Raw genomic sequence first — 272,680 nt, 5'->3', positions numbered from 1 at the left:
CACTGTCTCATTATATATGTGGTGACATCTGAACAGCACCTCATCGTGGATAGAGATTTCAGAAGAAAACCTCAAATACTCCAGGAGCCGTTTAATGAGTAAAACGTACGCCATTAATTGTTGCCGATTTTAAGTCGGTTAATCTGATTGGCTCAACAGCTCAACACTAATAACATTGATCTACCAATACCATTACTTAATGCCTTTTACGTACAATTAGGTTGTCGATTAGTTGCACAAATACAGAGCCCTGATCTGTATCACAAACGATCACTTCTAGTAGGCCCACACACCATTTTTGTCTCATCTGCTATATATGTTAATATAGTTACGTCAGTGTTAAAACATGTCTAAATATATAAGCAAGACATTGCGTATGCTGACAGCATCTGTAATTGTACACCATTTTCTGTGGCTAGGAGCTAAGTAGTTTAAGATAAATAAAATTCATGTGTAATTGTACACTTTTTTTTCCTGTGGCTATGGAATTTCTGCCCTTTTCTTCACGACCTATGCAGATGTTTAGGGAACTGTTTTAATACAATGACATTGCATCATGATTGATTAAGCAAAGAGCAGGTACCTGCATTTTAGCTGTCCATTTAAAATTTAGTTTAGGCTGTAACTGCTCCCGAAGTACACAAGATCTCGATTAAGAAAGCAGCATTTTCCTCTGCATTTGGTCGCATCAAATGAAGATATTCCTGCGGATATCCATAGTTCTCTTCCTTTTATATTTTAGCTCGAATGAGCAGAGTCAGTAATTTATATCCGAGTTGAATGATTGAACTGCATCTTGCACATGTTTGTTGATTGTGAAAGTGCAAAAATTAATATAGCTAGCTTGTTATTCTGCCGTATAAGTATGCTCTGGTCTGTAGTTTAATTCATAGCCATGAATGAAAAATAACTAGTTTTATAAACCATACGATATTTACTTGCATTGCTTAATTATTAATTAATCATGGCTATCGTATCACATTAGGTTAGTAAGGTGTACACATGTGTTTGAATTACATTTGATGTCTGGGTTTGTTACGTAAGTTCAGAGAAACTTAATTCATTTCTTAATTAATCAATGTCTCTTCTGCACTACATTTGTCTCGGTACTTTTCTTAAGATTACTCTAAAAACTAGTACTACCATCGAATTTACGTCATGTTGTAGCGTGTTATAATTAAGATTAGATAGGGTTTGTTCTTAGTTCACATCTATCACAATACGAAGGTAATGGCACAATTTAAATTAGTTGGCATATAACCGTGATATATACGTGTGAGGGTTTGAGATAAAGAGAAAAGGGAAGATTAAGAAGATACGTAAAATGAGGTGAGTCATTAGCATATGATTAATTAAAAATAGATTCATATGATTTTCTAAAAATAACTTTTGTATATATTTTTTTTCAAAAAAAACACCCTACAGTTCGGGAAGCTTACGCGTGAGAATGAGATAAATATTATCTTTTTGTCCATTGATCAAACGTAGAGTCACTAATGGCTCCATCGTCTCGCTTATGTTTATGCCTTCAAGCGAAAATTAATTTAAATTTTGAAACCTAGTTTCGAAACCTAGCGAAAATGTTTTATGAATAAATTATTTTTGCATGGTTGTTGATAAGTCGTACAGATAAATATATAGCATAAGCGAAACGATGGGACTATAATTAAACTTGTGATAAATACAGCATAACACCAGTTGAAACTCTTTGGTGATCAGCTTTTGCTCAAACCAGCAACCTAAAGAAAGTATTGCACAAACAACGGAAAACATCGTTACACATGGAATCACCTCATATAGCGGTAGAGTGGGGTGCGTGATTTTAATTTGTTGGACAATTTTTTAAGCTAAAACAACGGTCTTTTATGAACGGAAGGAGTACATAATTGTTATGTTTTTTTCTAACAGAATATCCGGTTTGCGCAATAACAACGTGCCTTGTGCCTTAATTACGCATGCACACCGTAACACTGACTACCGATTAGCTAGTTAGACAAGCTTTCACACATCATTTTCACAAGGCAGCGAATTTCTGGTTCTGATTAGCTAGCTTAGGCAGATACATATTATTATCAAGTCAAAATAGTTGTCACCTGCTAGCAAGGGTCACATCTAGGATGTGAATCGGCGAAATGGAATGGGAATCAAGCCAATGAACACTTTACCTACCCAATCCTTGCACAGAGATTATGGAAAACGACTTGAGAGAGATGACATGTCAACTTGATTAATTGATCTATTAGTTACCAAAATTAATATTGGGCGACATTTGCACACATGTAGTACTATATGATTAGATCTTAGTCTTATGTAGACGACCAATTAATCAATCATATCTAATAAACTAATGTAATAGCTTTGACCTCATCTTTGAATATAAACTGACACTTCAGCATCTGGTCAAAAATAAGAAAATTAACCATCTTGAGTAAACACAACGAATTTGTTCTTAAGAATATCCGTTTTGAACCTTAACTACTCCAGGACTGGGCCAACAAAATATTAATATGCATGAAATGAACTACAATTACTCTACTATTTATAGTTGAACGTGCGTATCAGCCGGAACTAGATACAAGTGTTCCTAGATATGATTATTACAAGTGGCTAGTGATTAGTTAAATTGTTGAACCTTTGGCCATACATTATTTTTTTTAGAGGACCATACATTAACTAGTATAATCATCTATAAGCCAGGGAGAATATGGTTTCACTGTATTCCCTTACCAATGGAACTTAGACTAAAAAACGTCCGAAAACATTTCTTAATTAACCTCAATTTCCAAATACCCTAACTTACTCCCTCATGGTAACGTAGCTCAATGTTGATTTTTTTTTTAATTCAAGGATCCGTTTAATGGTTTCTCTTTAAAAATCAGTACATTACGAACGCAGACGCTCACAACTCACGCATATTCGTCCATATGAACACACACGACTAGACTAGAATATCCTAATTAAGATTGATGAAGTCATTACGAACGCCTCATTATCGACGGACACGTATACATCAACTACCACCGAAAAATAATTAGCCATAAATACAACAATCTATATTACGTACATGAGATCAACAAATGGCACTACAGTATTAATTAAGACTGTCTTGTTCAATAAAATCTAAAAAGAAAAGGAAATGATTATAGTACCTTCTTAATGGGAGGAGATGGATTCACAACAGTAATGGTAAGCTGAACGGTTGGGACATGCGGTTCATTGAATGTGGACATTTAGTTCCATGATCCCGGCCAGGTTCGTTTGACTTATTGGAGAATACTGTATATTCTTTTGGTGGTAGTTTGATAGTGTATAATAGGGGATTACCTAATCCTAACGCATGTCCACGGTATGGATGTATGCAACTGTGTAGCCTGCTTAATTTCTTTTCAGAACATACAGTATTTGCATGGTTTCATTTAAGACCTCGTTCCGCTAATCCTCATGAGAAATTGATTGTAGAGGATTTATTCTACATCTATTATAATGTGGAATTATTTCCCCTCAATCTCCTCCAATTATCTTCAATCCTCTTCAAAGCGAACAATGGCTTAGGACTTTACAACACACTTGCGCACAGTGTAAAGTTACGTGGAAACATTTTGTTAGGGCATTGAGATCGATGAGGTGATTAGCAGTTGTATGGAAGGATTGTAAGGGCTTGTTCACTTTGGTGCCAAAAAAAACCTTACCAAATTTTGGCATTGCCAAAATTTTGGCATAGTTACCTGCGCACGGTGTAAAGTTATGTGGAAACATTTTGTTAGGGCATTGAGATCGATGAGGTGATTAGCAATTGTATGGAAGGATTGTAAGGGCCTGTTCATTTTGATGCCAAAAAAAACCTTACCAAATTTTGGTAACTTGCCAAAATTTTGTCAGGATTTCTTATATAGTTATCAAAATTTAGCAGCAAACTAAATGTAGCTACTTTTTTGGTAACTTTACCAAAATTTGGTAAGGTTGAAAATGGCATCAAAGTGAACAGGCCCTAAATTTCAAATGTGGATTTGTGTGGAAGATAACCTTTGGGCTTTGGCCCTAACAGTCAGTATTACATCCATGGGCTTAGAAAGGCCTACACGTGCACTACCTGTCCAAAACGGAGGCCCAGCGAGATTAGTTTTCTTTTTTCGTTTTCATACTAACTTCAGTTTATCTGTTCTTTGGAAAATTAAAGTGCCAATTTGACATGAACTCCTGTTAATTAATAACAGCAGACACATGAATTAGTGAGACTGCACGTCGTGAAAAGCTCCATTCGATCGACCGCAGTACTCGATCGAGTATATATGATTAATATCTGACCAAACACAGCTGACTAATGCAAAAACAAGAAGTCAGTCAGTTAATTGATTACCCGAGAAGAAACTGCAGTTTGCACTAATTAATTTGGTCTTATCTCACACACAAGACAGTTTCTTCGTACGCGTAGACCGAGCAATCACAGGTTGCACTACTGGGAAAACGATTTTCCTAAGATGAGGTGCTTATATTTTTTTTAGACGGACAAAAAATTTTCCACCATCGATCTGCCTGCAAAATGGGGGAGAGGGTTGAGATGACCGTCCACCTGCAAATATCAATCTTTCCGGACGAATGATATAAAGCGCCCTCTGGAAAGATACATCTTCCCAGCTGGACGCCTTAAGCCAGGGATAATATAGTTGCACTGTATTCCCTTACCAATGGAACTTAAACTAAAAACTGTTCGAATGCATTTCCTAATTAACCTATATAACTTACTCCCTTCTGGCAGCTTCAATGTTGAATTTTTTTTAATTCAAGGAGCCGAGCAATTTTAATGTTTTTTTTTTAAAAAAAAAAGCATTACAAACGTAGTTGTTCACAATGCGTGCACGTTCATTACTATGAACACACACAACTAGGTCGGAATATTTTAAGATTGACGAAGTTATCACGCGAGTCTCGTTGTCGACGGATACGTCAACTACCACGAAAAACATAATTAGCCGTAAATGATACAATTCATGTTAAGTCTATGAGTTGAACCCATATGGGTTGGTTCTACCACAAAGAACTTAACCAGTTTAGTTACGCTCACTTCATAATTTTAATGTTTTTCAAAACTCGAGGGAAGCAATTAATTTTCAAGCTATCTTTTTTTCCCAAGAATTCGTAGAGTGTACGGTTTGATTAATTGAGCGTGCGCATGCAATTTCTGTCCCATTGAACACACAAGATGCTTGCTTAATTCTTCCAACACAAATAGACAAATAATTTTGAAAGTTTGATCACTTACCCAAAGAATAATAAAGTTTGATTGACTTGCTCGTGATCGATCAACAGGCAGACAAATTGCTTTAATTTGTTGTATGCACACCTGGCATTTTAGTTGGTTGGATGGATCATATCGATGTTCATCTAACGCAGTGTTCAGCCAGGTACAGCAGGATAATCAAGGAAAATCAAAGGATCGCGTGAGAATCTTGGGTTTGAATCTGTGCTGCAAGAAAACTAAGTGAAAACGCAGGAACATCTGAAGAATCAAACTTTAATTTACTTGGCATTGGAATATATATAGTCCTGGCCGTAATGAACATCAAACTTTATTAATTGGTAGGTAGTAATAGTAGGTAAGTAGGGACGAAAAGCAAAGGAAGGATCTGATGGAAAATAAGTTTCTTCCGTGAGACTGGCGACCGGCCAAGTAGAAGAAGAAGAAGGTGTCAATTCATCGGCTAATTAAGCTGGTTTCAATTTTCATTTTCCCTACCTGCCGACAGATCAGTTGATCCAGGCCCGTGATTAACAAGGCCCGGTGAGCATCTGACCGCGCGACGAGAGTTGGGCCTCTTCCGGCTGCCTGGTGTTTTCAATGGCTGATGGGCCTAGCCCATATGATGAGTAGACTTCTACAAGACTAATAATTTATCCGTGCTAATGCATAGTATTTCCTACGTTTCATATTGTAAGTCATTTAACTTTTTTTTTAATCGGCCGGATGGTAACATGGTGTATCAGACTATCAGCACATAAAATGCTCGTTTCTAAAAGGATATATTGAAATTGAAGGCTCTGAGCATTTTTCACTTGCACAAACTTATGTTTACTTTACATGATTGTACAAGTTTTTCATAATGCACTGTCATTATGCGCCGGACCTCGCAACCTTTTTAACTTGGAAGTACAGTATTGAGATAATGCAAAATGGTAAATTAAGCGTATGGGTACGTATTGTGTACAGTACAGTTTGTGAGCTTGACGAGGAGCACACGCATGGCGCTACGTGACGTGGCGCTGCTTGAGCGTGGACACGTCCGAGCCCAAGGGGCTATGGGATTGGGAGCTAATGACTTGACCATGTACAACAGCACAAGCTCTGTTGCGAAATGAAGATTTGAGTTTTTTTCTCCTTACGGAGCGGAGTACGAATTTAGATTTCAAATTGCTTTTCATCATCATAGATTTTGGTGTGTCAATGCGTACTACTCCCTCCGTTTCTAAATATTTGATGCCGTTGACTTTTTTAAATATATTTGACCGTTCGTCTTATTCAAAAATATTTTAAGTAATTATTAATTTTTTTCCTATCATTTGATTCATCGTTAAATATATTTTTATGTATACATATAGTTTTACATATTTCATAAAAAATTTTAAATAATACGAACGGTTAAATATGTATTTAAAAAGTCAACGGTATCAAAAATATATATATATATATATATATTTAGAAACGGAGGGAGTAATAGTTTATTTGAGGAAACGAGTTTAATTGGGCAGGTGCCTCTCCGTCAGGGATCGTGTTCTGCTTGCTGGGCCGGTCGTGCAGTGGAGGCAAGGGTGGTCGGCCCATCTAGTGAGGAAGGTGGTGTCACTAGCATGGAATAAGTTCACTTGTCTTCCCTCAACTTTATATCGAGTTTGTTTCACACCCCTTAACTCTAATACCAGAAATCTTCACTCCTAAACTATATAAAATCGCGCAATTTAGGTCCATAGCAACATGGATACCTGGTTTTGCTGAAATGATGTCCTATTAATAAGAAAAATAAAAATAAAAAGGGGCAATTGCGCATTTGACCCTCTTTTGAAAGTTAATTACCAATTTGACCCTATTTTATCAACTTTGTTTATTTGACCCTTCTTTTTAAAATTAAAGATATGGTATAACCCTATTCTGTTAACGTCTTCTAACGTTGTTAACTGAAGCACAAACTATTTCTTTTGTCCTTACTAATTTGACCCTATTATATATGGGTCCCTATAATATGTGGGTCCGACATGCAAGTGAAGTGAAAAAAAAAATATGTTGCCCATGTGTCAGCTCCATCATCTTAGAGAGAGGGAGCCGGTGAGAGGGGGGAGAGGAGGTCGGCGAGCCTGGGAGGCACGGGCTTTGCTTATTTGGGCTGTCGCCACTTCTAGGTAGGCCTGGGCGTTCGCTCAGGTGGGCCGGCATAACAGGCTAGGCAAGCTCCGCCACGGCTTGCCGGGGGCCATTTTTTTCATTTTTATTTTTTTAATATTTACATAAATATTATACCGTTGAAAATATTTAAAAAATAGAAGTAGAGAGTGGCAAGGCGACGTGGCACACGGGCCATATGTGTATTTTGCGCTGAGGTGTGAAATGTAATTTTCGCCGCATGCAAAATTCACATGCCCGCTCAGCGGCCTCCCGCGCGTACTCACACACTAACCTTGTTGTCCTTGGAGAGGGTTGCAGGGTCTATATCTGTAAATATTTTCACCGGTATAATATTTCTGTAAATATTAAAACAAAAAATTTAAAAATGAAAAAAATTCTTGCCTGGGGCACCACCCCTCGAAGAGGGCGTGGAGAGATGGCGGTCGTCACGGTCGCCGGCTCGACCTGCTCCGCCTCATCCTCCGCCGCCTCGACACCCGCTACGCGCTCGCCACCGCCGCGCTCTCCAAGCGCTGGCCGCATCTCTCCCGCCACCTCCCCGCGCTCGACTTCCGGGTCACCGACGTCATCCCGGAGCCGGACCGCTACCACTGGTACCTCCGCCGCCGCCGTACCGCGGGAGATCGCCGCCGGCCGGTCAGGGTCTCCACGCTGAACAAGCTCGACGTCATCATCGGCAGGTACGAGCGCCATGCCATGCGCTCCTTGGCTAACTCTGTGAACAACTTCTTGGACGCGGACGACGACGACGGCGGCAATGGCGAGGCTCACCGGAGGTACCAGCGGGTGAGCCTGGAGGTGTTCCCCACCCACAACTCCGGCCACATGAACCGCCTCATCGCCACGGCCATCGCCGACTGGAGCGTGCAAGACCTCGAGGTCACCGTTCTCGACACGACTAGCAACCATGGCAGCATGGGCTACAGCTTCCCCCACCATTGCTTCGACGACGACGCCATGTTCCCGGCGGTGACGGGCTGCAGCCTCAAGACTCTCAAGCTAACCAACTGTGCGCCGCTCGCCGTCGCCGGCGGCGGCGGCGACTTGCAGCACCCGCCGCGCGTGTTCGGCTCGCTGACCGTGCTCGTGCTGCAAGGCATGCCCATGTCGACGCGCTACGAGGGCGTCGTCCGCGCGTGCCCGCGGCTGGAGGTGCTGCACCTCCGGTCATGCAGCTTCCGCGAGAGGAGCCTGTCCATAGACGCGCCCGGCTCTCCGGTGACGGAGCTGCTCATCGACGGCTGCGACGTCGGGGTGGTCTACCTCCGCTCGCTCCCGAGGCTGGAGAGGCTGGCCTGCGTCGGCGGCGAGCCCGTCGAGTTCAGCTTCGGCGCCGTGCCGCGCCTCGCCCGCCTCAGCCTGAGCTTCCACGCCGACGTCAACGCCACGACATGGCTGCTGCACACCTTCGCCGGAATGACGCGAAACGAGTACCCTCTCTTCAACTTCCTCAACCGCCTGCCGGACCTGGACACCCTCGTGCTCCGGTTCACCGGCCCGGAGAGGTGGGTGGCGCCGGCGATGCTCCACGACGACGCGCCGCTGCGCAGGCTGAGGCGGCTGCTCGTCGCCGACATGCCGCCGTCGTGGGACCTCACGTGGACGCGCTACCTGCTGGAGGCGGCGGCCGCCCTCGAGACGCTGCACATCCACGTCGATGTTGCCGCCGGGACGGCGGCGTCGCCGGGTCGGCGCGTCGCCTGGCCGACGGCGGCGGAGTTCAAGCACCGCGCGCTGAGAGAGCTGGTGATCGTCGGCTACAGGCCAAGCGAGTGGCAGCACGAGGAGTTTGTGAGCTTGATGATGAGCACGTGCGGGGCGCTGCGTGACGTGGCGCTGCTCGAGCATGGACACGTCCGAGCCAAGGGACACTGGGATTGGGAGCTGATGACTTGAGCACTCCCACAAATGTGCTGATCTGTTGGATGAAACATCTTTCATCTTTTGGTGTTGTGCTCTTTCCAGTGGAATGGAAGGAATAATTAAAAAGTACACTGCCCGCCTTTAAAATTGGAGCGATGTATCATTTAGATCCATAATTTTAAAAAAAGATATTAGAATCCGTGATCTTATTTAAATAACTCATTGAGGTCCAGAAGACCTCTGACCGGATTGACTGGCTTACGTCGCCATCTAGGGTGGCAACATATTTGCATTTTAGCAACGGTGGAGGGCGGAGGGCGTCGAGCTATGGCGGCTGAGCTCTATACCTGAGGCCATGGTGGCGGAGGTTGGACTGGCGACGACTCGGGGTGTAGTGGCGGGCAGCCCGGTACAGCAGCAGCTAAGCTTGGGGATGACACGAGCGAGCTCGCCGGAGGTCACTCTCATGTTGCTACTTCGCGTCGTCCACGCGCATATAGTCGGGAGATGACGAGGGGATGACAAGCGATGGCAAACGACACGGAGCAGGAAGCAGCAGCACATCGAGAGCCAGGAAACGACGAGCGGCGGCAGCTTGCAGCTGTAGGGATCTGGCCGCAACTAGGATGGGATACACCGGTGTGTGCGCTAGGATGGGATACACCGGTGTGTGCGCCGCCGCTTGACGCGGTGACATAGACATATAAGGGCTCACATGCCATAGACAGCGAGTGACAAATAATTAATTGTTACATATTAGAAGTGGCAAAAAGTTAAATGTCCCGGAATGGAAGGAAAGATACATCGTTTTTCACACGCACACTTCCCCAACTACTATATACTGTGTATTTTCTTCAAAAAGATTACACATAAAAGTAGCTTTAAAAATCATATATTAATTTAAAATTTAAAATAATTAATAATCAAGCTCATCTCATCTCATTTTATGTATCTCTCTTTTCCTTCTCTCAAACACACCACTGAATGTATGACTGTAACAGCAGCTAATCATGAATTAAAACAGTTGTGCGTGTATGATTGCAATGGAAATGAGACAACACTGTAGTCTATCGTACTGTCGTGTGTTTCATTTACAACGGCTGAAAAATTTCTCACATAGCCACAAACTTTACAAACACCATTAGCAGCTTGAGCTCTCCCTATACCCCCTCTCTGGATGATTATACAGACATGATACAAATTCCTCTCCGATACCATCTTCAAGCAATCACAAAGTTTAAAATATGAACAAAAAAGGGCTTCAATTCTGGAAAACATGTCAATATTTTGCTTGAACCGTGTTACATTGTTAGTGTATCAGGGAGTGAAGTTGGAGCTCCAAGAATCTTGCCACCAACGTCAGGAAAGCATTCGTGTTCTGGCAATGGACCAACCTTACCGTCAGCCTCTACCTTGACTGGGTATTTGAGGAGGTGCCCTTGTAACGTTATAAGTTGTTCTGCGGTGAACCTTCTCCAGTTCTCTTCTGCTATTTCATTGACATAATTTACACACTCCAAACTTGATGGATCCTTGAAGAGGTCATCAACCATCCCAAGATGCTCTGCCCAGAGGGAAGTTCTATACCCGTATACCTGCAAACGATTTGTATGCAGTTCTTTAGGAGGCAGATCTACGACAATAGCTTTGAGTGAGCCTTTGCTGTTGATATAGCTTAAATAAGTTACAGAGAGGCTCAGCAATATTAACAGAAGTTGGAGAAAGTTAGGATACACAGAATTTATCGATGAGTTCTATAGCATGGTATTAAGTGCAAAGAGGCGGCCATCTTGAGAAGTAAGCCACATATACCTGACCGCGAGGATGACCCCCCTTTGTAGACCATGCATGGTGAGGCTGGTATGCGCCCATGGCAATTTCAGTATCTCTGGAACCAGCCAAAGATCTTTGGTTGATGTTTGCTGACCCCAGAATAACATATTCATCATCTACAATCATCCCCTTTGCATGAACATAGATCATAAAACGCCGGTATTTTCTAGCCAAGGCCTGTGAATGTAAAGAACAGGGAAATGGAAAATAAGTATGTGTATACATAGTGACTTCTCAAAAGGAAAAAAAATGGATCTATCCTCGTGACAAGTAGATTATGAGAGAGCAAAAGTAGAGTGAAGTGACAAAAACTCAGTATCATATTGTCAACTAACGGAAAGAAATATCTTGGAATGTGTAAATATATATGACTGGGACATAAAAAAAATTACAGCACAAGTTCAGATCATCAAAAGAGCCAGCCAATATGACAGTATAAAAGCAACCTTCCTAACCAATGGATGAGCATTTTTCAAGCAAGTTAAACGAAACCAAGGTTCTTTTTACATGTAAAGAGTAAGAATAAATCTTACTACCCACGCTATGAGTTCGGACGATGAAAAGATACCAACCAGCGAGAAGGTACTGATATTAGCAATGTAATTGAGATAATGTTATCTTAAAAAAGATGATGAAGATTGAAAAAATTACCGCTGCACTTTTATCGTTAGATTCAGGGCTGCCATTTGATGATGATGATTCTTCTCGATTGCCCAGACAATAGAAGTTCAAGTAATCTTGAGGGTGTTTATTCTCAATATTCATGGCCTTGAGCTCTTGTGCAATTATACGATACATCATCTCCATTGTCTGTGCCTGGGAGAGAGCAAAAAAATCATGGGTATGAATGCTCTGCTGCAAAAATCCAATTTCGACCCCCACCAGAATTTTGTTTCCAAAAAAGGCAAAAGGACTTCTCTATAACACCTTGGCGGAATTAACTATTTGGATTTTTATATATGAGAAAAGAATAACTGAACTCAAATTTGAACCAAGGACTCAAAACTGAGTTGTGAAGGCACAGCTCCTCAAAAGGTGGAAGGGCTTGCCTCAAAAGAAGTGAATAAGTATATAGCCGTATAAAAAGGCTAGAAAACAATAACATTAGAAAATATGCCAAGGGGAGTGCAGATAGCAAGAATATTCCTAGTGTTTGGAAACCTGAGACTGAAGTTGCAAGGCAGAAATCATAAAAAGAGAACAGAATTAACGGTTTTCATTAGCTGCTGGATTATGGGCTTCTTGACAGCTATTGGATTGGGCCATCGTGACTCAATTCCACACAGCCAAATTGCAAGCCCTTGACAAGTGGTCCTTATTCCTCAACATGAATGCACAAGTGTGTCCCCTACCCTAGGATTAGCGACTTAGCACACGTGAGGAGTATCCAACCGTAGCCATGTTGGTGCAAAGTGAAATAGCCAGTGAAAGTAGCTATGGCTTATCTGAAAGTAGTTCTGTGAAATTACATACTGTTAAAAATAATAAATGAACTTACCTGAAAGAAAAGAATTTCTTGTACAGAAGCTGCTGTAGGGACTCCTTCAGGCCACATCGGTATGACTACATAAACTGCAAACCGTTCACCAGCCCTAATCTTGCTTGCAATTTTGAGGGCCAATTCAATAGGTACCAGATTGTCAGCACCTGCAAAACACTAAGAGGTCAGTTCCATTTTTATGTAAATCATTAAACACTAATGCTGTAGATCACACAGCAGCACCATCAACAACAACAGGATGGGAAAATAAAAACTCGGCCAACCTAAAAGTGTAACATAAAAAAATGTTTTCCATTCATCTGTTTTTAGAAGGATATGGAGGAATAGTTGGCCTTATTTATCAGCGGAAGATCGTGTGGGCAACTTGGAGTGTTAAATTACAACTAGCAAGGATTACAGGCAGGATCTAAAAGGCGAAAGCAGCACACCTGAATTAACATAGGACGGCCAAGCATATGATGACCCAAGGAAATATTGATTTTCAATATAAATGAAATGCTGGGCGGATCTGATTGCCCGGACATAAGCAGTGTGGATGCTCTTATCAATTATCAGGTCCTTCCGGCAAATAAGATTCTGCAGAAGTACATGAAACAGTTAAAACATTTACCAGATCACATTTTGGAATGGTGTAAGATGAGAAAGTAAGAATAAAAAAATATAGCACCACTAACGTCATCAAAACTGTAGATTTGTTTAACATTTCAGACTAGGAGATGTATCGGACTAACCTTCTTTGAAGCTTCTTTGCAATCACTAGGAAACCCTTTAAGCGAACCAGAGTCTATTGACCGGAATACCTGAGAAAAATAACATATTTGTATCGCTGCCAAAATTTTCAGAAGTATTTTAGCACAAGCAGAAATTAAAAGAGGAGTGGTAATACCTGAACATGCCAATTTTCAGGATCTTCTTCTTTTGAAACCCGCAAACTAATATCATCATTTGGAATAGTAGGCGAAGGGCTAAGTATCCATGAGATACGTTCCAACTTTATCAGGGCATCATCTTTCCAATGAGACACTTTTCTAAATCGTTCACGCCATTTCGTTGCCTTTCTCCAGCGTTGCTCAAAATTTTTCAAGACATCATACGCAGCTGGACCATCAATCCTACAGTGAAGGTCATGCCATGGTTGTCTAGGCCCCCCCTTTGCACCTGACTGCATCAAGAGAGTATAAAGTATTGAAATGATGACAGTCAGGAAATATTGCACCACGAACCCAGGAGCCTATGTCCTGACTCCATGTTGGTATGGCATGGAGAAGTTATGTAGAACTTATTACTAGCAAAACATAAGTACTCACCGGAAATGTAGGGTTATGATAATCATTATCGAATACTGTGTCAAGATCCTTAAAAAGCCTATGTTCGGGTGTATCATAACGCCCATCACAAAGATCCAGGCCACCGATAAAAGCAGTAATCTTCCGCTTGTTTCCCCAAGCTTGTGTATCAACCAGCACGCATTTTTGATGATGGGTAAACAAAGTCCCAACAACCTGCAAGCTACAAAATTCAAGATCATCAAAATGAGGGAATAAAATTCAATAAATTAAGTTACAGAAGTCCCAACAACCTGCAAACTTTTCTACAAACTTAGGATAATAAAAAATAGAGAATAAAATACATACTAAATTTCAGTGTAAACGTTCACAATATAATAAATAGTGGGCTTATTCAAAACAATAGATGATAGACATATCCTGATTTTGTTTAAACAAGGCTGTCCATCAACTTGGTTGCATCATGTTATATCCAAATGACACCAACCCATAATGAGTTTCTATAGAACATGGAGCTCTTCAAGAAGGGGCAGCACACATAAGCTCGAGAAGGGGCAGCACACATGAGCAAACAATAAACTTCCTTAAGGTTTATGGTGATAACCATTATCTGGAACGTATAAAAGTGCTAACAGTTATCAGCTATATACTATCCAGCCTGGCACTTGCCTGTTGTTTGAAAATGCTCAGCTTACTGCTGGCATACCGAGGTGAAAGAACACAAATGACTGAGGAATGCTTGAAGAATTTTCTAGTTTCTTCATCATGTGTCGCCATCACTCCACCCTGCAAAAGAACAAAAAGGAGGAACTTTTCTCTTAACCAAAAGTAACAGTACGCATGAATTATGATGGGGATGATAAACTGTGCAGCCTGTTCAGTACCTCAGAAAGGAAAACGACAAAGATATGAATTTGCATAAAAATGCATGGTCCCAGTTTATATCCAATCAAAACAGAGGAAAGTCATGCAGACCAAATATTCGGTTACCAGAAAAACCTTTCAAGTCTAGAACATTCAGAATGACACCCTTACTATTTTGTTACTAGGAACACTGAAATTATTAATGACTGAAACCCAACGACCACTGAATAACTAAATTCGTACTATTTATGGAGCGATACCGATGAATTACACGCAATTACATCAACATTAAATGCCTATGAAGCATCCCGAAGTCCCCCCCGCCACCCCCCCCCCCCCCCAAAAAAAAAAAAAAAAAACTAAGCATGAGTAGTTAAATTAAGCACAAAAACAAAACTAGATTGTGTGCAATTCCTCACCGTTTTGATGAACAACTTGTCGTGCGACGTCTTGTCGTCCCACACGAGCAGGCACACCCTCACGCCCTCCTGCGACTTGAACTTGAGCAGCTCCCCGAGATTGAGGTCGCCGCCTTCCGGCAGCGGCCTCGACGGCGACGGCTCCCGGACGAGGCGCACCTTGTCGTACACCGACCAGCCGACGATGTATATCATGTGGTGCGCCTCGAGGATGGCGTGGCAGATGTCCTCCCAGCACGCGTTGTGGTCGAACACCTTGCCCCCCTCGTCGAGCTCGATCTCCGGCAGGTCCCCTTCCCTGTAGTGGGCGTCCTGGTACAGCGTGACGCGGCCGCCGTGGCGGAGCGGGAAGTAGGAGTCCTTGATCCCCTGGTGGTCGGGGTCGCCGGGGATGCCGCGGCGGTAGAGCGGGTTGTCGGCCGCGGGGTTGAAGCGGAGGCGGAGGCGGAGCGCCGTGTCGGGCTTGTACGGCCTGCCGTTGTTGCCGATGATGGGGAACCAGTCCTCCACCTCCTGGCACGAGGCGACCCTGTCGGCGGGGATGGTGACGGTGCCGATGAGCTGCGCGCCGAACGTGTCGTTGTCCTTGACGTGGAACTCGAGCGCGGCGGCGTAGTGGGCGAGGGGCACGGCGAAGCGCTCGTCCCAGACGGGGTCCTGGTCGTTGGGGATGACGCGGGTGCGCGCCACCACGGCGCCGGCGACGGAGAGCGTGACGTAGGGGTCGCTGGTGATGATCTTCCGGCGGTGGTGGCCGCGGGCGTGGCGCGGCTGCCTGGCGGTGGCGCAGGAGGTGGGCGGCTTGCAGGCGGCGAAGCACCGCCGTACGTGCTCGGAGAACATGTCCATGTTTGGGAGCAGGCGCGCCTCGACCACCCACAGGTCGAGGTCCCCGTGGAGCAGCACGGGCTTCGCCGGAGGCGGAGACTCGCCGCCGCCGCCGCCGGCCGACGACTCCATCGGCGGCGACGAGGCCTCCCTCCCTCCCTCGGCACGCACACGCACACAGCAGCGGGACCCACCACCCACCGAATCCGGGAGACCACCGTCTCACCTCTTTATACCCCCCGCTCTCTGCGGCGCGGATTCCGGCGGCGAAACGCGCGGTGGGAGAGGGAGATCTCGGGCGGACGGCCGCGCTGGATTACGCCCAAAAATAGTCTCTCTCTCTCGCCGCGCCGCTATATCTAATTCTGCGAGGGGTTAATCGTAAAAGAGATCGCGAAGCGGTGAGCGTGATGGTGGTGGGACGTAACGGTCGCCTGTATGGCTCCCGGCCACTCGGTCGCTGGCACGTGGGGCCCAGCACGACCACGCGGCTGAGCTGGGGGCGCGACGCGATCCGATCGGAAAACGCATGAACAGATCGGTCGTCGTGGTGGCCGGTGGCGTGGCGTGGCGCGCGGCGGGGGTCAAACGAGGCGGGAGGCGGCTTGCGGCGAGGTGAGGGTGAGGTGGCTTGCGACGGGAGAGGTGTCCGTTTCCGCACACCAAAGCCAACTTCTCTCCTGCGATTCTGCGTGCGTGCGGGAGCGCAGTTGGCGCCGTGTTTAGTTTCAAATTTATTTTTTAAAGTTCTAATTTTTTTCATCCCATAAAAACTTTTATACACATAAACTTTTAACTTTTCCATCACATCGTTCCAATATCAATCAAACTTTTAATTGTGGTGTGAACTAAAGACAGCCTGAGACGGAAAAAAAGGGGAAAAGGTGGGTGACGTCGTCTTCCTCCAACCGCCAACGGCGAGCTGCAACTGGAGAGGAGAGGAGAGGTGGGTAGGTTTAACGTGCGGCGCCAGATTTGTCCGGGCGGTTTCGACGGTTTCATTGCCCCCGGCTCGGCCGGCCGGAGAAATTACTTCTACTTCTACATGAAACTGCTGCTATAGGTAACACATATTGGATTCTTGATCTGGAATTAGCAAGTGGGCTTCCTTTTTGTGCAAGCGGACCAAAGTGATGCTCAGTCACGAGCTGATGGTGGTGGTACTTCTCTCTCTCTCTCTGGTTGGGGTCACCTGAAAGCGATGCTGAACCTAACCATCATAAAATGTCTCGCCTTGGGACGAATGCTGCTAATGGTGTGTTTAGTTCTCTGGACGTAAGGTTTTTAAAATATATGGATACACATTTAAAATATTAAATATAGACTAATAATAAAATATATTACATATCCCACTTGTAAACTGCGAGACGAATTTATTAAGCCTAATTAATCTATCATTAGTAAATGTTTACTGTAGCATCACATTGTCAAATCATGACGAAATTAGGCTCAAAAGATTCGTCTCACAATTTACATGCAAACTGTGAAATTGGTTTTTTTTTTATATTTAATGTCCCATACATATATGTATCCAAATATTTAATACGACGTTTTTGACCAAAATTTTTTAATCTAAACAAGGCCTAACACAGTACTCGCAGCAAATGAAGCATGTCCTGTCCTACACGCTAGTACAAGCCCGGACACCCTGTCAGGATCGAAGCTGAACCGAACCGCCCCAGAGATCACATGAGCACGTACTCCACTACTTGAAGCAGCCGTACTATACCTCCAGCTAATGCGATTCCGTCAACATGTAGGAACGTACTAATCATCGCCAAAATTACTAAACGCTTGGACGGCAGCGAGACACGATCCGCTCTCGCGGCCACCAATTCAGCGAGGACGACGATCTCTCGCACACAGCTTTGCATTGCATTGCTGTAATGCTGTGCCATCGTGCGATTACCAGCATCGTTAGGCTCACGACTTCATTCCATTAATTGATTACATATTCTGATGTGGCCCGTCACTAAGCATATAATTATTGGGTTCTTTGTTCTCCCTTTCGCTTCACGCCGCTGCTTCCTGCTCAAGTGCTCATGTCGATCTCCCCTTACACATTAGACAGATTAATCAAGAATTTAAGATGCAACTTTCATTGCTACTCGATCGGTTTCCTGCCCACAAAAACTTTAGCTTAGCTGTGTCATATCATATGTGTGTGAATCAAGAATGGATAATAGATTGCTCACGCACGTCAGAGTTTCGGTTTCCTTTGACTGACAATATCAGCTTAGTACCTGTGTTGATTAACAGCTTGAGCAGGAGAATTTCGCTACTACTCCTCCTATAAAGTCCTATCTCGATCTCTTGCCCCTCTGTACAACAGGACAAACCATGTGGAGGCCGTGAAGAACGGGGAGGTTCCATGTGTCACACCATCATGCATCAGAGGAGGTTCCGGATTCAGCTTTACTTTAATTAGTTGTAGCATCTATCCCGATTTCTTTAATGATCTGATTCAATGTTGGTAGGTTAAGATCTGATTCCAGAGATATACCACTTCAGCTTTATTCAGTCACAGGCCTGCTAGTACTCCCTATCTTTCAAAATAAGTGCAGCCATAATTTTCCGCGCCCAACTTTAACTATTCGTCTTATTTAATTTTTTTTAAAAAAATTAAAAACATAAGTCACGAGTAAAGCACTATTCATGTTTTATCATCTCATAACAACAAAAATACTAATTATAAAAAAATTTTAAATAAGATGGACGATTAAAATTGAACGCAAAAATTTATGGCTGCACTTATTTTAGGATGGGATGGAGGTAGTATTTTACAGAGCGAGAGCTCGCTGCAGACGCCGGCGTCTGGTGATTATTTTACAGAATCAAGATAGCAGCTGAACATTTTCGTTTCATCAACTTGGGTAGCATGCACTAGTGGCAACAGAATGGATTTACATCGAGACAGCACGAATGTGCAGATAGATCCAGATTAGCACGACAGACACGAGCTGAATCAGCTGAACGATACACTGGGTGTGGGTTTCGGTGACTGAAGAATTTGTCATTAGTGGTCTTCCAGAAAGTGCAGAGGAAGAGCCGTGAGCACCGTGTCTTTCTGAAAAAATAGTGTCGTTCAAGGAGTGGTACGTATGGACGTACTCCCTCGTTACAATAAATTAAAAAACTAGTGTATTATGTTTTCTAGTCTAATAAATCTAGATATACTCTCACAAAAACACCAATCTAATATTAGACAGGATGTTTCATAGTCTATATCGGAAAAAAAAAAAGGAAAACAAAGTTGATTCACTACTAAGTTGGACTAGGAAACATCTCATCCAATACTAAATTGGTTATTTTTGGGACTGAGCGAGTACCTACACCTCCGTAAACATGTTGAATTGTTGAACACCGAATTACTACCATCAATTGGTCCTATTCGATTAATATCAATACATGCATATTTGTGTCTGAAAAAGCTCAAACTCTGTACCGCAACGTTTATTTAATGTTCATGTCAGATAAAAAGAGGTCAACTGTCCACAGTTGGAAGCCCTAAATTTCGCATTGACAGAGGTCAATTTTTTAAGATAATCGAAAGAATTTAATTAATAAGTAAATCAAATTACACCTGCTCTATGCTTTCATCAGGATGCAAACAACAAAAAAGAGGGGAACTTTTCTAAAAAAAAAAACAAAAAAGAAGGGAAAAACCCTCAAGACAGATAAGAACAAATCACATTGTCTTGCTTGCAACATCTCAGTCACCGAACAGACTCTATATGAACATAATATGAAGCCAGAACTAAAATTAGAAGTGTTTGAGTTTCAAAAAATGGAAAAAAAAAACTCATTATCGATGTCGCCGTCACAGTCGCTTTTCGGGCCCACCACCAGTCCAAAAGTTGCACCCCTATCCGCAACATAGGCCTTCGCTTTCCGCTCGCTAGTTCCGATGTTCTAGATGGGCTTCGGCCCGCGGTTTCCCCGCTTTCTTTTCCGAACATCACTGGCCCACGTTTGTATCTTTCCCCATTTCCGCGTGATATTTGATTCGATTTTTTTATTGTTCATTTTTTTTCTTGTGTGTGTGACACGCAAGCAACGGGTTAAATGTGCTGACAAATTAAGACAAGGACAATTCAACCCTTCCCTTTTTGTCTTCATGTCTTGGCACGAGACATCGATCTGCATGCCTCCAAAAGTCATACTCCCTCCGTTTAAATTATTTGTTGTTTTTAAGTCCAACATATCTATTTTATATCATAATTTTTGTAAAAAAAAGTTGTTTAGATTAGCAATATGTGAATTATAAATTATGAAAGTATTTTCCATAGTGAATCAACAAATATAAATCTTATGATATTAAGTTATGATCTTATAGAAATTGATAGTCAGATATTAAAAATGTTTTAATTTAAGATAACCTAGGATGACAGTTAATTTGAAATGGAGAGGGTACGCAATGACCTAGGACAACAACAGGTAATTTGAAATGGAGACGGTACGCAAAATGACATCAGCAATTTAATTACAGACATGGAGATGAATTGTATGAAACGAACAAGTGCTAGCTGATGATGCTGTCGCGCATAAAAAGATGACGAAAAACTTGGTGTAATCATGCATATTAGTACTAGCTTGCTTCTTTGGAACGCTAAAAAGATATATAGCCGCATATTCAGGTCCATGAATCACGTACCGCATTCGCGAAGCTCGGAGAAATTCGGCGTCTACTCCGATAATTCGATCCGAATTTTTTTCAGACCACTTGATGAGCAATTCACTCTTGTACGGAGCTTTTTAAAATTAAGTCCTGCACCACTTAATTAACCATTGAAAAATCATCATTCGGACATTTATTAATGGTTGGCTTGGCTCTTGTCAGCACTGGCTGGCTTGTGCCGACCGAACTTATTTTTCACAAGTCGTAACTGCACGCTCGATGGAGGCCGGATTTTCAGAGAAAATGTGCGGAGAAATTAAGCAGAACATTAATTAGAAAAGTTGAACGCGTGACAATTCCAGGCACTAATAAGTCAAAATCCTGTAGCTTCCGTTTTCGGACTCAATCCAACAATTATGAATTCTGAGTTGTCAAGCATATTCCAAGACTCATCTTACACGAAATCCATTCATATACTTATCAAAACAACAACTTGTTTTCATCTAACAACCTTTTTTTAATTATTTTGTTCTCTTTCGTTGTATCTTCTTTTCTAAACAAAAGCATCACATCTAAAATTTAAGGAGAAGAAAAAACAACTATCGATGTACTTTTGATCAGTTTCGTGTGAAGTATATGACTGTACAAATTACTCCAAGAACAAAAAAAAAATCAAAAAATTACATTGGAATGGGAATACGCTCGCATTTGGGCCTAGAAATGGACGAACAGATCGATGAACACGCATGCAAAAGCTCATGCACGCTGACGTCATCTATGGAAGTCGAAGCGGAGTGGGAGGAGCCATGGGTCGCCGGCTCCAGAGGTTCACCTCCTTCCTCGGCTCCGACGCCACCAGGCCGCCGCCGAGCACGAGCGGCGCCGAGTGCGCGACGAGCACGTCGTCGTCGTCGTCACTCGCCATCCTCTCCGCCTCCCTCCAGTCGAAGTCCTCGAACGCCGCGCGGCCGCTGGTGAACCGCTTCATCTGCCCGAGCCCCGCCGGCGCCGGCGCCGCAGCCACGGCGGCGCCGGCGCGCCCGGCCGTCCTCCCCTTGAAGAAGCCGCCGTCCCTCGACGACGACGATGACGCCTTCCGCGACCTGCTGCGGCGGAAGAGCATCCTCCTGACGAGCGAGCTCTTCTGCCTACGCGCGGCGGCGGCGTCGGCCGGCGGCCGGGGCGGGAGCGGGCACGCGCCGTTCTTGCAGCTCGCCTTGACCTTCTTGGCGTTGGCCTTCTTGATCTGGCCGATGCAGGAGACCTTGGGCGACGACGGCTCGGGCGTCCGGTACCCGGAGCGGTGCTCCCGGCGGCTGCCGCCGCCGCCGCCGCGCGCCTCCGGCGGGACGATGGAGACGATGGGCCCCGAGAAGGCGTTGCGGTGGTTGAACGACGACCTGCCGTGCGGCGGCGGCGGCGCGGAGGCCGTGGTGGTGGTCGCCGTGAAGGATGCCGCCGTGCTCTTGAGGAAGGAGACGATGGCGCCGCCGCTGAAGCTCCTGGACCTCGCGTGCCTGTGCTTCTTCTCCATTGGCATGATGTGTGCGTGCGTACGGATTGTGTCTTTGGTTCTCTTGTCGTGTGCAGATCGATGTAGCTTTAGGCGGCTTTAGTTTGGGTTATATACCACAGGCAGAGGGGCATGAGATGATTATGTTTAGGGTTGGTGAATGAATGCGATTATACGAGTAGATTGTGATGGGATGGCTAGCTGCCGCGACTAATAATAACAACTCGCGTGCGTTGTCGTGTGTTCGCGTGTGCGTGCGTGGTCAAAGCGAGGAGCGGGTATTGAATTCACGGCGAAACACAGCTATCAATCAACCAACCAGCGCGCGCGCGGGCGCGAGGCAGGCGGTGACAGCGAGCAGTGGTGTGGTGGGGGGTTGGGCGTCCTGGGCGGGACGCGGTCTCTGCACCGGTCGATCCGACGCGGCGTACGCTCGGTTGAACGGGCCGTTTGCTTGCGTTTGGAAATGAAACGCGAGACCTGGTTGCTGCATGCGCGACGAGACTTTGGACTGGTTAGCCGCAGCGGCCGCGCACCGCGGCTGTGGATTGGATGCGACCTGCGGCCACGGTTGGTGCGCGCGCAAGAGAGTTTCCTCGTCGCGTCAAACGTACGCGCGGGCGCAGGTGCAGGTTCAGGGCCGCGGAGTTTCCGGCGGTGGCCGTGACCACGGCCGATCGACGACTTGGTTGGCGTACGTGCTGCAATGCAAGTGATCCGTATGCAACGGCCTGACGGACGGTGTCGGTGGCGTCGTCGACGCGTGGGGATCGATTGTGTTCTCTCGTTTGCGGAGGGCAATACGATTTTTTAATTAACCGGGAAAACGATGAAAACGTTTTTCATTTTTCTTGGGTTTGACTGACTGAGACACAGTCACACGTATTAAAATACCCCGCGGGCCCCATTGTGCTGGATTAGTCCAGCGAACATATATATGTTTCGTATAAAAAGAACCAGTGGTCGTTCTATGTAAATCCTATAGTACACCCGTCCAGTTTGAATACTACTCGCTAGCGTACGTCCACCCACAAGTATATGTATGGAACTCTGAATTTTCTGTATGGCATACGTAATAAAAATTGACTCTACCTGTTGAAAAAATGCAATGTGTGATTTGACTTCATGATTCATCAATCCTAGAATTAGTAAACTTTACCAGTTCCTTCTTTTTAAAAGAAAAAAAATCAATATGATTAGTAGTAACTGAGAGAATCAGCTTGAAAGTAATGCTGCGTACGAATGTTCTCTGGGTTGTTTTCTCCTGCAGAACTTAGTTACTATGTACTCCCTCTATCTTAAAAAAAGACAACATACGTACTCGGTTGTCTTTTTTTTTTTTGGAACGAATAGAGTATTTCAATAGACAATAAAGCAAGTATTTTTTTAAAAAAAAAAACTTTACCGATGAGAGCATGCATGCCTCTGAAAAAGATCTACAGATTAATCAAGGATGTGATGCTCACTGTGAAGCAAATCAGGGAAGAATGCGTCCATTCCCATGGTGAGAAAAGGCTAGCGGCTGTGCTATGGATAACGTGAAAATATGAATAAAACAACTGGCAAGAATTTTAAATAAACTTTCATATACAGAGATGTTCTGCAGTGCTACTTGGCAACCAACAGCTACAATAGAAAAAAAGAGAATGTATGGTGGCAACTGTGGCTGCCAAAGCCGCGGTGTAGCACCTCCTATGCTTGCATAGTGTATCATTCATTTATGGTTTAAAGGTCAACTACGAAAAATAGACAACGTTGAAAAGTACGTACTAGTAATAAAATCAATTCTATATCTCAAATTGAAGTTTTGAAATTTAAATTTTGACCGAGATGAGATTGATAAACTACCCAAGTTAGCAAAGTATGAAAGTCTAAAAGAAATTGCACGCGATATGCTATTGTTATTCAAGATTGGATGAAGGATGACACCTCGACGTAGATATGATGGTGCATAGATGCGTCATTTTGTCGTCATAAATTGTGTGTGCGCGACACCATTGTTCTCCGAGATTCTCAAGGTCCCTTGTAAATTGATTCGTATATGGCCATTTCCAACCCAAAACACTAGACATAGTTTTCATAAACTTTATATCATCAAGAAATTAATACTATACACTACTCTTTCAATGCAAACACTATTTTTTCATACTTAAATTTAATGCTACTTATCACATGATGTCTTGGATGTTGTGTAGAAATCATGTCTCACGCAAGATTCGGTGTCCTTCTCTTTTCTCATTTATTCACTTGTCACATCACATCATTTTTCATTCATGTAACAACTTATTTAATATTATGGACACTATCCTAATCATTGGGTTAGGAATGGCCTACTACACCTCACATAGGTTCCAAAAAGCTTGGATGAACGAATTGACCGTCGTCCTGCAGCGGTTAATGACTCACGTAATCTCGTTCATTAGCTCTTGACAACAACAGATATGGTGCAGTGGGCGCCCATGCCGTCACGATAAGGTCGTCCACGTCAGCTCTCACGCCACGTGGCCACCAATCCAGCCATGAATTGGATCCACGCCACGTGCATTCGTGCAGCCAAGCCCATTTTCCGATCGAATCCAACGTGAAAGCCCAAACTAGTGATTATGTGGGCCTAAGAAAGAAAAGCCCATTACATTTACAAGATAAATAGGCCGAAAATATACTGGGCCGCGTATTCCCACAAAAGCCTGGGCCCAAGCGAACTTCTCAACCAAAACCCTACTACTATACTCCACTCCGGCGGCGGCAAACCGAGCACCCCCACCCACCTCCGCGTCGCGCGCCATGGCTCTCCTCCTCAAGCCCAAGCGCCACCTCTTCCCCTCCTCCGCTCGCCACCTCCGACGTCTATGCGACGCCGCGCCAACCCTGGCGCCGCCGCCGGAGCCGGAGCCAGAGCCGGAGCTGGAGCCGGAGCCCGCGTTGGCTCCGTCGCTGACCACCGCGGAAACCAAGCTCTTGGACGCGCTCCACGCGGCCCTCGTCGACCACCGCCGCGCCCACCCGGCCGCGCCGGTGCCCGCCACCGCGCCCTCCGAGCCGCCGCTGCCGGAGCTCTCCTCCGCGCTCTCCGGCCTGCTCGCTTCCCCGCCTTCCCCGCAGCTCCCGCTCGGCCTCCTCCGCCGCCTCCTCGCGCTCCGCCGCGGCGTCCCACTCCCCGAGGCGGTGGCGTTCTTCCACCACGTCCTCCCGTCGCTTCCGCCCGACTCGCTCCCCGCCTTGTACGCCGCCATGATAGACCTGCTCGCCAAGCACCACCACTTTCCCCTCGCCCGCCACCTGCTCGACGAAATGCGCGAGCGCTCCGTCCCCATCTCGGCGCAGCTCATCCTCGCCCTGATCCGGAGGTACGTCCGCGCGGAGATGCCGTCGGAGGCTTCCGACCTCTTCCGCCGCATGGAGGAGTATGGCGCCGGGGCTCCCGACCCGGCCACGCTTGCTTCTCTTCTTGGGGCGCTCTCCAAGAAGCGCCTTGCCAGTGAGGCCCAGGCTATGTTTGACAGTTACAAGTCCGTCTTTACGCCGGATGTTGTGCTTTACACAACGCTGGTGCACGCGTGGTGCCGTTCTGGGCGGCTCGATGAGGCCGAGCGGGTGTTTGCTGAAATGCAGCAAGCTGGGGTCACACCAAATGTGTATACATACACAGCGGTGATTGATGCAATGTACCGTGCAGGGCAGGTGCCCCGTGCTCAGGAGCTCCTGTGCCAGATGATCGACTCTGGGTGCCCGCCGAACACAGCGACGTTCAATGCCATCATGAGGGCGCATGTCAAGGCTGGGCGATCCGAGCACGTTCTGCAGGTGCACAACCAGATGCGGCAGCTCGGCTGTGAGCCCGACATTATCACATACAATTTCTTGATGGAGACACATTGTGGGAAGGGGCAGAGTAACCTTGATGCTGCGATGAAAATGCTCACAAGGATGATTGCCAAGGGTTGCATTCCTGATTGCCACACATTTAACCCCATGCTGAAACTGGTCCTTGTGCTTGGCAATGTAAATGCTGCCCGGAAATTGTATGAGCGGATGCAGGAGCTGCAGTGCAAGCCAAATGTCGTCACATATAATTTGCTTATGAGATTGTTCAATTTGGAGAAGTCAATGGACATGGTGCTGAGGATAAAGAAGGACATGGATGCACAGGGAGTGGAGCCAAATGTGAATACTTACGCTGCTCTAATAGAGGCCTTCTGTGGAAGGGGAAACTGGAAACGTGCACACATGACGCTGAGGGAAATGGTTGAGGAGAAAGCCCTTAAACCCACAAAGCCAGTCTATGATATGGTATTGGCCCTGTTGAGGAAGGCTGGTCAGCTCAGGAGGCATGAAGAGCTTGTGGAGATGATGGTGGACCGGGGTTTCATCAGCCGCCCAGCTAATGATGCATTGTGGAGGGCAATATCTGCTTGATGATCTTTATGTTTATTATGTTATTGGTGTGCAATCTCATAAAAAAGGTATTACATTGTGATCTGTACCCTACCTCATTGAGGAATAATGATGCTTCCTGGGTAAAATGATGAGGTTGCCGAACTGAAATTTTTCAGAATGCCTGTTCTTTGGCTAGTGTGGTTATAGTCCTTATGGAGTGGGTTGCATGTGGATGTTGGGGGTAGAGACTATACATAGTTGTGAAAGGAAGAAACATTTTGGTTTTTTGTTCAGAACTTGTGACAAAAGTTGATCTGGTAATCTGTGGCTTGCATTTCTGATCGTGCAGATTCTGATAATCAACTATTTCAATCACTCAACAATATATGTTGACTGTGATCTGGAAAGTAGTACGTACGACACTTATTTGGTGAAGGAAGCGTACCTTGTACTATGCAAATTATTTGAACTTTACAGGAAGAATTAATGTTAGGATGGTTCGATCTTTAGCAGTTGGTATTATGTGGCTTCATGGTTTGCATTAATTAACAAACGTGCTGACTTAATATCCAGATAACAGCAGTCCTTGCAATTTGAACTGCTGTAGAATGTAGGCAAATCCTATGTCGTACGACTACAACTTAACCGTGTGTACTATCTTCGATCTTATGGAAATTATATTCCTTCTAGAAATATTAGTCTTGCTCTAGCTTGAGAAGTTTGTGTTTTCTCTGAATTCTATCTTTATGAGCTTACCAAATTCACCGTGCAGAACCAGTTGTCTTTATAGTATAGTGGATTCTGTTTGAGCTATGCTCTCACTTGCATGATTAACTAGGTGCAACATGTCTCTCAGTTTTTCTTGCAGGGAGTTTGCATCTGGAATATCTGCAAAATGTCGGCTGATAGAATCAAACAGCAGGGGTCAGCCTTGTCTCATGGGTGATCACAGGATGGCCTCCCTGTTTCTGCTGTTGTTTCCATGGACTGTTGAGATATGATTGAGATAATCTACGCGGCTCCAAATCTCATTTCCAATGCTTATCTGGCACATCAAATGATCTCCTCTATTGTATTTGTGTAAGTACCCAGGTACAAAAGGCAAGCAAATATAAAACAAACTATTATGATCTGTACATGGGCCATGAGCCCATGAGTAATCTATAGGACAAAATCAAAGGTCAGTAAGCACCGCACAAGTACTTTTTGCAGCTTAATATATGTTAATCATGCTTCAACAACATCACCTTTTTCTGAAACTGCATGCTTGGCACTATCTTACACTTTCCTTTAATCAGGTTCTTTATTTCTTTTCAGGTAATGCAAGATTCACTTTTGTGGTGTTGGCATGCATGCATGGCTCACCGAATGGCCGGTGCGTCTTGTTAGGCCGGTTCATGCAACTGCATTTTTTGCACTGGTACACCGCTCTGACTCGATTCGCCTATCAATTCCAAGCCTAAGCTTCCTAGCTTGCAAGCAATCACATGGCAGTAGGGCATCTTTTCTCGCTTGGAATCATCTACCGGGGAACTGTCAGGCATGAGGCACAACCGGACACAGGGATATGCCTCTCCAAGAAATGAAATAGGAGCAAATTGGTCAGAATCTTGTTTGAGCCTGTGGGCTAAGGTCTACATGTGAACCTTTTTCCTTCGCCGTGTGAGGGACTCCAGCTTCTTCCCAGATCCCACTGCCTGGTTGGTTTGTGTTAGTAGTATGTTACTCTCTGCAATTAGATTAATTAACCTGTGACTGAGCCTGTTGGAGCAAGCGATCATCTTTTATGTTTGCCACCACCTCATCTCCTCTTTTTCTTTTGTTTATTTAATTTAATCTGATGCATGGATGTAGCATTGTACTATTGTACCTGCCTACCTGGTTTGTCCCAATGATGGCATTTGCGCTTGCCAATCTACTGTTTGCTTCTGCTAATTAACCCATGTTCATATGACCGCAGCCTGTAGGCTTAAGCTGTCAGTCAACTTGCTCAACACTGGAAATGCATGCAAAAATTTGCTCTCCAGCTTACCATTTACCAACGAGACGTAGCTAAAATTTAAATTAAAATTTTATAGTTGATTTTAATGTTTTTCCTTCATACTTTATTTTTTAGCTTGGGCTTTTAGGTCATCAAGATAATGTGTATAAAAAAGTTTTATCTACAAATTATCTTTTTTATGACGGTTTATAATCAGCTGTAGGGCATCGATTGCTTGGTTGTTTTAGCTTCTTCTCAGCATTCACCTGTGAACCAACGAAGCAATCAAAGGGACCACATCACCACATGCGCACAGCGCACAGTAACCAAGAGCAGCATGTATCGATCCGGCTAAATCCAAGTGGATTTTTCACTCTGAATTTCCTGACCACCTGCTTCCTCATAAAAATATACCAACAAATATATAAGGCATTCTAATATTACAAATCTAAATATTTTTTTTTGTTTGGATACATTATATCTTGTATTCCATCCGTTCTATTTTAGACGCAGCTATAAATTTTCGTATTCAAATTTAATCGTTTGTCTTATTTAATTTTTTTTATGATTAATATTTTTATTGCTGTTAGATGATAAAATATGAATAATACTTTATTTGTGACTTATGTTTTTTAATGTTTTTTTAAAAAAATTAAATAAAACAGACGATTAAAATTGGACATGAAGGGCTTGTTCACTTTGATACTATTTTCAACCATACCTTTTTTTTTAAGTTGCCAAAATAATGTCTACGTTTAGTTTGTTGCTAAATTTGGTCAATACACAATAAATTCTACCAAAATTTTGGTAATATTGCCATCTTGCCAAAATTTTGGCATTGCCAAAACTTGGTAAGGTTTATTTTGGCTACAATCTAAATGTTGTTTTTTTATGGGACCAGGGAGTACGAGTTTACCCCGGCCTGAATCCTGATGACCTGACCTGACGCTGAGCATGAGCAGTAGTGAGTGAGGCAGTGAGCCTCACCACCAAGACGAAGAAGATCTCCTCCGTTGCTTTCGAGGATGAACGGGTCCCATGCGCTACCCTCCAAACCCCCCTCCCTCCACTCCACATTGTTTCTCTCTCCCGCCCTATATCAACCCACGCTGCTTCCAAAACTAGGGCGATGCGCCTCAGCTCGGCGTTCGTCTCCAAGCTCTCGCAACCAAACCGCCGCCATTTTTGGCCGCTTCTATACCAGCTTCCTTGCTTAATTTGCTTGCCTCCCGTGACAACAACCTCGTCGTCTCCCCTCCCTGAGCTGTCTTGGGTAATTCGATCGATGGGCGCCGCCGCGACGGAGGAGGCGGTGGTGGTGGTGAGGGGGGCGCCGCCGCCGCCGTCGTCGGGGAAGAGGAGGTCCACCACGCTGCTGCACCTCTTCCAGCTCGAGAAGCCCGACGTCGTCGTTGGTGCGATGCTGCTCCCGCCGCCGTCGCCGGAGCCCGAGGAGGATCGTCTGATCACCAAGATCGAGTCGTGCAGCCGGGTCTTCACGTTCGTCGATGGTGGCGGCGCCGCCGGGGGGGAGTCCGGCGAGGAGAGGGACGCGAAGACGGAGGCGCTCGGTGAGGTGCTCGCCGCGGTGAGGGCGAGCGGGAAGAGGAAGCAGGGGCTGGACCACCGGGTGATGGTGGCGCTGGTCAAGATGGTCGCCGCCAACCTGTTCCGGGCGATGCCGCCGTCCGCCTACCCGTCGTCGCTCCCGCCGCCGTCCGACGTGCTCGACGACGAGGTCCCCGTGATGGTGCTTCTCCCGTCGTGGCCGCACCTCCACCTCGTCTACGACGTCCTCACCGCCGCCGTCGCCGCGGCGGACGCCAGGGCGCTCCGCAACCACGTCGACCGGAGCTTCCTCGCCGGCCTAGTCACCCTCTTCGCCTCCGAGGACCCGCGTGAGCGCGACCGCCTCAAGACCGCCTACCACCTGCTCTACTCCAAGCTCACCGGCGAGCGCGCGTTCATGCGGCGCACCATGGCCGCCGCGCTGCTCCGGTTCGTCTACGACGCGTCCCCGGCGGAGGCCGAGCGCCACTGCGGCGTCGGCGAGCTGCTCGAGGTCTGCGGCAGCATCATCAACGGCTTCGCCGTGCCGCTCAAGGAGGAGCACCGGGCGTTCATGGCGCGCGTGCTGCTGCCGCTGCACCGGACGCGGTGGGTGCACACGTACCACCGCCAGCTCGCCTACTGCGTGCTCCAGTTCGTCCACAAGGACCCCGGCCTCGCCGGCGCCGCCGTCAGGGACATCCTCCGCCACTGGCCGGCGACCAACTGCCAGAAGGAGGTGCTGCTCATCGACGAGCTCGAGGAGATCGTCGAGATCCTCGACCAGCACCACTTCGACAAGCTCGTCGTCCCCGTCTGCTCCCGGATCGCCCGCTGCGTCAGCAGCTGCAGCTCACAGGTTTGTGTTCTTGCTCCATTTTCACCATCGATTTTAACTACATTTTCACATTTCAATTATTACTGCTTGCTTCCAACATGCATAATTACCTCTTGCTTCCAACATTTTCTTGTACATTTTACATGCTAGGATCAATCAGCACAATTTTGTGGAATTCAGTTTCAGAAATCTAAACTTTGAGCAGTTGAAATTGAAAATTAATCTGAAAAATGGGTTTCAGAATATACGCTGTTAAGCAAAATTTCAGTGAACTTTTGAGCAGATTCATCTCAGTGATCCATTCTGCCCCCCATGCTGTTAGTGTGGTACATGTGGGGAAAAAAGTTCGGTGTGATTGAAAGTTTCGATAAAAAGCGGCTTTATAAAGCGTCGTCACTTTAATCTGTCCACTCCACGTACAGCGTTCGTGTAATTCAGTTTCAAAAATAAACTCCATTTTTACGCAATCCAATCCATCTTCAAAATCCCAACCCATTCAATTTCTGAATATCCATTATATTCTGAGTACTGAACACTGATGATGCTCTGCTCTGCATCTGAATATACTAGTAGCTGTAGCAAACTGATCTAAAGCTTCTGCATCTGAATATACCTGTAACAAACTGATGATCCAAAGTTTTCGGTAATAAAGAGGGATATGATTCCGATTGCACTTTTCTTGTCGTGTAATCCAGCCTTTGTTGATATCATCAGTACTAGTAATAGTAGCATTAGTTGTTGCCATAGTGGTTGCTGTGTGTAGTTAACTTCAAACTTCCAATTTTTATATCGTATTAAATGTTTGGATATATACATGGAGCATTAAATGTAGATGAAAAAAAAAACCAATTGCACAGTTTATATGCAAATTGCGAGACGAATCTTTTGAGACTAATTACGCCATGATTTGGCAATGTGGTGCTACAGTAAACATTTGCTAATGATGGATTAATTAGGCTTAATAGATTCGTCTCGTAGTTTATAGGCGGAATTTGTAATTTATTTTGTTATTAGTCTACGTTTAATTCTACAAATGTGTGTCCGTATGTGTTAATTTTTTTTTTTTTGCCAAAACAGCTAAACACGGCCTAACTCACACTCACTTTAGCAGGTTGGAAAAATAATCAAATCTTGGACTAGCAGTTGCGGTGTTAATTTCGGTGTGCTGTGTGTGATTTTGCAGGTGGCGGAGAGGGCGCTGTACGTGTGGAACAACGAGCGGTTCGTGGCGATGGCGTGCGCGGCGGGGCCGGCGGCGATGGAGGAGCGGATCCTGCCGGCGTTCGTGGCAAGCATGGAGGCCAACCTGGAGCGGCACTGGAGCAGGTGCGTGCAGCAGGTGACGGCCAGCGTGCGTGCGCTGCTTGACCGGGTGGCGCCGGGGGCCTACGCCCGCTGCGCCGCCGGCCTCGCCGCGCGCCTGGCCGAGGCCGACGCCGACGCCGCCGCGCGCCGCGCACGGTGGCGCCGCCTGGAGCTCGCCGCCGACGCCGACGCCGATGCCAAGTAGCGTAGCAGTAGTAGTTCGCTTTGTACATGCCAAAACAAGCAAGCAAGCAAGCAACGATATGTGTTCCGCTCGTACGTGTTTTTGGTCGTGACCGTGTAACTCGTCGTGGTGCATGCAGCGAGATGGAGGTGAGCGTTTTTATCGGTAATCGTAAAAACTCTTTAGATTCGCAGCCATGTTAAAGTCTGATTGATAGAGGTCTACACCCTACCCATATCCGTTTCTATCTTAGATGGAGATAAAATTGTTTGATTAAAATCTACTTTCTCCGTCTCTGCTGTTGACTTTTTTAAACATGTTTGATCGTTCATCTTATTTAAAAAAATTTAGGAATTATTAATTCTTTTTCTATCATTTGATTTAATGTTAAATATACTACTACTTAAGGTTTTGAATAATATTTATAAAAATTTTTAAATAAGATAAACGGTCAAACAGAAAAAGATGGAGTATTTTAGAAGAGGTGGAATTGAAACGGGAGCTGCCCTAACCATGTCTCAAAATTATGTAAGGTCAGTTAGGGGAAAAGGACAAAAGCGAGCAGGTGAGGAGACGCGACGCAACAGCAAATGGTGCGCGGGCGTGTCACGGGCGGGGGTGAGTTCACGTGGGCGCGCGTCGTGGTTTCGGTGGTGGGCGTTTGACCCCTGCAGGATTTCGGCCTTTGGGCCGTCGCGTCTGTGGCAGCCCGTGCTGTTTTGTTGGTTGGTTTCATGGATCCCGGGCGGATAGAGAGTGTCAGCTGAGTCGTCGCCTGCCCTGCATGTCTCCTCCAACGGAACGGCCGACGCCAGTGTCAGCCTGTGCACTTGCAGTGCAGGCGAATGCATTACACAGGGCACACCGGACACGTTACCTGGTTACCGCCAGTAAAAACTAGGGCCTCTCTGCCACGGCAACTAAGGGTCTTCCAGCCAGCAGCTAGCTTTATAAGGTGGTGGTCTAGACCATTTGAGTTCGAAGCCTCACCCCTTCTAATTATTTCTTAATATTCGTGTCTTTTTTTTCACGCTTACCAAATCTAGATTGTTGAGAGGGCAAGATCGGAAAGGAAAAGAAAACGACAGCATCGATCGGTACTGCCTCTATCCCAAAATATAGCAATCTAGTACGAGCTGAGACATCCTAGGGCTACAAAAATAAACACATCTTAGGTTACTACATTTTAGGACGGAAGGAGTACCTCTGCGAGAAAAGATAAGGGATGTGAAAGTGTGAAAATTGTATTTTTCGAGTTGATATGAGCCTCTTAACATGTTGGGACAGGGCTTGCAAAGGCAATCCCTGGAGAGCCCAAGGATGGAGGTGTCGATGCAGGCAAATCCTAAAATTTCAGTATTTTTTTAAGCAGGACAAATTACTCTCTAACTTGACTACAACTTACAACTTATGTTCCGTTCTTCTCCCAAACAAAAATTAGATGAAAATTAAGATTTTCGTGACACGTTTTTTAAACTGTTAAACGGTGCGTAGTAGTATAATAATCTTGTATTATGTTTGATTTTTATAGGGGAGGGAGTAGCTATGAGATTCAGTCTAGTCATGAAATCTTCTCAAGACAATATTGAGGCGGGTGAATGTTCAGGAATTTCACAGAAGAGTATAAGCAGAGCAGAGCCAACAAATGGGCAGTTGTACGAATCCGCCTCTCCGTGCATATGTCAAATACGACAATAGTACAATACAGATGCGATTGTGAACCGGGTTGGTCGATCGATCGCCGGCGGCAATTTCCCATCAACTTTCAGGTTCTGGTTGCCGACTTGCCGTCATCAAACTTTTCGTCTGAAAGAGAACTGCATCCATAACTACTACTTGTAGAGCAGGAGCAGTATACCTGATGGTGAAATTGATTGGTGATTGCCCATTAGCAGTTATAGATGATACAATCCATTCCCGGCCTCCTCACCTCACGGCGTTGATCGGTAAACGTACACCAGTGTTATCTATCTGCAGTATTTGCAGTTGAAGCACAATCATGGATGAATGATCGATCGGTGTAGCTGTTGCCATGTCGGTTTTGGCGCGGAGAGGGCAATAGCCTATCCGCACCTTTTTTACAAAGGCAGTACTTCCTCCATCCTAGAATATAACTATTTTTGAGGTAGACACGGGTATTAAGAAACTAGGTATAAATGATTAGAGGAGGGTTGTGAACTTGTGATTGGTGGAGAAGAGAAAGTAGGTGAAGAGAATGGTTGTGATTGGTTGAGAGGAGAGGGTAGGTGGAGAAATAGCTTTATTTTGGGACAAACTACCATGCTAGAAATAGGTACATTTTGAGACGGGGTGGTATAAATTTTAACCTTTGCGCTAAGAGGAAACTATTCTAAATTTTTGAAATGATGTTCTTTCGTTATTTGCATGGCACTCAAATGGTTATAAAAAATTTAAGAAGATATATTAATATGTGATGTATCACTCTATAAATATATAAGTTTAAATTTAACTTTTACATATCACAAAGAAAAAAAATTAATTCCCAATCTAATTTATTTTTTTTGTTGTGATAAGTAGAAATTGAATTTAAATTTGCATTAGTAAGCTATCTGCTATGATGCAGCTTGCCCTCAACAGTTGTAGTCAAGCTGCCACAGGAAAATAGACGCATATCGTTGTAATTCCTCACCCGTGGTAGCGACACAAACCTGCCTGCCGCCACTGTAGGCAAAGGCCTGTGATGATGTGCACGCACTGCTTCTCAGACAGGGAAAGCTAACCGGATCGACGACTACAGGTAGCTAGCTATAGCATTAGCAGCCGTTGGATAGATATATACCAATGATTGTGTCGACATTATATTGCACACTATTGAAATGTTGAATGGAAATATGAAATGAAATGCAATGCCAAATAGCTCAATACCTGAATGATTAAAGAATTCTTATCGTATCGTTTGGCGATCTGAACTTTTAGTGTAGGAGTAAGACTGAATTCTTGAGCTAGCCTGGCGATCTGAATGTTAATTAGTGATTGGCAGGCAGGCGCCAACCAGCTTGGAGTGATCTGCGGGAGATATAAAATCACTCGAGTGAACATCCACTCGTTTATTGTATGTCAACTAAATTTTTTTATAACTATTTAGATGACATATATCATAAACGGGTAGATATCCCCCGAGTGATTAAAATGGTTTCCGGTGAGCTGCGTGCTCCATTTCCACTTTAAAACCCATGTGTATCTCGCGCCAAACTCGCTAGCTGCGCTGCTCCCGTTTTCGCGCGAAAGCAAGCAAGCAAGCAACGGCGGCGGCGGCGATGCTCTCGTTGGCCACCCGACTCCGGCGAGTCGCCGGCAAACTCGCCCGCTGCTTAGCTACCTGCGTCTTCGCCACAGGTAATAGTTTACCTAGTGTCAATTCTCTTTCAGATTATTGTATGTAGATATGCATCAGATCACTGACGATGTGTGATATGATGTGTTATTATTTGTTGCCTCTGCATGCGTGCAAGCCGGAATGATGCTAGGCGCCATTGCTGGCGTCATCGCAGGCTTCGTCAGCGAGGACGGGTTGCTCCAGGGGACGCTGATCGGGGCCATCTCCGGAGCTTTCATCGCCATGGAGGTCGTCGACTCGCTCGCCAAGATTTGGTGCTACGAGGAGTACTCCATCGCCACTCGAGCTCGCCTCATGGTTAGCTATCTTCGTGTTTCTTGTCAGAAAAAGAATGTTCATCGCCATGGCTGCAGACTAACCGATCTCCTGCGTAGCTCAGCTGCTTGTGTTCTGGAATCTTGTGATTGATCGCCTCACCGTGCGCACCTCGGTTTTCCCTACCTTAACCACGGTGTTGGATAGCCAGGTACTATCTCCGTTTCAGGTTGGTTATAAGATGTTTTTGACTTTGATCAAAGTTAAATTGTTTTAAATTTGATTAATTTTGTAAAAAAATAATAATATTTTCAACGCAAGATAAATTTATTATGAAAATATATTCAATTATTGATTTAATGAAACTAATTTATTATTATAAATGTTACTTTATTTATTTATAAACGTAGTTAAATTTGAAGTAGTTTGACTTTGATCAAAGTCAAAACGTCTTATAATGGAGGGAGTAGTAAATAAGAAAATATTGTCACTTCCTGAAATTCATCATGCGGATTAATTAATTACATTCTGTCTACCTGAAAGCACCATACAGAACATTTTCAAATGAATCTTTTGAGTGAGTATATAAATTCAAGAACAGTCTGTGATGTGACAAATGAAATTTATTGCCTTTTGTATTAAGTAGTATTAAAACAATTAATGAAAGCGCTAGCTAACAGTGTCATTGATGAATATCTAGTTGAACGCGGTGCCGTCGCGCCATAGACGAGCAGAGGTGAGCGGCGACCTGACCGGCCGGAGTTACCCGGTGGTGATGGGCATGCGGCTCGCCGCCGTCGACCAGCTTCCGGTGATCAAGCTCACGGCGGCGCAGACGGACACCACCGGCGCCTGCCCCATTTGCCTTCACGTACGTCGCCGCCGTCGGTCCACAATTAACACTCCCCCATCTTCCATGAACAAATGTACAATCAGAGATGCATCATTTACAGTTTATTCAGAGTTATTTTGCTTCTCTTTTTTTTTCCCCATTTTGTCGTAGGATTTCAAGGCCGGCGAGATTGCCAGGAGATTGCCGGCGTGTTGCCACATCTTCCATTTGGGGTGCATCGACAACTGGTTGCTGTGGCATGCCCTATGCCCAATGTGCCGTCGTCCTGTCAACTAAATGCAGGTGTACATAGTACATATGTAGACTTGCAAAAATAACTCAGGAAACCTAGAAACCTTTTTGTTGCACAAAGCATTTAACAAGAGTTTAATTTTTTTGCGACTCTGTTTCTTCATTTTCTACATAGCCCAGCATGAATAAAGCTACAGTTTCAGAGATAATAAATACGTATACACACCACTGCACACACGGACCCAAGAGTACTTGTGGTACACATTCTTAAGTTCTTGAAACATGCTCGAAAACGATATCTCACGGACCCAAGAGTACCTGTGGTACACGTTCTTAAGTTCTTGAAACATGCTCGAAAACGATATCTCATGGATCCAAGAGTACCTGTGGTACACGTTCTTAAGTTCACATGCTCGAAAACCATATCTCACGGACCCAAGAGTACCTGTGGTACACATTCTTAAGTTCTTGAAACATGCTCGAAAACGATATCTCAGGAGAAATCGAAAAGAACCTCACAAAAAAGAATTTCAGGTGTGTTTAGTTCACACCAAAATTAGAAGTTTGGTTGAAATTGGAACGATGTGACGGAAAAGTTAGAAGTTTATGTGTGTATAAAAATTTTAATGTGATGGAAAAGTTAAAAGTTTGAAGAAAAAGTTTGGAACTAAACTCGGCCTTCTACTGAAAATGAACCTGCATGTGCAAACCTGCTCAGTGCTCCAATATCGCCAGCATATGGATAGAAATCATGGCATTGATCACGACCAGATTGCAGCATGACAGGGTAACCATGTGGTGCGACAAGAAAACGGCAACACAGGCAACAAAGAGAATCAATCCTCTCTGATATCAAACTAAAACGAATAATTACAAGCAGTAAGTAGATGCCCACAAGAATGACCCTACCGCCCCACCACACACAACCAACATGGTACTACTACACTACTCTACAGGTTAACATCAGCACGCACATTCTAGGGGTCCAAAAACTGGGGCAAATGCAACAAGCTCCTACTGAAAATGTGGGGGCACTGAGACAGTCATGTAGCATCCACTGAAATCTGAGAGTATGGCCCCTCCACGCAGGGCCGTTTCTCGGTAGCGTCCTCCGAACCTTTGGGTTCGGCATGCGTTAGAAGGTCTTGGTAGAGTTTGACGGAATCCTTGGAGAATTCGGTCAGCGACTCGAATATGCTGGCCAGGCCGATCTTGAACCCGTTGAGAGTAACATCGTGCGTATCGCGCATACAGGCGTGGTGCTTCGCTTTCTCGGCCTCGACCCTCTTCCTCAGCACATTCAGCATTTCCTTCTTCTCCGACAGGTGCTCCATGCGCTGCTTCGCGTCCTGCTCAGGTCTGTGCTCCAGAAGCTTGGTCTCAATAACCTTGTTCTCTGCTCTCTTGTAAGCACTGATCTTCTTGTCCATCTCTTTCGCGAGGCTGTCCACCTTTCTTTTCTGCTGTTGCTCTTCCCCTTGCTTGAGCCATAGCACTCTCACGCTTCTGATGAAGTTTCTCATGGTGAAAGCTACCCGCTTGTTTTGAAACTTTGACAGCGTAGTGTACCAGTCATGACAAATCACGACCAAAGGTGGAGCACTGGACCTATCAGGAGCAATCGACGATATCCCTCGAGAATAACGGATGGTATCCGTTAGGATAAACTTGGAGAGCCAGCCATCAAGAGCTTCAATGTATGCTTTCTGAGCACTGACATAGATCATAAAGCAGGACCTCCAGTTACGCAGTTCAGCCTCCAACTTAAGAGTAGCATGCCGCTGGGCATCGTTACAGAATTTGCCATAAGCAGGGCAGGTGAACGAATTCACCTCAAACATTATCTGTCTCTGGGTTTCATGTGAGTCCACCATTATTTTCCAAGTTCTTGTCAGCCTGCCAAGGAGGCAAGCAAACCATCAGTTTTAACAACAGGAATGGGACTAGCAGAACTTACCACACACGGATGTAAGGTCAGCTTACCCCTGCAAAAGCTCAACAAGTTGTGGTTGCAGTTCCTCATCCCGCAATTTTTGAATTCTATCAGATATTGATTCCGCTGCACGTAGAGAAACCCAGATCCTTGTGTACAAGTCTCTAACAGTTGTCCTAGTTTTTTCAGCGCAGCGCAGTTCTGAACCTTTGGCGTCTTGGTTCCTCAGCTGCACGCACTTCTTCTCATAAGTTTGTCGGATTTGATCTATAGCCTGAACAGTATCAAATACGATGAAAATACATTAGATAACTAAACAAAATGTCTTGACTGAACATGCTACCGGAGTACAAGATGAAGTAATCAGAGAGCTAACAAACAACATAAACTGTTTTTTGGACAAAAGGCCCATGGCCCAGCTTTTTACCTAAAGTATAACATGTTCAGAACAAAGTATTGCTGGGAATACCAGCTTTCGAAACACCGCCCAAAACATTCTACCTACACGACAGGCCAAACGACAAAGAAAAGGAACGTCTGAAAAACTTGAACCTGCCGAAACATCCAACATCCCACAGACAAGAGCAGCGAAACCCTCCTGGACACAAAAGCAACATAAACTGTGGTACTTTGTATTTCGAACATCATCTAACAAAGTTGGTGAGATGAACCGTATGGCCGTATCCACAATGCACCCAATGTAGCTTTCAGACTTAGCTTCATTCGCTAATTTGATCATCAGGTAGTGCCGCTTTAGCTCAGAAAATTAGTTGTTTCAACCATAGATGGAACAATAGCACCATGCACGTAAAGATAATCTAATATACACCATGTTCTTTATTTATGCAGCGAAATGAAAGTCAAATGGCAATCAGATAAAAGAACTCAGCAAGATCAAATGGAATCATCAACAAAGTATCAATAACACACCTTAACTTCTTCATAGAGTTTCTTCTCCCAGGCATACAATCTCCCTAAAGTCTGTGAGTGACTTCCTGACTTCATTCCGCCATAGTCATCGAATATATCACTCTTAGTTTCACTCTTGTCTGTCCATGACAAACTGTTCGAGCTGGCTCCCAGCTCACTCCTGTAGGATGAGGACACCGATGATGGGGATCGGTGCCATGTAATGGCATGGATTATTTTTGATGAATTTTCTGCACCAAGAAACCTCAAAGTTAAATATTACACATACTAGTAAGTGATAATACCATGTGCTAATAATGTTCAGATGTGGTCAAACTCCTCAATCTTAATACAAAGATATGCAAGACTTAACAGTATTCCCGAAAAAAAAAGGGGGCTAAGAATGTACTGTCGACCAAAGAATAGTATCAAATGAATTGCTCAAACAGGACTGAAAGAACAGATTCATGATACTAATCATCAAGCAGGCGCCTTTAGCCTTTTGAAGCCCGAAAAGAATTCCTTTGGCTACCAACAATCATCAAGAACACCATATAGTAGCATCAAAAGGGATATAAAATGGTCCAATGAAATGACTGCAAAGTGGAAAAGGGGATAACAAATTGACAGTGGGTGGCTATTACATCAGCCAAAGAATATTTAAAGGCACTTTTTTAAGAAATATGCTCTGTCTAATCTCCAGAGGCACAGGCGGTCCTAAACAAAGAACAGTACCATCTAAAATTCCATGATACCCTGAGTATAAAAAGGCAGTATATCCAAGTTTATAACAAATGCCTTTCTCTTAGATATAAAAAGATCTATCCAAAACCACTCAAAACTCGCAGCTTTTACCCCCCAAAACCTTGCGATTTCCACAAACAGCAAAAGGGATTTGTCCATCCCTTCTTGGCAGTACAATGTGTGTGGCATAGATCGAGTAAAGTGGCAGTAAGAAAAGAGAGAGAAATCGAGGTGAGGAAAAGTTAATGAGACGCAGTTAAGAGAAGGCGAGACCTTTGAGCTCGGGGACACGGGAGGCGGCCTCCAGCATGGCGGTGACCTCCTTGCCGGCCTCGGCGGCGCGCGCGAAGAGCTCCTCGATCTCCTTGAGCGCCGCGAGCAGCTCGCGCCCGGGCTGCGACACGGCCACCTCCAGCCCGCCGCCGCGGCCGCCATTGTTGCTCGCTACCTCGCACACGTCTTTGGCCTCTTCTTGCTTGGTCACTCCGAGCGAAGTTTCCGCTGCTTTGGGGGTCTTGGCGTTCGCCGCCGCCGCGGACTTTGCCCCCTCGTCGTCTTCCTCCTCCGCCTCCTCCAGCTCCGGGATCCCCTCCCGCTCCCTCACCGCGCGCATCTCCTCGTCGCTGATGGCCGCGGCCGCCACCTCCTCCGTTCCGTAGAACGGGTTAAAGAAATCCCACCCTCCAACCGCCGACGCCGCAGGAGGCGGCGGCGGCGGCGTCGCCGTCGCCGTCTCCGGTGGGGCGTAGTAGTAGGGGCACCCCAAATCCGGCGTCCGCGCGCCGCCGCTGTCATCCACCTCCGCCTTCCCCTCCTCCTCCTCCTCCCCCTGCGCCACCGAGGCGAGCGCCGCGGGCGCGGGGGCGGGGGCGGGGGACGCGGGGGGCGAGCCCGTCGGGGTGGGGAGCGTGATGAGTATCGGCGCCGGCGCGGTGTGGCGCGCGACGAACACGTCCACCGCGTCGGCGACCGACCGCAGCGCCGCCGCGTACGCCGCGTGCGCCCCGGCCAGCGCGAACCTCCGGTCCGCCGCCGCCTTGATGAGCCGCTTTCGGTCGCGGCACACCGCCACGGGGTCCCCGCACCCGCCCCCGCCCCCGCCGCCGGCGAGGCGGGACGCGGCGCAGTTCCCCATCCCACCACCACCACCACTAAACGAGGGTTTTGTGCAGGGTTTAGAGGAGAGTGAGAGTGAGAGTGATGGGGAGGAGAGGAGTGGTCAAAGTCAAAGTGGGGGTGTGTGCAAGAGACAGTGGGAGAGATGAGAGGAAGGGTGGTGAAGGTGAGGTTTTGTTGGGGGAGGAAGAAAGGGGGGGTAGGAGCCCTAAATTCTGATGATGATGGCAAGGGAATCTTTGGTGATTTGTTTATGTGGGCCACAAAGATTTGGGTTTTGTGGGGTTGGGGAGGAGTGATGTGCCATTATGGCACATGAATATTGCTATGGTGACCAAATGAATACTCTTGGATTGACCACTTAACCCTCTCCTTTCATTTCATCGATGCAGGACATTCCCGGTACACTAATGTACTGAGTGGCTCGCACTGGTTAGGTTGGTGTGGCGGCTTTAGCTCGACCTAGCTCGTGCCCGGCAGAGAGCGTGGACTCGCCGATAGGAATGTGGGAGGTTCCTCTTGCGATACTGATGTGTTTTCTATTTGTCGATATTGTTGTGATCGCCCTCCATAGTACTCCCTCCGTCAAAAAAAAAAAGAAAAAGATAAATCATATGTTTCCGTGTCTAACGTTTGATAGTCCGTCTTATTTAAAAAAATTATGAAAAAAAAATTAAAAAGACAAGTCACGCATTAAAGTATTAATCATGTTTTATCATCTAACAACAATGAAAATACAAATTATAAAAAAAATTCATATAAGACGGACAGTCAAACGTTGGACACGGAAACCCAGGGTTTGTCTTATTTTAGGACGGAGGGAGTAAGAAATACCATAATAACCTTAAGGAATTTCATTAGATTGTCTTCACCTTGAAGAATCAAGCTTGGAATTACATCTTTTGCCACCCATAAGCCCCTTGTGCAATAGGCATGCCCCTACGTGACGCTTACAACCCCCTTCCCTTAGCATAGTTTATGAGCGGGTGGCGGCTAGAGAGGAAAGAGGCATATCTAGAGAAGGAAGAGGTAGATTTATAACGATTGTACTAGGAGGATCTCGCCACTGTCGCAATCACCAACCATGGAACTCATCGGCCAAAGCCGCTTCTAACTCATCGCATCATGATGCTTGTGGGTCGATTTGTGCTGTTTTAGAGCTCATCGGCCTATGCCATCTTTTAATATATATACTTGCTTTAGATCTATACAACTACATAGCTCAATAATTGTCCCTAGTCAAACCAAGTCGATCAAGATTCGGAGTGGTAAGCATAAAAGCAAAAGGAGTTCTAATCGGGGACAGGCGAGGAGTAGACAAATTGCGCTTGGAGGCGAGTGGGAAGCTGGTTGCGACAACGATGGGATCAGACTGGTGACGTTGGAGCTAAGACAACAAACAACGATAGGGTCTAAGAATCATAGGGCTTAGAGAGAAAATAGAGAAGAATTGAGGATTTAAAAAGTTATCCGCGAAAAAGTAATGAAGAAAGCTTTTGTAAAATAAAAATCATTTTGTAGCATGAAAAGCGCGTCCATAAGTACTACTTCATCCGTTTCATGTTATAAGATGTTTTGACTTTGGTTAAAGTCAAACTGCTTCAAGTTTGACTAAATTGTAGAAAAAAAATAATAACATTTTCAACCCAAGACAAATTTATTATGAAAATATATTCAATTATTGTTTTAATAAAACTAATTTGGTATTATAAATATTATTATATTTGTCTATAAACTTAGTCAAATTTAAATTAATTTGACTTTAATTAAAGTTAAAAACGTTTTGTAACTTGAAACGGAGGGAGAACTCATGATCCCTAAGCTACAGAAAACGCCCCTGAGCCATGGGGGAGTATGTAGTATCCTGGAGTCCAGATGGATTCGTGGACTGAACTAAAAAGAAAACATACATTACACAAAGTTCACTTATTCTTATCCATGGAGAAGATTTGGGAAAACGTCATGCGAGCAGCGGCAAATCATCGAACGTAAAAGTAGATTCCGTCGTCGACCATGCTGATTCATGCGTGCAATGATGATGATGCAGTGCTGCAGAGAGCAGGCTATTAACCTGCATACAGTACTGTAGGAGTATGCCGCAACAACAAGAAGATGATGTTGTGCAACCACAACAAGCACAAGAGGAAGAAGACGATGTTGACTCAAGTTTGCTAAAACTGTGACATGTGAGTAAACCAATTATACCCAACTATTATTCCCCTCTCGCCGGCCCAGCAACTGAAAAAAGCAATCAACGACCTCAATTGATTGACCTCATCCGCATGACACGAACAAATCCCAGTACTTTCTTCGCCTTAAAATATACTCTGCTCATCTCAAAACATAAAAAATTAGTATCGAACTAAACACATCCTAGCATTATCAACACATCCGTACCTATCTAGATTATAGATTCGTAGTGTTAGGATGTGTTTCATTTAATACTAAAATTTTATATATTTTTTGGATAAGGATAGTAGTTATTTGATATTATCTACTCTGTATTATTTCTATCCAAATATATAGTTGTGATATCAAATTTGGTACTGGAGAGCTATATTTTGAAATGGGTTTGGAAAAGGGGTGCTACGATTTCGCACAGGAGCAAAGTACAAAAAGGCAAATGGTTCTCACTTGCTACTCCTATGAATGCCGGCCTTGCAGCTGGCAGCGAAGAAACCCATCGGTGAACACCGAACAGTACTATGCTCTCCTGCTCCGTTGTTTCAGACACCGGGCTGGCTGCCTCCGATCATTGCATTTGCATGGCTCCAATGGCTGCTGCTCCCATCATTGCGTTGCGCTCCGGCTCGCTGCTACTCCCTTCATCTCAAAATATAATAATTTTTGTTTAGATGAGATGTATCCTAATACTATAAATCTAGACATGAGATCTGTTCAGATTTGTAGTACTATAATACATTCCATTTAACCAAAAATTACTATTATTTAGGATGGAGTATGCTGCTACTAGCTCGTCCATCCTTTTCATACGTTTTCCGCCGCTGCAGCTGTGCGGTGTCACGGATGAGCAGCAGCTAAGCCGCCACCAATCCTCCAGTTTCCTGCCAATTTATCCATCACCTTACTCCTACTGATCTCCTTGTGACTCGTACTAATTGAGTAGTGACAGTATTATGATATTGTCTCAACTCTCTTCTCCATGTAATGCTGGAGTTAAACAATTGGGGACAAAGACGACAAAGCAGGTTTGCTGCCGGTCGTTGCAACTAGCTGATTAAACAATCTGACGAGCCCAAGTTACAAGGGCAACGGGTGTTCTTGTTTGCTGTCACCTAGACGCTCATCACACGGCCCCAGTTTTATCTCTTTCCAATGGACGGCTCGATCCTTACCCAGGGGTACACGACAATTTTCACTAAATTTCGATATTTTCAGATCAAATTTGCTGCTTATAATCATTCGAAATTTACCTCCAAATCTGTTCATCACGTAGACATCTCAATTTTTTTTTTGCCATTTTCGACCTGCTTTCGTACGGAACGTGAACCCTTCACAAATTCACAAGCATCGGGCAGCATCAAACCAGTGGCTTATGCGGGTTTACGATATCGCGTGGTTACTACATGCTTATCATACTAACCTCATGCGATAGCCTTCTCGGTTTTTAAAACTCTCTTCTTCCAGGGATACCTAACGGTTTTTACGGTTATTCCCATGGACAACGGTAACCTTTACCAAAACGGTAAAAGTAAAAACCCTGTTGTGTGCACGGCCGCAGCATGATGTGGTGGGCGACATGGAGAAATCAGGTCCGGCTTTCCTGGAGCACGAAGAAATCTCTGAACTTTTTGCGTTCGACGTGAGATGAGAGAGCTACCAACAAAAACAAACAGCAACAACCGGAATTCAGCGTTGGGTGTGTGTCCACAGGAAATATGCAGTGCAATTTGCTTTATCTGTCTGAACCCTCTACACACATATCTCGGTCGTGTACTGTGCGTGACACGCGTGAGAGTTATCTGTGCATTTTTTTCTGATGGCGCTGTAGCAATCTGGTGGGCACACAGCACAGGTGCAGAGTGGTCGTCATGAATGGTCAGTGACAAACAACACTGGTCCGGTGTATGGATCAATTACTGTGTCCTTCATCTGAAGAAATTTACTGTGTCCTTTGCCTTCTTCCTGCCTCCTTTTAATTCTCCCCTGTGTTTTCTTAATGAATACCGCGAAAAAAAAAACTCCCTCCGTCCAATAATATTTGCAAAGTTTTTCTTCAAGAATTATGATTTCTTAAAAACTGTCGAAGTACTTTTTTTTTGAAAACTTTTAACTGTAAACTGCATTTGTAATTACAATGTACATACATTATAATGATTGTATTTAACTTATTTGCAAATGATATGGAAGTTAAATGTGTTTTTAGATACTTATCATATATAGAAGTTATAAATATAGTTATAGTATACTAGTTACAATATAATTATACTATAGTTATATTTAAAAGTTTTTAAAAAATAACTTGCGGTAGTTTTCCAGGTAGTTTGACTAGTTTCAAAGAAATCAAGGTTGAGGTGAGAAATTATCTAACTCCAGTGTTTCAATTTTAAGATTTAATTTTAGAGTTGACTTTAATATTTTTTCATCGTAATTTATTTTTCAGTATTAGTTTTAAGTCACTAAGAATACATATAAAAAATATTGCGCAAAAAACAAATACTTTTGGCTAATAAGTGTGATGGGTCATGATCAGCCCAGGTGAAGTGGTGGAGCGGATTATAATTGTTGAAATAACGTAATAATCAGGATTATATTCTTGATAAATTTTAAACCCTTATATTCATATATACAAAGTACTCCTCCCTCTGTCCCATTTTAAGTGCAAATATGATTTTCCGTGCACAATTTTAACCGTTTGTCTTATTTATTTTTTTTTTTGAAAATTTTAAAAAACATAAGTCACATATAAAGTACTATTCATATTTTATCATCTCATAACAATAAAAATACTAATTATAAAAAAATTAAATAAGACGGACAATTAAAATTGGGCACGAAAACTTATGGTTGCACTTAAAATGGAACGGAGGGAGTACATCCATCTTAAAATATGGAGAAAGTCACGTATCTTAGAATTACGAATTCTAATATGAAGAGATATTTGTTTAAATTTATAGTACGATTGTATTAAATCCGATTGAGTTGTTATATTTTAGAACAAATAAAAAGTATACTACCTCTGCCACCAATACTAGTATTATAGGACCTGTTTGGTAGAGCTGCAAATTCTAAATTTAGCTCCAGGAGTTGGGTCTGGAGTGGAGTTGTGGAGCTGCCTAAACCCAGCTCCACATCTCTAGTTCCGGCCCAGTTTGGCACAGCTCCAGCTCTAAACAGTCTAGATCCTCCGTTTTTGGGAGCGGAGTTGACAGAGCTGCTCCACAAATTTGTACTACGGGGGTAGAGCTGGGTTTTCGCTGCTCCACAGCTCCACTCCAACCCAAAAGACCCACTGCCCTTTAAATTTTCTTTTACATATTTACACAAAAAGACACTCAACTACCCCTAACTCATCTCTCACCTCTCTCTCTCCCTCCCGTCACCCTCAGTCCCCACTCCGACGGGCTCGACGGCGGCCGGCGCGCTGTTGGCGGCGAGGTCGACAGCGGGCGGCGGGGTTGACGGCGCACGGCGGGGCGGCGCGTGGTGGGCGGCGTGAAGCGGGTGTTGCGCGGCCGGCGTGTGGCGGGCAGCGGCCGGAGTAGGGGACATCGCGTGGCCGGCGTGCGGACCGTGGTGTCCGGCGCACGGACTGTGGTGGCCGGCCGCACACGGGGACGGTGACGGCACAGTTGCTGCTGACACTGCGATTTGGGATTTTTTTTTTTAATTTCAGATCTGGAGCTCAAAAACTACCAAACACTTTTTAGCAGGTCTCCAGCTCCCACTGGAGTGGGAGTTGGAGTTTGGAGCCCTACCAAACGGGACCTTATTTTGTGAGAGAGCTCCACCCAGCTCCACTCCTATTTTAGATGAAGCTGAAACTGTTTGGCTGTGCTCTAACTTCAGAAGAGATGGAGCTAGAACTCAAGCTGTGCTAAACAGGACAACCGGAGAAACGTCGTTGGGTTCAATGTAGACGTCGTCGGTTTGTTGGGCGGTAAGATTCATGAGCAGAGCACAAGATTATCAAACTGTGACTGGTTGCTGGATGGATACTGGATAGTGGAGGGGGAACGCGTCACCGTAAAGGCTGCAGAGTCCGCGAGAGAACCGAGGTTTCGAGGCAGCCACACTGCCGCTACCACCGCTGCTGCTGTTTAATCTACTGTATTGAGTAGCTAGTGCGCCATGCTGCCGCCGTTGCCGTGTGCACGGGACGACGACACCGTGACCGCTGCTGCTGCCCTCCTCGCCTGTGACGCAGGTTGCGTAGGCCTGGTTTAGTTTCCAACCTTTTTTTTAAAAAAATTTAATTTTTTATGGCATCAAAACTTTCCTACACATATAAACTTTTAACTTTTTATTAAATCGTTTCAATTTCAATTAAACTTTCAATTTCAATGTAAACATACCCCTGGTGGAGTCGTGGCGCCATTGACCAACCTTTCAGCTACGCGCGCAGGTAGCCGTAGCACTGACGACCGTAATGCGGTCCCAGTACTCTGATTATATAATACCGTATGTGAAAACAGTAGGATTTCTCATTCGTGGTGGTAGTATGATGGGAACTTCCTCGCCCAGCTTTTTTTTTCTCTCTCGGGTTTTCGCTGACTTATACTTCATTCATCCGTTTCATGAAAAGAAATCAAATCCTGACTTTTCAAATTTTGATTTTTTTTAAAGAGGGTGTATGTGTGTGAAATCGAAAATTTCTGGAGTGGGCATGTCATTATATTTGTGGTTTAGTAGTAACATGTGCTTTTGTGGTTTCATTTAAGTTTGTTGTGCAAATGGCTATTCAAGCTTTTTAATGGTGATGGTCTATGGCAAAACTTTTTGCGCAACAAGTACTTAAAAGGTAAACCCCTCTCCCACATGTCACACAAACCAGGAACATCCTAATTTTGGGCTGGCTTAATGAAAGTAAAAGATCAATTTTATCAGTATGGATCTTTTAAACTTGGTAATGGGATGGAAATAAGATTTTGGGAAGACACATGGTTGGGCTTGCAACCTCTCAAATATCAATATCCTTCTATGTACAATGTGGTTCGAAAGAGACATTCTACTTTGGCAGAGGTTGTGAGCACAACACCGTTGAATGTTTCATTCCGACGATCAATTGTAGGACCAAAGTTAGTTGAGTGGAATGATTTGATTTCTCGACTAGCTAACATAACCCTGTCAAATGAAAATGATTGCTTTATTTGGTTGCTACATAAAAATGGCCATTTTTGGTCAAATCCATGTATAATGTGATCATCAATTCCAATGTAAGAATCTACAAGAGGATGCTATGGGAGGTAAAGGTACCACTAAAAATCAAAGTATTTATGTGGTTTCTTTAAAAAAAATAATCTTGACGAAAGATAACCTCATAAAGAGAAAATGGAGGGGAAACAAGCAATGTTGTTTTTTAATACACAAGAGACTATCCAACATCTTTTCTTTGACTGTCATGTTGCACATTTTGCTTGACGATGTGTCTTCTTTGCCTTCAATATCCTTCCTCCCCACAATGCAAAATATATTTTTGGTAACTGGCTAAGGGGAGTGCCTAGACCCAAAAAAAATGATTTTATTTGGAGCTAGTGCTCTATGTTGGTCAATTTGGCGTTGCCGTAATGATATAGTTTTTAACCATAAAAAATGACTAACATCATGCAGGTTATCTTCATGTGTTCCAATTGGCTCTACTCTTAGTGTATGATGCTTTTACAGGAACAACATGATACTATATGCAATGGTGCTACACGCTTGGAATTGGTAGCCAAGGAACTTTTACTCCAGTTTGAATAGCGTAGTACCTACAGAATTTCGTGATAGAATCTACGTAATTTTAAAAAACATTATTTTAGTACATCATATTATCAGCAGAAGTTGGGGGTTTGTCCCATCTCGCCTTTTTTAAGTTCTTTTCTGTTCATTTCTGGACTTTTTAGCTGTGTGTCTACGGGTAGAGGCCGGAGATGTAACCCATTTCCATTGTCTAAGAAAATTTAAGCTTGGCATTGATTGTAAGCTGGTATCGAACTCTTCAGTAAAAGCCGAGGGGCTCTCGAACTCCCGAGACACACCGAATAGATATTTCCAGATGGGCCCAAATCCTGCCATATATTCGGCCAGAATTGTTTTCTTCAATTTACCCAGATTGAGGCCCATTCAAATCAGGCCTTAATTACATAACAATCTAACGATTCAAAATTATATGAAAGATACATATAAGTTATACTGTATTTACATTATAATTGCACTAGATTATACTGTAATTACATATGTCAAATTTTTAGGAGAAAATTTATCGACAAATATATAGTAAAATTGTTCGTGGTTTCGTTCAGCTTGATTTCGCTTGACACATCGAATAGACTTTCCAGATGGGCCCAAATCCTGCCATATATGGGCCAGAATTGTTTACTTCAATTTACCCAAATTGAGGCCCATTCAAACCAGGCCTTAGTGGGCCTTCCAACTCGATCCGATCCGATCCGATCCAACTCATCCGACCACGACGTCTCGTCCGGATCAGGTCGTCTTCCTCCTCCGCCTCCCCACTTGCGGGAGAGAAGAGAAGGTTCAGAGTAGCACACGCTGCACCGCGCGCAGCCTCGAACTCGAGGAGAGGGAGATTTGGCCCCCCGATGGCGAGGCCGAGGGCGCCGCTGCTGCGGCGGATGCTGCTGCTGTGCGCGGTGGCGGCCTCCTGCTCCTACTACCTCCTCGTCCTCCACGCGCAGGCCTCCGTGCCGCCGCGCTACGACGGGTTCGCCTACGGGGACGCCGCCACCGCCGCCTGGAAGGACACCATCCTCGTCGAGGCCTTCCTCGACCCGCTCTGCCCCGACAGCCGCGACGCCTGGGCGCCCCTCAGGCTCGCCGTCGACCGCTACGCCCCCAGGGTCTCCCTCATCGTCCACCCCTTCCCCCTCCCGTAAGAGTTCCTTGCTCTCTCTCTACCGTATTTGTAGAATTGTGATGCTCTATTCCCAGTATTCGTTGCCGCAAAGGGGAAATTTCTCTTTTTTTTTCTTTTTCTTTTTTTTACTTTTCTATCTATATGAAACGGGAACTGGAAGTATTATAGTATGTGTGACCTCACAGTTTTTTAGATAGGATAGCAAATTGATCCTGAGATAGATAAACTGGTGTAATTTTTGCGGGTCTGGTAGTCTGTCTTGCTTGCACTGACTAATTTGGATAGCAAATTGCCCTAATTTAACTGACAATCCTCATATGTAGGTGTTATGGATAAAGGTTGTTTAAACAAGAAATCCTCTACCATTTTTGTTATGAGAAAAGAAACCGTGATAGAGTTAACTGCAGAAGATAAGAAAATGGCCGGAGCAACATTGACATATGTGGTGCCATCCCATCAGGCCACCACAATGCAATGAGCCCAAACAACGACTAAAATGTAAAACCCTAGGAAAGCCAAACACGAGTTCATGGCATAGTCACTGCTGTGGAATTAGCCAATAGGGTTGTGAATGTTCAGATTCATTGCAGCTTTATGTCCATAGAAGATGTGAAATTGGGAATTACCTGATAGCAAGCTAGTTTCCATCTCATCATAGTTAGTTTTTTGATATACTCCCTCCATATTTTTTTGTTTGACGTTGGTTAGCTCAAAATTGAACTAACCAACGTCATACATTTGTGCATGGAGGTAGTAGGTCTGTACAATTACAACGGTTGTTTTTATGTTGGTTTCTGCCCTTCTGTTTTTGGTTGAAATTCTGTCCTGCTTTGTACTGTGTTTGATCATACACTGTTCATTGCATGGCATGGTTCATAGCAAAGGGTTGTGCTGGGTTATTTCCTTTTAACCGGTTATCTTTGGATCAAACACCTGGACAGCGGTTGACGTTTCTGGTTTATCTGAGGAATCTTTGGTATCAGGTAGATTAAATTTCGTTCAAATATTAAGGATTCCAATCCTGATCCTGCCATCCAAACAGACCTGTAATGGCAGCTTGTGATACAGAACAATTTATTTGTTAATCAAACTTGCTATGCAGAACCTTGTTTTTGTAGGATCAACCGTTCAAGTGAATGAATCAAATACAGACCAATCTGATGCTATCTATTAAATCCAAGAACTGCATTTCCTTGATATTAAAGTGTTAAGTGTCTTCAATTTAGACAGCAGATGGTTGGGTATTGCTTCATGTGCTGGGTTGAGGTCATTGTTTTTATTGAGTTTGCCCTTTTCTATTGTTATACTAAAAAAGCAACAAATTATTCTTACACTTTCTACTGTAAAATTGCAGGTACCACACCAATTCATTCCTTGCCTGCCGTGCACTTTACATAGCTAACAAATTGAACTCATCATCGACCTATCCTTTGCTGGAGCTGTTCTTCAAGAGCCAGGTCCTTCACATTTTTCTTTACTATTCTGTATAATTGTTTGTGAATGCTAGTTAGGAAGCCATGTACAAGGATAAATCTTTCTTGCTTTCAGAATTTCAGTATCCTCATAAATCACAAAATGGCATTTGACTCTTGAATTTGATAGCTTTTTTTTTGTCATACAATTCATGCACTGCAGCTCCTTTTCTTAGTGCTTTACATGGTAGTTTTTCTAATATAGTTGAATTACAATACTGGATGAACACAAGCAGGGTAAGTTCTACAATGCCGCAACATCCTCACTATCGAGCACTGTTATAAGTGGCGAGATGTCAAAGCTGGCAGCACGGGTTGTCGGTAATTCGGTGTCTGAGTTCCAGTCAGGCTTCAGCGATATAAGGACTGACCTAGCAGCGAGGGTTTCCTTCAAGGTCAGCTTTACTACTGATTGCATCAAGTACATTGTTTGAATTCTTAAGCAGTTTCTCTTGACTTTTTTATCGTTCTTATTGATGGAAATGCCTCTGAATTATGGCTTTGTCCTGTTCTAGTATGGGTGCACGAGAGGAGTAGCCGGTGCACCGTTCTTCTTTGTGAACGGATTCCTTCAGCCTGGTGGTGGATCGCCTATTGACTACAGCACATGGGTCAGCATCCTGGATCCCCTCGCTGGGCAGCATGGCGATAGATTAGAGATGTTCACCTCTATGTAAGTATTTGAAGCGTGTTGTAAACTTGTAATAATGATTTTGGGAATACTAACAGTTCGTCTATTTGATGCAATAAATATTGATCTTAATTATACTGGAACATTTTCTACCAAGTGATGAGGGCAGACGCTAGAAGAGGTGGCATGTAGAACTTCACATCTCCAGCCCCAACTAAAATACTTGAAGTACCAGAGATAACTAAAATAACAGAAGTGACAATGTCTGTAGTGCTTCACCATTGTTCTTGCAGCTGGCATGCGTAATGCTGGTGTGAATCACATTTCTCCGGTGTTACCTTGGAGCCATTTTTGTTAAGTACATGGATGGGACTCTAGAGTATCCAGTTCTTATATGACATAAGATTACCTTCTATCTATTCTCTCCGTCCCATAATATAAAAGATTTTGAAAGGATGTGACACTTTACTATGAATCTTATGAATCTGGACAGGGATCCCTCCGGTTTTTCTTACAGTCTGGTGTATTCAGGTTACTTAATTAAGATATAAATCCATCATGTACTCTTATATATACGGTCGGTCTCCCAAAATACAATCAATCCGTTATTCGCAATACATCTCTCCTGTACAGGCTTTCAATTTCTCCAGTATCTGAAAGTTTCCCAATGCGTAACCACTAGCTCTTTTTCTCTCATTTCTGCTTATAAATTTGGATAAGCATCTCTCTGTCTAGTGGACTGGTGGGGATAGAAGATAAAGCAACGTGTGCTGTGTTGCCTTGGACCTTGGGGTGTTCAGTAACCTGTAGACAATAGACAAATGCAATGTTTACTGATGTTGCTTGCTCATTGGTTTGGTAGAACATCACCATCAGGCCAATCGAATCCAGAGCCTCATCAGGTGCAATGCATAGCCCCTACCTGCACTAATTTGCCTGCCACCCAAAGCTGCTAATTTAATGACCTAATCAAACGATCTTCTCAGGATCCTGTTCCTCATTCCCCCCACTGTTACAACTAAAAAGAGTTTGTGTGGCTGGGTTCGTTCTGATTAGGTCACCAAATCCTGCCCAGATTGCAAGATTTTCTGTGGCTGGCTAATCTACAAGGCATTAATCTGGCTCTTTTTTTTTGTGTGTGTGATTAGTGATTAGGTAGTAGCATCCGTGCATAGTATGTGACATGTGACCTTACGTTTCCTGGTGGTACACAAGCCGTGCGACGCGACCAACTCGACGTGGCTGGTGTATGAATATGATAAGGTTGTTTAATCAGCCTGATGATGAAATCACTCGGTTATCAGCTCAGCTCGTACAAGAGATCTCCTGCTCTTGTATGGTGTGGATGCTGCTGCAGTGCTACTAGTAACTGCTAGTCTCGCGTGTGCAGGAGCTTTCTCAAATTCTCATCAGAGTTTGATTTGCTGGTCCAGTGCCTGTCTGCCTGCCTGGGTTGGTTACTTGGTTGCCTTTTGTTCCACAGTCGGCGAATTTTTCACAAACCGTTGATCTATTCAGCCATTCAGCCAGCACAGAAGTACACCGGACAACATAGGCCCGATTCTTCTCCGCTTAATCACCGTATTTTTTAAATAGATTATAAATTTGCTCCATGCCAAAAAAAAAAAAGTTATGTTTGTTTGTCACAGCTCCAGCTCCACCTCTCCAGGAGCTGGAGCGCAACCAAGCAATTTTAACTCCACTTAAAATGAGAACAGAGCATTGCTGGATTTTGCACTACTCCGCAACTTCAGTCCAAACCTAACTTATAGAGTTAAATTTAGAAGTTAAAACTCTACCGAATGGGCACTTAGAAACTATTTCTACATGTTTATCATAACACTAATTTTAAATCATTAATAAAATTATTTTAAAATATTTAATTTGTCACCATAATTAATGTATAACCTACTTAAATAGTCCGCTCACTAACCTAAATCAAACCGGACATGGTGGAAGTCAGGTTTACATTTTCATTTGAAAATAAACTGCTTCTATACTAGTTTTAAGAGAAAAAATAAAGATAAAGACGACTTTCATTCAATATTAAAAAACCAGTTAACATCGACTAAAATGATTTTAGAAACTGGTCGGTTTTGAAAACAAACCAATCACTAAAATAGTTTTACGGCCTCATCTTTTGACTTATGCTTATAAGTTAAAATTTGAATTTTCAACCTTAAATGTAGAATTGATTTTAGGATTTTTTTTTCATCGTAGTTTATTTTTCTGCCAAAGTTTTATTTATAAATTATTTTTCGTTTACTACTGATACGTAGTTTCGAAACGATGGAAGGCCTCATCGGATGGCATATTATATGATATTTACAAACGAAAATCAATTTGTGAATAAAACTTTTATATATGTGTTTTTAGTGATCCAAAAGCAAAGGCTGAAAAATAAATTTCGATGAAAAAACCCAAAATCAGCTCCAAATTTATCGTTGAAAATTCAAATTTTAGCTGATAAGCATATGAATATGCCATAGGATGGGGGACCGGAGTCGTTAGAGATCGATCGGTTCTGTAAACCATGGTGGGCCACCACCAGCAATTGTGTGGTGAACCTGACGGCCGCGCCATGCTTGGTCCCCCCCCCCCCCCCCGGCGGCACGTCATGGTCGTGGTGTGTACTCGTCGTGTCAAAGGACGGTGAGTGTGGAAAACTGGGAATTTTGCTCTGCTTCTTCCCTAGCCTGAGGTGAACATGTTTGGATCTTTGCTACGGAGACGACGGATGGTCCCTTTCCCCTCCCTATTTTAGCAACGCGATCTTCGCCAGAAATTAACCAAAATCAGGGTGGAGCTTGAACAGTAAAGGAGAGCGTCACTCGTTTATTTTACTTTGCTTTGGATCAAGTTTAATCTAATACGGATGTTCAAAATAGACTGAGATGTGCATATATGATAAAAATTGATAAGTTATAGCTTATAAAATCTTTTGGACCGGGTTAATGGCTATCTCCTCTCTCCTGCATAGCTCTGCCCCTATTAGAATACCAGAATATATCAATCCAGTAATCCAAAAGGCTTTTCTAAAACTCTTGATTTTCTTTATTACATGAGAGCCACTGTTCTTTTTTTCCCCTTTTCACACTTCAGAATTAAACTGGTTCTTGTGGGAAAAAAAATAATGTGAACCTTCATGTTATAAAAAGTCTTTGAGATGGAAATATCTCGATAGGGAAATTGATCATATCAATGCCGTCTCACCACCCAGCCATACATCCAATGGAGCATATCCAAATCTGATAGTAACACAATTTATGAGCCATTTGGTTCCATTATTGCCATGCCGTTGTGAAAATAACGAACATTCTATTCCTTGTCCCACACAACCATCGGTTCGTGATCGGACGGTCTAAAACAAGCGGTACCAATCAGGCGCCATCATTCATACAATCACCTCCGGCCATCACACCAATCTCCCTCTTCATCACATCGGCATAAACATTTTTTTTTAGAAAAACAGCTTAAATGTAACGCTCACAACACATATACACTCACATATATAAATACACACACTCTATCTTTATGAGCACCCTCACAGGATTCCACGGTCAAATCTTGAGATTGACGAATTCACGACAAACGTCTCATTGTCGACGGGTAAATAATACAAGAAATCTAGCTAGTTGAACTACCCTCTCAAGAGCAACATTTCAACCCAGCCTTAGGCTACGTTGGCTTTTGCATTTTGGCGTGGATTTTCAGCGCATACGAACCAAAGCAAGTTATTAGCATATGATTAATCGAATATGAATTATTGTAAATCAGAAAATAGTTTTTTTATTTTTTTAACAAGCCCATAGTATATATGAAGTATTTGAATATGGCACATTAGTTAGCAAATCGGAAAACATATTATGGTAAATGATAAGTTACTGTTTAGAACTCAGCCTTAGATTTAATTTGAGGAAGTTTCTAGCCGGTGTAGTTTCTTCCATAATCTTCAATTCTTCTAAACAGTCTACTCCCTCTGTAAAAAAAAAAAAAGTAAATAGTTCGTTGTACTACTAGATCATCTCATTTTAGATTGGTTTTTTTAACTAGCGGAGTAGGTTCTAGTAAAATTGCTTTCGCCGCAGCTGCTACTACTAGTACATACTGGTCCCCTAAGTCTCATTAAAAAATCAAAAGAATGAGAAGTGAAAAAAAGGTGGAAAAGATGAAAAATAATTCAAAGGAGAGGGAGTCAGCAGCCGCAGCCAATCAGCTACGCAGACAGCAAGCAACAGTCCAAGCGAACCTTCCAGCTGCGCACTGACTCCACCCCACCGCCACTGCCCTGTGGGCCCCACCCCCTTTCCCGCGGAAATCTGAGCCTGCCCGGTGGGCCCCACCGCCCACCACCCTTCCCGCCACCACCGGCCACCTTCGCTGCTCCGCCGCGGCTGATCCCGGACATATAGCGACGCCGCAGCGAGAAAAACGAGTTTTTTTTTCTTCTTCTCTCCGTATAAAGTTGATACTAGCCTTTTCTTCTCTCTGCGTTTGCTTTGCTTTGCTTCGTTGCGAGCTATGGTTGGTGGTGGTGGTGGTGTGGTGGTTGTTCGGGCTGTGCTGCTGCTGCTCGCCGCCGTGGCCGCGGCGGAGGCGCTGAGCCTGGACGTCCACCACCGGTACTCGGCGGCGGTGCGCCGGTGGGCGGCCGCCGCCGCGCCGCCACACGGGACGGCCGAGTACTACGCCGCGCTTGCCGGCCACGACGGCCTGCGCCGCCGGTCGCTCGGCGTCGGCGGCGGCGGCGGCGGCGCCGAGTTCGCCTTCGCCGACGGCAACGACACCTACCGCCTCAACGATTTCGGATTGTAAGCTCGCCTCGGATTGAATCTTTGAATTATCTGGTTTTTTTCTCTTGTTTATGGTGGATTGAAGAAGGCAAAGTGGTGGTTGTTGCGGGTGTCCCGGGTTGGTTGCGCAGTTTGCATTACGCGGTGGTGGCGCTGGGGACACCGAACGTGACGTTCTTGGTGGCGCTCGACACCGGCAGCGACCTCTTCTGGGTGCCATGCGACTGCCTCAAGTGTGCTCCTCTCCAATCCCCCAACTACGGAGTAATCTCCTCCCTCTTCTTCTTTTTCCTCTAGTTTTTGTTGCAATTGGTTTCAAAAGTTTGTTGTTCTGTTAGATATTTTAGGTTGTTAGGATAACTGGATAAGTAGTAGTCTAGTAGAGAAGAGAATTTCACTTTAGGGATTGGGGAAAGTTGTTGTGAATGGCATAATAATAGATTTGTTGCTAAACAAAGATGAAAGTGGTACTAGTAGACTACTAGACTGGTAGAAAAGATTACGACAGGATTATGAGCATGTTTATAAAGAGGAGAAAATCATGAGGGCACTGCATGTGCTTGTGTGCTTCTTGGAAGCCTTTCTATTAGCATGACAGCTTGAACTGGGACCTCGTTCAGCTTAAAGAAAATAGCCGAATCTTGTATTCTTCCGTGCACTCTTGTCAGAATTTTGAAATTTACTCTTGCTTATGGGAAGCTGCTGAATCATGATGACCTTACTGAGTAATCTATTTACATTTGCTGCACATGACAAATTTATACAGAGCTTGAAGTTCGACGTGTATAGCCCTGCGCAATCGACTACTAGCCGGAAGGTCCCGTGCAGTAGCAACTTGTGTGATCTCCAAAATGCCTGCCGTTCTAAGAGTAACAGCTGCCCCTACAGTATCCAGTACTTGTCGGATAACACCTCATCCTCTGGGGTATTAGTGGAGGATGTCTTGTACTTGACATCTGACTCCGCGCAATCGAAAATCGTTACAGCTCCGATAATGTTCGGGTATGTACTATATGATCCACCACATGCTTATGATCGCAGTGTTGTTGTGCTGAATTTTGTGTAAAATGTTCAGCTGTGGACAGGTTCAGACAGGATCGTTTCTAGGCAGTGCTGCGCCAAACGGTCTGCTTGGGCTTGGGATGGACAGCAAATCGGTTCCTAGCTTGCTAGCAAGCAAAGGACTTGCTGCTAATTCTTTCTCCATGTGCTTTGGCGATGACGGTCATGGTAGGATCAATTTTGGGGACACAGGAAGCTCGGATCAGAAGGAAACTCCATTGAATGTTTATAAACAGAAGTACGTTTTGTCAGAACAATATTTCAGGAACAATAAATCTACTGTAACTTAACGTTGGTGTACTCTCTTTTTGCAGTCCATATTACAACATAACTATCACGGGAATTACGGTGGGAAGTAAATCGATCAGCACAGAGTTCAGTGCTATTGTTGACTCTGGCACGTCTTTCACGGCTCTGTCTGATCCAATGTATACTCAAATCACTAGCAGTGTAAGTAGCGTAACCATATTAGCAGACAATTGACCATGCTAGATATTTGATGGTCATTCTTATATTTCTCCCTTCTTATTCAGTTTGATGCACAAATCCGTTCGAGCCGAAACATGCTTGACTCTTCCATGCCGTTTGAATTTTGCTACTCAGTAAGGTAAGTTTTGTAGGAGCAATCCCTGATAGAATGCAGATTGGCACTATGCTTTAACTCATCTCTGTGTTTCTGCACTTTCCAGTGCCAACGGAATTGTTCATCCAAATGTAAGTCTGACAGCAAAAGGTGGAAGCATATTTCCTGTTAACGATCCAATAATTACCATAACGGACAATGCTTTTGTAAGAAATCCTTGATACTCAGCACTTTCTTTAAGCCATGTTAAGTGAGCTTGTTTATTTATCTTTGCTGCTTTTACTTGTGGCAGAATCCAGTTGGGTACTGCTTGGCTATTATGAAGAGTGAGGGTGTTAACTTAATAGGAGGTAAGCTCCTGTACTTTCACACTCTTTAGCTATTTAAAAATGCCTGGTTCTCTGATAATATTTCAAGTTGCTATGCTTTAGTTTTACTGGATGCTGTGTACACCAAATAGTAGTTCTGTCTGTAGTGTACAAGTGGGACACTCCTCTAGTTCATCTCTATTCTTCATCTGTAGTTGGTATTAGATGAGTTATGTAATATGAGGTATACGGTGTTGTTTGAATCTATCATATTCATTTTTCGGACTTGCCTCGCTAGCCTATTGTTGATGCAAAAAAATGCCAAATTTCCCTGTTAACACCTATACAACTATACATTGGGTTTTGGTCTCAACATTTATCAAATTCCTGTCTGCTACCTTTTGTTATATATATATATATATATATATATATATATATATATATATATATATTACAGTATCGTTGCCTAAAGAAAATTCCAGCTATTGCCTTGATGTTCAAATTCCCCTTTTCTTTATGATGTACTACTAAATTAATATACATTATTTGGGTCAACAAATGTTTTCTTTTAAATTCTTCACAATATGATAAACGACAATAATCAATATCACTGATTTTTACTCTCTCCCGTTACTTTGGGTGCAGAGAATTTCATGTCTGGACTGAAGGTCGTCTTTGACCGAGAGAGAATGGTGTTGGGCTGGAAAAACTTCAACTGTAAGTACCTCCATATTCCTCAAAACTATTCTTCAGTTTCAACTCATACCTTAGCTAGAACAATGCCCTGAAAAATTGTGCCTGTCATCAGGCTACAACTTCGACGAATCGAGCAGACTTCCGGTGAACCCCAGCCCTTCAGCTGTTCCTCCGAAACCCGGTCTTGGTCCGAGTAGCTACACCCCTGAAGCAGCCAAAGGAGCTTTGCCAAACGGCACCCAGGTCAATGTGATGCCTTCAGCAAGCTCACCGCTGCAACCGCAGAGCGTTTTCGCCGCCATTGTTCTCCTATTCCTCATCGTTCTCTGAATTCTGAATTCTGATCAGCTCAGCTCCAGCCACCATAGCTTCAGAGCTCCATTATCCTGTATTGGTGATTTGATTACACATAGGATCACATTCTTTTTCTTCCTTGTTTTTGTAGTTGCTGTAGGGCTATAGGAGTTGTAGAGTTGTAGAGAGGATAGATCACACTCACAAGAATCGTCATAGAGAGGCCATTTTTCAGTTGATTTTTTTTACGTGTTCATATGTATAAACCTCATAATAATGCATTCCACTGAGGGTTTGTTTCAGGTGGATTGATGCACATGTATACAGGATTTTGATGTATTGACTCAATAGATTAATGATGATACTGGCCTATATATATAATTGGAGAGAGTGTGCGTTTGAGTTCATCCGTATGTAATTTTAACCTTTCAAGCTTCACATTTTAGATTCTTTTAGGATATGGTTTTTACAGGACATAAAATTAAAGTTAAACAGAGCTTGTAAATCCCTCTTGAAACTAGTATTACTGTTTTGACAAGCTTATGCCATTTTCAACCCAATCATGGATGTTATTCCTGTCACGCCTGCACTCTTTTTTTTTCCTACTCTTAGTCTTAGTCTTTGTTTGGCAAGCTGCTGAAGTTTACGATGAAACCTTTATTACTCTAAAAAAAAGGAAAAAAAAGGCAGGTTCTCTTGAAATTCTGGAGCAATTGCAGCCCAAACACACATACATCAAGGCCCATCACTCATTCGGCCCAAGCAACTCAAGCCCACAGGCCCACAAACTGTGTCCCGTACGCTTTGCCAAGACCAATCCTGGCCGTTCATCCCGACACCGCCAGCGGAGATCCGGCCGTCGAGAGGGCAACTTCGAGCTCGAGTGGGGGCAGTTTCGTAACTCCACATGCGAAAACCCTAGACGCGCGCGACCGGGTCCCTCGCGCCGAGCCGAGGCGGCGGCCGTATAAAGCTCTCCTCCTCTCCTCCTCCCCCGCCGGTTTCCCTCCTCCACCGCCACCCCCACCGCCGCAGCATCGCCGACGAGCTAGCCCGCCGCCGCTCGAGCGCAAGGTAACCGCTCCCCCTCTCACTGTTTCACCCCCACCCCACGCGCCGCTCTTCGCGTCCTCTCCGGATCTGAGTTGGGTGGGTCGGCATTGTGGTGTGCAGTTGAGGAGAGGAGGGATGGATCGGTACCAGAGGGTGGAGAAGCCGAGGGAGGAGGCGCCCATCAAGGAGAACGAGATCCGCATCACCACGCAGGGGAGGATGCGCAACTACATCACCTACGCGACCACCTTGCTCCAGGTACACCTACGCTTGCAGTTTGAATTTTTCGTTTTAGCGCCAGAATGTTTTTTTGGGTTGGTTTGGTAGGGCTTGTGGATTGGTCGGTGATAACTGTTTCGGGGGGTTTTGTGGTTGTGATTGAAAAGAAAGCTGAATGATTGGGCCGTACGAATTGTTGTAGTACTATGCGCTAAAAGCTTTTGTGTTTTTTTAATGCAAATTGAGTGAGATGAGCAGATAATCTTTTCTACTTTATTATGCTTTGTTAGGCTAGGCAGGATTTCCTTTGTGTTCCATTATGGCTTCTATAACTATTGCTACTAGGTAATTGCTGCATGGTTTACAGTATGCTGAATAGTCACGTGATGTAACATCATCGGGCAGTCGCCGCCAATTTCTGTACTATATAGGCGACGGCATTGTGCTTGCTAAAACTCAAAATTAATCTCAGCTGAGTTTCTATTTTGGATAAAATGAAAAGACGTGGCTAGAAAAGTTGTAGTCTTTTTGGTGTGAGTGATCAGTGATGTGCCATGCCATTGTGTGTGTACATCAACCAACGATGGAGGTGTTAAGTTGCCATGCTTTATGTAGATATTTCTACTCCAATCATGTTCCCTTTTTTTTTTCTGCAATGGCGCTGTCCGCTGTAGTACATGGAGCACTGATGTCTTCATGTAATATGAAATTGATTGTGACTGTATTACTGTCGCATCCATGTTTCTCTAATTTGTAATTTCTCCTCCTATGTTTCTTTTTGGGCCCCAAGCCCTCAACTACCTTGCAACATGTTTCTTTCTCATAGGAAGTAGCTTCGCGTGCAAAACCCTGCTTTGAGAAGCACTTTGAGATGTTGGATATATTAATTGCTTGACCTATTACATGGGCTTTGGACCTATTCGTCCTGTCTGATATTGCTGAAGCGCTTTCAACATACAAGATATTATATAACATTTTTTTGCATGGTCAAATATAGCATGCCATATTTTGTTTTATATTGAATGTCATGGTTCTGTAGCTAATCCTTTGCATATTTAATTGTTCACAAAAGGATAAAGGTTCCGATGAAGTTGTATTCAAGGCAATGGGGAGGGCAATCAACAAAACTGTGATGATTGCAGAGCTGATCAAGGTACCTATGGTTGCTCCTTGTAAACACTACTTTTGACATTTTTTAAGTGTTGGATTCTCCTTTGTTCTCCAGAGAAGAATTGTTGGTCTCCACCAAAACACCACCACTGGATCTACTGATATCACTGATATGTGGGAGCCACTGGAGGAAGGCTTGCTCCCGTAAGAAGTGACCACTTTCCAATTTCAAGTAGTGCTGTATAGATATTTATTTGGTCTTTTATTTATCCCTTTTCCTCCTCTGCAGACTTGAGACAACAAGGCATGTATCTATGATAACTATTACCCTTTCAAAGAAGGAGCTGGACACATCCTCCATCGGGTATGTATTCTGTTTTTGTTTAACTGTATACGAGTCTTGAGGATTTTTTTTCTAATATGTTTCTATCATTTATATGCTTTAGTGGATTGTCCGGAGAGTATGTAGACCCTTTTCAATTGGTGCTGTGAAATGATAATGCTGTAGTCTGTTCAATTAGACATTTTACATAACATCAATTTGTGTATGGTTAATATGTGGTAATGTGATCTGTTTTTAGGCACCACTGTAATTGTTACATCTGTATCTATACAATGTGATCAGCTTGCCGTATGAACTTCTAAGATAGCAAAGTAGCAATAAATATGTTAATTATTTATTAATTATTGTATATACAGATATCAATCTCCGTTGCCTGCTGATAAGGTTAAGCCTTTGGTTGAATACGAGAACGAAGAAGGTACTATGATGAATTCACTTGTAATATCTTTAACATCTTATATATTCTTTTTGGCTTAATATTTAATGGTGATTGTAGATGCTCCCTCACCTGCTGGCCGAGGGAGAGGCCGTGGTGGTCGAGGTCGTGGAAGGGGAAGAGGCAGAGGCGCACGTGGTGAGGCTAAATGCTGTTAAGTAAATCTTATTCAGAGTATAAAAATGTGCAGCTTTTCCTTACATACTGATTTCAGGAAATGGTTACATGGACTATGCTGATGGTGGATGGGAGGATGACCATGCTCCTCCTGCATATGCGGGCAACGGGTACACCCGTGGAAGAGGGCGTGGTTTTAGGGGCCGTGGCAGGAGAGGTGGCGGCTATGGAGCGCAACCTGATTATCAGCAAGATGGAGGATACTATGATGAGGCACCAGTTCACGCGCCGCCCCGAGGTGGTTACATGATATGTTAATCTGCCCATCTATCAATGACCTTGTACATACATAACGTGATACGTTAATCTGCTGCATCTCCTATATTATGAAGCAGGCCGTGGTCGTGGTCGAGGCCGTGGGAGAGGCCCGGTCCGAGGTAGAGGACGCGGTGGCAACGTCAATGGCGTTATGCATGCTACTGCAGTTGGCGCCTAAGCTGGCTGCTGCTATTCCAAAGCTGTTGTTTGTTGGATGCCTGCTCCAAGTATGAAGATGTATCATCTGTGTTGTTTATGGGTTAACACCATACTCTGTGTAAGCTTGACATTCTGTTAGAATGCTGCCGGATTTTGATTTTTAACTAGGTTTGTAGGATAGTCTCTATAATGTTTGTTTTTCTTCCAGTAGTAGTTGCAAACTAATTGTAGTGTTCAGTTGGTAAAGGTTTAGAGCAGTGCATTCTTTCAATTTTTATATAAACCAAAATCCTGTTGCCATCTTATAATGTGCCAGCTTCAAATAGTGAACGCGCAAATGCAGTTGGATTTTCACTTTTTTTTTCAGTCGGGACTCGGGAGCAAATGCAAAAACCTGAAGAAAAATGTTATTTCCCAAGTTCTAGTCTCATTTGCAATGGAGGATTTCTCCGTCAATTCAAATGATCGAGCGCTACGGTACAAGAACTTTCTAAACTGTAATAATCACTAATCAGTTCAGTCTCAGATGGTGCGACGCTAACAGTAAGAGGCAGAGCCTGTTTGGCAGGCTGCACGATAACTTCTCTCCAGACCGATTTAAACTACATAACTTTATTTCAAACTTGATCTGCCATAGTTCTATCTCTCCTGAACCTCAACCAAACGGTTTCAGCTATACTTTAGTTGGTGAGCTCTCACAAAATAAACTGAACTGGATTTAGTTAGATCCACAACTTTTTAAATTAAATACGTAAGTTAGAAACCTAACGAATGGGTCTCAGCTCTTGAAATCAAGCTTCACTTCAGAGCTAGCTCTTCAAGTTAAATTTAGACGTTGAAACCCTGTTAAACATGTCCTAAAAGTACAACGATTTTGTAATTTTATTGTCAATCTGTAATACAATTCAACAACAAAACTAATAGAAGACTAAGGATTTGCCACTCAAATAGCTAAAAGCTAAGATTTTTGGCACTCATATACTTATAACATACAAGGTTATTATTATCAATAGTTCGACTTATAATAATATACTATTATGTGTATTGGGTTACTGATGATATTGACAATGGGTCTATTCCGTTCAGCTGGACTGTGGTTGTACAGCCACAGCACTGCAGCCCTCCTAGCATAAATTGCTTACCGAATCCTATAGATGCAATGCTGTTATTGTCACAGCCAGCTATTCCGAACGCACCCAATATCTTAAATATAATAGGCACATAAAGTGGTTCAACCATTATAGCCCATGAAAGACGAACGGGACTTTGGTTCGGTAGCAACAACGTTAGCATCAATATATGGGGATTGTATAAAAAAATCACTCATGCCCACCCCTCTTTGTGCAAACAAAATTTTATAGGCCATGTTCACCAAATATTTGCGCTTAATCAGCTGAGTTTGATTTCTATTTTTTCTAATACATGCATCTATCGACTATCATAATGTGCTAGTTAGATTTTTGTCGTAAGGTTTTATTTATCCTCGCACCGAGAACGCTCTAAAAGGGATGGCTGGCCAAGTCCTGAAAATTTTTCAAAACTCACGTGGGTATTCAAATTTTCGAACTATATACATCATATGTAAACAGAAAGGGATTTTGCACGAAACGAAACGAAACGAAAGGAATTTTGCACAAAACGGCTGAACTTCTCGCGAGAGGCAGTGAACCGGAATAGGCCACACTTGTCGCGATATTATCCTTTGCTCTTCTCTTCTTCTCTTCCCCCGCACGCATCGCACCCGACCTCGTCGCCGTCGCCGACGCCGCCAGCCATGCCGGAGGACGTCGAGATGAACGACTCCCAGCCCCAGCCCGCCGCCGCGCCACCGCCCGCGGCCTCCACCTTGCAGCGTAAGTAGCCGGACCTCCTCTCGGGCTCCACAAAACCCTAGCTTAGCTTTCGGCGGGGGAGAGAGAGAGTAACTGAGTTTTTTTTTTGTTTGGTTTGGTTTGTTTGGGTTTGCGCGGCGGTGCGTGCAGATCTGAAGGAGATCGCGTCGGTGATCGAGGCCGGGTCGCTGACCAAGGAGGTTCGCCGGATCTCCCGCGCCGTGCGCCTCACCGTCGCGCTCCGCCGCCGCCTCGCCGCCCGTGACGTCGCCGCCTTCCTCGCCTTCGCGCTGCCGCATTCCTCGGAGGCCTTCGCCCGCCTTTCCTCCCTCCTGCCCAAGGTAATTTCTACACTGAATCGGAGGAATTCGGTGGGTGAACTTAGTTGCTACTTACTAGATGGGTGATGGGGAATAAATGACTGGCGATGCTTGCATCTTAGGATTATGAAACTGAGAAAAAAAAGGGGGGGGGGGGATTTTCGGGATGCTTGGCTGCTTATTTCATCGCTGATGTGATGGCACAGTAGAGTTCTGTATATTAGAGCTGTTTACTGTTTAGAAGATAGCCGTTTGACTCGAAAAATATAGCAACATTGATCTTTTGAATTTGGAGGCAGATGAAAATAATTTAGATGTCACATGTGATGTTTTTGTTTCATCGGCTTGGCTTGTTAAACACATGGTAGATCATTCAGAATTTTTTATCTCTTTGGAAGAAAGGGGAACTCAGAATCAGTCTTCTAAAAGTCGGCGCTAGGTAGCAGGTAGCCTCTGTGATTAGGCGTTAGATGGTGGCTGAACTTGCTTGGTGGGTATTTTGTTGCTATTTTAGTGTTGTATAGTCTAATTTTCATGTGTGCTTGCCAATTTCTTGGATTTGACTAGCTGGTCTGATCCAGGCAGGGCCTAGGCCCAATTAGGCGCTAGGTGCCACCAGCTAGCGCCTAGCGCCTTCTTGAATGCTCTGAAGAGATCATTGTTATGAAGAAACTGTAGTTGTATTTGTGATCCAGTGATTTGTTTAAATCATTTTGTTGCGCTACTACTTCCACTGTTGAAGAGATAGGTTTCTTGTGCTCTGATGCTTGATAGCCTCCGGTTCGGTCCTTAGGAGCTGTAGTTTGTTTCACTTCTACCGTATATATCTTAATTTTTTTGAAACTGATGTCTCTATTTTTTTTATATATTCTTAACATTCATATAATGCTGATTTTTTAGGAAGATGGGAGTGAAATGGATGTTGATTCGGCAGCTCCAGCGGCTCAAGTGTCAATCAAGCATGGTCTCCCAGAGATTGAAATATACTGTTACTTGCTTGTGCTGATTTTCCTTATTGATAATAAGAAATATGATGAGGTATGACTGAGATTTGCCTCCTTTTTTTTTTTGTTCTAGGTGATAACTTACTAATCTGATGCTTTTTGTTCAGGCTAAAGCATGTGCTTCTGCAAGCATTACTCGTTTGAAGAATCTTAACAGGAGAACAGTCGATGTTTTAGCTTCTAGGGTTTACACCTATTACTCTTATGTCCACGAACTCACCAGCAGCCTTGCTGAAATTCGTGGGTGAGTTCATTGAATCATGGCTCTCAATCTGTGGTATTAGGAATGCCTTCTTCAGTTGTGTTATTACTTTTCAGTAATTCCTAGGTACCTAATAAGCTCTTCTTTTCTTCTGTTTTGATTTACTTGTTACATGCTGTGTTTTTTCAGAACTCTTCTGGCATTGCACAGAATGGCAACTTTACATCGTGATGAGCTTGGTCAGGTTGTGTCCATGCCTACTTTCACTTTAATGATTACATAAGCGTTGTCAAACTACAGAAAATGACTAATATTTTATATGGCAGGAAACTCTACTCAACCTGCTTCTTCGCAACTACCTGCACTACAACTTGTATGACCAAGCAGAAAAGCTTAGGTCCAAGGCACCGCGTTTTGAAGCACATTCTAATCAGCAGGTAATTCATCAACTAGCTCACTTGTTAATTCATTTGATAAATTGTACTGAGGCTGATTATCAATTTAATGATTACTGAACGGTGAAATTGCATTATGCCATCTTATTATGTAGTCAAACAAGTGCTAACTTCTATTGCTATCGCAGTTCTGCAGGTATCTGTTCTACTTGGGAAAAATTAGGACAATTCAGTTGGAGTACACTGATGCAAAGGAAAGCCTACTGCAAGCTGCTCGAAAGGCACCCACTACAGCTCGTGGGTTCCGAGTTCAGTGCAACAAGTGGGCTATCATAGTGAGATTACTTTTAGGAGAAATACCAGAGAGAACTGTTTTTATGCAGAAAGGAATGAAGGCTGCTTTGGCACCATATTTTGAGCTTACAAATGTAAGTTCTACTTCTGTGGAAAAATACAACATACTGCTAAGCAGTACAGTTTTAACTGTTTCTTTTTATGTATGATCTACAGGCTGTTCGAGTTGGGGACCTTGAATTGTTCAGAGCAGTGGCAGAAAAATTTGCTAGCACTTTCAGCGCGGATAGGACGCGCAATTTGATAGTGAGGCTGCGCCACAATGTCATTCGGACTGGATTGCGCAACATAAGCATTTCATACTCACGGATCTCCCTTGCTGACATTGCCAAGAAGCTGAGGTTGGACTCAGAGAACCCTGTTGCTGATGCTGAAAGTATTGTAGCCAAAGCAATCAGGGATGGGGCAATTGATGCCACCATTGATCATGCCAATGGTTGGATGGTGTCAAAAGAGACTGGTGATGTCTACTCAACGAATGAGCCACAGATTGCTTTCAATTCAAGGATTGCATTTTGCTTGAACATGCACAACGAAGCGGTCAAAGCACTGAGGTTCCCTCCGAATTCTCACAAGGAAAAGGAGAGTGCTGAGAAGAGGCGCGAGAGGCTCCAACAGGAGGAAGAACTAGCAAAACACATGGCTGAGGAGGACGATGACGACTTTTAGATTGGTGATTTCTTTTCATGCTTTCTGTTGCTGCCTCGAGGGTTTCATTTTGAAGCATGGGCATCCATTCAGTTTTAAGAGACGGAAGATCTCGAAATGCCAACCCTGCTTTTCTGGGATAGTTGAAACCATGGAACCGTTGACATTTAATTCAGTGTGTTTTATGTTTTTAACAATTTTTTTATCACTCAAACCGCTTAGAAGGCAATGTATTCTTTCCTGAAATACTGTACCGTTCAATCCTTGGGGCACAATGTTTTGAACATGACAAGTTCAGTTCGCTCTCATTTGTTCGTAAATGGCATTTGCGCCCGTGTGACTTTCATTCGATCCACTGCCTTTCTGCCTACATTTGGTCTTTGTGTTGTCCAATAGTAGAATGAACTAATAAGCAATGACCCCAACATGGGGATGTAGCTCAGATGGTAGAGCGCTCGCTTAGCATGCGAGAGGTACGGGGATCGATACCCCGCATCTCCATTTAACCTTTTTTTTCTGGTTTGCCAGAATCAACTAATTCCAATCTTCTGGTGCATCTTGGATTCTTGACAAGTTCAGATAGCCATGGATTCAGTAAATGACAACCCTTTACCTTTTAAGGGAATCTAAAAACCTGAAACATGTTTTTATTGATATTCACATAATCAAAATTATGGAATCCAACAGAAAATCATTCAGAAGGTACATCCATAAAATGACCCAGAAGACATCTGTAGAAATTACATCTGGAAAGAGGTGAAACAGATTATTTGCCTTCCATTCAAGTCATGACAGGTGAAAGAAAAGCTCTAAGGTCATTTCAGAGCGGGAGCAGTAAAACGGGGCACGGGATGAATTCAGCCAGCAAATTCCCATCAACGTGCTTGGAATGTATTGCTTCCATGCTTAGGACAACCAGGTCTAACTCCAACTCATCCGCGACTTCTCCAATGATAGCCGTCGGTTTCTTCCCTTCCCCAAGGCGCTCCATCAACCCAAACTCCGTAAATCCACCTGCAGATATACAGAAGCATGGCCATCATGCATGATAACGAAAAAAAAATAGCATAGAAAAAATAAACCAAACATCTATATGAGTGAAGTAGTGATGCTGCTAACCTTCTGAGAGATGCCATCTAATGCTTGACATCTGAGTATCATGCTCTGGGAACTCTTCCTTGGGCTTATCATCAATCACTGAAATGAAGATTAGAATCACAACATTGTAGTTTTACGCTTTGAAGGAAGTGAAAGAATGTGCACTGCCAGAACCACAGAGAGCAATTTTGGATCATACCAACTACAGTTATGTTTGCTCCATACTTCTTTGCTAGAGAAGCGGATGTTGCTGCAGCCTGATATATCATGCAAGTGTTACATGTGAGCCACTTTTACTGGTTATGGTCCAGTTATCAATCAGACGGTTGTGCTCCATAAAGGAAAAAAAAATCAGCAAAATTATCTGTTACTAATACCGTACCCCTATAGTTTGTAAATTTACAGAACCAAACCATATGATTTATATGCTCCTCAAGCAATGAATCAAAAACAAAATATAACAAGGAGGAATGTTTGAAGAAGAAACCAGACCTGTCTAGTGCCCTCTGAGAGGTAAGGGTTGCGGTCGGTGACAGGAAGTAGAACATGCTTGACTTGGGCGAAGGCGTCAGCAGCCAAAGCACTTCCAGATTCATTCACTTCGGCTCTAACTAATGTCCAAACAGAGAAACATTAAACGGTATGCCTTCAGCTTGACCACAATCTAACATAAACAGAAAAATAGTGTTCTTGAATCCTCTATGAACTATGGGTGCTTCTAGCTTGCAATTTGGCCAGGAATCACAACATTTCTCCCTGGCCCTCGCCTAATCCCAAGAAAACAGGTTAAACAATGTAATATTAACCGCATCAACATCTCTAGCTTTCTAGTGCCCACATTGTCAGGAACCAGGGAAATTGCTCGTGTTGAAACTAATTCAGACTGAAAAAAGCAGTCAGGCACGACCTGAATTCATACTCCATCTGTACTACATTCAAGTTCAAACTAAACTAAAAGGAACAATTTTTTAGAAGTACAGAGGGGTAATAATTCATTCATCCATCCATCCCAAGCTCGTGCGACCTACACACCATCTACAGATGCGTAATACACTGCTCCGGCGCCATTTCCACTGCACACAAGCTCGCTTCACTCACGGAATCCGACATGGCCGAGCGAGCGAGAAGCTACATACCTCCAATCCGGGCTCCCCGGCGCCGCGTGGCGGCGAGGGAGACGGCGCCCCTCTTGGCCTGGGGCGGGAGGAAGGAGGCGAGCTCCGGGGCGACGCTGGCCGGCGGCGCCGGGAGGAGCGAGCTGGCGAAGGCCATAGCGCGGGGGAATCCGGGGGCCTGGATTCGTCGGCGGGGAGAGGAGCGACGCGGCGGCGAGGGTTGGTTCTGGAATGGCGTGGAGAGGAGAGGAGAGGAGAGTGGAAGGCTCTCGCTGTCGCTCGTCGGAGGAAGAGAAGACGGCGACTTTGGGGGTGAGATGGATGGATAAGTTTTCAACTTTTCCTTTTCTTTTTTATGAAATCCTTGCTTATGTTCATGACATTTTTTTTTCTTTTTTTGTAGATAGTGTGGAGTGTTTGGCTTGTAGTATTATTATACGGACTAATTTTATTTCTTATAAGTCTTGCAATTTTTCTAACTATGGTAAAAAAAGAATATATCACATACATCCAACTTATTAAGGGGTTGCGAAGTAAACGCATCTTAATTGGTTAGGTTAGTCCTTATAGGGTGGTAGGTCCAGTCTTCTGATAGAGGTAAGTGTGCTTATGTTTGTATTGTATTCTTTTTTTTAAAAAAAAAACCTTGGTAAGTGCTTCCAAAAAAATAACTAGTAGTGGTACCACCTTGAACACATGAGTTTTATAATAAAAACCTCAGGATGTATTAATATTCCTTCACACATAAGTTTAGATATTTAATAATTATATAATTTTGTGACCGTCTCTTCTTCTCCCATTGCTAAAAAACACTTTTGTATATCTCTTTAATAGGTAAATTGATTATAGACCTGTAAATAATATTTATACTATAATATAGTGTTGTAACACGTAGAGTATTGTATTTTGATCAGTGTCAATTGTGCTTTTAAAACTCTACTTTGACAAACTGATTACTACCTCTTGTCTACAATAGATTTTACACCGAATTTTTTCTAAGCACATGCAACTCTGAAATTTCAAATCTAAGCACACCATGTTAGGAATTCTATTTGTAACCAACATGCCCAAGTGATCAGTCAATCTGGTTGATCTAATGCCTAACAAAATAAATGTACTGGTTGCTTAACTAATGTCAAAGACATTAGTGTACGCTAGTATTGAAAATTGAGTAGTATTATTTTTTTTCCTCTTGGGTGTGTTAGATAGTGCTTGCTCCTAGCGTTTTCAATCAACCCCTTTCTTGTGAAGGTGAAGCTGATGCACCACTGCTATAGAAAGCAAATAAAGACTATTACTATAAATTAAGATTTTGACTATTCTAGCGGATGAATTAGATTTGAATTATAGAGAAATCTCACCATTTATATACTATTTCAATTTTTAGAATGAAATCCAATATGAAGTCAAGCAATACTGCTTTCTAGGATAGGGCAGAGGACAGCATGTTCGAGAAGAAGAAAATTCGAGGTTTGATTCCTGAAAAATTGCACCTGAAACCCCTTTTAAAGCTGAACCCATAAATTCAGTACAATTCAGTCTATAGAAAAAGAGAATAGAAATTCATATGGAAAGTGTATTTTCTTACTCCTATACGGACACTGTCCCGTGGGCCCGGCTGTTTGCCCGGTTTCCCAAGAAAATAGTCAAAAGAAAAGCCTCGCGGTCGCGGGTCCGCTTCGCTGATCGGATCCAATCCGCCAACCCACTCTCGACTCGACTCCACTCCGTGTGCGCCGCCGCCGCCGCTGATCCGAGCCACCCCAAAACCCTAGCCGCCGCCGCCGCCGTAAATCCGAAACCCGCCTCGCCGGCAGCGGCCATGACGTTCGCCGCGCGCATGAAGGAGCTCATGAGGAAGTACGGCAAGGTGGCCATCGGCGTCCACCTCTCCGTCTCCTGTGCCTCCATCACCGGCCTCTACGTCGCCATCGACAACAACGTCGACGTCGACGCCATCTTCCGCAGGATCGGCATCTCCCCCAGCGGCGGCGTCGCCGGCGACGAGGCCGCCGAGACCCCCACCCCTTCCGCCGCCGTCCCCGAGGAGGCGCCGCCGCGCAACCGGACGCGGGAGCTCGTGGCGTCCAGCGGCGGCGCGCTCGCCCTCGCCCTCATGTGCAACAAGGCGCTGCTTCCCGTCAGGGTCCCCGTCACCCTCGCGCTCACGCCGCCGGTCGCCAGGTTCCTCGCGCGCTGGAAGCTCGTCAAGACCTGAGCTCGTGAGCCATTTTTTCTCCCATCTCTAAAAAAAAAATTCTGCCATCTCCCCCATCATCTGCAAGTTTCAGTGTCGCCTGATAGGAACGGAAATTCGATTGCAACCTATGATCTAACTCTGTATGCTAGTTCAATCATGCTAGTCTCTGTGGATTTAAGCTCGTTCTCTCATCAATGTTACAATTGAAAACTTTGCAGTACAAGCAAATTTGGAAGCCATTTTCTTTTGTTAGAAAGATGATTCTTTGTTATATTGTCATGTGTTCTTCCCTTTTGGGTGGTACTGGTACCAATGCTCTAGTTGTATAGAAAATTTCCCCCTTTTTCCTTGTAGAGTTTTGTACATTAGAACCGAAACTATTTCCTTTATGCTCAGCTTATGACTTTGAAAGAATAGTTCTAAGACGAAGGCTTTGCTGAGAGATGTCAATCAGCATTTGCACTTGCATCAACCTTAACCTTGTGCATCAGATTTTACCCTGTGTGATCGGCAGATATAGGCTAAATCAATCTGTTTTAGTAAATGATGTCAATGTTGTTTTGAATCAAAGGTTGATATGAAATTATTGTATGACTGCCCCTTGCCCATTGAAATAGCCTAGCAGGGTGTGATAGAGTGGACCATGTTGACTTAAAGAAATCCCAAGGATCTGTTTTGGATGGGAACTTTTGTGGGGATTCCTAAATCCCCCAAATCCTCAGTTGTCGAAACAGCCTATATATTTGTATGCGTGAGCATTAGTATCAGATAAGTGCTAAAATTGCCTTCCTGGGTTGCTCAACTCCAAGTTTTCATGTTATATACTTGAAGGAGTGCCCAAGCTGTTCCATGTAGTTTTTTGGACAAAATATTCTTATGATATATTTGTTTATTCTGGTCATACTCAAATGCAAAAAATGTACTATATATTTTCTATTTTGAAAACAGCTATTCTGCACATTCTAGTTAGCCAAATGCAGTACTTTATACATGGCTTTTAGCTTTCTTTTGCCCTTGACGTGTTCAGTTGTCAAATTTAGCTTGAGTACCTTGTGGAAATCTGTGCTACATGATGCAGTGAATTCCATATTTGATCTTTGAACTCATTGCATTTCTTGTGTCCCAATCTGGGATGGACTTGATCTGACTTCTGAACATGTTTTCAGGTGTTCCCTGTTCTGGGAGAACGATGCATATTCACCATCCAGGACAGCCTGCAGTGAATGCAACGCTGTAAATTACTCCATGCTGCAGTTTGGTGCCGTCTGATTAATCTGCGTACCAGTTTAATGATGAATGCCCTTGCCACAACAAAGTTTTACACTTGAACTCGCGATATGCTTGTAACTTGGTTTGGTATTCCATTCTCTAATTTTTTTTGTAACATCGACCCCCCCAAAAAAAGGTTGAGACCAAAATAAGCACTACGACTAATGCAAGAAGATCATTTATTCGTTGAAGTCTTCAAAAGTGTTGATCATCGTTTGCTCTTGCTTTTGTGAATTGATGAGAATGGAGTTAATATTCAAATCTGACTTCAAAGTTTACGATGGAAGGCGGAGGAAGTATGTTACTCTCTCCGTCCCAAAATATAAGAATCTGGAACATTTTCTAATACTACGAATCTAAATAGGTTGTCCAGATTCGTATCGTAGTACTATTCGGTTTTAGGTTCTGTTCTATTCGGTTATAGGTTATCATATTTTGGGATGTCTTATCCGGTTCTACTTTCAATGTTCTATCTGGTTATAGTTTCTATGTTCTTATATATTGGGACGGATGATTATATGTGAAAGTGTGGTATGTGTTTCACACGTGTGCATCTTTCGTGTAATTAAAGAACTTAATATTTTAAGATAAGAAAACTTAATATTTTGAGTAAAAAAAATTGCCTGGGTGAATTGTGGGGTTGCATCAAGATTGGTGCGAGCCGGTAGATTTGTACGCGTGCGCGGCCCAGCGGCCCAACTACCGACCTCACTTCCACGCCCACCGTCGTCGACTCGTCGTCGCGCGAATTCCGCGGGAACAACGCGCCGCCGTCCGCCGTCCGCCGGCCGCCGTCTCCAGCCACAGATCGCCCCTCCACCCTGGCAGGAAACATGATCGTCTGCGTCGCCGTCGTCGGCCACCAGGTCAGGAAACCCACCTGGCATCTCTCCTTCCCTCCCCCGTGCTGGATCCCCGCGATCCGATCTCGTGACTTCGCCGTCGCCGGCGCCGGCCTGGACTAATTATTTTTCCCCTTGCGCTGCTGCTGCAGAACAACCCTCTGTACCTGCAGAGCTTCACGGAGGCGGACGACGCCCTCAAGCTCCACCACGTCGTGCACTGCTCCCTCGACGTCATCGACGAGCGAGGTATGGGCGCCCCGATCCAGATCTGCGTGTTTCTCTTTTTCTGTCAGGTGTGCTGGAAATGGCTCAAATCAGATTCGCCTCAGGTTCACTGCTGTAAGGTAGTAGTAGAGAAGACGCTGCATCACGATCCGTAGTCTAAGTTTGTAACTTGAAGATTGGTTAAACTGAGTGTCAGACTAGACATGGTGAATCTGAGGAATTAACTTCAGATTCTAGTGGCGTATGATGATGAATCTGAGGAATTGAGGTTATACCTTCGGAGTCGGCTCTGTTGCTTGACATTTGTGAGCCTTTGCATATGCTTTGAACTATAGAGCGCAGGAGTATCCTATGAGTGTAACCGAGAAGAGTGATAGTTTACAAGCTTCTCAGCAGAGTTAATTTACGAATGTATTATTACAAGAGCTTTTCTGACATCATTCGCAGTCAAGAAAATCCCTCTTCATCTTTTTTGTTATTCATTCCTTTGACAGTGAACAATCCTAAAAGGAATGCGCCTGCACTTAACGAGACATTTTTGGGTCTTCTATATCCGACCGAGAATTACAAAGTGTAAGCCCCTATCCGCATCTATGTTTTTCATTATAACCGTTTGTCCTCCTTTGTTGCCTGTCTGCATCCACTTGCTAGTGAAGATTATCAGTTTTGCATTAAGAACTGAAGACAAAGAGATTATAATATGTTTTACTAACTGACAAACAATACAACAATTATAAAATTGGTTCTGACAGGTGATAGCTGCTTTCGATATATTCATGGTACCTCATTGACATGTTATTATTGATTCTAAAGCACTTCATCCAGTTCTTTATATTCTGCTGTTGATTGCAGGATTGCTAACAAACTGATAAACTATGACAATTTATTATGTGCAGGTATGGCTATTTGACTAACACGAAGGTCAAATTTATCATGGTCACAACTGATCTTGATGTCAAAGATGCAGATGCCAGAAATGTAAGCTATTTAAACCGTTTAATTTTGTGGTTTTAAAATTGCTTTGTGGAGAGCAGGTACTGAGATAGTTTATTAAATATGGCAGATCTTTGTAAGAATGCTCTGAAAAAAAAGCTTACTGGTCATGCTTACTCATGCAATTTAATGTAGAAATAGTCTGGTTTATCCTTCCATCTTTTAATAAGGATGGTATTGAACTCCGGATGATACGTTCTATGTGACACATCTCCTAGATGCACCGTAATAATGGTACAACCGTTTGCGTATGTGCACATTAATCTCCTATGGAGAAAAAAAAAAGAATTCCATCTCATTTCCATTTCCATTTTCTCAGTTTTTCAGGAAGTTCCATGCTGCATATGTAGACGCTGTTTCGAACCCCTTTCACGTTCCAGGGACGAAGATTGCGTCAAGAAGCTTTGGTGCAAGAGTAAGCACAATTGTGAAATCCTTCGGTTCAGGGACAACTGCCTGAGTTCCACTTGTTCCAAATCCCCCCTTCAATCAAGCATTGTACCGTTCCCCTTTGTTGACAATTCATTTCTGAATCTCCATATTGTCCCCTGTATGCATGCTGAACAAGATGATAATTTGGCAATGAAAACAAAAAAGAAAAAGAAAATATGGTCTCGTTCAAAGATTGTTTGCCCCTTTTCTCCATTCAGTGCTCCTATTCTTCATCCTGTGATGTTTACTTCCTTTGTCTTTATGCATGGGCTGTCTCCTCTCTCCTGCCGCTCCTATTTCCTCTTAGCTGCAGTCAGTAATGACTCTTTTCAATGTATGGGTGACCTGACATTTCATCAGAAGTACAGCAAGCTTTTCCTGCATATGCATGATCAAGCATATACATAAATTTTCCTTCCATCAGTTAGACAAGTAAGAAGTACAGCAAACTTTTCCTGCATATGCATGACCAAGCATATACATAAATTTTCCTTCCATCAGTAAGAATCTCCCATAATCCAGGATCCAGTGATCCACTAGTTCTTCTCTTCAATAATTTTTTTTGTTAAGTTTATGTTAGATTAGACTTGGCCTAATCCTCATCAAATTAATCAGTCCAAACTTGAATTTTAAAACTTCGTTTTAAAGTTTATTTTGAAGGTTGTTCATTGAGTTTACTTTTCAGCATTAACTGTTAAATCGCTAAGAACAGTCTTGCATATAAATTACTTTTATATAATAAGCCGTACGGCTTATAATCAACATTAGATCAATCGATGGCAGCAGAACACGGCATGACCTACACAGTATATCAACATCGCTGCTGATGATATCTGAAAGCATGAACATCTCCGTTGATTTATCACTATCGAGTTGTGGCCACATGCTGCTTCACTGCCCTGGGGAACAGATTGCCATCTGAAATGCCTTTGTACAACAGTTGTACTGGCAATATAATGCTCTGCAGCTGGGGCCCGACCTTCAGCCAGCTCCAGTTATGCCGATAGGGAGATGAGCTCTTACTTTACCGTCTACAGTACACAAACGCGGCAAAATCGTCCGGTTCCTACTCTCTCTGTTCTTTGTTCTCCAATAATTGTTAATTATTCTTGTAATCTCATATGACCGTAAGTTACTTTAGATTTCGACGAATAAAATTTATATGGTTATTTTTATGACGCTGCACACAACTAATGCAAGAAGAAATTATCAAAGTATAAAATTTAATAGTGCAAGTGTTCATTGTTGTAAAACTTGATAGATAGTTGAGTCCAACAACAACTCTATCTCTTTGTTTGGGTCTATTTTGGTAAGCTTAAGATTCTGAGAAACAGCTGGTTGGTAAGTGGTAGTAAGTTTCTGAGAATCGGAAAAAACTCGGTTTCCTAGCTTCTAACTCCTAGTTTATTTTCTAGATTCTACAACTACAGCTTATCAGAATTTGGACCAAAAGCTGAACTATTTGAGGGAGCTTCTGATCTTGGAAGAAGTTGCAGCTCCTAAAAACTCCCTTAAACATACCCAATTATCTTCTTGCCCTTTCGTTTTTTTAACTCCTTCACTTATTGATAAATATCAGCAGCCCTCTGGCTTACCAATACTTAAAAAAACCAATCAATCGTTTCAGCATTTGGAAAAAAAAACTCGCCATGATCTAAAAAGGCATCAAGAAAACTCGCAACGAAGCAACAAAACCTGCTTTAAGTGCTCAGCCGAATGCTAGCTAGCCAGCAGGAAATATTTTTTGCTAGATAGCCTGCAGTTTCTGAGGTGTTTGGTAGATTGTCTCAACCTGTCCAAGCACAAAGAAAGCTAGCTACTCCATTTCTCATCCTGCTGGAATACAACTTTGTGTCCTTAGCAAAAGCAAACTAAACTAATGGCTTGACTGTTAAGTGTTAGCACCAGAAAATGCTAAGTACCTCAACGAATTTTCCAAAGCCATCCCTTTTCTTTCCTAAGCTCCTGTATATATGTATTTGAACTTCTTTTTTCCCATGTTACTACTAGATAACAGAAACAATATAAGGAAAACAAGATCAAGTTATATAATGTACCACTCGGAATACCGATTAGTTAATTGCGCTATATTAAGCTAGCTAACTAGCAATGGCATGGCAATGACTGCGCAAAACTCATGCATGCTTGACTGATCTCATTGATCAATCATACGAGGAAAACAAAATTGGGGAGGAAAAAAAAGGCAAGGCTAGTTAGCATACTAGGAAATTGGCACCAAAGTAAAATCATAAGCTAGTAATATATAGTCCATCCAATCCCTTTTCACACTACAATCCATGCAGATCTAGACCAATTTTTATATAAGGATCTTCGTCTCCCATCCAATCCTTTTTCTACTCCAATCCATGCAGAGAATTTGCCATAACCACATAACAATTAAACCTGCAAACATGATTAACAACGAGCAAAGCAAAATATCTCCAAGTACTATTGTTGCGAAGCAAAATTATTTCCTTTGATCTGGCTCAAGATCACGACTAGATAAATCTCCTAGCGAGATAGAATATGTGAGCAAAAGCACACATTCACACCTTGCTCAAGATCATGACTAGATAGATCTCCTAGTGAGATCTCTTGTTACCCTGGCTACTTCTTCATTGGTTGTGTCACCTGATAGATCTCAAATATGTAGCGGTAGAGCCGCGTCCTCCGCGGAATCCCAGGCACCTCCTGGGAATCATCTTCTAGCTCCTCATCGCTGAGGTAATCCTCGGCAGGACGGGGCATGACCTGCGCTATCACCGGTGGGGCGTTTACGGAGGAGCCCGAGGATGCAAAGATGGCAGATCGGGAGCCACCAGAGGACGACTTGTTGCTCCCGCTCAAGAGAACAAGTCGCTTGGCCGCGGAGAGCTCACGCGCCGTGAAGGCCCCTACCACAACCGGCGCCGGCGCCGGCGCCGGTGTCTCCAACTTCTTCGTCGACGCCTTCGGTTGCTTCTTCCTTTGCGCCTTTGTCTTCTTCATTGGCACCTTCGGCTTCTTCTTTCCCATCGCCTTCATCTTCCTCTTCACCATCGCCTTCATCTTCCTCCTCGCCATCGCCCACAAATCCTGCTCCCTAGGGTTTTCCCCGGGTTGATGTCGACGTGACGATGGGTGATTTAATTTTCCCCTCTTCTCTATTTCTTTTGGGTGTGTTTGGTTGGTGTGAGCCTTTAAGGGGGATTTAGAGATCGAAAAGATGAGGCTATTAAGTGTCCTCCTCCTTCCCCCCCCCCCCCCCAAACACACACAAACCCCCACCCGACCCACCCCCTCCTCCTGCGCGTAGACAAATATCAACTATCCAAATCTAATCTCTATCTTAACTTTCTACTAATTCACACCACTTCTACCGAACCAAGGAACCGGGACTAAATAGCAAATTTTCATGCTAATTTAACCTTCAATTTCTCATATAAACTTCCAATCCACTTCCCAATAGTTTGTATTTTTTTTCTATGAGCAACTGCAATGGCATGGTTTTACACCAGCCACTATATATGCTCGTACTTGCTTTGCATAGAGATATCCTAGTGAAGAAAAATGTTTGTGAAAGTTTGCTAGTAATGGCTAGAGATATCGTAACCGAAAGCTTTGAAATGTTTCTAAAACAAATTAGACGACATAGAATGGTTGTTGTGGTCCAGTCATCATAGTCATACATGTTTACTAGTTTTCAACGCTTATACGTTATGTCAACTATAGGTGTATCGATAAAGAAGTACCAAATGTTTACATGTTTACACACACACACACACACACACACACACACACACACACAAACACACACACACACACACACACACACACACACACACACACCTACATATATACCAACTAATGTACTCTTGGTACATACCAAGCCATCGTATGCTCAACTAGTTTATGAAGATAACTGAAAATCTACTCTTTTTTTTGTTATATAGTCATTGGCAATCATGTTATTGTCATCGCAAGACCTGAAGTTTTTTACGAGAACTGTGAAGAAATTCAATACCTTCATCCCTTCAAGGAAATGACGTCCATGTGTTTAACTATCATTTCTAATGTAACAACTCGGATACCATGTACATTATTGATAAGTGATAACATAAATCCGAGAAATTTCCTGAAACAAATATATCACAAAACTACACTATGTTTTTCCAATTATGTGAAATACACATATGTACACACCACTAGTATATGTGTGAAATCAAGGTGTTGATTTAATCTATGTGATGAACAAATTGTCAAAGGTAAGTAGTGTTTTCGATCGGTGCATAGTGCAGTCGGCACTTGGTAGCCGGTCTGACCGGGCGGGTGCCGCTTGGTCAGACCGGTGGTGTTGGGGCGGTCTGACCGGGTACCCCTACGGTCAGACCAACAATCTCCGGAAGGGAGTCACTTTCAGGTTATTTTCGTGGAATTTCTAGATGGTTTCTATTTGTATGTGATACTATTATGTGCTAATATGAGTCAAGTTAGTGCGAACTTATATTCGGATATGAAGTTTCTGTTGTTCATGTGCAGGTGTTGCTTGAAGCCATGGGAGTTTAGCCGGTGATGGATCGGGATTAGACTTGGGAGAAGTTGAGGTCCAGACAGTTAAGATATCACGCGGGATGCTCACGCTAGAGAACAATGCTTGTGGAGGTGAAAGTTTCCATATGGCATATACGTGATGTTGTGTGCGTATGGAAAGAGGAGTCAGTTCTAGTTGGATTCATGGCTAGGGGTAGCCACGTTGTGGAAAATAGAAGAGGGGTCGAGGCTAGAAGAGATAGTTATTTTGAGAGAGAAAAGTTAGGGTTTGCTTCGAGGTTTCAATACTAGTTTGTGGGTTGAGAGAGTAGTGCTTTAGATGCACTTTGTAACACATATTGATACAATAAATTTGATCTATTTTCAAGAGCTTCGTCGATACGTGTTTTTTCTAGATCCCGACGGTTTGACCGAAGTTCATTGTGCGGTATAACCGGCGAGTAGACACACTGGTGGCAGGGAGACAGTCGAACGGGCGGCGGTCAGACCGGCAGCGATCCAACGGTGTAACAAGTGCGGGTTAATCCAGTTTGAGAGTAACTTTTATTTCTGCTAAAAGTTTTGATTTTTTTATGTTCCAACCATTCACCTCCACCTCTGATTGGCTTGGTTTTGTTTTCGATCATACAATATGCAGTTCCATCATTCTGCCTCTATTGAGAATGCGTTCATAATAAATACGTATGTGCTCTTTCTTTTGTCTAGTATTACTATGGCTGTGTTTAGATCCACGTGTGAAAATTTTTGCCGTGTCACATCAGATATACAGACACACATTTGAAGTATTAAACGTAGTCTAATAACAAAACAAATTACACAAACTGCAAGACAAATTTATTAAGCCTAATTAATCCATCATTAGCAAATGTTTACTGCAGCACCACATTGTCAAATCATGGAGCAATTAGGCTTAAAAGATTCGTCTCAGAATTTACACATAATCTGTGTAATTAGTTTTTTTTGTCTATATTTAATATTTCATGCATGTTTCCAAACATTCAATGTGACAAGGTGAAAAAACTTGCCAGTGGATCTAAATAGGCCCTATGTCTTCCTCTCCATCAGATGCTACCATTAACTTCCTCTCATCACCCTCACTATTCATTAATTGCTGCCTGTAGAAAGAACATGTAGCTGAACAAAAGGGAGGTGTGGCAGCTTACCACGTGCTTGCGTGGCAAGTACATTCAGTATAGATAGTGATTAAGGAAGATGCATTAGGACTACTAACTGGTAGGCTCAGTCCAATAAGTAATTATTACTAGGTGACAAAGGGAATTGAAGGAAATGTGATTCTGTGATAATTCGTAATCTGCACAAACCCAAGTACGTGATTTCGTGAAATGAATTCTTAAAGTGAACAAACTAAGTTTAAGAGGAAGAAATGGCATAGATAGGAACATGGTTTCCGTGTCACACCACGTGGGTGATTCAAAGGCGACGGTAACCCTCCTTCTCCCCTGTGCCGGAGCAAGTTGCCAGCAATCCATGCGGCGAGCAAGGAGGGCAGTGTGGGGAAGTCAGTATGTCTTAGCACCTATCTATGGTCAGGTGAGGCGGTCAGTCTGGTGCATATTGGAGGCAGGAAAAAATAGGGAGGTGGTGGGCTGGTGGCTCCTCCCTATTTAACGACATCTCCTCTGCCATCAGCACCAATATGAATCTTGACCACAGAGGTTGATCGGGCACCTCATCGCTAGCCACCTCCCATCGGTTCGGGTCCAGCTGCCACCATTGCCATTGTTCTTAGGAAAACTATTGACGACATTCAACATCGAGATGGAGGTTGAGTTCGGATTGTCGTAGATCCCGAGGCAAGGCTGTCAATGCTAGGAGCATTGATACTGGAGATGCGTGTGGGCACCACACATCTTCCTAGAGGCGGCGTTGCTGACGTCCTCTCCCGCACCTTTGTGCATCATGGTGGACTTTCTGGGTTAAAATCTAGTTCTATTGAAATAGTGGTGGTGACATCGTACATGTCGAGACCTTATTCTTGGAGACGTCGCATTGGAGGCTACTTGCTGGTGGGGCGTCCTTGGCATTGGATCGACTTTGATGGCTATGACGGTGGTAAGATTTAGGTGAATAACTTATTACAACTCAGTATATCTTTAACATTATCTTCCGCATTGGTTTGACGTTAGTCGGCCGTGGTGACAGATGCAAATTTGTTCGACACAATGATCAACCACTGATTTCAGAGATTATGTTTTTGGTCTGAGGAAGACGGGAACTATATATAACTTGTGAGTTGTCGGATAATCTCTGTCCTTAAGGTAGTCTTCTAAGTAATTTTCTCCTTTTAATAAAATTATGATTTTGTAATTCATGATATTTCATCCTACAACTTTTTGTTATAATTGGCAAATGCTGAAATTAATCCCATTGTCTCTACCACCTTAGAAACGTAATCGTCTTTCATCCCCTCCTCCCACCGCGCGCAGCGCATGCGTACATAGAAAGTAACCACTGGATCAACATTGTATCATCAATCATCCCCCAAGCTCATTCCTAATTATATGAACTTGGTCCGTTACCATGTACATGCATATTACTAGTTTAAAAAAAGTGGTTTCAAACCGATCATTTTGACAAGAGGCACAGTTTGCTGCTACATACCCATCGAACAATTAACAAAACATTAGCTCCATGAAAAAATAACCACTACATATATGTTTACCGCGTTTGCACTTAAGGCATGTTATGTTTCTCAGTATAATTTAATTTATCTCGATGTAATTTGGTTGAGTTCAATGAAAAAAATTATTACCTTGCAAAAAACCCCTATATATTGATGATCAGTATATGTTGTAGCCAAAAAGAGACTGTATGGACACACAGATTAGTTTCCAGCCAAATAATAATATAGGGCCTATTTGGATTGTTACCCTGCCAATTTTTTGTGGTAGTGCCAAAATGTAGGCAAGTTTTAGCACTACCAAATCTTTGGTAAGGTAAGATTGTATTTGATCATATTTGGTTTACTGTCAACATAGAGTCAAAATGTGAAATTATAGTGAAGAATGTTCTAGATGATGCCAAATCTAGATTAGGTATTACCAATAAATGGGCTTCAATCCAAATCAAACACAAGTACTATTCAAATTACCAAAATATTGGTATGACATGTTTTTGGTAGCAATCCAAATAGACCCATACTACTAATCAAGTTCCATCATCAACCGTGCCATGCTGTGGTGAAGAGGAATTATTGGGAGTAGTGATATAGTGATATCCATGAGAAAAGTTCCAGTGCATTCTAGTACTCTTTATTCACTTTACATGAAAATATCTAGCTAGGACACCACTACATTCGACCAATGTCGGTAACTCAGATTCCTATATCTATCCTGCCTATCTTCTTCAACCTCTAGCCAGCCGGTGGATAAGGTTGCGAGGTGACCGCGCCGATGTGCAAGTCCCAGATGCTCACACGTGTAGTGGAGATCACCTGTTTTTAGTTTTAGTCAGGGAGACAGGGCTCCATTCTGCATGCAGTTACTATTAACCTTTACTTAATTAAATCTTATTAGACATTTTTCTACTAGCGTTTTTAAGTGAGACAAAGAGACCAGGTCAGTCTTAAATTTCAATTGTCCTTTTGTATGGATTAATTTAATTATGGGATTCCGGCCTAGTTTACCAAATTAACTTACGGCTATAATAAGATCGACGATGCAATGCAAAATGCGCAAATCGTCTGATGAGAGGCAGCTTAGTAGAAACTTTTTGAGTTGGGCCACATGACCTGTTTAATGTAGTTAGGCAAACCATGATTCAGGAATTACTCAATTAGGTGAAGCCGCACACATAAACAGTTCAGCGTTTGGCTAGCTAGGTACTAACTCGCTGCTAATAGACAACATATTTTGCTTACTTGCTTGACTGTTAGGCAGCCACAGAAATTACATGCATATGCCAAAAGCCAGTTAATTTTGCTTAAATGAGGAGTAATTAATACCGTATATTATAATATAACCAAGTATCCTAGCTATATCCCAGCTGTATCACAAAAACCAAGCCATATATATCTCATACAGCTTTAACTTTTTGGCATGTATAGCACTGAAATCACGCTGCATGCATGCTGGCATCGTTTGATGATCTCTTCATCAGTTCCAGCCATAAGTTCTACACAAAATCTACAATGTAATTTTGGGTTAAATGACACTGCTTGCAGTAACCATGTAATCAAATGCTTAGCTCTAGCTGCTCCGTCGAATTCACTAAACTACTTGTAGTAGCACACACAGTCACTCAGCTAGCTAGCTAGCTCACCTGCATGCAGAAGGGAATTAACCAATATATATATGCAAGATCATATATCAATTGATTAAATGGGTGGGATAGATTGGTTTATATGCATCTGGAAGCTTCTAGAGCTTTCCATCAACCTCGCCTTCACCATCATCACTGATCAGTGGACACCAAGAAACTAATTTGATCCCCAAAGCGAAATCGCTCGCTCGATCGCCAGAATCAAATCAAACACATGAAAAGCTTTGTGTTTTTCTCGATACAGGACACAGATCGCAGGTTGCTGAGGCCGGCGCGAGAAACTGCGAGAATATATAGCCGGCCAGTCCATCTGAGCATGGAAGGTTCTAGAACTTTCTCGTCTTCTTCTCTCTGAAGAGCTTACACAGCAGCGTAAAAAGGAAGCTAGCAACTTCGATCCACCATGACACATGAGCTCGCGGTAGCTGCAAATCATCGAGATCTAGACCTGTTCATCCAGTAATCGCATCGATCGATGGGCTTCCGCCTCGACGGATCAGTAACTGATCGATCAACCGCGCATGCTCGCACGCTCGCGATCCGCACAAAAGCTAACCAAATCCATGGAGCTAGCTAGCTAGATGTATATCCAGATCAATCGCCATGGCGACCACTCCATCTAATCCTCTTCACCCCCTCAGGAAATCCAAAATCATCGATCTGATGAAGGCGAGATTCAGAAATGATAATCCGAAGTGAAGTACGTACATCGAATCAGCCCCAACCCCAAGAACACAGCACGATTAGAACGAACAGCTTCACAAATCCATCAGAAATTAACCATGGCGCCTAAACAACCCCAGATATTATTGCCCCCAAAGAGAGATTTTTGATACAGCTGATCAAGCTCGAAGCTACGGTTCATCTAGCGACCGATCGAGAGAGGGAGGAGGAGGCTGCTCGAGCTGTGAGTTATTGCAAGCTACCCCCTGGGAATCATTGCTAATTACAGATAGGTCCCTCTCCTCCCTCCTCTCTCCCTCTCTCTCCTATCTCGTCTACTCCTCCTCCTCCTCCTTCCTCTCGTTGCACTACTCGATTTCCTCCGTGACGGCGTAGATCTCGGCGATCAGGCGGTAGCGGCGGCCCGGCCGCTGCTCCCAGTCCTCCTCCGGGTGCTCGCGTCGCTCCTCCCGGACGACCACGGTGCTCTCGGCGGCGGCCGGCCGCGGGAGGGGCGGCGGCGCCGCCGTGGGCGTGGGCGGCGGCGGCGGGGCGTTCACGGAGCGCGAGGAGGAGGCGGTGGAGGAGGAGCCCGAGGCCGCCGCCGACGGGGTCGTCCCGGTGGTGGACGTGCTGCTCCCGCTCAGGAGCACGAGCTGCTCGGCCGCGTCGAGCTCGCGCGGCGTGAAGGACCACCCCGCGGGCCACGCCGCCGGCGCCTTCTCCTTCTCCTCCGGCGCCGGCGGCCGCGGCTCGCGGTGTAGGGTTTTCATCGACGATCGATTGGCGTGCGCACGCGGCCCTCGGCTAATTTCGCCTTCTTCCTCGCTTTCTTTGGCTTCCTATCCCTCTAGCTTGGTTTTATTTCTCTTTTCCCCTTGGCTTTTAAAGCCTCAGATTTCTTTTTCTTTCTTTTTTTAATGAGAGGACAGTTTTTGCTTTAATTTCTTGTAGATGTAGATGTATAGCTGGCATAGTGATAAGCTCTGCCCAAATTTGATCTGATTAATTTGGCCATTTCGGATCATTTTTACATTAAAAATTACTACTAGTATTATTTGTATACGCGTCATTTTTATACGCGTCATAGTACTTGGTATATCTTATCTATTGAAGAGAGCTATCTGATTCTGATATGGTAGAACATAAAACACATATATGAAAACATTTAACCCTGCATTAGTGTTCATCTACTTTTGTATGACGTGTTTTATATTCTAAGCATCAAGGATTGTGAGATGGGTTACCCAATTAAGTGCATGCTAATTGAAAGATATACAAGAGTATATGAGTTAAGGAGTCTAGTGGGGGGGGGGTCCTATTTCGAGTCAAACGACGACATCCTCTAGCTCATATTCTAATTTCGCGCTAATTTTTAGTACATTAAAATATATAAGTTGTGCATCTCGTACCAAATGCTACAATGACCTCTAGTGCATTTATATACAAATAAATTAATCGGCATTTATATACAAATAAAGTAATCGGCGGGGGAATTAAATGTCTCTTCAGGATTCATAAATATCCGATATATGATATCAATTTATAGATATGCTATAAATGTCTAATACACATTGCCAATTCATTACGTAGAGACGCTCCATGCATATGTAAGCGCTATAGTACTCGGTTGGTTTGGCCCATCCAAGGCCGTTTTTTCTGAATTGGGCCGAGCCTTAGGGTAGTTTGGATTATATTGGACTATGTTATACTAATGATAAACCATGTGGTACGCATACTAGTTAACCCTATTTCTTGGGTCAAAACCCCATCCCTAGGTCTCCAATATAATAGTTAGAAATTTTTGTATGATTTGTTCATGTATGCTCTTTCGGTAATATAAACCTATGTCATTTCAATATATATATCATCCTTGCTATCATGTTTTAACTTAAATACTCTCAACTGAAAAGTAGAAATGCCACTCACTACCGGAATCAAAATCTTTCGTTGGAGGGGGCCTAATTGAACTTATAGGAACCATGGTCTTTCAGTTCAGTATATATAGAGAGTATACGTACCTAGCTATGCTTTATGCTTTGTAACAATATCACGTACATTTGCATCTAAATGGTGCATATATTTGCGTGGAAGGGGGATCATTTTTACTTCAACACAAATCCTAACCATATATCTCAGAAGGTTCAGAGAAACTAAGCATATATTAATTATATCCTCCACTGAAGCTTTTGAATTATTAAGCTAGCTATACATTAATTGGTCATAGCCATTAAAACCCATTGCATGCTGAAGTTAGACATCAAGTGTACACATACCCATATGGGACTCCATAGTGTCCGGACTCCAAGGTATAAAACATACAAATTCTCTCAAATTTTTGAAAATTTTCAAATTATGAGTATATACCTAGGTATATGAATTTGATTCATACAAATACCTAACAACAAAACAACTCAAACTCAACTTTATTTCACAATTTATTATTACATACCTAATGAATTATATGTTTGGAAGTTATATACCTAGAACCAAAATCTAACAAAAAAAAGTTCAAACTCAGTTCAAACTTGTTTGAACTTGTTAGTAAAGAAGTTAATGTTCATATCTAAACATTTAAAATAATTTCATACTCATTCAAATTGGGTATATTCTCAATTTGAATCTTGGAGCCCATACACCATGTAGCACCAGTTAGTTTAATTTTAGAAAGCCGCGGGAAGACATGGTTTTTATACTGAAATTTCCTATGGAAAATGTGAAATTTGACCGGAGATGCACACGAACGGTAGTCTCTCTTTCCTGGAAGAAACCACACGTTATCACGCACGCATATATATATACAACTGATACGCACACGCATATACATGCAAGAAATGCCAAATCCTGCATCGCTTTAGAACTCTTTTTGGTATTAATTAATTCTGTATAAAAATCATTAACTTGTTCTAAAGAAAAGGATGCAGATATTGCGTAAATGTTTAAGCCATACGGTCGTTGTTTATGTTAATTAGGCAGGTTATTCAACACACAATGGTCGGTCTGTGCTAACCACACGGTATACGGGGGTGTTTGGTTCGTGACCACATGTTGCCACACTTTGCCACACCTCAAGTTAGGCAGCTTTGACTAAATTAGCCAGACGTTTGGTTCATTGCCACACTTGTGACAAGATTCTTTTTCTAGCATTTTGGTCCCATATGTCATTGTCTCAGAAAAGTGTGGCAATGTTATAGATTGCTAGTCAAAGTGTGGTGCTAAATTTGTTCGTCTAACCTTAGGCAAGCTTGGCAAAAAAACTATGACAACTCTAGGCAATGTTAGTATATGAACCAAACAGCCCATACATGCTTTTGTTAACTGATAAGTAATTAATTAACACTTGACATTCTGCAATTAAAGTTATTAAACTCCCTTCACAACAAACTAACACCTTTTAATTTGCAGAACTCTGCAATTGCTTACGTTTAGCTGCTCTATCTTCCATCCACTTTCCTCAATTAATTTCCAGTGTGATTTGACACTTGGGGCAAAAGTTCTGGAGATCATGGACGGAATTAAGGATGTTTTGTTGTGGAATTCCTACGTGTCATGTTGCCAGGAATGGTTTAGCTTGCTGAAATGAACAATTGTAGCTACCAAGAAGTTTTCCCATATCAGCAAGAAACCAAATTAGCTACCAATTTCAGTACCTGAATATATATATAGTATCTAAATGTAATTCTAAGTATGACAGTATGAACGGTAGATTCTCTTGTTAATTTTTTTTTGGAAATTAAAGATATACTCCTGATGAGAGTAATGACAACTAATGAGAGATACAATTTGATCAGTAATAATCTGAACGACACATGCTTAACAGAATGCAAATATATCTACTGCTAATTAAGTTCTTCTCCACAAACACCTATGGGTATGTCTGTGCAAGGAAATAGGATTAATATAAAGAACTTATTGCCAACAATTACACATTTGCCAGACAAACACATCTGCACGAGATATTTAGCTTGCAGAGCTAGATTTTCCGTCCTGAATGCAGTTAGCTTAAAACTGTGCTCCAGTATTATGAGCACGTACGTTATGCTGATCTTTTCAGGGATAGGTAGATCAGTATTATCAATGCGTTGATCTAGCTATTTATCAAAGCCCTGAAATTTGACGGCACGGTACGGTTGATCTTTTCAGAGCATATATGCGTCAATTCGTGCGTGCGTACATGCCATTGGCTTGTTCTTGCAAGCAAACTGTAGGCCATGTTTAGATTCCAAATTTTTTTCTTTGAACTTTCAACTTTTCTGTCACATCGTTTCAATTTCTTCAAATTTCTAATTTTGGCATAGAACTAAACACAGCCGTAGTAGTACTACTCTGTCTGCACCAGATCAAGCCTATCAAACTGCAGCGGTATTCAAACTGGAGTACCCTTTCAGATACAGGTAGTAGTTGCAGTACAATTGTACAAATTCAGATACATATACATTGCCAATTCAAACTTCCAAAGCTGCCAACCCTTTGAATTTTGATTGATACTCCTGTTGCCAGCTCGTGACCACCTGAGAAGTTATAGCCAGCTAGCTCTGCTTCCCGATTCCTGACCGATCGATCGATTCCGCAAATTTCAGAGCTGCCAATTCCAATTCGAACTTTGAAAAACGTACACCTTGCTTCACCTGCATTTGTACCAGTATTCAATTTCAAATCTACCCTGGCTAGCTGCAAACGTGGGGCCACGCGATGCGTATGCTTGCAAGGGAAGCTAGAATGCATCTCAGCGAAGCTGCGCCTGCGTCGACGAGGGTGACGAACCTTGCAGATCTGGAATGTTCTAGAACTAGGCGTTTGATTTGGATTTCAGATACAAACTGCAAGTACAGATCCCGAGGTCTCTGGCCACGGTGACGCGAAAGAGAGAAAAAAAAAGATCGGGAGTGGTGGTGGAGCATTTCAATTTTCAAGATCCGGAAACTTGGAGCTACAGCTAGCAGGTCTGGGCCCAGCTAGCCACAGTTCAAAATTCGAATTTCAAATTTTCAAATGGGAGTGGTACGTAAGCAGCGCGAACAACTCCAAATCTTGCTGTACAAGCTGTAACACTAAAACGAGTCCTTGTCGTCTTTCTCTTTCTTCTCTGAAAAGCTAGACTAAAAGCACGGACATGTATAATACTAGTAGTACTCCAAAAACAGCCCTCAGATTTCGTGGTAATTACACAAAAGCCCTTCTCCCTCCCCATGGCTTCCCTCTCCGGCGATCCCAAAGCTTAGCTTTGCTTGCTAGTACGACACGGCGATCTCCGGCGACTCGTCGTCCCTCTTCCTCTTCCTGCTGCTGCTGCTGCTGCTGGCGGCGGCGGCGCGCTTGGGCGCCGTGGCGGCGTAGAGCTCGGAGAGTAGACGGTACCTCTTCCTCGCCCTCCTGTCCAGCTCCATCTCCGCCGCCATCCCGGTGAACTCCTCGATCTCCTCGCCCGCCGCCGTGGTCGCCGCGCAGGTGTTCACTGACCGCGGGGAGGACGTCGTGGAGGAGGACGACGAGGAGGAGGACGCCGCCGCCTCGTCCCCTCCGCTGCTGCAGCTGAGCTGCACGAGCTGGTCGGCGACCGCCAGCTCCGCCGCCGTGAAGACGCCCCCGATCCCGAACAGCCCGCACGCCAGCTGCTGCGGCGCGCACAACGCCATGGCTAGCTAGAGAGATGAGATGAGGCCTCGAGCTCGAGGAGGAGGATGGAATGGGAATTTCTAGGTTTTGGTTGGGGCGAGATGCGAAATGGTGGGGAAGAAGATGAAACGGCTTGGAGTTGGAAGGAGGAGGCGGCTTTATAGCGGGGGAAACCGACTCGGTCGGTCGGATCAGGCTCGAGGCGACGTTCGGTGACACTGGCGTGTGGGCCCCGAACGTCATGCTCGGTCGGCCGATTCGGTCGGTCGGGATCGGGCTCGAGGGCGGAGAGACGTTCGGTGACACTGGCGTGTGGGCCCCGGTGGTCAGGGTCGGAGGAGTGGACGGGCGCGGCCGCCTCATCGTGGGTCGCTTGACCGTTGGTTGTGCTGGGCCCTTCGCGGGGAGCCAATGGGAGCGCGGCACGTGGATACGTGGGGGGTTGCAGTTGAGTGGGCCTTGGACGGAGGAAGTGGTGGGCTGGGCACTGCAACTGGGCCCGATCCTGGAGACGAAAGCTGGAAACAACTCCGTCCAGATTGAATTGAACTGTCTCTTTGCGAGCATCCATGAAACAGCTGCAGGTTGGTGTTGCATACAGCAGTCAAAAATTTGGAATTTGATGATAAAAAAAAAAAAGGAATCTGGATGCCCTGTGGTGTGTAATCACCAAAGAGCCTACTGGTTTCAAAATTCAGAGTAGCCTACTATTACTACTTCCATCATTCCATGGAGTTATGTAGGAATTTGGAGGAGTTTGTTCAGAAACTACTTGAGGACTGTAGGTTTATCTGAAAATTAAATATATTTTTCAGGGATTGTGACGCCTATTCTGCATCCGGATGTGAAAATATATGGGCTGCTCACCTTGTTGACGAGAGATCGATGGTCCTGTAAGACCAGGTTGCAATCATACTCTGTCAGATGTGGGATAAGGAATTGAGGACAATGCCCTCCATGCATTGTACTGCAGGAGACCCAATCGCCACAAGAATCGGGTCCAGAATTGTGCAATCAATGAAATCCGCCGACTAAATGATGTGCACAAAATCAATGCTGCTGGATTACTGGAGCTTTCTTGCGACGATGGTTTCGGACGCTTCAGTTGTTGTCGTCGACTTGTCGCTTGCAATTGCGATGCACGAGAGCAGTTCAGAGTTTAGACCCTTCGCCGGCGGCAGCAGAAGCTTCGACGAGAACCTCTCCGGCCGCTGCGGCGGCGGCGGCGGAGACGGCTTTTCATCGGCAAGTGCTACCCTTCAATCTCCCCACTGTGGACACTGAATTGAGCTGCCAAGCAAGCGTAATTTCGCCCTGATCTTGCTGGCAGCAGGATGTAGTACTTGTCACTTGATCTGTTTCTGTCGCCTCATTTATCTTCTTTCTAGTATTCTGCATTCCATTTAGGTTTCTTTTCCATTCATGCGTAATTGCAATCTTATGCTGGTAAGATGCATGACCGAAAAAATCAATCAGACTTTCACCAGAGCTTTCGTCCCTGAGATCGTAATGAAAGAAGCTACTAAGTTTGTTCTGAAAACTCAATCAGAGTTCAGACATACTCCGTAACTGAGAAGAGAAATGTTGTCATCGGAAACGCCAGATCAAGAAAGAAAACATAACCACAACTAAAGAAGCTAGACCAAAAGAGCCTGAAAAAACCAACCCAAACTTAACTAGAATTTTCTGATCCAGGTATCACGAGCGAGCAATCACATGATCAAATCATTATTCAGACTTGACCTGGTACACAATACAACACACACCAGTAGAGATCATTATCAAAGCAGGCAGAGGTGTGCTACGTCACTGTACTTGTAGATGTCGTCGACGACCAGGCCAACCTGGCAATGTAAATTATGCAACAACCCCAGCAAAGCCATTGTTGATTTATTAATTAGCCATTTAAGTTCCCAAATGCAAGAACACACGCACCACCTAACCTCTCTGTATACCAATTCCAAATTCGATCGATCATGGTGGCCAAGGCTGCTTGTTTGCCGTCAGCCGCCGCCGTGGCGCTACTTCTCCTTGCGGCGGCGGGCTTCGCCGGCGCGACGGAGTACACGGTCGGCGACTCCGAAGGCTGGACCATCGGCCCCAGCTACCTCGCCTGGTCGACGAAGTACAACTTCACCGCCGGCGACACTCTAGGTCAGTTCGTTCGTTCGCTCGCCGTCGATTCGCTCATGATCAGCATCTTCGTCTACCTCTGGCTCGATTCGATCTCCTGATGTTGTTGCGAGCTGTGCAGTGTTCAGCTACGTGCAGCGGCAGCACGACGTGCTCCGGGTGTCGCAGGACGCGTTCCGGACGTGCGACCCGGCGAACCAGACCGTGCAGCGGTGGGCGTCGGGGCGCGATGTCGTGGAGCTCGCCGCGCCGGGGAGCTACTACTTCATCTGCAACGTCAGCGGCCACTGCCTCGGCGGGATGAAGTTCTCCGTCGCCGTCGGCGAGCCGCTGCCCCCGCCATCGCCGCCGCCGCCTCCCCCGCGTGCGCCCTTCCTGGCGCCGCCGCCGCCGCCGCCCGTCGGCTCCGGCGCCGCTGCCGCGTCGTCGACGTGGCGGCGACGGCGGGTGGCGTTGATGGTGCAGGTTTCTTGCCTTGCTCTGATCATCATCGGCATGTGGAATTAGCTGTTGATTAGTTGCATGATGTGATTGATCAAGAATGTTTATGCTTGATCGTTGACCTTGACCGTACCATTCATTGCATTGGTTGGAGAGAGAGTGATGATGTGTTGTCGTGTTGATTCGTTTTGTGCATGGATCACAGGCTTATAGAGTTGACTTGGTGTTCTATTGGTCAAGTACGTAACGTCTGATCACTTCTTCTGAGTTCTGAAAGTGCCTGTACTATTCTCCAGCGTTTTTTATTTTTATTTTACAAATGTTAAATGATACTTTTGTGAGATTTCACATGGTAATTTTGCATCATATGCAGGCCCTTTTTTTCATGGTTATCGATTTTGGTTTTCGTTTACACGCTTTCCATGCTTTTAAACAGTGTATTTCATGAAAAAAAATACCGTATGAATTTTTTCTTCAAATATATTTTTAAAGTAACTTTTTAACTTTATATACTAGTTAATTCATTCGTTAATACTCTCAAATAGTTATATAAAATATCAGGCTATCTATAAATTTCATCTATCTCAAACGGGTCCCAATAGGCCGGCCCAATTGATTGAGAGCACGGCCGAATCCGGCCCATACAGTTACTGTTAGCCAAAATCTCAATTTTTGACTGCACACTTGTTCATTCAGTACTGGTAGCTCTCTGCAATCCAATCCAGTAGCCAGGACATTTCATTCCCAAGCAATCAAAATGGAGAGTTTGTAGAGAGAGAAAGAGAGAGTATGAGAGGGAGTTACTTAATTTTTTTACATATATACAAGCGCGTGCACGCGCGCGCACATCACTACATACGTAACATCCACTCACACATCCACAAATGCACACCCTAACACACACTCATAGATATAAAAACCAGTGGCACATACATAATCTCACTAAGTTTCTGTTAAAAGCTTAGTTACATGCACGTAATAACAGTTTCACCGCCACATAATTGATCCTTCCCCATAATTGATCCTTCCCCATCCAAGAGAGAGTTAATGATCACGAAGGATCATATGCCCATACATGATATCATGTGTGTTTCACTAAACCATCACTTTGGAATAGCTCCGCATGGAAGGCATGTCCAATTCTAGCCAAGCACACAACTCCGGTGTGAAGGCAAGTGATGTGCCTGGGACATCTTTGGCTCGTTTGGCACATGGATAAAGCTCTTCCATTACCGAAATCCCTCCTCTAGGGGGATTGCGTTGATCCTCTTCCCATCAGCTGATCCCCTCCTGTAACGGAAGTTGATCCTTTTTTTGTATATGGATGAAGCAAATTAAAGTTGCTTGGATCAGTAGTACTGGACAGAGTGAAAGGAAAACGATTGAGGTAGACGACAACGTACTAAGACAGTGGGAGAAGCAAGGAGATCGAGGAGGACACTGGCCTTACAACTGAGATTATGTCATATCCAGTGTAGCAAACATCCAATGGCTCGATCGAGAGGATCGCTACAGTGCTCTCTCTGACAGAGGCGACGTAGCGGTTACGGTGCACAAGATTAGAAATGAGAGGCGGAGCTCAACTGAGTGACAATATGTCAATATGTGAGCGAATCAATGTGTTTTGTACCGAATTATGGTTGATCTCGATTGAACGACTGTGAACATGGCCATGAACACAACCTAATGAATGGCGATCGCATGCATTATATTATTCCGTATACGAAAATTTGTACATGGCTAGATAATTAAGCTGCACAATATATATATATACCCAGTATAATAATTACCACGACAACATACGCACACATATTGACATAATTAAGCCTGCTACGTAACAAAGCATCATCCATAAACACGCGTACCGTGCCGTGCATGCATACAGATACATACAGGCACTCCACTTATTTTACAACCATTCACACTCTCACACTGAAAGTCCCAAATAAAACTGACAACAGACGCATGCATCGATCATATCATATGCATGATCGTCCATAGTCGTAGATTGTAAATTGAACAACGAAATCAAGAACAATTAATCAAGCAGCTGATCGATCTCTCGTATCAAATGAACATCGTCGTCTTCCTCACGCCGTCACGCTGGTGCTCCTGAACGAGCTGAGCGCCTTGGCGGCCTCGCCGCGCAGCACCAGCTTGTGGTACACCGCCGCCAAGAACGCCCCGATCACCGGCCCCACCCAGAAGATCCACTGCCAAAATTCATCAAATTAATTACTAGTCGATTGATTAAGAAAAAGTTTTAAGAAGTGAATCTATTCGAATGAATTTAATTTTGTTCGTTCTCTCTCACGTGGTCTTTCCAAGCTGCGTGCTGGTTGTACAGCACGGCGGCGCCGAGGCTCCTCGCCGGGTTGATGCCCGTGCCGGTGATCGGAATCGTCGCCAGGTGCACGACGAACACCGCGAACCCGATCGGCAGCGGCACGAGTACGGGGATGAAGGAGTCGCGGGCGGTGCGCTTGGGGTCGGTGGCGGAGAAGACGGTGTAGACGAGGATGAACGTGCCGACGATCTCGGCGCCGAGGGCGCCGGCGGCGGAGTAGCCGTCGCTGACGGTGTTGGCGCCGCCGCCGAGCGCGTCGTAGGGGCGCTTCATGATCCCCTTGACGATGCCGGCGCCGGCGATGGCGCCGAGGCACTGCGCCACGACGTACAGCACGGTGCGGACGAGCGACAGCTTCCGCCCGAAGAAGAGGCCCAGCGTCACCGCCGGGTTGATGTGCCCGCCGGAGACGCCGCCGGTGCAGTAGACGAGGACGAATATGGTGGCACCGAACGACCACGCCACGCCGAGGTAGCCGACGCCGGTGCACGCGTCGACGGTGGCCCTCTGGTTCTTGTACCCGATCACGGTGGCGATGCTCACGTAGAGGAAGATGAGCGTCGCCATGAACTCCGCGATGAGGGCACGGTACAGCGACCACTTACCCAGCTCGCTCGTGTCCAGCAGCGGCGCCGGCGGCGGGTCCCAGTACGGCGCCTTCGCCGCCGCCCCTCCGCCCTCCACCGTCTCCACGGCCACCTCCTCCTTCGACGCCATGGCCTTCTCTCTTACTCCTTATCACCACGAAGACGATGAGCCAACAAAGAGGGGAGGTTTAAATAGGCAAGAGGAGAGAGCATGGCTTGCCGAGGAGAGAGCATGGCTTGCCGCGAGAGAGAAACGAGATATTTGGCGCGGATTCTTTCCTTATGATTCACTGCTTCCAGTACATTTTCTTTTTCCGATTTACTGAAAAAGTGTCGCCACATTATGTGGCTGAGTACTGTCGGATTTTTTTTTTACTTTATTTGATGATCTGGAATTGCTGTCTTTGTAGCAGTTAACTTTGTTGTTGTAATTATATATTTATACAAATTTACAATATAAATACATGCAGACTATTTCTCTACTATTATAAAAACTGAAGATGTTTTTGACGGTATTTTGGTACATCATCTGCATATAAATCGGTTTTAGTTTTATGTTAATCTCTATCTCTTCTTAAAAAAACAAGAAATTACCTTCGTCAGTAAAAGAAAGAAAAAAAAGGTCCGGCACAAAAAAGTTAAAAAAACAAAAGAAGAAGTCCGACTGTAAAATAAAAAGTCCGACTAAAAAGGTGAAAAAAAGAAAAGAAAAGGTCCGACTAAAAACGTTAAAAAAAGCTTTTGTAGTCGGTAAAAAGACATGTCGTGGTAATAAAAATTGTCCGACTCACGAAAATAAAACGTAAAAACTCTCGCCAGTAAAAAAACAAAAATGTCCGTTTGGTTTTTTTTTCACCGGTTTTTTCCCACACGCTAAGGCTTTTAGTTTTGTTCATCTATTTTTTTATTCCGATGTGTTCACCACGCCTCTCTCGGACACTTTTCGTTTGTTTCGTCATTTTTTTCTCACACTAAATTTTACCATAGCTAAATAATATAACCATAATAAAATTAAAATAGCATTTACCTGTTACAATACACGGACATTTTTTTTTTAATTTTTGTTAAAAAATATAGCGTAAATATAGCTACACCTTTTTTTTTCTCGATTGAGAGTTTAATTATACCAAAATTAAAACGATGGTACGTAAATTCGACGTGAACACGACATGATTCGGAATCCTGTGATCATGTCCACGACACAGCGACGTTTTTGGTGCTCATGTGTAATTAGCTCCTGTGTCACTTAGCTAAGACGCCAGCGGGAGTGATCACTACATCCCCTTTGTCCAATTCCGGCGAGCTATCGTCTCTTGCGGCGGCGGAGGCATGGAGATTCCACGTCGGCTGTAAGTTTCTGTTTCCCCCGCGTGCTCCGGCGAGGTCGCCATGGCTGCCGTTTTCCGGGCAGCGGCGACCTCTTCGTCGCGTTGCGGCGCGCGGGGATTTTTAATTCTCGGCGTCCGTCCGTCCTGTTGCTGTCGCGGCGCACGCGACGCTTTTGTTCTCTTACTAGGTTTAGTTTACGTCTCCGACGAAATATGGCACCGTGTAATCTATACGTCCAAAAGAACGAATTTATAACGAAGTGGTAATACTCATCTGTCCCAAATTATAATGTCTATATTTTTTTTACACACGATCTTTAATGATATACTTTGACCATTAATTTATTTCATATTATGTTTCCGATGAATATGAAATTAGCATCATATGAAAGTACATCAAAATATAAATATAGTAATATAACATTCATAATACTTAGTATGTACTTCCTCCGTTTCACAACGTAAATCATTCTAACATTTCTCACATTCATATTGATGTTAATGAATCTATATAAATATATATGTCTAGATTCATTAACATCAATATAAATGTGGAAAATGCTAAAATGACTTACATTGTAAAACGGAGGGAGTATATGTTTAGTATGATCATTGGTCAAAAGCTATCAAATTTAATTTTCCTAGAAAATGGGGCGCCCTATAATTTGGGATGAATGGAGTATATTCTAATACAATAAATTTGGACACTTTCCTATTCAGATCCGTTCTATTAGATATATCACGTTTAGTTTTAGGTTTGTTTTTTTTCGGATGGAGGGAATATTTTTGCTGTGCAATTAAACGTACACCAGATAAATAATTAGTGAAAGAACAGTTAACTACGTGGAGTAGTAGCTGTTTAATTTTGGCTGCTGCTCACTGCTGCGATTGCGACGGGAGGACGTGTGTGAGTCAAGCACGTGCTGTGATAGTCCAGGGCTCCAAGGCTGTACTACTTGTTGGGCCCAGCCCAGCAATTAGTGGGCCACGAGGCCCACAATGAGTTCGTGCAGAGCATGTGCTGCCCGAGAGAGAGAGACCAACGGCCCACCAAGTTTGGTTAGACTGAATTCTTATTTCTTCTCCTTTGTTTGTTTTGGATTTTTGGCAGTGAACACCAACTCTGATCTGGAATGCAGTTACAATCTACACAGATTATTTCTTTTTCTCAAATATGCAAACGGATTACGCGTCAATACATTTACAAAGGTTATGTGATCCTTTTTAGACTAAGTCAGAGCATCAGATTAATTTTAAGGTGTTTGGATGGCGAAAAAGAATAAGGAATCAATGTCGTCTTGGAAGGCATTATCGATTTTTGCAAGTTAGGTGAATGATGAGTGAGTTAGGTGCAAGCGCAACCATGCGATCGATGCGTTCACTGGACGACTTATGACAGTTAATCAGTGATGATATGTCAAGATTACCAATCATCTGGACGATCATGGTAATACATATACTAGTATGCCAGTTGTATGATTAGGTTGTCCGCGTGGAGAGAGTAGCTAAGCAACACCGTATATTTTGTAGTATTTTTCAGTGTAGTACTACTATACTTGGAACAAAACATTATTTTTTTTTTCCTGCTCCTGCACAGGCACTAGCTGATTCGTGATCAATCTTTGCATGGTCAAAGAGAGAACCTGATACTGCCATGCCATACTGGCTATGGAAAAGAAACCATTTTTTTTCTTTTGTGTATGTTTTTTTGTAGAACTTTCTTTTTTTTTGTATGTCGTTAAGTTGTGAAAAACAATGGGTAGAGAAGACGTAGTGGGATCGATTCGTTCAAGAAGTTTTTGGAAGATGTGACGGGCCATTTATTAATAACAACAACAACAACAAAAGTCTCAAGGCCGGGTCAGGTCAGCGAGCGCCGCAAAAAAGTGATGATCCAGCGCTTCTATCTGTCCCATAAAAAATTAACATAGTACATTATATGTTACTATATCCTAATATTATAAATCTGAATGTACAAATTTATTATAATAAAATATGTCATATTTAATTATAGATTTGTTTTGTATAGGACGGATGAAGTGGTTTGCATCGGATGCATCAATGCATGCACGTACATAGCGGTGGTGGAGAGTTTACTTAGAGCAAGGATAATAATATAGCCATCTGCCAGCTCTATACTAGTACCATGTCACCTATAGCCATCAATAATATAATAGACTGGTTGTTAGGTTAGCTGTTTGTTTACCTCTATTGAAGATTTAGATATTTAATATTCGCATGTACACCTGATTTCCTCGCATCTGGTTGGAAGAAACCAGCTTTTTCTCGTGTGTTACGCTTCAGCCGGGCGATAGATGGAACGCCCGCTCCATCCTTTTTCCTCCCTTCTCACTCCTCCACGTCAGATTTGGCTGACGCGTAGCGTGCTAGCGCCGGCGGATTAGGATCTATTAAACCTGCTCTTAATTGTGGCTCACCGACACAGCACCAACACATCATAAGTCAAAAAAGCAAATACTCTAATGAGTGTACTTTATATTTTTATTCTCAGGGTTCAAAAATTGATGAAAAATAAACTTGACAAAATGACTCTAAAATTAAGTTTTAAAACCTAAATTCTGGTTGATGACGAAAATGTTAGTGTATTGACCGAGCGCGCATATTAAAGCAAACAAAGACCTCGTTAGGGGACGAGGCGACACGTCACGTTCATGCCCAGTGGATCGCAGCCGTATAATACATACCAGTCTACATGGACGGAGCAGATCGTATGAGACGATCCTGGTCAAACATCCCTTCCCTGCTTGGCTGCGAGAGGATGGCGTCGTGTGGGCCCCACGGACGGAACGTCATTACCAGCCCAAACAAGGCCAAGTTAATTAATTAAGGCCTTAAATCACCAATCCCGCGGGGCCCACTCCAACAAAGCCGATTCGAATCAGATCGAAGCGAGGCCCCCCTTTTGACCGGACCGACCGACCGCATGCACGCAGGCGCAGCTCGCCCTTTCGGCGCGCGCGCCACGCACCGCTCGGGCTCGTGCCGATCCGACGCGCGCGACGACCCGACCGTGCGTGTGGTCGCGCACTGTACAGTGACACGAGCGCACGTACCCCCGCGTCATCCGGTCAAATGTGCAACGCACGCACACGCACACGCGCGTGACACGTCTGGTCAGGTCAAACGTGCGTGTGTATGTCATACGCTGGGTCGGTACACCGGGTTGTCGTGGCAACTCACCGTCGCGTACGTCGACATGTCACGTTCCGTTTTTTTATTTCTTTCACTCACACACACACATACATCACCGTACATCACACTCACCCGTGAATACAGACAGATCTTATCTTAACATACGCTGTACACGCGAAGATCAACCATAAGTCTATATTCTCAATAGAATCTTAATAACCCATGTTTACATGTTGTTGTGATGATCATAGACAACATAATTTAAACCTTGATATATGAAACTATGCAACCACGGTCTACCATCGTATCATATGTCCTTCCTCATCCAATCATGGTGACAACATATTTAGGCTGTGTTTAGTTTCTGAAATTGAAGAGAAGTTTAAGGAAAATTATAGTTTGAAAAAAAAGTCGAGAGTTTATATGTGTAAAAAAATTTTAGATGTGATGAAAAGTTGAGAGTTAGGGGAAGTTTAGCGTGAACTGAACACACCCTTACTCTTACACTGGTGTACACCTAATTTACATTGTACTAGCCGTAACCAGTATGAAAAATGTCTGGATGTTGACTACTTGACCTGACACGGTTAGCTAGCAGGGTATCCACGCGACCTCTCTCACTAACGGATGGGGCCCGATCGGTGTCACTCAGTCTAGTGAGCTAACCTCACTAGTGACGCAAGCACAAGGTAGCTCCTCATGAAAACCTCTCCGTTTGTCATGAATAATTGGTCTTGTTTTTCTAACTAATAATTGGTATTGTTGAGCCGAAGGATATGATAAAACTGTTTATCAATCATATTGAAAAATTAGAGAAGTTTTACTTTAAAAATAAGCGTATAATAAACTCTAGATAACGATTAAATCCTCCCTAAAACAACTGAGAAATCGGATTTTTAAATTAAAAACATACTGATTTACGAAGCCTAGGCATGGGTCATTTGCTAAATACCTTGGCCGCTCAATAGTAACCCAACGTGTTTCGCAAGGACCATGCTCCTCCACGAATCTTCGGCCACAATTTTACTTACACTAATCTATCCCATCAACACGTTATAACTACTCCCTCCGTCCTATATAATATAACTGATTTTAGAAGGATGCGATATATCCGATTCGTACTAGGATATTTCACGTCCCTCCAAAATCTTTTATATTGGACCTGTTCGGCTGGTAGCAGCACTAAGCAACGCAGTCAGAACCGCTCATATCATGTATCGCAGACTCGCAGCTACAGCGCTGCTATATAAATGGCTACCGAACACACCCGTTATGGGACGGTGGGAGTAATAAACGAAATTATGAAAACGTCGTGCTGTTTTTTCTCTGAATTTTGTTCAAATTTATTACAGCAGCAGCAGCGGCCACAGCACAGCACAGCGAAGCAAAGCCGCTGCTGTTTTGTTGCAACAGATCCCGTCGTCCTCTCTCTCGGTCTCCACCGGAATTTCCCCGAAATACCCTTGCAATCCCCTCTAATTTTCCAACCTAGCCTCGCACCGCCACTGCTCTCTCCTCTCCCCGACCTCCTCCTCCCCTCTCCTCTTCGCCTCCTCGTCTCGTCTCCTCCGTTTCCCATTTCGTCGCGACCCAAAACCCTCACCTCCAATCCAAGCTCCCCGCCCCCGCCCCCCCATCGCCCCGATGTCGCCGGCCGCTGGTGGCGCCGCCCCGACCCAGCTGCCGCCGCCACCGGCTGCTGCCTCCCCCTCCCCCCCTCCGCTGGCTGCGGCGGCGGCGGCGGCGGCGATCGCGGGGCCCGAGGGCGACCGCGCGCCGCCGCCGCAGGGGAATCGGCGGGATCCGGCTGGTTCCGCGGAGGGCGCCGATCCGGGCAATGCGGCGGCGAGGAAGACGGCGTGGAACGTGCCGGCGCCGCCCCTCGCCGCGGCGGCGGCTGCGGGGGCGGGGGTGGGGGTCCCCGGCGGCGGCATCATGGGGGGCGGGCCCGGGTCGTGGCCGGCGCTCGCGGAGTCCGCGGCGGCGCGAGGGTCGTGGCCCAAGTCGGCGTCGTCGGACTCCCTCAAGTCGCTCTCCGATGGCTCCGCCCCCTCCGCATCGGTATTGAATCTCGCGATCAACTCGTTAAATTCCGATGCGGTAGCATCTAGAGAATCATCTCTCGCTTTAGTTTATCCAGTGTTTGATGAATCTATTGATGCGATCAGGAGGATTTGATTGTGCCATCTGTGCAACCGCATCCAGTTGCTAATCCGATCTCCGGTGGCTCAAACCCTACCTCTTCGTCCCCACCTCCCAATGCTACCGTGGTGGTTACCTCGGAACAGAACGGCAACACAGACCAGTCAAATCCAGTTCGGCATAGCAGCGGTGGCCACGGTGCTGGTAGTAATAGCAGCCGTGATGGAAACACTAGCGATGGTGGTGATGGGAGCTGGAACGACGGAGGCCTTGGTAGTGGAAGCGGTTCCAACAGCAGCTATGGACACGGCAACAGCACCAACGGTGCTGGTGGTGCAAATATGAACAATATCATCCATAGCAGTGGCACCAGTAGCAGTGCCAATGACAGCAGCAGGAGGATATCTGGCAATAACAACTGGAACAATAACGGACGCAGTGCTGGCAGCAACCATAATGCTGCTGGCAGTGGTGATGGGAGCAACAGAAACCTCTGGAACAACAATGGCCGAAATGGTGGTGGCAGTAGCAATGGTTTTGTTGGTCGTGGTGGTCACCGGAATCGTCGGGACCATGAGAGAGGGGGTAGTTTCTCCCCTAGGAACTACCCCCGGCACACGCCCATGCCACCCCAGCAACAACAGCCAGGCATATACCAGCCTGGACCTTTTCCACGACCACCGCCGCCGCCGCCCCCTGGCCATTTTATGGTGCCACAGCCTTTTGTGCCATATGTTCCGCACTTTGCATACCCTGGTGAGTGTGAAATTTGTTAACTTCTTTGTACAACTTCTCATCCTTTTGTTGTAATGTGGTTAGTGTGATGATGTGCAGCTGATGTGCAAGGCTATCCTTTCTATCTCCCACCTATGGAGCAGTTCCAGAACATGCACCTTGTCCGGCAACAAATGCAGCCATTATGGGTTCCCCAGGATCAACAGAATCTTCAAGAGGATATCCGCACGCAGATAGAATTCTATTTTAGGTAGTGAATGTGTTATTTTTCTTTAGGTATTCATGTTGTTTCCTGGTGCTAATTGTTTTTTCTTTTCATCTATTTTGTGGTAGCACTAATAATCTGTGCCATGACACATTCTTGAGGAGACAAATGGATGATCAGGGATGGGTACACATTGACGTAATCACAAAATTTAACCGGGTTAGTTTTTTCCATTATGATTTTATTCTTGTTCCATTGTTATATAAGGTTGTATTGTTAATGTGATTTCTTATTTTACATTCCTTGGCCCTCACACACTGAATGGCGCTGTGTAAGATAATAGATAGTGTTTGTTTATGCATAGCTTCAGATGAATGAGATAATAGCTAATGTTTGTTTATGCATAGCTTCAAAACTGCCTGATAATTCTGCTGTTAGAATGTCAGATAGAAAATTGTTATTACTGCACAACTCTAATCCCTATGGTTTAGAGTGTAGTTCTTGTAGGCATATTATTTCTCGTTTCTGCCTGATTCATGGCGTTGCTGCTAGGGAGGGTGGTTCTCACTTATCAATGTTCACAAGATATGTGAACATATAAAATGAGAATAGTCATATGCTTGGTGCAAGGCAATAAAAGATACCTCTATATACTGCAAAGTAGAATGTATTAATGTTACAATTCTCGCTCGTAGTTATAGATAAAAAAAATACATTTGGAGTTTCTTAAAGGAAAAACTCAAATTATTTCTCTGGTAGACTTACATGGGTTGCTAAGTTACACCAAACTCAATGTCTTTTTCTTCCAGAACGACTTATTTGTATTTTTTTAATGATCCATTCAGCCAATCAATCCACCAAAATGTCGATTGCAGTTCATAACAGCATTGCATCTGTTCTTGTAGTTGGATTGTAATTTGTTTTTTTTTAGTAAACAGTTTCATCTATTTAACAGGCAGTATGATAGTATCCCAGCGGTTATATCTCCTTTATTATCCTGGATAAAAGAAGTTCATTTTTCCTTTTAAAGATGCATTTCTGTTAGAAGATTATAGTATCTCTACTAGTAACTTGCTGCATTTTGTCCTCTATAAATTTGTAAGATGAATGTTCAATATGTACCCTTGCTTCACCAAAATGTATCCAATACACTGTATTGTTTGCAGGAAGCTATTATAGTTCTTGTACTATGTTTACAGCATCCTGTACTCATGTTTCCTTCTTTTTTTTGGCAAATTGTTCTGAGGTTACCTGTAAGTATTGCTGAAAGGTATTTGAGGGGTAATAAGCTAATTTCTTTGGCATTACCCAGCATATTACAGAGGGCGATTGTGCACCATCGCCACACCTTGTGCCTATGGATTGTTGCATGTGCAGTATCTGCTAGCAGCTAACAATAGTCAGACAATAATTATTGTCTAGTTTTGAAATGTTTATATTGCTAAGTATGATACCTGCATAGAGTGAAAAGTGAAAACATCCTTTTGAGACATTGGTGTTGTATTGGAAGTTACATGAACAATATGCAAATAGCTCCATATTTTAACAAGTGAAAATGGGGATGTAGATATATAGGATTAAATGGCATTGATGTATCAGGATGGGTAGGCTTGATAGCTGTGACTTTCTAGTTTCTACAGTGGATTGCATTACAGATACTTCCACTTGGGGTGTGCTTTAACTCATCATACATGACCTCCAATTATGAATGCTTGCACAGTTTCAGCTGTTGGAAATATATCACTGTTTATATAATATACAACAATTGGATCTTGTGACTAGGCAGCTGATCATGTTTTGATGCCGGTGCAAAAACAAAAATGCACCTTGTATTTCTTTTCTTCTTTTGTAGTAATTATTCTGTACACATACTTTTCAACTGATCTACAATGTCCTAGTGTGGTACCCTTGTATTCTTTGGCACCAACTATTTTATCAATGTATGGTACTATGTGCAATGATCCAGTATAGTTACCACAGTTCGATTCATCACAACTTTCTTGCGTTTTTTTTTGTAGATGAGGAGATTTACAAACTTGGTAGACACCAACTATATACTAGATGCTGTTCGTGGCTCAGAGCTAGTAGAAGTGCAGGTTTGTTTCACACACCTGAAATGTTGGATATACAGTTTGTGTTTTCACTGTTTCATCAAATTAAGATGATGTATTTGTATTCTCAATTGACTTGTATTTGCATTTTACTACAATTGCATATTTACAGGGAAATACCGTCCGAAGGCGCAATAATTGGGCAGAATGGTTGCTCCTTTAAGCCCCCATCCTGCAAATCAGGTTAGTTCCACCATACACACGCTGGCTTCTTCTTCATGGCACTATTTTGTCTGTATACACACTTGTGGAAATTAGGTACTAACTGAAGTATTTCTTCAGGCCAAATGCAGATTGAGATGGTGATATACGGCTGGTTGCTATCCTGGATAGCCGATTTGAAAGGGTTGCTCATTTGATCACGGACTTAGGTTTCGTGATGAATCATGGTTGTACAGTGGGTCATTTCGGAGTAAGAAGATTTTGTTTGTTTAGGTCAGACTTGTTGGCTGCTCGGAAAGGCATATTAAAGGCATTGCAAGGGGGCAAATACACCAAAAATAGGAAACAATTTCCAGAATATAAATCCTTTTTTGGTCTGTATAGTTTTTGTCGGATAAAGAAACGGTCGGTGCCTTTTCATCATAAGACGGTGCCCTCTTTACTGTTGTGGATGTTCGGTGGGGTTTATTTTGGGATTACCCCGTCATTTTTTGGTTGCATGCACGATGATTCAAGCTACTGAAGCAGCGAGGTTTACCAGAATATTTTTTCCTTGTCACCTTTTGTTTTCTTTGAATCCCCAACATGCTTTGTGAAAAGATTATGCGATTGCTCTCCTTGATGACATGGTCGTCAAGTTGTATTGGCCAAGAGATACAGGGTTTTTGTTTGTAGAATCAGTTATGGTTTATTTGGAATTTTGGCCTAATCCGGAAGCTTTGGGTGATTCATTTTAGAACACATCGATTTGTATTGTCCAAGGGATACAGGGGTTTTGTAGAATCAATTATGGTTGAGTTGGAGATTTGGCCTAATCCAGAAGTTAAGGATGATACCAAAGGCACCCAATCTGAATCCTACAAGGTTTTTCTTCCTCCCCTTTCACCAGATGGACTCTCTTTTGCAGGGCGGGTGAAATACAAGCATATACCCATCTGCTTTCACGAATTCTTCAGAATTTTCTCTCTGATTCTGTTGAAATTCAGGAGTTGGAAACAAACAGTTAGCATGGCCTACAAGAAGCGAGAGGAAGGACAGTAACACGTGCCTGCAGTGTGAAGCAACCACACTGGTAGGTTGGTGGCAAAGCGAAGCTCGTGTGACTGGCTGTGGCTGTGGGCTCTTTGTCATGTGCCCGACCTCACCAACCCAATTAAACAAGGCCCCGTCTCCTCGTCGCCCAAGGTTTTTTGGTTTCTGCCTTTACGAATTTAACAAATAATGGTCTCGTTGCTTGGTTGGTTACTTTTGCCTGGTGATTCCTGCCTGCCTCATTTTCGAATTTAACAAATGAAGGTCTCGTTGCTTGGTTGGTTACCTTTGCCTGGTGATTCCTGCCTGCCTCATTGGTTACCGGGGCCGGCCGTGCGCTTGCTTGGCCACGAGATGATGGAACCACAGGGAGATAGATGCCCCCCGTACCTGGATAAGACGACAAGACGTGACAATTTTTCTGTCGAATTTGTTCTTCGGCCCGCACCCACCCTTTTAATTTAATTGTCTACCCCAGTCTTAATCAAGAGCTTTACTTTTTCCTAGTACTAGTAATTGTATTGTATTGTTACTACGTTTAGTTGGTTAATGGATAAGCCTTTCTTTTTCCTACTAGTAGTAATTGTATTATCTTGTTACTACCTTCTGGTTGGTTAACCGACAAGCCTTAGAAATATAAACGAAGTAGGAGTATAGTTTTAAAGCAAGTTTAATAGTATAGCAAATTACTAGCTCTAAATTATTTATAGTCAACTTAATAGCCAATTCATACAATAGTTATATACTACACTATTAATATCTGGTCCCACCTGTCATACACACACTGCGTCTTGGAGTCCGTGCTACAACTGGCTACAAATCTGTAGCCCGCTGTTCTTCTCTCTCCTCTTTTATCTATTTAAAATATATTTATAGCTATCTTATAGCCTGCTACTGTACCTGCTCTTATATAAGCATTATTCACGGTTTGTAACATAGGAGTAGCAAATAGACTACAACTTTAAGAAAACCAAAATCAAATGTTCAAAATTTCACAAGTAGACGATGAGAGTTAGAATCTAGTATATCAAAGAGTCAAGCTTACTCCCTCTGCTCCTAATTAAGGACGAGTATTTTTAGCTTATTTAGTAAACATTAATAGTAAGGAGAAGATTCCCATTCGGTCATCTTATTGGTTAAATTTTGAATTGATTTGATTCTCCTCTGAAGCAACTTAGTGGTTAAAAATGTTTAGATTCCCGTACAATATCTTTAATATCGCAAAAATGATTTTATTGTGTACAAAATTTAAATATATAAGTGGTACCATTTGGGAACGGATGGAGTAGTTATTACTTTTATTTACGGAATCACTAACCTCCATTCAACATAAAATCGAAGCACCCTTCTTCTTGGTTTAGGACACTACGATTTGCTCTAAAATTGATGCATTGTGACATTCTACTCTTTCTCTAGCGAGTCATGCTAGCTACATAGACTGACGATGACCGAAAGAGTTAGCTACATAGACTGGCGATGACCGAAAGAGTTAGGGTTTATAGTTCAGGATGGGAAAAGAGAGAGGAGTTCCTTAGGTTTAGAGGAACGTCCATAGGAGAGGCAGTGGCCATCTATAGGCAATGATGGTAGGTAATCAGTAAGCATCGGTGATTGCAATGAGAAATGAGGAGGGGTAGTTAGGGTTATTGATGAGGTTGCATGAATCTCAAAGCGAATTTTTAAAAATTTGTACCACTAGATATCAAACCCTATCCATGTGTCTTTGCCTTAAAAAAAAACGTAGCTTCTAGCTATAAATCTGAAGATATGGTATGTTGAGATTTATAATTAGGATTTTTTTTTACTGGACGGGAGGTGTATAGGAAATTCCTTTGTTCATGGAACGGCGACAGGCTTGCATCGTCGAGCTAGTAGCAGTAGTAAAAGTTTTGGCAGGACAAAGTGTAACGTGGAGCAGATTTTTTTTTTTTTGGCAGGACAATTGGACAAGTGTAACCGGAATAGGCGAGCGAATGGACCGATCGTGTTAAAGGTGTGGCGTATCCGTACCACTTAGTAGTAGTAGTACCACCCGACGCGTGCCTCCATGCATGCAGCAGCTGTGTGTGTCAGCCGGCTGCACGTATCTCTCGGCCCTCCGCGGCGTATCAGCGGCAGACACCGCGCCGTCCCCCCCCCCCCCCCCCCCCCCCCCCAAAGGCTGCCTCCCTGCATGCCCCGCTCGGCGTGACGACCATGACACAACCACACGCTCTCATGCTGCTGCTACCCGCGCGGAGGCCGAGAGATACGTGCAGCCGGACGCGCGCGCGCGCTGACACACACAGCTGCTGCAACCTCTCGATCGATCGATGGATCGCACATGACGATCACGACGACGAGGACGGGTGTACGTACGGCGCGGCGCCGGCGACGGACACGTCGGTGGGAAACAGTTTTCTTGTGATGGGCGCCGCCGCTGGCGTTGCCGGACGGGACGGACACCGGCCGGGCAAACAGCGGCGCTGTGTGCTGTACGCGCGCGCATGCATGGCGCATTGGTGCGGCGAGCTGTAGCCGTGTGCGCGCCGAGATGCCTGCAGCTAGCCCTGCCCCTGATTGCACCGCGGCGACCGCTGCATTGACTGCCTAGCTACTGGAGTTCCTAGCTACTCCATCCATAAAAAAAAAAAAAACAACCTAAGACCCCCTTTAAATTGAATGAAAAATAGAGGAAAAACAAAAGAATTATAATCCTACAATATTCATGCTTTTAATTCGTAGGAATAAGAAAAGGAAAAACGTAGGAAACTTTTCTATTCCTACAATTCTAGAGAAAAATGTAGGAAAGTTATCATCAACTCTAACCTTTTGGAAAACTTTCCTTGAGTCTATTTCTCTCATCTGATTCCTGCATTTTTCCTGCGGTCTAATCAAACAGTCATTCCTATATTTTTCTTGTGTTTTGCAATCCTCTATTTTACACTTGCATTCCTACCAAAATCCTGTGTTTTTCCTATTCCTCTGTTTCTTTAATCCTGCGATTCAAATGGGCCCTAAAAACATGGATGGGACACATGGAGGAAATACTCCCTCCTTCTCACAATATAGCAATACGGTGCTGGATGGGACACAACGAATCTAGACAGCTTTATGTCTTGTCTAGATTCGATGCACTATAAAATATCTAATCTGGTCTTAGATTATTATATTATGGGACAGATGGAGTAGCATATGAAAACAATAGAAATTATGTATTGTTCTTTCATTTATTTCGGTTATATGGGCCGATGACGCACATGCACAATCAACATATGTATATACACTAAGGCGGAGTTCTTTTGATAAACTCTAAACGATAACTTTCTCGTTTTCTCGTTTTCTGTTAACGTGTTGTATGAACTACTAAACGTTATGTTTTTTAGAAAACTTTGTGTCAAAGTTTATTTTTTTAGAAAAGTCAAATAAAATCATTTTTAAACTTATAATATTAATTCTCAATTAATTATATCCTAATCACTAGAAACGTTCTCCGTGCTGGAGAATAGCTCAAGCCAGCCGTGAGTTCAAACGCGATCTAGCACATCCACGAATGTTTTCTATACACTTACGGAGTACTAAAGAAACGGAGACCAATGATAAATTCTTGGCTTCACAAAATTTATTCAAAAATATGTTAACATGTACTCTCTCCGTTCCAATATACAGTAATCTAGGATGTGACGAGACTTATCCTATAAGTACGAATCTTGGACATACCATATATACCCTATGTCCATATTCGTAGTCGTAGTCGTAGGATGTGTCTCACCCCATCCCAAGTTGCTATATATTGGGACAGAGGGAGTACGTAACAGTTATTTGCTCTGTAATAACTTCGTTACCTTTCTTTGGAGTATTCTTTTAGAGCCCTTTTAAATCGTAGGAATGAAAAAAAAATGAAGGAATAGAAAAAACACAGGATTCTAACATGAATGGAAGTGTAAAACAGAGGATTGCAAAACATAGGAATGACCGTTTGATTGGACCGTAGGAAAAACTCAAGAATCGGATGAGAGAGATAGACTCAAAGAAAATTTTCCAAGAGCTTTGAGCTCTTGCTAAGTTTTCTCCAAAATCTCTATTGAATTGTCCATTCCATACGAATTTCAAACGATTGGATATAGGATTCAATCCTTCGATTCAAAGGCATATTCATAGGAATTTTTCTTATAAAATTGAAATCCTGCTAAATTTTTATGTTTTTTTCTCTAAATCAAAGGGACCCTTACCGCTCGTTGTAATTGAATTCAATCTTCCATAATGGAAATGGAGTATACCACTTCTCCGTGTCAAAACAAATTTGATGCTTTCACAAAAATAAAATAAAATTAAAAATGTTCGCCTATGGCTATGGGGAGGCTAGCCAAGTAGCCAGGGAGTATAGATGGGACGCCATGCAGATGCAGGATGCTGCAGTATGGCTGGCAGGTCTTCCTCCCATGAACACCTTTTAACTGCAGATTGTACTAATTCTCTGCAGTTTTAATCAATAATAAGTGTTCACGAGATCTCTGCACCACGAGACGCTGTCAAAAGGGCATTTTCTTTAGTCCAAGTTGTTGGTACAAATATTAATCAGGCGTAAGGTAGCCGTTCATCCAGTGGGTGCTTCAATGATCACCACAGTATGTCCACTTTGGCGTGAATCTAGGTTAGCTTGGATGATGTCATTGGCTTCAGGTTTTCAATTTGATAGTATCCCACTTGTTTCCATCTGTACAAGCTGTGGCCAATTTCATACTCCGAAAGTATTGGTTGGTTTTGCAATGGAACAAAATTATCCAAGCTTTTTTGGCTGCCAAATTAAGTTTTCTTTTCAACTAATTAGTCCATAAAACTTAATATGATATTGAAATCAGCAGTTCAAATTCTAACTCGCGCAATCAAATAAAAATTGACAAAATACTTCTATTTCACTACTAGGAAGTGAATTGAAGGGGGCTTTCACGCGAGGAGTATTGATCCATCATCCCTCATCAGATTAAGTTTATAAGTCGACCTTTTTGGTTGAGTTGAGTGGTGCATACAATTGTAACTAGTTAAATATCCAAAATTAATCCAATTACTCACGCACTACCTATATATCCGATATTTTTTTATCGCATCCACTAGCTAGCTTTAGGTTTTTCACATCAATACCCTTTCTAGAGTGGCCACATATCCTGATCTAGGGCATACAAAGATAGACATCTGAGAGAATCAGGCCAATGAAGGCTTTTCAAGCCACTGGCCGCTGTGGCCCTGTGGAGCAGGACAGAGAAAAACCGGTGGTTTAGCTAGAAATGTCACAACAAAAAAATCCAGTGCAAGAAAGACTTGCGCCAACGTCGTTATCTTATCTAACTACTGAAATTACAGAAAACCGTCGAAAAGAAAGCTACTTTTTTTAGGACTGAAAGTTAGTCAAACATCTGCATACATCATCTCCATTAGAGAAATTCTTCGTTTCGAGTAGTATAGGAGAGTTGGTATCGTGAATTTTTGGGGTTGGAATGATGTTAGTTTTGAGAAAATTATAGAATTGACATGCTTCATGTGAAATTTCTATATATGCCATACGGAAATGGGATACTCATGGTTTCTTTGGAACGGAGGAATTTTACACGAGTTCAGTTCCAACTAACATCATTTGAAATTTCTCGGCATGGCAACACAACACTAGAGAATGTGATTACAACATTTCAACTTTTTTTCTTCTTTTCTTCTTTTAAGTACTAGTTGGGTTTGCATGTAGGAGGAGGAGAAAACGACATGGGAACAAACAAAACGCATCAGGATCATATTGCACAATAGGGACCAAAAGGGAGAAGAAGAAAATTCCAATCCTTAATCCACCCATGCATATTGATCGATCCATGATAAGAGTGTTTATAGAAGAGAGGACTCCTTCCTCCTCTCCTGAGGCCCAAAATGTCATTGTTCCAGGAAGCAATAGTTGCCAAATTTGTACAAGCAGCTCATCTTTCTGCCTAATACCATGCGACAAGCTGTAGGCCATTACTACCACCATCATGTAGAACAGAAAACAGCAAACACCAAAACACATAGCAAGGCAATTAGCACTGCCACAGCTAAGCTTCCTCCTAGGGGACTAATTATAATAATGCATTTTGCTAATTGCTAAGCTAGCAGCTGCCAACACTGTACAGATTAATTAAGGCAAGTGTTTGCGAGCAAACCAAAGCTTAATACTGCCACTTGTCTTAAGTAGTAGTAGTAACCATAGTAGCTAAGGTCGTCCACCTGAATGTACATGCCTGGATTAGCTAGCTTTGCTGCTAATTAAGCATCATCACAGCAACACAAGCTACTAATCCACCACCATCTCCAAAAACAAATCCAAGATCATCACAAAGCAGCAGCAGGAGATCGATGAGGAGGAAGAATCAGAATGGCGCGGAGAGCACCCTCTGCAGAGTCCTCCTCACCGGCACCGGCACCTCCACCGTCTTCCTCAGCTGCCGGCGGCGGCGAGATGAATCGAAGCGAGGAGGAGAAGCAGAGGCAAAGTTGTCAGTGATCGAGCAGCAGCAGCAGCAAGCAGAGCGATCGATAGGAATTGATGAGGGTCTAGCTAGCTGCATCCATGGATGGATTACCTGCTCGTACTTGACGCGGAGCATCTTGTTCTCCTGCTTGAGCTGCTCCACCTCGGTCTCCAGGTTGTTGACGCGGGCCTGCTTGCGCGCGCGGGACCTCGCCGCGGACTCGCGGTTCTTGATCATCCGCCTCTTGCGGCGGTCCCCGGCGGCGGGGACACCGGCGGGGGCGGCGGCGGCGGCGCACATGTCGAGCCCGAACCGGCGCGCGGGGAGGATGGCGCCGTCGAGCGGCGCGGGGGCAGGGAGGTGGTGCTGCTGCTGGTGGTACGACGCGGAGGCGGAGAAGATGGACGACATCGGCGCGGCATTGCGGCCGTCGCCGCCGCCGTTGTTGTTGCCGCTGGCGTGGCACGGCGAGGCGGCGGCGTCGACGAAGGACGACGGGAGGAGGCCTTGGAGGTGCGTCGAGTTGAGGCTCAGCGCGGTGGAGATGAACCCCCTCGGCCGCGGCGGCGACGCGCTGGGGCTGCTCGTGTTCGCCCACATGTCCTCGTCGTCCTCCATCGCGTATCACCCTCGCCGCCGCCGCCGCCGCCGCACGCCGGCCGACGAGACCTCCTCGCGGTCGGTTTCTTTACCTCTTTTGAGCAAGCAAGCTCGCAAGCTCAGCGTGAGTGTGACACAAACACACAGAGAGAGAAGAGGAAATGGTAGTAGTAGTAGTAGTAGTGGGTCGCCTCCTCGCTTTGCTTGGCGAGTTGGTTTTATTCAGTAGCTGAGCTGAGCGGCTGTGACTGTGAGTGGGCCCCACCTGGCAGCACACTGGGTTGCTCACTGGTCATCCGAGTGGGGGCCAATGTGGGGTTGACGCGTGTGCATGGCTCGTGTTGTCGTCACTGCGGCGTGTGTGGAGGGCCCAACTGTTCACTGTGCAGCAGTGACACAAACACCGACTGACCACTATTGACTGGAGTAGCGTCCAGCGAGAGCCCACGATGGCCGGTCAAATTGTTGTCTCGGGTGTGTTTAGTTCACGCTAAAATTAAAAGTTTGATTAAAATTAAAACGATGTGATGACAGAGTTAGAAGTCTGTGTGTAAAAAAGTTTTAACATATGATAAAAAAGTTAAAAATTTAAAGAAAAAATTGGTAACTAAACCAGCCGTTGGGCGCCTCCAATCCAATCGGACATGCCCTGCTGAAGTGCTGATGCAGCTGCCTCCTCCTGCTGCTGCTGGTAGTGCTTGGGTGTGGCCCTCCTCCTTGGCACCTTGTAATGTTTAGTTGATGACTAGTAAGCTTGCCATAATTAAGTTTAGATTTAGTTGTGGACATGTGACATAATGGTAAAGGTTTGGTTTAGAAATAGTTGATCATGAGTATGACCTGTTTAACTCCAAATTTAAGACTCTGGCATACTCCCTCCGTCTTAAAAAAAAGACAAACCCCTGTTTCCGTGCCCAATATTTGACCGTTCGTCTTATTTGAAAAAATTATGAAAAGAATTTAAAAGACAAGTCACGCATAAAATATTAATCATGTTTTATCATCTAACAACAATGAAAATATGAATTATAAAAAAATTTCATATAAGATGGACGGTCGAAGTTGGACACGGAAACCCAGGGTTTGCCTTTTTTGGGACGGAGGGAGTATACAAGAGCAGATTCCAAGGCTGAGAAAATGGGGTATGATATAATTATAGCAACGAAACAAACACATGCCTAACAATATGTGACATAATTAAAGTGTGACGTGGTAAAACATAGCAACCAACCGAAAGACCCTTAGAAAACACCTGCTGATATTCATAGGGTCCTAATGACAATTGATGGTAGCTTCGGGAAATTACAACAAAGAGGTCGGAGCCTAGTTTCCATCTATGCCAATTTTTACCCTCCTAAATTATTGACAAATTTTTTGGTTGCTACTAATTTGATCCCACGCCATTACAAAGTCTATGCTACCAAAATTGGTGTTATCAAAACTTATCAAGGTTTTCGCACTACCAAAATAGCGCTGTTCGAAGGCACTAGCTACAACAGCCGCTACAACACGACATTTCAAACCGATTACCGATTGTAGTCATTCACAACTCAGAACTGCCACAACCTTTGCCGCTACGGTAACAAGTCTAGCCTAAAACAATCAATATTGGTAGGCCAAAAATTAGCTCTAAGCCAAACAAATCCTTAGTAACAGCAGAGTAGGAGGGGGTGATTACTATTATACAAATGTTAGTACTGTACAAATGTTTATATTTTACGGAACTGCAAACCTACATTTGGTAGAAAAGTAGGGTGGATTTTTTCAAATCCTCCACCATTAGATATCCACTATGATTTTGCTCTGTCCTTCTCCTCTAGCTCTAATGAGATGACGGCGGTCCGATCAATTAGGATTTGGGGTTTAGGTCAGAGTAGAAGGGGTGAGAGGAGGGCAAGAAGAGAGAGTTCGTCAGGCTTTAGGGATGATCGTGGAAGATGGTGGCCGAACGGTGGATGGCGAAACAAGCGAGGGGCATTAGAGGTAGGCGGTGCGTGGGGTAGGTGAAGAGTAACATGGGATTATGACATGGGGAAGACAAGGGTGGGGGCTATTGCCGTCGTTGGCTTGGGGAGGAGGAGGGGAGGGAGGTAAAGGAGGTTGGCAGACATGCCTCGCCGGTGCCGGCCAAGAGGTAGCACGACGGAGCGGAGAATATGCAACCTTGGGTTAGGATTGATAGGGTTGTGCAAATCTTAAAGCAGAACGAATAGTCTAGAAAATGCAAAATATAGGGAATGTGCTGTATGCATTGTCATTTTCAACCTTACTAATTTTTGTGTTATCAAATTTTTGGTAGGGTAACAAGTTAAGCATGTTTTTACTATCTCTATCTTACAAAAAGTTGGAAGTTCCGGAGGTTTTCTCTCACAAAAACATTACTCCCTCTATCCCATTTTAAGCGCGGCCATGAGTTTCCATGTCTAACTTTAATCATCTGTATTATTTGAATTTTTTTTTATGATTAGTATTTTTATTGTTATTACGTGATAAAATATTAATAGTATTTTATGCGTGACTTATATTTTTTAAATTTTTTTTAAGAAAATCAAATAAGATGTGTGATTAAAATTGAATACAGAAACTCATGGCTACACTTAAAATAGAACGGAGGGAGTACCAAACTTTGGAAAGGTTCTAAACTAAACATACTTTTCGCTACCAAAATTTGATAGCACCAAAAATGCTAATTTTTAGTATTGCCAATATTGGTAAGATTCATTTCGTAATAAAGTGAATAAGCATTTAGTTTAAATTCCAAATGCTGCAAGTGCTTGGTTTGAAACGGAGGGAGTAACAATTTCGTAACAAGACAGATACTGCAACGCAGTGCAGACAGCCATACCACAGTACTACACCCTCTGTTGCAACACTCTGCCATCAAAGGAAGCAGCACTCCTCAAGGCTCAAGCTGCCAATGCAGCTTCTCGCTTCTCACCTGCCGATCTCCGCTTCATGGAAAATCAAATCCTAACTAGAAATCTGAACACACACACACATACACACATACATACATACATACATACATACATACATACATATATATATATATATATATATATATATATATATATATATATATATATATATATCCAGTTTTATAACTAAAATTAAGGGTTCCTTTGAATCAAAGAAATTATGAAGGAATTTCATAGGATTGAAATCCTATAGGAAATTTTCCTATGTAGCCCTTTGATTCAAAGGATTGAAGTTTACCAAATCCTACAAAATTCCTATAGAATGGCTTATTGCATATAGGTTTTGGAGAAAACTTAGCAAAAGGTCAAACCTCTCGGTAAGAATCCTTTGAGTCTATCTCTCCCATCCGATTTCTGTGTTTTTCCTGTGGTCCAATCAAACGATCATTCATGTGTTTTGTAATCATCTGTTTTATATTTACATTCCTGTCAGAATTTGTTTTTCATATTCCCCTTTTTTTTATTCTTACGATTTAAATGGGTCCTACTCTCTCCGTTTTACAATGTAAGTCATTCTAGCATTTTCTATATTTATATTGATGGTAATGAATCTAGATAGATATATATGTCTAGATTTATTAACAATAATATGAATGTGGGAAATGCTACTTACATTATGAAACGGGAGGAAGAAAATATTTTTTTTTCATATGGAGGGAGTATCTCAGGAACCATGCAAGCAAGCTGCACAGGTTCCCTCCCAAGGGGAGACATCACCGGACTGCTACTACAACTACGCCTAGTACTGTACTCTCATCATTAAAATAAACCAAACTCGGAACCTGACAAGGATTCGTAGTATTAGAATATACTCCCTTCATCTTAATATAACGAATCTAGAGTATAATATTAGGATGTACTTTCTCTGTGTAACATAGTACTAGGTTGCTTGTCTTTTAAAATGGAAGGAGTATCATACTAGTACGGGTTTAGTTTATTTTAGAACGAAGAGATTACTGCTTAATTGGCGAAATCTGCAGCAAATCCAAGAGTTGAGTGGTGTCAGTCGTCGCTGCTGCTCAGCGTGGGCACCCACCTCCCTGTCTCACTTTCTCCATCGCAGACAGGCCGATTCGACCTGCGCTGCAATGCAAACGTACGGCCAGTAGTAGCTGGCAGCATCACCTGCGCTCTCGGAGGTCGGAGCCTCTTCTCGGTCGGTAGCTCCAGACCAATGTACGGACTGGACCTGAGCAAAACCACCGGGCCGGGCCAGTGGCAGAAGGCCCACTATTTTTTTAAAAAAACTTGGGGTGTGTTTACTTCAACTTTTATTAAAATTAGAACGATGTGACAAAAAAAATTAGATGTTTGTATGTGTAGAAAATTTTGATGTGATGTTTTTTGGGTTCAAACTTGGCATCTAAACACGGCACGGCCTTGGAGTAACGAAGTTTTTACCTTACAGGCATATAAACGTGTTTGGTTTGATTGATTTACTCTTTTTATCACGAAATAAGGGTAAATTTGTAATGAATTGCTAAATTTCTGTTGATACTAGAAAGTTGGGTCCAAAACCTTGTAAATTTCTAACCTTAGAATTTGCTTCATGATTCGTGCTCCGATAACTAGCCTGGCAAGTTAGGATTTTAGATTCTGGGTTAGAGCGGGGGTTGTGAGGGAGGGGGGGTTGTCTCGTTGGGCTCAGAGAGATAGCCATGGGATGCGCCAGTGGACACAGGCGGGTAGACGCCTGAGCCATGGGGATAGAGGAGGGCGGTGGGTTGATATTGGCGGTGAGGAAAACCAGAGCTTATGATTAGGAGGTGGTTGTGCCATTAATGTCCATCTCTTTGAGCGGCTAGTGTTGCGTCCATGGGTCTATGTCTCTTTGAGTGACTACATCAATTCTATATATTTTTCTTTTTTTTAATACTCTGTTTTAGATATGTAGGCCGTGTTTAGTTCACCCTCAGCTACCTCAGACTTCTAACTTTTCATCACATCACATCCAAAACTTTCTTACACACATGAACTTCCAACTTTTTTTTTCAAACTTTCAACTTTTTTCAGGAACTAAACACAGCCGTATTTTCGAGTAACGTAGTTGTAATACTCTGTATCTTTTTTTCAGTTTTTTTCAGTACTATGTTTTTGCAATACTCTACGTTGTCATCTGACAACTGTGACGTGGAAAAGTAAAGCGACAGTCTCAAACCTGCGGCGAACATACCCAAGTGGGCCAAGTGATGGTGTGTGATGCCCATATTTCGTTACATGTGGAACAACAACTCTAGTGCATGCCACACGCCACAAATACTCACTCCTGTGTTGTTCTTCGGTAGTACTCCATATACCGTGCTTACTTGGTTGGCTAGTAATCTAGGAGTATCTAGCTCCGATGAGTATACAAAGTCCAGAGTTGGTAATAGGCAACATCCAGAAATGGTTGGATACACATACACCGGGTTGTTGGGCACCAGTAGTGACCCCTCTACAGTGGTGATCAATGTGGGCAGCTAGCGAACTTTAATTGCTCACCGGACCACCACTCACATCTAGGTTGTGGAGTGACGTTTGCAACATGTTGTAGGATCTGTTTGGCTTAAGGGCATCCACAATGTCCTAGAGTGTCCTCATTAACCGAGGACACTCCAGGGAACTCAGCTCGCAATGGAGGGTATCCCTAGATGGGCTCCTCAAAATATAAGGCAATTGGATGAAAACACTCAAGCCCACAATGGGTATCCCAACCAAAAAGCCCATATTTGGTATTTTCCTATACTACCCTCCTCTATCCTCCAGCCCACTGACGACAATTTTTTTCCCCACCGCACCGACGCTTCTCCTCTCTCTCTCACGCGCGCATCGCCAATCTCTCCCTCTCTCTCGTGCACGTTGCCGTCGCCTCCATCCTCGCCCTCCCCAACCATCGCGGTCGCCTCCCTCCTCGCCCTCCCCAGCCGCCGTCGCGCTGATAGCCTGCGCCCTCTCCAACCACCGGCGCGCCGCCGACAGCTTGCGCCAGATCTGGTCACCGCCGCCGCGCGAGGAAGCCCTCCGCACGTCGCCGGCTGGAGGCCGACGGCTGCCGCGACGCGCGGTGGCCGGATCTGGTCGTCGCTGTCGCCTCTCTCTCCTCTCTCTCTCTCTATCTTGCGCCACTCGTCATCACCTCTCCTTCTCTCTCGCCGAGCGCGGTGGCGGACGGCAAGCAGCGCGGGGTCGTCGCCGGTCGTTGTCGTCGCCAACTCCGTCTCCTTCCCACCGCCATGGGCCTCCCAGCCCTAGCAAAGAGGCCAAGGGTGAAAGGGAAAAATCAGGTGCGGGAGCCATGTCCTCAAGCCACGACATTGCCCAACGCGTTCTCTAGCTCCGTGGCTCGACGAAAAGCGACCGAGGAGCGGAGGGAGACGAGCCCCTCTGCTGGGGGACGGCAAACAGATGGAGCGGCGACGGCCGTGAGCAGAGACACGCTCGGGGTACCCACTGTGGATGGCCTAAGGGGGTGTTTGGGAGAGAGGGGCTAAAAACCATAAGTCGCTAGCAACTTTAGCCCCTCTTTCAAAAACATAAGTCCCGGGGCTAAAGTTTAGCCCCTCTCTCCCAAACACCCCCTAAGATTTTGAGAAGCTTATAAGAATCTGGAAAAGTTGGGTTTCTCAGTTTCTGATTTCTAGTTTATTTTATGAATTTTACAACTATAACTTTTTATAATCTGAATAAAAAGCTAGACTGTTTACTGGAGGTCTTAATTCTGAGAGAACCTATAGCAGTTAAAAGCTTCCTAAAGTCTTAATTCTGAGAGAATCTATAGCAGTTAAAAGCTGTCCAAATACTCCCTCCGTCCTTAAAAAAAAGGCAAACCTTAGGTTTCCGTGTCCAACTTTGACTGTCCGTCTTATATGAAAATTTTTTATAATTTGTATTTTCATTGTTGTTAGATGATAAAACATGATTAATATTTTATGCGTGACTTGTCTTTTTAATTTTTTTTATAATTTTTTTAAATAAGAAGGACGGTTATGTTGGACACGGAAATTAGGGTTTGTCTTTTTTTTTAGAACAAAGAGAGTAGACCCGTAGAGACCAGCGAGGCAGGTGGACTGGATACTGGCAGGAGGAGTAGCACGTGAATTGATGGTGGCATTGGCAAAGCCGGCGGAGGTGCAAGCTACACGCGACGCGACGCGGTTGGTTTGGCTTGGCTGGCTGGGCTGGTGGCAAATTGCATTGCATTGCCGGCGTGGGGGCACGCCTGCTTCCCTCGATTTGGGCCCCCGTCCCGTCCGGTTTTCCCTGCCAATTAAAGCGCGGCATGCCACGGCCTACGAGCAAGTCTAACAGTATAGCTAACTATTAGCTCTAAATCATCTATTGTCAATCTAATAGCTTATTTATGCAATAGTTGTCTATAAGGACACCCACAATGGTTATCTATAGGCTCTCTACAAGAGATCCATGTCAGCATATTTTCCTACTTGGAAGATATTAAATGAAGAGATAGAGTAAAGCTATCTACTAACCTAGAGATAGTCTATAGAGAAAAACGAGGCAATGCATGAGAGAGCTATAGATACCCATGTAGACATACTATTAAGGTGGTTTACTATTAATCTAGTCTATTGCTGAGATGTACATGTTTTATAAAGAGCACCTTACTTTACCATTATAGGTGCTCTAAGCATATATTACACCGTTAATTTATTTTCTCATCTCTCATACACATAAACATATTATATTAGAGTTCGTGCTGCAGCTGACTATAAATCTATAGCCTGTTTTGTTTCTCTCTTCCCTTCTCTTCTCTCCTTCCCTCCATACATGCTTACAGCTGACTTATAGTCTGCTATTGTACTCGCTCTTTTAGTACTACCACCGATTGTCACCACCACATTTACTCCTCCTACCACCACTAGTCCAGTACTCCCTCCGTCAAAAAAAAAAACAGACAAACCCTGATTTTCGTGCTTAACGTTTGACCGTCCGTCTTATTTGAAAAAATTATAAAAAAAATAAAAAGACAAGTTACACATAAAATATTAATCATGTTTTATCATATAACAACAATAAAAATACGAATTATAAAAAAAATTTATATAAGACGGACAGTCAAAGTTAGACATGGAAATCCAAGGTTTGATTTTTTTTTTCGACGGAGGGAGTAGTAGGAGTACTCCTCCTCCTGCTAGTCCCCTAGGAGTAGGGTGATGAGTATGAACAGTTGCGATGGAGATGCCGACTGCGGAGAGCAGTACGCTCCCGAGCAGCGAGGAGTAGCATCGTACGCGGGGTAGCGTAGCACCTCGCGTTTCCCGAAAGCATAGCATAGGGCGTGGCAGCGTTTTGGTGGAGTGTTTTGGGTGGGTACGGGGTTGTGATTAGCTACGCGGGCGACGCGCGGAGGACGGCTGAGACTTGACCACACGGGAGCAGCTGCAGAGCGCGCAGAGGTGCGCAGTGCCCAGCCAGCCCCGCCTCGTACGTATACTCCGTACTACCTGGACATAGGAGTAATTAAAGTGCTTTGATTAACGTGGCAGTAAGTGCATTGATTAAGGGTGAGTTGTTTGGTTCGTCCGATAGGATGATGCAGTTGTTTCTTACAGTAAGTTGGATGGATGAGGGTAGGGGTGAAAACAGGACGGAAACTTTTGGATTCCAGATCTATTTTTGAAAACTGAATCTGTTGGTCAGAATTTTTTAGAAATGGAAACGAATTCGGAAATATTTTCTCGAAAACGGAATCGGAAATGATCAGGGCATTTTTCGTCGGAACTCGGAATCGGTCGGAAACTTTTCGGAAATTTTCTCGGAATTACTGAAAATTTTGTGACTGAAATATCCTGGATTCTTTTTTAAGCACTAAATAGTCTATACAATAGAGTTTGGCTGTTATTTTTTTAAAAAATATTTGTTATGCAAATCTAAAATTACATAAGAATATTTTTCTTCCTACATTGGGATTTATCAACAACATTACTCTTTTAAACAATTGGATTTATCAGTTTGATGTTTTTTTATTCTGATAAATTTTCGTTGTCGTATTCACACCGGTCCGTTTTCATTTCGATAATATTCGATTCCGTTTTCGTATCCAGAGTTTTCGATTCCGATTCTGATTCCAAAAAAAAATATGAAAACGAAAACGATAAAGATGGTTTCCGTCTGTTTCTGTACCGTTTTCACCACTAGATAGGGGTGGATAAATTAGTTTAATTAATAACAAAATATGTTAATTGTCAATATAATAGACTAAATATAAGCCAATTTTGAAGGATGGTCTCTTCAAACATCTTCGTGGGATATTCAAATGTGAATGGTCATATCTTACTTTCGCCCATGAACCAACATAGGCCATGTTTAGTTGTAAAATTTTTCTTCAAACTTTCAACTTTTCTATCACATCAAAGCTTTCCTACACACACTTTCAACTTTTTCGTCACATCGTTTCAATTTCAACCAAACTTCTAATTTTGATGTGAACTAACACGGCCATAGAAAACATGACAACCAAGGCGAGGTTAGTTTATGGTCACATTTGGCCACACTATACTTGTAGCTACCACAGTTTATTAGGCATGTGTTTGGTTCATTGTCACGGTTATGGCTTGCCACACTTTTTCAATTAGCACGCCTCACACGTTGTGGACTCAATTTTCTTAATTCTTATCAACTTTGCTTGTGGTTAGCAATTTGTCCATCACACTTTTCTGGCTGTCACAACTCACATAACCTCAGGTGTGGTAAAGTGTGGACAGCAACCAAACAAACCCGAAATCTCATCCATTCGAATCCCATGAACCAAACACACTCTAAGCATCATCCAGCTCTTACAGTTGTATTGGAGATAATAACCCTAAGTGTCACTCGACTCTCACAGTTGAACTGGACATAAGAAGTGCTCATGATTTGAAACACGGCTGAAAAAACGTGGAAGAACAAGCAAAGCAACAAAAATAATTTATGGATATATAACTTCTATATTTTAAGATCTTATGTTAAAAGATACTCCCTCCGTTTCAAAATGTTTGATGCCGTTGACTTTTTATCACATGTTTGATCATTCGTCTTATTCAAAAAATTTAAGTAATTATTAATTCTTTTCCTATCATTTGATTCATTGTTAAATATATTTTTATGTAGACATATAATTTTACATATCTCATAAAAGTTTTTGAATAAAACGAACGGTCAAACATGTGCTAAAAAATCAATGGTGTCAAACATTTCGAAACGGATGGAGTATATTACAATGAAAACCTTTAAAATTAGGTTGCGAAATTTAAATCTTATATGTGCTTGAAACTTAAGAATTCCTTTTTTTTTGTTCAAATATATATTTTTTTTCAAAAAGGAAGGGAAACGAAAAGATGATCTGATGAGAATCCGAGATGCCTAGATGTTCACCGGCAACCGCGGTCTCGCTCTCTTGCTTGTTCGTTGCGCTCGTACGAGTGGGGTGCAACGCTGGTTGGCTTCCTGTTCGTGAGCGGCCACGGTGCGGTGGTGTAATCACAATCACTCTCACTGCTATCACACGCAGTGTGCCTCTCGATCCTCCACCGGTGCGCACCGCGGCGGCACCATGTCATATCAGGCATATCCTCCCTTCGTTCTTAAAAAAAGCCCAATCCTTCAAACCAATAATTATTTTTTTTTACGGAGAAAGTACCGGCTTTGGATTCCGGTAGGTTTGTGAGCCTTGTGTTGTCACAATTTCACGTGAGATTCTGTGAAAAACCCTGTAAAATAGAAGCACTACAGCGTCGGCGTTTCAAACAGGGAACTCGGTTGTTAATCACCTTGGCATTGGACATTTAGGGCCTCATCTTTTCGTTTATATTTATGCTTATCAACCAAAATTTAAATTTTCAACCTTATTTAAAGCCGATATTAGGGTTTTTTCATCGAAATTTATTTTTCAGATTTTGCTTTTAGGTCACCAAGAACACGTACAATATCAAGGAGATCTCATTGACGGTGCCATATCATACACAGATGGGACAGCCACGCCTCGCTTTTTACCGATACAACTACTACCCATAGAACATCGGAACGTGGCACATGCAGGAGGCACCGAATGATTGATCCGATGCACATATGGAGGCCCCCAAACATGAAACACCACTCGATCGATCGATCGATCAAGCTGAATGCCAGATCAGCAATGCACAAAGACAAAGTCGAGCATGCATGTGAACGTGTAGCAGTAAACACCGCACAACAGTTGATCAGGGCACCACCAACCCAGACAGCAACCAGGCCAAAGATCAATTAGTGGAGGCAAGGCAAGGCATACAGTAGTAAATAGTTGGACATTCTACATCAAGATGTTCCATCCTTGGATTGAAGGTGTCAAACGAAAACGAAAGCTGATTAAACAACAGCATCTCAAAGCCTACTAGAGGTTACTAACTGAATATATGATCAATCCAACCAAGCTATCCAAAGACGCAACAGAAACAGAATAGGGAAGTAGGCCAGGTCCTTATGTGGCTGGGCACGAGTCATCATCATTGTCACGGAGATAATTGTCATCACAGTATATGCTTTCTGCCATCTCCCAGATCTGCAGGATGTTATCCTCGGCCACGCTGGCCATGACCCATTTCTGGGTGGGGTTCCACGACAACTCCGATATCTTGGCTGTGTGGCCTCCATGCACGAACAGCAGCTCCGGTGGACCATCGTTTGCATCCTCCTCTGCCTGCTCGTCTCCGATCCTGAAAGGTAGAACACACAGGGCAGTGAGAACCAGGAAAGGCGCAGCAGACGCAGATCTAAAAGCAAATGTGTCGCCACTCGCCAGTGAGAATGCAGGCTTTAGTTTCAGTTGGGCAGGAATCTATCAATCTATCATGTCAGTGGGACATACAAAGCATGACAAACAATGGGGATTCTAATTTTGTGAATGCAGGTACAATGTTAGCAAATCACCCGAACTAGTAAAGCTAAACTCTAAAGATAAAGCTCCCAAAGGTAATTCACATAGTACTGAATAGCTAGATGTGTAGCTTTTAACTAGGAGTAATTGTATACGTGTAACCATTTATACTGCTAAAGACTCCTTCCGAATGCAGGAATTTTACAGGATTTTCACAGGAAACAGTTCAATTCCTTCAAAATTCCCATGAATTTCCTCCAAACCAAATAGGTCCTAAAGGTCATTGAAGCTATTGTCTTGAGTAATTCCTTTTTCTGTTTCAGTTAGTATAACGTAAAATACTAACTGCAAATATAAGGTTGAAGTAGATCATAGGAGACTAGTCGACTAAATTTACCTGCTAACATCCCATATCATCACCCTTTTGTCTGCAGCTGAGGATGCTAACACAGTCTCCAAATTAGGATTCCACTCAACCTGAAAAACCTCTCCCCTACAGGAGCGAACATGCAACAGAAAAATGTCATTTGCATATCAGAAAATCAATTAGGTTGCATAACTCAGTTAGACCGGAGAACCACATGTAGTGTAACTGACAAACTGTTTGCTAGTATGCCATGTTGATTAGTAATAACTTTTCTGATAAACTTGAAAGTAAAGGAGTAGCTTAGCTCAAAAGTTCTTGCCTTTAGCAAAGAATTATTCAGCTCTCCTATATCCTTATACAGGTAGCAAAATCAGCGAGATAAGTAGTGCGCTTTTGTGTTTTACGGGAACACTGTCACTGGCCTCATTCATATCAACCAGATGCTTATGATTTTCTAACACATGGGTTCAAATGGCACAGATGATATAATAACAACTACTGTAACAGTATGAGCAAAATAGCACTTCCTGTGAGTATCGCAATGTAATGAGCACATAAGAAAAAAAAAATCATTTTTATGTAAATGATCAAGATGTTCTTGGACGATTTGGTTATTTGCATGCCTCAAGTCTCAAGTGTAACAACACATTACCATACACTACTGCACAGCAGCAGAGATGGGGGACTGGTCAGGGCACAATAATGTAGAGAAAAAAGAAAAAGAAAAAGGGAATGACTGAAGGACGGAGGCTACAGCAAGAAATCATACTCATGGCTGTCGAATACATGCAGGCTTCTTGACAGTTTTCGCAAGTCAAATAGCTTAATAGTTGCATCTCCAGATGCTGAAGCCAAGATCCACTCATTAAACGGATTGAAGGACAAAGAGTTTACCTGAGAAAGCAATAATGTGTATTATGAACAGCACGATAGTTTTATAAGAGTAAACCATAAAGCTCAGCACAAACATCATTATAGCTTGTACTACAGTGAAGAGCAAAATATTGCTGAACCTTACGTGTGATTTATATTGCAGTACTATATAGATAATAAATCATGAAGCAGACAGATAAAAGGAGCTAAACCTGCATAAAACAGGCATCATAGGCCACTCCAATGTACATAAAGGAAAAGCCAAGGTCAATGAAAATGAAAAGAGGAATATGCTTTTACAAGCTATAGCCTATATGATGTGCTGAGCAGCACAGAAAATGATTAGTTCAGCAACTCATGATTAAATCATGCTTACTTCTTTTTGGTGTGCTACTATAGATTGTCCTGGTTTATTAGTACGCAAGTCCCACATCATCAGCTTGCAGTCATCCCCAGCAGATCCAAATAGGTTTTCATCTTTCAGGTGCCATGCAACATCTTCAACAACATCGTCATGAGCCTGCAAAAAGCGTGACTACGATATATGTCACTCTGAAAAGGAAACAGGATAGCAGTGGCACGAACTATATATTTGACATCTTTGTTATGCTTGCTGCCACAATACAGTGGAATTCTTCTGTTGGACCAAATGAAACAACCCTCACACAAGTCCTAACTTAGATTTCCATCAAAATATTTTTGGACAAATGATCTGACTAAAGCACTTACGGTTAAACCAGTGAAATAAGAAGAAAGCAATCAATAACACAAAGTGGCTGATAAAATTATAATATAAAAGATCACAAGGTCCGTAAAATGGTTGTAGAGAGAACTGTTAGCAGATTGGAAAGAGGAATTATACAACATTGTTACATGAACTGCTGCATATTCAATATTGCTTTTACGTGCGTACAAGAATTGCTCGACTAGCTTGCTTGGTGCTAGCCATTCCTTGCATGCCAAAACAGATACTGATTGTTCTGGAAAACAAGAGCTAATTTACTATCCTCCAGAGTATTGCAAAGTAGAGGTATCTCCTAGTTTTAATACCTCCAAAGGTCATAAAAAAACTCTTTCCACAATTACATTTAAAACATCCCAATTTCATGATGTTTGCTAATCAGCTTGCAGGTGCCTTCTAGAACGCTCACGTAAAAAAAAAACTCAGTGATCTGTTTATGCATAATAGAATTGTTCCTCACACCAAGAGATGATTGTTTGTGCTTAAAATGCAGCTATGGAAATGGAACCATGTTCTCTTCTCGACTAGTTATTCAATTGCTGTGTCCTTTCTCCTACGCAGTGCAATTATCTACTCTGGAATTGTGCAGTTATTTCAGTTATAATGATTCTCTTCCAACATTTAGGAAAGACCAGAAACAGTTCAATTTCATTATTTCAATATTGTTTACTAAGAGATCTGGCAGATCAAAATTTGTTTACTGAAAAAAAGGGGGGAAGAAACAATCGAAGCATCCTTACTAAATGAATTGGATTATGAATTACGAATCATTGCTCAACTGCATCGTATAATGTAACATTTAACGACTGTAAATGTTTACTGCAAAATGGAATGAGGGGAGGGGGGCATTTGACGGCGCATTACCTCGAACACATGATGTGCATCCAGAGACGAAGCTCCACTCCCAGCAGCGAGATCCCAAAGGCAAATCTTCTTATCATACGAGCCGCTCAGCAGCAACCCCTCCTTCATCGGACTCCACGCCAGCCCATACCCCTCCGCTTCATGCCCCCTGAGCACCACATCGGCGCCGCCCTTCTCGCCGCCGTCGCTAAGATGGTACACGTGCACCTCATCTACGCAGGTCTTGGTAGCCACCGTGTACGGCCTCTGCGGCATGCAGCGGGCGCGGTTGACCTCGCCCTTGTGCGGCACCGAGCGGGAGATGGACACGGACGGGGCCGGGACGGCACCGCCCGCCGCCGCGGCCGCCGCCGCCAGGCGGGGCGGGAGCGGGAGGGCGGCGTCGGCGAGTAGGAGGTGGTTGGGCGTCTCGTCGGAGGTGTGGGTGCCGAGGACGAGGCGGTGGGAGCGGGCGGAGCCCGGCGACCGGGAGTGGGAGGGGAGCCACTGGACGGTGAGCGACGGCCACTCGAGCGGCTGGGAGATGACGAGGTCGTAGAGCACCGGCGCGTTCTTCTTCCAGTTCTGGTGCTCCTCCATCTCCGCCGCCGCCGACCTCGCCGCCGGTGGTGGGCTCGCCGGCGTGGAGGACCCGCCGTCCATGGCTCTTCTCTTGCGAATTGCGCGGGAAGTGGAGGCGGCGCTGTGGTGCTCTCCCGCCAAAAAGATTGGGGAGACGATGCGGCGGAGTCAGTAGAGATGGTGTTTTATGGCCGAGTTAATGGGCTTTTATGGGCCGTAAAGCCCATATAATACAATATGGAGGCCCATTAGCCCATTAAGAGGAAATTTTGTCTAGTAGCTTCTGCCTCGCGTCCGTCTCCTGCATCCGCAGTCGCCGCCGCCGCCGCCGCGATGATGCAGTCGCACCACCCCTCGCCGGCGCGGCTGGGGCTGACGGCCTCGTCGCCGTCGCTCCCGCCCAACCCGGCTGCGGTGAATCCCACCTCCTCGCCGCCGCAGGGCAACCCTAGCGCGGCGGCGGCCGTGGGCGCTGCCGCTGCCGCTGCACCAACCCTAACTACATCGCCGTCGCTGCTGCCGCTCCTGCCGCCGCTCCCGCGGGCGCAGGCGCTCCTCCAGCTGATCTCCGCGCTCGCCTCCAACCTCTTCGAGCTCTCGCCGAGCCGCGCCGCGTGGATCTCGGCGTACCGGGGGTCACTCCCCACTTTCCTCCCCTCGCCGTCCTCCGCGCCGCCGCCGCCGCTCCCGGCCCCGATCTCCTCCACCAAGGAGGCGCTGTCGCTGCTCAACACGCTCCAGACCCAGCTCTTCGAGGCCGTCGCCGAGCTGCAGGAGACCCTCGACCTGCAGGACGCGCGCGCGCGCCTCGCCCGCGAGGCGCGCGCCAAGGACGCCTCGATCCTCGCCTTCGCCAAGAAGCTCCGCGAGGCGCACCACGTGCTCGACCGCCTCGTCGACGACTACGCCGACTACCGCCGCGACCCCAAGCGCCCGCGCGGCGCCGCGGCGGCGGACGACCCCGAGCCGGTGTCAGACGGCGACTTTGGCGCGTCGCTGCACTCCAAGCTCAACCTGGACGACGTCCTGACGTACGCCCACCGCATAAGCTACACGACCTTCGCGCCGCCTGAGCATGGTGCTGGGCTGCCTCTGCGTGGGGCGTTGCCGCCTGCTCCTCAGGAAAATGAGATGAGGATGTCGCAGCTGTATCAATTTGCGGATTTGGATGTTGGAGTGCCGAAATCCCAGGAAGCAAAGGAGAGGACTGCAGCAGAGGGAGATGCCACTCCGCTTTTTCAGCCTTCACCAACCCAGGAGGCAGCTGTGCTACCAATCACTGTGCCGCATCCGCATGGGTGGCGGAACGGGGCGCTGCCTCTCGAAATCCCGTTGCCGCCGCCTGGATGGAAACCCGGGGACCCGATCACTCTACCGCCGGATGGCATTCTGGCTGGTGTCAAGGGTGAGGAGCCACGGGCCAGTGTGCCACAGATGCCGGTTGTGGTGCCAGCAATGGTGCCGAAGGCACAAGAACCGATACAGGTTCGGCATGTTGATCTTGACATTAACAATAGTTCTAGCAGTGATGAGTACAGTAGCGACGTCGGGAGCTCTGAAGAAGATGATGAGGATTAGTTCCTTGGTAAGCTATTTTATGATTCATGTTTCCATGCCGTTGTAGGTCATGTACTAGTAAGAACAAATAATGCAAGCTCTCATACATGATTATTCAAGATCATGCAGCAATATACTGGTATTGAATAGAATTGGGTGGCGTATCATGTATGTGTTGATTAATTAAACCATCTCACTAGTCAATTTGCTTCGATATATGTAATCAAGCATGATGGTCTAATTTCCTCAGGATGTGCTGGTGTTGTATCGTCAGAAACATGGCTTCTTTTATGGATATTTAAACTTGAACATGGTGTGTTTAATGTTTGATGCCCTTCTTCACAGATTACAGATTTCAGTCATAATTGCTTGCTAGGCTTGCTAGCTGGTTATGGGCTTTTCAATCAAGTAATGACTTCCATGTTCATGCACTCTGCTTAATTTTTCTCATTGTTTTACCTTATGTCTGTACCTCTTATTGCTGCAATATAGTTTGAAAACCTTTATACCATTGTACCAAAGAGTGGTAGCTGAAAACTCGAGAATGTTCTATAACTCAAGCTATATAAGTTATGAGAAGGGAGTGGTTTCAACTTGTAAGTTTGCACTTAAATGAACACACCATTTTTCCTATCTTATTGCACAGCATGGGGGATCTTCCTACTACAAACATGATACTAGTACTATAGGTCTTAGTTTTCATTCACGAGCTTATCTTGCAGATGATAAAGTAGTAATTGACTCAAATGGGTTAGAACTGCCAAAGCATCATCAGAAGTAACTCCTTTTATAATTTTATTGGTGCATATCGCATCTTTATGTACTTTTTTTTTCCCAATTCAAGAGCTGCATGGTTATCAAAGCGGTCTCATCGTAATTTCAGTAGCCTTAGCAGGGTTCCATCATAAAATATTCGATAGACATTGATCAGTTCTCTTTTGGGTATTAAGATATCATGTGACTTTGGATTTATACTTATATACAAGGGATGTAAAATTTTTACTAATTTGCTGCCTCATCCTGGTGTTCTGGTGTTGAATGAAATATGTAGTCGCCTTCCAGATTTTTAAGCTACTGGTGCCCGTGACAGCACCCTACTCATATTTCTTCCTTAGTCTTTGGATGCTGGCCAAAAGCAAATGGCTCTGGTTCATGAAATCTGAATTATATGGTGGCCAGCAGTAAGCCAAGTAGGGAAGGGTTCGTATTTTCTTAAAAGTTTGTGTTCAGGTTTGTGAATAAATATAACTGAAACAGTGGTTGTCGAGTTGTTTCTCTTATTTAAAGTACTGCATCTTGTTTTGAAACGGTATTTGGTTGCTGATGTTCGACATGAGACTGTTAGGTGTGTTGTCAAGAGTACATTATGGATTTGTGGAATGTGTAAAGGAGTTGATACATCATTCTCATTATTATCTTTGCTCTCAACTTCTTTTACTGGCATGCATAGGTTTTTTTCTGGGGATGGGTTATGTTAATTTCCTGCCAGTGGATAATTTTGCTCATCTCTACCCAGCAGGTTGAACATTATGGACAAGTATGTATGAAAATACAAACCTACAACCTTCCATTCCATGTAGTACTACTGAAGGGAGCATGTCACAGACTCACTGTAGGTTGTGTGAGTTGAAGTCCATCGGATGAGCTGTTAGTCCAATCAGAATCTGTTTTTGGCTATCTAATCCTCATTCATCTACCAAGTTGCTTGTGGGTTGTGGTCCATCTTTGAGGATCCTTTAACTTACTTCCCTATGATTTTGAGTTACGGGGGTCTGCTGGTTAGAGGGAAGTAAGTTAGATAATCTTTGCATGGAAGAGGATCCTCTAACTTACTTCCATTTAGCTAGCAGGCCCACAAATTAGAGGGAAGTAAGTTAGAGGATCTCAATCCATCTTTCGTAGCTTGTTTCACTGTTGGTCCATCACTGCATCTTATTCACCAGAATATTTGAAACATATTATCTGCTCTATGCTTAGAAAAATGTATTTTCTTAAAAGACTTTTCTTCTATCAGTAAACTATTTGTAAATTTTATTTTTTTTTAAAAAAAATTTATCACTGTAATTGAGTAGGTAATCTACGGTAATAATTCACTCAGTAATCTAAATCAAACTGGACCTTAACTATGAAGTTCTGTAGACTAACCTGCTCGCCATGCTTCCATCTGCACGTAGATTATAGCTGTTGGATGCAGCTCTCAACACTGATAGATGATCAGACCAGGTTAGTGGCTGGTGTTCATCGGATGCGACCAGATTGCCAGAAAATCTCCATGATTCTTTGCCGACGATCACTTGTCGTATCCGATCTACTAGCCTATCATGCATGCACAGACGAAAAAGGCATCTTACTTACTCCAATGATGAATCGTTGGCGATAAAACTCTCGAAAAATGCCAAGAATCTAGCTCCATCCTAATTAGTGGCGATAAAATCACAAAAAATTCCAAGAACGCTACAGATGATAGTGGTCACTGCCTCACTGGCTAGCTGCCGGTGGTGACCATGGAGCATGGGAGTGTCAAGCTGCTGCTGCTGGTGGTGTTCTGTGTCTCGCCATGGCAGGTCGCCGCGACGACGACGGCGAATGGTACGGGCGGCGGCGGGAGGCCGCGGGTGCCGGCCGTCCTGGTGTTTGGCGACTCCATCGTCGACACCGGCAACAACAACGCCGTGCTGACGCTCACCCGGTCCAACTTCAGGCCCTACGGCAAGGACCTCAACGGCGGCGAACCCACCGGCCGCTTCTCCAACGGCCGCATCCCGCCGGACTTCCTAGGTCAGCCTATCCGTCTCCATGGTCGCCGGAGTTTCATCTCGTCATTTGAGTCGTCGTCCATGGCTGCATATTGATCTTGCGCAGCGTCACGGCTTGGCTTGAAAGACCTGGTTCCGGCCTACCTCGGCACCGACCTCACCGACGGCGACCTCCTCACCGGCGTCAGCTTCGCCTCCGCCGGCAGCGGCTACGACCCGCTCACCTCCACTCTCGTGGTAATGTAACGTCTCAAACACATCTCTCCATTGATCGCCATTGGATTTTTTTTTCTCGAACGCGCAAAAAAATTGTATGTCAATACAATATATACAATATATTAGAAGAAAAGAATAATTGTTACACAATGCATTAAGCCAGACCGACTCATGCCAAGAGAGGAGGGAAACAGAAAACCAAAGGAAAAAAAGACTCGGATACTACGACTCCAAACAGCGGGAATGGGGCGATCGCCATTGGAATGCAAGATGCTGTGTAGTTTAATGCTCGATGGTTTCGTTTCAGGCGGTTCTGCCGATGCAGGAGCAGCTGAACATGTTCGCCGAGTACAAGGAGAAGCTCGCCGGGATCGCCGGCGAGGCCGCCGCCGCGAGGATCGTGTCGGAGAGCCTGTTCCTCGTCTGCGCCGGCTCCGACGACATCGCCAACAACTACTACCTCGCCCCCGTCAGGCCACTCCAGTTCGACATCTCATCCTACGTCGATTTCCTCGCCAATCTAGCCTCTGATTTCATCAAGGTGATGGATCTTGCAACCAAAAATTCTCACCCAATCTGAAGCCTCATCTCCAATTCAGAACCTGTTCATGTTCAGTTTGTTCGTTCTTGCTGATGTTGGTAGTGGTACACAGCAACTTCACCGGCAAGGGGCGAGGAGGATCGCCGTCCTGGGGATGCCGCCGATCGGGTGCGTGCCGTCGCAGCGGCGGAGCGTCGCCGTCGACGCCGCGGGCGGCGGAAGGGAGTGCGACGCGGCCCAAAACCGCGCGGCGCGGCTGTTCAACGCCAAGCTGGAGCAGGAGATCGGCTGCCTTCGCGAGACGCTGCAGCTGCAGAGCATCGGCTACGTCGACATCTACGGCGTCCTGGACGACATGATCGCCGACCCCGGCAAATACGGTGACCCAGATTCGATCGATTCGTTGTTTTGCTTCAAGAACACATTGTCGAATTCATCGATTCGTTAGCTCTCGATCGATCGATCGCCTGAGAAGATGCTCGTTGTTGCTGCTGCCTGTGCAGGATTTGATGTGTCGACGAGAGGATGCTGCGGCACCGGAGAGTTCGAGGTGACGCTTCTCTGCAACCAGCTGACGGCGACGACGTGCGCCGATGACCGGAAGTTTGTCTTCTGGGACAGCTTCCATCCTACTGAGAGAGCTTACAGCATAATGGTGGATTATCTGTACCAAAGATACGTGGATAAGCTACTCTAAGGTTTTGCTACTTACACTATTTATTACTACTTGGTTATCAACCGAGAACACAATCTCGTGCTGTAAAAATTAGGAGGGTTATTATGCAACCTTAGCACAGTTCCAGCACAATGTCACATGGAAAACTACCAAGAGATGTGAGACCCTTTTGTTCTGATAATGGAATTATGAAAGTAAAACTTCTTACATCTACATCAGCTACAGATGCATAATCAGAATAATCGTCTCATTAGCTTTTATAAAACATGTAAGAAATCAAGGAGCTAGCTACTTACTCCACGTACTGTTAAAAAAAAAAAAACAAACTTCTAACCTTAAAACTGGATAATCAGGAGTTGGTTTTTTTAAGATGGAGTCAGGGCGGGCCCAGCTATAATTCAGGAGTATTCAGATGTATACCCAAAATTTTTGAAAAAAACTAAATATATATACTCTGTATTTCGTATTTGTATTCACAAAAATAAAAAAGAAGCCTTAATCAGCCCAATAAGCAATCAAACTACTCTTTTTCGGCCTGCTTCATCCTCCGTCCTCTATTGGCAGAAAAAGTACACCAAAGGTCCCTCAAGTCATCGTTGGAGACTTGGAGTGAAGTTATGAAGCATCTTATAGCTGAGTTTGGTGGTGCCATTTTTCATCACTGCTACACGTACTAAATTTTTCTTATTAAATTTTTACTAACAATCATCTTAACTATTTGATTTAAGTAGATGAAAGTTATAATAAAATCTAGATACACTCATAGCATGACACATCAGCGTTAGTAAGAATTTAGTAAGAAAAAAGTTAGTATGTATAGCCTTTTCCTTTTTTATTCTCACTTCTCTCATTTTTCGCATACACATTTTTTAAACTGTTAAACGTTTTCGCAGAATAAATATATAGAAAAACACTTCGGTGAATCACTTGAGCCCTGAGATATGTTCGGTGCCATTACTTTAAAAATCATATTAATCCATTGTTTAAGTTAATACGTAATTGATTATGTGTTGATGAGTTGTTCCTTTTTATTGCCGGAAAGGAAGGTTCCCAATCTTCACAATCAAACATAGTTTAAACCTGATTCTATCTTTTTTACTTCATTTTATGAGAGTATATTAGTCCGCTCCACTTTTGTTTTTTAAGCTGAAATCGTTTTTGTTAGACTTCAGCTTTAGGTTGTAGCTCTACCAAATAGAATTAGGATGATATGGATCTAAGCTATAACATTGCCACGGGCAAATATGGATCTAAGCCGTGGGAGACGATGACGAGGTGGGTCATCGTCTTCTTCACCTCATCGACAAATTCTTCAGCTCTCGCTATGCACCTCCATCTCCAGTACCGGAGAGCAGGGGCGGAGCCACCGCCCGGCTTGCACGGGCAGCCGCCCGGGCTCACCAGCAAATACACCATTGAATTTTTATTATTTTGAAAGGATTAAAGTTAGAAATATTGTAGCAAATACTACTACTAGATATATTTGTGTATGTTCGGGCTTAAAAAATTTCCTAGCTCCGCCGCTTCCGGAGAGTATGGCCATATGTCGCCGGAGCGAGGGGGGGGACGCTTCGCCGGAGGTCAACGTCGGCACGTCCCAGCTGACGAGCCGGCTGGGCGCGCGTCGGTGCACGCCGGGGCCGGGCTGGTCAACTGACGTCCACTTATAATAATGTAAACATCTGGTTTCACTTCACCATTAGTTAGTACTATAAGCGAACATTTCGTACTAATCCATCACTGTAGCTAGCGAACAAAGAGAAAAAAAAATTCAAAAGTTACACGTAGTCCTGTTGATTGAATGTCACAAGGATATTTCCCTCGGAACAAAAGAGCCAGAAAAGGAAGATACAAGGATATACAACTTCAATGTCAACCCTTCCTTGTAAAGATTATTACGCAAACTGTACAAATCTCCCACTGTCACAGTAACCCACTAGCTAAGGCAATTGCCACTTTCATTTTTTTTTACTGTTTCTCTTTGTTCCGTCCTGCCAAATGTCCATCTTCTCTTTATCTAGTCATGGTCAGCTTGACTGAAACACTCTTCTGAATTCACAGTTCCAGCTCAGACTGTTGTCACCAGCTCCTTCCGTCCCAAAAAAAAAAAGACAAACCCTGGGTTTCCGTGCCAACGTTTGACTGTCCATCTTATATGAAATTTTTTTATAATTACTATTTTTATTATTGTTAGATGATAAAACATGATTAATACTTTATACGTGACTTATTTTTTTATTTTTTTTATAATTTTTTAAATAAGACGGATGGTCAAACGTTAGACACGGAAACCAGGGTTTGTCTTTTTTTTTTTTTTTTTGACGGAGGGAGTATAACGTGGTGAACAAGAACATGAAGAAAAGAAATGAGCATACGGCATGCCAAAGTCTATGAGCTGGTGATATGAAGATGTAACATCCGCTGGTGCATGATGTATTTTTCTCGGAATCAACTCCTTTGACATAGTAAAGGTCAATGAGTCTCTAATGGCTAGGGCCCACGTACACGTCCTATGACGTAAGTACGTAGAGCCTCGTCGATTTTTTTTTCTCTCTTCTCAAAACTAAGGCTCTATTTTAACTTCCCGCAAAAACTTTTCACCATGTCACATCGAATGTTTGGATATATATATGAAGTATTAAATATAGAAAAAAAACTAATTATACAAATTGTGAAATAAATCTTTTAAACCTAATTGCTTCATAATTTAATAATATGGTGTTATAGTAAACATTTACTAATGACGGATTAATTAGGTTTAATAAATTCGTCTCGCAGTTTACTAGAATGTAATTTATTTTATTATTAACCTACACTTAATATTTTAAATGTGTGACCCTGATCTAAACAGCGCCTAAGAAGGGATGTGTCTGTCGTGGTTGCTTTTGCTACCTTCCATGCTCAACCGGCTTTGCCATCTTCAGAACAAATTAATCTTCAAAATCAAGGGGCACCATTAGCAACTGGCAGTGAAAACTGTTTTCTTTTAATTCAGTTGTCTGAAAGTGTAGAGATTTTTTCTTCTTAAAAATGACAGCATAAATAGATTGCATGCCATCAACAGCCGCAAGCTCGTGAACACGCGAGATCATCTTTCGCCAAGAGATGGTTGTAGCAACTGCAAGCGTGCGCGAAGATATCGACGCCGCCATGGATAATGACGGACAACTCCTTGGTCGCATGGAGCAAGGGATCAGCGACCTGTGAGCATCACCGGCTGCTCGCGGCGGCGACGACGAGGCCTTCACCATCGTGCGCCTGCCGTCCCACGTCCACGCGCAGAACAAGAGCCTGTACGAGCCGCGCGTGGTGTCCGTCGGCCCGTACCACCTCGGCAGCGGCAGCACCCGCGCCATGCAGGGCCACAAGTGGCGGTTCCTCCGCGATTTCCTCCTCCGAAACGCCGGCGACGGCGGCGGCGGCGGCGGCGGCGGTGGCCACCTGGACGCATACCTGCGCGAGGCACGCGCGGTGGAGGCGCGGGCGCGGCGCTGCTACGGCGAGCCACTGGAGATGGGGAGCGACGAGTTCGTGCAGATGCTGGTGCTCGACGGCGGCTTCGTCCTCGAGTTCCTGCTCAAGTGGAGCGAGAGCGAGAGCGGCGCGGCGGAGCTCGACGCGTACATGCGGTGGATATGGATCTACGTCTACTACGACCTCCTCCTCGTGGAGAACCAGATCCCGTTCTTCGTCGTCGCCAAGCTGTTCAACCTCGCCGGCGGTGGCGGCGGTGCGGCAGCCATGGGAGACGACGACGACGACGCAGTGGACCAGCGTCTTCTTGACCTCATCTACAAGTTCTTCAGCCTGCACGAGCCGCTCTGCCAGGTGCCGGCGCCGAGCCAGCTCACCGTGCACCACCTGCTCCATCTCCAGTACCAGAGGATGGTCATGCCGCCGGAGCGGAGGTCGACGACGTCGTGGCTGTCGAGCCGGCAGAGCGCGAGCCCGTGCAACAAGTACAGCATCGCCGACGGCGCGACGGCGGCGACGCCGCTGGCGATCCCGTGCGTGACGGAGCTGCAGGAGTTCGGGGTGGCGTTCCGGGAGAAGGCGTCGCCGGCGAGCCAGTTCGACGTGACGTTCCGCGGCGGGACGATGGAGATCCCGCGGCTGGCGCTGAGCTCCGGCGCGAGGATCCTCCTGGCGAACCTGCTGGCGCTGGAGCAGACGACGGGGGACTGGGAGGGGGAAGGCATCGTGACCAGCTACCTGGTGCTGATGAACGCGCTGGTGAACACGGGCGCCGACGTCGCGGTTCTCCAGCGGCGCGGCGTACTGGACAACATGCTGTCGAACGAGGAGGCCGCGGCGGCGTTCTTCAACCGGCTCGGCGGGTGCGCGCTGTTCGACCCGAGGGGGCACCACTACGCGCGGCTCTTCGCCGACGCCAACGAGTACCGCAACCACCGCTGGAACCGGTACATCGCCGTGCTGAAGCGCGACCACCTCCGGACGCCATGCTCCATCATCTCCCTGCTCGCCGCGGCCACCTTGCTGTGCATCTCGGTCATGTCCGCCGGCTTCATCATTTGCCACTATCGCCATGCTTGCTCTTAGTGTTTTTTTTTTTCCAAGAAGACGCACACACACAAAGCATCTGCAAATGCCTCAAATAGCTAGCTAGTCTCACTTAAAAACTACAAGGCGGGCCTAGGATTTTAAACTTGTGTATTCGAAATAGGAAAGGGTAAAAAAAAATTCGTCATATATCTAAAAGCCTAATAATTAGCTTATATAGTATCACATACTAATAATTATATAATATATAGCGTATATAACATAAAATTGAATATAAGTTCACACATTGATAGAATTGATCATCACTTCAAATTATTTAACATATAGAAATACTAATTGGTAAACATATCAAAGTGCCAACATATGGGATACATAAAGGATAGAAAATGGTAAATTGAGAAGAAATCTTACACTGTAGAGATCAACTTTTTAACGCTTGATATTTTAAAAATAAGTGATTATTTTGAAAACAAGCATCATAGATGAATTGCCTAAATAGCTAATCAAGTTTGCAAGATACTAACTAGGAACTATGAATATCAAGTATGAACTACTGTCTACTTCTTACTCACTACAGTACAAGTACCAATTAGTCAACTACTCAAGTACTCAACTAGGCAACTACAATTCTACCAACTAAGCAAGTATACTACTCCCTCCGTTTCAAAATGTTTGACACTGTTGACTTTTTAGTACGTGTATGACCATTCGTCTTATTCAAAAAATTTGTGAAATATGTAAAACTATATGTGTATATAAAAGTGTATTTAACTATATGTGTATATAAAAAAATTTAAATAATTATTTATTCTTTTCATATCATTTGTTTTAACTACATGTGTATATAAAAAAATTTAAATAATTATTTATTCTTTTCATATCATGTGATTCATTGTTAAATACACTTTTATATACATATATAGTTTTACATATTTCACAAATTTTTTGAATAAGACGAACGGTCAAACACGTACTAAAAAGTCAACGGTGTCAAACATTTTGAAACGGAGGGAGTACTATACTAGATAATTAGAAGTGTAGAAAAAATCATGAAATTAGTGTTTTTCCGAATTCTCAAATATTCAGGGTGTGTTTAGTTCACGTTAAAAGTGGAAGTTTGGTTGAAATTGAAACGATGTGACGGAAAAATTTGAAGTTTGTGTGTGTAGTAAAGTTTTGATGCGATGGAAAAGTTAGAAGCTTAAAGAAGAACTTTGGATCTAAACACGGTGTCAATACTTTATACTTGAAATCTTCAATCAATTAGAGATTCAGACTCTAGAGTATAACGGTATCACCTGCCTTTGCCCATGCGCCGACACTGCCACTGGCCCCTTCCTGCCTGCCTGGCCCTACTCGGTCACTGGCTCACTGCCATGCCACCGCGGCCCGCGCCGTCGCACCGAGCGCCCGAGCCGCCGACGCACGCGCCCCTGCCCAGCTACCCCGTGCCGCGCGCCGGTGTCGGCGAGCCGCGCCGACCTGCCGCAGCAGGCCGCACATCGCGCCGCCGCCGCGCCTGTGCCGCCTTGCGACTCGCTGGCCGCCGCGGCGCGCCGGCGCCGCCGTCCGCCTCAGCAGCAACAAAGGTTAGGGGAGGGGGGGAGAAAGGGAGTGCGCGCCGCCTCGCCCTCGCGACTCGCCGACCGCCGCCACCCGGCTGTATAGATGGCCAAGAGGCCCGCCCGGCATGGCCCACCAGCCATCGGGCCGGCACGGCCCGGCACGAGCCCGATCGGCACTTCGTGCCGGGCCGTGCCGGCCCATGGGCTGCGCCTCCAGCCTAGGCACGGCCCACCAGCAGTCGGGCCGTGCCGGGCCGGCCCGTAGGCGTGGGTGGCCCATCATGTCTTTTATAAATAAGTCTAGTTTTCTTCCCTCCTCTCTGGGCTGTGACATAATATAGCGAAAATAAGTCAATTTTTCGTCCCTCTACTTTGGGCTGTGACATATATATATAGTGAAAATAAGTCTATTTTTCTCCCTCCTCTTTGGGCTGACATATATATAGGTAAAATAAGTCTATTTTACATCCCTATTCTTTCGACCGTGGCATATAATATGTCTATTTTTACTCCCTATTGTTTATGTGTCGGGCCTGGCATGCGGCCCATCGTGCCGTGCCGGCGTTGAGGCCCAGGCACGGCCCCGACCCTTAACGGGCCGTGCCGTGCTTAGGCCGGGCCAAAACACCGTGCCGCGGGCCGGGCCGTCGGGCCTCGGGCCTTTTGGCCATCTATACCCGCCTCACCTAGCCTGGGGACACAACACACGAGAGAGAAAGAGTGGGCTGAGAGAGTGAGTGTGGGCTAAGAGAGAGGAGAGGGGGAGGGAAGTGGGCCGGAAAACTTCGGCCAATGGGCCAATAGAGGAAAAAGTACACCGAAGGTCCCTCATCTCTCTCTCACTTCTCTGCAAGCTGGCCAGGGCGAGGTGGGAGGGCGGCGTGCAAACGCGGCGGCTTCTTCGCTTTCTCCGCCTCCTTGTCCCGCTCGGGCGACGTGGGCACGCTCGTGTCGTCGCGCGTGCTGGCAAACGCGTCGGCCCTATCAGCGGCGCCGACGACGCGTACGCACGGTGGGACGCGGTGGTGGGGTGCTGGGCGCTCGCGGAGAAGTACCGGTCGTGGTTGCCCAACTCAGCGGCGCTGCAGGACGTACGTGGTTGGTTGGTTGGTTGGCTTCTTCTCGGTTTGTTCGTTCCTTGTGGTTGAGAGTGAGTGGGGTGGAGGAGAGACAGGAGGAGGAAGATGAGGGGATTCATTCACGTGGCTTCCGGAGAGAGCATAAGTCAACGTGCGGCTTGACTCTGGAGATCTCTCTCTCTCTCTCAAGCCCAAATCAGAAGTGAGTGAGTGAGTGAGTGAGTGATTCCTCCTCCGTGTTTTGGGTTTTGCAAAACTCCATAGATATGCAGAAGAGAAATGCTATCCCCACTCCGACCAAGACAGAACTTTTACCAAAAGTTTATTGTAATCTTTTTGTTCAAATAACAATTAAGGTGAAGCAGGGTCAGGAACAACGAATCTCTTTATGATAAACAGATCCATTTTGCAAGCTCGTTATTACGGGTAGTTCCTACAAAGAATCGGACTAATGACGTATACAATGCTTGAATTATCGACGTAGATGCTACATAGTGGGTTCTCATCCTTCAGAGACTACGAGTGTAATAGGAGCATCCGTTGACAAAAGGATCACCCTAAGATGATCATCTCATGGCTATTGGGAACGAATCAAATCAGATGGTTCTATTTCTCAACCTTTCTGACTTGCTCCTACGGAACCAAGGTCGAAAGGATTGAAAAAGTCAGTCATTCACAACCACTGATGAAGGATTTCTCGAAAAGTTAAGGATCAGTAGTTCTTTTTCCTGTCCGGCATTTATGATTTTCTCGCCTACGTTCTTGTCGCCGTGATGTGCACGTGCCACCGATGAAGGCGTCGAGGTCAGGAGAGGGAGAGGAATCGACGGAGAGAGAGAGAGGCGGTGGCAGGAAAAGGTTGGAGAAGGGGAGGCAGTGGAGAAGTCAAGAAACAAGAACCCAGTCACCGTTGAGATTGGGTTCGTTTTCCACCCTCTTCTGCGCCGATGCGTGTTTCTTTGTGTTCTTCTCTGTATTGTTCGTTTCTTTTTTGTGTGGATGGAATCATGGAAATGGGATAAAGATTTGCATCTTTACCATCTGCATTCGTGGGGCTCCAGGTTGCATGGTATCAGGATATATAGCATCTGGCTAGCGTCGATTTTCTTTTTCTTTTGTGTGTCTCGAAATGATAGGAATCGTAGTACTGATCATTTCTCCCTTCGTCGGCAAGAATAATTCCTTTCTTTATCTTGGCGCAAGAATCTAATTTGCAGTAGAAGAACAGGCATGGTTTGAGTAGTAATATCCTGTATTATGAATCTGGCTGCAAACGCCTTATCTCTGCAGCAATGCCATCATCAGCCATGGCCGTCGACACCACTGTTCCTGAGTATTGGCTCAACTGAAAGTTCATTCTCTGCGCGGTCTGGGTCTACTCCTGCATGGTCCTGGCATGCTTCTTGATCTGGAAGTACGAGGGGCCGAGCTCACAGGACGGCAATGGCGATGGCGGCGGAGACAGTGAGGATGCGCGGCTGCCCCGGGCCGCATTCGGGGTCGTGTACCTTGAAGATTGCTGGAAGCCATGCCTTGAGCAGATCCACCCTGGCGGCCATCTCCATGTGCGACACCGCTCCAGCTCGCCCCTCGCCCGCCGCCTCCGCCGGCGGCCGTCGCGGCGCCGCCCTCCCGCCTCGCCCCGGCCAGCTTGCAGAGAAGTGTGAGAAAGAGAGAGATGAGGAAGGGAGAGAAGAGGAGAAAGAGAGAGGGTGACGTGGACACCTGACATATGGGGCTCATGCTGACTCAGCCGCCACGTAGATCAAAACTGGGGTTAAAACCACTGAAGAACCTTGGGTAACCGGTTTTGTATAGTTAAGGGACGTCGCATATGTTGTTTTGCGGTTCAATGAAGTTTTTTATCCCGACGACGAGTTCTTTTTGTCCCGACAATGAGTTGAGGGACCATCGGTGTACTTTTTCCTAAAATCAATCAACAAGTGCTCGTCTCTCTCGCTGCACTTGAGCAAAAGCTCAATATATACGGGCCGATCTCGTTCGGAATAAGTTCACTTTGACTTCATTAACTAATGGTCGAATCTGACATGTATCCCTAAACCACAATACCACATATCTATACCTCAACTATTAAAATCGGTGTAATTTGACTCAGTCAGTGATTTTGGATGGCAGTTTCGTTGACGTGGCGCCTACGTGGCGATGTTAACCTGGTCTTTGTTCCACGTGGCGTTGACGTGGTAGTTACGTAGCATTAGAATTAAAAAATATATGTGGAACCCATTTGTCATTAAAAAAAATATATATCATGGGACCCACTAACATGTGGGGCCCACATGTCATTCCCTCTCCTCCCTTCCTTCCTACTCTCTCTCTCCCTTATCTCTCCCTCTTTCTCTCTCCTTTCCTTCACCGGGTGGCACAGTCGGGAGGACAGGAGGAGACAGGGAGGCCGAGGGAGGCGGGGAGGCCGGCGAGCCGCTCCTCTCCCGCCGGCCGGCGCGCGCCGCTGCCTCGCCTCCTCTCCCGCCGACCGGCGCGCGCCGCTCTCTCCTCTCCCGGTGGCCGGCGCGCGCTGCTGCCTCGCTCTCTCTCCCACCGGTCGGCGCGCGGGGATCCCGGCGAGCCGCCACGACCTTGCGCACGCCGCGGGGATCCAGTCACGCAGGCTGCCAGACTTGGAGAAGTCGAAGGCCGGTGGCAGTGGCACCTTCGGCTCGCCGAGCTGCCTCGCCCTCGCCTCTCATCGGTGAAATAGATTAGTAGCAGAATTAGTGTGTTGGCACTGAAAAGCGACTGATTCCATTATACGGATGATGAATTGCATAGCATTAGTGAAACAAATCAGTAGTAGCGGAATTAGTGGTTTTGATACTGAAAAGCGATGGATTGAATGCTGCAAATGATGATGAATGTGTGTTTGATTTGATCGTGCGCACTACAACAAAATGAGCGCGTTTCTCTTAAGACGATACTGTAGTCGTCTCAATTTTCGAAGCCACCCTGAAAATAAAAATAAAGACGTTCGGTGAGACGCTTTCTATATCGTCCTACATTTACATCTATTTTTATTTTTTTGCAAAAGAAAAAATCCTGAAAAGATCGTCAAACCAACTAAAAAGAAAAAAAAATCCTGAAAACCACCACGCCCACGTCCTCTCTGTGCGGCGCAAAAGACCCTGACCTCGTCATCCCGTCCAGATCTGTCGTCGGCGCTTGGTGCCGCCGCCCCTTGCCCACCGCCAGCTCGTCCTCTCCCCTACTAGGCCAGCTCCGCCTCGTCCTCCTCAGGCCACTGCTGCCATCTCATCCTCGGCCGGGGCGCCGCCGCTCGCCAGCCCTCAATTGGGTCGCCGCTGGCTAGTCCACCAGGCCGCCGGCAGCCCGTCCTCGTCCATTGACAGCCGCCGGTTCCCCGTCGCCGCCACATCTATCTTCGATCGTCTTCGCTAGCTGCCTGCCGCGGCGCTGGTTTCACGGCTCAGACGGCTCCGTCGGTGGCAGGTATGTTCTCTCGTCCCCTGATAGCTAGGGAAAACTAATGTGTGCTAAGAAAAACTAATTATTTATCCACTTGTGTTATTCAATTTGTCAAGAGTTTGTGTTCAGTTCTACCCCCATTGAGTTATTTGTTATAATCCTGCAGAACTATAAAATGAGTAATCAATTGTTTGGACCCTTTTGCTTCAGGGATTTGCTATGGCAGAAAGTTGTTTGATGATTTGGTTAGTAAAAATCTATTATACAGAGGTAGATTGTAAAGAAGAAATATATCATGCTGTGAAGAAGGGAGGAGCTCAAGCAAGTGTTAGCATATGATTCATTCTAAATTTCTTTTTAGAGATGCAAATCTCATTTTTTGTATGATTGTTGACCTGACATGTTAATAACAATTGCTCTTAATATAATTACCTTCTCATTGATTCAAATGTATTACGGTTTTTTGGCATTTGATATGTTGATGCAATAATATATATGATATTCAGATGTGATGTGAATGCTGTCAATATTGCAACAAGCTCTGGTAGGAAAGCTTTGTATCCTACAAGTGCCGTATGAATTGGATTAAATAAAACGTCTCAGTTACTCTTAAGAACGCGTGAAAGGGTCATTTGAGACGTTATTTGAGCCCATCCATAAAAGCGTCTCAACCTAGTCTCAACCTCCATAGGGATGCTATTTTAGCGTCTCAAATCTGTTAGAGATGCTTTATAAAATGTTTCTACAATTTTGAGACGGTCCCAACGAAGACGCTTCTGGGATGCTTTGAAGAAGCGACTCTGCATATGCCTAAGGACGGTGCAGAACGTCTCTAAACCACAAATAAAATGTCTTTAAATGCATGTTTTGTTGTAGTCACGGTTGTAAAATTGGATTTGGGGGGCACTACTCACGGTGCTACCAGATGTCACCGACGATTCCCTTGGTCTTGCTCGCGGCCTGCCCGAACCTCCTCCCGACCACGTCGAACTTCTCCTGGTGATTCTCCCTGGCGCTTGTGGCTATTGAGCCTTGGAGACACACAACCGGAGACGGTCAGCACGTCTGCCTGGATCGTCTCAAGAATCGGAGCAGCAGTAGCGAAGAGGAGAAGGAGGGGGTGGTGGTGGTGGTACTGACTCTTTGCGGGCAGCTACGTGGACTACACGGAGACAGCGGACGACACGACGGACGACGGGCGGCGGCGGTGGCACGACGTCCTCCGGGGACAGTCGAGAGTACGCCGGATGCTCTGACGCGCCTCCTCCTCCGTGGCCCTGGTTGTGCTTCCTCTACCACCACTGCTGCGGGCTCACCTTCGCTGCCCTAGCTTGCCTGCCGCCACGCGCACCGGCCAAAGAGGAAGGAGAGAGAAAGAGAGAGAAGGGAGAGAGGGAGGAGGAGGAAGGAAGGATCCAGGGAGGGCCTCACATGTCAGTGGTCCCGTATTTCTTTTTTGTGAATGATTAATGGGTCCCACGTATATTTTTTAATTCTAATGCTACGTAAGTGCCACGTCAACGCCACGTGGAACGAAGACTCGGTCAATATCGCCACGTAGGTGCCACGTCAGTAAAACCGCCTATCAAAACCGCCGAGGGAGTCAAATTATACCGGTTTTAACAGTTTAGGGGTCAAGATATCTGGTTTTGCAGTTTAGGGTAATGAATTAGATTCGGGTCATTTTTAAGGGAGTCAAAGTGAACTTATTCCATCTCGTTCCGGTGCGGACGGCCGCAGCGGCCTGCGAGACGGGGACGGTTTGTTTAGGCCCACAACCTGTGCAGTTGTTGGGCCGCGGCCTGCGAGACGGGGACGGTTTATTTAGGCCCAAAACATGTGCAATTGTTGGGCCGCGGCCTGCAGGTTATTTTGATCTTTTACATGGGCCCGTGGCCCCCTGGTGTCGTTGTCCACTACTCCACTTGTCCTTGGCCTATTTGGGGGGAGCTTGTTTTTTAAAAGCTGTTTCTGCTAGAAGCTGCCCCAAACAGTCTAAAGCTTTTGAGTATTATAGATTCTGAAAAATGAACTAAGAAGCCAGAAGCTGGGTTTCAGAGTTTTTCCAGATTCTCAAAAGCTGGCTACTAAACAGCTGCTTGCTTCTTAGAATCTAAAGCTCTAGCACAGTACAGGTCGGTCTCTTCCCATGTCGTTGTTCATAACGCCTTGTAATAAAATCGTACGAAGTGAGAAGCAAGTACAGGCTACAGAAATATAGGAGTACCACACTACGCTACTGCTCCCATAAAACCGTCTCCTGCTGTTCTTCATTGCAGCATGTTACCATTATTTTCGTCCAAGAACAGTTGGACGGTCTTGTGGCAGTTATCGCCTGTTCGTCACCCCCAACAGATACTGAGATACAGATGCGTCAACACCAGCGTGCTACCAACCACGATTTCGCGAGCAAGATCCTGACTAATCCCTTCATTTCCAAATTTATAAGCGTAGATTCAAACTTTACACGCAATGTAAGAATTTCTACTAGATTGTAAAAACAGGGGAGTCAAATCAAAGCACTTTTAGTTGACCAGGTGCTTAGAGAATCTAAACAATTTAAAATCCAACACCAATACAACGACTATTTTTTTTCTATTACTTATAGCATTTGCTAGACAATTTAAAAATATTTACTACTCCCAACATCCTATTTTAAGTGTAGTTATGGATTTCTGGGCATGTTTGGATTGAAGCCAATTCTTGCCCTACCAATTATTTGGTAGTTTTGAATAATACTTGTTAGCTATTTGGTTTGAGGCCAAATCTTACCAATTCAATAGAGTTAGAAACAACACAACCCTACTAAAATTTTGGTAGTGTCAAAACTTACCCAAAATTTGGCACTACTAAAATTTTGGTAGGGCTTCAAACCAAAACAGCCCTCTATGTCTAACATTGACTGTCCTTTTGTTTGAAATATTTTATGTTACTATTTTTATTGTTGTTAAATGATAAAATATGAATAATATTTTATATGTAGCTTGTTTTCTTTATTTTTTTATAAATATTTTAAATAAAACATACGCTTAAACATTAGACATCAAAATCAACTACTGTATTTAAAAGAGTAAATTGCACTGATAGCACACAAACTTGCTAGGTGGGTATAACTTAGTACATAAACTTGTGAAATGTTCGTTTCGATATACAAACTTGTCTACTTCCTACGAACGATGACCAAAATAGCTTGACAATGTTAATTTTGAAGCTTATGTTGATTAGGATATGACGTGTAGCGAGTATACATAAGACAAGCAATATTTATATATTTAGTCCTACTTTATCCTTCATCATGGAAATGATGAATTTCATATATATTCTCACTCTTATATCATTGCTCTGTTTTAATTTTTTTTATACGATCTCTTATCCATTCTATTATTATTGAAGATGTGTATGTCTAATAGTAAACTTTGTCAGATATATGTTTACATAGATCTTATTGAGCCCCTAAATTAATAAGATTAGCCACGTAATATCCTTTTTGTCTTCCTCCGTACATGACAGACAAGTTCATGCATCAAAATAAGCATTTTACAAGTTTGTGCACTAGATTACACCCACTTAATAAGTTCATGTACCAACGATGTAATTTACTCGTATTTAAAATGGGGCAAACGAAATACTAGTAGATGGCCAGATAGGAGTATCACCACGATTGCGCACGATCTTCTGGAAGCCTCCTCGCGTAGTCGCGCTGCGGGTCGGTCGGTCACAACACACCAGCGGAGCGGTTTGCCGGATGGGTGGCTGGCAGGTGGGCCCCACGGCGCGCGAGAGAGGGCAAAGCAAAACTCGTGGGCGGCGTCCGTCACGGGCTGGGGCCTCGTGACCTCCGCCCCCCGGCCGTCGATACGCACGATGCCCCCTCCGCTCCGCTGTCCCCACCCGTCTTATTTAAGAAAGCCTCGCCACCCTCCCCCTCCATTCCACCTCCTCTCCACGCGCGCTGCTGCTCCTGCTCCCCTGCACGCACGCTCGCCGCCGCCGACGCCATGGCCGCCTTCACCACCACCGCCGCCGGATCCGCCGTCGCCTTCGCGCGGCCAGCCAAGGTATCGAAACGGACCGACTGCCCCCCCCCCCCCCCCCCCGATCCGTCTCCTTCCTTGCTTCCTTCCTTTCGCTAGGGTTTAAGCTCTGCTTCATCCCGGGGTTTGGGGATCGCCATGTGTGTGGTTGGTTAGTCTCACGCGCGGCGCTATGGGTGGCGTTGATCTGATGGGGGTTTGGTCGACGTTCGCCCGTAGGTTGCTGTTTTGGTGCCTGGCGTTTTAATCCGGAATCGTGTGCGGTGTGGATCTCGGTAGATCTGCGCTTTTTAGGATTATATGCTCTATTGCTCGATGGGTTTATGGCGTGGCTTATGGTGTTCTGGAGTTCGTGGTGTATAACTGACGCAGGCATGTTTCTGGGCATGTCGCCAAGTGAGGTTGTCTGCTTGTCTTCGTGGTGCGTCCGTAAAGTTTGATTTTGCACTTTGGAGCCTACTAATTTACGGTCTCTGATAGTCTCATGGCCCAAAACATCGTACGATTCTAGTGGGATTCGTAATATTAGCCTACCGTGTGAAATTGTGAATAGTGAACTGTGCCATATGAGTTGGTACCTTCATATTTATCTATATATAATTCGTATCTAGGAGTAGAAAACAATGAAGTTGCATTTTACATGGTATGGGATGCTTATCTCGGAAGCAAATTACGCATTCAAGATTGCAGCTGATGGTGCAGTATTTTATGACATTGTAGTGTCTCAATCAAGGCGAAATGAATCATCATAGAAATGATTCACCAACTTTACCTCTCTTGATGAGGGCTCTTATGAATGCATGATAATTTATTGTCACTTAATCTAAAGTTCGGAACATGCTACACATGCTCATCAAGGTGCTATTCTTGTCCTTCACATCACATGAAAATTGAAATCCATTGCTACTATCTGATCTGACCTACATTTGACATGAAAGTAAAGGTGGACTCCTAAAGCATGGGAATAAGTGTGATGCTCAGCAATACTTTTATAATGCAGGAGTAATTTCGATTATACAAACTTGCCCCGTTGGAATTTACTGAAAACAAAGAGTCCAGTCATTCAAAGTTTCAAACCAAGAAAAATGGTCTAGTTTGCAGTTTGCAACAGTGATGAATTGGTTACTTTGTGAAGCTAAATGAGATTGAGGTTAATTTTGGCATGTGTACTTCTTCGAAAACCAACTTTTGGAATTGGTCCCTGTCATTTGTATTTATTTCATCAGATAAGTCTTAGATTACCAATGTTTCATAGCAAACCTGCTTGTTTGTTGTTAGAGTGGCTTGGACTGATATCTGGTAGTTGTGATCTTAGTTTAATCATGTGATCTGGCATTGTTTCTTCTTCAAATGGATTCTGTTATTTCTTATTTCACTTAATTTTGCTTTCCTTGAGAAGTTATGTTCGGTGGTTTACAGGCAATCAATGTCAGTTCAGTCTCTTTTGCTGGTTTAATGAAGAACAATGTGGCTTTCACTCTGCAGCCAGTGACACAAAGATTTGCAGTTCTCCGTGCTGTAAGTTCCATACTTCTGTGGATTTTACTCACAATCTTAAAAGATTAGATCGCATGACAGCTTATGTTTCCTTTATTGAACTCTCACCATTTTGTGCTACTATACATTTGAACAGGCCAAAAAGGAAACGGTGGAGAAGGTTTGTGATATTGTAAAGAAGCAGCTTGTACTTCCTGAAGGCACTGACGTTACTGGTGCCTCTAAGTTCACCGATCTTGGTGCTGATTCCCTGGATACGGTGAGCCAACTGGATGCGATAAGTTCTTCTATTAGTTTCAACTATTTGGCATTAACCTCTACGTGTCCTGAAATTGCTTGATGTGTAGTTATTAGATATCATAAGACATTTGTGGCTGTTCCTTGTCCATATTATACTACCAGTTATACCGGGTTGGCTTGCTTATAACAAAGTTATCTGAAAATACCTTTTCATCTAGCAATATAGTTTCCCGGCAAATGATATCTTCTTTATGTTGATTTGTTTCTTGGACTAATTTATGAAGCTTCTGTAGCCACATATCATCTGTCTACTGTTTACATAACTCTCCCTGATTCCCTTCTCTGAGAGATCTAAACTTTGTTTGAATCCCTTTGTAGGTTGAGATTGTTATGGGTCTTGAAGAGGCTTTCAAGATCAGTGTCGATGAATCAAGCGCGCAGTCAATTGCGACAGTGGAGGATGCTGCTGAGCTCATCGACAAGATTGTTTCTAATGCAAAGTAAACTCAAATTCGTTGGAATAATGTGTCAACTGTCAAAGAGATTAAACTGCTGTTGTTGTTCGATGTCCATTTTTCTGTGCTAGATTTTACTGTGGAGAGGTGCCTTAATAGCACATGATTATCATTGGCTGTTTTGCGATGCTATGACATTTTAAGCTATTGAAGTTGTTGAAAAAGAAATTTCATTGCCGAGGAAATCTATTTTCGCTAGGTCTTTCGTCAAGTACTCTTTATGAGAGCCATATGAATCATGATTTACAACTTTGTTGTACCGCTGCTTTCTTTTCTACTTTGTGGGGACGATTTGGACCTTGAGAAATGAGAAGCCCATCTCGTGCTTTCTTAAGAACAACATAAAGGTGGGAGCAAATGCTCTTATGCTTTTTGCACAGGAGCTCTGGGAGAGTCTGCCTGGTTAAGTGTAACAGTGCTATGTTCATGGCCTGGTTAAGTTGTCATTATTGTGGTATCCGTTTCTGATGTTTTGCTAATGTGACCATCGGAGACTGTCAGACATGAATGTTTCATTTCGGGATCCAATTCAAAAGGTTCAGTCTTCAATCTGTTTAGACAAGCAATGCACGATTGGTAGCATCTCTAATTTCAGACCTCCGGGCTGATCTTAGGGCTGCATTTTAGTTATGTTAAGAGCCTGAGATAACACTTAGAGCATGTACAATAGCAGGCTATAAGCCAGCTACAGATATATTTTAAGCAGATAAATAAGGAGAGAGAAGAGAAACGGGCTACAGATTTGTAGCTAGCTGTAGCACGGACTTCAAGACGCAGTGTGTGTATGGTAGGTGGGACCGGGTATTAATAATGTAGTATAGCACTATTGTATGAATGTGCTATTAGATTGGTTATAGATGAATTGGAGCTAATAGTTGGCTATACTATTGAACTTGCTCTTAAACATCTCCAAATTTAGGAGTAGTTTTGAACTGAAAGTCACGATAAACCATGCTTTACTTTCCGATGACATGAGTAACTCACTCATCGCGAGCTCCCAGCAGAAGGAAACCCCATCATTCTGTCCACAAGCACCGCAGCACGCCGACGGGACAAACGAAACCGCACGAGCCCCAGGCGTGCTTCCCTAGCTTTTTCTTCCCTGGGTAACACAAAAAACAAAACAAAACAAAACACCCTCTTGCAATTGTCTCAAATGGTAGTACCACTAGCAAGATTAGCTTCTAATCCACACAGTTAATCTAATAAAAACACGCCATCGCTAAGGTTTAACCCTTGCGTTATGGTTAGACATTTTCTATCAGCAACTAAGCAAGATTCTGAGACAATTTTGTTGTTTCTGCTGTAATAGAGTGCCTCACCAATGGTTTACAAGACCGGCCGTTTATCACTAAAACCAGTCTTTGGTTGGCTTGAGAACATAAACCACCAGTTTTCCATCAAGTTCATAAAAAAACCAAACTCATTTTTCTTAAAAAGTTATTCAAGTTAAAAAAGAAAATCCAAACTCGAATTTTACTATTTTAAAACAAAATTGGACAGAATTTTGTTGGAAACCAATGGCTTCCAAATGGTTTTTGTGAAAACCGCTGATCACCGGGGTTTTTTTTCTCGGGAACGGTTCAGTGCAAGGCCATCAACTTCAGGCCGAGAGAAGAAAGCCATTGTCGGAGGAAATTCCCCGACAGCCACTCGCACGGGCTGCACGGCTGTCGGCGCGGCACCCGCTGCCGCCATCGATTAGCTCAGAGCTTTTCGGTGCCCGGCTACCTCTCTACCTAGCTAGACCTATACATATAGCGGAGGAGCAGAGGCGGGAGAGAGTATAGTGGAGAGGAGAGTGAGAGCTGGTGGTAGGGGAGATCCCGAATTCTCGATCGATATGGCGGAGGGGAAGAAGGCGAGGAGGGAGGAGGAGCTCGTGGAGGCGGCGCTGGCCGCGGCGGCGGCGGCGCTGTTCGTGTCGGGCGTCAAGAAGCTGGTGCCGGCCGTGCTCGTGGCGCGGTGGTGGCCCGCGGCGATGCTCGCCACGGCGCCGTCGCCCGTCCTGTTCCTGCTTCTCAACGTCATCATCGCCTCCATCGTCGTCGTGTCCGTGCAGCCGAGGCGTGCGGCGGCGGCGTCGGCGACGGCCGCCGCCGCCGCCGCCGCCGCCGCCGAGCACGACGCCGCAAAACGGTGCGGGGAGGGCGCCAAGAAGGTGAAGAGGAGGAGGAGCAAGAGGCGGGAGGAGAGCGCCGAGGGGAGCACGTTGACGACGCTGGCGGCGGTGGTGCCCGTCGCTGCCGCTGACAGCTGCTGCATGGCGCTGGCGGTGGTGGACGACGGGGCGGATCAGACGCTGCCGCCGGCGACGTCGACGGCGCCGGAGACGCAGCAGGAGGAGGAAGCGGACGGGAATGCGGCGGCGGAGGAGGTGAACAAGCGGGCGGAGGAGTTCATCTCGGCGTTCCGGCGCCACCTCAGGGTTGACTCCTTCTCGTCGGGAAGCCGGCGAGCCGGCGGCGCCAGAATCGAAGCCTGCTTTTGACTGGAAGTTGCATTGCACCGAGCAAAGTGTGCTTCTTGTTTCTGCACATTTTTCTTTCAGTCTCTTGCTTTTTTTTTTTTACCTTTGGAAGCTGAGATGTAGTTACTCTACTCTTTTGACATCAGTTTGATGAAAACTAGCTTGCTTGGAACTAGATGGAATCAGGTTCACAATTCTGACGAAAACTGGTTGAATTCTGCGGAAAACGCTCGAAAGTAGAAGTCGTCTGGAATTTTGATGGGTTTCATCCAAATTCAAATTTGGAAGGAAAAAACACTCACTTAATAAATTTATAATACTTTTTATATATAATAATATAACTATATCACGCAACCTACGCCAAAATATATGAAGAGATAATGTCTCAGCTCTGTTGACGGCACTCCCGGCCATCTCATATGGTGTACCAATAGAAAGTTGAAAAAACTTTAGCAAATTCCAAAACATTTGTTCACAACTTTACTAATCCTCCATGCATTTGTTATGTGCGTATCTCCATCCTTCGCTACATACTCCATCCGTTCAAAAAAATATTTATATGATAAATGAGAGATGCTAAAAATGAAGTTTTATTTTAGCAGAAGGAATAAGATTCTGTGATGTGTGATGTGTCATGTAGAAGAGAGAGGAGAAACACGAGATACTTTTGAAGCACACAAACCAAAAATGTAGAAATTGCAAAACACATATTGCAAAAAAAAAAAAAAGTCTTCGACATAAAACCCAAGAAGTAGATGACCAAGAGAGAGGTAGGGAACATATAATTTTGGACCCGCTAATAGACATTATGCTGTGTGCATGATTATTCGGAGTGCTCTAAATGAAATAGACGAAATTTCTATATAAAGGACGCAAGTTTGTTTTAATGGAGAATGCAACTAGCAATAGTTATGGCGCTATATTCTTCTTAAGAAAATGTCAAAATTTTCAAATGTATTCACATTGTAAATTCTATATTAGACACTGTAAATTTCAAATCTTACTCACTGTAGGGGATAATTAGGATAAAACATACTCCATCTGTCGCAAAAAAACAACGAATTTGAACAAAGGGTTGTCCAGATTCGTTGTACTATGAGGGTTTACATTCTCTCTTAGGTTGGATTTTTTTAGTACCGAGGGAATAGTTGATTATATACTTGAATCATTGAATAAAAAGTAAGTTAATAAGGAAGTTAAATTAACACATAACTAAAGGACAACAATAGAAGTCAGAAGTTAATAAGAAAGAGATACGGAGCTATGTTTGGCTGATTGTGTAAAAGTGCCTGCAACACAATGAGTTTTGCCTTTCCATGCTTTAAGAAAGTGTATGCAACACAATGTGTTTTGGCTTTTTATACTGAATATGTTAATGTGTTTCTAGCTAGGTAAGATGGCATAGGGAGTGTGTACTTCTTTTCAATTTTGTATAATATAACTTTTATCCCTTAAATGAAAGCATGTAAGTGGGTTTTAACATTCTTTTTCAATGTAATGGACGATAATTTTGAATCTATAATCCATCTGAACAATCAAGTGATATCCAAAATAGGGCTTTTGTTTTGGAAACCAAACCACTACATTGTTTTGGAAATCGTCCATTACTTTAAAAATTGTTTTAAAGAAGTAAAATATTAAATTACCTGAAAGAAAATCAGACATCTTCTACAAAACAAGTGACGATGAAGTTAAGGCTCCCATTGCGATGATGCTAGATAGGCGGTCGCAATTTCACATGATGACACGTGGCTCAAGAGAAGCGTACACTTGAACATATTCTACCAGTTAATTTGCCCGTGCTAACGCTACGGTGTCATAATTTTTTTTGACTAATTACATGCTAGCAAAAATAATTTACTTGTAATACATCCAATTGAGCCTTAGTTCGGTCTATGTCACATAATAAGGCAAAGTACAATAATTATATTGCCTAAAAATATTAATTCAAGATCGTCAATTATCTAATCACTTCAATACAAATATATGAAACAATATGCATCCACACAAAAAAGTTGAGGATAAATAACATATTCCAAGCAATTCCACATATTCTCAATCATGGTACCGATAAATACACAGTATTAACACACATTGATCTAGTATCATGTAACTGGCGAAATCTAGAATAACTAACACACTGACACCACTACAGTACAATGAACATGGCTTTCTTTGGTTTACTTTGTGAAAGTGTTTGCAACTGAATGTGTCTTGGCTTTTTGCATGCTTTTGCGGAAGTGTTTACAATGCAATGCATTTTAGCTTTTTGCATAGAACGCTTGTCGGTTTATGTGGCCCATGGTTTTGATCTTTCCTATGCAATGACGTGTTGGCTCTGGTAACTAACTTTGTGGAATGTTTGTAGTAGTAATGCATTTCTGTCTTTTGACGGAACATGCGCGTGGGTAGGCCTTAGAGAGAAGGGAATGTATAGAATGTGGTTCCTCCTTTTAATTATTTATAATATAATAAGTGGATGATATAACGTATCAATTACCATCTTTTCAAATCGAACATCCAAAGATCCTGAAGTCTCCCTAGCTTATTATCTCACGTGGTCTTGCATGGCTATGTTTGGCTTGCTTTGCAAAAGTGTTTGCAACGCAATGTGTTTTGGCTTTTGCATGCTTTGTGGGAGTGTCTAGAATGCAATTTGCTTTGTTTTTGTTTTGCATGGAGCTTGTATTGGTGATGTAGCCCATGGTTTTCATCTAATTTACGCAATGACGTGTTCGCTCTGTCTCGCTAGCTTTGTAGAACTATTGGGACAACAATGTTTTATCACTTAAAAATTGGCATTTATGCAGTTTTCATGTGTATTTTGGATCCATAATCCATCTGAACAACCAAGTGATATCCAAATTAGAACTTTCTGTTTTGGAAACCACACCATTACATTATTGTGGGAATTGTCTATTACTTTCAATAATGTTTAAAAGAAGTAAAACATCAAATTACTTGAAAGAAAATTAGACGTCTTCTACGATGCAAGTCATGATGAAGTCAAGGCTCGTATTATAACGATGCAAGATAGACGGTGTCAATTTTACATGCCGACACATGGTACAAGAGAAGCTTACACGTGGTGGCATCTTCAATAAAGAGTGATTACAGAGGTGTTCAAATTTGTCGTAGCGCTGATGCACCGCTAGTGGCAACGATGGCATGTTATGGATGGCTCATAAAGCATCGAAGGCGGTTGCTGTGTGTGCTTACCACAACCCTTATTTATCATCCACACTTAATTATTAGCTGCTCTTTCGTTAATTAACGTAGTTTAATGTCCTCAAATTTATAAAAGGGTTTTAAAAAAATTCACTACGATAGAAAGGTGAGGATGAGACAGTATTGTCGGATGGGGCATCACCCTTATTGGAATGTCGAGAAAATGCCACTTTTTAGGGTTTTATCATTAATAAAACCAATTGTGTGCATCACACATTATCACACGAAGTTTTAATCATGTACCCTTTAAAAAAATATCAGTATTTTTCTCTCGTATGATAAAACCAAATCCTCTAATTAATGCTCTCTTATTTTAAGCGGCTAACATGTAGACCACGTGACTATCGGGTCCACATACCAGGCAATCCAAAGTAGCCTTATCCTATCAGATACACGAGATTTACTGCTCTCTTATTTTAAGCGGCCAACAAGCAGACCGCGTGACTATCGGATCTATGTGTCAATGACTCATGTGGCACGATAATCAAGAGCAACCTCATCTTTATCAGATACACGAGATTTAATGTTCTCTTATGTTAAAAGGTCGATACATAGACCGTGTGACTATCGGGTCCACATGTTAGTGACTCACGTCACACGACAATCTAGAGTAGCCTCATCCCCTTCAGATACACGGGATTTACTGCTCTCTTATTTTAAGCGGCCGACACGTAGACCGCGTGACTATCGGATCCACATGTCAATGACTCATGCCACACGACAGTCCAAAGTAGCCTCATCCCCATCAAATACAAGATTAACACGCATATCAAGATAGAAAATCATCAATTCCAAGGTGCATATGAGGCGTGCCTCATCAAATTTCGCTAAACCAAAACCACCCTTCTAGACCCTTCCCCTGTCCATATATCTTCTTAAAAGTATCACTTTAAACCACCTTTCCTCTACAAAATAAAAATATTAGTATATCTTCCCATCCGATAAAACCAAATCCTCTACTTATTGCTCTTTTATTTAAGCGGTTGGCACGCAGACCATGTGACTAACGGATCTGCGTGTCATCAACATATCCCACAAGACAGTCTAGAGTAGCCTCATCATCGTCATATACGGGATTAACATGCACATCAAGAGAGAGAATCACACAAACCATGTAACTAACGGGTCTACGTGTCAATGACATATACCATATGCTAGTTTAGAGTAGCCTTATCATCGTTAGATACGGAATTAACACGCGCACCAAGAAAGAAGATCATCAATTCTGAGGTGCCTACGAGGCGTGCCTCATCAAATTTCGCTAAACTGAAACCGCCCTTCTAGACCCTTGCCCCGCCCATATATCACTCTAAACCGCCATTCCTCTGCTTTCGTGCCTCATCATATATCTTTTTAAAAATATTAGCATATCCTCCTATCCGATAAAACCAAATCCTCTCCTTATTGCTCTTTTATTTTAAGCAGTTGGCACGCAAACCATGTGACTAACGGGTCTACGTGTCAGCGACATATGCCACACAACAGTCTAGAATAGCCTCATCATCGTCACCTACTGGATTAACGCGCGCATCAAGAGAGAAAATCGCGCAAACCATATAAACTAACGGGTCTACTCCCTTCGTCTAAAAAAGTCCAATCCTAAATATGTATCTAAACATGCACAGTATCTAGATACATCCTTAGGATTTTTTTTCTAGAGCAGAAAGTGTCAATGACATAAGCCACATGGTAGTACTTTCTCCATCTATTTTTGATTGTCATATTTCATCTTGGCATAATAACCAAGGATAAGTAATTGTACTTATTATCCATTTAAACATGCTACTATTAGTTATTTCTCGTAAACAAGCGATTCATTAATATTTATATTTATCGATACCCATGTAGCTAACCTTGTATGGAAAAAATGAAGAGTCACGCATTAAATCTAAGAAAGTTATTAAGATGATAAGTGGTTGGATTAAAATATGACTATTAAAATTAAAATATTCAGATTTAGAAATATGCCAGGGAAAATTATCAGACAAGGGATTAACACACGCGCGCAAAAAAAAAAAGAAAGAAAGAAAGAAAAAAGAAATCATCGATTTCTTGGTGTGTACGAGTACGAGGCGTCTGAACCGAAACCGCCGCTTCTAGACCTTTCCCCTCCCCCTCCCGATTCCGCCCATAAAAAGGCAAGGCAAAGCCCTCTTGGACCCCGAGGAAGAAACCCACCCCCAATCCCAATCTATTCCATCGCTTTCTAGGGTTTGTTCTCTCGTCGATCCGATGGCGGCCGAGGCGGAGACGAAGGCGATGATCACCCTACGCAGCTGCGAGGGCCAGGTGTTCGAGGTCGCGGAGGCCGTGGCCATGGAGTCCCAGACTATCCGCCACATGATCGAGGACAAGTGCGCCGACACCGGCATCCCGCTCCCCAACGTCTCCGCCAAGATCCTCTCCAAGGTAATCGAGTACTGCAGCAAGCACGTCGAGGCGCGCGGCGGGGCGGCCGCCGCCGCCGACGGCGACGCCCCCGCCCCCGCCGCCGTGGAGGCCAACAAGGCCGTCGAGGACGAGCTCAAGACGTTCGACTCCGAGTTCGTCAAGGTCGACCAATCCACCCTCTTCGATCTCATCCTGGTGAGAACATGCCTCCCGCCCCGCGCGCTCCCCCCTTTGTTTTTCTTCTGCTCATGTTTCATCTCCATGAACTGTGTGATGATTGTTTGATTGTGCGTCTGTTGTGGTTATGCGCCTCTGTTGATAGTAGATTGGAAGTTTTGGCCCTTTGTGATGATTGTTAAATTGTGGTTTGTGATTATGCGCCTCCATCGATGGGTGATGATCTGGTTGCTGGATAGTAGATTGGAAATTCAGTCCTTCTGAAATTAAAAAGAGAAAAGAAAACAAGGATACTTTTGGAGGTAGATTGGCTTTCTTGCTCTGACTTATAAAAAAATTATGTGATGCTACCGGTGTTTCAGTTTAGGAGGGTCATTGTGGTTTAGGATTAGTTCAGTTAGTTGGGGGTTTGGGTGTTGTGAATTGTTTATGAATGTGGTAGGTTCTTCAGGCATCATTGGCTAGAGAGTAGAGACCTGTATTTCGAACACACTTTTTTTTATTATATAAAGTGGTATTGTAGGCCATCAAGTGTTATCATCTCCATGTTTCATATTCAACCTGATCCTCATTGCTTCACTCATGTGCCTAGTGTGAAATTATTTTACTACCTATGTAGGAGGTGTAGAGAGATTATAATTTCTTTATGATGGGATCATTTTATTTGTTGTGTTATAGGAGGCTGTGACTGATTAGGTGGTATTTTGATGGCTTTGCTGTCTGCTAATCGTTTTGCAGGGCCATAGTCAGTTTCTAGGATCACAGAACTGGTTATCTTAATCTGTTAATCTGTTTTGGTGTTATGGGTTCAGAATTTGTAGCTTGTTGAGGTTTCACTGTATTCACATTTTTTAATTTGTACAATCAGATTGCTGTGGTTTAATATTTTAAATTCAAGAGAGTTTTAATAATTTGTTGACTGCTAACAGCATGACTGGTGATTGTGATGCATGACTGGAGATTCTGATGTGCTTGTATTAGAAGCCTTGAAGCGAAATATGAAAAGATGTTAATGCAAGTACAAGCTGGTTGAATGGTGCTTATTTTGTGTGTATTTCTTGTTAGTTGTTTGGTGCATATATTTGTTGTGGACATGTCTTAGGATTCTTTGGGATGCTCTAGTCAGTATCCAAATAGTTTTGAAATGTCTAGTTAAGATATTTGTAAAATGGTTTAACTGATGTCTGTTGTGGCCTATAATGGAGGTGTTATTTTTTCATGCTCGTTCCATGGGGCAAGAAGGCATGAAATAATCTAACCTTAAAAAAATAGCATTTGGTATTTTCTTCATCATGGAATGCAATGCTTTGAGTAGTGATAGTTGAGTTGATATAAAAATCTATGTGCATGTTATTGGCTTACAGTGGCGTATTTTCATTGGTAGTATGTCATCGATTTCCTAACTTATGTACGAAACAATCGTTCTGTCTTGATTATCTGTTCGTTCTTGATTATCCATTTGTTGTGAATAATCTTCTGTGTTGTATTGGAATTCTTCAGTTCTCAGCTTGGCTTTACATGTTTTCTTGCCACTAACCAGTGTGCATTGTGCTGATCAGACATGGTATAGAGTATGTAGAGTAGCAAGGGAACACCTAAACTTGCTTAGTGCAATAGCCATTCTACATTCTGTATCTTGATAATTCACTAAATTATGAACACTGCTCCTACCCATCATGCAGCTGCTGGATGATTGTCTCATGCTTCTGTTGTATCCATGTATATTGTTTTTTATCATTCATGTACAAAGTCGATTAGATTCATGTGCATGTTTGTGTTTCAGGCTGCAAACTACCTCAACATCAAGGGACTGCTGGATCTGACCTGCCAGACCGTGGCTGACATGATCAAGGGGAAGACACCAGAGGAGATCCGCAAGACCTTCAACATCAAGAATGACTTCACCCCGGAGGAAGAAGAGGAGGTGAGGAGGGAGAACCAGTGGGCCTTCGAATGAAGACCCCCCCCCCCCCCCCCCCCCACAAAAGCAACAACCATCTCATGCGAATGACCAGCAAGGAAGGGGAAGCGCGTCATGTCGAGAAGTTGATCCTGGAGCAGCTATGAACTCTCTGCTTGAACTGTCTTTAAGAAAGTTGTAATTAGGGTTAGTTCGTCGTTAGTTGGTTGAGAGAGCAGACTATTTAGCTGACTCCGTTCTGTTTTGTGCACTCTGGAGCGAGAAGGAAATGATTGCTGGTTGTTCTGCTTATTCTGCTTTCTGGTAATTTTGTGTTGCCTCCCTTGTTGCCTTGGTGTTTTGTTCCGAACTAGGTGATGCACTGATGCTGATGCGCCGGTTGAGATTCAGGTAATGCTTCTGTGCTCCAGGTGGGTTACCAAGATGGCATGCTGTGGTTTGGGACAGAGCTCCCCGGTTGAGCTTCAGGTAAAATGCTTATGGGCTCCAGGTGGGTTACCAAGATGGAATGCTGTGATTTGGGACTGAGCTCCTGAGGATGTGGTTGTGCTATGGGTGTTTGGTTTTGAGTCAATTTTTGCGTAGAATTTGATACCATTGGTAGTAAACCAAACATTAATTTGATACTATTGTAATTATCAAAATTTTGGTAAGCCCTACAGAAGAGATTTCTTTTGGTCAAGTCTCTCTGCTTCTGGTCAAGTCTGTCTTGGAGTACAGAAGATGTTTCCAATGATTCCTGTTATGTTTACAATTGTACGTACACAATACCATGTCATCCAACAAATTGTATTGACAAGAGCTTTCAGATGATTCCTTCTCATACAATTGTACAAAATTGTATTGACAAGAGCTCTCAGATGATTCCTTCTCATACAATTGTACACAAATATTCAGTAAAACCATGTCTCCATGTTGAGAAAGATGGCTGCTGGCTGCATCACATGGTTCTACAAGGACCTTACAAAATGCCTATGTTTAATAATTTGTTGCTTGACTACATGTACAGCCAGTGTGATCCACTGTATACCACTCGGCAGTGAAACTACGCTATCAGCGTCTCAGCAACTATTCTGATCACATCGTCCGAGCTGACATCATCAAGCTCAATTGTTTTCTTTGGAGGGCAATGAAACTACGCTATCAGCGTCTTAGCACTATACTGATCTCATCGTCCGAGCTGACGTCATCAAGCTCAATCGTTTTCTTTGGAGGGCATGTCATCTTCATTTTCTTGTTATCTTGCTCTTGCTTTTGTAATCCCTGTTTGGGCATTGATTTGGTGCTACAAGATGTGGACCTACATGTAAGTGAAGCTTGCTCAGTTTAAATGTCATTGGTTGATAGAGTGGGACATAAAGACTACAGTAAGCAAACCAAGCGACATATAGTTTTTGACACAACCTTTTGTTTGAGCTGAACCTTGATGTCTGTGGATTGGTGGAACCATTGCTGGACAAATTTGATTCTATATTACCTGATCAATGCAGAAGAAAATCAGTTCTGAATGCAAAGCAATCATAACATTTTTAAGAAAATCAGTTCTGAATGCAAAGCAATCATAACATTTTTCTTTCGTTAAGTTGGTGCTACTTTCGTTAAATTATTACGCCCACTGGAATGGAAGGGGAAAGGTAGCTTTGTACCTGTAACATGGGAAAGGAACCTTATACCCTGTGACTGGCTCTTAGTAGTCACTCTATCTGCATTACTGCAAAACAAAATAAGAATTAATACATAAACTATTTAGCATGGTAATTCTAAGCTGCCATTCATTTGGGGATTCTTCTAGGAATCTAGGTGTCACAAGCCAAAAATCATTTCCTAGGACAGTTCAATTTACATACCATTTCATGCCACACATGACCTCCAAAAAGATTTGACTACAAATGAAGTATGTGCTTACTTTATCTAGCAGGACAACTGTAATACAATCATTTCCATATTTCAACACTGTTTCATTCGCTATTGAAGTTGACTTTTGTCAGGAAAGAACATGAAATGTGAACAGAACAATATGCAAAGATGGCAGCTGGGATAGTATTTCATACCTCAAAGCCCTTTTTAACCCATCTATTGACATCACTTTTACTGGTTGTAATGGGTTTCTTGAATTGGATCGTTCTGGGGGATTGACCATGTAAATCCCTTCTGAACGAAGTTTTGAAGCAAATTTGAAGTTTCTGAAAGATATAGCATGCAAAGTTCAACAAAGATATCTTAAAACTATATCAAGGGGAAATATAGAAGATCCCTTTGGGGGTTCACTAATTCACTTACCCGCCCTTAAGCTCTACCCTGCCAGTAGAGTACTTCTGTGAGGATTTCTGCCAATAGGAAATAAGCGAGATGCGTCACGTGAAATTAATCCATTTTGAGTTGCAAAATGCTGGAAATCACAACTTCCGTCCTTACCGATGAATGAAATTTGCAGTATGATCCTTTACGCCTGAAAATGTACAGAGAATATTCAGTAGAGGCCCATAGATACATCCATGAAAACCAAGCAGATTCATCTGATTTTTGGTTCAGATATCACACAAAAAGAAATGCTGTGAAATTATTTCTTTTTGTGACCAGGTGTAAAACTTTAGTTATCTAAGTACAACCACATGTAAATGCGAATCTTAAGATCTATGATAAAATTGGTGTTCAGTTACAATTTGCTTTCATGGTTGAAAATGTATCTGAAATATCCAGAACATAATCCACCCAGGCAAACTGAAATTAGCTTAATATCGGCATCAGTGCATATTAGATTTTTGTTAATACCTTGCCCAGAAAGATATTTCACATCTTAAGCAGATACAACCCAACAGGTTAAGTTTTGAAACAAAGTTCTCATCGTTGCAGAGGAAATGCATACTTGTTTATGGCCATGGTGCAGCCCATCCCATCTTTCCTCTTCCCCTTGCAGATCCCGAAATCCGCGGAGACTCCCATCTTCATCATCTGCCCTACGGAGGCGACGCTCACCGAGAACCCTCTACCCTGCAAGAACACCCAAATCAGCATCACTCTGATGAGCACAAATCAACCCTGATGAGAAATGCAAAATGGAGAAATCAGGTACCCCGTTGTCCATGCGGACATTGCCGTTGAACAGCGCGAACACGGCGCCGACGGCGGCGCCGGAGTGGTGCGCGTGGGCGTCCCCGAAGAGGAACACCGACACGTCGGCGTCGTCGAGCGCGCCCATCTTCCAGATGCTGTACTCCTTCCCCTGCGCGCTCACCCGCGGCGCGCCCTTGTCGAGCACCACCCCCGCCGTCGCCCAGCAGCCGGAGAAGCTGTCGCCCCCGGCGAGGTTCCTGCGCACCAATCGATTAGAGCGGCGCAAACACAAACACAAACAACCCAGCGATGCAAACAAGGCGGCGGGGTGAGCCTGAATCCTTACCTGATGGCGGAGATGCGGACGAACCGAATGTCGGCGAAGCGGTTGGTGATCTCGAGCGGCGACGCCGTCAGGCTCCTGATGCGGAGGCCGGAGTGGGCGTCGACGATGGTCTCGGTGGACTTGGGGGGCCTCTTCCCCTTGGGGAGAGAGGTTGCGACGGCGGCGGGGGTGGCGTCGAGGTAGTCCTTGACGGCGTCGCGGAACACGGACATGTCGGTGCCGCCGGGGCGCACGGCCCTGGGAGGGGTGAAGGCCGCGGCGGTGGCGGCGTCGCGGCGCGGGGAGGAGGGAGGGGTCTCGAGGACGGCCTCGCCGCCGTCCGCGTCAAGGGAGAGGAGGAGGTCCAGGTCGTCGGCGGCGGCGGCGGTCGCCATGGGTGGAGATGCAGCGGCGAGGCGTGGAGGAGCACCACTGGAATCCGCGCGCTGCCGATTGCGCACAGGAATCAGATCGAGAAATGCTGAGAGAGATGGGAATAGGAAGAGGAAGAGGAGAGGAGGAGGAGGGGAATTGGAGGGAAAGGGGGGGGGGATTTCGGCAGGAGCAAGTGAGAAGTTTTGGAGGGAAAAAGTTGAAAAGTTTTGTTTATAGGATTTATAAATCTATTTATAAATATTGGCATGAAAGGGCGTTTGGTCTAGTGGTATGATTCTCGCTTTGGGTGCGAGAGGTCCCGAGTTCGATTCTCGGAACCTTTTTCGTTGCTTCGCCTTACATATCTCTCTCCTTTCTTTTTCTTCGTCCTCTCTTTTTTTTTTCTCTTTCTTTTTCTTCCTCCTTATTTTTTTCGTTGCTTCGTCTTCCTTATTTCAGTTTTTGCACATAAACATCTCCATTTTCTTTCCTGGTTATTTCATTTCGTACGTAAACATCTTCCTTTATTTGCTTCCTCCTGATTATTTCATTTTGCACATAAATATCTCCAATTTTTGGGTTGTTTTCTCTGGTTATTTGATTTTGGACATAAACATCTCCTTTTTTTTCCTTTTTTTTCTTTTTTCTTTTTGCTTCCTGTGGTTATTTGATTTTGCAGATAAACATCTCCTGTTCTTCAGAAAAATGTGATGGTTTTGCACTTGTCGGCAGCACAAAGCGCACATATAGCTAGTACCGATTTCTAGCAGTAGGGTCTCTATTGAGAGATTTTTGCTGCAGTGGTCGAGCAATCTTTTATTGCCCCTCCTCTGAAAGCAATTAAAAAAGCGATGTTACGCAATGAGCATCGCCACCTGTCAACTGATACTGAAACCCCACTTGAATTATGGCATTTTGTTTGCTCTTTGCCAAGAAAACATGGCGTTTGGTATTCAGCAGGAAACGAAAATCTGTTTGGGCATGTCAATTGCCTCTCAGATGGTAACCCAAAGACTGCATGCTCATTGTACTCGCTCGAACCATGCTCTCTGCGAGTTGGCTCAACAAAATTACTTCGGTAACAACAATTTAGCAGTTGGCGAGATTGGTTAAGCAGTGCAGCCATGCAGGACAGGAGGAGTGTATCCTAGGGAAGTCGTTGTTGTCTCGTGCGTATTCTCGAAAAGAAAATTATTGTCTCAATGAGATAACTCCGGGGTAGTGGTAGGGTAGGGATACATGGTTTTAACCCTCCGGGTTCTCGTATTTCGATTCTCAACACGTTTACACTTTATTTTTAATTATTCGGCATCAAGTTTATTCTTTTTTTTTTGACAATTCTACCCCTATGAGCATCTTCGAATACTGGGCCGGCAAATTCTGGAGAGATTGACGAAGTCAGGTGCTACTGAGGCTCTTGTAACCACTAGGTTACAGGCCCTTTCACGACATCAAGTTTATTCTTGATTGTCCTACGATTATTATCTAGTAGAAATAGATGTAGAATCAACGGATCATATCTTCCTCGACAACAATGTACATTTTTTAGGGTTTGTAGTAGATTTTTATCGTGTCGTCAAGAATTGCACATAGTACAACAGGTGGGTCTGGAGGCGGTCATGCCCATGGGACGTCGACACTCTCGTCTGCAACCTTTCACCATGATCGCTCGCTCTCCTCCAATATGATCATACCCTTGCGCGTTATTGGCAATTAACCTCCCCCGTTTTGCCTCCACTGACACGTCTCTTGTTGCTGCTGGGAAAGGTGCCACCACAACAGGAGACGTGTGAGTGGAGGCAAGACGGGGGAGGTTAATTGCCAATAACGCGCAAGGGTATGATCATATTTGTCGAGGAACGATCCTCTCTAGCGGGTGATCGAGAGATCCCCTTTTTGTGAGTTCGGCCGGGGGAATGGGCGCGCTAATCGGGATCGTGTATCCGCCTAGAGTCTTCCGAGACCGCACGCGAGAGCCAGGATTATACAGGTTTGGGCCGCTATGGAGCGTAATACCCTACTCCTCTGCATGGGATTTCTGGTTGGGTGCTATAAAGGTTCCTAAATTCCAGGGAGCACTCTCGCTCTTCTTCCCCTGGGGTTTAGGCTAACTGACTATCGTCCCTTTTTTCGGTGGGCAAGGTCCTCTTTTCATAGTTCAAGGGGATACCACATGTACCGCCTCTACCTACTCCTTCACGGGAGGGGGACCTACTCCGCTTGGATCGGACCACCATTCGTGCCTTCGCCCGGAAGCTAAGCAGTCGTCCGTCCACGAGTGGGGCCCAGCGCTGCCCCCTGCCTGACACGGGGGACACCCTTGTCATTCCCCTTTAAATGAAGGGAGACTTTTAGCAGTCCATCTCACGTGGAGGGGGCTTCAGATGATGCTTCGATGGGACGGGGCATACCTGCCCCCACTCCGCCGAGTACAGGGCGAAACATGGGGGCACCTCCGCCCGTCCGATCGGACGTGACTGGCGACAGGCCGTTCACAGTCCGGTCACGCCCGATTGACATGGGTCAATCGGGCAGCGCCGCACATCCGCCCTTATCACATTAAACGCGGTGAGGGATGGTTGGGGCGCTGCGTATTGATGACGGTTCAGCCTGGGTCTCCGCCCCACTCACCCCCCCCCCCCGCCACGTGGCGGTTGGGCGAGGGCCTCGGGCCAAGGCAGCGCGAGTGCCCGAGGGGCGTGACGTGGCGCCCCGAGGCCCCCTGGCTGCCTCCGCGTCGTCTGAGGTGTGGGGGGAGAGCCAGGCTGTAGGGCCGCGTGGCTGGACGTCAAGGAGACTTCCCCATACTTCACATACCCCCGGGCCATATCACCGATAATATTGGAGAAGAGCAAGCGATCATGGTGAAAGGTTGGAGTCTAGTGACACTGTCAAGGCCACAAGGGGTTTAGAGAAGAGATAACCATACGACTTTGTGGGGGTGAAATCAGGACAGGGATTTTGTCTGCCCGCCTGAAACAAAGCATACGAGCAGGATATGGGAAATAAAGAAAAAAAGGATAGTCAATATTATATACTACGTCCGAATCCACTAAAAATTTTTGTATCGTGGTACAGGAAGAACCGCATCCACCCAATGTCTCATATTGTCAAACATCCAACAAATTCTATTATAGCTCCATTTATAAACATAATGAAACGATAGGTTGATCACCATTTTATGATGTTTATAATATCTCCGATCCCTAGGTCTAATATCTATGGTGAACATGTTCGACCCTAGGTGTAATATCTACGATGGTTTTGTATATCCACTTGTGGATACAAAATGCTAGATTTCTATTCAAAATTATTTTTAAAATGTTTAATAATATATGTGGATCAACGATCTAAATAGATACCCTTTCCAAATCCAATTGTGAGAAAAGAAAAGTAGTATATGATACATGATAAATGTTAAGTTATCCGTACCCGCTTCCAACTCAGGAAGATATGGGGCTAGATACATGAATAACATGATCCAACCATACCATTTTCACCCTTAGACTTTTGCGATCCCATTCTGGATGGCCCAATATATGGGCCAGCACAGATGTGACAATCCCGTTCCGGGCAAACTAAACGGGACACACCTAAGTCGAAATCCCGTTCCAGGCTAACCAACATGGGCCGCACGCAAATCGCAATCCTCATCACATGACTAGCAAGTAGCAACTATAGCAAGTAACAACAGCTTCATATTATTAGTGCACAAACTGTCAATGTATCTAAACAAACTGAACTACAAACTGTCTGTCAACCTGTGATGGTTAATATTATTTTCAACACCTACAGAATCAATACATATGATAGGAGAGGATTAAGAATAGAAGACATCTTCGAGTCTATCAGCAGCTACCTTCCTGTTGCATATTAATACCCCCCATGATCCCCAAAAGGCATGTCTCTTCCAAATTTTAATCACACAAGGCACTCAAGACTCATCAATGAGAACCAAAACGAGATGAATTACACAAGCAAGAGGAGCCAAATTGAAACAATGTGTCAATCAGCAGCATCCCTTCTTCCTAAGCCGCCTGCGCCCCTGATACCTTGCATCTCACCTGCACCGCCAGCGTGGCCGTCGTCGCGGGGCAGTTGATGTCCGCGCCGTACACCGTGTTTACCACCGGCAGCACGCACGACTCCTTGCCGAGGCATTCCTGCTCGTTTCATTCCAAAGATCAGACATCAATGGAAGTATACGATATTACAAGTCACCAACATATCACTTAGATAAAGGAGGAGGCAAAAACTTGGAGCCTGGCGGGTGCAAGGCACCTTGCCGCCTAGCTAACAGTGTAATTGTTTTTGGTTACTAGGGCTGCGGCCGCTTTTCTGTAAATACGATTTTTGTACATTTTACTCCTTCTCTATTCAAAAAAAATTGGCATCTTGCCAATTTCGTTCAAGAAAACATCACTTAGATGATGATGTTCTGGTACATTGGCAAGTGTTTGTTTGAAGTGTGTACCTTCTCAACGACCGCCTTTGCATCAGGAGTGTGGCAGGTGCCAGCAGTGAAGTTGCCGCACGCGCCCTCCGGGTTGCCGAAGCTGGCGAAGACGACCTCCTGGATGGTCCTCTGCGGGGGGCAGTTCAAGGTGCCCCGGGTGCTCGTGTCTTCGGCTATGAGCTTGATCTGGCCGCCGTCCGACTCCCACGTCTTGATCTGTGCCGGGTTGTGCTCCGAGATGAACACGCAGATGTCATCTCTCCTCACCGTCTGGATGAGGATGCCACCTGGCTTGCCAAGCTCCTCCTCGAATATAATCAAGAGGTTGCCCTTGGGTTTCAAGAACGCTCGTGGAATGTGATATCTGTAAACGGAGAGAAAACATAATGAAAGTGAGAATAAATTTCGTTGTGTATATGCAACCCACTTGTATGGTAGTGTAGGAACTTGCTTACACTGATTGAGAAGGGTGTCCGGCAAGAGTTATGAATGAGGTCCAGTAGCGACCAATGCCTTCTCCGTTAACATATATCATGCCCTTGCTCATAGAGCTCATGTCAACAACAATGGGATCGTCTCCGTCTGGCTCATCAAAGTATCTCTGTCATGCCAATGAATAGATAGTGACACTGAGAATTGGAAGCAAATAATCGAATGCATGTATGATGCTGGCAAACACTCAGGTGTTCCTTTTTTGCTTGTACAGCCTACCTTGTACCACGTGATTGGCAGGTCATTCTCTGCCGGCTTCCACTGAAATTGGGCCATTCCTTTCTCTGTGTAAATCTCCTTGTCCTCGCCTTCCAACCTGGCCTGTTTGAAACCCACATACATAGTTATCACTTATCAGTTCAACTGTATGAGCACATTATGCACTGCGCCAAGGAAAAGCATGCTTTCCTCATTCCTTGGAATTTTGTTCAAATTTGAACCGATTTCTTTTTAAAAAAAAAAAAAAACTTCCTGTCTAAATCCCAATCACTCTAGAGGGCAATAGCCAGTACCTTATGACCCCAACCATTTCCTTGTAAGTCCAAGGTCCCTGTGTTGAGACCCTGTACCACGCAGTCCTGAATGCCGCCCTTTACTTCAACAAGTTCACCACCACTGTCCTGCAAAGGATACACAAGTTTGCATAATTAGAGCCTTTTTAAAAATAAAAATAAAAGGAGAAAACTTCGTTCAAGATTTTAACAATCCTACATATACAGTGTCAACCACCGCCACTCAAGTTAGGATCTAGACTATTTGTGGTTGCTGTTTTCACCAAAACTGCTGCTGCTGTAATAACTATTACAAGACGGCAAGAGAGTTTTCTCATGTTTGACACACATTAAGCATTCTCATGGACTATACCTTCATTCCCATCGACGACGACAACATCGCAATATGGTTGATGCCTACTCTCAGATCCATGGGTTTTTCAAACACGAAGCTCTTCTCCCTCTTACTTCCACGCCCAGTACCTAAGCAGGTTGTTATTTTTTTTTTTCAGTACAAAGTTTAGTGCCTGCAATTTGTGATATATGGGAGTTATAGACTTGGTCCAAGTTACCTACGAAGGCATCATTGGCAAATCCTATCATCGCATGTGCAGTGCTTTTGATCTGAATCACAGGCCTAATATCGCGTCTAAAGGGCAAATCATCAGACTCCAAGCGAAAACTGTGCGCCATCATAAACAAAAACAAACAGTCAAGTAAATTCTTGTCTGTGAGAAAAGCAGATAAAAAGCTACTATTACATTGACATGGAACAAAGGAGTGATATTTGAAAAAAAAAATACCTTGTGGTGTACCACAAATAGTCACTAGTGTCCTTTGTCTGGTTATATTGCTCCAGGGGTTGCTTTGTCCTGACCTTGGTTTTGCGGAACTTCGGAATAGCCTCTGAGTACATCTCCCACACATTATTCTTACTAGTCTCGTCAGTAGTATGGAATGATCTTTCACTATGCTGTACAAACACCTACCGTAACATATGTGGAATAAGCCATCAACGATTTCTGTTATTGAAATATATTTAAGATAGGCCGTAACTTGTTTTCAGTAAATTTATGCAATACACACACCCTCTTTGTATTGTAGACCACAGTCTTGCAATCTGCAAGGATGGAAACAGAGCGGCTAGGCACATAGAACTTCTCCCCCCGGAATACCACTGTTCCATCTTCCCCGGTGTTGTTGTTGGAGAGGAAAGACAGGCACAGTTTATCTTCAGGTAACTCATAGTTGTGTGCCTGCAGGTGCAGGAAACTAATCAACCCTGGCTAACATTGGTTACTAAATTACAGGTAACTGTCACACTGGAAGCAGTTGATCACAACCTCATACCCATGGCCCAATATCTCGAATGATTGTTTCCCCCAGAGAAAAGCCTTATGGTATGACTTGATCACATTGTGCAGGTCCCTCAGATGTCCAAATTTGGGCTCCTTGCACATGCCTAAATAAAAACATGGACCACATGGCATGATTGTTAGAATCAATACGTGCATAGATGCAGCAGAAAGAAATATATGACAAGGGATATTGAGCAAATCTGACCGTATTCATCCATAGGAGCTTCATCATAGTATCCAGTCAACACATATGAAGCACCTGTCCTCCCAAAATTTGTTCCACCATGATACTGTTCGCAACAATTTAATATGTAATCCCTTTACAAACTGGCAATTGTTATAACTTAACATTTAATAGAGAGAAAAAACAAACCAAAACACATACCATATAGTAGTTTACCAGCGTCCCACCCTTGGCAAAAAAACGTAACACAGCATATGCAATGTCCTCAGCTGAACGCTGAGCTAGCTGGTCACCAAAGGTTCTGAATCTGTGTGCAACCAAGAAAATAGTTCTTTTAATATTAATTTCGATAAATTGGCATATGATAAGTGCAACTTCTGAAACCAACACATTTTCGGTTCACAATCATAGTGCTGACAATATCAGTACAATGATACTTGCAACTGCATGCAAGAACCATGCAATAAATGTTTGAATGATCATAAGCTAATCAGAGCATCAGAGTTACATACTTCATTTCATTCGATTAGTACCAACTATGAAAAAAAAAAATGATCAAGTAGAATGTTCAGTACGGATCAAACTTACTGTGCAGTCCAATTCTCAGTCCACAAACGAGGCTTGTTTTTATCAAGTAGAGTCCATGTGTCTCCACAGTGCCTTCCGTTGCAGGTAGGGATCTAGTGAGAGGGAGGCATAAATTAAAGAGCAGAATGAAGTAGTACAAGTATTTGCATATTTTGGAACACAGGAACTTGTTCTATCGAAGTGCTTCGCAGTTTTGGACAATTGGATATATCATTGTGTTGCTAACTATGGACGCTGAGACAATCAGAAAGTTACCACTTCTCCTGGAGCAATTGATTGCTTGCACATAACCCAAGGAACTCCTATCCCTGTGCTAATGGCCATTTCAGCTGCCCATTCCAGGTATTTATCCCCCTCTACTTTGCGATCTTTTTTTATATTCCCGTACTCATTCTCAATCTGTCATAATTACACATATTATGGGTTAATATGCGTTGGTATGGAGCACATAAGCTGACTTGGTAGATACCATCACACAGGTATAATTAAATTGACCTGTGATAGAATGATGGGTCCTCCTTGAGGTGCAAACATCTCCGCATCCTTCAACTTTTGCACTATAAACCTCACGAACTTCTCCATCTCCCTCTTCATGACAAAACCAGCGGGTCATCAGCATGAAACAAATTCAGCACAATTGCATATCACACATGCAAGTCTATGATTACCTTGAAAGGTTCATTGTTAGCCCTGAATATAATGTGGCCGATCTCCCTAAGCCAATAAGGCAAACCACTGGGAAATGCGCAGGAAAACAGATCAAGCATGGAGCAATTAGATTCACCGAGATGATCACAATTGCAAAAGGCAAACCACTGAGATGATTCACACGAACCCATGGTTCCATTCTGCCTGGATGAATGGCCCTATACGCACAATCGCGTACATATCGTTATCCTTGATCACGTTGAGGAACCTGATCAAGTCGAATCTGCCTTCGAAATAGTACTGCAATGCAACAACAGATGAACAAATGTCATGAATCTGAAACTGTCTATGTACGAGATGATTCTGAAAATCAAAGGCTGCAGGCTTCTAATTTACTACTACCTCCATATTTTAATGTATGACGCCGTTGACTTTTTGTCTAATGTTTGACCATTCGTCTTATTCAACAAATTTATGTAACTACTACCTCTGTCCCAAAATGTAGCTATTTCTAGCACAGTACTTTGTCTCAAAATGAAGCTATTTTTCTACCTACCTTCTCCTCTCAACCAATCACAACCATTCTTTTTCACCTACTTTCTCTTTTCAACCAATCACACACCTTCTTCAATCATTCTCATCTACTTTCTCTTTTCAACCAATCACACACCTTCTTCAATCATTCTCATCTACTTTCTCTTTTCAACCAATCACACACCTTCTTCAATCATTCTCACCTACTTTTTCTTTTCAACCAATCACACACCTTCTTCAATCATTCTCACCTACTTTCTTAATACCCGTGCCAACCTAAAAAATGCTTACATTTTGGGACGGAGGAAGTATCATTTATTTTATTGTGACTTAATTCATCATCAAATGTTTTTTAAGCATGACATAAATATTTTCATATTTGCACAAAAATTTTGAATAAGACGAATGGTCAAAAGTAGCATTTTTGGTAGAGCGCTGAATCTACTGCAAGAGAGATCAATATACCTTCCCGGGCTCGGGCTCGTGGCCGTTCCAGAAAACGTACGTCTCGATGGTGTTGAGGCCGCCCATCTTGGCCGTCTTGACGAGCTTATCCCACATCTCGGGCGGGCTCCGTGGGTAGTGGATGGCGCCGGAGAAGAAGAGGTCCCTCTTGCCGTCGATCATGAGGGAGCGCTCGTCGTAGGAGACGACGGTGCCCTTCTTCGTGAGGGTCCACTCCGCCGCGGCGCCCGGGAGGAGCAGCGCGGCGGCGAGGAGCGCCGCCGCCACCGCGGCCGCGACGCGGGCGGCCATCCGAACCTGCGGCGCGCGCGCGGGGGGGCTCTACTACGAGGGGGGAACGGCCAGCGGCGGCGGCGGGTAGGGTGGGGTGGGGCGGGGCGGGGTTGGCGGCGACGCGGGCGAGGCCGAGGAGGAGGAGGCGGAGGCCGGCGCTTTGAAGGGCGGGAGGGGCGTTGCGCGGGAGTGGCCGCGCGGCAATGGCGCGTCGCGGGTGGCCATGCGCGGCTGGCACCGGAGCTCGCGGCAATTTTGCCTACGACTTGTTCCGTTTGGCCACGAGCCCACGAGGTTGATGACGACGAAGCCGACGAGTTGTTGATTTTTTTTCAATTTTTAATTTTTAATTTTTAATATTTACAGAAATATTATAACGGCGAAAATATTTACAGAAATAGACCATGTTATCTAAGTAGAGAGGGCCAAGGTGACTTGTGTGGGAGGCCACTCAGCGGGCATGCGAAAATTACATTTAACCCTTGCCACCCTTGCACGCACACGGCGTTGTGTGCCACGTCACCTTGCCGCCATCTACTTGGGTGGTAGGGTTTATATCTGTAAATATTTTCTTCGGTATAATATTTCTGTAAATATTAAAAAATAAAAACTTAAAAATGAAAAAAAATCAAGAGTTGTTCATGCGCTTCATGGGTCGACGGCCCAATTGAAGTTGTGTCATATGGGCCGAAGCCCAGAAAAAAGCACACACGAGATGACAGATTTGACCGGGCCCATTTGTCAGCGACACCCTAAGCAGCCATTCCCAAGCCCAACCTCTCCGCCAACCATCCCGCCACGTCAACCACCTTTCCATCCCACCCATGGCCGCGCCACCACACCCACCAACCCCGGGTCCATCTCGGCCGTCGATCTCCCCAACCGACGGTCCAGATACACCGCACGGTTCCTCCTCTCGGCTTCCTTCTCCCACCAACCTCCACACTCCGCCCGCCTCAAATCCCCCCGCTTCGCCAGCCACCAACCGCCGCCGTCGCCGTCGCCGTCGTCTTCGTTTCGCAGCTCCACCACCTCCATGGCGGCCGCCGCCTCCTCCTCTCTGCTCGCCGCCGCCTCGTCGTCCTCCCGCGCGGCGGCCGTGTCCGCCCGCCGCGCCCCCAGCGCGAGTCCGGCCGCGGCGGCCTCCCTCCCCTCGCCGTCTCGTGCCTCCTGCGCTCCTCCCCTCCGCGCTTCCGCAGCGAGGACCCTCCGCAGCCGTGTCGTCGCGAGCGCGGCCCCCGCTATGCAGCCGCCGCCGGCGTCGAGGGTCTCCACGGTTGTCGACGTCGACCTCGGCGACCGGAGCTACCCGATCTACATCGGCGCAGGCCTTCTCGACGAGCCTGACCTGCTGCAGAGGTTTTTTTTTTGCTGGATTTAGTGAATTGGTGCGATCATTTCGTGATCCTGATGCCTTAGCTGCGCAGGCATGTTCATGGGAAGAGGGTTTTGGTGGTGACCAACACCACCGTCGCGCCGCTCTACCTGGAGAAGGTGACCTGGGCACTCACGCACAACAACCCGAATGTTTCTGTGGAGAGCGTGATCCTGCCCGACGGCGAGAAGTACAAGGACATGGTGCGTGTGTGGTTCAGACTTAAGCGTTCTGAGAGACTACCAGTTGTTGTTTCAGTCCAATTTGGGTGTACTTAACTGCTTGTGGCTTGCAGGGCACACTGATGAAGGTTTTCGACAAGGCAGTCGAGTCCCGGCTGGACCGGCGGTGCACGTTTGTTGCGTTGGGAGGTGGCGTTATTGGGGACATGTGCGGTTTTGCAGCTGCTGCGTTCCTGCGTGGTGTCAATTTCATACAGATTCCTACTACTCTGATGGCCCAGGTCCTAAGCTTGATTTAGATTTTTTACTACAATTGGTTACATGTAGCTTGATGCTAACGGTGAGCTGCATGAATTACTTTAGGTGGATTCATCTGTTGGAGGGAAGACCGGCATTAACCATCCATTGGGGAAGAACTTAATTGGGGCGTTCTACCAGCCACAGTGTGTACTGATAGACACCGAGACACTGAATACATTGCCTGACAGGGAACTGGCTTCAGGCATAGCTGAGGTGGTGAAGTATGGTCTCATAAGAGATGCACCGTTCTTTGAATGGCAAGAGAAAAACATGCCAGCATTATTAGCAAGGTATTGAACACGTTTTGGCATTGTGTTGTCTAATGTTATTTCAATTCAATAACCGGCTTATAAAAATGTGCAGCTGCATTAGGCCTGCAGTTTGTTTGAAGTTTATATCAGTTAGCTAGTTATGCTTTATTGTCCTCTCTCAGACTGAAATGTTTGGTGCTCTAGATGCATCCCTATTTTGGAAGCATGTCTTCTTTTTGTATTTATATTTGTTGAACTGACTCATTTTTTTAGTTAAGCAACCATATCAGGAAAACATGTTTTACCGAAAATTTGCAAAGTTCATTTTATCCCTGAATAACCATTATAAATGAAACATGTATCATCTTATGAGTAAATGGTTTGACTGAATAGAGTGTCTCAGCTGTTGTGTTACCCTGCTAACTTAGAAAGATCATTGTTGTACATGTCAATCCTAGCTTAGTTGTTTACATTTCTGTTATGCTTCCTTTGATCATTTATGTTGCTTAACAGGCAGACATAGAACCATTGAACTACCATATTTTTGCATTACCATGTTAACTCAGAGAATGCTGAACTGTAAATCAGAAAAAAAGTTTGCGGAGTCTATTTCAGTTTTTACAGTATCATGTATACCATGATAATGCTGAAATATGGATAATAGTTTTCCCCCACTTATCGATCGTAATTCCTACTTGTAGAGAACCAAGTGCTCTGGCCTATGCTATTAAGAGATCGTGTGAAAACAAAGCTGAAGTGGTTGCTCAGGACGAGAAGGAAAGTGGTCTCCGAGCAACACTTAATCTCGGCCATACATTTGGCCATGTAAGTATTATCATTAACTATGGTTGATTTTATGCTGAACTAATGTCAATAAACATTATAATGCACTCCATGTTTAGTACTCGTATGATTTGCTGGGCTGGTAAAAAGTACAGATTTATTTCTTTTGCTTAAATGTTGATGGGGTTATCCTGTGCTCCTTATTAATTAACACATTATAAAATGGAAAGAGGCCTTGAAATTTGTTGTTTAGGTCAGGAATATGTTGTAGTACACCTTCCCAAACTACTTTACTTTATCCTAAAAGTTCATTACTGTAATAATCCGAAAGAGTTTGTTCACAACAAATCTGTTATATCATTTTCATGTATTCAAACTACATATTTTGGATAACATATGCTGTCAAAAATAGTATGTTTGGACTTGACTGTATGTAATCTTAGAGTAATATGGTGGCCATAGGTTGCAGAATAAATCATTCTTAATTCAAATATATGGGTGCCAGAAACTAAATATCCTCAACAGTTTGTTTAATGATGTACTCCTACATATTATTTATGATCACTTTATTCAATTGCCAGGCTATAGAAACAGGAACTGGCTATGGAGCATGGCTCCATGGGGAGGCTGTTGCAGCTGGAACAGTAAGAACACCTGAATATTTTTACAACACCTCGATTTCATTATTTTGTATCGTTTCATTACTTATCTTTTGGTTCTGTTTCTATGTTGCCACCACTCTAGGTTATGGCAGCTGACATGTCTCACCGCCTGGGTTGGATAGACGAGTCAATCAAGAAACGGGCAATTGACATACTAGAGAAAGCGAAGCTTCCAATTACACCTCCAGAGGCCATGACAGTGGAGAAGTTCAAAAGTATTATGGCCGTAAGTACCCTCGTACCTTGATATGTTACAAAGTGGATCTGATCAGCTTTTGTCACCAAACAAATTGTTGGATAACCTATTTTTTGTTATTGTATGCATTGGTATATAGCAGAGCTCTCAAGTTGTTTTTCCTCTATTGAAAAGCAGCATTATTGAATTCCTGAATGATTGCATCAGGTTGATAAGAAGGTTGCTGATGGATTGCTGAGGCTCATCCTCCTGAAAGGACCTCTGGGAACCTGTGTTTTCACTGGCGATTACGACAGGAATGCCCTCGACGAAACCCTCCGTGCATTCTGCGACTGCTGATTCTTCCTACTTGGATCTTCAGACTGTATACTAAATAGGTTACATTATCATTTCAGAGAGGAGACTGCATTGTATATGTATGAGATCTTTCCCCTTTTTTTTGTCGGAGAAATAATGGAGAATGTGGATAGGGGTTGGTTTCTGGTTGTAGCGCGTAAAGACTGATCAATCGTGATACAGTTGTCCCCATTGACAAGAAGGGTTTACTGCATTTTCCTTGCTGTTGCCAATTCTTGCACCAGATTTAATAAAGCTGTTTCTGTTTTTAAGAAGGGATGAGTGATCATTTGCCACTTTTTCGTAAGGTATGCAACGTGTCGACAAAACACCTCGCTGCATGTCTGCGTGATAATTGAAATCAGAATTCATAGTGATCTGATTTACAGAATTCTCCATTCTCCACATCTACTATTGCTTCAGGTGAAGAAACGGTGACAACCTGCCCCTTGCTTGCTTGATCTTTTGAGACGAGATCTACCTTGCTTATTATTCTGAGATGAGATCTACCAATACAAAGACTCTAATCTCCTCGCAACCTTTTCTGCTATGAACTGACCTTGGTTTGCATATCGGAGTAGATCAACAAAAGAAGAACAAAACTTTCTCATTTTCAATCCAGCTGGTGACACAAACACAAACACATTGTATATATTGAATTCAGAGGGCAAATACCCAATACAACCTGTAGCAATAACATCGTGCTCATCTTTATTTCGGGCACGTATACAAGTTGCACCAAAACGTAGAACAAACAACAAACATCGATGGCATGTTGCTGCAAGCAGGGGCACGTGTGGGGCCGCTAGAGCCGGAGTAGCCGCCGGAGCTCGTCGGTCGCTCCGACGTCCACGCCGCCACCGCCGGCCACCTCCACGGCGCACGCGGTCGCCGCCTTCCTCCCGGCCGCTGCACCGACCAGCAGGGACGTCGGCATCGGAACGCAGCTCGGCGGCGGCGACACCGAGTACAGCGAGTCCGTCGTCGTCGTCCATTCCGCCGCCTCTTGCTGGCTCGCCGCCGCCGCCCTCTTCTTCGACGGCGCCGCCTGTACAGGGATGGGCACCGGCGCCGTCTTCTTGGGGCCCAGCGCCGCGGCGGCGGCGGCGGCGGTGGCGGTGGCGTGGCTTGGTTTCTTGGAACGTTGTGGCGCCGGCCAGGCGGCGTGCTGCTGCGGCGGCGGGGCATGGGGGCGCGCCGGCAGCGGCAGGAGCGGAGGCTGCGGTGGCGTCGCCGGCGGTTGTGGGAACGGAGGCTGGTGGTTGACGACGCCGTGATAGTGCTTGTTGGAAGCCATGAACGATGGCGATTTTGCCGAAGAGCTCAACGATTTAAAGGCGTTCTCCATTGGCACCGATCTCGCTTGCAAATCTGAACAGTTTGAGCGGAAAAAAAGAAGCTATAGATGCGAATGAAACAAGCTGATCTGACCTGAGCAGCCGCAAGCTGATGATGATGGTGAGTAGATCAGAAAAGCTGAAGTGCAAATCGAAACTATGAAAAGATAAAAGAGAAATAGAAGAACTCCAACCAGCAAAAAATAGGTGGAGATGTATGAAAGAAAAATAAAATAAAAATAAAAAGATGGTTGCTTGCTGCTGATCTCAATCGACCAAAACAGATCGAGATCGAAGCAGCTTATAATTGTAAAGAAAAAGGACAAAAAAGAGAAGAAGTTAGTTAAACGAAAAAGATGAACAAAGTGGATGCTATAGTATCATGTCAAACAACAAGCAAAGCAAAGCACAGTTAGGACTCTCTGTAAGAGCGGGATTTTCTCTGGAGCATCTGCAGTGTATAAATAGCAAGCAACAGGTGGTTAAATGCAAAGAGAGCCGTTGGGTAAAGTTCGGCCGTGTGTGCCAGGACCCCCTCTCTCCTGGGCCAAATGGCCAATTTTATAGCCGTAGCGGACGTGACCTGCACGCAGCACCACCCACCCCGGTCTACCGCTCGCAACGGATAGGCAAGGCGTACGTACGTACGTAACGTACCGAGCGACGTACCGTGCTCGCGGCCACTTCGGTCACCTTTTTTTCCCTCTCGGCTCGACAGGCGATTGGGACATGATAGTACTCCTCCGTTCCACGTTAAACGTGGCCATAATTTTAGGTATCCAACTTTCATTATCTATTTTATTTAATTTTTTATAACTAGTATTTTATTGTTATTAGATGATAAATATAAATATTTTTTTATGAGTTGTAGTACTTTTTAAAATTTTTTCAAATAATACGAACGATCGACATAAAAATTTATAGGTGCGCTTGAAATGAAATGGAGAGAGAAGTTTTTTTTTCTGTATTTAGTTCACACTAAAATTAAAAGTTTGGTTGAAATTGGAATTATGTGACGGAAAGTTAGAAATTTATGTAAGTAGAAAAATTTTGATACGATGGAAAAGTTGGATGTTTGAATAAGAGAAAGGATAATACTATAGCTTGCTACTGGCGGTAGATTATATCCAAGTCATCTGAAGAGTAGATTATATCCAAGTCATCTGAAGACAGCACAATAGCTGGATGGTATAATGGATTGGCTATAGATTGCCTCGATAGAAGTTTGAATACATTTATTGACTGCATGTGAGTATGATCAAATCTAGCTTTCATTTGTGTGACCATCTGTGTGTCGCATGCGGGATGAGAGCAGAATCTTTTGCATGTTGCACTTGTGAGAGCAGGCAGAATTATTTATGCACACGGGATCAGAAATAACTGCGTAACTATCATCCGCACCTGCGTAACTATCATCCGCACCTGCTGCGGGAGGGCGGCAGCGCCTGCTCCGGCATGCTAACGCTCGGCGCTTCTGCAAGCGCCCGCTTCACTCTCTTTCCTCTTTTCTTTCTCCTCCACGTAGGAATACGCTAACGTGGAGTTTCTTATCGCCAACCTAGTCAGCACTAATTATTTAGGATCTAAACACGGCGTTTGTTAAAATTTTCTTCCGGTCGCGTGCGCCGCGGGGAGCGGGGGTGGCCGACAGGTGCCGCGACACCCGAGGCGTGGGCGGCGGCCGGCCGAGGGGTGGGAGCCGTCCGATCGCGGCGCGCGCGCGCGGACGTAGGGATCGCCGACGCGCGCGGGTGGCACGTGGTTGGAGGGAGGAAAGGCGAAGCCGCCTCGGGGGGTATCGATCCTGCCGTTTCGTTTCAGCGCTTTGTTTGTTTGAGATGCAGCACAAGTCGACGTACGGCAACGTTGGCGCGAGCCGCGGCGGCCGGGTCGGGAGGGGGATGATACGGGATACCTCGCCGTCTCGGCACGCTTCTGCTGTTCTGTCTGCGTGCCGTATGGGGGGCACCGTCAATGTGATGCACGGTGGGCCTCTGGTTGCTCGGCCCAGTAAAACGAGATATGGAAACGGCCTTCTCACCTCTTCTGGCCCAACACGTTAACATTCTATTCTCACCGAAAAAAAGTCTCTGGATAAGATTTTATCTCAGATTATTTTATTAGCATGCTCTTCGAATCGCTAAACGGTGTGTTTCAAACGAAAAATTTCTATATAGAAGTTGGTTTAAAATCTCAATAAATTCATTTCCAAGTCTAAAATAGTTAAAACCCAATTAATGACACGTTAATATTTTCTTTTCTAAATGTTCATCCTAGTAGGTTCGAACGAGACCTAAGTACGGACATATGTAAAACGGGAAAACTATTACCACATGATTAGTTTACATATTACTTATTCTAAATTTTAAAAATAGATTTATATGATATTTTGAAACAAATTTTATATACAAGTTTTCGTACGAGCACACCATAATCAAAGTATCCTGATTAGAAAAGAACGAAGTCTCACTCTATACAGTTGAGTGTAGAAGTACATTACTGTATTGTGTAGCAAACGTTTATTGATGATTTATTAGTAGATCCTGGTTCGAATCCGACGTTGCTTTCACGAGAGAATGGGCCTGAAGGAAGGGGGGCAAGGTCGTCGTCGAACAATTCGAGGGCCTATCCAATCCGACGCAACGCTGCCGACACAGGACGGCTTCAAAGGTGTCTGCAGTCTGCATGATTATACACCCCCAGTATGCGCCATTCCACCGAGGAGATAGCGAGATGCATTTTGTCCTGAAAACGAACTATGGCCTGATGGAGACATACACTGTTCTTACCACACACAAGTATTATATGAGTTCCGAGGAAATTACGCATATCAAGCAGAATTTTGGCCCTTTCTGCGTCAAGGAGAGTAGCGAGTTTTTTTCTGGCTGGGAAACGTCTCACGACTTGGAGCATCCACGTCGTCTTTGCTCTGTTGCACGACGCGACACGACCGATCAATCCTTTGTCTGCATTTGGATCATGAAAATAACGCCCTGATTTGACTGGCCGGGTGATGAACCGGTGGTACGTGCGTGGCTACTACTGACCTGGTTGCTAGGCCATGCAAATGCCTCCGTTTTTCTGCTGTCGAAATTTTAATTTAAAATTGTCGAGAGTAGTTTATTTTTCAGTTTAAAATTGCTTAGGTATAAATATAAAGTTTTCCTTAGAAATTAGTTTTTATTACTAATAAGGTATTTTTACGGCTTATCAGCTTAAGGCCGCCAAACTAATGGCCAAAATGAAATGCAGAGACATGCTCTTTATTTGTTCGTTGCCATTTGGCAACCTCGCATGTAACCAAAATTGATGGTCTACTTGTTTCAAAAAAATTGATGGTCTACGTGAAAAGCAGATTAAGAAAACAGATAGATAGGAAAAGCATACTTCTTCCATTTTATAATATACGGAGTAATAGCCTAGCACTAGATAAAATATATCATACTACGAAACTAAATAGACTTGCTATCCAGATTCATTATACTAATATATATCTCATCCAATACTAATTTTTCTGTTTCATAAAAAACCAATTAAATACACAGTGTGGCATATTCTACTTGAATATCGACAACCTCATGTCCATGTAGTAGTACTACGATGTGTCACATTATGTCCTGATTAGTATTTTATAGAACGAAAGAATTAGACTTTTATATTTTGAGACATGTGTACTACAATTTTAATAGAAATATAAGTGTAAACAGAGAACCGAAAAAAAAACAAGAATCACCGTTTGAACGGATCATAGGAAAAACATAAGAAATTGAAAGAAAACAACTTCGATGAAAAAAAACATCAAATCAAGTTGTAAAATTCTGTAGCGTCTTATAAGCTACATGGAAATCGAGAAGAGCATAGAACTTTAGACCCTCTTTAGATGGGATTAAAACTTTTAAGTCCCTATCACATCGGATGTTTGGACACTAATTATAAATATTAAATGTAGACTATTAATAAAACCCATCCATAATCTTGGACTAATTCGCGAGACGAATTTATTGAGCCTAATTAATCCATAATTAGCCTATGTGATGCTATAGTAAACATTATCTAATTATGGATTAATTAGGCTTAAAGAAATTGTCTCGCGAATTAACTTTTATTTATGTAATTAGTTTTGTAAGTAGTCTATATTTAATATTCTAAATTAGTGTCTAAATACAGGGACTAAAGTTAAAGTTAAGTGCCTGGATCCAAACACCATCTTAGATAGAAGGAAAAAAAACCCATGTATAGAATGTCTCTTCATACAGACTCTATATAAACTAAAAAAAAACTGGAATGATCTAATCCGATGACACACGGGAAAAACCCTGAGGGCATGTACAAAGGTAGAGTCTAATATGAGCTCTCTATACTAATTAATATCATTAGAGACAATGCTCCTATAATAGTAGAGATAATAAGATTTCTAAACCATTAATGTATCAAATAATTTTTTATTATACTTATTTTCTTTTCTCCACCCTCATGCAACAAATTTTCCATTATGCTAAGAGTCCACTCTGAGCTGTTATCATGCGTAGCAACGATATTTCTCATTTCTTCCATCTCTTTCTTCCACGTCACCAAATTTCTTGCATAATAATGAAGAGAGCCCATTATTACATACCATTGTACATGCACCGATGGAATCATACATATAAAAAGAAGAAACCATGACTGTCCATTACCTAAAAACGAGGTAAGATGTCTGTTTGTTTTCCTCTAAAATTTCTATAAGTAAGTGGAGGAGATTAATTTCAGAACTAATATAAATTCTGGAGGGTGGGATTATCCGAACACGGTTCATTTCACTTTCAGAACTAATATAAATCCTCGAGGGAGGGATTAACCGATGGTTCATTTCACGGGATTTTCAATGAAAATTTCGAGGACCAATCATTTGCTGCGAATAACTACATCGGAATTTTATGATTCAAATCCTAAAAAAAAAATCCTTTCCCATTCATACGTTCGAAAGGATCCTTTTTAAAACACTTCACGCAAATTTCGCTGATTTTTGGTACTGCACGACACAAGACAAGAAAAGGTTTGAACTACAAAAGTTGGGGGGGGGGGGGGGGGGGGGGGGGCAGATGAGCCAGGGAGGACCATGACCATCCCCGGTCCCCACACGTCGGCGTCCCCGAGATCACTTATCCGACTCCACCACAGTTCACACTTCACACCCATCCAGCAGCAGGCAGGAGAGGAGAGGAGAGGAAACAAATCAAACTCGCTTCGCTTCTTTAATTAGGCACTCGTCTCCCTCCTCCCTCTTCCACCCCCCCCCCCCCCCCCCCCACACACACACACACCTTGGATCGCGGCCTCACGCGCGTGAGGCGCCGCAACGCAACGTGCGACCCCGACCTCTCCTCCTCCACCTCCGGCTTCCCCCCAAATTCCATCTCCTCGCCTCGGCGAATCCGATTCCGAGCACTCACAACCGGATCGGAGCGAGTTCCATGGCCTGAATCGCAGGGGGGGTGACTGGCCGAGGAGCGGGCTCTCTCTCTCACTGGTTCGTCTCCTCCTCCTCTTCCTCTTCCCCGACTGCTCGGATCGGTCGTCGTTCTCGCGTTGGGGGGCGATCTAGGTTTTTGTTCGTTGCCTGGATTTTTGGGCTGTTGTAGGATTGGATGGGAGTTTTTGATTTTTGTTGGGTGTTTTTCTCGTCTGTCCGGTTGCGGCTAAAGTTGGATTCGTCTAGGGTTTTTTTTTTCCCACTGTAGGATCGATTTTGAATTTTTGATCCGTGCAATCGTAGGGGCGGATTGGGTTCACCATTTTTGGGGTACATTTTCGTGCGACTTTTTTTTATTTGCTGGCGATTAACGTCGATTTGAGACAATTATCGAATCATGTCTTATTTAGGAGAAACATGCATGAAGTGAGTCAGTGAATTCGGCAAAACTAATTTGCTTCCGTTTGGAATTACCTTTCGTATGTGAACACTGTGCGCGGATGTGTTGTTTGAGCAATATTATGAATAATGTAAATTTGTGAATCTAGCATAGATAAACTGTGCAATTCATTTCATGTTTTTGGTTGAATTCTATTTAATCGAACAAGAGAAAATTTCACACTCTGTAACAATATTCTCTGTCCTACCTCCAAGCGAACTTTATTCTCTTTTTTTTCACAAGCAGATCCCACCACTATATTTTGTTGAAATCTTCAGTTTGGTGTACAACGGATTTGCTCTAATACGAAACCCACCCCAAAAGCAAAGATTAAAGCGCCAACCCCACAGCCAAGCAAGAAACCATCCGTAAAGCACACCTTTGATGTTCTTTTCTTCCACCACTTGAATCCATCTTTTGTCTTCTCGCTTAATTATTTAATTAAAACATTGCAACTTTGGGTGGTTCCAGCCTATATTATTCTGAAATCTGCGTTATCATTTTTAAAGTTTACAAGTTTTCTCTTCACCATATGACTATATCTTCTTGTTACCGAACCAATTGGCATTAGCTGTGCTAAACTTTGTTTCTATCAGTCTCCTGCAGGTCGTTTTCACTATTTTTTATTAAAAGAACTTTCAACATGTACCTTTTTTTTTTGGGTGATATGCGGGTGAAGGTTACTGTCATACTGTCGTACTAGGGGGGAAATCTTGATTGATGGGCCCCTCCAGTTTCTAATGTTGGAAGTTGCTCCATGTTGCTTTCTGCAATTTGTTCAAATCTGTTTGCTCTGAATTTTGCTTATGCCGGGATATTTTGATGCTCTCACGCAAAAAGCTGAATAGAGTATTTTCACCAAAAAAAAAAAAGAGGAGGTACGAGCTAGTGATAGGGATCTGGCTAGACCACTTGTTGTTCTCTCATGATTCAGCTGAATGAAGTGTTTCAATTGATTAATTTACCTGAGTGTAAGCCTTTGTTTCATCTTCCGACATGTTTGATTTTTGCAGCCTTAGGCTGAAATCTGCTATAACTTTGGAGGTACTAAAACGAGTCTGAGATGGGTGTGATTAGTACGGTGCTTGGTTTCTCTGGGTTTGGCTTTGGATTCTCCGCTGGTATTGTCATCGGATACTACTTCTTCATCTACTTCCAGCCAACTGATGTCAAGGTGCACATCTATATTTCAATGATTCTCTTCCTTTCATACTGTATAAAATTTTATCATATTGTCATATAATGAATACTTGTGTTGTGGAATGTGTGGTGCTGCTTATTAACAGATGTCTACACCTTACAACCAAAATGGCCTGGGAACAGTTTGGCTCTTGCTGTTACAGAAAATAATTTGACGACGGAGGCATTGATGAACTCATTTAGTTTTTTTGTGAAGTCCTAATTCAGTTAGTCTCAACCACATACTGTTAATATGCCATATATAAGCATCTATTATTTTATTTGGGTGTTTAAACGATATCTTTCATGATTTTCAAATAAAGGCAACCTTTCAGTTGGTGTATGATGACCTATTACACTATATATATGCATGTACATGTCCATTGATACCATATGTACTGGAACAGCACACATTTGAGTTTTTCTTGGTGTAATGCACCATATTGTTGTGCTGCATGGGGGTAATTTCTTCCTCTGATTGCCTTTCAGGACGTCAAAGTTCGCCCACTTGTCGAATATGACTCAATATCGTTGGACGGTATCCTTCCTGAAATTCCTTTGTGGGTCAAGAATCCTGACTATGATAGAGTATGCTTACCCATTCTTTAAACTATCATCTACTCGCTGAAGAAAACTCATGCACTTGAACAGCATCAATGCTAGCTTATCTCATATTTCTCATCTTCCTCTTATTCTTTGTTAGATTGATTGGCTGAATAGATTTTTGGAGATGATGTGGCCTTACCTCAACAAGGTACCCTTATCTTGCTGTAGACTACACCAAGTCACCAAGAATGAAATGGATCTCTCTGATTGACAATAGAAACTTTATTGTGCATTTATCCTGTAGGCGATCTGCAGAACTGCACTGGATATTGCAAAGCCAATCATTGAAGAGAACAGGAAGACGTATAAACTAGAATCTATTGAGTTTGAATCACTTACATTGGGTAGCTTACCACCCACCTTTCAAGGTTAGTGCACTTTCTCTTTATATACATGCATACATATGTAGTTCACATGTCTTTTCCTTAGAACTGGCCCTTGTTTCTGTATATTGTGCAAACAGTTGTGCTCATATCAACTTGCTTTACGATCAACTGTAATCAAATCAGCATCAGAGTTGTTATGGTTTGCATCGCTGGAGATATAGAATATGAATGCATTGCTACTACTTTGTTCCCACTAAGCTGTCATACTATGTTTTTATGACCAACTCTATGCATTATAGCCATAGGTCTGTACAGCTTGTTTATTACTTATTGTAAGTTAATGTCATATGGACATCACCATAAACATGTATGGTGGACAATAATGTTCTATGTGCTCAGCTCTCTTTGTACCCTGGCATTACACTGAATCTGTTGTATGATATTTGCTTCTCCAGGAATGAAAGTGTATGTCACAGAAGAACAAGAATTGATAATGGAACCATCTCTTAAGTGGGCTGCAAATCCCAATGTCACTGTTGTTGTAAAGGCTTATGGGTTGAAAGCAACTGTCCAGGTTTTTTTTTTTGTCATGGGCTGAAGTAGTAATTGGTGTTCTCATTATGTGATATGATATAGAATTGAGCTAATTAAGTTATTCATTGTTCATGTGAAACAAAATTTCAGATTGTGGATCTGCAAGTCTTTGCTTCACCTCGTATTACTCTGAAGCCATTGGTCCCTACATTTCCTTGCTTCGCAAAAATCCTTGTTTCTCTCATGGAGAAGGTCTGATATCTGATCGCTTGTATGTTTATTACCCTGCTGGCAACCTTCTTACTAGTTATGTTGGTTTGGCAGCCACACGTTGACTTCGGGCTGAAACTTTTCGGAGCAGATTTAATGGCTATCCCTGGTCTTTACAGATTTGTTCAGGTATTCCTGACTCCTACTTTGAGCCTTCTTATGTGAAAGTTTGTTGGTCTATGGTGTTGAGATTTTCATTAGTTTGCTAGAAATACGTAGAGCTAAAGTGAGCCGTCATGAAAGAACTGCTACAGTTCTTTTAACATTCACAGCAAACTTGTAATGTGGTACTGTAACTTGCTTCTGTTATTGGTCTACACGTGCTTAGACTTAGATTCGTACACACATTCTTATGTAGCAAAAGCAAGATATTTCTTGTTTGCTATAATTTCATATCCTATAGCCTTGAGCCCTTGACTTGATGTTATTTGATGGTGTCTATCTTAGCCATTACAGTGGATGTGCCACAGACTGCCTCACTCCATTCAGTACAAGTAGTTCATATTTTGACCACTTCCATTTGTGCATTTGCAGGAGACCATAAAAAAGCAAGTTGCGAGCATGTATTTGTGGCCAAAGACATTGGAAGTTCCCATAATGGATCCCTCAAAGTACATTATCTATCACTTAGTCTATTATTTGTTTGTATGCAGTTTTTGAGATGCCACATTAATGGTTCCATCTATTTGCAGAGCTTCTAAGAAGCCTGTTGGAATTCTACTTGTGAAAGTTTTAAGAGCTCAAAACCTGCGAAAGAAGGATCTGTTGGGTAAATCGGACCCATATGTGAAACTTAAGATGTCAGATGACAAGCTTCCGTCCAAGAAAACAACGGTGAAGCGTAGCAATCTCAATCCAGAGTGGAATGAGGATTTCAAATTTGTTGTGACAGACCCTGAAACTCAGGCACTGGAAATTAATGTCTTTGATTGGGAACAGGTATGGACCGCTTCATTAATGAAATCCGCTACTTTTTTCTGCATTTTTTATACCAAAAAAGACATGATTATTTCTTTTGATGTATACAGGTTGGCAAGCATGAGAAAATGGGCATGAACAACATTCTGTTGAAAGAACTTCCCGCAGATGAGACTAAAGTCATGACTGTTAACTTGCTTAAGACGATGGATCCTAATGATGTACAAAATGAGAAGTCCCGTGGTCAGCTTACTCTGGAGGTGACATATAAGCCTTTCAAGGAAGAGGATATGGAGAAAGAAGGCATCGATAATGCTGATGTGGTGGAGAAAGCTCCTGATGGTACTCCAGCTGGTGGAGGACTGCTTTATGTTGTTGTTCATGAAGCTCAAGATCTTGAAGGAAAGCATCACACAAACCCATATGCAAAGATAATTTTCAAAGGAGAAGAGAAGAAAACAAAGGTACTAATATCTTGCAAATATTATTCACTTGAACATCTGCACTGAAATTGTTTGTGGTATGATCTCATGCGCCCCCCCCCCCCCCCCCCCAACCTATAAAATTCTACCTCAATTTTGTAGGTAATCAAGAAAAACAGGGATCCACGGTGGGAGGACGAATTCGAGTTTGTATGCGAGGAACCCCCTGTAAATGATAAACTGCATATTGAAGTTCTAAGTAAAGCTTCAAAGAAAGGATTGATACACGGCAAGGTATTTGTTTTGTGCCTGGAAGTTCTGTCCCATGCCAAAATTTTACTTTCTCGACTTGTGCATGATGAATATCAGAATTACTGATGAGTATTTTAATTTATTCAGGAAACCTTAGGCTACATTGATATAAGCCTCGCAGATGTGATCAGCAACAAGCGGATCAATGAGAAGTACCACCTCATTGATTCCAAAAATGGTCAGATTCAGATAGAGATGCAGTGGAGAACTTCATAGCAACCGTGATGAAGTAGGTGAAATGCTTGAACTTCGTGAGATACAGGATGATACATATGAATGTTGTTGCCACAGAGTTTGGCCAATACCTGTGATTGAGTTCTGTAGATATTTACTTCTTTGTGTCCAGGCATCTGTTTTACCTTGTTGAGATATTTTGTTATTTTTTCAAAATTGTGTTGAGAACAACGTAGAAGCAACCATGCTATTGGCATCGGAAGTGGAATTAGATGTGAGATGTAATGACCCATTATCCTTCAATGCAGATAAACATAGAATTCTGGCAGAGTTGAATTCTTTTAAAAAGAAGTTGTGCGTTCGACAAAATTCTTTGACACGACGTGTGAACATGAAAACGGGCAGGCCGAATTATAATAGACTATACAGTGTGCGAAATACTGCTGTCATCGTACAAAATTTTGCAAGATATGAAACAATTCGAAAACCAGAGCTTTTGAATTTGCCAGATTTTAGATTTCGAATCCAAGAATGGACAAACACCTCAGAGCTAACCAAAAAGAGGAAGAACAAGGCCTCAAGTTCGTTCACAGCGAGTAAATGAACTCGAGGCATTTCTGTGCCTGCCTACTCTAGTACCATAAGATAGAAGACGATAACAGACAGAGACGGTTGTAAGTTAAACCCTGTTCCACCTGCTATTCTACAAGAACTCTAGAACTGTATACACTTTATACAGTGACCTACCAAGCACCAACACAAGACAACTTCTCAGAATCTCATGTTAGTAGCCTCTTCGAATCAAGGATCCGATCTGAACTCTTGAAGTTGTACACCGATTCAAACGTTTCCATGCAAACGCTGGCGAATCCCGTCATCGCCTGAAAAACGTTAGGGAAACCTGTCTGAAGGTTGTTCAAGGTCATTGCTCTTGTGACCCCAATGCTCTTCTCATACTTGCTCTTCTCCTCGTCCGCCCGACATCTCAGAGCTTCCACCTTCGCTCGCTTGTCTGATACTGGCGACTTCCGAGACATATCTCCATAGCCTTCAGCACCCGAATATGGCCCATATTTGGATTCAAGGGATCTTAGTTCCTCTGCCTTCTTCTCCAGTTCCTTGAATGCAGACTCTGACCTCTTCTTTTGCTTTTGCTCCTCCGCCTGTTGTACCACAACTGCGTGTATCACTGTCAGGAGAGTTTTGATCCCTTCCGAGGCTACCTTATCGGGGATTCGATCAATGGCTAGCTGCCATTCCTCACACAAGCTGTAGATATCAGAGTTCTGATGAGCTTTGTTGTGTGGATCATGATAGGATTGGAATAGTGAGAGGCGAAGCCATCCGGTCAATGAATAGACATAGTCTCTCTGGGACTTAACCAGACTGCAGAATGCTGAGTACCATCTGTCAACCTCGATCTCAAGCTGTAGAGCTGCTTGCCGGTGGACATTGGAAGTCGGGTTAGTGCTCAAGGAATTGTTGAGGTACTCAAGCTGCTGCACCATGTGAGTCTGTACTTGATGACACTCATACATGCCCCTCCACATACTCATCAAGCTGGAATTCATTCATAAAAAAAAGGAACACTCTATGAGAATGGAAAAAAAAGCATAGGCATGGTGCTGAAGAAAGGAAATGTACTTCCAGAAAATAATTAATGCAACTGACAGTATGTAGACTCTGAGAATACTTATACATAGGGAGACCACTTCAAGCTGAAACAGGGGTACCAGCTGGAATTTTAGTATACAAGAATTTGAAGTAAAGTGCAGTAACATAACTAGCTAGGTTATGTTACAGCAGTCTTCAATAAGGTAGGGGTAGAGTGTATCAACCAAACTTTGTGTAGCATTGGCCCATCATATCATTGAAGGAAAAGATTATATGAAAATTATGTTTTCCACTAAATTGTTGATATTGAAGCAAAATAATCCAAAATTCCAATGCATACTCCAGATTTATGCAGTCATGTTAAGTATAGCCAGAGACCCCCTATGAGAAATGGATATCTAAAGGGGTAAGTGCAATGCAGAATGCACTAATACCTCAATGACCTTCTCTTCTTTACTGGAGAACTAGTGTTCTCCCAGAAACAATGAGCTTATCAGTAAGACAGTAACACTGCTGATCAAACACTTCAAAAATACTTAAAGTCAGCAATACGGCAAACAACAACATGTCAAACACTTCAAAAGTTTCATGTATAACTTACGTCACCATTACCCGAAGATGTCAGCTAGATGGGCAATAATGACTAGGAGATCCTGTGGAGACAGGCTTGGTCTAACCAAATCAATGTACAGGAGATTCACTCAGACTAGTCAAAACTTGGAGAACCTACCAGCTACTAGTACACTACTGCATTGCTCCTTCCAAACTCCATTACTTCAAAGTTGCCCAATATGAGTGAAAGGTTACTCGTACAGTGGCAAAGGTGCCTTTACATGAACAGAAAGATAAATGCAATGGGAGAGTGAGCTATGTTGGTAGATGCAAAGAGTAAATAGCCAATGCCACTACAGCCAAGCATGGCAAAGCCATAGTATGTATGGCCCATATGTGCTCAGTCTATACATCACACAGCCATGGTCACATGCAAACTAGAAAAACGACAGGGGCAAGTGGAAGTAGAGATCATGTTAATAGTCCAGGACTACTGCAGCTAGATGCACAAGGTACAACAGAATAGAGGGTGAATGAATCATTGCACTAACCCAGCAACGAGCTCAAGAAGCTGAGGGAAGAGCTCGGATTCTCTCAGCCTCATTATCTCAGAAGTGGTGGTCTCGATGGACTGCGTGGCAACAAGCATCTTGGAATCGAGGCTCTCGATCTCCATCTTGTTCTTCTCCATCTTCAAGTAGTCCACACCCTTCACCTCCTGCTTCCTCAATAGCCCTATCTTCTTATCATGCTCCTGCTTAAGCCCCTCATAACTCTGCGCTAGTTGTGCAGTCATAGAAAGAACAAGAAAATCTCTGTTAAGTTAATTCTATAAAGATAAACAGGAGGATTCTAACTTTAAAGTTATATATAAAGTCGATGTTTCATGATTGCTTAGGGGAGACAACCAAAAGTAACAAAAGAAATTAAACCAAACAAACAAAAACAAACTATATGATCCAAGTATTACACTCCCTGAGATCAATAATTTCAAAGGCATACTTAAACATGAATTTCACTCTCTGCAGTCCACTCCCATTCAGCTAAACCTTCCATGGTAGTAATACAATTGGAATGATCCTTTTACTTCGATGAACTCCAAAAGCATAGCGCATATCATACTTACAGAAGCTACTGAACACTGACACACAGGAAAAAAATATTGCTACATGGAACGATAAAGCTAGCAGTATACATGTGCATTACGCACTACTAGTACTTGTGCCCACTAGTAGCTGCTTTTGTTCAGACAAAACCAATTGCAACCCATCGGAATCCATGTTAGTATCTCCCATCACAGCTTAATAATCAAACTGAAAAAAGGACGGGCTCCTCAAAAGCCCAAAGCACTCACCCACTGAGATCTAACTGAGCAGTACATTTCGGCCATTCTGTCTGTTCTTGCTTAGTTACTTCTTAATTACTAGCAAGAAAGCAAAGTTCAGAATGCTGTCAATAAAGTTAAAAGATCAAAGTAATTACCTTGACCTCAAGAAACAGCTTCTTCTCCCAGGCGTAGAGCTTCTCCACGGTGGATGAATGGCTAAGAATTCCGCTGCTTCCGCCATTACCCATCCCTTCGTCCCCTCTTCCGAATCTTGAGAAACCATTGCTACCTTTGCTGTACCCGCTTCCGCCCCATGACCATCCCATCGGCCTCAAGTTCTTGCCGTAATTCAGTACCTTCCCTGCAGCATTCGTCGATTTCAGTTGCATGCAACAGATAATTTGTCAGAAATAAGTGGAATGTGAGCAAGATGGAGCTCAATCGAGTGACTGATTTGGAGATCGTCTTGCCTGGGAAGCTGCTGTTGTTGGTCTCGGGAGGCTCGCAGTTGGGGGCCTCGAGCAGCGCGGCGACGCGGGCGCCGGCGTCGGCCGCCTTGAGGAAGTACTCGTCGAGCTCGGTGGCGATCTCGGCGAGGTCCTTCTTCCCGGCGCCGCCTCCGCCGCGGGGCACGGCGACGACGGTGAGCTCGCTGGCGGTGGAGGTGGTGGTGGTGGCGGTGACGACGGACGGGGGCGGGGCCGCGGCGGCGGCGACGGTGACGACGGGCGGGGCGTTGGGGGCGTCGACGATGGTGGTGGCGGCGTCGTCCCACTCGGCGTCCTCGGTGGCGGAGCGGGAGGAGGACGGGGCGAAGGGGTCCCAGAAGTCCCAGCTGGACGGCATTGGCGGTGGCGGCGGCGGGGGCAAGATCGGGGACGCGCTGATCGAGGAGGAGTTGGTCGTCCACGACGTGGTGGTCGGCGTCGGGCTGAGCGGCGGGGGAGGCGGCGGCGGCGGCGGTGGCGGAGGCGGCGGGAACGGCGGCGTCTGCGGCGGCGGCGGCGCCGCGGAGACGTGGTGGTGCGGGTGCGGGTGGTCCGCCTCGGCGCTGGCGAACTGCAGCAGCGCGGCGCCCGTGGCACGCAGCGCCCGGAGATACAGCGCGTGCGCCGCCGCCATGTCCCGCCTCGCCTGCACCAGCTGCTTCGTGTACCGCCGCCTCGCCTTGCACCTCGACACCGCCTCCTGCCTCTCCAGCCTCGACTGGCACAGCCCCATCGCCGCCGGCGCCGCCGCGAGGTCGAGATGGATGGATGGATAGAGATGAGCTCGCCTCGCCCCGTAGGTGTTCGATCTTTTGCACGCGTGTTGCCTGTGACACACACACACGGCAGTGGAGGAGTAAAAACAGAGAGCGAGAGGGGCATGAGATCTCGGGCAGTGTGCATGCTCTCTTTCTCGGCCGGATTCAGCGATCCCCAAACTGCCCCTCGCCTCGTCGCGCACGAGCCGATGCTTCCGAGGGCAGCGTCGGGAACCCGCTCCTGCACCCCAACGGTCGTGCGTGCCGTGCGTCGGTCGCTGGTTCGGTTCGGGTCGGCACGGGCACGGCTTTGGAGCGGGGGTTTGCGCGAGTTTTTGCGGCTTTTTTTTGGGCGTGGGCGCCGCGCGGCACGGCACAGCAGCGACCACCGAGGCGGTCTCGTCTCGTTGGCTCGTTGCTGTTTTTGAGCCTCCTTTGCAGAAAAGCGCATGGAAAGGAACGTTGCGCGGGGAGGCCGACACTATTGACCCCTGATTGCGATCGCCGGCAGTTACTCTACTCGCGGTGGGTGAAATGACTGGACTGTTTGTTGTAATTCCCTCCGTCTGAGAATACGTAGTGTAGAATTCAGAAAATGAACAAGAACATAGAAGCTGAAAAACCCAACTTCTCCATATTCTTAGAAGCTAGCTACCAACCAATAGATTCTCAGAATCTTAAGCTCCTTAAACAGAGCCTATGATTAAATACATCCAGTGACGGATGTTAAAAAAATTGCATGAGCTTTGACGAGTCTAACAACAAATTGAGGTATATACAAGCCTATATAATTCATAGATAACTTTAGTATGCACATTTGTTTTAAAAGTTTGTGTTGAGCACGTTTGTTGTTGTACTAGTTACATTGTAGATTGCACTGCCTTGCCGGTGACTAAGAAAGGTGATTACTAAGGTAATTAGGCACTAATTTCCTAGTGAATTGCTGCGTGCAGCTGGTGGAGCCCAGGCCATTGCCCGTTTTTATAGAACTTATTGAGTACTTCTCTACCGTGTGTGTGTGTGGTGGTGGGGAGTTTGGGGTTTGGTTGAATTTAAATTCGAATTCGAGAATGCGGCCCTGAAATGAGCGTTTGAACCGCCCGGTTCGGGAGGGATTTGTGGCGTTCGAGTTAAATGCGTTTGCTGAATGCATGCACGGCCCGGCTTTTTATTTCGTTTGCTTTTTCCAAAGAGGCTGAGGCGGATGCTGGCTCACCGGCTTGCTGCTCTCCTCGACCACCTTTGGTTGGCTTTTTGTGATCAACCCTTCTCGAAAGAATGTACCGCTGTTCTCAGTTACTCCATCCATCCCATTTTAAGGCCAGATGTAGATTTCTGTGTCTACTATTTCACCGTTCATCTTATTTAATTTATTTTATAGTTATTATTTTATTTGTTATTAAATGATAAAATATGTATAATACTTTATGCGTGACTTATTTTTTTAAAAAAATTTAAATAAGATGAGCGATCAAATATTGGACACAGAAACTCATAACTACACTTAAAACGGGACAAAGAGAGTAGATTATGGTAGTACTCATACTCCGTAGTAGTAGTTTGTTGTTGTTGTGTTGCTTTATTAGGCTGTGTTTAGATCCAGATGTGAAAAGTTTTTGTGTGTCATATCGGATATACGGATACACATTTGAAGTATTAAATGTAGTCTAATAACAAAACAAATTACATAATCCGTCAGTAAACCGCGAGACAAATTTATTAAGCATAATTAATCCGTCATTAGCAAATGTTTACTGAAACATTACATTGTCAAATCATATAGCAAATAGGCTTAAAAGAGTCGTCTCGCAAATTAGTCGCAATCTATACAATTAGTTATTTTTTTAGCCTATGTTCAATATTTCATACATGTGTTTAAACGTTCGATATTATAAGGTGAAAAATTTTGGGTGGGATCTAAAGAGGGCCTTAGTAGCATTGGGCACATTTACTTTCGTTGATGGACCGAAAGGAAAATCCGGGATGATCGATCAGATCGTGCAATGCTCAATCCGTACGAGCTTGGATCACTCTAACATCATTGTGAGGACGGTACGTCCTCCTGCACGAATCATGGTGCCCGACTTTAGATAGAGTGAGTGTAAAGGCTGTCCCTCTGTCCAGCCAAAAAATAACGGAAAAAGAAAATAATGTGAAGCTAGACGTAGCCTACAGGCCCGCAGATCCACAATAACCAGCCTTTTTGTGCTAAGATTCTACAGAATTTATTGGGCCCGTTGATCTCACTGGGCCAATGTATTCCCCCACGAATGGAATAAGTCTATTTGATCTCTCTCTTAGCTCCTGAACACTCCACAATCTTTAAAAACTAGAGCAAATTGACTCCTTAGCTGGTTAGGGAAGTGGTTTTTGATAACGTGACAGGTTGACTATGACTATGGTTGACTCGCCGAGTTAGCACGTGGGACCCACATGTCAAGGGCTCTCCTCTCTCTCCTCTCTTGCATCTCTCACCCATGAACTCTAGACCAGCACCCGATGAGGAGAGGGGCGGCGGGCGGCCGAGAAGAGCAAGGCGGTAGCAGCCCCAAGTGAACGGAGCGGGAATGCTGCTACCGCCGTGGTTTCCCCGAGCTACCGTGTCTTCCCGCTCTTTCTGCGACCTCGCGCGAGCTCCCCTGTCTGTGAGGACGGAGACGAAGCCCGAACGTCGCCACCGCAGCCTCACCAACCTCCCGCGTTAGTGTTATCTCCGCCTTCTGAGCTGATAAGTAGCAATAGTAGTACTGGTGGTAGTGTAGCCTCACCGCCGCTTTGCATGGATGAGAAAGCTTTTAATGCGGGGGAGAAAAGAAGACCTCAAAACTGTTAGCATGAGATATATTGTGCTTTGTTCACACCGTCGCAGCGCATATGTCAGGCGGCATAGGGTCGACATCACTACTACCTCTTCTCCATCAAGAAGCTCAACTCGTTCAACGTGATAGTGGTGCTCACCTTCTCCAACCCGGTTACGCTGGTCTTCCTCGACCTCCGCCTGCCGCTGTGTTGGTGATGCACAACGCGCGAAGGATGTTTGCGACGTCTGAGTGGTTCTGCCCGGAGATGGCAAAGCGAGATAAATTCGGCTACATCGGTGGCGCACCACAGGGTGCTAGGGGTGGTTCTAGCTACTTGCTCCGGAGGTGCCTCAGGAATGCCATCGGGTTGAGTTGCTTGCACTAGGGCTCCTTCCCTTCCCTTCCTTGTCGGTAGCCGATGGAGCCACTAGAAGGGGAAGAGAGAGGAGGAGGAGGAGGAGGAGGAGGAAGAGAGGACAAAGAGGGGAGAGGTGAGGAAGAAGATGAAAGTCACATGCACGTTGGTCCCACCTGCTGACTCAACAAGTCCACCACAGTCAACTTGCCACGTTAGAAGAAATCACTTTTAAAATCACTGAAGAAGTCGATTTTCACTAATATTAGAAGAGATGTTATACCCGGTTTTGCAGCTTGGTGAGACGATTTAATCAAGAGCAAAAACTATTTAAAGAGGCAAAATAGACTTATTCCCCCCACGAATTACAAGTGACGTCACCAGCCACGACTAGTTCGTTCGGCCGGTAAAGGAGTGGGCCCACCAATGGGCTAGCCCAACTGCCAAAGACAACCCATCACGTTATCTCCTCTACTACTCCTCTTCGTCGTCGTCGTCGTCGCCGCCGCCGTCCTCTGCCGCTTCCACGTTTCCACTCCTCGTCTCCTCGGCTTGTCTCCACGCCAAGCCGCCCCGCTTCCGCCGCCGCCGGCGACGACCCCGCGCGCGGCCGGTCACCATGGCGGCTCCGGTGGTGGACGCGGAGTACCTGCGACAGGTCGAGGGGGCGCGCCGCGACCTCCGCGCGCTCATCGCCTCCAAGGGCTGCGCCCCCATCATGCTCCGCCTCGCGTCCGTAACCGATCCTCACACCCCTCTCTCTCGCTGTGCTTTTTTGATTCGGTCGATTTACTCGTGCGGGGGTTTATACTGATCGATCGATCGAGTGTCGGATCGAGCTGGACGAGCAGTTGTTCTTCAGTGCTTGCCTGCTTTGGGTGTTTGTAGCTAGGGGGTTAATTCGTCGGTGACTGCGTGCTAGCCATAATTATCTTTACAGCTCGGGGATTCTGAAGTTATCATAGGAAGTGCAGAGTGCTCGCTCTCCAAGCCATCACTGATTCACGGTGCTGTTGGTTGCTAGCTGCAAGGTTGTTGCACGGCCACACAAGTTTGCTAGCAATTGAAATGCCTTCCTGGATCCCAGGAGGGCCACCACATCTTAGTATGAGGAAAGGCTTAATTTTCTTGGGGGAATGGAATTTGGGGGAGAATGGTGACATACTGACATATTCTCAATCGGCAGGCAGGTTATATATGTGAATGTAATGTAGCCCCATTTTCTAGCAACAGCACAGAAGTAAGTACTTTGAGAATCTACGAACTCACGCTGAATATCATATACTCCCTCCGTTTTTTAATAGATGACGCCGTTGACTTTTTCTCACATGTTTGACCATTCGTCTTATTCAAAAAATTTATGCAAATGTATAAGATATAAATCATACTTAAAGTACTATGAGTGATAAAACAACTCATAACAAAATAAATTATAATTACGTAAATTTTTTGAATAAGACGAATGGTCAAACATGTGAGAAAAAGTCAACGGCGTCATCTATTAAAAAACGGAGGTAGTAATAGTCTTGAGATGGTCGTCCATACACCTTTTGGAGCTAGGGCCACGTTTTCATAGTAAAAAAGAATGGTGGTCCAAAGGCTTGATCAGGATGGTTTCTGTGGACTGACCGTGTAATCTGTCACTGGGGCAAGCGGAATCCTACAATCGGATTTGGAGGAGGATTAGGCTCTGCATTTCTACCGTCAAATGGCACTTGATTCCTTTGTGTCTCACTTCCTTACCTCTTTCTCTTTTTCTTGCTTCCATCCATGAATCTTGTTTCATTCTTCCTCCAAAAGAACTGAACTCTGCATCGTCATAGTCATATTATGTAATTGGAGGAGTTTTTAGTTTTTACCTTTGCGAGAATAAAGCTTCTATATTTCTTACCTTTGAGGCCTCATGTATATTTACATATTTTGTTTGAACCTTGCGATCCTTCTCTATTAATGAAATAGGCAACACTCCTGCTTATATTTCAAAAGAAAAAAAAGAATCCGTGCCTTTCTCACCGGGGATTGGATGCTAGTATCTTAGTCTGATACGAGTATATGCATACTTGGAATTGGAGGGTCAAGGGCAGCATGTTGTCCCTTTTGGACACTTAGTAACAAAATTTTATATTCATTACAGCACCAGAACAAGTTGTTTCGCCATCTTTGTGATAATTGATACTAGTGTTTTTGGCGACACATACCTTGTTATGCACTTATGTCCACATGCCAAAGTAGTAACTAGTAAGGGCAACCCCCCCAAAAATAAAAATCTTTAGTAGTATGATTTTGGCTTCTCAGTCAGTCATTTGGTGTGTGTTCCTCCATGAAGCTTCCATGTTTATCTTCCTTGTTAGATAGTTACTTTGCCATTCTCTTTTTCATGTGGAGACTTTATCTTCTGTACTTGCAGATGGCATGATGCTGGCACATATGATGCAAAAACAAAAACTGGGGGTGCAAATGGTTCAATTAGGCATGAGGAAGAGTACACTCATGGTTCAAATGCTGGACTAAAAATTGCCATTGATCTCCTTGGTTTGTACTTTGCAATATCATTGACCTTGTAGCTACATAATTTTCTACTTGTTTGTCCTTGTGTAGGCAATCCTTACTTGTTGCCGATCATTTTAAGAAGATTAATTGATGTGTTACTGATCTTGTTCCTTCTCTTGTAGTAGCCTTGAAACTTGATTACGGTGGTCTCTTCCCTCTTCACTTTTATCACCGGAAGCTTTTGCTTCTGTTTACTACTTGACCTTGGAAAATTGTAACACCATTCTGATGACTTCATTGAGTAATTCGTTCTTCTGTACAGAACATTATTGGTTGCCAAGTCATTTTACTTCAATGGTTCTTTAATAAATTGTGTCATGATTACCACTTATCTGGTTGTCTTATTTTCTGACAGAGCCTATTAAGCGAAAGCATCCAAATATCACTTATGCTGATCTTTATCAGGTACTCTGGATTCCTCCATTGTGTTTCTTGTTTCTATATAGCCTCAAGAGAGTAATAAAATTTCTGATATTGATTTTTTTTTTTTGGCATGGTACTCCCTCTATTGATTTTACAAGTCATTTGACCTGATAATGTGTCCAGAGTTAAACATTGACCTACAAAATCATGATAGCACAGAAGTACTTCTAATAAAAATATAAAATTTGTACTACTTAAACATATATAAATGTCGGAAAACTTTTGGCAAAATAAGGGATTATCTGCGGTTACATCATTGCTTTTGCATGATTCTTCATAGTAGAATTGAAATGATATTTGAGTAAATTTCATAAAACTACATATACTTTGTATGATCTATCACAAAACTACAGATTTAAGAACTTATTTCACAAAACTACAGATTTAATATCTTCGTTTATCACAAAACTACAAGTATTATGCACAATATATCACAAAACTACAGATTTAAGAACTTGTTTCACAAAACTGCAGATTTAATATCTTCATTTATCACAAAACTACAGGTTTAGTGTTTTCATTATCACAAAACTACAGGTTAAAAACCTGTAGTTTTGTGATAATGGAGACACTAAATTTGTAGTTTTGTGATAAATGAAGACACTAAATCTGTAGTTCTATGATAAACGAATACACGAAATCTATAGTTTTGTGAAACAAGTTTTTAAATCTGTAGTTTTGTGATAGATTGTACAAAGTACCTGTAGTTTTGTGATAAACGGACATACTAAATCTGTAGTTTTGTGAAACAAGCTCTTAAATATATAGTTTTGTGATAAATTATGCAAAATACCTGTAGTTCTGTGAAATTTACTCATGATATTTTGATGAACTAACCAGGATTATTTTTACTTCTCAGCTTGCTGGAGTGGTTGCAATTGAAGTTACTGGAGGTCCAACCGTTGACTTTGTTCCTGGAAGAAGGGTAAATGAAATGTCATTTCCTTGTAGACGGATGCATTATCTTTGCCTTGTTCACTATGTAACTGATTTGTAATGTAATCAGGACTCATCAGTTTGCCCGCGAGAAGGACGTCTTCCTGATGCGAAGAAAGGTTAAGCCTTCTCATTATGCTGAATATAGATATATTCTTGTTGAGAACTTAGAATGAATTATCCACTAGAAGCATATGTCCTCTAGTTGAACTATTGCTGCATTGTTAATGATCAACATGTTACAGTAGCGGTTGCTTTGCATGAGCCATCCAATATACACATTTGTTCAGGAGTATTTCTTCTGAGCGCAAAAGAATATTCTTCAGGTTGAATTCTTGGTTAACCGTCAGTGTATTGGCCTTTTCGCATGTCATATTGAGGCTACCACTTCTCAAATTTTATGGATTACCTTTGCAGTAGGCTTTGTACAACTGTTGAACATCTACTATTATTCTATTTTGTCTGCTTGGACATATTCACCGAGGCCGCGAGGCATAAATTTTGATTACTCTTTCTTGTTTGCTGGTTAGGTGCACCACATTTAAGAGACATCTTTTATCAAATGGGATTGACTGACAAGGATATTGTAGCTAGGGGTGAAAACGGTACGGAAACTTTCCGGATTCCGGACCTATTTTCGAAAACGGAATCTGTCGGTCGGAATTTTTCGGAAACGGAAACAAATTCGGAAATATTTTCCCGGAAACGGAATCGGAAATGATAAGGGCAGTTTCTGTCGGAACTCAGAATCGGTCGGAAACTTTCCGGAAATTTTCTTGGAATTACCAGAAATTTTGTGACTGAAATACCCTGGATTCTTTTTTTAAGCACTAAATAGTGAATACCATGGTGTTTGGCTTTTATTTTTTTAAAAAATATTTGTTATGCAAATCTAAAATTACATAAGAATATTTTTTGTCTTACATTGGGATTTATCAACAACATTATTATTTTAAACATAGATAATTTATTCAATTGGATTTATCAGTTTGAGGGGTTTTTTATTCCGATAAATTTTTGTTACCGTATTCGCGCCGGTTCGTTTTCGCTCCGTTTTCGGTTTTGATAATATTCGATTCCGTTTTCGTATCCGGGGTTTCCGATTCCGATTCCGATTCCAAAAAAAAAAATGAAAACGAAAACGATAAAGATGGTTTCCGTCCGTTTCCGTACTGTTTTCACCCCTAATTGTAGCTCTATCTGGTGGCCACACCCTGGTGATAATTTCGTTCTCCATTTGAATATAAGCACCTGGTAATTATTTGTATCATCACACTGCCAGGATTGTTTCTCACAGGGAAAGGCACATCCTGAAAGATCTGGATTTGACGGTGCATGGACCAAGGAACCACTTAAGTTTGACAACTCTTACTTCCTGTAAGCTCAATGTTAAACCATCTATCATACGTTTGCTTTGGGAACTAGTGATGAGAGATTGATGACATTTTTCTCCATATTCATTTAGAGAACTGCTGAGGGAGGAATCAGAGGGACTTTTGAAACTTCCAACTGACAGGGCTCTCCTGGAAGATCCTGAATTCAGGCGCTTTGTGGATCATTACGCGAAGGTAAATGATAGATGATGTATCCTATTCAGAGCTACATGGATGCCTCAGAATATACCTACAACTCCTATCCTCAAATGGCAGGATGAGGATGCCTTCTTCAAGGACTACGCTGAATCACACAAGAAGCTCTCCGAACTTGGGTTCGCTCCACGTAGCTCTGCAAAATCAGATGGTTCAACGGCTGCTGCTACACTCGCGCAGAGTGCGTTTGGGGTCGCAGTTGCTGCAGCCGTAGTTATAGCAGGTTACCTCTACGAGTCTTCTAAGAAAACCAAGTAGAGATTGGTTGGGTTCTAAACATTGATTTGCAATAGCATCAGGAATAAAGTTTTCAGAAACAAGTGTCATCAGGAAGGATGTTCGACTGTTTTGTGGCCAGCTATGAAATGACAGTTTAAGTGAGATCAATTCAGAAATTGAGTCCAAACAAACACAGCAAAGATAAATTAATGACACTTTGTTATTCAACTGTTAACAAACTGAATTAGAACAAGATGAAAATCAATCGTGTTCTGTTACAAGAAGAGCTTTGGTGTCAAGCTGAAGAAAGTGAGCAATCAGCTGTTATTAGGGTGTGTTAAAAAAAATCAAATCAAGAATCATCAGCGAACTAAAACCCAATCGAATCCTAAATTAACTTAGCGGCGACATAGAAAGCTCGCAGGAGAACAAGCCCATCTCCTTCGCGGCGTCGCCACGGCTGCTGCTGTGAGTTGCAAAGAAAAGAAAAAAAAAAAATCAAGAACTCAAATCAGAAAGTGTTCAGTGTCTGTGTGATGTCCTGGAAGATCCTCAGCCTCTTCCCGATCTTCTCCTTCATCGCCGGGCTCGTGTCGCAGCTCGCCGGCGGCGCCGGCTTGCAGCAATTGTCGTTCCGTTCTGCGGCGGCGGCGGCGGAGTCATCGAGGACCGGGGCGAGGACCGCCGCGACGAGGGCCTCGTCGAACGCGCTGTGGTCGGGCAGCTCCGGCCATCTTTCCTCGGCGGAGAGTGACTTCCTCCTCCCGCTGTTCTCGTCGTTGATCGGTTCTTTCTCCACTGGTCCGGCAGCTGCCGCCGCCGCCTTGTCCATGGCGTTGCCGGACCGTGTCCTCTTCAGGTTGCCCATCGGATCGTGCACCTGCGGCTGCGGCGTCGGCGGCTTCTGCTGAATGTTCTGTGGCTTCGTCGCCAGCGGCGGCATGCGCAGCGAGTAGAACGGCTGCGCGTCGACCCGGAGGATGTTGGGCTGCAGCGCGGCCGCGGCCGCCTTCTTGTTGGCGGCGGCGGCGGCGGCGTTCTCGTCGGCGAACTGGTCGCGCGGCGGCGGCGGGGGCGGGGGCAGCATGTGGTCGATGCACGGCTGCGGCTGCCAGATGCTGGAGGAGGAGCCGAGCAGCAGCGCGTCGAAGAGCCAGCTCTTGTCGACGAGCTGGTCGCCGGCGCGCGGGAGGCGGCGGCCGACGAGCTTGGCCTCGAGGTCCCGGAGCATCTCCTGCGCGCGCTCGTACGCCTTGAGGTGCGAGTCGGCGCCGCGGAGGCCGTCCACCCCCGCCGGCCGCACCTGCTTGAGCACGTCCTTGGCCTCCAGCACGCGCCCCTGCTTCATCAGGCAGATCCCCAGGTTGCACATCTTGTTGTTGTCCGGTCCGATCAGCAGCGCCCTCCGGTACGCCCCCTCCGCCTCCGTGTAGTTCTCCTTCTGCATCAGCGCCCACCCCAGATTTCCCTGCACACACACCCAAGAACAAGATGAGCAAGATTTGCATTGCAAGAGACGAATCCATGAGAGGATGTGTGGGTTCTTACAAGAAGTCTGGTTGCTTCTTGCTCCAGGGTGACCTGGAACTTGCGGCCCTGCGAACGCGCCGTCTTGGTGCGCTTGCCGTTGAAGGCGTGGCCCTGGTGGATGAGCTGCAGCTTGTGCTTGAGCAGCGAGATCTGGTCGTCCAGCCGCCCGCATCTCTGCTCAGATTCATCGACACGCATCAGCTTGCTGCGCGCATTGTTGCAGAGCAATGGCGAGAAGGGGAAGAGGGGAGATTGAACCTTGTAGAGGTCGAGGAGGATGTTGTCGAGGGACTCCTGCGCCTGGTCGGAGCAGCGGCTTCGCAGCGACTTGATGGCCTCGATGGCCTCCTCCGCGCGGTTCTGCTGCTTCATCACGATGGCCATGTCCTTGAGCGCGCTGTCCACCCGGTCGCCGGCGTTGATCGCCGCCCAGAACAGCGCGATCGCCTTCTCCGGATCCTTGTCCACCAGCTGCCGAATCACCACCACCATCACAACCCAATCCCAATCCAAACCACCATCAAGAACGCTCGCTCGCAATCACGTACCTGGACGCGCTTGGCGCGCACGTACGGCGTGTCGCCGACGGGGACCTTGTGGGCGACGTGGAAGGAGTCGGAGTTGGTCCGGAGCATGGCCGCCGCCGCCGCAGCCGACGCCGACGACGCCGCAGGCTTGATGGGCGAGCAGGGTGCCGACTTGGTCGGCCGGAGCCCCACCGCCGCGGCGGCCGCGAGCCACGTCTCCTGCTGCTGCTGCTGCTGCATCATCGTCGCTGTCGACCCGAGAACGGAGGAGGAGGAGGCAGCGGCGGCGGAGCTGAGAGGAGGAGGTGGCGGCGGAGCGGCTTGTGCTCGACTACTACTAGGCATTGGATTCCCTTCCACAGGAGATATATGAATCCAAGCTTGGGTTCCCCGACCGTTGCCCGAACTAGCCGTTTGCGAAAAAACTAGCCGTTGGAAACCTCTCGTGCTGGATCTGCGGGCCAGATAATTCCGGCCCATTTAACGCCTAGCCCTTCTGGCCCAGTTCGAGCTATAGTCGGGGGAGTCATATTAGACTTTATTTCATTTCTTCTACTCGCCGCCATTCTCGCATTCTCGCCTTCTCGCTCTCTCGTGGCTGGCCGTGGCGGGCGCTCGCGGCGGCGCCGCCGGTCGCTGGGCCTGCGCGGCATGTGTCGCGGTGAACTGTGGAGGCGCGGTGGCTGCGGATGTATTCTTCGTCGTCTCTCTCGTGTGCTAGGGAGCGGTGGTGGAGAATGGGAGATGGGCCCGTCTGGTGTTTGACGAAATGCCGGAGCGCAGCAAGGCATGGAGAGGTTGGGGCTTCAAGCCTCTACGCGCCCATCATCCTGGGTAGTGGACAGCAAGCTATGTCTGCAAGCTATGCCTCTACAGCCGCAGGCTTGATGGGCGTGTGGGTTGAAAGCGGCTGCCTGTCCTCGTGCGGTGCAAATGTGAGTTGGTAAGGCCATTCCGTTGATGTGGTGGTGCACTGACAAGTGCGATGTGTTGTTGTTGTTGTTGTTGTTGTTGTTGTTGTTGTTGTTATTATTATTATTATTATTATTATTATTATTATTTTGCTTATGTTTGTTCCTACGGTGTCGAAATGATCGCGCAGGTTCAACTGTACGGGAGTGAGGAGCAGAAATCCTCTTAGCAGCTTCCCATTTCTGAAGTTTTGGTTTCTGGTCTGAGAAACGTGCCCCTGCAGAATGTAAGTAATCCACATTCGGTTCCAGTAATACTTAATTGTGTTGTTTCATTGGACACATAGTACTCACTTTGCTTAACTGTGTTCATAATTGTGTTCTTGAATCTGTTGTAGTTGGTACTCGGTGGTTGCCAGTTGCCTATGTATATTTTCTGCCCTAGTGTATAATAGCACCCCAATTATGCTCATCTGCATCGATGTCTACAAAAATGTCCCTGTTCTGTAGAACCCATTTTGTGATACTGTGGTAGCTCTGGAGTCATATTTGTGACCAAAATTTCTAAGCAAGTTGCATGTATTGTTTTTTTCTTGGGTTGTATGTTGACATGACCCATGTGATACAAGAAAAGCCCACATATAATGCTAAATGGCAACGAAAGCTAATGGCTAAATACATTTTAAGAGGTAAGTCCATCATGGGTACTGTTGACATTGTAGGTTTTCTGGTTTCAATGCCTTCATCTTCCTTTCGTGAATTAAGTCTTTTGGACAAAAAAAGAAATCAAGTCTGACCAGTAACACTGACAAAGATTGCAAATTGGATCAGAACACCCGATTTTCCATTAAACCTTTCCCCCTCAATATCCACCACATTTCCGTAACATGATGTCACAACAGTAAATCTAATTCTAACTCCATTTCTCATTATCGTGGCGCCTTAAAAGAATTGGTAAAAGATACCTTACAAAATAAAGATTTCTCACATCTGCAAGACCCTAATCATGTACTAAATTGCTATGAGGCTGCAAGCTGCTTTCTTATGCCCTCATCAACTGTCGCTCCACATTTGATGCATTCTTTTTATGTTTATAAAGGAGAGCTGAAATTCTGAGGATCCTCTGGACTTATAAACATCACTAATTTGCCCTCTTAGGCACATTACATACTAGCATGCAGACAATACACCAAAAGGTGCTATGTATGTTGATATAGGACTATAGTTTCAACTGGCGACCTGTGCTCTCTCTGTATTCAGACAATAATAAAAATTTGTACTTGCCTCTGGCTAGAACCTAGATATAATGATTGGGATGAGCTGCAGGCACCTGAAGTCCATGATCAACTATAGCTGAAAGTGGGAAAATTGTTCAGGAATGACTCTTACAAACTCGAGTATGGGTAATAGTTATAGTGAGGAAGGAGAAACTGTTCAAGGACACAGATGTACAAAAGGATGTTCTTCCATTGGATCTTAGGAAATTAAATTCAATATTATGCCAAACAAATCGCAATTGCCTTTATGTTGGCCAAGTTAGTATAATACTATAATGGGAGTGTCGCTCAGTTGGATAATCGAACATTTATGTATTGTGGAAATTACATAGCTGTCAGCCTCTCATTTGATAAAATAATCAAAGTTTCAGTGTAATACTAATATATAGTACAAAATTTTCCCTTTATTTATTTGCATGTGCATTCTCCAAGATTTCCTGAGTATTCCTGGGCCAATCAATTATTCAACCACCAATAATACCCAGCAGCTGAGGAAATACTATGTATTTTATTTGTTTTATTGGAAGATGCTTCTGTACTAAACTGAAAACGAGTTGGTCTATCAGTAGTTAAAAAAGGACAAACTGATTCACTAGAAAGGAAATGATATCTGCTATTTGTATTAGCTCGCAGATGGATCAGCCTGACCAAACATTCATGTCTAGCTAGATTTGTAAATCATCAATGAATTGCTTTGTTGCTATTTCAGCTTTAGTTCGTTATGCTACTCTGTTTGAGCTAAGTTGGAGCTGTAAAAACATGGTATTGTGCTACAACTTGCCATCTAGTTTCACATACCATTTGTTGGTACCAGCCAAGAGTGGCACTACATAATTAGAAATTTTGTTCCATGGGCAGTGGAATATGTGACAACAAGAAGAGATGCATCCAACTCCTTTTCATTTGAAATTAATTCTCTAAAAGCTAAATGAGATTCGGAATTTAGGATACATGGATTTCTGACATCTTTCTACAGCCATATCTTCAGTCACGTTCAAATGAAGTTGGAGAAACTTTCGACATTAACTTTCTGATAGAAGCACTGAAGGAGCCTCAGAAACTACAGAAAGAATGGGGTTATATTGGATGTAAGTTTCATTTTAACTCTGAACCTTGTGTTCAAATGCTGGTTATGTAGATATCTACAAGAATTTCTTTTGATAGGGTAAGTAGAAATGATCAGTGAGCATGTGCAACCATTTTTGCATCTTGTACACTAATACAAATTAAAGGTAATTTTTGAAGTATATGTGGACTGCCCGTTTTGATCAGCAACTAGAGCTTTTAAGTAAACTGCTTGTTGCATGTTACCAGAGATTCTCTATGGGGGCAAAATTGCTAAAGCAAGTCAAGGTAAACTTCACATTTCTTTCATGAGTCCAAGTTCACATAAGTCTTAATCTTCTCCATGTCCTCGTTCCATTGAAAAAAGTATTGACCTGCTATATGGAACTACGAACATAGGTCTAGGGCTTAGTGTTTTTCTAGCCCATTTTATTATATTCGTTTAACTTTTAAAGACAGTCAAAGTCTCTGGTAGTGTACTTGTATTGAAAGTCTTCTTATGCTAATCATCTATGTGAAGACTGAAAATTCTCCTGCAGTCAGAACAACAATTATAACTGCTAGACCCTTTTGTTGTAATTTTTACTACTATTAATCTTGAATTATTCTGTAAAACAACATTGAACTCAGTAAAATCTGAGTTTATGGTCAACCATAGGAAACTACTAGCTGATGAATTTGGCTTGAAGTCCAGGAGACCAACACCACACCTAATCCGCTACTAGCCAATGCATGGAAGAAGAATGCAAAGGACTGGTAGTTAGAGAGAAGATTGTGGGTGAAAAGGACGATGGCACTGGGAGTTTGGAGCTTTATGCAGGCATATAAGGGGCATGTAGGTTGGGGAAACAAAGAGGGAGTTGGGGGAGAGGAGTTATAGATAGGTGGTGTTGTGCTGGTGCCATGTGGTGGGGATAGCTAATTGCCCATGCCCCCCTTGAAGAGAAAACAACAAAAGAGCGACTTAGACCTACCTCTCTCCTTGCCTTCTTTCCCTTCCCCCTAACTCAGAACAGCCCAGCCTGGAGAAGGAGGCTTCCACCACAAGTGTGTGGCTAAGAAGTGGAAGGTAGAACAACTGCACATAACCGACACACCACCTCAGCTACACAAACCATTTCCCTACCCTCCTTTTTCCATCAGCCTTCATGCTTTCTAGAACTACTGCCTACCATTTAACAACTAAAGAACTGAGGCTAATGCGTTTTTTTTTTCAGTGATTGCACTACTTTTGCTAGTGAGGTGGTGATTAGGGTACAACCAAAATGGTTTATTTGATTAAATTCAATGCACCAAACTGGGAGCCTATTTAAGAGTGTATTAAACTGTGGTGGATAACAAACTGACAGGACACTAAACTTGATTTATGGCCAACTAGCTTATTGCTACTTAGAAACAATAATGAGGATTAGTGATTGATAACTATGCAATAGAGAAGTTTGGTGTCTAATGCTTAGTTGCTTTCTGATTTGCATGAACAGCAAGTTGATAGATGACCCTTGCTGTACATTGTTGAAATGTATTTTCATATAAATCTCTTGTTATAGATTTAATGTTAGAAATTTAACATTAGCCATTTTTGCGAAAATGATATGCCTATCTCTCTACTCTATTACATTATTAAAAACAAAGTTCAAAAGAGCATCTGTGTCTGTTCTTAACTCTAAGGCCTAGAAATTACCGTGTTAATGAGGGAAAGAAAGAAATTTTCACCGTTGATTGCTGGTGGGTCTAGATTAAAATGAAGAGTTCACTTCGAAATATAATTTAGAAAATGTGAAATTCAAAAATTGTTAAAAGCACAAGGTAAAGAGTCCATATCAATTTCATTATAGAATAGCTGAAATCACTATTGAAAATAAAACTAGCAGTTTGATTTCCATAAGAATTTCAAAGTAAAATCCATCATTAGCTATAGTTCTGGATAAAACTGAACTAATTTGAAGCAAGTCTAGCATGCTAGTTCATTAACATGTAAATATTTGTTAGTTTTGCTTAAGTACCCTTGAATCAGCAGAAAACATCACACACATGTCAATTCATTCCACTCATACACTAAAAAGAACAGTATTGGAATTGGATCAAGGGTTGTAATCACTCGATTCCTACAGCTAAGAAATGAAGGTGGTGATATCAAGAACTTAAGCATTTCCTATCATATTGAGGACCATTGTGGAGTGTGAAGTCCCAATCATTCTGGCCCCAACTGAAGCTAATGGTTTCGGATATTTCCTCTCCTTACACCCAACCAACTATGGTCCATAGTTTGGTAACCATCCACAAGAATATATTAGGTATACAAATAATATGTAAGCCCATCTGGAATTTGTCATGGATATGTAAGTTCCTCCTAACTAGTAGCATTTATGGGTCCATTGAAGTATCTAACCAAATCATAATTTCATCTGCTTCCTGATGTCCACGGCCTTTTAGTTAGTACAGTACATATTAATATGTGAACCGCTCTGTACTCTGCTAAGCAACCGAAAACACATGTTAAAGAAGTGGAGGGGGTCCAGATCATAGTTGATATTCCTATTAAGGATTAAAGATAATGTTAATCTATCACCATGCAGTTTTGTGTATATAATTAATGATCTGATATAAATAATGATATCCATGATCTGCCTTGTTACAGAAAGAAATATGAAGCAGGTGCAAGACTGATGAGTTTGGTGAATTTTTAATCTAGGGTTGACCAAACAGATGAACCAACTTATATTAGAGTATAAAACAGAAAGTTCCACATGAAATTAGTTTGATGGGAGCATGACAATAGCTATGATTCTGGAAGCAGAATTATTATAGAGAAAATAAAGAAATAAGGTGGGTGGCAAATAATATTCATTTAGGCAGTGTGACTGCAAGATACCTATTCCGGTTTATCCTATTTTATTGAAGAATAAACTAAGGAAAAAGTCTATGATCAGGGTTTCCGTTGTTTAGGACCTCACCCTGTGTTTAATAAGCTCATGGGTTTGTACTGGTGCACCAAAATATTTTCCTTGTTAAATGATGAAACGCTAGAATTTTAGAGCTGGTGAGATCAGGGCATGGTATTTCATTTTTTTAAAATACAAGGATGACCCGTATACAACCACTCTACTACTATGTAAGTGGTATACGGCACAAATCATTTTCATGTCGACATAATTCTGTCGGAGAATGGAAACAACCTCCATGAAGTACTCACCTCTTGATCTGCTCATGTAGGCAAATGGGAATCCTTTGGTTTGAACACAGTGGATAAGTCGAACGGTTTCAATAGCCGAGAAGATTCAATACCCGGTTTTCGAGTTAAGGGGCTTTTAGAAAAAAAAACACGATATTTCAGGGTGGTAAAATGGATTTGTCCCCCACAAAAAAGTAGCTGAACCTAACTAGGAACAAATCAGAGAGACATGGAAGGGGAATGAAGCATCAATGGTGGTGGTGGTGGCGTGGTGGAGATGATCAGATGATGCAGTTAGTTAGCTGTTAAAACCGAGAGCGCCAAAGGGATGGAAGAGAAGAGGAGGTAGGCGTCAGCCATCAGGGCTGGCAGTGTCAACACCATCATCTGCCTAAGCCCACGGTTGGGCGCTGCTGGCTTACCTCACTTTACACCTACCTTGAAGGGTTTTATCAGGCAGAGGCTCCACGGCTGCTGCCTGTGTGTCCTCTTCGCTTTGGCTTTGCAGGTAAAATTAAGCTGGTAATCCAGTGATGATGCCATGACCTGTGCAAGGAGGAGGCCTACCAGCCTAACCTTTTTCTCACCAACTCAGCCTCTAGAAGACCTCCCCAATTGAGTCAAGTCCCTATAAAAATCCACCCACCCATTTGCTGCCCAGCAACAGCAGCAGCAGCAGCAGCAACAACTTCCACTGAAACAACCCACCGAGGCAGCAGAAGAAAGGAAAGAATCAAGAAAGCTTCATCGTCTTCATGGGGAGGTCACCGTGCTGCGAGAAGGCACACACCAACAAGGGAGCATGGACCAAGGAGGAAGATGACCGGCTCATTGCCTACATCAAGGCGCACGGCGAAGGTTGCTGGCGATCGCTGCCCAAGGCCGCCGGCCTCCTCCGCTGTGGCAAGAGCTGCCGCCTCCGGTGGATCAACTACCTCCGGCCTGACCTCAAGCGCGGCAACTTCACCGAGGAGGAGGATGAGCTGATCATCAAGCTTCACAGCCTTTTAGGCAACAAGTACGTGTGTTCATCTCAATGATACTAGGATTTGCATGCATGAATATGAGTTGTATCAGTTTCAGTTTTTATATATAAAGAGCTCGTGTTTGATACTGTTCTGATTGCTAAAACGGTTGTTTGTTGTTGTTGTTGTTGCTACTCCTGTTTGATGCAGATGGTCTCTGATAGCCGGGAGGTTGCCAGGAAGAACGGACAACGAGATCAAGAACTACTGGAACACGCACATCAGGAGGAAGCTGCTGAGCCGTGGCATCGACCCGGTGACACACCGGCCGATCAACGACAGCGCGTCCAACATCACCATATCATTCGAGGCGGCCGCGGCGGCGGCGAGGGACGACAAGGCCGCCGTGTTCCGGCGAGAGGACCATCCTCATCAGCCGAAGGCGGTGACAGTGGCACAGGAGCAGCAGGCAGCCGCCGATTGGGGCCATGGGAAGCCACTCAAGTGCCCTGACCTCAATCTGGACCTCTGCATCAGCCTCCCTTCCCAAGAAGAGCCCATGATGATGAAGCCGGTGAAGAGGGAGACCGGCGTCTGCTTCAGCTGCAGCCTGGGGCTCCCCAAGAGCACAGACTGCAAGTGCAGCAGCTTCCTGGGACTCAGGACAGCCATGCTCGACTTCAGAAGCTTGGAAATGAAATGAGCACCTCCTTCTCTGTAGTTTCTTCTTTCGTTTTGTCACTTGGATATTGGTTAGCTTTTCTTCTAGGTGAAAACACACAGAGAGAGAGAGAGAGAGATAACATCTCCTCTGCTGCTCTTGCTGCTCCATTTTGTCTCTGTTGTAATTACCATATATTGACTAATCATGACAAATAATACTTGATGCTAAGTAAGTACTTAATTAGTCACTTCACTGTAACTTAGCTACTATAGCTCAGTTAGATCCAGTGCCTCATCCAGTATGTGGAGTGGATGGATGCTTTCAAGGCTGGGGCCATTGAACCAGATCTTAATTATGGTGACTTGTTACTATACTACCTCGCATCGCATGTGACCATCGCCTAATCCTGCAGTTTTGATTAAAAGCGCCCCGTGAGTTAGACCACGCTTTCTTTACGACCTGCTTTGGCTGCACACAAGATTGGTGTGCCATGATGCCTCCTTTTCGCTGGAATGTACTGCATATACTGTTCCTGTTTCCATGTACACGGAGAAGAGAAATGATACATCGTTTTCTCTTGGCTCTTTTCAAACAGAGATCGATTAGGGCCCCCCACTTGGAACCCACAATTTCTTCTCCCTTCCATCTCAACTGTATCATCTTGTTTTTTTAGATATACTAGTACAAAACTCATATAATTTCAGCACTCCAAACAGTTTTAGAATAGAAAAAAATATAAATTGCAGTATAGTTGACGCCGTTGACTTTTTCTCACATGTTTGACCATTCGTCTTATTCAAAAAATTTACGTAATTATAATTTACTTTGTTATGAGTTGTTTTATCACTCATTGTACTTTAAGTGTGATTTATATCTTGTACATTTGCATAAAATTTTTGAATAAGACGAATGGTCAAAACATGTGAGAAAAAGTCAACGGCGTCATCTATTAAAAAATAGAGGGAGTACAGTTTTGCATTATTTAGTTTGATCATCGTCTTATTTAAAAAAAATTTTATGATTAGTATTTTTATTGTTATTAGATGATAAAACATAAATAGTATTTTATGTGTGACTAATATTTTTAAATTTTTTATAATTTTTTTAAATAAGATAGACAGTTAAACTTGGATATGGAAACTCGCGACTATATTTAAATTGGTTAGGAGGTAGTAGTAACTCTTGGAAGATTCGTAAAATAATGCAACCAACATAGTAGTGGTATTTCTTGGAAGAGAAGATTTTGATTTACCTTTTTTTGTGATCACTGTTGGTAATGGAAGAGTAACTAAGCGTAGAAGGAAGGACTAAGGTAGCTAGGGAGGTGACAATAAAAATTTTAAAAAGGGACAAAAGGAAGCATTTAAAAATGAGGCTTGTTAGGTAAGGCCATGCCTTTTAGGAATCGTCCGTTGTTGGCTTGGGGCAACCAACCAACCAAAACCAACTCAAACTCATGGTCATCGACGACGCGTCTCCTCTCTTCTTCTCCTCTCCCGGAGCGGCAACCCGTGGCCTGGCCTTGGCCTACCAGAAACCAAATTAAGCACCGGTTTTTGGATGCATTCTCGCTGCTTCAACTTGCCCCGCTACCTAGCTCTCGCGCGCCGCTTTTCTGTAGCCACGCAGCGAGGGACGGAGCTAAACGAAATATAGAGGGGTGTTACTTGTTTAATTTACTCTACTTTAAATCGAGTTTAAGCTGATATGGATATCTAAGTTTGTATTGAGAGGGGTACATACATAATGAAAATGGATAAGGTATATCTAAAAAATTTTCTTGACCGGGTTCCTAGGCACCTCCTTAGATACTCTACCTCCACCCCTGCACGCAGCTATACAATATGAATTCTCCCTCCATTTGAAAATACTTGACACCGATAGTAAAGGCTATACGTACTACTTTTTTTCACTAAATTCTTATTAAGACATATGTGTCATGCTACGAGTACATGTAGATTTTTTTATAACTTTTACATACCTAAATCAAATGGTTGAGATGATTGTTAGTAAAAATTTAGTACGTGTAGCAGTGCTCATTAATTATTTATGCATAAACTTTAATTGTTTCCTAATTTAATTAACCAATATACCGTGACTATTTTTTAGCAATAAATTTGTATTTTAGTAACAAATATATTTCGGTTATTTTTATTATATAAATAATTTTATATAGAATATTCAAATATATCATTATTAAAATGTTCTGCACGTTAAATATAACCACGCTACTTATGTTTATCTAACTATAGTAATTTAAAACATTATAAGTATATATATGTCGTGAGCGTCTACGTTTATATTATAAGTCTTAAAAACATATCTATTATCTAAGAACTAGTGGTAGAAGATAAAACCGTACTGCTGAATGATGTACGGTAAAAAAGGAATCGGATTGTTATAAATGAAAACATGCGTCTTCTCCGGTATCTCGCGCGCGGTTGGCTGCCGTTCGTATCGTATGATCCATGGGTTTTATAGCTCTGCTTGTGTGTGACGCAAGCACGCTACCGATAAGGTCGCGCGCGCGGGGGTGCGTTGTGAATCACAACTTGTGATGCAACTCTGCTTTATTACTGCGATCTGCTGCTGCTCTAGTGCTTCATGTCAGGGATACAAACGACAATTTGACTTTGGCATACAGGTTAATCTCGTAAAACGCAGAAAATAGTACTTCTTCTGTCCTCCTATTCTAAGTGCAACTATAAATTTTCATATCCAACTTTGATCGTTCGTCTTATTTAAATCTTTTTATAATTAGTATTTTTGTTGTTATGAGATGATAAAACACGAATCGTGCTTTATTCGTGACTTGTGTTTTTAATTTTTTTTAAACAAGACAAATGATTAAAGCTTAGTGTGAAAAAAACATAGTTGCACTTAAACGGAGGGAGTATTCTATTATTAAATTACAGTGTGGATATGGGGTGCTGATGAGCTGCAGCTGCTGCATCATCACGGTCAATACGATCGATCGAGAGGATATGTATGCTTTGGTAAAATTAGGATTTTTTATCCTCTCTGCTTATCGCTATCACTTTGCACCGAAAGCACAAACTATATCGAATTACCGATCGATGCCTATCAATATAAGTAGTACTAGTAAAAACCAGTGGTAGCTATCAACAGTGAAAACTAAACCTAATTAATTTGTACTGGTTAAGGTTATTATTCCTTGCACACGATGGTAATTGGTAATTAATGCAAAGCTTATCTCATCTCAACCTAGTATCCCCTCTGTTGGCAGTGAGAAGTCCAATGTGACTTTATTAATATCAAAACATATGTAGTACTCCCTCCGGGTCGATAATACTTATCGTTTTGACAAGGGCACGGTCTTAAAAAAACAACTTTGACCATTATTTTCTATTATAATATATATAAAAGTGTTAACAAATATATAATTTTATTAAAGTACTTTTTAAGACAAATTTGTACATGTAGTCACCATATTTGAAAGATAAATATTTTAAAAATGATTCATAATCAAATATTGTAAAGTTTGACCATACCCTTGTCTAAAACGATAAGTATTATTAGCTCGGAGGAATAGAAAATAGGATGTGCATTTATAAAGTGAACGTGTACACGTATGTGAGAGTCTATGTTTGTATCATGTTTCAGAAAAATACAAGTTTATTTTAAAAATATTAAGGAGAGAGATGAAACTAAATAACAGATGGTTGTAATTGATAGGTAGATAAATTAAATCAAATATGATTGTGTTTGGTTAAGATAATGAAAAATTGCTATATTTCTGTCCCAAAATATATCATCATTTGCCATTCAAAATTTATCTAAAAATATAGCAGCTCTTCCATATTCTCTCTTGTCTCAACCACACCTAATTTAATTTGTACATATACTCTCTTATCTCAACTAATTATAACCATTTTTTTTTCTAAAACACGGGACAAATACAGACACTCATAACACGCGCACACTCATCCTATAAACACACACTATATTTAATTCACCTATTTTCTTATCTTGATCGATCACAACCATACTCATTTATTTATACCTAATATCTTAGTTGTTAACCACTATTACATTTGCAGTGGTGAGTTTCATTTTGCGATTTAATTTCCAATAACGCCACATTATTAAGAGGTTTGGATTGATGAATGAAACACTGCATGTAATGAATGGTTACGTTTTGTGGTTTTGTATGTCAGTCATAACACTCAATTGTGTTGGATTCTGTTGTGAAACAATTCAGTCGTAATAGAGTTATGTTTCCCTTTTTAAGGCTTATATATGATGAAAGGATTAGGTCACATTAAAGGTTTAGAGCAAGTACAATAGAATGCTACAAATAAGCTATATGCACACGCGAAGAAAATAAGAGAAGAGAGAAAAAGAAAGCGGGCTACAGATTTATAGCCAGCTGCAGCACGGGCTTCAAAACATTACGTGTGTATGAGAGGTTAGACCATATATATTAATTTAGTATATATTTATAGGTAACTATTGTTGGATGAGCTATAAAATTGACTATAAATAATTTGGAGCTAATATCAAAATTGCTCGGTATACTCATAGTAATAAGAGTATATAATAGGTTTCTTCCAGATGAAACTATTTTTTTCTCTTTCCATAAATTTCTTGATAAATCATCAGTTTTTTCTCTCATCAGTTTAGAACACTCGGAGGGAGTAACTCCCAACCGACACGGCGCAGGGAGGAATTGAGCGAGACTCCGATGCCGCCAATCCCAAACATTGTCGCAACAAACTTGGTGGGCTCAGCCGCAGCGCCGATCATCGACGTGAATGACCTACAGCAACGGCACTTCTGCAAGACCAACCACACACACAGAGACACACACGTACGTACGGGAGACTGGAGTGAATGCACGGGAGACGGCCGGTGAGCTACCTGCCTAAGCTGCATACATAAATGGCCACAGCTGCACCGACGCATGCAGCGGCGCCGCCCGGCCGTCCGGCCTGCCGCTGCCGATGACGGTGACGAAGCTGGGTTGGTAGCCAATCCCCCTTTGTTAATTGCCGACATGGACGCATCTCCCTGGCTACCTCCAATTGGATCATTACTCCTTCCATCCATGCTACTCCTAGAAACAGCTCCTACTGGTGAGAGCAAATACTGAAGTGGAGGGGAGAAGAGAGGAGAGAGAAGAAGCGGACTGTAAATTTACAGCCAGCTTAAACATAAGAACCAAGAAACTATGTGAGAGAAACAAATAGATCCTATATTATTTGTAAATAGTTAACTATTATATAGGTGGGTTGAGAGAAGACTAAAAAAAATCTTATAGCCAACAAGTCGATTGTATTATTAGCCTTGCTCTGAGTGATGATCAGCTATTCAGCTAGCTTTAATCAATGAGACCATCATCATGCTCATGACTGATGGGTTGTTGACGCTGGGGACAGTTCCAGATTAGATTAATTACCTTGACCGGCGTCATTAAACAAGGACCTTAATTAAGTGGCCCCCCTTCTATCTATCTATCTCCTCCAGGATTAATGAAGAGCCAATCCGGCAACTTCCCGCACACCAGCCAACTTTTAATTAGTGATTTTATTTTCATATATCCCTCTTGAATTAATGCTACTACTAGCTTCTCTCTCTGCCTATTTTGCTTCTGGTTGACAACTTGAATTGACAACGGGGATCACGACCTGATTGATGATCGTCGATCGACAGTTTCTTCTTCTGTGTACTCTGATCTTGGTACAGTACACATGCTCTTATTTTTCCAAAATGTGAGGCTATGTTTAATTATCTGGACATGAAGAAAAGTAGCCTTTTTTAAAAAAAGTTGGGATTTTTTTGGTACTTTCTGCATGCGGAAACAATGAATGAATTTGTTACACATGTGAAAATGTATCGAAATTATTATACTTTTCAGTAAACACAGCGGCTATAAATCCTGGTAAAACCACGCGAAGTGCAAGCGTAACGTCCAAACAAACCAAGCATTATATTATATTTATATCAAATGCAAAAAATATAGTTTTTGACAATAGTATAATCTTGACTTGAGATATATATCATGCTGCAGTAGTGCTGCTGCTAGTGATGAAGCACAAAACAATTCTGTGTGCAGGAGCTAGCTGAAATGGTTGTTTCCTCTTGATCTTTGTATTTTTCTTTTCAGTTTTTTTTTGTTTGCAGGCTGCATGATTACGTCACCTTGAACCTGCAAAGTTGATTCCGTCAGTTCAGTTCCACCGGTTTTTTTTTTTTTGCCATTTTTTGGTGGTGTTTTTAGGTGCTCACATATGTGTCTTTATCCTATTTCACTTTCTATCAATTAAATGAGACACAGCAAACTCTTGTTTGAGGAAAAAAAAAGGTTAGACGTTTTTACAGTATCTTAGGTAACTTTCGAGTTGTGCCAATTCGATTGATGGCGAAGCCGCCACGTATTTCCTTTTATTTTATGATTGAACTTTTTTTTGTACTTGGCATGAATTGTGGTTGTCTTGAGTGAAGGAAGATATGGCGATAATCTCTCTCACATCCATTTATATTCCTACGACCTTGAAACAGTGAACGAAGGTCATATGTACTGATTGATCAAATAAATGGAACAAAAGGAAAAAAATGGTATTTGTGCAGCTGCAACTAGATGATCATTGGTTGCTTTCATAGAAAGAGTTATTGGCAAGTATGTAGTCACTCACTCTATACGCTTCATATTATAAGTTGTTTGGCCTTTTTACTAGTTAAAGTTTGTTAAGTTTATAAAGTTTATAAAAAAATTAGCAACATCTAAAATATCAAATTAGTTTCATTAAATTTAATAATGAATATGTTTTGATAATTAGCTTATTTTGCATTGAAAATAGTCCTATATTTTTATGTAAACTTGGTCAAATTTATACAAGTTTGACTTTAAAAAATCAAACGACTTATAATATAAAACAGATAAAGTGTTTGATAAAAAAACGACTTACAATATAAAACGGAGGGAGTATTTGATTAAAAAAAGGCATGCCAAATATCCCCCACCCCACCCCACCCCTGAAAATAAGCTGCATGTGTTTTTTTTTTCTTTTTTGAAAGAACTGTTTCTGATTCTACTCATTTGCTCCATGGCGATGATTGCGCGTCATTGCTTCCACAACTCGCAGAAGTTGAAAAATTCTGTAGCACTAGTGGCACAAATGGCTTATATATCTGGCACACATGACACAAACATATATATGTGCAAATCTTAAAGCATGAGACTGCTTCTTCTTTCTTAATTTCAAAACCAAACCATGTGCAGCACTAATATTAAAAAAATGTTACTTTTAAAAAATCTAGGTCGCTGGTATACAATTCTGGTGCATATATAAACCAAAGGAACAAAAATAATCGACATGGCTTCTCTCAGTAGTTGGATCAGATTGATTTTTTTCCCCTGATACCAAGCTGGGCACTATAAAAACATGGAGAACGAGATAAACAATTTATACAAGAGAGGAGTCCTTTTCTTTTTGCCTACCTACTGTTACATCATTCAAGCTAGGACGCCAATTTTGGGCAAGTTCCAATCGGTAGGCATCAGAAGCTAACATTGATCCAGACGTTCTCTTGCCCTATTTTTTTCATCAATTCTTTAAGTTTACCATCTCTCGATGTATTCACATTTATTTTTCTCTCTTCTCGTCTGATTGATTGTTGTCTTCTGCAAAATATAATCACTGCAAAATTAATTATATCTCTTCAGTAGTTTGTCCATAATAAACTATACAGTCATTGTTATGGATGGGATCCATGAAGGAAATATTTTATAAATTGGATACGGTTGAAGTTCAGCATCTGAGGGACTTAATTATAAAACAATTTCGTTATGGGATAGAACATAGCCGTCGAATTGAGTCGCTATTGTGACGCAAAACAACGAACTAATGAAGCGTTTTCATGCGCATCAGTTGTCAAGCGTTAGTCATGCTGTTAATTAGGACAAGAACAAGTGAGCTATAGCCATCACCAATTTCTATTAGAATTTCCTCTCCTTTTTTTCAATATGGAATATTAGACGAATTCCCTTTTGTTTTCTTTTTCAGATAGCATGGTCTATATCCTAGCTAGACCACTGTATCTTGGTGGTTGCAAAGATTAATGGAGACAATAATAATTCAGCTCCCAACCTATGTGCAAGTGTGAGGATGGTGACACAAGGATTCTCTCTCTCTCTCTCTCTTCTCTTTCTTTGGGTAGGTACCAACAACGCTTTTTCCAACCATCCAGTACACCCTTCGATCGATTTCATTGATGTGTTTGTTATTTGGTGTTTGTTGCGGTTGTTGTTAGGAGTTACTATTTCTTCATTCCTCGGCCCATTGCTGGTACAACTGTTGCGCTCCTGTTCATTTTTTAATGCATGCCGAGTTAAAGGGTAAATTATAGCCTTTTAAGTATTTTTTTGAATGCATGAATTTCGTACGAGTTTTCTGAGGTTTCCAGAGAAATCTGTTCCATTATTGAACTGAACTGATTTCTCAATAATCGAACTGATCACTTGAATGTGCCAATTAGCGCACGGTCGTAAATATTTTTTTCATAGCTTCTAATACAACGACATGCAAAATATTTTTTGGGTGTTCGAAAAAAAAAGAAAAAAATCAGTTGAATTTCAGTGAAATTCGGGAAAAAGATTTCTTTGTTCTGTGAAGGATGTGTGAGGACTACCAATTGCATGGAAAATGACGTGAATGGCAGAATCGATGGAGAACAAAAGTGATGTGGTACAGCACAGTTATTTAACATGAACAGATACAAAAGTGTCATGACAGATTGACAGAACAACAACAACCATACAAAACGAAATGAAAAAACAAGAGAGCTGATACATACTACCAGCACTTAAAAAAACATTAGTGCAGGGGTGGAGCCATCCAATGGGGGAAACGGATATATATATATGAAGATAGCAATGACAATGAGAATTATATGGATGCAGCTGTTTGGAGATGGCAAAAGTCCAGGTCACATGGCCTTCAGTTTCTGGGTAGGGAGACAAGGACATTCTTGCTGTTGCTCTGTCAGAGAGTGGCACTGTTCCTATCACAGGGTGATGAAACCTGGATGCATGGATTTCGCAGATCCTTCTCTTGATTGGGTTGTTGGCTTCCAATCATTCACTCGTCCATCCATTCCCTGGTTCATGTGTTCAATTCTTGAATTTTTGATCCTATAGAAAAGAGTACTTGAATATATCACAAGTTTCAGAGCTCCGTCACACTGGGTATATATGCTGTGTCCGGTAATGTTCTCGGACGATTGTTCACCTTGATGTAATTCAGGAATTAGCTAAGAGCAACAAAGCTTCCGTCATTTAAATATAGTATACATGTTGTGTGCAAAGTTTCTTATCAACTTGTAAAATGTTCCATTAAATAAGACACATGTACAATGTTTAGGTAGCTACTTAATATCTTTATTAACTGAAAAACATGAGCCCTGCCAAGGATATGCACCCAATAGGCAACCCAAGAGTACACATCATCGCCTTTACCTAGTTCTTAGTTACAGTATAATTTACCAGCAACATGACGCAAGTGAGAGATATTTTCTAAGTAGTACTACTAGATTAGATTGATCGATATTACTAGTTAAGTGTGCCAGAGTGGAGTGCCTAGCTAGATAGATATGCACACGATAGTCCTGGTTGGAAACTGACCGATTGGTTAAAGTTTTCAAACGTACCAAAGCTATCCATCTTGATTGCCAATGTTCAGAAATTCAGAACCAATGTCACTAACACCCTTCATTCGTTCACTGATCGTACCATCTCGGATGCCCACATCACCACCAGCACCTTATCACAATTCACACATTGAGAGGGAAAGAAAAACAGAAATTCTCCGTGCAAATCCACATCATGACCACTAGCTAGCTAAGCAAACCACTGTATAACAGAACGTGCAAGTTGTACAAGGCATTTTTTTCTCTCTCATAATAGTGGACTTGACCGAATTAGTGTCAGGGATTATCTACTTCATTATATATTAAATATTTTTTAAACATAAACTTAACAAATTAATATCTTAAAAGTTAAAACAAACGGTATAAATAATACAATATATTTTTTAAGACGTGGAACAAATAATCTACGACAATAATTCAATAAAGTAGCTGAAATGAATAACACCTTTGAAACTTAAGACTTTTGAAAATATCTATCTACTCAGCTCTACAAAGGGAAAAGGTCAAAAGTTCAGTAGTGATGTGTGCATGCTTGGCACCACTTTGTGCTTGTTTGGCAGAGGCCATAAATATCTCATCTACAGCAAACCTAAAATATCATAAATAGCACCAACTCTCTTTGCACTGTTTGTGTGCGATGTGTACCAGCCAAGAGAGGCACTTGTAAACCCAAGTGGAGTAACCACCTCAATCACCCTTGTGCACCAGGGCAGTGCTGCACGCTTGCGGCCTGATTGACACAAGAACTTCAGCTGCATGATGTGAGGTTATTTTAGCCGGATATCATTGGCTATTTGGCTCCAATATATACTGAAATATTAGATCTGCAGTTTTGCTTAACATATGTGCTGAGTGTCATGTTGTATAGACGGGGTTAATGTTTTCATGGTATTTTATGCTACCGCACGCATATTTCCAAGTATTAAGTACTTCGAGGTATCAGAAAATTTAGTGTAAAATTTAGGTGACTCGAGGTACTTTTCCAAGGACCATAATATTTCTCTTATTAGAGTCCCTTCTCAAATACGATGAAAACATTTCGCAGCGGGCGTCCGATGTAACAAGAAATATGGGGTCGTTGACAACACTCCTCCATGCCATCTATTTGTGTCGTCTCGGCGCTCTCTCTCACTTAAGGATACGCGCGTTCTATCTATCTAAAATTCCTTATATTTTAGGACGGGTGAGTAATACTATATAACCTGTCTTAAAAGTACAACCTAAACATGATGAGCACATACACCGCTGAGTCACCAACAGTGCCGTTAGGTGTGAGTCCAAGTGTGCGCACACGTAGGACTGAGGTTGCTATTGCATATGCTAGCTGCCGTCTCTCCTTATCCTCTCCTACCTGGAAACTAACGCTGCCACCGACCGGTGCCGCAGGAAAGCGACGCCGCTAGCTGCATCTCCATCACCTCCAATGTAGTGATCATATATATGCAACAACCTTATCTCCCTTGCATTTTGCATGCCCTAAGCTACCTTGTCACGGCCGTAAAGTTGCCTTTTTCCCGTTGCTGCTGCCCCTCTCACGGCAATAATCATTTGCTGATCCTAGCTACTTGCAAGGCGAGTCTTGGACCAAAATCTCCAAGCATAATGAGAGTTTTGGCTATTTGTGTGGCACACCTAATTACATGCATGGTGTGTTTGCTATATAATTGATTAATTACTCCATTCTTTCTAAAACATAAGCACGTTTAGGATTCAGAATTTATACTCTTACCAAATATAAGCATCTCTGAGACATTGATTTCATAGAAAATATAGGTAACTTAAAAACTGGCCACTAAGATAAATGAAAGTAAATATTTTTTTTCTCTTTTAATCTTAGTATTTGCTAAATAACCTATAAATATCTATGTTTTGAAACACAGAGAGTATTTGATTAATTAGTTTATTTGGTTTTGATTTGTCTCTTTGATTAATTTTTTTACTTTACATGTGTATTGTGGAGTAGGGAGTTGATGGTTGCTTTGACTTAACGCTGTGATTTGTCTCTCAGTGTGTGATGTCCTGATGGGGTTCATGGAGTGTGATAGGTTTGGAGGATTTCGGTGTCTGGTAATTGCTCAACCTCTGGCTAATTGTATGATTAGCTCTTGCGACTGCTTGACCCTACTCCAAATAAAATTATGTCTAAGCTAGAGGAAACACAGCCGTACCACTTAGCTCGTACTACCACTAATTTGGTCGATGGATATGATCTGATTGTCAGTTAAACCAACCTGATCGGATCGACACCAAATGAATATTGTTTTCTACTACTGTAGTATGAAATTTTGAGAGATCCATAACCACTGCACTATTATGGTTTTAAATTTTCCATAACCAAATCATTTTTTTCATGAAATTAATATTCTCATTGCTAAGCTAGATCAATTTTCCCAGGTAGTATAACCAGTTGATAGCCTAGATTGGTTTGGTTGGTACCGGTGCTGCAACTTTCCCTTTCTGTCCGTGTCCTCTTCTGTGGGCCCGGGCCGTGGTGGGCCCCACATGGCATGGAGCGAGGCAGTGGCTGGTCGGGTGCCAATGCGAGGCAAGGGGTGGGACCCACTGCGCCTCCAGTCTTATCCGAAACCGTGGGCTCCCTTTTCCTGATCTGGCAAGGTAATCAATCGACAATGGATTGCCACCAAATTAAGAATTAATCAAGTGTTAATTCCAGTTTCTTAAGAAAATGGTTAATTAACACATAATGTCATTACCCATTACTGCGTCACACCTCCTTCCCCACTGTCTCCTCCCCTCTGGTCAACTCTAGTTGCTTCCAACGTGTTGAAAAGTATATTGCTTTTTCAAATAATTAAAAAAAGTTTTATTGCTGTAGCTATTTGGGTACAGGCCAGCTACCCATTAGCAGCATCAGCATATATATATTGTATCAACGTCTAAAACTTGGTGCAGAACGGGGAGAAGGTTACGACCAAATTGCCCAATGTTGTGCCTGATTATTTTTGCTTAATTATCTGCTTCTCGAAAAAAGCAAGCAGCTAAGAGTGACAGCACCCTGTCACGTCAATGTGATTGTGTAACGGCGTCCGGTGCATCAGATCAGCTGATCAATCGCAATTGCATGCGAATCACCGTACTTATATTGCTAATCGGGGTGTGTGTATCCACCGTCCAATCGAGATCCAAGGGCTCAGACCCAACTTACTAATACGGTAATATCTACAGTAGCTAGCAAGTTACTAAGCTTTAGAGGTTGGAGGAGCTAAAGATTCTGAGAAGCGGTTTACTAACTTATTTTGAGATATTGTAGTTAGCGAGTCTGAATCTTGACGAGAATCTATGTCATTTAGGGTGAGTTTGAGGAATAGGGGATTGAAAAGATTGGAAAGATACACAAAACGAGGTGAGCCATTAGCATATGATTAATTGAGTATTAACTATTTTAAATTGCAAAAAATATATTAATATGATTTTTTAAAGCAACTTTCCTATAGAAAATTTTTGAAAAAAACACACCGTTTAGTAGTTTGGGAAGCGTGCGCGCGGAAAACGATGTGCTATCTCACTCAATGTCCATGAAACAAACGCACCCTTAAAGAATTAGAGATTTAATGAGTAGCTGCAGCCTGCAGCTGCTAAAAGCTCGTGAAGGCGTCACAGATACAAGTCGGCGGCAGATGCCTTGCTATTGCTTGTGGGCAAGCTTGGTGTATATACATCAATATGTGGGTTGTGTTTCCTAAAAATATTTTATGTTAGAATTCCGCAGCCATTTGTGTATTTCAGCACGTCAGATTGGTGCTATTTTTCAATGGCACCAGTGACTCGGACGCAGTATTATTTCCGTATAAGAAAGGGCATTGTTGCAGCAGCAGCAGCTGTTGATGATGATGATGCTACATGGCGATGTGCTGGATGGAGAAAGTCGCTTGCCTGACGAAGCACAGTAGGAGCAGTTATGTTGGCTGTTTCCTGAATCTGAAACTGAAGCCGTTAGAATATTCAGATATGCATCTGCAAAATTCAGCTTCTTGCTTTCAGGTTTGCTCTACCTTTGGATAGAAATTGCAAAGAGAGCGTGGCTCTCGCAAGATTGCAACTTGTCCATTGACTCTTGAGTGCAGAGATGACGAGTTGCAGAAAGCAGCACCGGTTATCAGATTAGCTGAAGAAGTTACACACACCAAGAAATCAAAATTAAACCGGCATTATCAGGTGAGATTATTATTTGTTTCCAGGTGACATTAGCAAGCACGAGTACAATGGAAGACTGTTTTTAATATTTGGCAGGTACTTACGTAAGGTTCAGGTATAAATAAATAAATATGTGCCCAATTCAAACGGTGAAATCATCGGAGCACCGCTGAAAAAGGCACACAGAAGTGACAGCCCACAAGGCACAAGAGAAAGCAATGCAAATCATTTACAAATGACTTTGTCTGCCTTATGCCTTAAACAGGTAAACACAACTGCCAAACACATAAATGTCATTGTCAATAAACTGATCAGCAGAAACAGGGTTCCGGAATTCCAGATGCTACTGAACCAATGAGCATTGAAACCAACTCTGCACCTAGTTACCATAAATTAAACAGGGTCCAGATGAGTGGCATGAGCAGCAAGAGACAATAGACTGATACCCTGACGGTCAACATATGCAGTCTGAAGCAATAAATCTTCAGAGCAAAAATTGAGTGCAGAGAGAGGAGGGCATAACAACCTGAAATCCATTAGCATAGCAGAAAGAATTTGATGCAACAACCATCTCAGAGAACAAACATTAAGGCTGCATCTACACATTACAGCATACTCAAATGTTCATGGATTCAGCAACCTCCTTATAAGATCTGAACCTTGTGCTATTATTCATCATGTTAGTTCCTATTACAGGCTTGAACAAGATTCAGACATTCAGTCGCATTCTTTAGTGCAGTAGCAGAAGGATCTGACGATGAGAAAGCCGCATCTCCCCTCGTGGCGCCCTCGCTGACGCAGTACTGGTTGCATCTCGTGCTTCTGCACAAGAACAGCATCCTGTACATGTCGCTCGTCCACTCCTCGCAGACTTCCTTGTTCCCACAGCCTGCAAAAAAAGAAAAAGGAAGTTTCCTTCAGTTTTGGTTTAGTTCTTCAGTAAATAATTTTGTTTGTTCTTTTAGATAAAAAATATTGGAGTATTTGGTTTCATTGATTCGTCATTGGTTTTATTTGTTTCAAGATATGGGCTTACTTGGAGTAAAGAAGATTGGCATGAACAGCAGTAGCAGGAGGCACAAGAACAACTGCACCTTGGCAGCCTCCATGCCTAAAGAAACCTTCTAATTCTACCTATATATGCAATGTATCGTCTATTAATCTGTGGCATATCGACATATCGTGTTCTTATAACAGCCGACCCTGAAGCTTCGCTGTTGTCTTCAGCGAAAAGAACGAAAAGCAAAGGCAGGTGATGCAATTCTACCATCTAGCTGGGACACGCATTCTGAAATCTTACAACGAAAGCAGTTGCCCTACTTGGGATGCATTCTGAAACCTGACAAGAAAATCAGTTTTGTCATCAGATGAAGATGACAATTTCAGGCATGTAAAAAAAAAAAAGGACAGAAGGGAGCATTCTGAAATCTTTACAACAAAAGCAGTTGCCCTACTCGGGATGCATTCTGAAACCTGACAAGAAAATCAGTTTTGGCATCAGATCAAGATGACAATTTCAGGCATGTAAAAAAAGAACAGATCGGAGGACAAGTGCGAAGCATCATGTTGCTTGACAATATATTTCTTGCAGCAGCTTAATAAGCCATGAGTGTGTATACTGCGGTTAGAAAAGGGCCCAATCTGTTTTCCAGGCCTCGGCTCGTACGTGCTGGGATGCAGATTGCCCTTACAATAATGATGGATTATCTTACAATAATTTCAGATCGAGGAAATCATAAGAGCTAATGATGAATAATCTGAGCTGCACAATTAATGATAACATCTAGGCATCTAGCGAAGATTAGAAACGGAAACATCATGCTCCACAAGATTTGACAGTTGCCCTCAAGACTTAATGAAGTCTACAGTCAGCCTAAGGAGCCTTTTGTTCAAAAGAAGCCATGTATATAGAAAACAAGTACATCACAAGGCATTTGGGTCTAAGGGATCTTGATGTGCAATAAGAATAGAATCATTCACTCTCCAAACAATCTAGCGTTCCTCTAGAACAGTTAAAAACAGTGCTGTGGAACACAAGTAATGCGCTAAATGTGTTGATGGAATGAAAACTTGGTACAGCGAAGAATTAGGTCTCCTTAGGGGCACCCTTCTTTGCAGCCTCAGCTGCAGCCTTCTCTGCCTCGATCTCAGCAACATATTCGTCAATTTCAGCCTCCTCAAGTTGGCGAAGACCATCCTTCTGTGTCATCACTGCAATCTCGATGTTCTTTCCGCCACTCTCAACAACCTGTGCAATTTATGTCAGTTCATCAGTAATTGTTTGATGAAAACAATCTAAATGCAACCAAATACCATACTAGCATAATGGCATAGGTCAAAGACAAATGAGTTCAAATAGTGAAAAAAAAGTCATGTTCGCACGGTCACACTTAACCATGAGATCGCATTTTTTCTATAAAGGAATAGTTTTATTCCGGCCTCTGCTTAAGGCATACACTAACCATTTCTTATTACATAGTTTTTAGTCATAGTCTACAAACACCATGAGAGGACATGACAATAGAGAGCTAATAACACTAGGATGCAACCTATATTGGAAACAAATATGATGCATGTGACAAAATTAATGAAAGCATCAGACTGTTTGTCTGTTTCTGAAATTTATAAGACTCAAAAGACTATTGATAGGTCCTGAAATCCCTCAATTTGCTAAATCTGATGTCATGCTTATATACATTCTTGGACTCCGAGCAGAAGCCAGATGATTTGAAAGATCATCTTATAATTGCACAATAGACCTAAAATCACACAACTTTCAGAAGACGAAATCCAATAGAAACTCCCCAAATTTTGTGGCTTTCTTAATAAAATGATTGATATCCATAACACTCGTGCTTTAGAAGAATTTTACAGGTGTGTTATTAGAAGATTCATGTGTACCAGAGATTTTTACCAACAAGGTTTAAGGAACTTCATTTGTGTTGATTAACAAAGCACACTAGGCTTTGTCAATTTGGGTTCAGAATACTCCAAACATACAGTGGCACGACATACAAAAGTAAAAAAAATCTCCATGGATGGGTTATGGTATGGTATATAAAAGATTGCACCCAAAGTCTATATTTTAATATTCCCAGGGGCACTTCAAATACATTTATCTTAATGAACCACACAATTCAGCATTACAAATTACCACTGGAAAACATTACTCTTACAACTTCTACAATTAATTTCTTCAAACATAATTGATTTAAGCATGACATGAGCCGTTGATAGATGAGCAAGCCACAAGGTCAAACCAGGAGTACATTTCATATGTCTGCTATTTATATCGTTCTACCTCTGGTTATTCCTAAATCATGTCAAGCACTAGTTGACATCAAACAGGGAAGGCATGATCTTTACAACGGAGGATCAAGCAATTCGCAAGTTAAATAAACTTCTAAGATTACTCTAGTGTGTTAAATATATACTGCTGAGGAAGCAAGAGCAACAAATATACCTCTAGGAGAGCACGGATTGCGAGCTTGATGGTCTCTTTGCCAGAGGTCTCCTTGTAATTCTTCTCCAAGAACTCCCTCATGGAGTTGGAGTTCCTCCCCGTGGCGTTGGCCTTCCACGCGGAGAAGGTGCCGGAGGGATCGGTCTGGTACAGCGCGGGCTTGTCGGTGTAGGGGTCGAATCCGACGATGAGGGTGGAGAGGCCGAAGGGGCGGACCCCGCCGCTCTGGGTGTACTTCTGCTGCAGGCCGGCGATGTAGCGCGTGATGTACTCGACGGTGACGGCGTCCTCGACGGTGAGCCGGTGGCTCTGGCACTCGACCCGCGCGCGGTTGATGAGCACGCGGGCGTCCGCCTTGAGCCCCGCGCACGCCAGCGCGATGTGGGTGTCCAGGCTAGCGATCTTGCGCACCGACCTGCGAATCCCCCACCGGCGAGATGAGATCTATGGGGGTGTATGGGGAGAAAGGTCGCGAGGAGGTGATGGGAACCTGGAGTCCTGGAGCTTGGGGGTGGACTTCTTCTCGACGCCGAGGACGACGGTGTCGGAGCCGCGGACGCCGACGGCGGCGTTGCCCTTGCGGACGGCCTCGAGGGCGTACTCGACCTGGAAGAGGTGGCCGTCGGGGGAGAAGACGGTGATGGCGCGGTCGTAGCGGGCCATCGCCGGCGGGTCTAGGGTTCCGGCGGTGGCGGTGGCGGTGGCGGAGCTTGGTGGGGAGCAAAGACTAGTTGGGCTGCTGCTGCTTCTACTTGGGGAAGAAGAAGACGTCGCGGACTCGCAGGCTTCATGTGGTGGGCTTCCTAGATGGGCCGAGGAGCTCGAAATCGTTTTGCGTTAGGATTCTGTTGGGGAATAAGTTCGGGAAAAAGTACACAAAACGTCCCTCAACTTGTCATCGAGTTACAAAATCATCCTCCAACCACAAAACCAGATACTTGTCTAAAACTCAGGCAGAAAAAATTCAGTTACTTGTCTAAAACTCTGAAGTTACTAACATGCATAGCATTCATGAACGCATTCAGTTATGTGTTTAAAACGTTGTGTATTTGGGTTGTTTTGTTATAGACTGTTTTGGAATTGCACAACTGAAACTAAGGTAATGATAAATTTTCCACATCTTCTTGTTTCAAATGGATGAATTGAACAAAATTTATTGTGCTTGCATTTGCAGAAACAAGAAATTCACTTTCTTGTCAGAAATTATATTGTTACAGTATGAATTGACTTGCATAACTAGATTGAATTTTGACGATGAACGGATCAACAGTGCAGAGGCGTCTACATTCATGGTTCGTTCCCATGAAGATGTACAGGTGCAAAATCTGCCGTCCGTTCGTCTTCATCGACCTCCTTCGCCCCGTCCCAGTGCAGGCGTCGGTGGGAGAGTGCGGCTGCGGAGAGGCGGTGTCGACGGGCGAGCCCGGTGACGGAGAGGCCGCGGCGGTGGATGGGGAGCGGCGGTGCCGACGACTCTGCGCTGCTCGGGCTCATCGTCATCGATGGCTTCGTGCGCAGGCGGAGCAGAGAGGCGGGGGAAGCGGAGCAGAGGGGCGGGGGCGTGGCGGGCGAGCGGCGGCAGGGCGAGCGGCTCAGAGCAGCGGCTGGGATAGGGCCGACGGGAAGGACCCGAGTCGTCGTTGTGCTCCGTGTCGCCGACTGCCGCCCATCGCACTAGCCCTCCTCTCAGCCGCGCTCCTCCCTTGCCGGCCACCGCCTGCCGCCCGTCGCACCGGCCTCCTCCCCGCTGCCGAAGGCCGCGCCGGCCATCTTCCCCGGCGGGCCGCCGGACGCGCCCGCTGCGCCGGCACTCCTCCCGTGCTGACCGTGCTCCTCGAGGGGAGAAAAGAGAGAGAGAGAGGAGGGAAAGGAGGGGAAAGAGGGAGGGTGCTGACGTGGCACCATGACATGCGGGGTCCATCTGATTCAGCCACGTCAGATAAAATCAAGGTCAAAACCACCTGAAGGACTTAAAACAAACGGTTTTGTAAGTTTAGAAATGTTAGATATCTTTCGCGGTTGGGGGACGATTTTGTAACTCGATGACAAGGTGAGGGACCTTCGGTGCACTTTTCCTAATAAGTTCGTGCCTCAACTTTTACGTCCAGTTTGTATGACATATCTAGATAGTAATACCAAAAATCTTTACCCCTCGTCTAGTCAAAACCGTTTAACACAGATTCATGGAAATTCTCTACGGCAGGACCGCACCACGCCTCATGTACAACACCGTGTAGACATCTGACGTGTGTCCCATCACATTGCTGCAGCCAAGCACTTTCCTTGAGCCAAGCCGATGTCTTAAGTCTTTCTCAGCTCGTTGGAACGGACACCAAGCCGCAGTTACCGACTGCACATAGAGTTGAGCCGTTGTTTCATCAGAAGACAGAATAGATGGATAATAGGGGTGTGTTAGTTCACGCTAAAATTAGAAGTTTGGTTAAAATTAAAACGATGTGATGAAAAAGTTAGAAGTTTATGTGTGTATGAAAGTTTTGATGTGATGGAAAAGTTGGAAGTTTGAAGAAAAAAGTTGGAACTAAACAAGGCCTAGATTGTAAAACACAACTGTACGTCTACAACTAGGGTTAGAAATTCTAGAATGAATTTCGGTCATTTCAGATCCAAGAAACGATATTTTTTCGGCCGAATTTTTTTATTATTCTTTTGTGAATTTGGTAATATTTTGTTTAAATTTGGCCAACATTTGTTCAAAATTTCGGACTAAAATTTTCGAAATTTCAGTATATTAGTGACCTTCGATAGAATCGGCCAAACCAAAAAATAAAACCATGTCTGCAACACCATGTTCATAAGTCACAACAAACACCATATTATTGAAGAATGTAAACAGTTTATATTGTAGAAGCAAAAAGATAACCAAAACTCTTTCGGAACAGTACAAGCTAATTAGCAATGTCGGCCATACCCCCAAACCATCAAGTTTCAAGACTCTAAGAAGTATCACATTTCAATAGGTTCCTATTTAGACCTTGTTTAGTTGGGAAAAAATTTTAGATTTGATTGTCACATCGGATATACGGATAAAACATTTGAACTATTAAACGTAGTCTAATAACAAAACAAATTACAGATTTTGCTAGGAAGCTGCGAGATAAATTTATTAAGCATAATTAATCCGTCATTAGCAAATATTTACTGTAGCACCACATTATCAAATCATGACGCAATTAGGCTTAAAAGATTCGTCTCGCAATTTACATGCAATATGTGCAATTGGGTTTTTTTTTTGCCTATATTAATACTCCATACATGTGTCCAAACATACGATGTGATAGTGTGAAAATTTTTGTTTTGGAACTAAACAGGGCCTTGAAATTCTTAACTAGACAAACCATGGCCCTGTTTGGGGGAGCTTCTCCCAGCTGCAGCTTTTCCCAAAAGCTGCTTCTGCTAGAAGCTGCCCCAGACAGTCCACAGCTTAACTAAGAAGCCAGAAGCTGGAGAAGTTGGGTTTCAGAACTTTTCCAGATTCTCACAAGCTGGCTACCAAACAACTGCTTCTTAGAATTTAAAGCTCCCCTAAACAGGCCTAAATTCTCAGAAGCTGGCTACCAAATAGCTGCTTCTCAGAATTTTTTAAAGCTCCTCCAAACAGGCCCATGAGTCTATCCAGTAATCAGCTTTGATGTATTCAAACAGCGGCTCCCAAATCCCAAGCTTGAGCTCCCGACGGCCATGGAGAAAGCAGGTGGAGCGCGTGGTGCACGCAGAAGGTGGCCTGTCTCACCAGGAGCAGGAGTAGCCCACTGCCAATCAGCTCACCCAGGAGCCCACTCCTTAATTTCCATCGTTTCGATTTCAGTCTTAATTACTCCATTCGTTTCAAAATGAAGCTATTTTCTACACCTTTATACGTTCAAAAATGAATCAATTTTCCACATATCCTCTCATCTCAAGTCTCAACCATTCTCTATTTAAAATCTTCAACAAGTTTTATTCTTCTCAACCAATCACAACTTTTCACCAATCCTTTTCATTAACTTCCTTAATGCGAGATAACTAACTACTCCTGCCACAAGGCCTACATGTCATATACTGTGGCTGGCAAATCTTTAATTGTCCTATGTTTAAAAGTGGCAAAATAGTTAAATGCCTCCATATTAATACCTATATTCATTTTTGTATTTCAGGACATAGATAGTGATTATTTTTTGAACGGAGATACTCCATCCGTCCCATAATATACGGCATTTTGAGTTTTTGCTTGTACTGTTTGACCACTCGTTTTATTCAAAAAATTTATGCAAATATAAAAAGCGAAAAGTTATGCTTAAAGTACTTTGGATATTAAAGTAAGTAAAAAAATAAATAATAATTCTAAATTTTTTTAATAAGACGAGTGGTCAAACAGTGCAAGAAAAACTTAAAATATTTTATATTATGGGACGGAGAGAGTAGTGATTAGCCGTCCCTTGGACTTGGAGGTGGAGCATCGAGGACGCGCGCCGCGGCGCCGCGCACGTTCCCCATCAGGTGGCCGTGGGCGGCCGGTGTCGCGTCGCTGCCACCGGTGCTATTGTCGATTTGGATGCGGCACGGCCGGTGTCCGCCGGTGGTAGGTGCCGTTGTCAATGGCAGGTGGGTCCGGACCGGAGGGGACGTTGTTAGGGTGGCACGTTGCTCTTCTGTCCGTGTGTGTGTGACAGCCAGCAATCATGCACAGTGCATGTTACTGCAGTATTACAGGTGTACATGTGATGAACGAAATTAAGGCTATATAGGCCCTGTTTGTTTCCGTAAATTCTAGGGCTAAAATTTAGTTGTACTAAAACATAAGTCATGTTTAGTCCTATTCTGTTTGTTTGGAGGGACCAAAAGGGACTAAAACCTCATTAAATGACCTATCTATGAGCACTTCATCCAACACCTACATGCTTCATCCATTTAATAGTAGGTGCGCTATAGGCTTTTAGTCCGAATTAGCACCTTCTCCAGAAACTTATGGACCTAGATAGTTTTAGCCTCTTTTAATCCCTCCTGTTTGGTATTTTAGGGGCTAAGAGGGACTAAAGTGAAGGGACTTATGGATTAGCCCCTCTAAACAAACAGCCCCATAGTGTATAGTGTGTACCATCGTTATGAAGACCTCTTATCTGTTGGATGAACTTTCAATGTCATGTGATGTCTAGCATCGTTATGACGATCATAATTTATCTGCTGATCTTGTGTCTACATGAACAATTTTTTTATTTATTTGCGTGAAAAATAATTTATCTTTTCCTCAAGAAAAACAAAAAGCATGAGACAAGGAACTACTGTTCTCTCCACTTCCAAATATAAGAATTTCTAGGATTTAAATTTTATACACAGTATAAATATTCTAAGACACTAATTTTAGTGCGGGAGAATTTATGCATTTTTAGCCAATTAGATACTTAAAAAAGGAATTCAAGCAATTTGAAATTTAAATTTTGGCCACTTAGTAGATAACTAAAAGGAGATCCCTTCCATCTAGTATTATATTGTTATACTATAGGGTGGAGAAAGAGAGTAACAAAAGGATAAAGATCAATAAAAGCGTACATAAATCTTCTGAAGATGAAGATTAAGTGTTTCACGTAAAACGAGGTGGTAATAATATGTGATTAATTGAGTTTTAATTATTACAAATTTGAAAAATGGATTAATATGATATTTTAAAACAACTTCCATATATAAAGTTTTCACACGAAACACACCGTTTAGTAGTTTGAAAAGCATGCCACGCATATCCAAAAGTTTGTCCTCTCCTTATACAAGATTCGAACGGGGTCATACTCTCTTCGTTCCATACACTGCGCTACAAACACATTTTTCATCTGAATCGGAAGCATGACGGAGTAACAGCATGAGAAGCATGGGGAGAACGAAGCATAAAAAATCAGTGCCGCAGTGACGCAGTGTAGGTAGCTAGGTATGCTTTCTCATGCTGTATGCCCGTCCTACGTACGTAGGCCGGCCTATAAATACCACCGAGCTCCCCCTCCATTCCTCGTCGCAGCGGCGATTTCTCATCTGAATCGCAGGCCAATTCCAGTTGAGTTTCTCCACACATATAGCTCGGGGGATATGGCTTCCGGCAGGATAGCTCTGCTCTGCCTTCTTGGCTTGCTGGTAGCGGCCTCACCGGCTGCCATTGCTGCCAAAGATGACAAAATCTTCTACCAGATTACTTTCATGGTATGGATGCACAGATTAACTAAGCCCTGTAGCTATATGTAGATGATCGATTTAAATATGTCCAAACTCTGAACTCACCTGTTATATTTGAGTTTTATTTTTAAGTTCAGTAATCATTTCTATTTTATAGAGAGACTAACATTTGCAGGCAGGATTGTTAATTGATTCATGACCCCCAGCTCAGTTTTCAGTCGCATGGGTAAAGCTGTTAATTAATTAAATTAACTAACCGTTCTCTAAATATGCAAAGGGAGGAATATAACCGTCGAGATTTATCATCACCAGCATGTATCAGAGATTTTTAATAGCAGTAGAGGAAATAACACATCTGATTCGCGTAAAAAAAAAAACACGCATCTGATGATCTACACCTATTGCATTTTTAAATCTGAATTCTGAAACGTGGCGAACAAAGCTCGAGGACGACAGATGTGGACACTGCAAATAAACTAAGGATTTTATTTTGAAAAAAAAAAGGAGAGGAAAAACGCACGTTTTGCTTAACATGGACCACCGGTTTTAATTGCCGAGACACGAACTGATCATCCATGCAAAATTTGTGATAGCCCATACTGACCTTGTTGACGGCGTGCAGCTAACCATATGGCACCCATCACCTCATGAAAGCTACCACCTAATAATTCGTCCGTATTTGCTGAAACTTGATTGTTCTTGTTGCATCTTTTATTGTTCTTGCTTGTTCATGGTAGTAGCAATTAATTAAAACACTCACTAGATCTGGCAACAATAACGTGATTAATTAAGGATATGGATGCACATGTAGTGGCCGGGAGCATACTGCGCGCAGACGAAGGCCGGATGCTGCATGCCGAAGACCGACGTCGCGCCGGCGTCCGACTTCTACGTCGCCGGCTTCACGGTCTACAACGCCACCACCAACTCTTCCCTGTCCAGCTGCAGCAACACTCCATTCGACATGAACCAAGTATGTATATACATCGATACATGTATAGTTACTTGACTCTTCTCTTTTGGTCGTTGATTCTATTTATTTAGAGCAATTTTATAGTCCTTAAAAAGATATCATAAGGTATCACTTTTTTATTATAAATTTAGTATATCTTGGTATCTAATTTTTGGTACCTCTTTTAAGAACCATAAAATTACTCATTTATTTATTATGGGATCTGTTATATGTATGCAGATTGGGGATGCCACGAGGCTGATGCAGTACTGGAACAACATCAGGTGCCCCAGCAAGAACGGCCAGAAGGGCTGGAAGAACGCGTGGGAGACGTCCGGCGTCTGCTCCGACCTCACCGAGAGCGCCTACTTCGACACCGCCCTCGCCCTCCGCGACAAGATCAACCCCCTTTCTCGCCTCGTCAGCAACGGTACACTAAAAATAAAATAAAATTCATGCACATCACCCTATAAGGAAAAACATAACATACTATAGTAATACGTGCTAAAAATATATATATGGTAACAAACGATAGGATTACACGGTTTGAGTTTCACTACGTGTAATTATTAACTACGCGTATGTAGAGAAACATCCAGAGGTATTCTGACTAGCTTCACAAGTTGGTGGGTTAGCCGACCTGTATTCGACGTCTTACCCCTTCTAATTATTTAATATTAGGTCATTTCCTAATATTCGTGTTTTTTTATCTGCGCGTAGGTACACATCACCATACACGTACAAACATAACACTATGTCTTAAAAAAATTACATAATAACAAGCGACAGGATTACACGATTTGAGTTTCATGAACCGATCGGTTTCTAAACTAGTTACTGCGTGCAGGTATTAAGCCGGACTTTGGGCTGTACAGCGTGAAGAAGATCAAGGAGGTGATCGAGGAGGGGATCGGCGCGCCGGCGCTGATCCAGTGCAGCAAGGGCCCGTTCGACAAGTTCCAGCTGTACCAGATATACGTCTGCGTGGCGGAGGACGCCAAGACGTTCGTGGAGTGCCCCAGCCCGAGGAAGCCGTACACCTGCGGCGACGACATCCTCTTCCACCCTTTCAAGAAGTGGATGCTCAAGACCAACTCCACCAAATCCTACGCCGCCGCCAGCGCCATCGACCAGCTGCTCGAAGCGGTCATGGAAATCTGAGCTCGATCGATCGATCAAGAAGACAACTTAACCCTTGTCGTGATATGCGCTTTGTGCGTGTGTGTTGTCTGTTTCGATCGTGATGTTTTCTGCGTGTTTATTTCGTGATGTTCTCTCATCGCGCCCGCGCGCGGTTGGGTACGATCTGGGACAACTACGTAGCACTGAATCCGTCTCTGTGATGCATTCAGAGAATAAGTCCGAATATGTGCGGCCATGGCCTTGTTAATGTTTTCATGAATAACTCGTGTAGTGGGATTACTTTGTCATCGGACATTTCATGATTTCCAATGCACACCTTGGCTGGGTTCTTCTCCCCATTTTTCCAAGCCACCTTTCTCGGCTTTCGCGCGCACGCTTTTCAAACTGCTAAACAGTATGATTTATGCAAAAACTTTCTATATGAAAGTTGTTTTAAAAAAATCATATTAATCCATTTTTAAAAAAATAGTTAATACTTAATTAATCATGCAATAATACGAGTTTCGTTTTGCGTGCCGGGGAGGAGGGGTTCCCAACAACCCCTCCTCACAAACACAGCCCTTGTACAATGAATGCTCGGGAAGTTTGAAACCCCTTTATATAAAAAAAAGCATAATGGTTCATATGACAAATATTGGCGACAAATATATATAATACATCGTTATAAATTTTCACCAAGTTGATTTTAGTGATAGATATACTGTTTCAATATTTATAGATACAACCAAACTAATGGGCGAATCACTACCAGAAATTGAATTAGCCCCGACGGCTAAAAATTGTCAGGGACAATTTTTTATATTGTTGGTTGATTGTATCGGCCACTGCCCATTGCCCATTGCCGATGAGGAGGTAAAATCCCATGTATTTCCTTCTCTATCAAGAAATAAATATAAGTTTCCTAAAAAAAAAGAGAAGTTTGTTTTATGTGATTGGTAGAAAACTAACTTTGATTAATATTGTAGGAGATAAGTCCATGAGTCCCACAAATATAAATAAAAGAGGACAAACACAAGGGAAGAAGGACCGGCCAGTCAGACCAGCGGATCGATGAATTGAGAGGTTGGCTAGGTCATCCGGTCTGGTTTTTTACTATGCCCGAAAACCATTGACACCAAGAAATATGTCGGTGACCCATATTTTGGTCAAGCCAGTGCCTTTAATTATATGATTTTATTTAAGTTTTTGAAATGCACATAACTCAATAAAAACCAAAGGTTCCAAGTCTGAATTCTAGTTAGCATGCAATCAAATAAAAAATTACAGCTCATTCATGTTCCACGTTTAAAACTTTTAAGTTAAACTGGTTAATCCATACAACTTGCTAATATCGATGCATCGTGTCTATTGATATTGATACGTGAGGATCTCGTTCCTGTTAACTCCACCATTGATGTGAGTATAGGATGGCTTTAGGGTATTAGTGCAGGAAATGTTTGGGGGTACGTTGTGTGGTTTTAAAGTACTCCCTTTCTCACCTTTCCAATACCTGTACATGTAAGGAAATGCAGTTAATTAAACCTGCCCTGCACCTGCATATGTATCTCTTCAGCTCGTAGCTGTTGCCACTCGACCGGACCCAGCCGCACAGCGCACTAGCTAGCCGCCTAACGTACGTGCAATCTTGCGCACGCCGTTTTCGACGGCAAACTCTACCGATCTGGTGCGACGCGGGCGCGCGCGTATGTGTGCACGATCGAGGCACACACCTCTCACCTCGCGGGGCCTCTGGGCCACGTACGCGACGTGACGCGATCAACCAACCGACGAATTATTGACGACGGCGACATCAACCGCGCGCGCGCGCGCTCTCGACCTCGCTCTCCTCCTAGCTACGACGTACATTGATTGTTGACGCGGCGCTCGCGCGCTGGCTCTCGCTCCCGGTCCGCACAACACCAGCGACAGCGAGCTAGGACGATTCGAGATATCTCCGGCCGCAAGATTGCCATCATCTCGAATATCCGACGAATCGTACGTGTTCATAATTTGGCTCCGATGGGGTTTCAAAAAAAAAAAAGATAATTTGGCTCCGATCTGCGGAGCCATCGTAAACGGCATATTTGCAAACGAAAAGTAATTTATAAATAGAACTTTTATATACGTATTCTTAACAATCTAAAATTAAAGGCTGAAAAAAAACTTCGATGAAAATAATTCAATATCAGCTCCAAATCTAAAATTGAAAATTTAAATTTTGCTGATAAGCATAAGCGAAAAGATGAGGCCTTGATCTCTCTGGAGGTGTACACTATACTCTAGAGTAGGTACCTACTCTGCTAGTGAATGATATGAGCGAATGAACCTTACCAAATTTTAGCAATTTGGTAATATTGCCAAATTTTAGCAATTTGGCAATTTCGCAGTATTTTTTATCTATTTATTAGAGTTTGTTAAAAAACTAAATGAATACACATATTTAGCAACTTTACTTTAAAAAATAATACGGTTTAAAATGATATTAATCTGAACAACCCATATCTCTTTTAGAAAAGCAACATAAAGAAAGCAGTAGCACTAGCATTTTTACCGTTCTTATGAACTGATTTATACAAGGTGAACGACGGGAATCATTATTGTTCTTGTGAGAGAGACACAAGGCAGCTGGGGGACTGGTAGCGAGTAGCGACAGCTTTCTTTTCAATTTGACTATGTCAGGGAGCACATTTTACGGAGATTGGGCCCCTTTGAATCACAGGAATAAAAAAACGGAGGAATAGGAAAAACATAGGATTCTGACAGGAATGTAAGTGTAAAACAGAGGATTGCAAAACACAGGAAAAATGTAGAAATGACCGTTTGATTGGACCACAGGAAAAACACAGGAATTTGAGGAGAGATAAAGACTCAAAGGATTTTTTTCATGAGGTTCTACCTCTTGTTAAAATTCCTCCAAAACTTGTATAGGAAGAGACATTCCATAGGAATTTCATAGGATTCCATAGGGTTCATTCCTTTGATTCAAAGGGCTTTATAGGAAAAATTTCTATAGGAATAAAATCCTCTAAAATTCCTATAAATTTTCTTTGAATGGGGCCTAAAATGATAGGGCAGAATAGACACGTGCATGTATTTCTCCTTGGAGTGAATAGGTGGGCCTGGTCCATCCTGATTGTTAGGTATGGCCGTATGAGTGAAGATAGTTTACTCCAATTTACGTACATCCATTGTTTATTAAGTAGCACAATTGAGTAAATTTTATAAAACAACTAATACTATTAATTTCCTATAATTTTAAAGACATACTAAACACTTAAACAATAATAGCCGTCGCCCATGGATCCACCGCTCCCGTGGCTGCATACAGCAAATCCACCGCTACCGTGGTTGTGGCCGTCACATGAAACCTATTGTGCCATTTATGAGGCCATGGATCCACGTCTCCGTCCTAAGAAGAGGGAGAGGGAAGGGGAAGAGGCAAGGAGCGTGAAAGGAGACAATTATGGCAGGCGGAGCGAATCGGTCCTGGGGGAGGCAGCGTGGAGGGGACGGTGGGGAGGAGAGGAGTGTCAAGGGAAGAAGAGAAAAAAAGGAGGAAGAGGAGGAGATAAAAAGGTGGGGTGTGTTTGATAATGGGAAATGAAGGATGGGATTGGAATTAGGAAATGAATGAAGGGTTAGGATTAAATGAAAGAGGGAGAATGAATGGTTAGGATTTAAAGATGTCTTTTAGCGGGTGGGAAATCATTTCTCTATCCCATTAGCCAAACAGTGGCGTGGAGGTGCGGGGAAAAGGGGTGCAGCCAGCGGGGATGCACATGATGGCTCGCCTAGCTTCATGCAAAATATTAATGGTCCACCAGCTCTTCACGTATATTTTTGTGGACAGGTCTTTTTATAGCCCATTTATGAAAATAAGGGGGTGTGCAAAAATTATTTTTACAGTAGCAATAATTATCTAGATTCACCTATCGAACACACAGGCATTAATATTCATGTTGTTTCATGTTAGGCATACATGTCAAATGCACCTAGATGTGTCAACTAAAAGTGCAAACCTCTAATAAAATTGCTACACCATGTAATAGAAGTTACATGTTATTGTAGCAATTTAATGACAAGTTAGGTTAAAACGGTTGCAAAATGATAATTTTACGAAATTCACTAATCACAATTAGTTTTATGCGTGCCAATTATCTAGCTCTCTGTTCGCTATCTATGCATCGATGGTGTGATTGATTATGGCATTAATTTGATCAATCACCGTGGATGCCTGTTAGGACAAATTTGCCTTGAACTAGAATGTTTACGTTACTACCTTTTCTAAGGGACTCCACATAATTAGATGCATATTTCTTATTTATTAATTTGATATTAAGTTTCTTCTTAATACTGCCTTCTTTTCACAAAAAAGTTAACACTAAAAAACACATAACTCAGGGTACCTATTTAAGAACCATAAAAAATTCTCCATGAATTAACATTCAAAATTGTCATGCATGTTCCCTTGAAAAACCATAAAAAAGATGGAGAAAAATGAAAGGTCCATTCCTTTGCCTCTTGCCCACAACCTGAGCCTATAAATACCCTCACAATGGTTGGGCAGCCAACCAACAAGCAAGAAGAAATTTCTCTCCTTGTAGAAACAAGCCTAGAGAGTACTATGGAGCAGAGGAAATTTTTGTTGTGCCTAATTCTTGCCTTACTTGCGGCTTCAGGACCTGCCAAGACCGTCAATGCTGACTCGCCCTTTGATTTTTATTATCTCATCCTCATGGTATGAACTGCGAATCATCAAATATTTAACTTCTTGCAATGATACGCATTTAGTTTAGTTATAAATTATGACTACCTTTTTCTTATTTACACTTTCTTATTCAAATTAATGAAAAAGATTCTATGTTTGTAATTCTTATTAGTATTACATAAAACTTCTGTTCAAGGATATGCATGTTGTACATGATGTACTATTGGCATCTAACCTTATTATTCACGTGAATTAAGAATTTGTAAAATTATGAAAGTTTCCTCAGAACAAGTATATCATCTTTTTTTTTAAAAAAAATAGAAATATTAATATCACATAAACAGCCTAAATGGACAAATTAGCTGTACGAGATTTTGCTACTGTCCTGTGTTCTTGCTAAAACGGAAGTCAAAGAATGAAAGCAGCACAAACGAGCACATCAACATATTTGAACATGTACAGCAAGCAGGAGCTGCAAGACAATATCGACAAAATCTACTGTGATATATATGACAAAAGTCTGATGAAGTTTCAACAATGTTGATTTAGAGCATACTCATATCAATAGTACGTAAAACCAGTAGAAGATATATATCTCATAGGATTCAGGACTCAGCCCCAAACGAGGGGGAAATTTTCAAACTGAAATGCAGAGCAAATATAAATGATCTCTAGCTCAATAGCTCATACTGCACTGAGTATAAATCGATTCGCATTCGTGCCTGCAGTGGCCTGGAGCATACTGCACTGACAGCGAGTATGGTTGTTGCGTGCCCAAGTATGGTTACCCGTCAGAAGATTTCTTCGTCAAGAGCTTCATGACCTTTGACTCGTCAGAGAACACAGCTGTTGTCAGGTGCAACTCCGACAATCCTTTCGACATTAACAAGGTTAGCACACATTAATTTACAAGCTAGCAGTCTCATTTAGTTAGCTTCATGTCTGTAAATATATACATGTATAATAATAATATTTATATGATGCATGCATATACAACGCGACATATATATTGCAGCTAGACTCAATCGAGAACAACCTGAACCACTACTGGAGCAACATCAAGTGTCCCCGCACCGACGGCGTGAACTCATGGAAGAGCGAGTGGAACAGCTATGGCGTCTGCTCCGGCCTCAAGGAGTTGGACTACTTCAAGGCCGGTCTTCAGCTCAGAAAGAGCGCAGATATTCTCTCTGCTCTCGCCGAACAAGGTACATGTACAAATCATACCGTCACAAATTACAAAAACTGAATTAACATAACTCTCGGCTTAAAAAAGAATCAATCAAATCTTAACTATCCCTGGACAAGTATATATCCAAGGTTATAGCTAGGATTATGAAATATTTTTTCATGAACGTAGAAAATACATATATAATTTATGCAAAATGTATGTCACCAAGCAAGCCGGACGGTTAGTTAGGTGGTGTTTGAAACTAATGAAGATGAAGATTAAGTTAACGCACGTAAAACGAAAAAGCTATTAGCACGTGATTAATTAAGTTTTTTTAGGAAAGATTAATTAAGTTTTAATTATTATAATTTTAACAAATGGATATACTTGATATTTTAAGGCGACTTTTATATAGAACGGAACACACCATTAGTAGCTTGAAAAGCGTGCTAACGAAAACCGAGGTAAATCTTAATGCTTTTTGGGCCGATGGATGAATAGGCATCAAGCCGGACTACCAACTGTACAACACGGCGTTCATCAAGTGGGCCGTGAACCAGAAGCTGGGTGTGACACCAGGAGTGCAGTGCAGGGACGGGCCATTTGGGAAGAAGCAGTTGTATGAGATCTACCTCTGCGTTGACAAGGATGCCAAGAGCTTCATCGACTGCCCTGTCCTGCCCAACCTCAGCTGCCCAGCCGAGGTGCTCTTCCATCCGTTCCACACCTGGATGCTCAACACCACATCTGCTGCTAACATCGTGATGCCCACTGAAACTGTGTTGGCCTAAGTAAGAGCCTTTAATTTGCTAGCTAAGCTGCCATGATCTATTTGATCAACCTGTCCTAAGAGCATGTAGCATATGCTTAGCTTGTTGCTTTGGGTGAATAAATCGCGCAACTTTTATATATTGTTGTGCCCGCTGAATAATATGTGCAATACTATATATGAAGTATTGTACCGCATATGTTATGTATTACTTGTGCAAGTCTTGTGCACACCTGTGAGGTGAATGGATATATTATGAATATATAACGTGTTGTATTATGAACTTTTTGTGCTCTTGGTCCTCCTCCTTGCCAAAAAAAAAAAATTAGAGAGAAGATGTGGCATGGACAATTATGTTAAGCACTCTCTCCGTTTCAGGTTATAAGACATTTTGACAGAGGTGGACAAGTTTAACAAAGTTTACAGATAAATATAGTAATATTTATAACACCAAATTAGTTTCATTAAATCAATAATTGAATATATTTTCGTAATAAATTTGTCTTGGGTTGAAAATATTTTTATTTTTTTGTAAACTTAGTCAAACTTGAAACAGATTGACTTTGACCAAAGTCAAAACGTCTTATAACCTGAAACGGAGGAGAACCATTAATTTGGGATAATATTGAGCTATGCTTTTATTTAAAAAATGTTCCACGTTCAATTTGATAGAAAAAATAGCATATAAACAATACGTAAGTGGTAACCGTTTTAGTTAGACTTGCTCAGATTTCATAAAATTCGTAGCTCCACTACTGATTATCACTACATGCATATCAGCATATGTCGGTGAAAATACCACCGATCGATCGAGCGCGGCGTACGTACGTGTACGACGTGCAATTGCATAACGACCACTCGGTTGTTAGTTTCGTCCTGATCGTATACCTATGCTCGGCTTTGCATGAATTCGTTTCACGCACATTACACAAATGCCATGATCAAACCCGTCGCAATCTACTTTGATGAGAGTAAATCCAACATTGAAATAATCGAATTATCGGGAGATTCACGCACGTGCTTGTTACCAGGTGTCATGCATGGTCCAAACTGTCGCGAACAGCTTAATTTGGTTTGATGAGTAAATCCAAAATTGAATTAGTCGAAAGATCTAGGCACAACCAACATGATAGTAGCAGTTATGTGGAGCTGGACGGTTGGAAGTCGTCGTGTCGCTTTAAAAATCAAAGCACTACAACGAAATGATAGCGACGCAAACAAAAAATGTGCGTTTTTTTACTCCAGAGTTTTTCCTTTCTGAAAAATGACTCAACATTTTTTCTCTATTGATAAAAACTGGCAACGCAAAAATTACCGGAAAAAAATTCATCCAAGCTTCAATATATTTAGAGAAATTTCTATATTGCTATGTCGTAACTTGTACTAAGTATAATTAAAAGGTATTCCATGTTAAAAAAATAATTAAAGAAACAAACTCTATCCAGAAAGTAGACATTAGCTCCGATCATCCAATACATTCAGCACCATGCAGATATTAGCAACATTGAAGTATATATGATGAAAACAACGGAAAATTGAACCGTGCAGTGTGCAGACCAGTCATTTCAGAAAGGCACCCGTGGTAAATTTGGGGAGCAGTGGCCACAACTTTCTGAGTCCTTTCAATGGTTTCGCCTTCTGTATTATTTTGAGAGATCGTATGACAAGACAACATACACGTGCAAATTTTCATAAATTGATCTGAGTGAGTAGGCCAACCAGTATTGTGCATTGTAATTAGTTCCCAAAAATAACAGCACTAACTATTTTCATCAAAAATAGAAATTTACAGGGATTGCTATAAACCACTGCAATACCAAACAAAGCATTACAGATTGCCTTAAAAAAATGAAGCATTACAAAAGACAGTTCTACCTTGCTAAACCATCATGAGAAACTGAGAATATGTGTGTTCATCTTCATCACAGTGCAGAATTCACTGAGTAATCAGTGTCAGCAAGTGGGATTCGATTGAGTATGAACTAACTATAATGTACAACATTTTAGACGCCTTGCCTGATTTGTGGTAATGTAAAATTGCACCTGCTGCCCAAAAAGTACAAAGCAAACCAAAGCACAAAACAGCCTACACTTCTTCAGCCCATTTCTCCTTCGGTATCTCACCAGAGTCGGTGATTACAACTTTCTTCCTAGGCTTGCCATTGTAAGTTCCAGCACCCCCTTCAATGGCGTACACATAATCCATTCCCTGAATCACCCTGCCAAATACAACATGCTCCCCATCCAACCTGTGGTACTTATAATTTCAGGAGTTGTGCCATCTAGATTGATCACTGGTAACTTATAGCGTAATAGAACTTACCAGCTGGTCTTGATTGTGGTAATGTAAAACTGCGATCCATTGGAATCGGGTCCAGAATTTGCCATGGCAATAACACCTGCATGATGACAGCAGACCAAGAGAGAGAATCAGAAACAGGGCAGAGCATGCATAAAGAATATCTAAAAATCTATGCTCCATGTATAGGAGAAAAATGTGCAACTTAGCGATACATATAACTCATAAATAAAGGTAAAGTAGAAAGTACAAATCGGTTAAGCATTCTGAATTTCTGACCTGGATGTGTATGTTTTACTATGAAATTCTCATCTGGGAAGGTGCCCCCATATATAGACTCACTTCCTTTTCCATCACCTCTAACTATGTCCCCACCCTGAATCATGAAGCCTGGGATAATACGATGAAATCTTGATCCTTTATAGTGAAGAGATTTACCCTTGGGCCCAATGCCCTCTTCTCCTGCAATAGTGAACAGAGTGCAATATGGATAATCATGTGAACAGAAGGTTGAATTTCAGCTGTAACAGGAATAGATCTAGGAAGAAGAAATACCTGTACAAAGAGCCCTAAAATTTGCTGCAAAATGAGGAATAAAAAATCAACAAGCTATTATTGCCAATTTATATTACAGTAGCAAACAAGTGGGACAAACTATATTATACAAATGATAATCAAAGTATCTTCAAGGGGAGATTTATTGTCCACACAAACAAAACATAAGAATTCCATAATCTGCTACGCCACTGTCTCCAAAGGATTATAATCTCAAGTTTGTAAATAAACATGATGAAGAAAAGAATGGGCGTAAGATTACCAACTGTTTTTGGCACAACATCTCCATAAAGGCCAATGACAATTCTACCTGTAATGAGGGGAGCACACAAGAATTAGGTTAACCAGGGCTTAAGCTGAGTGACATGTATAGTAACGGTGCAAGCAACAAGTTTTATTCTTTCCATTGGAACATCCAAGACAGATTGTCATGATGATATAGTGATATACCTATATGTTGCCCATCGATTTCCACATCCAAGTATACCCTGTTAGTAACTGCAGGTAATCGAACCTCTCCAAGGCTCTGTACAAGGTGAGAAAGAAGAATAAATATTCTGTAACATTGAATCATCATCTCACTAGTCACTACCACCGTAACCGAGGCCAGAACCTATCTCCCAGATCGTCCACAAAACGAAACGAGCGTCCCTCGTCTACATATTTTTCAGAATCTAAACACCATGTTCTAATCTTGAGACAAGAAGTGATGCCCATAGTCATGAGGTTCAACTCATTGTACAATAAGGCTACTGTTGTCAGCAAAACAGAAATCATTATGTAGTCAGATGCCAGCAACTCGCATATATATGTATTCCTTGCTTTAAGTCGTTCCCTTCTGGCCCGGTGAGAAAAAAGTCATTTCCCTAAACGATTGATGGGGATGGTGTTCTCTACAATCCTACTAGTAAACAATATCGTCTAGCTACTGAAGCATCTCGAGCAGCATAATACGAGCATACTAATTGCACACATCACATTGCAGAATGGTACTGCGAGCAGCTAAAACCCAACTGCATCATGTAGAACAAATCAACAGTGGAACAGAAAGATCCAGTCTAATCCCGTCCCGTTTCCACTCCCAACGAAGCCAAGAATTGCCGCGCTGATCAACCGAATCGAACGAATCCGTCCCCAACTGTAAGAAAAAGCCCATCATACCTCGCGGCGGGAGTAGGCGGCGAAGGCGAGGTAGAGGGCGGCGCAGGCGAGGAAGGCGACGGACACCTTCCGCAGCATCGCGAACCAGGGGCGGGTAGTTGGACACTTCTATCTCACCAATTCGCCGCAACGACGGCGCAAATCTGCAGGCGAGAGCAGCCGCCCTCCCGGTTTGGGTTGGGGGGGGGGGGGGGGGGGGGCGATTCACTCGCGGCGGAGACGAGATCGGCGATGAAGCAGACGACGCCCTCCGCCTCCGTGGAATGGGCTTTTTGGCTTTCCAATCCTTCTCAAAATGTTGGGCCCACTTTATGGCCCATTAAAGAGGACGAGGGACTCGCTCCGCGCCGCACCGATACAAATCGAAATGAGCCAGAGCCGCGCATTAAGTTCACTTTGACTCCCTTGACTGGTGGCCGAAACTTACTCTTACCCCTCAATCACAACACCGAATATCTCAAACCTTTATAATTATTAAAGCCGATGCAATTTGACTCTCTTAACAATTTTAAAGGACGGTTTCGCTGTCATGACGTCTCATGTGGCATTAGACTTAAGAAATATACGTGAGACCCTTTTGTTATTAAAAAAAATTATGGGACCTACTAACATGTGAGGCCCACATGACATCATCTATCCTTCCCTTCTTCCACCTCCCTCTCTCCCCGTTCTCTTCACCTTCATTCGTCCACAGGGAGCGGCGGCGGGCAGGGGAGCGGGCGCTGAAGCTGCGATGGGCGATTGGGCGGTGGCCGGCGGGGAGAGGGGCCAGGCTGCACTGTAAAAAGGGTATCGCAGGTAACAAAAGGATTTGTTTGATAAGTCGGCGGCGGCCCGATCTATCTTCAATTCTCCAGGCACCTGCATGCAGATAACCAGTGGAGATGCCCCCAAATCTCCAATTCCTAAATAAAAAAGTTTAAATCATTTTTTTGACATTCACAGCTAGCAACTGTGTTCTGATTGGATCCAACCGCCTAACACCCAGGCAGGCGACAGAAGCTGTCATACAAGACAAAGGTTCTATTTAGTTTTTTAATAGGAGCTAGCAGTCTGCGAGGCTGAAGATCTCCGAACAAAATTGCATCATTCTCAAATATCATGTAGCTTCAGAATATCCCTCCCAGAACTGAAGAATCGACACCATGCATCCCAAAACTTGAATTCATCAATAACCCTCCTCTTCATCCTATAAAGAAAAAAAAAATCAAACATGAGTAAACCACATAAGCTACATAGCCAATTGGTATAAGAATTTCATAAAAAATCACTATATATGCTTCAGGTTTCATGCATGGATTATCCTTTTGTTTTCTTTTTCTTTCTTTTCCTTCTTTTTTGATAGGATCTGGCATGAGTAGATATGCTATCAGCAATACCTTCATAGCATTATACCTCTGCAAGTTACTTCCTCCGTTTCACAATGTAAGTCATTCTAGCATTTCTCACATTCATATTGATGTTAATGAATCTAGACATATATATGTCTACATTCATTAACATCAATATAAATATGGGAAATGCTAGAATGAATTACATTGTGAAACGGAGGGAGTATAATGCAAACCATGTGTTTGGTTTAAGAGGGAACTCAGGGAAGGCATCAACCAAGGAAAAATGAAAAGACATGTTTAAAGGGTAGGAGCAACGCTGTGTTTACTTTCAGTACTGATGGCACTACAAAATCTGAGATTCTTCTAGGTGGCTAGGTCAATTTCATTTCTCTCTTCCAAGACTTACACCACCAGATCTAATCTATAGAGAAGCCATGGTGTGCATTTCAATTATGTTTAATTCCCCACAAACCCATCACCACCATATTTCTGGGCAACACTAAAATCTTCAGAAGGCATGATAAAACATGAAAATCTCCACATGAAATTCTATCTCGCTTCTAGATCCTAAGCTCAGTAACACAGGTAAAGCTTGGGTTTGGCAGAACAACTCTATTTTGGAAAGACCAATGGATGCCACAACGTCTGGAATATACCTACCCAGTTCTGTTCTCTTTTGCCATAAACAAGGAGTGCACAGTTGAATCACAATTTAGTCACAATACTTGGCAGCTACAGCTCCATCCCAACCTCTCCTACCAGGCAGAAACAGAGTTACAAGCACTATTACAAAACCTGCAAAATCTAAGCCCCTCTCCAGAGACAGCAGACACAAGAGAACTCCTGTATCCCAAGCCTTTGATCTCAACGGCAAATGCTTATAGACTGCTGACTTTTCATGGATCCCTTTGGAATCCGGCTGATTACATATGGATCTACACAATTCCTCAAACTGCAAGGTATTCCTGTGGCTAGCTTTTAGAGAGAGATTAAATACCAAAGCCAATATGGTCAACAAAAAATGGAGTAATGATCCCCACTGCCCAATCTACCCGGCCCTGGAATCAGCGGACCACATTATCCTAAGATGCAGAAATGCAAACAACCTTTGGAAAAGATTAGGACATGCATTTGGCCAAAAGATCTGAAACAATCTCTGACTTCATCCAAGCAGTCATTGACAGGACCCAATCAACAAAAAGGTTAGAACCAATCTGGTTTGCAGCATGTGCTTACACGCTGTGGAAATCGTGAAACAACATGGTCTTCGAAAGACAGATGGACCATTTTCAGAACATCACACAACAAATCTGTGATACCCTAAAGCTATGGTGTCTGCGAAGCAACGCAGGAACTAGCCACGAAATTCAATCTTGGTGTGCGAGGCTGTCATAGGCAACAGCCTGCTGTTTATACCCCTGTAAATCCACCCCCACCCCCTTTTTTTTCTCTTTATTTTTCCTCTCACCCTGTATCTCTGTAATCTTGTTCTTTCTTTCCTTTTCTCTCTCTCACTTAACCTAAAATCTTGTAACTTTGAATCTCATTTCTATTAATGAAATGACTATAAAGTAAGTTCAGGGTACAATAAGGATTTTATCCAAAGAAATAACTTGCAGACTGAAGATCATCATTCCTAAATTCACTGATACAAGCATAAACTGCATGGATATTGTTCTAAAGCATAAAAACTACATTTAAAATCAGTTTACAGTGTACAAAACGATTGCTCAAAAACCATCTATTGTTATATATACATAAAAGAAATCCACTGTAGTTGCTTGTGGTACAAACAACATGATTCAGTGCGTAAAGTTGCTACTTTTTTTGGTTTGTGGATGCCAACGGAAAAAAAAATCTTGGTTTTCAATCAAGTAAAAACAACATGATCTGGTGGGTAAAATTTCCTTGGATTTTTACCGGGGCAAGAGTTGAATAGTATATATGCATCCAATCAACCTACATTATTATCATGAAGAGTTAATTTTTACTGTTTCAATAATGTAATACTCATATCCACACATATCCCTTTTGAATCATGCAGGTTCATAACATAGTTCGTGGGTTGAGCAGTCTGACCGCCAGTTCTTCCGGTTCGTTGCTGGTCAAAAACCGATCAAATAAATCAAATTTTCCCAATTAATCGCAACAACTACACTGCTATACTGGCTAGGGGAGAGCAACGTATGCTGGGAGACCAGAGTTCGAATCCCACACAAGCTTTTTTTACCTAGTAATTACTTTCAACCATATAATATGCCAATATGAAATGTCTAGCGCCTACTTGTTAGTACAAAATAAATAAAACACACATGCCAAAGTTCGAATCTCACACAAGCTTTTTATACCTAGTAGGAGTAATAATTACTTTAAACCATATAATATGCCAATATGAAATGTCTAGCGCCTACTTGTTAAATACCAAATAAATAAAACACACATGCCAATAAGTTGAGCATTTAGGAGCAGGGCAGTTACTTCCATACAGTGCACATGAAATTGCTAAACTAGAAACAAATAGTAGCAGTTCCATGAAAGGATTAACTCTTTACCTTAAGATATAATGCATGATCAACAGTAGAGCCCTTCAGCAACTTTCTTCCCACTTCCATGCTCTACAAAAATAGAGCATGTTAAGAGAGGCCTAAATTTTTTTTAAAAAATGAATAAACTCCCAAACGTGTTATTTTCACTTACCATACATCAAATGATTCAAATGAGGATCCAATTTTAAATTTCAGTTGAAATATCATTGCACCTATCACTTCAACGCCAAAAGCGCATAAGTGAGCTACCACCAATGCAACGGTACATCCTGTACATTCTCCCATAGCGGTATTTAATATACCCTCAAAAATAAAAAGGGATAACGCATGTTATGTCACAGAAGCCCATTCTGCCCTTCGGTCTGGCTTGAACTTCAAACGAGTGCCAATGAAGGACTTGCAAAAAACGAAAAGGGACAACACAAGCACATAACAGAATCCCTCGATCCAGCCTACTGAAGATCCCAGTTCTTTCTCGTGCTTTTTCAGCCCAAACTTCACCCAAAACAAGCAAAAGTGTACTATTCCAAGTGCCCAAAATATACTAATCAACCTTTTGCACCGGTTCTTCTCCTCTTCAAGTCTTTTCTGGCGCTCCTCAATAGCTTCAGTCCAATCTTCAATATCTTTACTTCTACCATTAATGCACTTAGTGTGATCTATGGCCACAATTCTTGCTGTACTTGCATCACGAAGTCTATCATGTGCAGCTTGCTCTTTCTTTTTTGCAGATTGCTCTCTCTCCGTTTCAATGTCTGCTATTATTTGGAGCTGGTTGGCTTTCTTTTCGAATTCATTGGCATTTGCTTTGGCAATCTCAGCATCACGACGGATTTTGTCAGCTCGGGACATGGCTTGTCTCTCGACCAGACGTAATTTCTCTAATTCTTCCTCATCTTTCTCAACCTGAGTATGAACCTTATCAATTCTAGCCTTAACTGTTGCATGTGCCTCAAAAAGCTCCTGTAGTGACTGCTTTAACTGCTCTTCTTGCTTCAACAGATCCTGAATTCTATCCATAGATGCTGCTTGTTCATTAAGGCTGTGTTTAGATCCAAAGTTTGGATCCAAACTTCAGTCCTTTTCCATCACATCAACCTGTCATACACACACAACTTTTCAGTCACATCATCTCCAATTTCAACCAAAATCCAAACTTTGCGCTGAACTAAACACAGCCTAAGAAGCTTCTGTACTGAGTGTCTCACTCTCACCTCCTCTTCTTCCTTCAATACAGCCTCAAGTTTGAACATAGCCTCAGCACCCTCACATATATTCCTCCTCTTCCCTTTTTCCTCCCTCTCCATAGCAGACATCTTGGTGTTGTTTGCCTTCAAGTCAATTGTTGGATTGAATGGAGCTCCGGTAGGAGGGGCTGTGGGAGATGAAGAGGCGGGAGAGGTGGAGGAGCTCTCCCGAACCACCGAGAATAGCGACGGCATTGGGGAGGGAGGGGAGGTGGAGCAGCTCCGAGGCGGCGAGGTTGAGCGGCTCCGAGGCGGCGAGGTGGAGCGCTCCCGAACCGCCGAGGAGGGCAGCGACGGCGAGCTGGCGCCGCCGATGGTGTCCCCTACCACGGGCGAGGGCGGCGTTGGGGAGGGAGGGGAGGTGGAGCGGCTCCGAGGCGGCAAGGAGGGCAGCGACGGCGAGTTGGCATCGCCGATGGCGTCCCTTTCCACGGCCGGGCGAGGGCGGCGTTGGAGAGGGAGGGCCTTCTGCGGCTGCGGGCTTCCGGGAGGCGGAGTGACAGCTGAGACGTGGCCTTCCCGAGAAGCCGCGGAAGGGGATGACACGACCGTTGGTGCCGGCTGCGTCGGACATGTCGACGGCGAGACGGGGACGCCTGCGGCTCCCGGCGTCGGGGAGGTGGGGGAGACGAAGGAGCTCGGACTCGGAGGCGGGGAGGAGCGGTCCCGATTCGTCGCGGACGGGGACGACGACAACGCCGTCAGTTCCGCCTCGAGCGGCGATGAAGGCGAGTCGCCGACGCGGCCGGCGACGCCTCCCGTAGCTGCGGGTGCGGAAGGTCGCGGTGGCGGTGGAGGCGACGGCGGCGAGGTGGGAGCAGGGGAGGGCATGACGACGCCGTCGCCTTCCTCCATTGCGGGTGGTGACTGGTGAGGTGACCCCCGCCGTGGAGTGAGTGAGTGAGGGTTTTGCGGAGTTTTTCCGAGGCGGAGACACCGGAGACGAAGAGGGCTGGAAAGGGAAAGTTAGACGCAACCTGCCTTCCTAATCTGGCTAATTAATGCGCAAGTTCGTCTTCCTAATTAGGACCATCTTCCTTAATCACTTTCTTCTTTAAATCACCAATTCTGATAGGCTCCCCTTCCACCAATGCATGTTTAGGTCTACTCTTTAGGCCTTGTTTAGTTAAAAAAATTACCCAAAAATATTACATCAAATCTTTTGACACACGTATAAACACATTAAATATAGATAAAAAAACTAATTGCACAGTTTGCATGGAAATCACGAGACGAATCTTTTGAGCTAATTAGTCCATGATTAGCCATAAGTGCTATATTAACTTATATATGCTAATGACAGAATAATTAGGCGTGGAGGTATAGATGGCAAAAAGCCCAGGCCCGACGGTCGGCCCACGGCATGGAATTTTGGCCCGGCCCAGGCACGCCACAACTTGATTGGTTACGGGCCCGTGCCAGCCCCGTCCGACCATTGCCCGTGCCTGGGCTTCTTCGTCGACACGATGGGCACAGCACGGCACGACCCAATAATCAGGGAAGTAAAATGGGAAAAGTACACCGAAGGTCCCTCAACTCGTCATCGAGTCACAGAATCGTCCCCAAACCGCAAAACCAGATACAGACGTCCCTCAACTAATAAAACCGTTCACTTTAGGTCCTTAGGTGGTTTTGACCTTGGTTTTATCTGATTTGGCGGCGCGGCTGAGCCAGCATGGGACCCATATGGGCCCCACATGTCAGCGTGACCACGTCAGCCTCACTCTCTTTTTTCCCTCTTCTCTTCCTTCCTCATCTCTCTCTCTTCTCAGTGCGAGGTGGCGATGCTCCGGCGGTGATGGCAGCGACGCGGGGCGGGGGGAGGGAGCGGCGCGTGGCCGGCGGGGGGAGGAGCCACGGGCGGCGGGGGCAGGAGCGGCGCGCGGCTGGTCGAGGAGCGGCGGGGGGAGGAGCCGCGGGCGGCGGGGGCAGTAGCTGCGCGCGGCCGGCAGGGGGAGGAGTCACGAGCGGCGGGGGCAGGAGCGGCACGCAGCCAGCGGGGGGAGATATCCCCTCCATCGTCACATCGTGCGGAGAGGCCGAGGGAGTGCAGGAACTCGACGCGCTTGAGCACCCGCGGCACGTCGTGCGGCCTGACGTCCATGACCTGGAGGTACTTGACAACGGGGGCAAGGTCGACGACGACGCTGGCGTGGAGCACCTGCGGGTAGCGGCGGAGCAGGTCCGGGAGCGCGTCCTGGCGGACGCCGAGCTTGCCGAGGTAGTCGAGGACGAGGACCATGTTCTTGCGGACGCTGCAGCCCAGGGCGAGCGGGTACGCGGCGAGGTCTTCGTTGGAGAGGCCGAGGGACTGCAGGAACTCGACGCGCTCGCGCATGACGTCGACGGTGGCAGGGAGCTCAAGGCCGGCGAGCTCGCCCGGGTCGACGCCGAGCGAGGCGAGGAACGCGTCGACGTCGGCGTGGCGGGCCAAGATGGCCAAGCCTTCCATTCCATCGATGACTTCTACCTACGACCTCTCCCGGGAGGGAGAAGCGGGACACGCCGTCAATACGGCGCCGTCATCCTCGATCTCCCCTTCCTCTGCCGCCTCTCCCGGACCGCCTCGACGGCAGCCATCGGTGACGCCGCCGCCGCCGCCGCATCGGCCCTCGGCCCTCGGCCCTCGGCGCGTTGCAGTTCATGACGGCAGTGGGGGAGATCTCGCACGGGCGGGCGACGCCGGCGCTGGCGCCAACGTGGGGCCGCGACGCGATCCCGTGCCCGCCGTCCGCCGTCGTCGACCCACGCCCCACCCCGACGGAGCTCCGCCTCCAGTACCTCACCATGGACATCTCGCCGCAGCCGCCGCCGCCTTGCTCCCCTGCTCCCGCGTCGTCTCCGCCGCCACATCGCCGGCCGCCGGACCTCCTCTCCTACCTCGCACCGTCGGTCTCCACCCCACCCGCTGGCGTCGATGGCGTTGCTCCGCCGCGGTGTCCTCCTGAGGCGCACGACGCACTGGGCGTCGTGGCGGTAGCTCAGCCTGACCAGGCTCCCCACCATCCGGTACCGAGACCGCGCCCTCACCGTGACGGCGAGCGGCAGCCCGCCGCCGGACTCGAGCAGGTCCTCCTCCCCTATCACTACCGCCGCCGATCCCATCAGATGAAATGACAGGGTGCTTAATGACAGAAATATGTGCATGAATACGCGCATGTGACGATGTGCATAAATTTATATCTAATATAAATATTCGTATTTTTTCCGTTCGTCCCATCTAATTTTCATCCATACACAAACCAATTTGGTTAACAATAGCGATTAAAAAAATTGCAAAAATAAATCAGCAACCGCCGACATCACCACCGCCGCCGGAGGGAGCCGCCGCTGCCGAATCCGTCGGCGGTGGCGGCGACCGTGGGCGGATCCGGCAGCGGCGGCTCTACCCGCGGACGCCGCAGACGCCGTCGACGCTGCCGTATGGACGGATGCCGACGATGCTGCCGTTGGGAGGGTGCCGTCGCCGAGAGGGAGGGAGGGATGGCCGTCGAGGCCGACGGGGAAAGGGAGAGGGGGAGGGACGGCCATCTCAGCCGTCTCCGCCGCACCCCGCCGTCGTCGCGCCATGCCGGTGAGACAGGAGGGAGAGGGAGAGAGGGAGCGGTCCGCCGTCGCCACCGCACCCCGCCGTCGCCTGCGCCGTGCCGGTGAGACTGGAGGGAGAGGGTGAGAGGGAGCAGTCCGCGTCGCCGCCGTCGCCCGCGCTGTGCCGGTGAGACGGGAGGGAGAGGGGGAGGAAGCGGTGCCGCCAGAGGGGAGGGGAGGGGAAGCAGCGCCAGTGGGGAGAGGGGAAGGGGGAGAGGCGGCATCGGGGGCGGGGGAGGCGGCCGGCTCGACTGGGGGGAGGGGGCCGTTGGAGGGGAGCGGGAAAGGCGGCGTCGGGGGCGGGAGAGGTGGCCGACTCGGCTGTGGGGGAGGGGGGCGCCAGAGAGAATGGGAGGGGAAGCGGCACCAGTGGGGAGAGGCGGCGTTGGGGGCGGGGGAGGCGGCCGGCTCGGCTGGGTGGAGGGGGAGGGGGAGGGTTAGGGTTAGGGGTTTTCATCAATTTGGTACTGATCTGAGGCGTCCATCAAAACGAACGGCTCAGATTGATCGAGCGTTGGGCCGCACGCAGGCCGGCAGAGTCCAGCAAGTGCGAGGAAGAGTATAGGAATATAAATTATACTTTGGTCGCTTGTGGGCTGAAAAAGACGCATAGAGATAAAAGGATTTTTATTTAGATTTTTATTTAAATAAATGCTAAAATAATGTTTGTATTATCAAAATTAGCAATTAAGCTACGTAAATTCCAAGAAAATTTCAATGAGTGTAATTAATAATATATAAAAATTAATAAAAATTAAATCCAACCATAACATTTTATTTCTCATACTTACTTTACTTATAAATTAATTTAATTATATACCTAACTACTTAAAAAATACCCAAATATTTCCAACCATAACATTTTATTTCTCACACTTACTTTACTTATAAATTAATTTAATTATATACCTACCTAATTAAAAAATACCCAAATATTTCAGAAAATTTTTATTTCATTTAATTAGAATTAAATATGTTTTAATTCAATTTTATCTTTTTTTCTTTCCGTTGCAACGCACGACCACTTTTGCTATAATTTGAAAGAGTGTAATTAATATTGCAGAAAATTTATATTTCATTAAATTAGAATTTGATATGTTTTAATTCAATTTTCTCGTTTTTTTCTTTCGTGATGCGAGCTAAGCAAGAATATTTTTATCTATCTTGATTATCATTAGCGCAATGAATAATTTACCTATCTTAGAACATTATTATATTCACGTTAATGGTGTACTTTATAGAATTTATCCGTTCCTTTACCCGTAGCGAAGCACGGGCATTTTGCTAGTTAATTAAAAAAACAGTAACTACATAACATAAGCTGATGATAGTAGGTATAAGCACATGGTGTACCAAAAAAGAAGTTTAAGCATGTGCACAAATTGATTGATACTCCACTAGAAAGGCATGGAATTAGCAACTTTCCTTGACAAACTGCAAGAAAAGCAGCTCCTCTACCTTTAGCAGAGTCCTGTGGGGAAGTATAGTCACAGCCTCACAGGAAACGGGATTGGTGGTAGTGTTTCTTAACCCGAAAACGTTGTCCCCATCGAACGCGGGGATATTTTTGTCCACACTTTATAAAAACCTTTTGCACGTAGCGTACCATATTTCTCAACCCCGTCCTCGATCCCATCAACCCGAGAACTTTCTGAGGGAACCCTTTGTCACTCATTTCTTCACAATTTGTTTTGCTCCTCCTTTCTTTAGAGGAGCCTTGCCAAGGATTTCGTTGTACGTAGCACTTCATTTAGGACAGGCTCAAGTTCCTCCGTACTTCCTCTAGGCTCCGAAAGAATCAAATCTTAAATAAGTAGTAAAAAGGGAGGCAGCTTCTAATGAGACATGCTGCCTTCTAGAATTTTGAGAAAAATGTTTTAGAATCCTGGACAAAACCTTACCAGTGCATACATGCTATTGAGCCGACCTGTCTGAGACCAGCGCCTTTGCAGTTTCTCTTAACAAATTGTAGCTAGGAAAAAACACGAGAGCACCGCCAGGCACTATTCTGCATATTTCTTCTAGGGTAGCTCCAAGTTCATCCTGTTTAAATGCAAAAAGAATTCTGAATCATATGACTGTATCAGATTAAAACAAAGAACAAGGATAATGAGAAGTTACGTGCAAAGAATGTTCGTTTGCAGTTCTATAACTGGCATTCAGTCGACATCCTGATGGGCAAGATGATAGCCCAGTTGCAAAAACCTGCCCTGTGCACAAGATACACTGAGATAAATGTTGATTTTAACTTACGTCACTAATGTGATTGAGGGGCTAGAGCTCTCCAGGTAAAAGCTTCTTGACTCTAGAGTTAGATATAACCTAGACTCTAGAGCTAGTGCAAAAACTGGAAACCGGGTAGAGTTAGATATAAGTAGAATTCAAATTAGTGAGACAAGTAGTTCCATTTTTGTCAGTTAATGCAAAATATTTAGCTTTCATATCCTTTGATCAGTCAAGCTATTTTTAACCACACATTGTACAGATTGGCATGCCAATTTAGCAATATCCACATTTTTTTAGGGCTAGCAGTATGCCTACTAATCAAATGTAAACACTCCAGCGCCAATTGCCATCACTTGATGCCTGGGAGAATACAGAAAAGGCTTGTGTATCATTGCACTAATAGTGATAGGAAAGAAACTGTTTCGTACCAGAATGAATGAGACTTGTACGAAGTCATTGCATTTCGAGAAAAATGTACTAAAATGTTTGAAATGAAATGTTTAGGATGAAAGAACATTTCTAAGGTGGGCCCTTAACACCCTATAGCAAAAATTCATCAACTCAAGGCTATGCAGTTCTATAGCAGAGCCAAATTGCAACAAATATACCAGAGAACCACCATTGATATGAGGAGCTTCCATGCAAACTTCAAACTGGAAACCAAGTTCAGATGCAAAGGATCCCATTGGAGAGTGTGTGCTTTGAAGATGTAGTTAAGAACCAGCTATATATATTATCTCCTATTGCATAGGAACTGAATATTTCAGAAAACTTCAAAAGTGGCATAGCATAATAATTTTCAGTTTGGAAGATCTCTATATCTCAGTGTGCTATGCACCTATAAGGTGTACTGCTGAAAAGCCTATTTTTCGAGCTTGTCTATAAGGCTGAAAACCTTATCAAGTTTCAGTTTGCAGAAGCCTGAATTGCATAAATTCAAATTATAGCTACTATTCTGCACGACTTGCATATGTACCACGTACCTATTTTCTCTATGCTGTTTTCACAATCATATTTGCTACAGTAAAGCAAAGCACTCTACTAAGTCTTTGAAGAAAAACATGAACGGAGATTTACCTAGATGTGAGAATTACCGAAAGGGTTAGATACTGAATGTCTCGTAAAAGAACAGCAGGATTAATTGAGACATCACAGACTCATCACACACTTCCATCCAATGACAGAAGTGACAGAATTGCCTGCAAATGGTGTAATTAAAAGGTGACATGAACTACAAATTTGAGAAAGTAATGCAATAATGAAAGAGATAGAAGCATATCTTATAATTGAATCAAACTGAGCCAAAACTCAAAAGTAGATCAAGCAACTATCTATTAGTTCAAAGGACCACGCATCTCCCTCACCAAATATGAATTTTATATGTACAATATATGGATGAAAATTTTCCATTATCATAAAATGTTCACAAGGAAATTCCACATTATTTGAAAATATTTTCACGAATTAAACACGCTTTCTCACAGATGATAAGACATCATATTAGTACCTTCACGTTTAGAAAAACGCTGTAATGCAAGTTGGGTAATCATTTCAATGGCAGCCATTCTCAGCAAAAGAGTGGCTCGATCAGGAGAATAAACATGCATAATGCACAATAACATTAGGTTTTAAATGCCTGAAGGATGAAGAAACAAAATAATTGCTGCTTATTTTCTAGTGTCATAGCTGAACCACCACTTAAGTGCACTCCTCCTGATTCAGCATCTGAAGCAGCTTTAACTGCCTAAAACAAGAAGATGATATCAAGATGGTTGCTGAAAATTTTGAGTGTTACAGAGAAAATGTTTGACAGCAGCATTAAGAGTTAATGTGTTGTAATACTTGAAATAGGAAGCACTTTGTTGCACACTCTTGCAATAGTGCCAGCATACTGGAGTTCCTTAGTCTCTTCACCAGTCCAACTGAGGATTACAAAAAACAAAAAGTTATAACCAATTGAATGTAACAGAAATGTTTATTATTTTATCATAATGATTCATTGCAAACATGTACTCCCTCTGTTTCATATTATACCCCCTCCGTCCCATAAAAAATCCAATTCTTGGTTTGAATCTGGACATAAGGATTGGGTTTTTTATGGGACGGAGGGAGTATGTCGCTTTGACTTTTTTCCTAGTTAATTTTTTTTAAGCTCGACCAAGTTTAAAGAAAAATTTAGCGACATCTAGAACACCAAATTAGTTTCATTAAATCTAACCTTGAATATATTTTGATATTATGTTTGTTTGTGTTGGAAATGCTAATATATTATTCTATAAACTTGGTCAAACTTTAAAAAAAAGTCAAAGCGACTTATAATATGAAACGGAGGGGGTAGTAATTTCTTTGAACCATGAAGATGGAAGGTAAACTGAATTTTTTAAACCCAGCATTTAAATTTGTCAAAAACAATTGAAAACATCAAAAAGCTTCCAGCACCACATGCTATGTCTTCTATGTGGCTGCAAAACAAAGGATGCAGATTGTGAAATGAATACATTAACTCTTCTTTACTACAACTGATCTAAAGAAAAGATTCGGAGTTGGTTGATAAAGTAGCCCAGGAAATGTACCATTTCTTTATATACTTTACCAAAGTTACTATTGAAGTATATCAATCAAGATAACAAATAATCAATTGACTGTAAACAAGTCTCATAAGTCTGGACTTACTGTGCCTCATCAAGTTTGACTTGTGGTTTTCTGAAAAACTTCCCTTCTCTGATCAAACTATGTTCTGATAGTGAAGAAAACTAATCTGACTATCCAACCTCGCAGCATTGTATAATAGTGGGTGTGCTTAGATAATTACAGAAAACAAGAAAGATGTACTATCAGAATTCATGATCCGGTGATTGGATATTCAGATAAATTTTCTGCTCTATCAAAACATCTTTCATCAGTCTGATAGTATGTCATTAACAGGCTCATAGCATATAGAAATACACTACTGCTGTGTTTTCTCCCAGGCTAGAAACTTCAATTGCATTTCGTGGTTACGTATCGCGAATTTATCCTCTACATTATTCTTGTACTCGAGATAGGCCTTGTCAGTTATCTTTCTTTCCCTGAGGAAATACTCCTGCATGTGCTCAGATATGTCTTCCCTGTCATAACTAGGCTTAATAAATTGTTGCTTGTATCTCTCTTCCAAATCTTGTAGTGCTTGTGCCTTCTTCGCTGTCGCCGCCGCCTCGATCCAAAACTTCTCTGCTTCTTTGCGAGCCTGGACCTTGAGCTCCCTCTTGTGATCAAGTATCCGGGGATTTCCATTGAAAACAGCATTTATGAACTTGATCCGGAGATTGTCAGGCACCTTGTAGTTGTTGTAGTGTTGCTCCTGGAGATCCAGCCTGATGTGCTCGGGTAGGTCATAACGCTTGAGAATCCTTGCAGTCTGTTGGTTGAATTTGTACTCCAAATCTTGTAAGGCCTGCGCCTTCAACCTGTTGTAATCCTCCGAAATGTAACCCTTAGGTTCCTCTTCGTCATCAGGCATATTGAATTTCTCCTCTATATCATCTATGAAAAGCAGCCGGATATTATCAAGTAGGCCTTGCTGGAGGAAGGCCTGTTGGTAGTACTCAGATATGTTTTCGCTGTCAAAAGTTTTCTTAACACCCTGAACATATCTCTTCTCCTCATCTTGCAAGGCCTGCACTTTCTTGGCTGCCCGCCCATCGGCCATTGTCTTGATCAGAAACTGCTGCGATTCCTCCCAAGCTCGGATCCTGAGTCGCATTTCGTGATTACGTATCCCGAATCTGACCTCTACCTCATCCCTGGCATCTTCCATGAATTTCCTGAAGCAGTACTCCCTAATGTGGTCAGGCATGTCTTGCACGCCAGGATAATGCTTAAAGAACAATTGCCTGTTTCTCTCTTCCATGTCTTGTAGTGCTTGCGCCTTCTTCGCCGCCCCCGCCGCCTCCACCCAAAACTTCTCGGATTCCTTCCGAGCCTGAACCCTGAGTTCCTCGTCTTGATCAAGCATCCCGGATTTCCCCTCGAAAACGGCATTCACGAACTTGAGCTGGAGATCGTCAGGCACCTTGTAGTCATTGCGGTGCTGCTCATGGAGATCCAGCCTGATGTGGTAAGGTAGCTGGTAGCAGCTGAGAATCCTTGCAATCTGTTGGTTGAATTCCTCCTCCAAATCTTGCAGCGCCCGAGCCTTCTCCAGCGCCCACTTGCCATTGTCAGCCACCACCATCTCCGCCGCCGGTAACTCGGTCGCTCAAGATTTTCGGGACGAGTCAGCCAAGATGCGATGCGACGGAGAGTGAAGGGTCGCATTAAATTTGAAGGGGGTGGAACCCCAAGGGAAATCGGAGACGGAAACCGAACCTCATCGTCGCTGCTCTTGCGCGGTTACTCCCCGAATCCGAATCAACGACGACGGCTGCTGAAATCGCATCGATCCAAGTCTGCGTCGGTTTCTTGTTTTTCAGCGTATATGTTTGGAGATATTTCTCGTATTCCCCGTCTTCTTTACCGTTTGGATTACTAGCTTTTTCTTTTCTTTATTTTTTTAAAAAAGTTTCAGAAAACTCCACTCCATATTTTATGGTTAAATTTGCACAAAACCACATGTATTATGAAGCGTGGCAAATAATCACAGGTTTCATGGTCTGTCTATACTAATATAAAAAAGAAAGAGTTGTGACTATCAATCCCCATGTCCCCACCCTCTGTGTAGCGGTGAAATCACCGATTCCTCATCCCACCGGGCGAGCGCGAGAACCCCTTTCACAGTAACACCGCCTCGAGCGCTATCCCCGCCACCGCTTGCCGCGTTATTCCCGCGCACAGAGCAATGACACCGGATGATGCGCCTCCTCGCGCATTGAATACCAGTGCGCACATCCTCCCCTAATAAGTAGTGGCCGCAGGCCGCCGGTCATCTCTTCCGCCGTCGCGTGAAGGCTCGGTGTCGGGGAAGGCCACACCTGCGGGAGAGGGGCCTAGGGTTTCACGAGAGCGTGTGCTGGTGTGGCGTCGTGGCAGTGGCCAGATCAGAAGCTAGCCGGCCGTGGTGGAGTTCGTAGTGTATCTTGGCCGTTCCGTTTCGTTGCATGTCGGCCGTCGTTTCACTCCTCAATGGCTCAATTGGAAGGTTGGGGGGGGGGGGGGGGGGGGGCTGTTGTTGATTTGGATCTTCACAATGGAAGAAGCCTCAAGGGAGCTAGCGAGGTAATGGTCCATTTGTTGATTCCATCTCCAGATTTTGCTGTCCACATTGTTTCACATTGCCACGGCCTCCACCATTCGCTGTTCTTTTTATCACCGGCCTCCATCTCCGCCATGCTGCTTCTTGTCGCCGCCGGCTTCTGGCATGTAACTTCCTCTGTGCCGCCCCAGATCTGAGGGTTGAGGCCGCTGCTGCCACCGGAGGTTGGGACACATGCACCAACCACCCGTTGCCTCGGCGCCCCCGTCGGAAGTGCACCACGGCTTAACCACCCACTCCCTCCGTCCTCGCTGACTTCTGCTCCACCTCGCTGTCGGTTCCTCTGTAGTCGCCGATGCCGACGGCTCCACCCCCGGTTCTTCTCCACCTTCCATGACAGCGCCACCCGAATCTGCGGTCGTGGTTCAGAACGGCGACGGCTTGGGCGTGGAGAGTCGCAGTCGCGTCATCGTTGAGGTTCGGCAGGAGGAAAGCCGGTGAAGCCGCGGCAGGAGCGGCGCGGAGCGCGCCGTTGATGGCGACGTCGAAAGTGTCGAGGAAGCCGGCAGGGGCACCGTGGGCGCCTGGGGCGTCGGCGCGGTTGAAGAACGAGCTGTGGGAGACGTCGATGCCGGGAGCCAGAAGCAGCTCACTGTTGTTGCAGGCACCAGGTCTGATGAAGAGGGTGGTAAGCTCCGGCGGGATGGCATCGGCCTCAGACCCTCACCATCTGCTGCTCCAGCCATATGAAAGCAGGGATGTTCCTCTTCCTTTATCATGGCTTTGCCTCCTCTCCATCCGCCATGCCATCTCAGGAGATTGATGCTTCTAATTAAGGTCTAACACTGCCTTTTTCCTCAGCCGACAACTTCATTCATATTCGTTCATTCATTCCTGTACATGGTGCTCGATGAAACTCTGTTGTGATTAAGTTTTTCGTTCTGCGTGGGACGATAAAATAAACTCAATTCTTTTGGTTTTTGTAGTCTTTTGGATATAATACATGGTAGAGCTTCCTTCGGGTGGTTGGTAGCAGAACAAGATAGTATAAGTTTTCAAGTGGATAAAGCTAAAGCAAGGTTAAGAATTAAACATGTGTAATAGAAGTATCAGGAATTCAGAATGGTAGTTGGCGCATATGGAATGGATTTGATGGCCGAAAATTGTGTACCCTGTGAAGAATTAATTACTGGTTTTAAGTTTTAACTGCATACTGTTATCATTTCAGGGAAAGGTGATCTTCAGAAGAGCTGAGTAAGGTACAGCCTAAAACCATTATTTATTCTATAGTGATCTTCAGCACACTACCACTGCACTTTCTTGCTAGATTAATAACTCTGAATATCTGATATTTTCCTCCTATGGTCTGAATATTGGGTTAGTTCCAACTGATTATTCACTTAACTCTGGCAGCATTTCAATTCCAGAATCCATTTGATTATAGTCTTTTCTTCTCTGTGCTAAATTCTGGAAGTTGCTAGCTTCTATTCATCAAGTTATACATACAAGTTTGTAGTCTGAAATTCATTCAGAACACCAGGTTTAGTCAATTATTTCTTTTTCCATCTATGTATGCACAAAGATCAAATTCTCTCTAGGTGGAGTGAGCAGCTCTTTGAATCTTGCAGTGCTTCATTTTACTTCAATTGTAAAAGGAGATGTGCCCATAAGTATGTCCTTTGCTTCAGAGGTCATTAGCATTAACTGATATGCTTACATGTTTGCCACTTAAATGTGTTATGTAGGCTGCAGCAGAAGGTTCATTTTCCCTTTTGTGAGGTGCCATAACTTTCTGGTGTCTGTTGAAGGACAAAGATTATAAATGACATATATTGCAGGAAAATGACATATTTTGAGTGTTTTTATATGTTGGAAACGTGCATTGTACGTGCACGATTACTAGTATGTTTCTAAAACACCACCTTTAATAAAATCTTGATTAATTAAAAATATTGCATGCACTCTATGTTTTAGAATTCAGGTAAATTTGTACTAAACATGCACAAATGTGAAGTTTGTGAAACTTTTAAATCCATAATACATGGGTTATGTGTCACAAGTCATAATACTTGTGATTTTCTACAACTTTAATCATAATAAAATATAGGGTTTTCTAAAAATTACTTAATAATAATAAATAAAAAAACATATTGCAGGTATAAATAGGATGCCGATCATCTAATTGTGAAATATAACTGACTGTGTTTCTTGGTGAGCCACCCACCTCAAACCAACCGTCAGCTTTATCGATTTATCTCTTTCTCGATTGGGGTGTCACCGACACATGAGAAGGGGGAGTTTGTCAAAGTTGGAGGAGAAGAAGTCGATGTACGAATCTTGGCACGGATCCAATGGTCCAAAATATATAAGATTTCATTCCCAAATTTCTGACGAATGATATATAGCAATTCCTTAATTTTTATCTCCTCGGGAAAAAAAACTAAAATTAGCTATGACGATCGATGGACAATATGTTCTACTATAGATCCAAGTTAATGCAGAAGGGCTCGCCGACCACATGATCCCCCGAATAATTAAGCAGCGGCAAGGGCTCTCGTTCCCACCGGTGGCCGCTGCGTCCATCGCCGCCGTCGCCGCGGCATCCCTCTCGCTTCACGTGTGATCGGAGTCTCGGAGAGGAGGAAAGTGGCCAGACGAGACACTGAAAGTGGGACCCAGTAAATCGCGAGGCCGACGTGGAGCACGGTGCTGATGTGACGTCGTCCAACCGTGTCGCAGCGGCCAGCGAGGATAAGGTAAATAAGCAAACTAACGGCGAAGGCGCAAATATATTTGCCCGTAGACAAACTCAGAATTCACACGCAGTCGATTCTCAGGTGCTCTTAACAAGCTCAAATTTGACCAGCGTTCTCAGCTTCTCTTAACAAACTCGAATCGATTACCTCGATCGTGAGTTTACTCACGTGCTGTAAACGAATCTACACAATTTAAACTAGAGATGATGTTATTACTCAAACAACGACTAAATGCTCATGGTATATGACAAGATTTCACAAACTGCCAAAATCTGCCATAGACTTGGACAAGAGTCTCTCGAGCTTCATAGATAAAAGTTTTTTTTTTTTAACACGAAGAGAGCGTGGAGTACATAACGAGCTTCGTTTCAAACCATGCCTGACCAAATTTAAGCTCGAGTTTTAGAGGATAAGAACGACGCATAGGCATGACAAGCCCACCGATTCTTCTTGGTCACCACTTGTACTATGCACCTTATCTTGAATGGCGATTTTGATTTGCCTGCTTGCCAAATCAAATGTCAAAAATCCTACGAATTGATCGAAAACGCTATCACGATTATCCCTTCTATAACCATATTAATTTACCCCCAAAAAAAACACGTCAAACTGATTTGGAGTGAAGCAACACATTCTGAGATATACGAAAAGTGCACCAAAACTCCAAAAAGTGATGCGATCATTCGCTTTTCCCATCATGACTCAAGATGTATTGAGAGCGAAG

At 43.7% G+C, this 272,680-nt stretch overlaps 39 protein-coding genes, 2 long non-coding RNA genes, 2 other non-coding genes and 1 pseudogene across 55 annotated transcripts; 27 read left to right on the top strand and 17 right to left on the bottom strand.

Moving 5' to 3' along the window:
• Positions 1 to 7,610: 7,610 nt before the first annotated feature.
• LOC127783832 (uncharacterized) lies at positions 7,611 to 9,289 on the top strand. Its single transcript, XM_052310985.1, has 2 exons — positions 7,611 to 7,691; positions 7,796 to 9,289. Exons 1-2 carry the CDS (start codon positions 7,611 to 7,613, stop codon positions 9,287 to 9,289), a joined length of 1,575 nt encoding a protein of 524 aa, XP_052166945.1.
• Positions 9,290 to 10,267: 978 nt separating this feature from the next.
• On the bottom strand, positions 10,268 to 16,324 carry LOC127784502 (phospholipase D delta). The gene is made up of 10 exons (XM_052311827.1): positions 15,160 to 16,324; positions 14,546 to 14,662; positions 13,898 to 14,092; positions 13,477 to 13,752; positions 13,322 to 13,390; positions 13,019 to 13,166; positions 12,588 to 12,736; positions 11,741 to 11,905; positions 11,069 to 11,266; positions 10,268 to 10,851 (listed from the first exon to the last, which is right to left on the bottom strand). The coding sequence occupies exons 1-10, from the start codon at positions 16,117 to 16,119 to the stop codon at positions 10,558 to 10,560; spliced, it is 2,571 nt and encodes an 856-aa protein (XP_052167787.1). The 5' UTR covers positions 16,120 to 16,324; the 3' UTR covers positions 10,268 to 10,557.
• A 4,885-nt stretch (positions 16,325 to 21,209) lies between these two features.
• LOC127784504 (uncharacterized protein At1g76070) lies at positions 21,210 to 22,298 on the bottom strand. Its single transcript, XM_052311828.1, has one exon. It carries the CDS (start codon positions 22,143 to 22,145, stop codon positions 21,381 to 21,383), a length of 765 nt encoding a protein of 254 aa, XP_052167788.1. The 5' UTR covers positions 22,146 to 22,298; the 3' UTR covers positions 21,210 to 21,380.
• A 2,560-nt stretch (positions 22,299 to 24,858) lies between these two features.
• Positions 24,859 to 28,498, top strand: LOC127783630 (pentatricopeptide repeat-containing protein At1g20300, mitochondrial-like). Of its 2 annotated transcripts, XR_008019366.1 has the most exons (3): positions 24,859 to 26,581; positions 27,352 to 27,675; positions 27,813 to 28,495. XR_008019366.1 is itself a non-coding variant. In XM_052310818.1 (2 exons), exon 1 carries the CDS (start codon positions 24,903 to 24,905, stop codon positions 26,532 to 26,534), a length of 1,632 nt encoding a protein of 543 aa, XP_052166778.1. In that variant the 5' UTR covers positions 24,859 to 24,902; the 3' UTR covers positions 26,535 to 26,581; positions 27,352 to 28,498. The 2 variants fall into 2 exon arrangements, 1 of the variants encoding a protein (XP_052166778.1); XM_052310818.1 differs by having other exon boundaries at positions 27,352 to 28,498.
• Positions 28,499 to 29,588: 1,090 nt separating this feature from the next.
• LOC127783896 (serine/threonine protein phosphatase 2A 57 kDa regulatory subunit B' alpha isoform-like) lies at positions 29,589 to 32,478 on the top strand. Its single transcript, XM_052311046.1, has 2 exons — positions 29,589 to 30,883; positions 32,046 to 32,478. Exons 1-2 carry the CDS (start codon positions 29,606 to 29,608, stop codon positions 32,370 to 32,372), a joined length of 1,605 nt encoding a protein of 534 aa, XP_052167006.1. The 5' UTR covers positions 29,589 to 29,605; the 3' UTR covers positions 32,373 to 32,478.
• A 3,081-nt stretch (positions 32,479 to 35,559) lies between these two features.
• LOC127785248 (NEP1-interacting protein 1-like) lies at positions 35,560 to 37,520 on the top strand. Of its 2 annotated transcripts, XM_052312681.1 has the most exons (5): positions 35,560 to 35,708; positions 35,825 to 36,006; positions 36,089 to 36,175; positions 36,665 to 36,835; positions 36,968 to 37,270. In XM_052312681.1, exons 1-5 carry the CDS (start codon positions 35,630 to 35,632, stop codon positions 37,091 to 37,093), a joined length of 645 nt encoding a protein of 214 aa, XP_052168641.1. In that variant the 5' UTR covers positions 35,560 to 35,629; the 3' UTR covers positions 37,094 to 37,270. The 2 variants fall into 2 exon arrangements, with proteins under 2 accessions (XP_052168641.1, XP_052168642.1); XM_052312682.1 differs by lacking the exon at positions 35,560 to 35,708 and having other exon boundaries at positions 35,728 to 36,006; positions 36,084 to 36,175; positions 36,968 to 37,520.
• A 357-nt stretch (positions 37,521 to 37,877) lies between these two features.
• LOC127785247 (protein ALTERED PHOSPHATE STARVATION RESPONSE 1-like) lies at positions 37,878 to 41,948 on the bottom strand. The gene is made up of 4 exons (XM_052312680.1): positions 40,908 to 41,948; positions 39,912 to 40,141; positions 39,032 to 39,255; positions 37,878 to 38,944 (listed from the first exon to the last, which is right to left on the bottom strand). The coding sequence occupies exons 1-4, from the start codon at positions 41,767 to 41,769 to the stop codon at positions 38,092 to 38,094; spliced, it is 2,169 nt and encodes a 722-aa protein (XP_052168640.1). The 5' UTR covers positions 41,770 to 41,948; the 3' UTR covers positions 37,878 to 38,091.
• Positions 41,949 to 50,409: 8,461 nt separating this feature from the next.
• LOC127783500 (uncharacterized) lies at positions 50,410 to 53,419 on the top strand. 2 transcript variants are annotated; one of them, XM_052310688.1, is made up of 5 exons: positions 50,410 to 50,805; positions 52,145 to 52,247; positions 52,499 to 52,657; positions 52,778 to 52,935; positions 53,063 to 53,419. In XM_052310688.1, the coding sequence occupies exons 1-5, from the start codon at positions 50,516 to 50,518 to the stop codon at positions 53,067 to 53,069; spliced, it is 717 nt and encodes a 238-aa protein (XP_052166648.1). In that variant the 5' UTR covers positions 50,410 to 50,515; the 3' UTR covers positions 53,070 to 53,419. The 2 variants fall into 2 exon arrangements, with proteins under 2 accessions (XP_052166648.1, XP_052166647.1); XM_052310687.1 differs by having other exon boundaries at positions 53,051 to 53,418.
• Positions 53,420 to 57,381: 3,962 nt separating this feature from the next.
• LOC127784557 (aspartyl protease family protein 1-like) lies at positions 57,382 to 61,010 on the top strand. Its single transcript, XM_052311885.1, has 10 exons — positions 57,382 to 57,704; positions 57,818 to 57,950; positions 58,453 to 58,688; positions 58,762 to 58,986; positions 59,063 to 59,198; positions 59,282 to 59,355; positions 59,438 to 59,537; positions 59,624 to 59,681; positions 60,285 to 60,356; positions 60,448 to 61,010. The coding sequence occupies exons 1-10, from the start codon at positions 57,415 to 57,417 to the stop codon at positions 60,663 to 60,665; spliced, it is 1,542 nt and encodes a 513-aa protein (XP_052167845.1). The 5' UTR covers positions 57,382 to 57,414; the 3' UTR covers positions 60,666 to 61,010.
• Positions 61,011 to 61,568: 558 nt separating this feature from the next.
• Positions 61,569 to 64,709, top strand: LOC127784558 (H/ACA ribonucleoprotein complex subunit GAR1). 2 transcript variants are annotated; one of them, XM_052311887.1, is made up of 9 exons: positions 61,569 to 61,703; positions 61,803 to 61,940; positions 62,974 to 63,054; positions 63,127 to 63,215; positions 63,301 to 63,375; positions 63,711 to 63,772; positions 63,851 to 63,928; positions 64,005 to 64,205; positions 64,303 to 64,709. In XM_052311887.1, the coding sequence occupies exons 2-9, from the start codon at positions 61,818 to 61,820 to the stop codon at positions 64,401 to 64,403; spliced, it is 810 nt and encodes a 269-aa protein (XP_052167847.1). In that variant the 5' UTR covers positions 61,569 to 61,703; positions 61,803 to 61,817; the 3' UTR covers positions 64,404 to 64,709. The 2 variants fall into 2 exon arrangements, with proteins under 2 accessions (XP_052167847.1, XP_052167846.1); XM_052311886.1 differs by having other exon boundaries at positions 64,300 to 64,709.
• Positions 64,710 to 66,048: 1,339 nt separating this feature from the next.
• LOC127784838 (probable 26S proteasome non-ATPase regulatory subunit 3) lies at positions 66,049 to 69,423 on the top strand. Its single transcript, XM_052312234.1, has 8 exons — positions 66,049 to 66,237; positions 66,367 to 66,557; positions 67,437 to 67,574; positions 67,648 to 67,784; positions 67,932 to 67,986; positions 68,069 to 68,179; positions 68,326 to 68,565; positions 68,648 to 69,423. The coding sequence occupies exons 1-8, from the start codon at positions 66,159 to 66,161 to the stop codon at positions 69,158 to 69,160; spliced, it is 1,464 nt and encodes a 487-aa protein (XP_052168194.1). The 5' UTR covers positions 66,049 to 66,158; the 3' UTR covers positions 69,161 to 69,423.
• A 144-nt stretch (positions 69,424 to 69,567) lies between these two features.
• On the top strand, positions 69,568 to 69,640 carry TRNAA-AGC (transfer RNA alanine (anticodon AGC)). Its single transcript has one exon. It is a non-coding gene; the product is annotated as a tRNA-Ala (tRNA).
• Positions 69,641 to 69,884: 244 nt separating this feature from the next.
• Positions 69,885 to 71,689, bottom strand: LOC127784839 (uncharacterized). The gene is made up of 5 exons (XM_052312236.1): positions 71,374 to 71,689; positions 70,730 to 70,848; positions 70,437 to 70,494; positions 70,259 to 70,336; positions 69,885 to 70,153 (listed from the first exon to the last, which is right to left on the bottom strand). Exons 1-5 carry the CDS (start codon positions 71,507 to 71,509, stop codon positions 69,960 to 69,962), a joined length of 585 nt encoding a protein of 194 aa, XP_052168196.1. The 5' UTR covers positions 71,510 to 71,689; the 3' UTR covers positions 69,885 to 69,959.
• A 1,327-nt stretch (positions 71,690 to 73,016) lies between these two features.
• On the top strand, positions 73,017 to 75,012 carry LOC127784175 (uncharacterized). Its single transcript, XM_052311369.1, has 2 exons — positions 73,017 to 73,574; positions 74,719 to 75,012. Exon 1 carries the CDS (start codon positions 73,175 to 73,177, stop codon positions 73,568 to 73,570), a length of 396 nt encoding a protein of 131 aa, XP_052167329.1. The 5' UTR covers positions 73,017 to 73,174; the 3' UTR covers positions 73,571 to 73,574; positions 74,719 to 75,012.
• Positions 75,013 to 75,509: 497 nt separating this feature from the next.
• On the top strand, positions 75,510 to 77,525 carry LOC127784168 (uncharacterized). Its single transcript, XM_052311362.1, has 5 exons — positions 75,510 to 75,687; positions 75,816 to 75,912; positions 76,386 to 76,464; positions 76,788 to 76,869; positions 77,204 to 77,525. Exons 1-5 carry the CDS (start codon positions 75,655 to 75,657, stop codon positions 77,342 to 77,344), a joined length of 432 nt encoding a protein of 143 aa, XP_052167322.1. The 5' UTR covers positions 75,510 to 75,654; the 3' UTR covers positions 77,345 to 77,525.
• Positions 77,526 to 91,696: 14,171 nt separating this feature from the next.
• Positions 91,697 to 92,606, bottom strand: LOC127785007 (uncharacterized). The gene has a single exon (XM_052312436.1). The coding sequence runs from the start codon at positions 92,424 to 92,426 to the stop codon at positions 92,022 to 92,024; it is 405 nt and encodes a 134-aa protein (XP_052168396.1). The 5' UTR covers positions 92,427 to 92,606; the 3' UTR covers positions 91,697 to 92,021.
• Positions 92,607 to 94,312: 1,706 nt separating this feature from the next.
• Positions 94,313 to 95,328, top strand: LOC127785309 (mavicyanin-like). The gene is made up of 2 exons (XM_052312747.1): positions 94,313 to 94,560; positions 94,661 to 95,328. Exons 1-2 carry the CDS (start codon positions 94,383 to 94,385, stop codon positions 95,044 to 95,046), a joined length of 564 nt encoding a protein of 187 aa, XP_052168707.1. The 5' UTR covers positions 94,313 to 94,382; the 3' UTR covers positions 95,047 to 95,328.
• Positions 95,329 to 96,725: 1,397 nt separating this feature from the next.
• LOC127785040 (probable aquaporin PIP2-7) lies at positions 96,726 to 98,090 on the bottom strand. Its single transcript, XM_052312462.1, has 2 exons — positions 97,295 to 98,090; positions 96,726 to 97,193 (listed from the first exon to the last, which is right to left on the bottom strand). The coding sequence occupies exons 1-2, from the start codon at positions 98,042 to 98,044 to the stop codon at positions 97,071 to 97,073; spliced, it is 873 nt and encodes a 290-aa protein (XP_052168422.1). The 5' UTR covers positions 98,045 to 98,090; the 3' UTR covers positions 96,726 to 97,070.
• A 5,814-nt stretch (positions 98,091 to 103,904) lies between these two features.
• On the top strand, positions 103,905 to 108,328 carry LOC127784831 (la-related protein 1B-like). Its single transcript, XM_052312226.1, has 7 exons — positions 103,905 to 104,456; positions 104,564 to 105,293; positions 105,372 to 105,522; positions 105,606 to 105,696; positions 107,496 to 107,573; positions 107,701 to 107,771; positions 107,871 to 108,328. Exons 1-6 carry the CDS (start codon positions 104,040 to 104,042, stop codon positions 107,749 to 107,751), a joined length of 1,518 nt encoding a protein of 505 aa, XP_052168186.1. The 5' UTR covers positions 103,905 to 104,039; the 3' UTR covers positions 107,752 to 107,771; positions 107,871 to 108,328.
• A 5,927-nt stretch (positions 108,329 to 114,255) lies between these two features.
• LOC127784132 (uncharacterized) lies at positions 114,256 to 116,036 on the bottom strand. Its single transcript, XM_052311325.1, has 2 exons — positions 115,364 to 116,036; positions 114,256 to 115,222 (listed from the first exon to the last, which is right to left on the bottom strand). Exons 1-2 carry the CDS (start codon positions 115,868 to 115,870, stop codon positions 115,151 to 115,153), a joined length of 579 nt encoding a protein of 192 aa, XP_052167285.1. The 5' UTR covers positions 115,871 to 116,036; the 3' UTR covers positions 114,256 to 115,150.
• Positions 116,037 to 127,051: 11,015 nt separating this feature from the next.
• Positions 127,052 to 131,230, bottom strand: LOC127784514 (WD-40 repeat-containing protein MSI3-like). The gene is made up of 5 exons (XM_052311837.1): positions 130,504 to 131,230; positions 129,274 to 129,417; positions 128,794 to 128,918; positions 128,055 to 128,150; positions 127,052 to 127,496 (listed from the first exon to the last, which is right to left on the bottom strand). The coding sequence occupies exons 1-5, from the start codon at positions 131,143 to 131,145 to the stop codon at positions 127,262 to 127,264; spliced, it is 1,242 nt and encodes a 413-aa protein (XP_052167797.1). The 5' UTR covers positions 131,146 to 131,230; the 3' UTR covers positions 127,052 to 127,261.
• A 152-nt stretch (positions 131,231 to 131,382) lies between these two features.
• LOC127784513 (mediator of RNA polymerase II transcription subunit 4) lies at positions 131,383 to 132,941 on the top strand. The gene has a single exon (XM_052311836.1). The coding sequence runs from the start codon at positions 131,398 to 131,400 to the stop codon at positions 132,640 to 132,642; it is 1,245 nt and encodes a 414-aa protein (XP_052167796.1). The 5' UTR covers positions 131,383 to 131,397; the 3' UTR covers positions 132,643 to 132,941.
• A 2,074-nt stretch (positions 132,942 to 135,015) lies between these two features.
• LOC127784515 (GDSL esterase/lipase EXL3-like) lies at positions 135,016 to 137,023 on the top strand. Of its 2 annotated transcripts, none has more exons than XM_052311840.1 (5): positions 135,016 to 135,399; positions 135,505 to 135,614; positions 135,901 to 136,134; positions 136,247 to 136,514; positions 136,638 to 137,023. In XM_052311840.1, exons 1-5 carry the CDS (start codon positions 135,126 to 135,128, stop codon positions 136,829 to 136,831), a joined length of 1,080 nt encoding a protein of 359 aa, XP_052167800.1. In that variant the 5' UTR covers positions 135,016 to 135,125; the 3' UTR covers positions 136,832 to 137,023. The 2 variants fall into 2 exon arrangements, with proteins under 2 accessions (XP_052167800.1, XP_052167799.1); XM_052311839.1 differs by having other exon boundaries at positions 135,484 to 135,614.
• Positions 137,024 to 139,915: 2,892 nt separating this feature from the next.
• Positions 139,916 to 141,370, top strand: LOC127783647 (UPF0481 protein At3g47200-like; annotated as a pseudogene).
• Positions 141,371 to 151,027: 9,657 nt separating this feature from the next.
• On the top strand, positions 151,028 to 153,913 carry LOC127783831 (acyl carrier protein 2, chloroplastic-like). The gene is made up of 5 exons (XM_052310984.1): positions 151,028 to 151,032; positions 151,177 to 151,474; positions 152,870 to 152,968; positions 153,084 to 153,206; positions 153,566 to 153,913. The coding sequence occupies exons 1-5, from the start codon at positions 151,028 to 151,030 to the stop codon at positions 153,689 to 153,691; spliced, it is 651 nt and encodes a 216-aa protein (XP_052166944.1). The 3' UTR covers positions 153,692 to 153,913.
• A 1,437-nt stretch (positions 153,914 to 155,350) lies between these two features.
• Positions 155,351 to 156,365, top strand: LOC127785407 (uncharacterized). The gene has a single exon (XM_052312847.1). The coding sequence runs from the start codon at positions 155,546 to 155,548 to the stop codon at positions 156,191 to 156,193; it is 648 nt and encodes a 215-aa protein (XP_052168807.1). The 5' UTR covers positions 155,351 to 155,545; the 3' UTR covers positions 156,194 to 156,365.
• Positions 156,366 to 161,508: 5,143 nt separating this feature from the next.
• Positions 161,509 to 164,180, top strand: LOC127784819 (SKP1-like protein 20). Its single transcript, XM_052312209.1, has 2 exons — positions 161,509 to 161,986; positions 163,752 to 164,180. The coding sequence occupies exons 1-2, from the start codon at positions 161,633 to 161,635 to the stop codon at positions 163,923 to 163,925; spliced, it is 528 nt and encodes a 175-aa protein (XP_052168169.1). The 5' UTR covers positions 161,509 to 161,632; the 3' UTR covers positions 163,926 to 164,180.
• Positions 164,181 to 164,545: 365 nt separating this feature from the next.
• Positions 164,546 to 167,799, bottom strand: LOC127784818 (uncharacterized). The gene is made up of 9 exons (XM_052312208.1): positions 167,290 to 167,799; positions 166,963 to 167,200; positions 166,756 to 166,880; positions 166,305 to 166,338; positions 166,170 to 166,216; positions 165,941 to 166,072; positions 165,536 to 165,600; positions 165,294 to 165,366; positions 164,546 to 165,189 (listed from the first exon to the last, which is right to left on the bottom strand). The coding sequence occupies exons 1-9, from the start codon at positions 167,661 to 167,663 to the stop codon at positions 165,033 to 165,035; spliced, it is 1,245 nt and encodes a 414-aa protein (XP_052168168.1). The 5' UTR covers positions 167,664 to 167,799; the 3' UTR covers positions 164,546 to 165,032.
• A 113-nt stretch (positions 167,800 to 167,912) lies between these two features.
• Positions 167,913 to 167,987, top strand: TRNAP-UGG (transfer RNA proline (anticodon UGG)). The gene has a single exon. It is a non-coding gene; the product is annotated as a tRNA-Pro (tRNA).
• Positions 167,988 to 171,328: 3,341 nt separating this feature from the next.
• LOC127783564 (beta-galactosidase 12) lies at positions 171,329 to 177,219 on the bottom strand. Its single transcript, XM_052310754.1, has 18 exons — positions 176,860 to 177,219; positions 176,048 to 176,160; positions 175,881 to 175,947; positions 175,708 to 175,800; positions 175,468 to 175,611; positions 175,213 to 175,304; positions 174,826 to 174,931; positions 174,646 to 174,730; positions 174,426 to 174,544; positions 174,171 to 174,338; positions 173,886 to 174,067; positions 173,655 to 173,764; positions 173,456 to 173,565; positions 173,104 to 173,211; positions 172,811 to 172,912; positions 172,555 to 172,700; positions 172,118 to 172,463; positions 171,329 to 171,806 (listed from the first exon to the last, which is right to left on the bottom strand). The coding sequence occupies exons 1-18, from the start codon at positions 177,148 to 177,150 to the stop codon at positions 171,672 to 171,674; spliced, it is 2,517 nt and encodes an 838-aa protein (XP_052166714.1). The 5' UTR covers positions 177,151 to 177,219; the 3' UTR covers positions 171,329 to 171,671.
• An 882-nt stretch (positions 177,220 to 178,101) lies between these two features.
• On the top strand, positions 178,102 to 181,492 carry LOC127784852 (3-dehydroquinate synthase, chloroplastic). The gene is made up of 8 exons (XM_052312250.1): positions 178,102 to 178,491; positions 178,560 to 178,710; positions 178,803 to 178,970; positions 179,053 to 179,279; positions 179,942 to 180,065; positions 180,605 to 180,667; positions 180,768 to 180,911; positions 181,089 to 181,492. The coding sequence occupies exons 1-8, from the start codon at positions 178,169 to 178,171 to the stop codon at positions 181,218 to 181,220; spliced, it is 1,332 nt and encodes a 443-aa protein (XP_052168210.1). The 5' UTR covers positions 178,102 to 178,168; the 3' UTR covers positions 181,221 to 181,492.
• LOC127784853 (predicted GPI-anchored protein 58) lies at positions 181,375 to 183,077 on the bottom strand. The gene has a single exon (XM_052312251.1). The coding sequence runs from the start codon at positions 182,563 to 182,565 to the stop codon at positions 182,023 to 182,025; it is 543 nt and encodes a 180-aa protein (XP_052168211.1). The 5' UTR covers positions 182,566 to 183,077; the 3' UTR covers positions 181,375 to 182,022.
• A 4,745-nt stretch (positions 183,078 to 187,822) lies between these two features.
• LOC127784386 (synaptotagmin-2-like) lies at positions 187,823 to 193,516 on the top strand. Its single transcript, XM_052311676.1, has 13 exons — positions 187,823 to 188,063; positions 189,459 to 189,619; positions 190,114 to 190,212; positions 190,328 to 190,378; positions 190,475 to 190,598; positions 191,012 to 191,130; positions 191,241 to 191,342; positions 191,415 to 191,489; positions 191,895 to 191,971; positions 192,053 to 192,299; positions 192,389 to 192,742; positions 192,863 to 192,994; positions 193,100 to 193,516. Exons 2-13 carry the CDS (start codon positions 189,509 to 189,511, stop codon positions 193,226 to 193,228), a joined length of 1,620 nt encoding a protein of 539 aa, XP_052167636.1. The 5' UTR covers positions 187,823 to 188,063; positions 189,459 to 189,508; the 3' UTR covers positions 193,229 to 193,516.
• An 83-nt stretch (positions 193,517 to 193,599) lies between these two features.
• On the bottom strand, positions 193,600 to 198,036 carry LOC127784385 (protein ALTERED PHOSPHATE STARVATION RESPONSE 1). The gene is made up of 4 exons (XM_052311675.1): positions 197,150 to 198,036; positions 196,835 to 197,040; positions 195,904 to 196,127; positions 193,600 to 194,746 (listed from the first exon to the last, which is right to left on the bottom strand). The coding sequence occupies exons 1-4, from the start codon at positions 197,898 to 197,900 to the stop codon at positions 193,966 to 193,968; spliced, it is 1,962 nt and encodes a 653-aa protein (XP_052167635.1). The 5' UTR covers positions 197,901 to 198,036; the 3' UTR covers positions 193,600 to 193,965.
• Positions 198,037 to 201,579: 3,543 nt separating this feature from the next.
• LOC127783618 (probable L-ascorbate peroxidase 4, peroxisomal) lies at positions 201,580 to 206,899 on the top strand. Its single transcript, XM_052310809.1, has 10 exons — positions 201,580 to 201,813; positions 203,489 to 203,613; positions 203,987 to 204,036; positions 204,914 to 204,979; positions 205,061 to 205,109; positions 205,521 to 205,586; positions 206,185 to 206,207; positions 206,288 to 206,367; positions 206,456 to 206,558; positions 206,640 to 206,899. Exons 1-10 carry the CDS (start codon positions 201,701 to 201,703, stop codon positions 206,835 to 206,837), a joined length of 873 nt encoding a protein of 290 aa, XP_052166769.1. The 5' UTR covers positions 201,580 to 201,700; the 3' UTR covers positions 206,838 to 206,899.
• A 192-nt stretch (positions 206,900 to 207,091) lies between these two features.
• Positions 207,092 to 209,215, bottom strand: LOC127783616 (protein POLLENLESS 3-LIKE 2). Of its 2 annotated transcripts, XM_052310808.1 has the most exons (4): positions 208,877 to 209,215; positions 208,587 to 208,799; positions 208,347 to 208,502; positions 207,092 to 208,266 (listed from the first exon to the last, which is right to left on the bottom strand). In XM_052310808.1, the coding sequence occupies exons 1-4, from the start codon at positions 209,198 to 209,200 to the stop codon at positions 207,310 to 207,312; spliced, it is 1,650 nt and encodes a 549-aa protein (XP_052166768.1). In that variant the 5' UTR covers positions 209,201 to 209,215; the 3' UTR covers positions 207,092 to 207,309. The 2 variants fall into 2 exon arrangements, with proteins under 2 accessions (XP_052166768.1, XP_052166767.1); XM_052310807.1 differs by having other exon boundaries at positions 208,347 to 208,799; positions 208,877 to 209,204.
• Positions 209,216 to 215,342: 6,127 nt separating this feature from the next.
• On the top strand, positions 215,343 to 217,149 carry LOC127783615 (myb-related protein Hv1-like). Its single transcript, XM_052310806.1, has 2 exons — positions 215,343 to 216,298; positions 216,456 to 217,149. The coding sequence occupies exons 1-2, from the start codon at positions 216,036 to 216,038 to the stop codon at positions 216,946 to 216,948; spliced, it is 756 nt and encodes a 251-aa protein (XP_052166766.1). The 5' UTR covers positions 215,343 to 216,035; the 3' UTR covers positions 216,949 to 217,149.
• Positions 217,150 to 232,559: 15,410 nt separating this feature from the next.
• On the bottom strand, positions 232,560 to 234,941 carry LOC127783866 (proteasome subunit alpha type-7-B). Its single transcript, XM_052311012.1, has 3 exons — positions 234,687 to 234,941; positions 234,197 to 234,611; positions 232,560 to 232,981 (listed from the first exon to the last, which is right to left on the bottom strand). Exons 1-3 carry the CDS (start codon positions 234,857 to 234,859, stop codon positions 232,820 to 232,822), a joined length of 750 nt encoding a protein of 249 aa, XP_052166972.1. The 5' UTR covers positions 234,860 to 234,941; the 3' UTR covers positions 232,560 to 232,819.
• Positions 234,942 to 240,183: 5,242 nt separating this feature from the next.
• LOC127784165 (ribonuclease 1-like) lies at positions 240,184 to 242,734 on the top strand. Its single transcript, XM_052311360.1, has 4 exons — positions 240,184 to 240,379; positions 241,164 to 241,325; positions 241,545 to 241,734; positions 242,152 to 242,734. Exons 1-4 carry the CDS (start codon positions 240,269 to 240,271, stop codon positions 242,463 to 242,465), a joined length of 777 nt encoding a protein of 258 aa, XP_052167320.1. The 5' UTR covers positions 240,184 to 240,268; the 3' UTR covers positions 242,466 to 242,734.
• Positions 242,735 to 246,992: 4,258 nt separating this feature from the next.
• On the top strand, positions 246,993 to 249,353 carry LOC127784006 (ribonuclease 3-like). Its single transcript, XM_052311176.1, has 4 exons — positions 246,993 to 247,164; positions 247,863 to 248,024; positions 248,150 to 248,342; positions 248,807 to 249,353. The coding sequence occupies exons 1-4, from the start codon at positions 247,051 to 247,053 to the stop codon at positions 249,094 to 249,096; spliced, it is 759 nt and encodes a 252-aa protein (XP_052167136.1). The 5' UTR covers positions 246,993 to 247,050; the 3' UTR covers positions 249,097 to 249,353.
• A 1,530-nt stretch (positions 249,354 to 250,883) lies between these two features.
• On the bottom strand, positions 250,884 to 253,297 carry LOC127784774 (peptidyl-prolyl cis-trans isomerase CYP21-1). The gene is made up of 7 exons (XM_052312143.1): positions 253,090 to 253,297; positions 252,379 to 252,454; positions 252,191 to 252,238; positions 251,929 to 251,952; positions 251,653 to 251,835; positions 251,398 to 251,473; positions 250,884 to 251,323 (listed from the first exon to the last, which is right to left on the bottom strand). Exons 1-7 carry the CDS (start codon positions 253,165 to 253,167, stop codon positions 251,161 to 251,163), a joined length of 648 nt encoding a protein of 215 aa, XP_052168103.1. The 5' UTR covers positions 253,168 to 253,297; the 3' UTR covers positions 250,884 to 251,160.
• A 677-nt stretch (positions 253,298 to 253,974) lies between these two features.
• LOC127784775 (uncharacterized) lies at positions 253,975 to 258,343 on the bottom strand. 2 transcript variants are annotated; one of them, XR_008019591.1, is made up of 4 exons: positions 258,184 to 258,343; positions 257,121 to 258,067; positions 256,976 to 257,038; positions 253,975 to 254,278 (listed from the first exon to the last, which is right to left on the bottom strand). It is a non-coding gene; the product is annotated as an uncharacterized LOC127784775 (long non-coding RNA). The 2 variants fall into 2 exon arrangements; XR_008019590.1 differs by having other exon boundaries at positions 257,121 to 258,343.
• Positions 258,344 to 263,103: 4,760 nt separating this feature from the next.
• Positions 263,104 to 268,518, bottom strand: LOC127784806 (uncharacterized). Of its 6 annotated transcripts, none has more exons than XM_052312189.1 (5): positions 266,704 to 268,518; positions 265,108 to 265,952; positions 263,926 to 264,014; positions 263,706 to 263,847; positions 263,104 to 263,586 (listed from the first exon to the last, which is right to left on the bottom strand). In XM_052312189.1, exon 1 carries the CDS (start codon positions 268,241 to 268,243, stop codon positions 266,978 to 266,980), a length of 1,266 nt encoding a protein of 421 aa, XP_052168149.1. In that variant the 5' UTR covers positions 268,244 to 268,518; the 3' UTR covers positions 263,104 to 263,586; positions 263,706 to 263,847; positions 263,926 to 264,014; positions 265,108 to 265,952; positions 266,704 to 266,977. The 6 variants fall into 6 exon arrangements, with proteins under 6 accessions (XP_052168149.1, XP_052168152.1, XP_052168151.1 ...); XM_052312192.1 differs by having other exon boundaries at positions 263,926 to 264,009; XM_052312191.1 differs by having other exon boundaries at positions 263,926 to 265,229; positions 265,538 to 265,952.
• Positions 268,519 to 269,155: 637 nt separating this feature from the next.
• LOC127784807 (uncharacterized) lies at positions 269,156 to 271,853 on the top strand. The gene is made up of 3 exons (XR_008019600.1): positions 269,156 to 270,037; positions 270,429 to 270,459; positions 270,946 to 271,853. It is a non-coding gene; the product is annotated as an uncharacterized LOC127784807 (long non-coding RNA).
• The last annotated feature ends 827 nt before the right edge of the window (positions 271,854 to 272,680 follow it).

The sequence above is a fragment of the Oryza glaberrima genome, chromosome 9, assembly GCF_000147395.1.
Source record: "Oryza glaberrima chromosome 9, OglaRS2, whole genome shotgun sequence".
NCBI lineage: Eukaryota > Viridiplantae > Streptophyta > Magnoliopsida > Poales > Poaceae > Oryza > Oryza glaberrima.
Note: the sequence above shows the minus strand (reverse complement) of the source record. Positions and strands in the feature narration are given on the sequence as shown.

Bases quoted from the DNA above. Each gene is read 5' to 3' on its own strand.
- LOC127784838 (XM_052312234.1), top strand. From the start codon at position 66,159: ATGCCGGAGGACGTCGAGATGAACGACTCCCAGCCCCAGCCCGCCGCC. The intron at 66,558-67,436 runs GTAATTTCTACA...CTGATTTTTTAG, and splicing joins TTTCCTCCCTCCTGCCCAAG to GAAGATGGGAGTGAAATGGA. The intron at 68,566-68,647 runs GTAAGTTCTACT...TATGATCTACAG, and splicing joins CATATTTTGAGCTTACAAAT to GCTGTTCGAGTTGGGGACCT.
- LOC127784557 (XM_052311885.1), top strand. From the start codon at position 57,415: ATGGTTGGTGGTGGTGGTGGTGTGGTGGTTGTTCGGGCTGTGCTGCTG. The intron at 57,705-57,817 runs GTAAGCTCGCCT...TTGGTTGCGCAG, and splicing joins CGCCTCAACGATTTCGGATT to TTTGCATTACGCGGTGGTGG. The intron at 59,538-59,623 runs GTAAGAAATCCT...TACTTGTGGCAG, and splicing joins CCATAACGGACAATGCTTTT to AATCCAGTTGGGTACTGCTT.
- LOC127783564 (XM_052310754.1), bottom strand. From the start codon at position 177,150: ATGGCCGCCCGCGTCGCGGCCGCGGTGGCGGCGGCGCTCCTCGCCGCC. The intron at 175,801-175,880 runs GTAATCATAGAC...TTTGTCATGAAG, and splicing joins CTAACAATGAACCTTTCAAG to AGGGAGATGGAGAAGTTCGT. The intron at 171,807-172,117 runs GTACACACTTCA...TGAAACGAGCAG, and splicing joins CAAAGGCGGTCGTTGAGAAG to GAATGCCTCGGCAAGGAGTC.
- LOC127783500 (XM_052310687.1), top strand. From the start codon at position 50,516: ATGGCGAGGCCGAGGGCGCCGCTGCTGCGGCGGATGCTGCTGCTGTGC. The intron at 50,806-52,144 runs GTAAGAGTTCCT...GTAAAATTGCAG, and splicing joins GTCCACCCCTTCCCCCTCCC to GTACCACACCAATTCATTCC. The intron at 52,658-52,777 runs GTCAGCTTTACT...GTCCTGTTCTAG, and splicing joins CAGCGAGGGTTTCCTTCAAG to TATGGGTGCACGAGAGGAGT.
- LOC127784806 (XM_052312193.1), bottom strand. From the start codon at position 268,243: ATGGTGGTGGCTGACAATGGCAAGTGGGCGCTGGAGAAGGCTCGGGCG.
- LOC127783896 (XM_052311046.1), top strand. From the start codon at position 29,606: ATGCGCCTCAGCTCGGCGTTCGTCTCCAAGCTCTCGCAACCAAACCGC. The intron at 30,884-32,045 runs GTTTGTGTTCTT...GTGATTTTGCAG, and splicing joins TCAGCAGCTGCAGCTCACAG to GTGGCGGAGAGGGCGCTGTA.
- LOC127784514 (XM_052311837.1), bottom strand. From the start codon at position 131,145: ATGGACGGCGGGTCCTCCACGCCGGCGAGCCCACCACCGGCGGCGAGG. The intron at 128,151-128,793 runs GTATGATTTCTT...TCGCTCCTGTAG, and splicing joins CATGTATTCGACAGCCATGA to GGGAGAGGTTTTTCAGGTTG. The intron at 127,497-128,054 runs GTAAATTTAGTC...TCTACCTTTCAG, and splicing joins ATGATATGGGATGTTAGCAG to GATCGGAGACGAGCAGGCAG.
- LOC127784502 (XM_052311827.1), bottom strand. From the start codon at position 16,119: ATGGAGTCGTCGGCCGGCGGCGGCGGCGGCGAGTCTCCGCCTCCGGCG. The intron at 13,753-13,897 runs GTGAGTACTTAT...CTCTTGATGCAG, and splicing joins ATCATAACCCTACATTTCCG to TCAGGTGCAAAGGGGGGGCC. The intron at 10,852-11,068 runs GTATATGTGGCT...AATCGTTTGCAG, and splicing joins GGGGTCATCCTCGCGGTCAG to GTATACGGGTATAGAACTTC.
- LOC127784818 (XM_052312208.1), bottom strand. From the start codon at position 167,663: ATGGCGACCGCCGCCGCCGCCGACGACCTGGACCTCCTCCTCTCCCTT. The intron at 166,339-166,755 runs GTATGCATTTCC...GTACATTTTCAG, and splicing joins TGCACCATGGCCATAAACAA to GCGTAAAGGATCATACTGCA. The intron at 165,367-165,535 runs GTACAAAGCTAC...TGCATTGATCAG, and splicing joins GTTCCTTTCCCATGTTACAG to GTAATATAGAATCAAATTTG.
- LOC127783866 (XM_052311012.1), bottom strand. From the start codon at position 234,859: ATGGCCCGCTACGACCGCGCCATCACCGTCTTCTCCCCCGACGGCCAC. The intron at 234,612-234,686 runs GTTCCCATCACC...GGGGATTCGCAG, and splicing joins CCCAAGCTCCAGGACTCCAG to GTCGGTGCGCAAGATCGCTA. The intron at 232,982-234,196 runs GTATATTTGTTG...TAAATTGCACAG, and splicing joins CAATCCGTGCTCTCCTAGAG to GTTGTTGAGAGTGGCGGAAA.
- LOC127784504 (XM_052311828.1), bottom strand. From the start codon at position 22,145: ATGCCAATGGAGAAGAAGCACAGGCACGCGAGGTCCAGGAGCTTCAGC.
- LOC127784006 (XM_052311176.1), top strand. From the start codon at position 247,051: ATGGAGCAGAGGAAATTTTTGTTGTGCCTAATTCTTGCCTTACTTGCG. The intron at 247,165-247,862 runs GTATGAACTGCG...TCGTGCCTGCAG, and splicing joins TTTATTATCTCATCCTCATG to TGGCCTGGAGCATACTGCAC. The intron at 248,343-248,806 runs GTACATGTACAA...ATGGATGAATAG, and splicing joins CTCTGCTCTCGCCGAACAAG to GCATCAAGCCGGACTACCAA.
- LOC127785309 (XM_052312747.1), top strand. From the start codon at position 94,383: ATGGTGGCCAAGGCTGCTTGTTTGCCGTCAGCCGCCGCCGTGGCGCTA. The intron at 94,561-94,660 runs GTCAGTTCGTTC...CGAGCTGTGCAG, and splicing joins CACCGCCGGCGACACTCTAG to TGTTCAGCTACGTGCAGCGG.
- LOC127784132 (XM_052311325.1), bottom strand. From the start codon at position 115,870: ATGGAGGACGACGAGGACATGTGGGCGAACACGAGCAGCCCCAGCGCG. The intron at 115,223-115,363 runs GTAATCCATCCA...CGCCGCCGGCAG, and splicing joins TCCGCGTCAAGTACGAGCAG to CTGAGGAAGACGGTGGAGGT.
- LOC127783832 (XM_052310985.1), top strand. From the start codon at position 7,611: ATGCAAAATTCACATGCCCGCTCAGCGGCCTCCCGCGCGTACTCACAC. The intron at 7,692-7,795 runs GTCTATATCTGT...CACCCCTCGAAG, and splicing joins TCCTTGGAGAGGGTTGCAGG to AGGGCGTGGAGAGATGGCGG.
- LOC127784385 (XM_052311675.1), bottom strand. From the start codon at position 197,900: ATGGGGCTGTGCCAGTCGAGGCTGGAGAGGCAGGAGGCGGTGTCGAGG. The intron at 196,128-196,834 runs GTAATTACTTTG...CAACTAGCGCAG, and splicing joins AGCTGTTTCTTGAGGTCAAG to AGTTATGAGGGGCTTAAGCA. The intron at 194,747-195,903 runs GTTAGTGCAATG...AATGAATTCCAG, and splicing joins CTTCTTGAGCTCGTTGCTGG to CTTGATGAGTATGTGGAGGG.
- LOC127784175 (XM_052311369.1), top strand. From the start codon at position 73,175: ATGACGTTCGCCGCGCGCATGAAGGAGCTCATGAGGAAGTACGGCAAG.
- LOC127784853 (XM_052312251.1), bottom strand. From the start codon at position 182,565: ATGGAGAACGCCTTTAAATCGTTGAGCTCTTCGGCAAAATCGCCATCG.
- LOC127783831 (XM_052310984.1), top strand. The intron at 151,475-152,869 runs GTATCGAAACGG...GGTGGTTTACAG, and splicing joins CCTTCGCGCGGCCAGCCAAG to GCAATCAATGTCAGTTCAGT. The intron at 153,207-153,565 runs GTGAGCCAACTG...ATCCCTTTGTAG, and splicing joins GTGCTGATTCCCTGGATACG to GTTGAGATTGTTATGGGTCT.
- LOC127785248 (XM_052312681.1), top strand. From the start codon at position 35,630: ATGCTCTCGTTGGCCACCCGACTCCGGCGAGTCGCCGGCAAACTCGCC. The intron at 36,176-36,664 runs GTACTATCTCCG...ATGAATATCTAG, and splicing joins CCACGGTGTTGGATAGCCAG to TTGAACGCGGTGCCGTCGCG. The intron at 36,836-36,967 runs GTACGTCGCCGC...ATTTTGTCGTAG, and splicing joins CCTGCCCCATTTGCCTTCAC to GATTTCAAGGCCGGCGAGAT.
- LOC127785247 (XM_052312680.1), bottom strand. From the start codon at position 41,769: ATGGGGAACTGCGCCGCGTCCCGCCTCGCCGGCGGCGGGGGCGGGGGC. The intron at 39,256-39,911 runs GTGTGTTATTGA...GATACTGTTCAG, and splicing joins AACTCTATGAAGAAGTTAAG to GCTATAGATCAAATCCGACA. The intron at 38,945-39,031 runs GTAAGCTGACCT...CCTCCTTGGCAG, and splicing joins CTTGTTGAGCTTTTGCAGGG to GCTGACAAGAACTTGGAAAA.
- LOC127785407 (XM_052312847.1), top strand. From the start codon at position 155,546: ATGGCGGAGGGGAAGAAGGCGAGGAGGGAGGAGGAGCTCGTGGAGGCG.
- LOC127784558 (XM_052311886.1), top strand. From the start codon at position 61,818: ATGGATCGGTACCAGAGGGTGGAGAAGCCGAGGGAGGAGGCGCCCATC. The intron at 61,941-62,973 runs GTACACCTACGC...TGTTCACAAAAG, and splicing joins ACGCGACCACCTTGCTCCAG to GATAAAGGTTCCGATGAAGT. The intron at 64,206-64,299 runs GTGGTTACATGA...TATATTATGAAG, and splicing joins AGTTCACGCGCCGCCCCGAG to CAGGCCGTGGTCGTGGTCGA.
- LOC127783618 (XM_052310809.1), top strand. From the start codon at position 201,701: ATGGCGGCTCCGGTGGTGGACGCGGAGTACCTGCGACAGGTCGAGGGG. The intron at 204,037-204,913 runs GTACTCTGGATT...TTTACTTCTCAG, and splicing joins CTTATGCTGATCTTTATCAG to CTTGCTGGAGTGGTTGCAAT. The intron at 205,587-206,184 runs GTGAAAACGGTA...CCCTAATTGTAG, and splicing joins CAAGGATATTGTAGCTAGGG to CTCTATCTGGTGGCCACACC.
- LOC127784852 (XM_052312250.1), top strand. From the start codon at position 178,169: ATGGCGGCCGCCGCCTCCTCCTCTCTGCTCGCCGCCGCCTCGTCGTCC. The intron at 180,066-180,604 runs GTAAGTATTATC...TTCAATTGCCAG, and splicing joins TCGGCCATACATTTGGCCAT to GCTATAGAAACAGGAACTGG. The intron at 180,668-180,767 runs GTAAGAACACCT...CCACCACTCTAG, and splicing joins AGGCTGTTGCAGCTGGAACA to GTTATGGCAGCTGACATGTC.
- LOC127783616 (XM_052310807.1), bottom strand. From the start codon at position 209,200: ATGCCTAGTAGTAGTCGAGCACAAGCCGCTCCGCCGCCACCTCCTCCT. The intron at 208,800-208,876 runs GTACGTGATTGC...GTGATTCGGCAG, and splicing joins TGCGCGCCAAGCGCGTCCAG to CTGGTGGACAAGGATCCGGA. The intron at 208,267-208,346 runs GTAAGAACCCAC...GTGTGTGTGCAG, and splicing joins AAGAAGCAACCAGACTTCTT to GGAAATCTGGGGTGGGCGCT.
- LOC127784513 (XM_052311836.1), top strand. From the start codon at position 131,398: ATGATGCAGTCGCACCACCCCTCGCCGGCGCGGCTGGGGCTGACGGCC.
- LOC127785040 (XM_052312462.1), bottom strand. From the start codon at position 98,044: ATGGCGTCGAAGGAGGAGGTGGCCGTGGAGACGGTGGAGGGCGGAGGG. The intron at 97,194-97,294 runs GTGAGAGAGAAC...GAATTTTGGCAG, and splicing joins ACGCAGCTTGGAAAGACCAC to TGGATCTTCTGGGTGGGGCC.
- LOC127784165 (XM_052311360.1), top strand. From the start codon at position 240,269: ATGGCTTCCGGCAGGATAGCTCTGCTCTGCCTTCTTGGCTTGCTGGTA. The intron at 240,380-241,163 runs GTATGGATGCAC...ATGCACATGTAG, and splicing joins TCTACCAGATTACTTTCATG to TGGCCGGGAGCATACTGCGC. The intron at 241,326-241,544 runs GTATGTATATAC...ATATGTATGCAG, and splicing joins CTCCATTCGACATGAACCAA to ATTGGGGATGCCACGAGGCT.
- LOC127784819 (XM_052312209.1), top strand. From the start codon at position 161,633: ATGGCGGCCGAGGCGGAGACGAAGGCGATGATCACCCTACGCAGCTGC. The intron at 161,987-163,751 runs GTGAGAACATGC...TTTGTGTTTCAG, and splicing joins CCCTCTTCGATCTCATCCTG to GCTGCAAACTACCTCAACAT.
- LOC127783615 (XM_052310806.1), top strand. From the start codon at position 216,036: ATGGGGAGGTCACCGTGCTGCGAGAAGGCACACACCAACAAGGGAGCA. The intron at 216,299-216,455 runs GTACGTGTGTTC...TGTTTGATGCAG, and splicing joins CACAGCCTTTTAGGCAACAA to ATGGTCTCTGATAGCCGGGA.
- LOC127784386 (XM_052311676.1), top strand. From the start codon at position 189,509: ATGGGTGTGATTAGTACGGTGCTTGGTTTCTCTGGGTTTGGCTTTGGA. The intron at 191,343-191,414 runs GTCTGATATCTG...TTGGTTTGGCAG, and splicing joins TTGTTTCTCTCATGGAGAAG to CCACACGTTGACTTCGGGCT. The intron at 192,300-192,388 runs GTATGGACCGCT...TGATGTATACAG, and splicing joins ATGTCTTTGATTGGGAACAG to GTTGGCAAGCATGAGAAAAT.
- LOC127784774 (XM_052312143.1), bottom strand. From the start codon at position 253,167: ATGCTGCGGAAGGTGTCCGTCGCCTTCCTCGCCTGCGCCGCCCTCTAC. The intron at 251,953-252,190 runs GTAATCTTACGC...CTCATTTTGCAG, and splicing joins TGTTGTGCCAAAAACAGTTG to CAAATTTTAGGGCTCTTTGT. The intron at 251,324-251,397 runs GTAAGTTCTATT...TAAGTACCACAG, and splicing joins ACCACAATCAAGACCAGCTG to GTTGGATGGGGAGCATGTTG.
- LOC127785007 (XM_052312436.1), bottom strand. From the start codon at position 92,426: ATGGCGTTGTGCGCGCCGCAGCAGCTGGCGTGCGGGCTGTTCGGGATC.
- LOC127784839 (XM_052312236.1), bottom strand. From the start codon at position 71,509: ATGGCCTTCGCCAGCTCGCTCCTCCCGGCGCCGCCGGCCAGCGTCGCC. The intron at 70,337-70,436 runs GTATGATCCAAA...TCTTCATTTCAG, and splicing joins AGCAAACATAACTGTAGTTG to TGATTGATGATAAGCCCAAG. The intron at 70,154-70,258 runs GTTAGCAGCATC...GTATATCTGCAG, and splicing joins TAGATGGCATCTCTCAGAAG to GTGGATTTACGGAGTTTGGG.
- LOC127784831 (XM_052312226.1), top strand. From the start codon at position 104,040: ATGTCGCCGGCCGCTGGTGGCGCCGCCCCGACCCAGCTGCCGCCGCCA. The intron at 105,294-105,371 runs GTGAGTGTGAAA...GATGATGTGCAG, and splicing joins TCCGCACTTTGCATACCCTG to CTGATGTGCAAGGCTATCCT. The intron at 107,574-107,700 runs GTTTGTTTCACA...GCATATTTACAG, and splicing joins CAGAGCTAGTAGAAGTGCAG to GGAAATACCGTCCGAAGGCG.
- LOC127784168 (XM_052311362.1), top strand. From the start codon at position 75,655: ATGATCGTCTGCGTCGCCGTCGTCGGCCACCAG. The intron at 76,465-76,787 runs GTAAGCCCCTAT...TATTATGTGCAG, and splicing joins CCGACCGAGAATTACAAAGT to GTATGGCTATTTGACTAACA. The intron at 76,870-77,203 runs GTAAGCTATTTA...CCATTTTCTCAG, and splicing joins AAGATGCAGATGCCAGAAAT to TTTTTCAGGAAGTTCCATGC.
- LOC127783630 (XM_052310818.1), top strand. From the start codon at position 24,903: ATGGCTCTCCTCCTCAAGCCCAAGCGCCACCTCTTCCCCTCCTCCGCT.
- LOC127784515 (XM_052311839.1), top strand. From the start codon at position 135,126: ATGGAGCATGGGAGTGTCAAGCTGCTGCTGCTGGTGGTGTTCTGTGTC. The intron at 135,400-135,483 runs GTCAGCCTATCC...GATCTTGCGCAG, and splicing joins CATCCCGCCGGACTTCCTAG to CGTCACGGCTTGGCTTGAAA. The intron at 135,615-135,900 runs GTAATGTAACGT...GTTTCGTTTCAG, and splicing joins CGCTCACCTCCACTCTCGTG to GCGGTTCTGCCGATGCAGGA.